General features: G+C 39.8%; 1 protein-coding gene across 2 annotated transcripts; it reads left to right on the top strand.

Annotated features, from left to right (window-relative positions):
- The first annotated feature begins 143,405 nt into the window (after nt 1-143,405).
- On the top strand, nt 143,406-267,905 carry LOC149228210 (mitochondrial ATP-independent inner membrane protease subunit 2-like). Of its 2 annotated transcripts, none has more exons than XM_089378102.1 (5): nt 143,406-143,774; nt 170,944-171,116; nt 239,166-239,355; nt 267,110-267,216; nt 267,405-267,905. In XM_089378102.1, exons 1-5 carry the CDS (start codon nt 143,703-143,705, stop codon nt 267,484-267,486), a joined length of 624 nt encoding a protein of 207 aa, XP_089234228.1. In that variant the 5' UTR covers nt 143,406-143,702; the 3' UTR covers nt 267,487-267,905. The 2 variants fall into 2 exon arrangements, with proteins under 2 accessions (XP_089234228.1, XP_089234229.1); XM_089378103.1 differs by having other exon boundaries at nt 143,407-143,774; nt 239,166-239,349.
- Nucleotides 267,906-288,358: the final 20,453 nt, after the last annotated feature.

The raw sequence follows: 288,358 nt of genomic DNA, 5'->3' as shown, positions 1-288,358 counted from the left end.
GTTTTGTTTCCCCTTAGCCTAGGCTTTTCCACTTTTTTTCCTTAAAGCAAAAAGCCTGCCTTTTCCTTGCAGCGCTTTTATTCCCGGTCTTTATCTCCCACCAGGTTGGCATATATATCTATATATATATATATATATATATATATATATGAAAAATCATGATGAATCTAATTCCTCTCATATTGTTGGCAAGTTCCATCCTCTACTCTTGTCTCAACCAATGAAATTTCCAGCATAAAATCAATAGCTTTATTAATAAAATTTTAAACATCCAAACATACATGTTTATCACTTACTAGCATAGTCACTTTTGTAACCATTACACAACTAATTAAGTTCTTAAAAATGGGAGGTGTTACATCATCCCCCCCTTCAAACTTAACATCGTCCTCGGTGTTATTATTCATCAGGAAATAATTTAGGATAGGCAGCCTTTATGACCTCTTCTTTTTCCTAGGTTGCTTCCTCAGCAGTAAAGTGTCACCGCTGCACTTTAACCTGAGATATGACCCGATTCCGCATTACGGTTTCCCTCCGTTCTAGAATGCGGAGTGGTTCAGGCAAGAAATATCCTTCGAGATCCACCTGTAAAAGATGTCAATTAATTACATGATAGCTTACAAAAGATTTTTCGGCGAAGATCACATGAAATATCATTTGTCGACGCGTTTCGAACCAACCAGTGTGGTTCTGTTTCTTCAACTTGTCCTGACGATGAACCACACTGGTTGGTTCGAAACGCATCGACAAATGATATTTCATGTGATCTTAGCCGAAAAAACTTTTGTAAACTTGATATGGATCACAGAAGCCTCAACTCTACATGATAGCTATCATGCACATATTTTTTTAATAGTGACACATGAAATACATTATGTACTTTAATATGAGTAGGTAGAGCTAATTGATATGCTACTGGGCCTATTCGATCCAGTACTTCAAATGGCCCACAGTACCGCGGTGCCAGTTTAGCACAGATGCCAGTACTCAAAGTACTCTTGCGAGGCTTGATTCTCAAATACACATGTTCCCTGATTTGAAATTCTTTAAAAGTCCTTTTTTTTATTTGCATAGCTTTTTTGACGATCTTGAGAAGTTTTAATATTTTGCTGAATTTTTCGCACTGTCTCTTCCATTTCACCCAAGAGCTCGGGTCCAAGGATCAACCTATCCTCTGGTTGAATCCAACTGAGAGGGGTATGGCATTTTCTTCCATAGAGAGCCTCAAAGGGGCTCATTTTAATGGAAGCCTGATAACTATTGTTATAGGCAAACTCAGCTAAATGCAGATAGTCCTCCCATTTTGCAGGTCTATCCATCACATACATTCGAAGCAGGTCTTCCAAGATCTGATTAGTTCTTTCAGTTTTCCCATCCGTCTGTGGGTGATATGTTGTACTGAAGTTCAATTTGGTACCAAAATTTCCAAACAATGATTTCCAAAATTTTGAAGTAAACTTTGCATCCCGATCTGATATGATCATTTTTGGTATACCATGTAATCTGAAAATATCTTTCATGAAGATATTTGCAATTTGTGTTGTTCCAAAGGTGGATTGTACAGGAATAAAGTGGGTTGCTTTTGTCAGTACATCTACTACCACCATAATGGAATCATGTTGGTATCGAGTTCTTGGTAATCCAGTTATGAAATCCATGGAAATCATTTCCCACTTCCACTCCGGAATAGGTAATGAATTCAGTAGACCTGCTAGATGTTGATGTTCTACTTTCACTTGTTGGCATTGCAGGCACCTTTCCAAGTAATCAACCACCTCCCTTTTCATTCCATCCCAAAAAAATTGTTTTCTTAAAGCAGTTATCATTTTTTGGTTCCGGGTGGCCTACATATGGCTCCTTGTGTTGCTCATCCAAAATTATCTGTTTGAGAGGGGTACTATTAGGAATGACCCATCTACCTTGGCAGGTGATCAATCCTTGAGGATTGATCACATACCTTGTTGTTTTACCTTGTTGTATTTGTTTATGCAATTCTTGGTATTGTGGGTCCTGTTGACCAACTAACCTTACCTATTCCTCAAAATTTGTTCTTACACTTACTCCCATGTGTGCAACTGAAGCATGAGCATGTTGACTTAATGCATCAGCAATCTTGTTCTCCTTCCCTTTAATATGCTTGATTTCAAATTCGAATTCGCTAAGGAAGGCTAACCATCTTTCCTATCTCGCATTCAGGTCAGATTGACTAAAAAAATATTTAAGACTGATGTGGTCGGTCATTAAAACAAACTTTTTACCTAGTAAATAATGTCTCCACATTCTTAACGCATGAATTACTGCAGCTAATTCCAGATCATACACAACATAATTCTGCTCATGTTTCTTCAGTTTCTGGGATTCATAGGCTACTACAACATTGTTTTGTAGCAACACCCCTCCTAAACCTTCAAGGCACACATCCGTGCATACTACAAACTCCTGATCTAGATCTGCTATCCGTAAGACAGGAGTCGTGGTCAACATTTTTTTAAGTTTATTGAAGCTTTCCTAACACTTTTCTGTCCATTCAAATTTCGTTCCTTTTTTCTATAATGAGGTGATGGGGTATGCCAACTTGGAAAAGTCCTTCACAAATTTGTGATAGTATCCTGCAATTCCCATAAAGGAATGAACTGCAGATACATCCTTTGGTACTGGCCATTCCAAAATGGTTGCAATCTTCTCGGGGTCTACTGCTAACCCTTCTTTAGATATAACATGTCCTAAGTATTGTATCTTGGTTTTAAAAAATTCACACTTACTGCCTTTTGCGTACAATTTATGTTCTCTTAATGTCTGCAGTACCAACCTTAAATGTTCTTGATGTTCCTCCTCATTTTTGGAGTACACCAGAATGTCATCTATAAAGACTAATACAAAGTGGTCCAGATACCGGTGCAGCATGTTGTTCATGAGACACATGAACGTTGCAAGAGCATTGGTGAGGCCGAATGGTAGCACCACGAACTCATAGTGCCCATACCATGTTCTAAAAGTCGTCTTCTGTATATCTTCCTCTTTAATCCACAATTGATGATACCCCGTTCTCAGGTCAATTTTTGAAAAGACTGAGGCCCCTCTGACTTGATCAAATAGATCATCTATTCTTGGTAGGGGGTATCTATTTTTCACTGTTAACTTGTTCAGTTGACGGTAATCTATACACATTCTGTATGTACCATCCTTCTTTTTCACAAACAGAACCAGTGCCCCCCAAGGAGATATATCCTTTGTGTAGTAATTCCTGTAACTGCATTTTTAACTCCAACAATTCTAGAGTACTCATACGATATGGAGTCCTAGACACCGAAATAACCCTGGGCACTAGATTTATCGTGAAGTCTATATCTATGGATGGGGGTAATCCTGGAATTTCTTCTGGAAAAACATCTAGGAATTCCTTGATAATTGGAATCGTTTCCAACTTCTCTTGTCAGACAACTGGGGACTAGCCTCAACCTGTGCCAAATACAATTAACAGCCTTTTCTGGTGCTTCTTTTCAATTGTAAGGCTGAAATTTGTCGAACCGTTACCGGTTTCACTTTTCCCTTAATTACTATCGGGACCCCATCCATTCCTACACATGCCACTATTTTCTCCAAACAATTTATAATAGCAGCTTGTTGTTCTAACCAGTCCATTCCCACTAATATGTCATATGACCCAAGTGGAAGAAGATTTAATTCTACCTTTGAGGAATAGCCATTAAAATCAACAGGGCATTGTTTCACATATTGAGTTATTCTCCGCTTAGTTCCTATGGCTAGCTGTACTAGCCATGCATTTATGAATTTTTCTATTTTTAGATTGCATTTTTCTACAGTTTGGGGGCTAATATAGCTTAAAGTAGCCCCTAGATCTATTAAAATAGACACATTCTAGTTTAAGATTTTACCTTCTATTTCCAGCATAGTGGCCTGATGTTCAACTTGTCGGTTTTCCAGGGCGACGCTGATCCTTGGTATGTTCCTTGCAACATCATTTACCATAGTGGCCTCACGAACTTCCTGTATGTTTTGCATAGACTGAGAGTTGTGTGGGCAGTCCCTTATCATATGTGGTTCCCCGCATCCCCAACACCTTAGTGGTTCTTTAGCAATGCCATTCTTTTTGTTGTTTTGTTCTGTCACTCTTGAACCCGTGTGGGACTGAGCTGGAAAGGGTACTTCTCCTCTAAACCATTTCCTTTTTGATGATCTCTACCAAAATTCCTCAAGTAGAGTGGTTTTTTCTTCTTCACTCCCCCACCAGTTCTACCACCTTCTTTGGTCCTCCATAGTTTTCCACCTTCATTTTTAATTTTAAACTGTTGATAACATAGCCTAGCCTTTTTGACCACTTCGTCCATGGTCTTTGGGTTATCAAACTCAATTCTCTCCTTGTAAGAGACTGGCAAGAAGTTTAGGAACTGCTGAATTTTAGCTTTCTCTTCTTTCAAATAGGGTACATATCACAGCAAGTTGGTGAATTTGTTTACAAATTCATCCATAGTCAGTTGCCCCAACTTCAGCTCATGGAATTCCTTAGCCTTGTCATCATAATACCTCTCACTCAGGAATCTTGCCTTGAATTGCTTCTGAAATTCCTCCCATGAGACTGTTTTTTCTTCAAGCATTTGAACACTCTTTCTCTCTTCCCACCACAGGGTGGCTTTACCCTACAATTGATAAATTTCCAATCGTGCTTTCAGATTGCTTTCATATTCATATACTTGAAAATATTTAGTCATATTCAACAACCATGCCTCTGCATCCTCCTCCTTCTCTCCATCAAATACTGGTGGCTTGATCTTTCTAAATTCACCTTGTAATTCAGCTTTCCTTCGCTTCTTATACACCCTTGGTGATTCGGGATCGGATTCCCCTCCACTTCCCGACTTATTGGATCCTATCTTCCTTGTACCTTCCTAGTCTACACTTTTATGACTAGACTTCTTTGTCCATTCTCTGATTAAGTTCTCATGTTCTTCACTGGCTCTCAGCAATTTTTCGTTACTGCTACGAAGTTGAACCAACTCCAGTTGCAGGGTCTTTACCATTTCCACCAACTGAGAGGTTATGGCAGTAGTACTGCCTACTTCCCCCAGTTCCACGTATAATTCTTCTTCTCCCGTATTAGGTGGCAGAGGTCCTTCCATAACTGTCCAACTTCATATTTTACCTACACCACAATTCAGACTCGATAAGAATAGTTGTCATATTAGTTTAGATATTATCTGATAATGTCAAGCACTAGCAGGTATTCGAGGATGATGAGCAGATCAAATGATTTATAGAAGTAGTTGGGGAGTTCACCAACTCAACCATTGATCAAGGAGAGGAAAAATAGGCAGATCAAGAACCAACTTCGTGGGAAGACATATTGGATGGACATAAAATTCCACAAATGAAAGGGAATACCATTCCTCGTGGGCTAGTCCCATTGGAAATATTATTTAACAAGGATGATGTAGCCTCCAAACCAATGGCTTCAGAGATGGACAAACAAGTAGAATATTGCAATATCGGCTCAGAGGATGAACCCCAAATGGTCAGACTATCAAAAGGAATCCCCTCGGAATATAAACAAAGGTATTTAAACATTTTCAAAGTATATAAGAACTGCTTGGTATTATGGGGACTTAAAAGCATTTGATACTAACATCATGCAGCAAAAGATTCCTTTAAAGAGTGAAAAAAAACCATGCAAGCAGAAGCTCAGGCAGATTAATCCACTCTTACTCCCCTCCATTGAAAAAGAAGTGAGGAAACTTCTATAGGCTAAAATCATAGTGCCTTTAAGGTACTCGGAGTGGGTGGCCAACTTAGTCCCAGTCCAAAAAAAGAATGGATAAATAAGGCTATGTGTAGATTTTTGGAACCTTAACAGGGCATCGTTGAAAGACAACTACCGACTGCCTAAGTTGGATTACATATTGCTGACGGTGGTTGGGTCAGTCTGAATGTCCATGATGGATGGGTTCTCTGGTTACAACCAAGTGGCAGTCCACCTTGATTATCAGAAGAAGACTACTTTCACCACCCCTTGGGGAAGTTTCATGTATGCTCACATACCTTTCGGTCTTATTAATGTAGGGGACATGTTTCAGAGAGCTATGGATATAGCTTTTGTAGGGGATAAAGACAAGTTCGTAGTGCTATAATCGGACGATATCATAGTCTTATTTAAGGCCGATGAAGAACACATCTCCACTTGCAGCTTACCTTCAAAAAATGCAGGAAGTATAGACTATCTTTGAATCCCAAGAAATATCAATTTTCCCTGAGTGAGGGGAAGCTACTAGGACACAAAGTAGCACAAGAAGGAGTGAAAATTGATCCTAAGAGAGTCGAAGCTATCAGTCACATTCCTCTACCCCAAATAAGAAAAAGGTCCAAGCCTTTTTGGGGAGAATCAATTTCTTGAGGTCCATACCCAACTATGAAGAAATAGTGAAGGGTATTACAGATATGCTAAAAAAGGAAAATGAAGTCAAGTGGAGCCCTGCCCCCCGAGATTCTTTTACTAGGATTAAATAAGCTTTGGCTGAAGCACCAGTACTAGTTAGCCCTGACTACTCAACACCTTTCTATATCTTTTCTTTTGCTTCTCCGCATACTATTGCCGCAGTTCTGCTACAAAATAATAAAGATGGTTATGAATATCCCATCGCCTTCTTCAGCCAAGTCCTGAGGGATGTTGAGCTAAAATATAACATCTTCAAGAAGCAAGCCTATGCGCTAGTCAAGGATTTGAAGGCATTTCGAGTGTATGTGCTACAATCATAAATCACGGCATTTGTCCCAACGACAGTGGTCAGGGACATCCTTGTGCAAGGAGACAGTGAAGGAAAAGGGGTAGGTGGATATCAAAGATATAGGAATATGAGTTAGACATAAAGCCTACTAATATCATAAAAGGCCAGGGGTTGGCTAAGATTTTATCAGAATCTAATTGTCATGCTTTGGGGATAAACCTGATAAGAGAGGAAGGTAGAACAAAAGTCAGCAATATGTGATTAAAACATCAGAGCAAAAGATCTATGCTAACTATGAGGGATCACCCTGGTATAAGAATATCATCCATTATCTCTTATTCCTGAGGTTCCCACTAGGGCTAGATAAATCTAAGTATAGAACTCTGATACTGTAAGCTCAAAAGTATATCATATCCAATGGTCAACTCTACTGGAAGGACCCGGTGGGAGTTTTTCTAATATGTTTGGTAGAAGGCAAAACTCATAAAGTGATTGAGGAATTTCATGGAGGAATTTGGGGAGGTCATTACAACTAGAAGACCACAGCTCACAAAATCCTCAAAGCATGATTCTATTGGCCTACACTATTTGGAAATGTTCATTCCCAAGTCAGGTCATGTCAGAAGTGCCAAGTGTTTACGGAGAGAAAAAACTTTCTCCTCTCCCCTTGATTCCAGTACATGTGGGAGAACCCTTCAGACAGTGGGAACTAGACTTCATAGGAGAAATAAACCCACCTTCAAGTGGCCAACATAAGTGGATATTAATAGCCACATATTATTTCACCAAGTGGGTGGAGGCCATCCCAACCAGACAAGCTATTGACTCAATGGTAATTAAGTTTATGGATGAAAGCATGTTATTTGCATTTTGGTTGCCCTATCAAAATCAACACTGACAATGCTCAAGTCTTCAAATCTGCAAAATTCATTAGCTTTTGCAAGAAATTCAATATCGTCATTGGACACTCCACTACCTACTATCCTCAAGGTAACGGCTTAGCTGAGTCCTCAAACAAGATTGTGGTGAGAGTGTTGAAGAAGACCATCACCTGAATCAGAGGAACTAGGACACCCAATTGAAGTTCACCCTCTAGGCTAACCGAGTGACTCCTAAATGATCCATTGGAAAATCGCCTTTTGAGCTAGTGTATGAAAAGGTTGCAATCTACCCAATCCAATTGGCAATGTTAGTGGCAAAGTTACTACAAGAAGTTGAGGAAGACCCAAGTGCTTCGACATGAAGGATAAACCAATTGTTTGAACTTCATGGAAATAGAGAATAGGTGGAGGCTAAATTGGTAGATTACTAATAGAATATGAAATCCATGTTTGACAAGAAGGCCAAATATCGACCCCTTCAACCAGGAGATTTATTTCTCAAATGGGACATCCGACGTGAAGAAAAACGAAAACATGGAAAATTTGATCCACTTTGGTTCGGTCGTTTCAAAATTGTAGAAGAGAAAGGAAATAATACATACCTACTCAAAAATCTAGATGGTAAATTGTTGGAGCTACTCCTAAATGGTCATTTCCTCAAACTCTATTTCTAGAATTAAACATACATGTCTTACACCCATTGTAACTACCGGTGTGTGTATTGTAATTATCATATGAAAATTCCAGTTTTCTCTTGAAAATTCCACTTTCACAAAAATTATCATTTGTTTATAAAAGACACCATGCCCAAACGAGAAGTGCACAGACTGCAGGTTCTCAATGCATTGCAATCCAATGCCCCTTCCCCAGGTGGAGCCAATGGTGTCACCTTCTGAAAAGAGAGTTCCAGTTGTACAAAGAGGGCAAAAGAACAGATATGTTTGGAGCTATCATCCAAGAATATAAGCACTCAAAGCTAAATTTGACAACATCCAATGGAGAGTGCTCGGAATTATCTTTCCAACAGTATATGGAACTCCCCAAATGGACTTGAGAATCAAAAGTTAGAGTAGGTTGAAAGTTACCCCTCAAAACCAAAAAGCAAAGGAAAATGTTCAAGTTTAATCTCGGATCACGTAAATCGGGGTTTTCTAAAGCAGAAGCAGGGGAGCGCAATAGCAATCAGAAATTAGCGATCGCCATTATCAGCTTATCAGCGATCGGATATCCATGGCACATAGCTTATCAGCAATCGGGGGTCCATGGTGCATAGCTTATCAGCGATCAGAGGTGCGGGGCCCATCGATAATCAAACATCGGAGGTCATGTATGGTGCATCGACGGGCTTACATATCAGTGATAGCAACCACCCAAACATATTGCAAATTGGCAATCTACGGTTTCAACTTATCACTCTTATGAAATCGCGGGAGGAATATGTCGATAATTATAAATCACCAGGAGAGGCAAAAAATGATTTGCAAAGGAAATCAGAGAAAAACCATGGGAAGGTGAACCTTTTCTCTCTCCTCTGGGGGGCCATGTGGCAAAATACTATTGGCCCAAATAAGGCCACGTGACAGCTGACGTCATCATGATGTGGCATTACGAAGGACATGTGGCATGTTGATCTGACATTTTCAGGGGTCCTATGGGGGCATATCTAGGTGACACGTGTCACCACTCAAGAAGCAACACGTGGCAATGATGACTTCACCTATTGACAATTGGCGTTCAGTGGTTGTAGTGCATTGTGCATCAAGAAGAAATCGTCGATTGCGGACCTTCGATTGAGGGGCTCCAATAAGGGGGCTAGCGAGTGATCACAATGAGAGGAAAGAACCAAGAGATAAGCAAGAGATAAGCCAGACTGCATCGCGCATTAGAGATCGCAATGTTGGAGAGGAGGCACCGAAGGCGAGAATTATAAATCGCCGATATGTGGGATTATGTTTAACAAAGGGATGAGTCTCACAGACACAACTCCAAAGGTCCTAGTACTCAAGGATTAAGCGCCTGGTCATAGCCCCCGGTCACATAAAGCAAAAGGGTCTAAAGTGGATCAGAATGCCCCGTCCTATAAAGACTTTTAATGGGAAATCCCAATGTGATAACTCCACGACGAGGTAATGCAGAACTTCAAAGGCATGGTGGGTCAGCAGCTGAGGCATTTAAGAAAGGATATGAAGCATTCAAAAATCGGCATGGGCTAACCCTGTAAGGCCCCTTGTGACATCAAACTAGGGTCCACATAGACATAGTAAATGAATGCATGAAATCTCATGAGGACTTGATGATCCAGCATGGTGCTCTATGCAGATGGAAGACGAAGTACCACCCAAGTGACCTCTGCTTCTGTACTATGGCATTAAATTGATAGTTGATGACTCCCAGCTCTGGAGAACAAATGGTTCGAGCAGTAAAGGCAGAAATGAACGGAAGTAGCTTAGTGGAACAGAAGGCTAGATTGTTGGCAAGCAATAACCTAAGCAAAGGCCATCACAAGGATGGACATTAAGATATTTTGTGGAAGTTTTCCTCTATAAATTGGCTTTTTTTTTATCATGTACTTGTCACAATTTAATGGGGCAATCAATCTTATTGTAGTCTTTTTGGGCCATAGATCCATCCCGGGCCGAAACAGCTGGTCAATCTGACAGCTGAGGATGGGCCAAGATATTGGTTGTAATTATAGTTCAGAGCTCCCCTCTTCTAATAAATAGAGGGAAGCCACTCTTAAAAAGGGTTCAGAATCCTAAAGAATAACTACATGTTATTTTTGAGACTGTATGATTTCAAGATTTGCATTTTTCATAATATTAATGAAATGGTGATGATTCCCCATTTTGTCACTTTTAACGGCACTTGCAGCACAAGTGCTTCCGGGGACATAGAAAGTTTCCTAGAGATAGCCTCTGGGTTGATTGTAGACCAGTGCCTAGGACATCTTAAATAGAGGAATGCATGGAAGATTTTCAATTGGGGCTTTCGGTTGCACTCCAATTGTCATGAGTTTTAAAAGGACAAAAAGGGGCTTAGTTCAATGAGCCTTAATGAGGGTAAACTCAATCCAACGCATGGATCTGAATGCTTAGGGGGTAAATCAGGCCAACCTCAAAGAGAAATTCCTTGTTCTGTTGGCCGACACACAACAATCACGCAACTTTGAAGATTTGATGCATAGGGTTGTAACATAATCCTAAGCTCCAATGTCCCAGCAAAGGTATGGAAGATTGAAGAGGTGGAATGGTAGAAAAAATGGAGTGCAAATGAAGGTTTTTAGGCCCTATACCTCATGGGCACATTTGTATCCAAAAGCTCATGCAAATATGGGCATATTACAGGTACTTAAGTAAATCTGTAACTAGCACAACTATTGTTGCTACTTGGTAACAAATATACAATCATGAACAAGGGGAGAAACCGACAGCTTGACTACCCTATTTCAAAGGGAGAAAAACATACATGAAGTTATCAACATAAGAGGAAACGTATTGCGCATTGATCTGTTCGGAATCACCGGAATATTTTCATTAATACTTGAAGGGTCCCAATACTCGGGGTATCGCAATCGCAATACGAGAGAGAGGGCCTCTTTACATCCTTTCATAGCGCCCTCCGATTTTTCCGAACATGAGACTTCAAGAAATAAAGATGCATAAACTATCACATCCATGAGGGTCTTTCGCATATCGCAATCGTAGGTCGAAAGGGACTTCAACGAAGGAGGGACCTTCTCTTTGTGAGATCATTGATTGTCGATTTACGATAGGTGACATCATCATTGCCATGTGTCGCTTTGTGAGAGGTGACACGTGTCACCCAAAAATGCCCCCTTAGAACCCTGAAAATGCCAAATCAGTATGCCGCGTGTCCTCCGTACCGCCACATCATGCTGACGTTAGCTGCCCCATGTCATTATCAGATCCAATGGTGCTCTGCCACGTTGCCTCCCTAGTGGAGAGAGAAAAGGGCCCATCTGCCCTTAGATTTTCTTTGAATTTCTTTATTAAATGAAATTGGCCCCTCCCGATGCTTCAACATTGAGGACCCGAATCTCGGCGATTTTAGTGTTATCAGCGATCATAGATCATTGGTTTTCTTGGTCCTCCTTTATTTGTTGCTTTGAAAGACCCCGATCTGCGGGATTGCCGATTTTCGGGATTTCCGATCTGCGAGATTTCCGATTTGTGGGATTGCCAATCTGCGGGATTTCTGATTTGTGGGATTTCCTCTTTAGTGCTTAGGCCTTGGTTTTTTTGGTCCTCCATGTGATTGTGGGCCAGCCCCCTTATTGGAGCCAACTTTACTGCAAATCGTAATCAGAGACTTTTCACTGGAGCTGCGACCTTTTAAATTCATCGATCGCCGATATGCCACGCCTTTGACCTTTGACTTTCGTGATCATCAATATTGGCGATCACTTAATCACGATTTTGTTGTGTCCTCCCCCGTTGCTGCTGCTAGGAAACTCTGAAATGTGATTGCAGTGAGCCTCCCTTAGTATTTTCTCTTTGTTTTCTGGCTTTCAAAGGGCAAACTCATTCTTCTCTAACTTCTGATCCAAAAGTCCATTTTTGGACTTCTATTATACCATTGGAAAGTTTGCTCTAAGAAATATGCAATGGAGAGGGTCTGACTAAGCTCTGAGAGATTTGGTGGCTTGGGAAATGGCTTCAAACTTCCATGCTCTTTCTCACCCTTTTCACAACTGAAAACACATTTAGTAGTGAGTGACAACATTGGATCCAACTGGGGACAGTGCCTTGCTGGCAAGGTGCTAAGAACCTGCAGACAAGTTCCTTCACCATTAAGCATGGAGTCAGAAATATAATGAATCAATACAACCAGAAAATATCCATGGGACTTTATTTACTGGGGGTACTTTCCTCATTAAACTAAAATCTAGAAAAATAAATTCTATCAACTGGAAAGGAAATGCTCAACTAGTGAGCTTATTTATATACATTCCTACTTATGCACGGGGCTCAATTCACCTAAATGAGTTCAATCCTCCAAAGGAGCTAGGCCAGCATTTCAGTGCTGGACCTAATGCCTCCATGCTGCTGAAATTTGAAAATTAAAACAAGCATGCACCATGAAAAATCTTCAACCGAAAAACCTAATACATGCTCTAGGAACAACCTCTATTGCTGACTTAAGAATGTCGTCCTGTAGTCAGCTAGAAGGTCACAGAACTGACAAGAAATATTTGAAGTTTCCTTTTTGTTATGCAAAGTTTGCTAACCAATATCTTCTTGGCCAAGATAATTGCGAATATGGTTCGACTCCTCAGCTTTAGAATTTTTGAGAAAAATTGGTTGTTGCAAGCCTTCTCCCCAGATGCTGGTAAATGGATCCATTTGTAAATCCTCGACCATATCATCCTCATCTGAATGATATGCATCATAAATTGGAAGAGGTTCTTGATCTTGTTCTCCAAGTGATGGATGTACATTGTAAATTGCAACCTATTCGCTGACCTCCTGGTGAGCCTCCTCTTCTTGTGCAACTTCCCATGACTGGGAGGGTTGTGGCTCTGCATCACTTGAATATCCATCAGAGTCATATACATCATAGGAAGGAGAAACATCAAATGTGGCCGAATAAGACCTCTAAGGGTATATTTGCAACTAGATGATGTTTCCTTCATCTCTTTCTTTCTCATTGGGTGATTATTCTTTATGCAAGTAGTTGTTTTCTTGGAGCAGAGTTCCACAAACATCTTCAACAAGATCATAGAACTCGGGAATGTCTTCATCATTAAAATGTGTGCAGCAATCTTCAAATAGAGCATTCGGTGGATATAGTCTTTTGCAATAGTGATTGAATGATATATGAAAACGTTTTAAGGAAGATATGTTGCCACGAGGTATTTTTTTCTACCAAACTATAGCATCCTCATCTAAAGAATACATGAAAATTTCCATTTGTACATATTCAAGAAAAATACCCTCTTGTTCCATGCATTCATGAAATTCTTTGAGGTGTTGGTCAGACCTTCTATCTGTGCTTCCACTAAAGCTAGGAAAATAGGTATACACTCATGAAATGAAGGGACATGATTGGGATAACCAGTAATAGAAGAAAAATCCAGTGGGGAAAATTTGTTTGCCAAGAATTCAAGAATGGCCATTTCGAAAACCTTCCTATATAAGTGATTGCAGGTTCAAAGGTAGGGAAAGTTTTTCGGCTACTCTAGCATCAGAGCGAATATGAGGCTACTTGAAAGCAAGGATGATCAAATAGAGATATGGACAATGGAGTCGCCAGGATGTTTACCATAAAATGGAACAGTGGAGTCATCAAGGTGAGAGATCTTAGACCCACACTTCCCTTACTCACCTAATAGAGGGAATGTAAAAATTTGTCGTACCTAGGGAAAAATATTCTAATTCGTTCCCCAGTGATGGCGCCATAAGGATGTTGTCGCTTTTAACGACACGTGCAGCACGAGTGCTTCAAGGGACATAGAAATCTTCCTAGAGACAACCTCTAGGTTGATTGTAGATCGGTTCTTAGGACATCTTAAATAATGAAGTGCATGGAATATTTTCAATGGGGGCTTTCGGTTGCACTCCAATTGTCACGAATTTTAAAAGGATAAAAGGGGGCTTGGTTCAATCGACCTTCATGAAGGTAAACTCAAGCCAACACATGGATCTGAATGCTCAAGGGGTAAATCAGGCCAACCTCAAAGAGAAATGCCTTGTTTTAATGGCTGATACACAACAATTATGCAGCTTAATATTGAATTTGTATTAAAGGTGAAGAGGAAGAGAGAAAGGGGGAGATTCGATGCATAGGGTTGTAACAGAATCCTAAGCTCCAATGTCCCAGCAGAGGTATGGAAGATTGAAGAGGTGGAATAGTAAAAACAGTGGAGTGCAAATGAAGGTTTTCAGGCCATATACCTCATGGGCACATTTGTATCCAAAATATCAACCAAATATGGTCATATTATAGGTACTTAAGTAAATCTATAACTAGCATAGGTATTTTTGCTACTTGGTAACAAATATATAATCATGAATAATGGGAGAAACCGACAGCTTGACTACACTATTTCAAAGGGAGAAAAACATACATGAAGTGATAAACATAGGAGGAAACATATTGCGCATTGATCTTCTTGGAATCACCATAATAATTTCATTAATACTTGAAGGGTCTCAATAACTAGTCCATTAAATTCAGCATGTGTATCATTCAAGTCCCTCATGAACAAGCATTTAGAACCATAGAATTTGGACCACTGCGGATGCAGAATTCTGGAACCTGTATTAAGTGTTTCTCCCCTTTATTTATATAGAGAAGGGGGGATTTGAATCAATAGTTTACAAAAATATCTTGGCCTAGGCCCCAGCTATCTCATAGACTAGTTGTCTCAACATGCAAGGATCTGCTGCCCAAAATGATTACAATCGGGATTTGATCCCTTCTTGGAAATAAATAGAAATTACAGAATAATTGGAAATAAAGAAAACGGAAAGATGATGGGAGGAAATAACCCTCTGAGTTTCCTATGAAAACCCCTGGTCACACCACGTCTCTGTCGTCATGCATCCCTCTAGCTGCTCAATTGGTCCTATCACTTTCATCTAAACTGCCCGACTTGACCACTCTCGAGAGTTGGTAGCGATCGACTGTGTTTACTTGTCACAGAGTATAAACAGAGTTAGTCTAGGCAGTGCTTCATTTCGTTTGTAAGTGGAGCTCCATGTTAAGCCATTAAGTCTTCCTAAGCCCCTCATACTAATTTGTCATTGCACCATGCCTTCATTCAATGCTTCAGTTTCAGACCCATCCACCTTCAAAGCCATGTACCATACTATCGGGGCTTTACGGCATCAATAATTTACACTAAAAGGCGTCATAAAATCGTGAGTCTCGATGCTCCTTGTCCCGCTTTGGTTTAGCCCCTTTTAGTGTTTCTTCTCCTCTGTCTGGGGGCTATGACTAGGTGCTTAGTCCTCAGGCGCTAGGGCCATTAGTCTCCCCTCTAGGGGTCTTTTTCATTTATTGCATAGAATCCCACACACCGGTGGTTTATAATGCTTTCCTTTGATATCTCCCCTTGACACTTACAATTATCGATCTACGGGATTGGGCCCACCAAGGGTATTGCAATCATAATATCAGAGAGAGGGCCTCTTTACCTCCTTTCATAGTGCTAGCTGATTTGTCTGGACGTAAGACTTCAAGAAAGTAGGATGCATAAACTAACACATCCAGGAGGGTCTTTCGTATATCGCAATCGCAGGTCGGAAGGGACTTCGACGAAAGAGGGACCTTTGCTTTGTGTGGTCGCCGATTTCTGATTTGCGATGGGTGACATCATCACTACCACATGCCGCTTTGTAAGAGGTGACACGTTTCACCTGGAAATTCCCAACTAGGACCCTGAAAATTCCAGATCAAAATGCCACGTGTCCTCCGTACTGCCATGCCATGCTGACAATAATTGCCCCGTGTCATTATCAAATCCAATGGTGCTCTGCCACGTGACCCCCCTGGAGGAGAGAGGAAAGGACCCATCCGCCCTTAGTTTTCTTTGAATTTCTTTATTAATGAAATCAGCCCCTCTGGATGCTTCAACACTGAGGGCCCGAATCTCGGCGATTTTAGTGTTATCAACGATCACAAATTGTTGGTTTTCTTTGTCCTCCTCTATTTTCTGCTTTGAAAGACCCAAATATGTGGGATTGTCGATCAACGGGATTGTCTATCTATGAGATTGTTGATTTACGGGAATGTTGATCTGCGGGATTGTCGATCTGTAGGATTGCCCCTTTAATGCTTAGCCCTTAGTTCTTCAGTCCTCCATGTGATTGTGGGCCAGCCCCCTTTACCGCAAATCACAATCGAATACTTTTAACTGGAGTTGTGACCTTTTAAATTCATCCATCGTCGATATGTCGTGCCTTGGACCTTTGACTATCGCGATCGTTGATATCGACAATCACTCAATCTCAAGTTTGTTGTGTCCTTCCCCACTGTTGCAGCTAGGAAACTCTGAAATGCAATTGCGATGAGCCTCCCTTAGTATTTTCTCTTTGTTTTCTAGCTTACAAAGGGTAGCTTCAATCTACTCTAACTTCTAATCCAAAAGTCCATTTTTGGATTTTCATATACCATTGGAAATCTTGTTCCGAGAACTATGCAATGGAGAGGGTCTGATTAAGCTCTGAGAGCTTCGTTGGATTGGGAAATGGCTTCAAACTTCACTGTTATTTCTCACCCTTTTCACAGCTGAAAACACATTTAGCATTGAGTGACAACATTGGCTCCAACTGGGGACAGTGCCTTGCTAGCAAGGTGCTGAAAACCTGCAGATTAGTATCCTTCACCATTGGGCATGGAGTCAGAAATATAATGAATCAATACAACTAGAAAATCTCCATGGGACTTTATTTGTTGGGGGTACTTTCCTCATCAAAATAAGATGTAAAAAAATAAATTCTATCAATTGGAAAGTAAACGCTCAACTAGTGAGCTTATTTATACACATTCCTACTTATGCAGAGGAATCAATTCACAAAAGTGAGTTCAACCCTCCAATGGAGCCAAACTGGCATTTGGGTGGTAGACCTAGTGCCTCCATGCTGCTGAAATTTGAAAATTAAAACAAGCATGCACTGTGAAAAATCTTCAACCGAAAAACATGATACATGCTCTAGGAACAACCTCTGTTGTTGACTTAAGAATGTGGTCACATAGTCAGCTACAGGGTCACAGAACTGACAAGAAAGATTTGCAGCTGCATTTTTTTATGCAAAGTCTATTGACCAATATCTTCTTGGACAGGGTCATCGAAAATATGGTTCGGCTCCTCAATTTTAGAATTTTCGAGCAAAACGAGTTGTTAGAAGCCTTCTCCCCACATGGTGGTAAACAGAACCATTTAACAATCCCCGACCATTTCATCCTCCTCTGAATGATATGAATCTTATATTGGAGGAGGTTCTTGATCTTGTTCTCTAGCTGAAGGATGTACATTGTAAATTGTAGCCTCTTCATTGACCTCCCGGTGGGCTTCCTCTTCTTGTGCAGTTTCCCATGACTGGGAGCATTGTGGCTCTGCATCACTTGACTCTCCATCGGAGTCATATACATCATAGGAAGGAGAAACATCCAATTTGGTCGAATAAGACCTCTAAGGGTTTATTTGCAGCTCTATGATGTTTCCTTCATCTCTTTCTTGCTCATTGGGTGATGCTTCTTGATGCGAGTAGATTTTTTCTTGGAGCGGAGCTCCACAAACATATTCAGCAAGGTCATAGACCTTGGGAATGTCTTCATCACTAAAACGTGCGAAGCAATCTTCAAATAGATCATTCGTTGGATATAGTATTTTGCAATAGTGATTGAATGTTATATGAAAACGTTTTAAGGAAGATATGTTGCCACGAGGTATTATTTTGTACCAAACTCTAGCATCCTCATCTAAAGAATACATGAACAATTTCATTTGTACATCTTCAAGAAAAATACAATGTTGCTCCATGCATTCATGAAATTCTTTGAGGTGTTAGTCAAGCCTTCTATATGTGCTTCCACTGAATCTAGGCAAATAATTATAACATTCATGAAACGAAGGGACGTGATTGGGATAACCAGCAATAGAAGAAAAATCCAGTGGGGCAAATTTGTTGGCCAGGAATTCAGGAATGGCCATTTCGAAAACCTTCCTAGATAAGTGATTTCAGGTTCAAAGGTAGGGAAAGTTTTTAGACTGCTCTAGAATCAGAGCAAGTAAGAGGTTATTCGAAAGCCAGGATGATCAAATAGAGATATGGACAGTGGAGTCACCATGATGTTTATTATAAAATGAAACAATGGAGTCGCCAAGGTGAGAGATCTTCAACCCACACTTCCCTTGCTCACCTAACAGAGGGAATGTAAAAATTTGTCATACCCAGGGAAAAATATTCTAATTAGTTCCCTGGCAACGGCGCAAGAAAGATGTTTTTGCTTTTAACGACACATAGAAATATTCCTATAGATAGCCTATGGGTTGATTGTAGACCAGTGCCTAGGACATGTTAAATAGAGGAGTGCATGGAAGATTTTCAATGGGGGCTTTCGGTTGCTCTCCAATTTTCATGAATTTTAAAAGGATAAAAGGGGGTTGGTTCAATTAGCCTTCATGAAGGTAAACTCAAGCCAACACATGGATTTGAATGCTCAAGGGGTAAATCAGGCCAACCTCAAAGAGAATGCCTTGTTATGGTGGCCGACACACAACAACCAGACAACTTACATTGAAGTTGTAGTAAAGGTGAAGAGGAAGAGAGAAAGGGGGAGATTCGATGCATAAGGTTATAACATAACCCTAAGCTCCAATGTCCTGGCAGAGGTATGAAAGATTTAAGAGGTGGAATGGTAGAAATAGTGGAGTGAAAATGAAGGTTTTCGGGCCATATACCTCATGGGCACATTTGTATAGAAAATCTCAAGAAAATATGGGCATATTACAGGTACTTAAGTAAATCTGTAACTAGCACAGGTATTGTTGTTACTTGGTAACAAATATACAATCATGAATAAGGGGAGAAACTGACAGCTTGACTACACTATTTCAAAGGGAGAAAAACATACATTAAGTGATACACATGAGAGGAAACATATTGCACATTGATCTGCTTGGAATCACCTGAATAATTTGATTAATACTTGAAGGGTCCCAAGAACCAGTCCATTACATTCAGCATGTGTATCATTCAAGTCCCTCGTGAACAAGCATTTGGAACCATATAATTTGGACCACTGCAAGTGCAGAATTGTGGAACATGTATAAGTGGTCCTCACCTTTATTTATATAGAGAAGGGGGGCTTTGAATCAACAGTTTAGAAAAATATCTTCACCTGGGCTCTAGCTATCTCATAGACTAGCTGTCATGGCATGCAAGGCTCTACTGCCCAAAATGATTACAATCGGGATTTGATTCCTTCTTGGAAATAAACAGAAATTACAAAATAATCGGAAATAAAGAAAATTGAAAGATGATGGGAGGAAGTATCCCTCTGATGTTCCTATGAAGACCCCTGGTCAGGCCATGTGTCTGTCGTCGTGCATCCCTCTAGCTACTCATCTGGTCCCATCACTTTCATCTTAACTACCCGACTTGACCACTCTGAGGAGTTGGTAGTGATTGATTGTGTTTACTTTTCACAGAGTATAAATAGAGTTAGTCTGGGTAGTGCTTTGTTTCATATCTGAGTGGAGCTCCATGTTGAGCCACTAAGTCTTCCTAAGGCCCCCATACTGATTTGTCTCTGCACTATGCCTTCATTCAATGCTTCAGCTGCCGACCCATTCGCCTTCAAACCCCTGTACCATACTATCGGGGCATTACGAAATCAGGACTTTTACATTAAAAGGTGTCACAGAATAGTGTATCCTGATGCTTCTTGGCCCCCTTTGGTTTAGCCCCTTTCTTTGTTTCTTCTCCTCTGAGCAAGGGATATGACCAGGTGCTTAGTCCTCAGCGCTAGGGCCTTTGGACTCCCCTCCGGGGGTCTTTTTCCTTTGTTGCATAGAATCCCGCACACTGGTGGTTTATAATTCTTGCCATTTATATCTCCCCTTGACCATTGTGATCATCGATCAGTGAGATTGGGCCCACCTAGGGTATCGCAATCACAATACGGGAGAGAGGGCCTCTTTACCTCCTTTCATAGCACTGGCTGATTTGTCTGGACACGAGACTTCAAGAAAGTAGGATGCATAAAATATCGCATTTGGGAGGTCTCTCGCATATAGCAATCGCAAGTCATAAGGGACTTTAGTGGAGGAGGGACCTATGCTTTGTGTGGTCGTCGATTGTTGATTTTCAATGGGTGATGTCATCACTGCCACATGTCACTTCGTGAGAGGTGACACGTGTCACCTGAAAATGCCATATCAGCATGCCACATTTCCTCCATACGACTGTGTCATGCTAACGTTAGATGCCCCGTGTCATTATCAGAACCAATGGTGCTTTGACACATGGCCCCCCAGGAGGAAAGAGAAAAGGGCCCATCTGCCCTTGGTTTTTCTTTGAATTTCTTTATTAAATGAAATTGGCCCCTCCCGATGCTTCCACATTAAGGGCCCGAATATCAATGATTTTAGTGTTATTAGCAATCATATATCATTGGTTTTCTTTGTCCTCCTCTATTTGTTGCCTTGAAAGACCCCGATCTGCAGGATAGTCGATATGTGGGATTGTTGATCTGTGGGATTTTCGATTTGTGGGATTTTCGATCTGCAGAATTGCCGATCTATGGGATTGTCGATCTGCAGAATTGCTGATCTGCAGGATTGTCGATCTGCGAGATTACCCCTTTAGTTTTTATCCCTTAGTTCTTTGGTCTTCCATGTGGTCATAGATCACCCCCCCATTGGAGCCCCCTTTACCACAAATCGCAATCAGAAACTTTTAACTAGAGTTGCGACCTTTTAAATTCGTCGATCACCGATATGTCGCACCTTAGACCTTTGAGTTTCGTGATCATCAATATCAGCAATTGCTCAATCACAAGTTTGTTGTGTCCTCCCCCATTGTTGCTGCTAGGAAACTCTGAAATGTGATTTCCATGAGCCTCCCTTGGTCTTTTCTCTTTGTTTTATAGCTTTCAAAGGGTAGCTTCAATCCTCTCTAACTTCTAATCTAGAAGTCCATTTTTGGACTTCCATATACCATTGTAAACCTTATTTTGATCATTATGCAATGGAGAGTGTCCGATTAAGTTCTAAGAGCTTCAGTGACTTGGGAAATGCCTTCAAACTTCACTGCTCTTTCTCACCCATTTCACGACTGAAAATACTTTTAGTAGTGAGTGACAACATTGGCTCCAGTTGGGGATAGTGCCTTGTTGGTAAGGTGCTGAGAACCTGCAGACCAATATCCTTCACCATTGGGCATGGAGTCAGAAATATAATGAATCAATACAACCAGAAAATCTCCACGAGACTTTATTTGCTGGGGGTACTTTCCACATCAAACTAAAATGCATAAAAATAAATTCTATCAATTGGAAAGTAAACGCTCAGCTAGTGAGATTATCTATATACATTCCTACTTATGCATAGGGCTCAATTCACCTAAGTGAGTTAAACCCTCCAATGGAGCCAAGCCATCATTTGGTTTTTGGACCTAGTGCCTCCATGCTACTAAAATTTGAAAATTAAAACAAGCATGCACCGTGAAAAATATTCAGCCGAAAAACCTGATACATGCTCTAGGAACAACCTCTATTGTTGACTTAAGAATGTCGTCATCTAGTCAGCTACAAGGTCATACAACTGAAAAGAAAGATTCACAACTTCTTTTTTTATGCAAAGTTTGTTGACCAATATCTTCTTGTTCAGGATCGTCGGAAATATGGTTTGTCTCCTCAACTTTAGAATTTTCGAGAAAAACTGGTTGTTGGAAGCCTTCTACCCACATGTTGGTAAACAGATCCATTTTCCAATCCTAGACCATCTCATCCTCCTCTGAATTATATGAATCATAAATCAGAGGAGGTTCTTGATCTTGTTCTCCAGGTGAAGGATGTACATTGTAAACTAGAGCCTCTTCGCTGACCTCCTTGTGGGCCTCCTCTTCTTGTGTAGCTTCCCATGACTGGGAGCATTATGTCTCTTAATCTCTTGACTCTCCATCATTGTCATGTACATCATAGGAAGGAGAAACATCAAATTTGGCCGAATAAGACATCTGAGGGTTTATTTGTGGCTTGATGATGTTTCCTTCATCTCTTTCTTGCTCTTTGGGTGATGATTGTTGATGCAAGTAGATGTTTTCTTGCAACGGAGCTCCACAAACATCTTCAGCAGGGTCATAGACCCTCGAAAATGTCTTCATAATTAAATTGTGCGCAACAATATTCAAATAGAGCATTCAGTGGATATAGTCTTTTGCAATAGTGATTGAATGCTATATGAAAATGTTTTAAGGAAGATATGCCACCACGAGGTATTGTTTTGTACCAAACTCTAGCATTCTCGTATAAATAACACATGAACAATTTCATTTGTACATCTTCAAGAAAAATACAATGTTGTTCCATGCATTCATGGAATTATTTAAGGTGTTGGTCAGGCCTTCTATCTTTGCTTCCACTGAATCTAGGCAAAAAGGTATACCATTCATGAAACGAAGGGACATGATTGGGATAACCAACAATAGAAGAAAAATCTAGTGGGGAAAATTTGTTGGTCGGGAAGTCAAGAATGGCCATTTAGAAAACCTTCCTAGATAATTGATTTCAGGTTCAAAGGTAGGGAAAGTTTTTTGGTTGCTTAAGCATCAAATCGATTATGAGGTTGCTTGAAAGCCAGGATGATCAAATAGAGATATGGACAATGGAGTTGCCAGGATGTTTACCATAAAATGAAAGATTGGAGTCATCAAGGTGAGAGATCTTCAACCCACACATCCCTTGCTCACCTAACAGAGGGAATATAAAAAAAATTCGTACCTAGGGAAAAATATTCTAATCCATTCCCCGGCAACAGTGCAAAAAAGATGTTGTCGCTTTTAACGGAACCTGTAGCCCGAGTGCTTCAGGGGACATAGAAAGCTTCCTAGACACAACCTCTGGGTTGATTGTAGACCAATGCCTATGACATCTTAATTAGAGGAGTGCACGGAAGATTTTCAATAGGGGGCTTTCCGTTGCACTCTAATTGTCATGAATTTTAAAAGGATAAAAGGGGGCATGGTTCAATCAACCTTCATGAAGGTAAACTCAAGCCAACACATGGATCTGAATGCTTAGGGGGTAAATGAGGCCAACCTCAAAGAGAAATTCCTTGTTCTGGTGACCGACAAACAACAATCGCAAAGCTTAATATTGCAGTTGTAGTAAAGGTGAAGAGGAAGAGAGAAAGGGGGAGATTTAATGCATAGGGCTATAATAGAATCCTAAGCTCCAATGTCCCGACAGAGGTATGGAAGATTGAAGAGGTGGAATGGTAGAAACAGTGGAGTGCAAATGAAGGTTTTCAAGCCATATACCTCATGGGCACATTTGTATCCAAAAGCTCAAGAAAATATGGGCATATTATAGGTACTTAAGTAAATTTGTAACTAGCACAGCTATTGTTGCTACTTGGTAACAAATATACAATCATGAATAAGGGGAGAAAATGATAGCTTGACTACACTATTTGAAAAGGGGGAAAACATATATAAAGTGATAAACATAAGGGGAAACATATTGTGCATTGATCTGCTTTGAATCAACAAAATAGTTTCATTAATACTTGAAGGGTCCCAATAACCAGTCAATTACATTCAATGTGTATCGTTCAAGTCCCTCACGAACAAGAATTTAGAACCAAAAATGGAACCACAAAATTTGGACCACTGCGAGTGCAAAATTCTGGAACCTGTATTAAGTGTTTCTTCCCTTTATTTATATAGAGAAGGGGGGATTTGAATCAACAGTTTAGAAAAATATTTTCGCCTAGGCTCCATCTGTCTCACAAACTAGTTGTGTCGACGTGCAAGGCTCTGCTGCCCAAAATGATTACAATCAGGATTTGATCCCTTCTTCGAAATAAATAGGAATTACAGAATAATCGGAAATAAACAAAACTGAAAGATGATGGGAGGAAGTATTCCTCTTATGTTCCTGTGAAAACCCCTAGTCAGGCCACCTCTCTATCATCATGCGTCCCTCTAGCTACTTAGTTGGTCCCATCGCTTTCATCTTAACTGCCCAACTTGACCACTCTCAAGAGTTAGTAGTGATCGACTGTGTTTACTTGTCACTGAGTATAAATAGAGTTAGTCTGGGAGATTCATTTCATATCCAAGTGGAGCTCCATGCTGAGCCATTAAGTCTTCCTGAGCCCCCCATACTGATTTGTTGCTCCATGCCTTCATTCAATGCTTCAGTTTCCGACCCATCTGCTTCAAAGCCCTGTACCATACTATCAGGGCTTTATCGCATCGGAACTTTTACACTAAAAGGCGTCATGGAATAGTGAGTCCCAATGCTCCTTGGACCCCTTCTGTTTAGCTCCTTTCATTATTTCTTCTCCTCTAATCGAGGGCTATGACCAAGTGCTTAGTCCTCGGGCACTAGGGCCTTTAGACTCCACTCTGAGGGTCTTTTTCCTTTGCTGCATAGCATCTCGCACACCAGTGGTTTATAATTATTGCCTTTGATATCTCCCCTTGACCCTTGTGAACGTCGATATGCGGGATTGACCCCACTTGGGGTATCGCAATCACAATATGGGAGAGAGGGCCTCTTCACCTCCTTTCATAGTGTTGGCTGATTTGGCAGAGAAGGGACCTTTGCTTTGTGCGATCGTCGATTGCCGATTGGTGATGGGTCACGTCATCACTGCCATGCATTGCTTTGTGAGAGGTGACATGTGTCACCTAGAAATACCCCCTTAGGACCTTGAAAATGCCAAATCAGCATGCCATGTGTCCTTCCTATTGCCACGTCATGTTGTCGTTAGATGTCTCGTGTCATTATCAGATCCAATGGTGCTCTGCCATGTGGCCCCCTAGAGGAGAGATAAAATGGCCCATCTGCCCTTGGTTTTTATTTGAATTTATTTATTAAATGAAATCGGCCCCTCTCGATGCTTCAACGTTGAGGGCCCGAATCTAGGTGATTTTAGTGTTATCGGTGATCACAAATCACTAGTTTTCTTTGTCCTCCTCTATTTGTTGCTTTGAAAGACCCCGATCTACGGGATTTTCGATCTGCGGGATTGTCGATCTGGATTGCCGATTTGTGTGATTTCCGATCTGTGAGGTTATCGATCTGCAAGACTGTCGATCTGCGGGATTGCCCCTTTAGTGCTTAGCCCTTGGTTCTTTAGTCCTCCATGTGATCACCGGCGAACGCATTTATCGAAACCCCCTTTACCGCAATTCACAATAGGAGACTTTTAACTGGAGATGCGACCTTTTAAATTCGTCGATCGTTGATATGCCGCACCTTGGTTCTTTGACTTTCATGATCGTCGATATCATTGATCGCTCAATCGCAGTTTTTTTGTGTCCTCCCCCACTGCTGCTACTAGGAAACTTCGAAATGCGATTACAATGAGCCTCCCTTGGTATTTTCTCTTTGTTTTCTAGCTTTCAAAGGGCAACTTCAATCTTCTACAACATCTGATCGAGAAGTCCATTTTTGGACTTCCATATACCGTTGGAAAGATTGTTCCAAGCACTATGCAATGGAGAGGGTTCAGTTCAGCTTTGAGAGCTTCACTGGCTTGGGAAATGGATTGAAAATTCACTGCTCTTTCTCACCCTTTTCATAGCTGAAAACACATTTAGCAGTGAGTGACAACATTTTCTCCAACTAGCGATAGTGTCTTGTTGGCAAGGTGCTGAGAACCTGTAGACCAGTATCCTTCACCATTGGGCATGGAGTCAGAAATATAATGAATCAATATAACCAAAAAATATCCATAGGATTTTATTTGTTGGGGTACTTTCCTCATCAAACTAAAATGCAGAAAAATAAATTCTATCAACTAGAAAGTAAACGCTCAGCTAGTGAGCTTATTTATATACATTCCTACTTATTCACGGGGCTCAATTCACCTAAGTGAGTTCAACCCTCTAGTGGAGCGAGGCCAGCATTTGGGTGTTGGACCTAGTGCCTCCACACTCTCGAAATTTGAAAATTAAAACAAGAATGCACTGTGAAAAATCTTCAGCCTAAAAACCTGATACATTCTCTAGGAACAACCTTTGTTGCTAACTTAAGAATGTCGTATGTAGTCAGCTAGGTCACAGAACTGACAAGAAATATTTACAACTGCCTTTTTTTATGCAAACTCTGCTGACCAATATCTTCTTGGTCAGGGCAGTCAAAAATATGGTTTGGCTCCTCAGCTTTAGCATTTTCGAGCAAAACTAGTTGTTGGAAGCCTTCTCTCCACATGTTGGTAAACGGATCCATTTGAAAATCCTCAACCATCTCATCCTCCTCTGAATGATATGAATCATAAATCGAAGGAGTTCCTTGATCTCGTTCTCCAGGTGAAGGATGTTAATTGTAAACTGGAGCCTCTTCGCTGACCTCCTAGTGGACCTCCTCTTCTTTTGCAGCTTCTCATGACTCAGAGAATTGTGGCTCTACATCACTTCACTCTCTATTAAAGTCATATACATCATAGGAAGGAGAAACATCAAATTTGGCCGAATAAGACCTCTAAGGGTTTATTTGCAACTCGATGATGTTTCCTTCATCTCTTTCTTGCTCATTGGGTGATGCTTCTTGATGCGAGTAGATGTTTTCTTGGAGCAGAGCTCCACAAACATCTTCAGCAGGGTCATCGACCTCGAGAATGTCTTCATCATTAAAATGTGTGCAACAATCTTCAAATAGAGCATTCGGTGGATATAGTCTTTTGCAATAGTGATTGAATGTTATATGAAAATGTTTTAAGGAAGATATGTTGCCACGAGGTATTTTTTTGTACCAAACTCTAGCATCCTCATCTAAAGAATACATGAACAATTTCATTTGTACATCTTTAAGAAAAATACCCTATTGTTACATGCATTCATGAAATTATTTGAGGTGTTGGTCAGGCCTTCTATCTATGCTTCCACTGAATCTAGGAAAATAGGTATACCATTCATGAAACAAAGGGACATGATTGGGGTAACCAAAATTAGAAGAAAATCCAGTGGGGCAAATTTGTTGGCTAGGAATTCAGGAATGGTCATTTCGAAAACCTTCTTAGATAAGTGATTTCAGGTTCAAAGGTAGGGAAATTCTTTCGGCTGCTCTAGCATCAGAGGTTGCTTGAAAGCTAGGATGATCAAATAGAGATATGGACAATGGAGTCGCCGGGATGTTTACCATAAAATGAAACAGTGGAGTCACCAAGGTGAGAGATCTTCAACCCACACTTCCCTTGCTCACCTAACAAAGGGAATGTAAAAATTTGTCGTACCCACGGAAAAATATTCTAATCCATTCCTTGGCAACGACGCCATAAATATGTTGTCGCTTTTAACAACACTTGCAGCACAAGTGCTTCAGGGGACATAGAAATCTTCCCAGAGACAGCCTCTAGGTTGATTGTAGACCAATTCCTAAGACATCTTAACTAGAGAAGTGCATCGAATATTTTCAATGGGGGCTTTCGGTTGCACTCCAATTGTGACGAATTTTAAAAGGATAAAAGGGGGCTTGGTTAAATCAACCTTCATGAAGGTAAACTCAAGCCAACACATGGATCTACATGCTCAAGAGGTAAATTAGGCCAACCTCAAAGAGAAATGCCTTGTTCTGGTGGCCGACACACAACAATCACGCAGCTTAATATTGCAATTGTAGTAAAGGTGAAGAGGAAGAGAGAAAGGGGGAGATTCGATGCATAGGGTTGTAACATAATCCTAAGCTCCAATGTCCCAGCAGAGGTATGGAAGATTGAAGAGGTGGAATGGTAGAAACAGTGGAGTGAAAATGAAGGTTTTCAGGCCATATACCTCATGGGCACATTTGTATCCAAAAGCTCAAGAAAATATGGGCATATTACAGGTACTTAAGTAAATTTGTAACTAGCACAGGTATTGTTGCTACTTGGTAACAAATATACAATCATGAATAAGGGGAGAAACCGACAGCTTGATTACACTATTTCAAAGGGAGAAAAACATACATGAAGTGATAAACATAAGAGAAAATGTTTTACACATTGATTTGCTTGGAATCACCAGAATAATTTCATTAATACTTGAAGGGTCCCAATAACCATTGCATTACATTCAGCATGTGTATTGTTCAAGTCCCTCATGAACAAGCATTTAGAACAAAAAATGGAACCATAGAATTTGGACCACTGCGGGTGCAAAATTCTGGAACCTGTATTAAGTGTTTCTCCCCTTTATTTATACAGAGAAGGGGGGATTTAAATCAATAGTTTACAAAAATATCTTCGCCTAGGCTCCAACTGTCTTGGCGTGCAAGGCTCTACTTCCAAAAATGATTACAATCAGGGTTTGATCCCTTCTTGGAAATAAACAGAAATTACAGAGTAATCAGAAATAAAGAAAATTGAAAGATGATGGGAGGAAGTATCCCTTTGTTGTTCCTGTGAAAACCCCTGGTCATGCCACATCTTTGTCGTTGTGTGTCCCTCTAGTTGCTGAGTTGGTCCCATCGCTTTAATCTTATCTGCCCGAATTGACCACTCTCAAGAGTTGGTAGCGATCGACTGTGTTTACTTGTCACTGAGTATAAACAAATTTACTCCAGGCAGTGCTTCATTTAATATCTGAGTGGAGCTCCATGCTGAGCCATTAATTCTTCCTGAGCCCCCCATACTGATTTTTCGTTGCACCACGCCTTCATTTAATGCTTCAATTGTCGACCCATCCGCCTTCAAATCCATGTACCATAATATCGGGGCTTTATGGCATCGAGACTTTTACACTAAAAGGCATCACGGAATAGTGAGTCTCGATGCTCCTTAGCCCCATTTAGTTTAGCCCCTTTCAGTGTTTCATCTCCTCGGACTCGAGGAAATAACCAGGTGCTTAGTCTTAGGGCACTAGGGCCTTTGGACTCCCCTCCGGGGCTAATTTTCCTTTGTTCCATAGAATCCCGCACACCGGTGGTTTATAATGCTTGCCTTTGATATCTCCCCTTGACCCTTGTGATCGCCAATCTACGAGATTGGGCCCACCCGGGGCATCGTAATACGGGAGAGTGGGCCTCTTTACCTCCTTTCATAACGTTGGTCGAATCCTCAGGACGCGAGACTTCAAGAAAGCAGGATGATAAACTATCGCATTCAAGAGGGTCTTTTGCATATCGCACTCGCACGTCGCAAGGGACTTCGGCGGAGGACGGACCTTTCTTTCTGTGATCTTCAATTGTCGATTTGTGATGGGTGATGTCATCATTGCCACAAGTCGCTTTGTGAGAGGTGACATGTGTCACCTGGAAATGCCCCCTTAGGACACGTAAAATGACAAATTAGTTTGCCACGTGTCCTCCATACCGCCACATCATGTCAATGTTAGTTGCCCCATGTCATTATCAGATCCAATGGTGCTCTGCCACGTGGGCCCCCTGGAGGAGAGAGAAAAGTGCCCATCTTCCATTGGTTTTTCTTTGAATTTCTTTATTAAATGAAATCGGCCCCTCCCGATGCTTCAACACTAAGGGCCCAAATCTTGGTGATTTTAGTGTTATCGGTGATCACAGATCTTTAGTTTTTTGTCCTCCTTTATTTTTTGCTTTGAAAGACCCCAATCTGCGGGATTGTCGATCTGCGGGATTGTTGATTTGCGGGATTGCCGATCGATCTGAGGATTTCCCCTTTGGTTCTTTGGTCCTCCATGTGATCATTGGTGATCCCCCTTATTGGAGCCCCCTTTACCGCAAACTGTAATTGGATATTTTTAACTGCAGCCACGACATTTTAAATTCACCGATCGTCGATATGTCGCACCTTAAACCTTTGAATTTTGCTATCGTTGATATCGGTGATCGCTCAATCGCGAGTTTGTTGTGTCCTACCTCGTTGTTGCTGCTAGGAAACTCCGAAATGCGATTGCGATGAGCCTCCCTTGGTCTTTTCTCTTTGTTTTCTATCTTTCAAAGGACAACTTCAATCTTCTCTAACTTCTGATCCAGAAGTCCATTTTTTTACTTCCATATACCATTCGAAATCTTGTTCCGAGAACTATGCATTGGAGAGGATCTGATTAAGCTCTGGGAGCTTCAGTGGCTTGGGAAATGTCTTCAAACTTCACTGCCCTTTCTCACCCTTCTCATAGCTGAAAGCACATTTAGTTGTGAGTAACAACACCCCCTTTTGAGTACTACAGTATGTTACCTCTCTGTTCAAATTCCATTATGTTCACGTTTCCTCTCCGATTTCATGTAATTGTACCTTCTAGAAATGTTTCATATGTTATTACAGATTCATTTGTATCGACTCGTTAATGCACATGCATGTATGGATCTTTGAGATTATATCTTTAAAATTGCGCTCCATGAATCATCACACCCAATCCTCTTTCATCCATTATGTCTATATTTAACTTAGATAAGTGTAGGATTCTATATTTCTGTGAGTTGTATATGTGAAGGAAAACCATAAATACATGGCTTGTGTCCTTGGATGAATGAAGCAACTCATGTTGTTTATTGTATGTATATATATATATATATATAGATATATAGATATATTTTTGCACTTCATTTCCTTATTCTTTCATGACCCTATTGGGATTTACTACTTAAGGTTATGGGTATGTATAGCCCTTTTTACTGAGTTCCTTCTGTTGTCGCTTCTAGAGACATTGTCAAATTTCTTACAAGGCCAGTGCCTGGAACATCTAGATTTTATGTGTCTCATACGATTCTCAACAGATTGGAGACATCACATATATATATATACCTATATATATATATACCTATATATATATATATATATATATATATATATATATATATATATATATAGGTATATATATATATACCTATATATATACCTATATATATATATATATATATATATATATATATATATATATATATCTATATATGTGTGTGTGTGTGTGTGTGTGTGTGTGTATATATATATACCTATATCTATATCTATATATATATATATATATAGGTATAGGTATAAAAGTATATGTGATGTCTCCAATCTGTTGAGAATCGTATGAGACGCAGAAAATCTAGACGTTCCAGGCACTGGCCTTGTAAGAAATTTGACAATGTCTTTGGAAGTGACAACAGAAGGAACTCGGTAAAAAGGGCTATACAGACCCATAACCTTAAGTAGTAAATCCCAATAGAGTCATGAAAGAATAAGGAAATGAAGTGCAGAAATTATGGAGGGCATTTTAAGACTTTCAACTCAATATCTCATAGGTACTTTCTACTATATCATAACACATGAAAATCTACAATCTCACAGTTATCTTCTACTACTATATAACATAGTGTTGATGGCGCTGGACCAGCCAACATGTCAAGGGATCTCCCTGGAAAGAAGTCCCAATTAGACCTCAGACCGTTTGGTGTAGGAGTCCCAACAGTGGGTCATACGGTATCGCCTTCACCATGGTTTTGCACAGAGGCAAGTAAGATGTGATTGTTGGTAGCAAGGGTGTGACAGCTGCGAAAAAACAAGGAAGGTGCATGAACAGTTCTAACACACGGAGAGTGGGGTGAGCGTGCCCCTTGGAAACCTATGATAGCACGCAACTTGGAAGGTAACACACGAGTGAAAATGTGTCACAAACTGGAAAGCACGTTAGCTAACAATCCAAAGTGATGGTTAAACCAATCAGCACATTTCAGTAAGATTCATACATACTTATGCATAATAGTCCATACATGCATGCGTAAGCAAACATATACATATATCACTTAGAGTAGACAAGATAGATGGAATACAATACGACATATGCATGAAACGTGTTGGTTGTGTTATATTAAGAAGTGTAAGTTCCAATCATACAATACATCCATGTCCAACCACTAGTTCCAATAGTGAAGCGTTACAGTCACAACCGCCTGCTCCTCCAAAGAGATATACTAGCTTTGAGCAATGGAGAAGCCAAGGCTCGTTACAATAATGTTTCTCTAAGATACTCCTATCAGAAGCTTGGCTAACCAAAAGCCTCTACAATGAGTTATCACGTTCAATTTATAGCAAAGGGTGGGGTGACCCTTGAAATTCCCCTTTATGACCGTTCATCTATCCTCATGACTCTTCAACTATTGTATGACTGTTACATTCAACTATCGACACTTGAAATTCCACTTGACAAGACATTACATACAATCTGCACATGTATCCATGTGAGACAAAATGGCCTGAGAAAGTCATGTAAGACATCACTGACGCTCGGACCATTGTGGTGAGCCAAACTCTTTGACATCCTTGTGATGGTCGATGGTGGTGAATTGATGCCATGCTTGGTCATTTGTGATGGTGTCCGTGCGCTCAGTGGTGACATCCTGCTGAAAGCGAACTCTTGCCTCCATTGCATCCGAGTACACTATTATGGCTGCTCCGTCCAACTTGTCTGATAACATGTGCATCATTGTCTTAAGTGCAGCTGGACCAGAAACATACTGATGCATAGTGTCTGTGTTGATCTCCAAGTGTACGCTTGTGAGCATGCGCATCAACTTGTCGAAGTACATGTTCATCTCCAGTCGGACTTGCTTCTTGTCTTCACCTCAGTGAGTGTGCCAAATAGGTGGGATTGCATGTGTGCACATAATGACATGCATGTTGTTGAATTCCCTTGCATGTGATCAACAGCACTGCTTACCTTATCTGCTTCATGCCAACTGTTGGGATGGATCTATAACTTGTGTGAGCACAGTTTCATCCGTCCGTGCATGTTGTGCCCACTGTTGTACCTGTTCTTGCTGCAACTCATTCTATCGTGTGTTCAACTCTTGTTCTTCCTTGATTTTCTACTTCAACACATGAAACTCCTTCTATGTTCCTTTCTCTGCCCTCGCGCGATCATTATGCCGCGCCGTCACCTCATAGCATCAATCTCCAAAGCTTCTTTAGTCATGAATGGATATGCTTTGAACTTGTAGCTTTGCTCTACCTCTATGATGTCAACAACCTTCCTCTTCCATTCGTCACATGCGGGTATGCTACCTTTTGTTGTTACTGATGGTGCCGCTCGTTGTGATGTTGGTGCCATATCATCTTGATCTCCTTCTCTACGAAGAACTTGATGTCTTCATATGTAGGCAAGCTCATAGACACTTGCTTGGCTACAACCCCCGTTGTGCTCTCAACGGTGTCCTTTGACTCCGCTCTCCTGAAGGCCATTGTACTTGTGCCACTGTGAGACAGATGAATGCCTATGATGCCTAGAGACATAGCAACACTCATGGAAAGAAATTTGTCAGTAAAAAACCAAAACAAACTTGAGGACTGACTTGCAACATACCTATGTGACTGATCATGAAGGTTGCACAATTTCCGCCGGGAGGTCGAGAGATTGACTGTTAAAACTGTGCAAGGCACAGTCCGGGCAGTCGGGAGGCTGATGACTGCTGGAACTGTGCAATGCATAGTCCAACATGGCCTGTTGAGGACTGAAACTGCGCAATGCACAATTTCAGTCAATAGTGACATGTAACCAGCAAGCTCCATTGCGCAATTTCTAGGGCCAACAGGACACTGCCTCTGAGAATTGTGCAATGCAAGCCTGGAGGTTAGTTTCAGTTTGGAATTGTGCAATTTCTTGAGGGAAGCCAGAGCCTTCGCTTCTGGAAATGCGCAGTGATAGTCGGGCAAGGCACGGTCCGAGCCAAGGTAGCCCGATCCGACCGACGAGCGAATGAAAACATGAAAATTTTGAATTCATGGTGAGATGAGTGCAAACAAGAGTGAATGATCATACATGCAAATAGCAAGTGTAGGATTCAGAAAATGGGAAGGCATGCATGTGTGTGAAACGAGTCGCTACAACGACGATTGTTCGTGCAAAACAGTGTCATGCATGCGACAGTAGTGAGATGTGAACGAAAACTGAAATGGTGCTTCTACAAGCTACCATGCATCAAAATGAAAACAAGCGTTCACTGAAATCAAGAAGGTAGTACTCACACAAAGTGAAACACAAAAAGCGACAAAAGCACAGCGCAAGACATGAAAAGTGGGCTTACCCTAAAACAACTTAGTTGAATGTGCCGACGACTCCTAGATGCAATGTGGGATGTCAGAGTTGTAAGTTCGATGTGGGGAATGAGCTCTGCAATGCTTGGTTGATGAGTTTTGATCAAATCGAGGTTGTGACGCGCATGCCACAAATCTAGGAAAAGCAACACTTGGAGGGAGGTTTCTGAAATGATCCTTGCATGTAACCTCCAATTGCTAAAAATAGATCCTTGAATCAAGGGATTCCTTTGCATGCTTTCTTGGGAGAAGTAGTCCATGCATGCAAATCAGTTTTGCTCGGTCCCGGGTGGAACCGGTCAACCCAATGGCACATGCAACAGCTTGCTTAGTTGAGGGGAAACTTGTGCATTTTTGGGAGGGAGCTGAGATGGATGCCTAGATTACACAATTTATGGGCTGAGCAGCTGACTTCTGCCCAGAATTGCATAATTTTTGGGTTGAGTAGTCCTGCTGAGAGAGATTCCACAATTTTTGCAATGAAGGCTAACAGGCAGATTTGCGCAATTCTGGAGCCCAGTAGGCTGCTAGACAAGATTTCACAATTTCTGGAGGGAAGGTTGTTTCCCCTCCAGAATTACACAATTTATTGAGGGAGCTACTCAACCTGCAGTTGGACCAAGTCTGAAGAAACAGCATGTGAGGGGTATGCAACAAGCTATCATGCACATGCTGGCAATCTGCTAGAAAACCACTAAATCTTATGTAGTTGACAGTGCAAGACATGCTGCTAAGGATGGTTGGTAGGGAGGCTCCAAAACAAAGCTGAGGCAAAATTTTGGAGGGTGGTTGTAGCTGCTACAACACATAGATAAATATATGATCTCATAGGTACATTTTTCTACAATATAACATAGACAGATCTATGAATTAAGAGCGAATCCGACATCTAGAAATTATACAATTTCTGGAGAAGAAAAACACACATGAAGTGGCATGCAAAGAAGGAACATATTCTACATATTCCAATGCTTGGAATCACCAGAAAACTTCTTCATTAATATTCAAGAAAGAAATACATGTGACAGGTATGAACTGACAAAATTTGCAGAACTATTACAGTCTCTGTAAAAGAAAAATCAAAGCCATGGAACCTCTCTCTAAAAACAAAATTTGGAACTACTGAAAACAAAATTCAGAAACTCTAATCACATAATTGGGAACCTCTGCAATGATATTTTTCCTCCCTATTTATAGGGAGAACCAAAATAAGGAATACTTATAAAATATCTTCCTATGCTACTGAACTACACAGCTGTCTCAGCATGCGATTAGACTAGTTGTCCTAATGATTGCATAACAGACTCAATTCTTTTCTTGAAAATGAAAATTAACAAAACATGAAAAACATGAGGTGTGATGATTGACACAACAAAATATATCCAATGTTGATTCCTCTTATTACCTCTGATCAGACCACACCTATCCCATTGTATTCCTCCATGTTTACCGGACAATTCGCCTATCGCTTTCTCCCTTTAACTTCTTGAATCTCCCCTTATTGGAGTTGGACGTGATCGAGTGTGGTGGTGTTAGAGGCATTTTGCAACTTAGTTTCTGAATCATCCATCTGTTATTACCTTTTTGCTACACTATTGAGACCCAAATCATCCTGTAACATTACCATAGTGCAACTTCGGAGCCACGACACATCATAACTATATTTAAAAGAAACATTACAAAACACGAAGTTTCAATGTCTTTAGCTCCTTCTTGCTTGGCCACCTTATTTCATTTCTGCCATAGAATTGGGTGTCATAACTGGTGGCTTAGTGCTTAGGTGTTGAGGCCTTTAGAACCATGTTAGGGGCCTATCTCTTAGTGTTATCTTCTCTCACCCTTAGTTCTTTTAGATCCCTACGACCAAGTGCCTCTCCATGTCGGAGCTCTTGAGGCATCATAACTTTTTTTTCAAAATGCTTTTACCATGAATTTTCGATATCTCCATCCCCGATTATCTCCATAGCACTTGGGTGCTTGGCCCTAGTCTCCGCCCTTGGTTCTTTGGGTCTTCATGACCAAACGCCAATCTCATCAAAGATTCGCTCATTAGATTGGAACATTCCCACAAAACAATTAGATAGGAGTTACCAAAGCTCCAGCCTCCAAGATGACATCATGCTAGCAACATCAACTCCACGAGGCATTTCCTTAGTTGTGACACGTGTCACACAAATTCATCCTACTAGGCCACCCAAAAATGTCGAAACTAATCACCAAGTTTCCTTTATACTTCCATGTCATATCAACGTCATCTGCCTCATTAGCTCCTAAGGGAAAATCACTTACTGCCATGTGTCCTTCCAGAGGAGAGAGAAAGGGTCCCTCAGTTCTTGGCTTTTCATGTGATTTCCTTTATAATTTTATTCTTCCCGCAACTTCGATGTTTATAAAGAGTTATGAGGTTATGAAGTCTGATATTCCAGGGTCCTGAGGTTGATGCCTCCTCTGAGTTTCGTCCTGTTGAGGTTCCAATATACCTAACCTTAGGATGGTCTGCTCTAATATTCCCTGCTCTAAGGTTCCAACATCGATTCCCTTTTAAATAAAACACTATGGCCCCTCTGTTCATACCTCCGATATCTTGATATGCCTTATGCTCCGAGGTTCCGATATCGGGTCCTGATGATTGGCCTTCCTTTTGGCTTTCGGACTTATGCTCTCCCTTTTGGCTTTCCCTTTGGACACCATTTGACACAATTACAAAAAGGTATAATAGGTGACAACAGGTTCCATGACCAACTCCTTTGAATTATCATAGTTTAATTAAATAGTAGTTAATATAAAATATTGTTATTAATATCAATTAATCTAGCATCATGTTATTGCTTTAATTTATAGATTAATAATATTTGTTACTACATTAATTAGATTTCAGTGAAAACAATTAGAGTTTTCACTCTACAGAGCTCATTATAGCTACTTTTAGTTGTCTGGATTTTCATGTTCTACAGAGCTTTCATTGACAGGCAATGATAACCAAACGCTTAAATAAGATTTATTTAATCATTAATGTTACTGCTAATGCTCCACTTTTTGATGAAGATGGATCATTATGCAAATTCCAAAGTGCGGCCCACACTCACATGCACTTGGTAGATGTAAATTGATATCATGGAAATTTTGATCTTTCTTTTTCATTTTAAATGTTATGATGTTTATGTGAGATTTTCAAACTAATCAAAAATTATGAGGTTCCTATGCATTTATTTTTATTAAATGATAAGAATTAGACTTTTATTATTAAAAAGTTGGACTTGATTTTATGAATGAGAAGAAATTTTAAAACAAAAGAAATGATAGATAAGCGACTATAAGTCGTCAAGGTATATCTGGTTAATAAAAAGCCTCTAGTGCATGCTTGTATTTTGGTTGTATTATTGTGACCACGAAAGCGTGTCTCATCTATGATGAGATCCATTTGGAAAAATATATATATAATTAAAGAACACAACATAACTAGGTCTCTACATATTTGTATAACTTTTGTCACTTAAGTAAATAAAAGTATAGTCTATGTTTGTTTAATCAAAATTGGATTGGTTCAATTACCTGTTAGATGTTGCATTGCGTTGCAAGAAAGCATGCCCCATGTGATAACACTTCAAAGTGCAATGACGAATTTACAACGAATCAACCTTTAATTTCTATCATTGATGACAGATCCCGAGCGGGAGGACATAGCGATTTTGTGGAAAATGTTATACAAGATAGGAGTGACATTAGGAAATATGAATAGAGGTTCAAGGTGAGTGGATATTCCCTTGTATGGGTTATGTAACGCCCTCCTCCTACATCTACCCAAGTAACCGGCCAACCGGGGTAAACATGTGACGAGGAGTTACTATCATATGATTCGACTCCCTATATGCCAGTTAAGGAAGTGGAATCAGTGGAACACGTCTCAAAGAACATCCAAAACAACAACAAAACTCCCAAGAGCCATCCTAACCACTCATGTAACCAGCCCCTAAGACCTACTAAATTTTTAGTGCATCAAACCTAGATGCTCCCAACTTGATATGGACATGGGTGCGTCTAGGAGGCTCTAGAAGCTCCCACAGCAAGGGCAAGGGAGATTTTGGGGACTTTTTTCCCTAGTGTTGTGCCCGCGACTCTAGAATTTGTGCCACTTTTTAAGACCCAGAGCCAAGTTCACTGCCCAGAACTCAATGACAGGTTCAAAAATTAAATTTCACAGCGGAACAAAGATACATTTGTAAAAACGTTGACAAGGACTAGACTGGACCCCTACTAACCATGATAGGCATTTTGTCAAACATATCACAATATAAAATCTACAGGTCTTAACAGCAAAGTTGATCATATGGGTCTCATACATATCTGACATTCGCTATGAGGCGTTGATGCCTCAACAGATTAGCCGAAATTTCATCTATTAGGCCATAGATATATTGTTTATTCATCTACAAGTAAAAACATCATATGAGCCAAACATCATGACAGTCATAAAATTCATTCATACCCAGCATATAAACATTAGAGATCCTAAGCATAGAATAGCCATATAAGCCACATAACAATAAGCATATTTACCCATCAATACCATAAGAAAGAGATTTTATTGCCACAAGAAAAATGCAACCAAGTCTGGGACTTCCACGTACCACCCAACCATAGACATGGTTGAGCCAAATCTCTCTTCATCCAGTCACCCTCATGCCATATTCCAAGCATGAATATGGGATTTCATGGAACAATCCATCAAAATCGAACCAAGGCTTCTAGAGGCCAAACCACCTCAACCCATCAAACAATGATTCCACCTCACGGTTGGACATCAAAAAGCATCACTAGATTGGTCTCTACTCAAGCCTTCTAGATCTCCAGAGCGTTTGTTCCAACCAAGGCTTCCAGGACCAGTAATTCAACCCGCAGTTGCCACCAAGCTTCCAGAGCGTTTGTCTGACCAGGGCTTCCAGGACTAGTAACTCATCCCACCGAGGGATTCCATAGCATTTGTCCAACCAAGGCTTCAAGGACTAGTAACTCAACCCAAGCTGTTACAGGGCTTCCAGAGCGTTTGTCCAACCAAGGATTCTAGGAATTAGTAACTCAACCCAAGCTAAAGGAAACTTAAGAACCAACCAGAAAAACAAAGAAGTGAACCCACAACACCATGGTTATCCCATAAATGGTAGGGCTACGAAAATCCACTTTCAATCCAGGTGATCCTCCATGCCAATGAAAAATCACAACCAATAACCACAAGCATATGCCATGCATGCCAAAACTAGTGAGGAAATCATACATGCAACTCAGTACCTGCAAGCAAAACCCATTGTAGATGTTGATCCCAAAATCCTCTTGTGCTTTCTTACTCTTCCTTTGCCTTCTTGCCCCAAGCATCTAAGTACGCCACACTCTCTAAGAGTGCTCCAAGAAAACTCCAAGTGTCCAAGAGTATGAGATAGAGAATAGAATGAGAGCTCCAAAATTGAACTAACAAAAAGCTACACTAACCAAGCTTGCCCACTGATCCTCGTAAGCCTTTTTATCAATGAGGCCTCTATTTTCTTCAATTTCCATTATTTCCCTTCAATTTCCTCCCCACATGCAACTTGTGACCTTTCACCTTCCTTTTCTCCTAATTTCCATTATTTTCTTAAATAAGTGTCAAATAATGCCTTTTGCCTTTTCAAAGTCTTTGACTTTGCCAAATTCCTTTAGCCATAATAAACCAAATGAACACCCACTAGGATATTTTTCCCACCATTCAACTTAGAATACATGTCCCATGACCATGGTCTTATATATTTTTCCTTTATTAACTTTTTACATGTTTTTTTACAGGGGTGTTTACATAACCCTCCCCCTTGGGGAACACCATCCTCGATGTTCAACAAGACCTATAAACCAGCAAACCGCTAAAAACAAAACATACTGCTTATGGAGATTTATAACACAACTCATTGTAGTATTTACAATGGCATCCTGTTGAAACATGACAATCATACCATTTACTGGAGCTTTATAACACATCTCATTATATTTACAATAACAACCACATATACTCATGCACATTTGCTTCAACCAACAAATAACCATACTGTCTATGGAGCTTTATAAATCCAACTCAATACAGTATTTACAATAATATACACATATGCACATTTGCTCAACCAACAAATAAAGGATACGATGTCTGCATAAGCAATAAGGGAATCCAGAGGCTCACACCTCCACCCTCAAAGTAGTACCAGGATTCACCTCCTTCCCAGGAAGTCCAGAATCCACTGCCAAAGTCAAATATGCATCCAATGTTCAACATTACAATCCTGCACCAGTTTTCCTCTCAATGAACAATTATTGGCTCATTGTTCCAGGGTACACTCCTAATGTGCATTTGATTCCATTTGGAAATTCTAATGACCAAACCAAATCCATTCCCCGACCTTCCCTTCTCTGCTACACAATCCCTCAGGCAATCCAGTCATCCCCTTCCATGCAGTCACACGCCTTCCAAGTTTCATTGGTACCCCCATCCCGGGCAGTCCATCCCTTGGCTAGTCTTCCTCGCATTGGAAGATACAAAAACCAACGCATATCCTTGCCTCAAAACCATCATACTGGTCATAGCATGCTCATGGAAATCAATGGGCATTATTGGTTGCCAGAGTCCCACAATGATCTTACTCCTGAAGTGCTTTACCATCATATTGTTGCTTGTTCCAATTCCTTTCACTGTTGATGTTGCTAATTCTTGTAGTCGGTTCCAACCATCTAACCTAGGTATTTCCCATGATTTCTTGTAACAAGCACATAACTTCCATTAGATTCAAAATAAATTGAAATAACTTCAAATCATACCTCATTGGTGGCCTGTCAATAAGGTATACTTTATGTTCACTTCCTATCACAAAAATTCAAACTATCATCTTTGACCAAATCATATGTATAAAAATATCACATCAAGTTAGCTCAAAACACAACCATCATAGATCAAAATCATAAATCACATGTAACCATCATAAACCATAATCATAGATCACATATAATCATCATAGACCAAAATCATAAATCACATGCATAATAAAACTGAAATAAAATATTGATACTTATCCTTTAACCAATCCTTAGGTTCTACCTTTGTCTTTATTACATATGCACACTGGATCGGTTGCCACACATGACGAACACCCAGTTCCTTCTCTTCAACCATGTACACATCCATAGTGTAAATCACACACATATAACCACACACGACATACAATGCCATGCAATACATGCACCTACACCTAACATACAACACATATACCTACACCCAGTGTACAACCCAATACATATACGTACACAAAGTACAACACAATGAATACACGTCATGATACCATGACTACACAATGCACATACATAGTACTGCATGCCCGCAACATAGCATGTATGACATGCACACAATACCACGTGTACACCAGTACCATATGTGCAACATCTACAGAGTACCACATGTACACCAATACCATTTGTGCAACATCTACAGAGTACCACCTGTACACCTCACCACCTGCACAATATATGCACAACATCACATGTACACGACACCACCTACATAACGTGTACATAGTGACATATGTGCACCGTGCTTTGGGAGATATAGAAAGCTTCCTAGAGACAGCCTTTGGGTTGATTGTAGAACAATTTCTAGGACATCTTAGATAGAGGAGTGCATGGAAGGTTATCAATGAGGGGTTTTTGTTGCACTCCAATTGTCACATAGTTTGGAAATATAATAAATGGGGGCTTGGTTCAATATTCTTTCATCAAGGTGAACTCGAGCATATATATGGATCCAAATACAGGGGGTGAATTGGGCTGATCTCAAAGAGGAATGTCTTGTTCTTATAGCCGACACACAATAATGAGCAGCTTAATATTGAAGTTGTGGTGAAGGTGAAGAGGAGGAGAGAAATTAAGGAAATAGATGCATAGGGTTGTAAACAAGACAGAATCCTAAGCATCAATGTTTTAACAAAAGGATGGAAAGCAAAAAAGATGGAATGATAGGAATTGCAGAGCGTGAATTAAGGTTTCATGTTCTATAGCTCATGGATACACTTATCACTAATCAACATATTTAAATATGTGCTCTTAAAGGTACATAAGTAAATATTTAAATAACACGGCTATTGTTACTATTTAGCAGCATACATATAACGATGAGAGAATGAGACCGACAACTTCATTACACAATTTTAGTATAAGAGAAACATACATGAAATGAGATTTATAGAGGGGGAAAACATATTGCTTACATCCATGATTGGAATCACCAAAGAGTTTCATTAATCCTCAAAATTAGTCCAATATACCAATCCATTACATTTATCCATACAACGCTCAAGTCCCTCATGAACAAGCAATTAGAACCAAAGTGGAATCACACAGTTTGGACCACTGCAGGTGTAGAATTCTGGAACCTCTATTAAGTGTTTCCCCCCCCTATTTATAAGAAGAGTGGGAGCTTTGAATTAACAGTTAAAAAATATCCTAGCTTGAGCTCCAGTTGTTTGATAGACCCGCTGCCTCGGTGTGCGAAGTTTGTTGCCCACAATGATTTGATTTCGTTCTTGAAAATATAGAAATTACATAATAATAAGAAAAAGGAAAACAGAATGATAATGGGAGGAAAATATATCTTAGATTCCCTTGTTATGGTCTCTACTTAGGCCACGTCTCTGCCTCAATGATCCGACCAGTTTGCTTATCGCTTTCACCTTGACTGTCTAGCTTCACCACTCTCTGGAGTTGGTAGTGATCAACTGTGTTGACTTGTCTCAGAGTGGAAGTGGAGATCGATATGGCAGTCCTGCATTATATGACTAAGTGGAGCTCCATGTTGAGGCATTAATTCTTCCCTGAGCCCCATATTGATTTTCCATCACTCCATGCTTTCATTTAATACTGCAGTTTCCGACCCATATGCCTTCAAATCTCTATACCATGTTATCGGAATTCAATACACCTCATAAAATAACCATGGTGTGATATCATTGATTCTCCAGTATGGGCACTTAACACTGCAAAACATTGCGAACCAGTGAGTTCCAATCCCCTTAGGCCCCTTTTTCTTTTAGCCCTTTCAATAATTTTTCATTATATGACCGGGGCTTTGACCGGGTTCTTAGCCAAATATCAAAGATTAGAAAATCGGTACTTCACACTAAACAGGCTTCATGAATTAGCGAAAATCGATCACCTTTTCTACTTATCTCTTGGTTCTTTGGCTCTTCCCATGATTATAGGCCAGCCCCTATATCGGAGGTTTTCAATTGGCGATTTAACTTTGGCGCATAACACTTCACTTCACTGATCACCGAACTCAAATCACCTTTTTTGCTTAACCCTTGGTCCTTTGGTGCTCCTCATGACTGTAGGCCAGCCCCCCAATCAGAGGTTCGTAATCAGCGATTACCTTTTGAGACACAACACACTGCAACCACCAATCCTCGATCTCTAATCCATGACATCATTACTGCCACATGGCACTTCCTAAGTGGTGACATGTGTCACTTGGATATGTCCCCATAGGACCCTTAAAATTCCATATCAGCATGCCATGTGTCCACCATACTGCCACGTCAAGGTGACATCAGCCACCACATGTCCCTTATCGGAGCCAATCATACACGTGGTCCCCTAGGGGAGAGAGAAAAGGCTCGCCCTCTTTTGGTTTTGCGATTGAATTCCTTTGTAAATTCTCCTTTGGACTTTCTCGATGCTTTAACATTGGAAACTCAATCTCGGTGAATTTAATCACAATCAGAACTTCATGCGATATCGCAACTTTAAAATGTTGTCACCTGTTTGATAACCGATTGCAATGCATTGATCTCTTGATGCTCTGATGCCTTGGACCTCGGATATGAGGGATCACTGATGTGTGGGACTCCCGCTATGTGGGATCGTCGATATGTTGGGACCCAAGATTTTACCCTTAGGCATTTTCTCCTTGTTTTCTGGTTTTCAAAAAGGAAACTTCAATCTGCTCTAACTTCTAATTTCGAAGTCCATTTGAGGAGTTCCATATACCATTGGAAAGATAATTCCAAGCACTATCCATTTGAGGGGGTCAAATTTAGATTTGAGGGATTCTGTGGCTTGAAATATGGCTACAATTTTCCTTCTCTTTTGTACTTTGGTCAATTGAAAACAAATTTTGCAGTGAGTGACAACACACCACACACTTTTATAATGTGTACACAACACCACATGCATGAGATGTACATAATGCCACATGTACATAGGACCACATGCACACAACACCACCTACACACAGCACCACATGTACAACATGTACATAGCACTATGTGCACACAGCACCATGCTCACACAACACCAGATGTATAATCATGCACACAAAACCATATGTACATAGTACCATATGTACAACATGCACACAACACCATATGTACATAGCACTGCATATATAACATGTACATAGCATCATATGTACACAACACCATATGTACATAGCACTGCAGATATAACATGTACATAGCATCATATGTACACAACACCGCATATCCAACATGTGCACAACACCATATGCACACAACATCGCATATCCAACATGCGCACAGTATGATATGTACACAGCACCGCATATCCAACATGTACATAGCACCATCTATACCTAACACTGCATATGTAATATACACACAACACCATATATACAACAAGCATACAACATCATATGTACACAATACTACATATACAACATTACACATCACCATAGGTACAATCACTGAATATACAACATATACACAACAATAAAATTTCACATCCAAAACCATATTGACTCTACCAAGCAACCTTGCTTCTAGTGTCTCCCTGGCATTCATGCTTATCCTAGCATGCCGGAAAGCACATTATTTTCATTTTGCTGATGTATCCTTCAAAGTTACCTATTATAATCATAAACATAGGCATAATACAAGCATACAATATCAATTCATATCCACATGATACTGACCTCATATATTTTTCATGACTACTCTTCCCACTTGATTCCTCATAAACCAGGAACCTCTTCATGCCATTCACCTGCATAAGCAATCATTCCTCCACAAGAATGATCCCTGGTGACCCTGTCAAACAATGAAATACATACATGCATGTATACATATAAACATCAACATAAAATAATCATGATCCTTGATGACCCTGTCAGATAACAACGTACATACATACATATATGCATATAAACATTAGCATAAAGCAATCATGATCACAACATAATTACTAGATATCATAAGGCCAAGGTTAAGAGAACTTCCTTTATTCATGCACAACATGCACAATATTGAGAACAACAGTTCCCAACATAGCCAAGGCATCTGAAACCTCAAATCCATTTACTTTACCCTTTTTGTTACCTTTCTCATGATTGTCCTATCATCATCCATTTACCTCAATGGACCCAACCAATCCAACTAGCTATCATACGCTTGCCTTCAGTTGTCCTTATACATGCACTGACTTCATCTGAGTCTTACATTGCTTGTTGGATTTCATTCAGCTCTCCTCGAGCTCCACTAAATTTCCTTTTTTCCCAACCAATTCCTAAGATCATCAAACATAAAAGGTAAGAACAAGAAACAAACAAGAAGCAAACCATGAAAACTAATAACAATATAACACCACAAAAAAAGTGGTATGGACATATACTAAACATAAACAAATCGCAAATCAAGTGAAAACATATTACAAAAGACTGAAAGCACAAGACTAACAATAGACACCATCACTCAATCCTATGGTTCCCAAGGAAAGCTCAACTCAAGCCTTCTTCAAGATTTCATGGCAACCTCTCTTGCCATGCAAGTCCCTCCATCACACTACCAGGAACACATAATTGTTAGTGTATAAATAAATATAACAATATACCAATTAGCTTACCTTGTTATGCCAAACATGTTGCCTTGTAGTTGAACACATCTCTAGATATAACTAGAAACTAGCTAATATACCTATCAAATACATTTCCAAGACCATAGCACATATCTGCATAATGTCAGACAAAATCAAAGTTAAGAAGACTTCATGTCAAAGCACTCATTCGTTTGGAATTACGATTTCCAAACATAGCAAAAGTTATTCTCACCCCATTCCTTTCTTTTACCTTTACCTTGCTGCAACTGATTGTTACTATGTACTATCACATCACCCAATGGATAGTTATATAAACAAATCAACTATTAACATGGCATGCTAATACCAAGCATGTTTCTTGCAATTGTTCACACATATCGATCACATGTTCCAAAGATCAAGGCAACATATCTATTACTTGGAATTCAACCTTCACCAAATCTAATAACCATGTCATAATCAAAATCAACTCACATTCATTAGTCATAATACATAATGTTACACGCAAGTACATATAAATTGTCTCAACACATATGTGTGAGTAAAACCATCTTAAAATAATATCATTTCTTGATGCAATCTTATAGACACATAATCATATCATGCGATTAATCAAACATTCAACAACAAATAGACGACATAATAGACACCAAACACTCAAACACCAAATATACAACATAATCAAACAATCAAGCACCACATATATGACATAAGAAAACTCATACCTTAATGTATCTCAGGGGAGGCTATCTTGTCTGCACAATCAAAATATATTAGCATGATATAAATTCACAACATATCAACTCAACCATAAATAAGGTCACGATATCCATAACAATAACTAGCTAACATGTTCACATCACAAACTCATAAACAATTTTCATTAATGCATAACAATCACATATGCACCATTAGTCTAGATTAGGATGACATAAGATCACAATATATTAACTCATACCTTAATGTCATAACCATGATCATCTACATAGGTCAATCCAAATTAGCACAAAACATAATAACATCAAGACCTCAGCTAAAATAACCTTAATCATCAATTTAACTAACATATAACATACTCATCAACAACATATAACATAATCATCATGTTAACCAATATAAAACAACAACAACAACAATGAATATAACAAAAAGTACTGTCATTCATGACTATATTACCACATTGATTCACTAGCATGTACCATGCATGTAACCACAACAACGATAAAATGACAAACATGTATATAACCCTAATGCATATAACAACCCATTAACTAACATACCTGCATGCCAAACATACAATACTTGTATGACGATCTTCTCTTACCCCAAAGTTTAGTGTTGCAACCTCACTCTGATGGTATGCATCTCCTGCTCTATCTCAGTCAACACATTAGAATCATAACATAACAACTACATCATGATGACCTGAAATGCCTACAACGACCTCATGCATGGCAACCATGCCCATAATAATGCATGCATAACAACATATAAACACTGACATGCATAACAAATGCATATACAACCGACATGCATTCATGACTAACACATCCCAACAACAACATCATCAACTTCCACATGGCGACACAACGACAACAATGACCACCACCATGCATACACAACAAGCACATAGTCCACAAACATAAAGAACACATATGCAACTGACATGCATGCATGACAAACACATTCCACCCATCCATTCCAAGGGTTGAACCATGCTCTGATACCACTCTGTGGTATCATATATCACCCAAAAATAACGAAAACCAGACACCACCCAAAGAGAACAAAATCCACTATGATACCACTATGTGTTATCAAATATCGCACAAAGGGCCCAGAAACCATAGACCACCTAAAGAGAACAAAACCATGCTCAAATACCACTCTGTAACACCATCCTCCCAAATCTACCCAAGTAATTGGCCAACCAGGGTAAACATGTGATGAGAAGTTACTATAATGTGATTTGACTCCCTATGTGTCAGTCAAGGAAGGGGGACCAGCAAAACACATCACACAGACCTTCCACATCAGCAACATAACTCCCAAGAGCCATTCCAACACTTAGGTAATAGCCCCTAAGACCAACTGAAGTTTTAGTGCATCAAACCCCTAGATGCTCCCTTGATATGGAAAACGGTGCATCTGGAAGGCTCCAGAAGCTCCCACAACAAGGGAAAGGGACCTTCTAGGGACTTTTTTCCCAGTTTTGTGTCTACAACTCTAGGATTTGTGCCACTTTTTTAGGCCTGGAGCCCAGGTCACTACCCAGAACTCACAATGAAATAAAGATACATTTTCAAAAACATTGACAAGGATTAGACTAGACCCCTACTAGCCATGACAGGCATTTCGTCAAACATATCACAATATGAAATCTACAGGTCTTAACAACAGAGTTAAGCATAGGGGTCTCATACTTATCTGAGACTCGCTATGAGGCATTGATGCCTCAACACATTAGCTGCAATATCATCTATTAGGTCATAGATACATTTTTTATTCATTTACAAGTAAAAACATGATATGAGTCAAACATCATGACAAGTCATAAAACTCATTTGTAACCAGCATATAAACATCAGAGATGATAAGCATAAAAGAACCATATAAGCCACATAACAATAAACATATTTACCCATCGATACCATAGGAAAGAGCTTTTATTTCCACAAGAAAAATGCAACCAAGTCTGGGAATTCCACGTACCACCTGACCATAGACATGGCTGAGCCAAATCTCTCTTCAGCCAGCCACCCCCATGCCATATTTCAAGCATGAATGTGGGATCTCTTGTAACAATATATCAAAATTGAACCAGGTCTTCTGGAGGCCAAACCATCTCAACCCATCAAACAATGATTCCATATCACAAACCATCACCAAATTGGTCTCTACCCAAGCCTTTCGGGGCTCCAAAGCGTTTATTCCAACCAAGGATTCTAGGACTAATAACTCAACCCACAACTAACATCAGGCTTCTAGATCATTTGTCCAACCAGGGCTTCCAATGCTAGTAACTCAACCCACCAAGGGCTTCCAGACTTTTTTTCTAACCAAGGCTTCGAGGGCTAGTAACTCAACCCAACCTATGACAGGGCTTCCAAAGCATTTGTCCAACCAAGGCTTCTAGGAACTAGTAACTCAACTCAAGCTAAAGGAAACATGAGAACCAACCAGAAAAAGAAAGAAATGGACCCACAACGCCATGGCTATCCCAGAAATGGCAAGGTTAGGCAAATCCACTGTAAATCTAGGAAATCCTCCATGCCAATGACAAATCATGACCAATAAACCACGTGCATATGCCATGCATGCCAAAACTAGTGAGGAAAGCATACATGCAACTCGGTACCCGCAAGCAATTCTTGTTGCAACTATTGATCCCGATGTCCTCTTGTACTTTCCTGCTCTTCCTTTACCTTCTTGCTCCAAAATCCAAGTATGCCACACTCTCCAACAATCCTCCAAGAAAACTCTTAAGTGTCCAAGAGTATGAGAGAGAGAGAATAAAATGAGAGCTCCAAAAATGAACTGAAAAAAAGCTACACTGAACAAGCCTGCCCACTGATCCTCATAAGCCTTTTTATCAATGAGGCCTCTATTTTCTTCAATTTCCATTGTTTTCCTTCAATTTCCTCCTCACAAACAACATGTGACCTTTCACCTTCCTTCTAATTTCCATTATTTTAATAAATAAGTGTCAAATAATGCCTATTGCCTTTCCAAAGCCTTCGTCATTTCCTTTTCCAAATTCCTTTAGCCATAATAAATCGAATGAACACTCGCTAGGATGTTTTTTCCACTATTCAGATTGGAATACGTGTCCCATGACCATGGTCTTATATATTTTTCCTTTATTAACTTTTTACATGGATTTTTGACTAGGGTTATTACAGGTTATTTTTCCATCCTCTTCACAAGGGAAGATTCACAATGACAAAAACCTGTCAGAGGGCTTCCAGAACGAAAGCTATGAATAGGGATTCATCATTCCATGGTTTCCAAAGTTGGATATGCTTTCTCATCCATATTTTGATGCATTCACAACGCATTCTGAATGGAATTTGAAGATAGAATCCCTGGGAATTTTTGTGTTAGCAATTCTTCAATGAAGCAATCAATCGACGAACTCTCCATCTATCATTGAAAAATGGAAGACATGATTGAGATTGAGTAAAGGATCAATAGATGGAGTGGTAGGGAGGGATAAAGTGGAGAAAGGTATCAGGACAATCATGGAAAGTGGGCACGACATTGAGCTTAGGATGCTTTAAGGTGTAAGAGATTAACAAGTGAAGCAATGGTGGAAGTAAGGTCTTCAGACAAAAATATCGATGAATTTGTGGTGGATATTGTTGTCAAAGCATTATCCATGGCTCGTTCACATGTTTTGAAGTGATGAGAACATATTGTTTATCCGATAATGCAGTAATAAAATATGAATGCTGCAGAATGGAATTTCTTTCTAGCTAGGTAAGATTGGAGCTACACTATATGAGAACATATTATCCATCTCATTATTATTGGGAACAAGCGAAAAATGACCTCTTGATAGACTTACCACAGCTCTTGAGCCATTTAGTTGTTTTCGTCTTGTTGTTCTTGTCTACCCATATCTCAGACGTAGTCAAGGCCAAGAGCAATATTCAGTTGTTGCTTATGTTTTAATAATTTGTTCTTGCTCCAATGGTTGATACTGGAAAGACCCATCCAGATGATCTATCACCCATTGGGTGGTAGTGATGGTAATTTTAGTACCCACATACCCGAAAGGAGACCCATAAGGGGTAGTGGGTGTTGGTTTGAACATACTCTCATTTTGTTCCTTTCTCTCTCTTAGCAACGAGAAAGAAGTCTATATTTCTGCCTACCTCCGGAAGATATTCCCCAACGCAATTAGCCAACTCCAATTCCATGAATGCCATCCTTGGTAGATAATTCTGAGGACTCAACATCAGTGAAGAAGGGATTTTATTTCCAGGGCCACCGAGACTTATGCAGAGGTTTGCTTGCACAAAGCTTTCACTATGTGGAAATCTTTACACAAGTGAAGCTCCGCACATTGCTTGTCCACACAAGCAAAGCTAAGATGGTGAATGAAAAATAATCGTAACTAAAGACTCGTTTACCTAGTATACGCAACTCGAGGCACTGAAATAAACATTTATTGAAAGTTTTACATTTCCCTCCAATTACGCGTTTACCAACATAATGTAATTTTAACAATGAGTTATTTGTTATACATGTGCAGAGATTTGCTTATGCGAAGCTTTAACTGTGTGAAAAGCTCCGCACAAAAGGACCTCTGCATAATGAAAGATGTGCAGTAATTTTTAATTATATATGTGTTTTAATTTTTAATTATATGTGTTTTAATGTAGCGAAGGCTAATGTTGTTGTGATGATTCTTCTACTCAATTGAATGGTAACCCTCACTCATTTTCATGCATCCAATTGTTCCTAATTGGATATGCATCCAATTATTTTTCCTCTGAATTGTGATGTCTCCTTGAATTTGCAAATCGTTTAACAAGATTTCTAGTCATCTAAAAGCAATTCAATAAAATTGCAACTTGCAATAGTTTGCTATGATTTTAGCAGTTTTTCGGAGGCCAAAACCACACAGAATTGTTCTTCTAGAAGCCATTAAAAGATAATTATGGATATATATCATTCTATGCAGAGGTGACTAGGGTACTTCTTACTTATTTTACGTTTTCCAATGAGTGAAGAATAAGCTCATAATAACTTTGCAAAATCATTAAACCAATCAACATGGTTGTGATCATGACGATTGTCTATAGAAATTAATGTGTAGATTAAATATTGCTCATGAAAGTTACTAAACCACAAGACTTGAAGCTACTCTACTAATCTGCGAAAGTTAATTCACCATCTAGAACACAAATCATAGACTTGCAAAAGGAAACATGACACATGCATAGATATTTATCTAGGGGAAAACAACTACTCAAAACCCCTTACTATCTATATTGCATTAATCAGATAATATAGATGAAATACATATGCTTGCTCAAGCCTGAGAACACCCTACAAGTGTATAGTCTATCCCTCTGCTTGACTAACTAACTTTGGCCAACACTTAGCCAATTTTTAATCCCTCAAACCTCCTTTTTCCTTGCATTGTTTTGTTGAGAAATTAGCCCTTATTTTTTATGAATTTCCCACCATGGAATTGAGCAATTGCCTTAGGTACTTCCTCTGACCACATGCACCACCTGTACACGTTGGAATATGCTACAATTGATAGTACACTACCTTGGAATCTCCATCTTAAATGGGTAACTCGAATTCTCTACATGTAACAATTATTTTGGGTTGATTCATCAGTTAATTGGTTGATCACTGAGTGTGGTTGAAGTTCCACTTCCACAACTTGACCTCCACTAGTTCTTCTAACAGCTAAAACTAATTAAACTGACAATAACTCAAATTAATTGAAATAGATTGCTACAAATTAGCAATCAAACGTACTGAACTGAACTCAAGCTTCCCCAACTCAAATTAACTGATTTAACTAAGTGACAAGTGATGTGTCACCTCAGTTAACTACCTCGAAGATTTCTGTTGAAATAGAAATTCAAATTTTCTCTATTTTGACCAAGGTAAAGTCAAATTGAGGATTTCTTGTTGCATTTTCAACACTTCCTCTCAGCAATATAAGGATTATCAACCACCCTTATCTTGCACCTGTGGAACTCAAACTTCCCTCTTATCAAGGCCTTTTTCAAAATATCAACATCTTTTTCCTATGTCAGAATGTACTACAACAACATAATTTGCCTCTGCACACAATCCCATAGATGGTGATGCTAGATATCAATATGCTTGGATCGATCGTGGAAAATAGGATTCTTAGAGAATTTTATACAACTATGATTATCACTATAAATCAAAGTAGGATCCATCATCTCACCAAACAAGCCAAAAAGTATATTTCTCATCCAGATTGCCTCACATGTTGCTTGACTTGTAGCCATGTATTCGTCATCTTGAACTCTCTTGCAAGGTCCTCCCTATAAGATCTAATTATATGCACATCACCAGTCAAGATCAAGTTATCAACATATAAAACAATAATCAATAATTTACCTTCTACCAAAATATGATAGAGGTTTGCATCCGCTTCACTTTTGGTGAAGCCCAAATCGGTGAGCTAGTTATCGATCCTAGTGTACGAAGCACGGGGTTCTTGCTTGAGACCATACAACACTCGCTTGAGTTTGCACACACGAGACTCTCAATAAAAAGTCTCGAATCCTTCTAGTTTCTCAATATCCTCCTCAATAACTCCATTAAGGAATGCAATTTTAATATCCATCCGGTGGATCTTCCACCCCATATGTGCAGCCAAAGGAAAGATTGATCTTATGGATGAGTACCTTGCTATAGGAGCAAAGGTCTCCTCATAGTGAATCCCCTCCACCTAAGAGTACCCCTTGGCCATAAATCGAGCCTTTTATTTTTATATGCTTCTGTTCATTGCCTGCTTCACCTTAAAGAACCATTTCGAACCCACCATTGATTTGTCTATTGGTCTTGGGAAAACTTCCCAAACATTGTTCTTCACAATGGATTCATACTCCTCCACCTTTGCATCAACCCATACTAGTTTCTATATTGTTTCCTCGAAAGAGGATGACTCAGTCTCTACTATATCAGCCATTAAAGCCATGTAGCCAGTGTACTGATCTAGTGACCTTCTATACCTACGCTGATTTGAAGGAGCACCCACATTATACCTTGCATCCTGCATAAGTCTCTCAGCTTCTCTCGCTCTCCTCCTGCCTTCTCTGGATGGTTATTCTTGAGAGGTTGTCTCCACTCTCTACTCCTCAACTTATGGTTGCTCCACAACATCCTGAGGCTCCTCCTTTGGAGCTAAAATCTCCTCCTCTGGTGGGATATGAAGCTCCCTCTCAAGAGAGCATCACATGGATTTGTCTTCATCAAATTTGACATCCCGTCGCACAACTGTCATTCTAAGGGATGGAAAATACACATGGTAGTTGTGGGGACTTTTTGTGTAACCCACAAATACCCCCAACTCTTTTGTTGGCTCTAGCTTCTTCCTTTATTCTTTGGAGACATGGAAATAGACAAAGGCTCCAAAAATATTGAAGTGTGACACATCTGACTTCCTCCCCGAGAAAGCCTACTCTAGTGTGATCATGCCAAGAATTCGATGAGGACTCTTATTCTGCAAATAGACCGTTGTGTTGCATGCTTCAACCCACAAGTGCAGAGGTAGGCTTTGGTCATGCAAAATCACCCATGTTACTCCCACAATGCTTTGGTTCCTCCTCTCAGTCACCCCATTTTACTATGATTTGTGGGGTGTTTTCAATTCTTGTCGAATGCCTTCTTTTGCATATAAATTTATGAACTCATTTGACATGTACTCACCTCCATTATCACTTTTGAGAGGCCTCACCTTCTTGCCTGTTTCTTTCTCCACCTGTGCCTTGAACTCTAAGAACTTGGAGAAAGTCTCATCCTTCTTCCATAACAAGAAGATCCACCACTTTTACAAGTAGTCATCAATAAAGATGACAAAATACTTGTGCCTAGAAATGGAGGTTGTTGATAAAGTTCCACACACATCAAAGTGAATCCTTTTAAGGACCGCATGTGCTTTATTGTCCCAATCATGGAAAGTGGCTTTTGTGTACTTCCCCAAGGTACACCATTTTCATTTGTCTTGCGGCTGTAGTGCTCCGTTGGGGAGTCATGTGGTAATTTGTTGCATGATCTTCAAAGCTCCATGTTGCAAATTTCCAAGTCTTCTTTTCCAAAGTTTGTCAACATCACAAATTTTCACCTTCTTCGCCTTTTTGCGCAATGCAGAAAAATCCTCCACATCTAGTTTGTAGAGGTTCTTCACATGAACCCTGATTTGCTTCACTTGTCTCGTGGCTATGTGTCTCGAGAATGCCTTTCCTTTACTGAGGACCACATCATAACCACGGTCTTTCAAAACTACAATGGAGACAAGGTTCCTCTTTAGACCCGGAACAAACATCACATCCTTGAGCCTGACAGGGGATCTCGACTCCCTCTGAAAGGTGATTGTACCAATCTTGGTCACATTGTACCTTCCATCATCTCCCATATCGATGTTCATATGGAGATCCTTCTCCTCTAAATCACTGAAAAATCTCTATTCTCCATCATTTGGAATGAGGCACGGTTATCGATGTTATCGAGGTACCACACGCTTCCCAACACTATGATTGCCATGCATGCAATGAGAGTAAAATAAAGCTAGAACTATGAAGCTAAAGATTCACCCGCTGCTCCTCAAGAGGTCTTCTTATTTTTCTTCTTGTGTGGACACTTCGAGGCATAGTGCCTGAATTCATGACAGTGAAAGTGCTTGATTCTGGACAAGTCTTTCTTCTTGCCCCCTTGACTAGATTCTGCTTTGGATTGGGATTTCTTCCATTTCCCTTTATTTTCCTTTCCATACAAGGCACAATTCTCCTCATCGTCACCCATGGATTAAGTATTTTCTCTGGTGTTCCACCTTATTTCTTCCTACACTAAGTCGAACCATAAATTTTCCCAACCTGGTGGTTTCTCCCTTCCATTTACCGAATCTTGATAGTTATGCCAACTCTTGGGAAGGCCCAAAAGGGATAGAGCTACCAAGTATTCTTCATAGACATTAACACCGACCCCGCCAAGTTTATCATGACACTGTGTAAACCTGCTCAGATACTATGAAATTGTGCCATTCTTCTGCATCTTTATACTTCAAAGTTTGTCCTTGATTTCCAACTTCTTGTGGTCACTATTATTCTTGAACAATTCTTTAAGTGTTTTCCACATTGCGAACAGAGTCTCTTTTCCATGGTGATTCGAGACAATATGATCCCTTACTCCCTCCAATATGATTATCCTCTCTTTGGCCACATCTTTCTTCCACTAAGCAAGATTCTAGGCATCAAATTCTTGGGGTTTTGCTACATATGTCTTGATGTATTCTAGCATCCCATTGTCATCCAGTATTGCGTCCATGTGGTCCTTCCATGCAAAAAAGTTTCAGGTGTCTTCCAAGGCATACTAAAGCCTAAGTCCATTGAAATCCATCTTCTCAATCCTTAAGAAAACCTACAACATTGATCTTAAAATTTGAACTTCCTGCAATCACAACTTCGAAATCTCTATTATATAGTGATTCCAGCTCCGATACCATGTAGTTATTAATGTGTAGATTCAATATTGCTCATGAAATTTACTAAATCACGAGACTTGAAGCTACTCTACTAATCTACGGAAGTTAATTCACCATATAGAACACAAATCATAGACATGCAAAAGGAAACATCACACATCCATAAAAATTTATCTAGGGGAAAGCAATTGGTCAAAACCCCTTACTATCTATATTGCATTAATCAGAGAATAGAGATGAAATACATATGTTTGCCCAAGTCTGAGCACACCCTTCAAGTGTATAGTGTATCCCTCTGCTTGACTAAATAACTTTGGACAACACTTAGCTAATTTTTGAGCCATCCAAGCTCTTATTTCCTTTCATTGTTGCCTTGAGAAATTAGACCCTATTTTTTAGGAATTTCTTGCCATGGAATTGTGTAATTGTCTTAGGTCCTTCCTCTGACTACATGCACCACCTGTACACATTAGAATATGCTACAACTAATAGTACATTTCCTTAGAATCTCCATCCCAACTTAGTAACTCGAATTCTCTGCCCGCAACAATTATTTTGGGTTGATTGTTCAGTTAATTGGTTGATCACTAAGTGTGGTTGAAGTTCCACTTCCACAACTTGATCTCCACTAGTTCTTCTAACAATTAGAACTAGTTAAACTGACAATAACTCAAATTAACTAAAATAGATTGCTACAAATTAGCAATCAAACATACTAAACTGAACTCAAGCTTCCCCAACTCAAATTAACCCACAGGTCCTAGGATCGAAACAGGACTCTGATACCAAAATGATCTTATTAAGAATATTAGTTTGTTGTTCTAATATCCTCTTGATATAATAAACAAAATTCTATTCATGTGCTTAAGGATTCATGAGTCCTGCATGTGAAATTGAGTTTTTATGTTAATTTATAAGCAATTTAACATAAAATAGAAACTGAACAACATCATATAAATGTACAAAACATCACCAAAAACACATCACAACAGGAACATGGTGAAGGAGTTCACCCCTCCTAGGTTAAGTCTCCATGGTCCAGCGTCCAATGGCTTCGGCCTCTCTATTATGCTCAAATGTGTAAAAATATTTGTTTACAATGCTCAAAATGCTTCAGAAACCTGCTCCAATGAGTCCAACATGTCCAAAAATGGCCGCCTAGCCGATTTTTGCACCCAATTTGGTCGAAAACTGGAGAAGTTATGACCTCTCCTAGTTTCTTCACTATTCTCTCTACAATTTTCCCAAAATCCGGCACCGAACCCCCATTTTCGCCCTGTTTTCCGCTAATGAGCCACCAAATCCACCAAAATCCAGGCGGATTTGTCAGATAGCTAATTTTTCCATTGAGGCCTAAAATGTTGAAACTTTAGGGTCATATGGGCGGGGCCATGTGCTCATAGGCCAGCCCCTAGCACTGGCCCATTTTCCTCTAGTGGTCACTTAAAATGTTGGCGGTCAAGAAGTGGTCTTCACATGGGATTACCATGGTGGTTTTCCCCAGCGATCAAGCAGTGGTAGTCATAACCCTTGGCAGTTAAATGGTGGCAGTCACATGGTCGGGTAGTCCATGGGCTCGCCCCACATGATTGGTCCAACCGCTGAACTCCACACCATTATAATTTATAAAAATTGCAATAACAATATAGTTTAGAATCATTTGCTTGGTGCATTGGTACTGGTCGAAATTTTGTGGTTTTTCATTGGTTGGAATGATGGCCAACCATGGGATGACACACGGCCCAACCGAAGGCTGCCATGTGGCAGCCCGGGTGGCCACCAAAATTGTTGTTGTGGACCGGGCGAAGGGAACAAAGATCAAACTCGTGACCTCCCATCACAAACCCATGATCAAGTACCAAAAAAATAGCTCAAGTTTCAAAGTTGTCGGATTGGAGAGGAACCTAAACGACCGCTTAGTGATCATCATCCTAAATCTGGTGCAACTCGTTTCACATGAAACGGACTTCGTATGACTCCAGAAACGAGTTTTGTTCACTTTGCTAAATAGGTGAATTTTAAAAAAAAGGACATCCCAGTCAGCAGTATGTACTATTGATGTGGCGCTGACTGGGAAGGTCCATGTGAACACCACTTCTTAATTGCCAACATTTACGTGACCGCCGGAGGAAAAGGGGCTAGCCCCTGGGCGCATGGCCCCCCATATGACCCTAAAAATTTATCCATTGGCCAAATTGACTGTCCGATAAATCCGCCTAGATTTCAGCAAATTTGGTAGCCCCTTAGCGAAAAACGAGGCGAAAATTGGGGTTCAATGCCAGATTTTGGGCAAATTGTAGAGCGAATAGCAGAGAAACTAGGAGAGGTCATAACTTCTCCATTTTTCGACCAAATTGGGTGTAGAAAGAGGCTAGGTGGCCATTTTTTTACATTATGGACTCATTAGAGTAGGTTTTAGAAGCATTTGAACGTTGTAAACACATTTTTTACACATTTAAGCATAATAGAGAGGCCCAAGCCACTGGAAGCTTGACCAAGGAGACGTAGCACAGGAGCGGTGAACTCCTTCATGTTCCTATTGTGATGTGTTTTTGGTGATGTTATGTACATTCATATGTTATTGTTCAATTTCTATTTTATGTTAAATTTCTCATAAAAGCTCATTTTCACTTGCAAAACTCATGAATCCTTAAGCACTTGAATAACATTTTGTTTATAATCTCAGGAGGATCTTAGCACAATAAACTAATATTCTTAATTAGATCATTTTGGTATTAGATCTCTAGGTTTTCTTTGTGTAAGAAGGATTTAACTGTTTGGAAGTTTATGTCATGCTTACAAGGTTAAAACTCAAAAGAGGAGAAGGGAAGTTGGTTGGAAGCCCTGAAGTTGGGTTAAGGGGAAGGAGGGAAAGGTTGCCACAATCTCCAACACTAGTTCATCCTCAAGTTACAGTTGAGACTCCAATGAGTATGTCTCATGAAGGAGAACCTACAAACATGACAAAAGATGAGAAGATCTTCAGGAAGGATTTCTTTGATATGATAGAGATGGTGAAGGTCCTCTATGAAGAGAGGAATACCAAGTTATAGGGAGCTCCAAAGCTCCCAAAGGAGAAGGTTCTTCAGGAGGAGGTAATGGAAATGGAGATAAACCTCCACCCTCTCCACCATCTTCTTCATCTTCTTCTTCACATGCATCTTCACCCTCTTCCACTAACATAACCCTTACTCATACGCATCAACATACCTCAAAAGGAAATGGTAAATCACCCTTACTAAAACTTGATGTTAAATTTGAAGTGAATGCAGAGAAGCTTGATAATTGGATTCGTCAGTTGGAGGTCTATTGAAAAATTCAAAACCTTCAAGAGGGTGACATAAAGATCCAATTAGCTTCCTTGAGAATGGAAGGTGCAGCACTAGTATGGTGGGAATCAAAGACACAATAGGAGATAAAAAAATTTAAAAAAAAAAACAAAACAAAACAAAAACAAAAAAAACAAAAACAAACAAAACAAACAAACAAACAAACAAACAAACAAAAACAAAAACAAGAACAAAAAACAAAAGCAAAAAAAAAAAAAAGCAAAAAAACAACATTGTAAGATCTCAATTTCTTGGTCTAATTTCATTGCTACAATTAAAAGACAATTCTACCCTCTAGATTATATGCAGAAAACCATCATGAATTGGCAGAACTTTAGACAACTTAAGGGTCAAAATGTGCAAGATTACACCCAAGAATTCAAAAAAAAAAAAGGTCTCTAATGTTAGGTGTAGATTTGCAATCACAAGACATGTTGTTGAAGTACATAGGGGGTTTACACTATTACCTTAGACATACTATATTAATGTTCAATCCCAATAGTCTAGATGATGTGTGTGTGCAAGCCACTCATCTTGAGGCGAGAAGGAAAACACTCCAGAAGAAGGTAGTAAAAAGCCATTTAAGGGTAAAGGAAAAGAAAAAGATTTCAGGGAAGGGAAAGAAAAATGCATCTATCAAGAAGGAAGGAGAGAAATTAACATGCAAACATTGTTCCAAAGAGGGTCACGATGAATCTCATTATTGGAAGCTTCATTCTGAAATGAAACCAAAGAAATTCAACGACAAGGGAAAACAAAAGACAACTGCAATCACTCAACAGGATTTAGGATCCGATTCAGGTGATGAAACTAAAATTATAGCCATGGGTATGAAAGGAAAAGAATCCATTGCTAGCACTAGTACTTCAAATTCACAAAATGAAACTCAGATGAAAAGAAGAGGATAGAACTTCAACACATTAGGGTGATCTCAAAACATAGCAAAATTGATACACTTTTCGACAATGGCTCTCAAGCCAATCTTATCTCTGAAAACATTGTCAAAAGTTTAAACTTGGAAACCATTCCATATCATAAACCATATCCACTTGGATGGGTGTGTGACAATGCACAATTACAGGTTACTAGAAAGTGTAAACTAAAATTCTCCATTACTGCAAATTTCATAGATAAAATGGAGCTTAATTTTGTGTCATTAGACATATGTGGTATAGTTTTGGGCAGCCCATACCTATATGATAGAAAAGCTATCTTCCATAGACATGAAAAAAATACCATTTGTTCAAACATGGAGTAGAATAATTGTGAGATCTAATAGCAAGAAAACTAAATCTTTCACTTGTTAATGCGAGGCAGATGAAAACACTAGTGAATTCAAGAAAGAATTTTGTGCTTCTAATGATCAAACCCAAGAATGATGTTGCTAATGAAGCTTTTAAAGGTTGTGATTCAAAATTGAAATCTGAATTGGTTGATGTAGTTAACCAGTATGATGAGATGTCTCAAGAACCAAAAGGATTACCTCCCAAGAGATGAATCCAACATGAGATACAGTTGTAGTGAGATTGTCCTCTTCCTAACATTGGGATGTACATGATGTAATGGAAAGTTTAGAAATTAAAAAGAAATTCAAGAGTTGTTGGATAAAGGGATCATCAGTCCATCTTCCTTGCCATGTGGTTCACCTATTGTCTTAGTGCCAAAGAAGGATGGAACATGGTGCATGTGTGTGGACTTCTTTGCATTGAACAAAATTACGGTAAAGAATCGTTACCCACTACCTAGAATAGATGATTTACTTGATCAATTGAAAGATGAAAAGTATTTTACTAATTTAGACTTAAGGAGTGGCTACCATCAAATTAGAATTGTTGAAGGAGACATTTGGAAGACAACATTCAAAACAAAACAAGGTTTGTTTGAATGGTTAGTTATGCCTTTTGGTTTATGTAATGCTCCTGCTACATTCATGTGTGTGATGAATGATGTGTTGAGGCCATTTCTTGATGAGTTTGTTATAGTCTACTTAGATGACATCTTAATTTTCAATAAATCTCATGATGAACATGTCATGCATGTGAGAAAAATACTTGATGTCTTAAAGAAAGAACAGTTGTATCTTAAGATGTCAAAGTATGAGTTTGGAAAAACTTCTTTAGTTTACTTGGGTCATATTGTTGTAGGAGGTCAGTTGAAAATAAATCCCTCCAAGGTTGATGTCATTCTGAATTAGCCAAGGCCCAAGACAACTACTAAGGTAAGAAGTTTTTCAGAGCAGCCCAATATTGGAGGAAACTCATTGCTAACTTTTGTTCTATAGCAGCTACTTTGCATGCATTGACAAGTGTGAAAAAGCTTTTTTAGTGGGGAGGAAAACAACAAAAATCCTTTGATGCATTGAAGGAAAAGATCAGTTCAGCTCCAGTACTTGCACTTCCAGACTTAAGACAGTGATTTGAGATTCAGACTGATGCTAAGTGACTATGCCATGGCTACAGTCCTCATGCAACATGGTAAGCCAATCTGTTTTCATTCAGAAACTTTCGATGGTGCAGTGATTAATTATCCTAAACATGACAAGTAATTGTATGCAATGGTGCAAAGTATGAAAAAAGTGGAAACACTACTTGATGGGTAAGGAAACAATCATTAACACTGATCATCGACCATTGCAATACTTGCAATATCAATCAAAGTTGCAGAAATCAAGGCACTTCTGATGGATGGGTTTTCTTCAACAATTCCACTTGTTAATCAGGTATAAGAAAGGTATATACAATAAAGTTGTTGATATGCTTTCTAGGCCTATTGTTAGTGCAACTACTTTACTCAAGCATAATTATGTTTTTCATGAAACTTATATTGAGCAACATGCATTAGACAATGACTTTCAAGATGTTTATGCAATATTGAGTCAATGTAACCAAGTAGGGGAATTGGATTGTCATTTGCATGATAACTTGTTGTACCATCTTGGCAAGCTTTGTATTCCATAAGGAGAAAGAGTCAACGTCATAAGAGAGGCACATACTTCTCTTATTTCTGGTCATTTCGTGTAAGAGAGTGTCACATCTACAAAGGTATTGTTATTGGCCTCGTATGCTTGAAAGTGTGTCACATTTTATTAAAGGATGTTCATTATGTGCAGTCAGTGAGCCTAGAAATAAGAAGTTAGGATTATACACACCACTTCCAATTCCTTCACGACCGTTGGAGATTGTTTCTATGGATTTTGTAGGAGGTATTCCATTGTCAAAGAGAGGTCATGATTATTTGTATGTAGTTGCGGATAGGTTTGGAAAAATGTTTATTTTGATGCCATGTAAAAAGCAAGTTACATCTGAACAAACTACTCAATTATTCTTTCATAATGTATGGGTGCATTTTGGATTGCCCACATCCATTGTTAGTGATCAAGATTCTCGCTTTGTTGGGAATTTTTGGTCAAGCTTGTGGGGATTCATGGACACCAAACTGAAAAAGAGTACAACATTTCATCCACAAACAGATGGTAAAACATAGGTGGTGAACAAGAAATTGATACGTATTCTTCGTGGGTATTGCGACAAGCATCCTAAGTTGTGGGCTGAACGTTTGCATTATATTCAGCATGCTTAAAACCAGGCCAAGCACTCTTCCACTCGAACATTGCCATTTGAGGCTTGTTTGGGATACTTGCCTAAGTCTCATTTGGATTTCATTTTTGGAAAAGATGTTGCTATTGATGGTCATAGTGACATAGACAAAGCAAGAAGGTTCATTGAAAAAATCCCATTGGTACATCAAAGAGTTCAAGAATAGCTTGAAAAGAGCCAAGGCAAGTACAAAGCAAGGCACTCCAAGCATCGTGTAGATCACAAGTTCCAAGTCGGTGATGAAGTTTGGCTTCACATTAGCAAAGAGAGACTCCAAGGAGAAGGTAAAAAACTAAAACCAATTAGATATGGTCCATTTATAATTTTGGAAAAGATTGGTAACAATGCCTTCAGGTTGGATTTGCCTTCATATATGCAAATTTATGTTGTTTTTAATGTTGATAACTTAAGGTTGTATGGGTCTCCTTTGATTAAATATCAAGGAGAGAATGTTCAAATTCCTTCCATAGAGGATTTTTCTTTTGAATACCTTGATGAACTACAGCAAGACACCATTCTTGACATAATAACAAGGTCTTCAAAACGTGGGAATGTGGATTACCTTCAAGTGGGGCTCAAGGGAACAAATCCTTCAAAGGCCAAATGGATAGAGATTGGAAATATGAGGGAAATGTACACTCACCTGTTGGATCACTGAAAGTGATCTTTTATGGTCCAAAAGGCTTCCAGTGGGGAGGAATGATCAGTTGCTCAAAAAATAACTCAAATTTCAAAGTTGTTGGATTGGTGTGGAACCTAGACGACCACGTAGTGCTCGTCATCCTGAATCTGGCACAACCAATTTCGTGTGAAACAGACTTCGTAGGACTCTTTCACTTTTCTAAATAGGTGAATTTATAAAAATAAGGACAACCCAGTCAGAAGTCCGTACTGCCGTTGTGGCGCTGACTTGGTAGGTGATTTGGACGTTAACTTAGTCAAAGGATTTCTCGGAAAATTATATCGTGCCAAGTGGCACAGTTGTACTAATCGAAATTTTGTGGTTTTTCATTGACTATAATGATGGCCAAATATAGGTTGACACGTAGCCCAGCCGAAGGCCCCCACATGGCAGCCTGAGAGGCCACCAAAATTGTTGTTGTGGACCGAGCGGAGGCAGCAGCGGTTGAACCCGTGAGCTCCTAATACACAAACAAAGTTGTTACCAATGCACCAAGCCGATGATTCTTAACTATATTGTTATTGAAATTTCTATAAAGTATAGTGGTGCAGAGTTCGACAGTTGGGCTAGTCGCATGGGGCCAGCCTGCGGACTAAACGCCTATGTGGCCGCCAAGGGTTATGACCACCACCACTTGACTTCCAGGGAAAACCGCCATGGTAGCCCCATGTGAACACCACTTATTGACCGACAGAATTTTACGTGACCGCCGGAGGAAAAGGGCCTAGCCCCTAGGTGCGTGCCCACCCCCCCCCCCCCCCCCCCCCATGACCCTAAAAATTTCCACATTTTAGGCTTCGATAGTCAAATTAACTATCTGACAAATCCGCCCAGATTTCAGCATATTTGGTGGCTTATTAGTGGAAAACAGAGCAAAAAATGGGGATTCGGTGCTAGATTTTGGGCAAATTATAGAGCGAATAGTCGAGAAACTAGGAGAGGTCATAAATTCTCTAGTTTTCGACCAAACTGGGTGCAGAAAGAGGCTAGGTGGTCATTTTTTTGACATTCTTGACTCATTGGAGCAGGTTTCAGAAGCATTTGAGTATTGTAAACACATCTTTTTACACATTTGAGCATAATAGAGACGCTTAAGCCATTGGAAGCTAGACTAAGGAGAAGTAGCCCAGGAGGGGTGAACTCCTTCATCATGTTCCTTTTGTGATGTGTTTTTGGTGATGTTATGTACATTTATATGTTATTGTTCTGTTTATATTTTATTTTAAGTTGCTCATAAAATTAATATAAAAACTTATTTTCAATTGCAAAACTCATGAATCCTTAAGCACATGAATAGCATTTTGTTTATAATCTCACGAGGATATTAGCACAACAAACTAATATTCTTAATCAGATCATTGCCCAACTCGAATTAACTAATTTAATTGAGTGACAAGTATCATGTCACCTCAGTTAACAACCTCCAAGATTTCTGTTGAAATAGACATTCAAATTTCTCTAGTTTGACCAAGGCAAAGTCAGATTGAGATTTTCTTGGTGCATTTTCAACAACGTCTAAGGTAGGGTAGCGACTCCTGCACACTAGTCATCACAATCGATCACAATTCATTGTATCCAACTACAATACCTAACTTGAAATTGCAGTCAAGACCATGCATTTGTAATTAAAAATAAGAAAAACACAATAATTATACTAACAATGCTAGAATGCTATTATTAATTGTTACGAATGATTCATAAACTGTCATGGATATTCCAATGGACAGTTTGTTACAACAAATCTCATAATATTATATTAAAAATTTGAGATTCTACACTATTACAGTTTTATTCAACTTTAAGATTTGTACATTTAACTCTAAGTAGTGCATGCATGCAAATGGAAATTATGCAGAAAAGTAGAGAATGACAAAATAATCTCTCACACACACATAAGACACGAGATATGCTTTATGGGACACCTTTTCGGAAGAAAACCCAGCTGGAAGGTGATCTATTGTTGAATTTTAGTTTTGTTGTGCTAATTTCAACTTCAGAATTAAAAACAACTGCTTATCATTTGCTTCATGTGCATAGGTTTCCTTTATGGTGTTTGTGAATGAACAGGTAAATTTTCCCAAGTTTTATTCATGAGTAAAATAGCATGAAAGTAAAGTATTGAACAACAGCAAACAAATGTATAGCAAAACATCAAAATGAACACTTAACACAGTGTTTTGATGAAGGAGTTCACCCCTCCTCGGCTACATCTCCTTGGTCCAACTTCCATGGCTTGGGCCTCTGTATTAGCTCAAAATGGAAAAAGTGTTGTTTAAAATGCTCTATTTCTCCTGAATCCTACTTCAATGTGCTCAAAACATCAAAATCATATAGGAATGCCTTTTCCTGATCCCAATTTGGTCGAATTTTGCAAAAGTTATGGCAAAATCAATTTTTCCTAGTAAAACTCCACTAAAACTAGAGGAACTCCAGTTAGTCCCGCTAATTTTGGAGAAATCCCCAAATTTTTCGGTCCGCTAGAAGTGCCTCCATACTAAACTCGCATTTTAATTAAATGTTAAACCTGAATTAGCGCATTTAAACACGTTTTAATGGCACGGTTATGCTAACCATTAGTCTGTGTTTAGTGGAGGTGTCACATGTGAGCGGTAATGCCGCGGTTAATATGGCAGTTTTTTTGGTTAACCATGAACCGTTATCCATCGGTATTCACGGTTGTGTTCACATGCGAGGGGGCTAGCCCGCGAGCTGGCTCCCTCCTCCCCCAACAACAAAACATTAACACTTCATATCTATTTTGTAACCATGACATGTTAAGTCACGAAGCATGGGTAGAATGGTAAGTCATGGAGTTAGTTCAGTCGAGGTCACCGGTTTGACTCCACCAACATTCCCATAATTTTGCTTGCCACTGCGCTTCGATAGCCCAACCTTTGGGAAGGGACACGTGGCAGCCTTCGGGCTTGCCACATGTCCCCTCCTCATTGGTCCATCCTCCGACCAATGAAAACAAGCCAAATCATCAAAACAATTAACAAACCACAACACGCCACTTGGCGAGTCCTTACTGGACATTGACCATCCCATTGAACTGCCGAGTCACCTGCCACATAAGCAGTACGGAGTATTGACTGTACCTTTTTTAAATCTTTTTTTTTGCAAAGCGGACAGAACGCGATATCTTCCTCATACGAGCTCGCTTTGGAGTGAAACAAGTTGCATTGAGATCGTATCGCTGAGACAGATGCAGTCGTTCATGTTTTAAGAAATTCTTAGAACTTTGATTTTTGAGTTAAATATTGAGCACCTGATCATTCATTCCCATTGCAAGACTTTTGTGTTGATTTGGGGTAGAATCGAATGTGCTCTAGCCATGAAAATTGGTGGAGAGGCTAAAACACATGAGATCTCCAAGACCCATAAATGGTTTGGGGAAATTCCACCCGGTTAGAGAGATATTAAAATAATTAATATTTTTAATGAAGTTCCTAAGTCTAAACTTAGGAAAATTAAAATATTAATGGGTATTAATATAAAATTGGGTGAGAATGTTCTAAATGACATGGATCAAGCCAAATCTAATCTTAGCCGTTTATTAGAGATTTAATCTCGGTCTTTGAAGACTCAACAGAAAAAGTATAAGAGGAGGCTTGAGGGTCACATGGAGACATGCCAAGATTGATCTGTTAATTCGATTGTCTGGAGCGGGGTTTGATGAGAAAATTCGAACAAGTGACCAGAGTTGCACCGAGGGGCAATGAGTGCATAGAAGATAGACAGAGATAGTGCCGAAGGACCAGCACAGAGACTGAGGAGGCTACGCAGAGCTAGCAGGAGCCACGCAGAGGGCCAGAGTGACTGCGCAAAGGCTAGCAAGGCCTGCGTGGGTGACGCAGAAAGCCAAAGATTCAGTGCAGAGCAATAGAAGGCAGAAGCAGGGGGTTTTAGAGTGACGTAGAGGCCAGGAGGGCTAATGCAGATCCTTAGAGAAGCGTTGGAGAGATTTTCGTGGAGCATACTTGCTCAATATCTGCTTTCAAAGAGAGGTATTACTGTCGTATAGATATCTTTGTTGGGTGAGCGAGTTTGGCACCCTAGTTGTACTCAAGAAAGCTTCTTAGTAATAAAACCCTCAAAATTGTTGCACCGGTTTTCCCAAGTTGGGTTTTTCCAAGGATGGTTGTCCAAAAATAACGGTGTCCCTTGTTTGTTTGTCTATTATTTTCAGTTGTTGATCTGTAGATGGTTGAGACTGCATTCGTGTTTATTTTTAGTATTTATATGGTTAAATAACTTGTTGAGTAATAAACAAGTAGGAGAAATAAACGAGATAATGCAGGAATAATTTCTAATGTGTTAAACTTAGAAATTTCAACATGGTATCAGAGCGTTGTAGATCACAAGAGAGTTGAAAGCACCAGCTAAATCAGAGAATTTGCAGCAGAAACAACTGTCCCGAGAGATAGAAGTTGTTCCTAAGAAGAAAGCAGCAGAGAAGGAGTGACGTAGAGGGCTTGCATCATCATTTCGAGCCATAAAGAGGGCTAGCACACAGGAAGGCAGAAGAGGCTCACGAGGAGCCACATCATCCTACTCAGTCACGTAGGCTTGACGTAGTTGGACAGAGGAGCGATTCAGCCTTGCCGGGATTGCACAAAGCTAAGAGGCTCAGTTTATTTAGCTGCTAGGTCATAGGAAGTTGTGGGAAGATTGTGGATTGGGAAGCTGGTGGGGGTGATGTTGCTGTAAAAATAGAACAATACCTAACAGGACAGAATCAAGGTATAGGGAGCCGGTGCCTTGAGGGATTTCTAGCCAAGAAATCAAGATCCGAGTTTTGCAGTTGCAAAGAGGATCGCAGAGGAGCAGTTCGATAGTTGGAAGGAGGATTTCCAAGAGGGAAATCAAGACTCAGAGGGAGTCTAGGAAAGAACTTCCAGGAGGGAAGTCAAGACTCAAAGGGAGTCCAGTAGAAGAGCGGAGATGGCAATGAACGGACTAAGGGATCAAGACAGGTTGGACGGGGCGTCCAACTTTGTCATTTGGAAGGTCAGGATCCTGTTTGTTCTAGATAGACATTGCATCAAGGGCTTCGCCTTGAGAACAGTGGCTATCCCAGTCGACCCAGCTGATAATTAAAGATATGAGGATGCAATGGCGAAGGCAAAGTGCATAATCCTTGATGAGGTTATGAATCATGTGATACCGCATATTCCTTAGAAGAACACGACAAAGGAGATGTGGGATACCTTGATGACATTGTATCAAGGCACTTCCGTGCAGAGGAAGATGTTGTTGGAGAATCAGTTGCAAACATATCAGATGCAAAAGGGGGAGAAGAAAGATCTATACCTCAATAAGTTGCAATAGATTCGGGACCAACTTACTTCCATAGACGCCACATCGGATCATGAGTTCATGGTGAGGATCGCCCCGAATGAAGTTTATAAGGATTTGGAGACATTTGTCCAAATCATTTTGGGCAGAGCTGATCTTCCAGGATGGGAAGAGATGTGGGCAGCTCTTTGCCAAGAAGAGATCAGACGGTTGACCAAGGTGGGAAGTAGCAGCAAAAGGAGGTTGAATCAAGAAAGAGGAGGAGAAGGATGAGGCTCTAGCATCTGTGGGGAAACAGGGGAAGAGCTAGAAGAAGGACATCTCCAAGGTAAAGTGCTTCCATTGTGGGGAGCTGGGTCATTATGGAACTGATTGTCCCAGGAAGAAGAATAAGGGAGAGGCTTCTGACTCCAAGGCAACTCTGGCTAAGGTGGAGAAAGAAGTCGAGACGGATGACGATTGTGCCACGAGTGCTCATGCACCTCTAGAGAAGAGGTGGGGTGACATCGAGTTATACTCAAGAGGACTACAAAAGATGAGGCACAGGATCCTTGACTTACCCAAAGTCTTGGATCATATTCGGCTACGCGAGCCCTGAGAGACAGTAGCAGGATGACGGATGTCGATAGAAGCAAGATGCGGATGGAGTGACAAGGCAGTGCTAGAGTGCAGTGGTCTCTGGAAGCACAGTGAGGGTTGCAGCGGTGCAAGAGGCACAAAGGTGGTTGTAACAGTGCATAAAGGTACAGAGATGGTTGCAGCAGTGCGAGAAGCACAGAGGTGTTGCAACAACGCAGAGGCAATAGAGGGAGCACAGGATAGTCGCAGAGGTAGCTTCAGCATCAGGGAGCTTCTAGCCTGACAAGGATGTCAGTACTTGGGTAGGTCAGTTACTTACTTCTCGGTAACTTAGTTGCAATGCAACAGTGGCAGTGGTAGTGCTATGGGCAGCATGATACAACATGTTGAGAGAGAGCTATAGTGCAAATGCAGTGTTGGGAGGAGAGAACCAGCAGCAGCACGGATGCAGAGGGAGCTATAGTACAAATGTAGAAGTGACAGTGGCAGAGCCATGGGTAGAAATACATGAGGAAAAAGTGTAGAGGATGTTGGGAAGCAAGCCAAGCATCAACACAGGTACCGATGTCGGATGATCAGGGTGATGTTGAGTGGTGGAGCATTACTAGAGCACATTCCTCGTTAAAAGGGTGTGTTGATTTTGGGTAGCATTGGATTTGCTCTAGCCATGAAAATTGGGGGGGATTCTAAAGAACATGAGATCTCCAAGACCCATAAATGTTTTGGGTAAATTCCACCCAGTTAGAGAGATATTAAAATAATTAATATTTTTAATGGAGTTCCTAAGTCTAAACTTAGGAAAATTAAAATATTAATGGGTAGTAATATAAAATTGGGTGGGAATGTTCTAAATGACACGGATCAAGCTAAATCTAATCTTAGATTATGATTAGAGATTTAATCTCAGTCGTTGAAGACTCAACAGAAAAAGCATAAGAGGAGGTTTGAGGGTCAGTTGGAGACACACCAAGATTGATCAGTGAGTTCGATTTTCTTGAGTGAGGTTTGCTGAGAAAATCTGAACAAGTGATAAGAGTTGCAATGAGGGGCAGTGAGTGCATAGTAGAGAGACAAAGATAGTGCCAAAGGACCAATGCAAATACTAAGGAGGCTACGTAGAGCCAACAGGAGCCACGCAGAAGCTAGCAGGGCCTGCGTGGGTGATGCAAAAGGCCAGAGAGCCAGCGCAGAGCAATAGAAGGTAGACGTAGGGGGTTTCAGAGTGATGCAAAGCCTCAAAGAAGCGTTGGAGAGATTTTCGTGAAGTAGGCTTGTTGAATATCTGCTTCCGAAGAGACGTGTTACTTCCAGATATATACCTTTGTTGGGTGAGCTAGTTTGGCACCCTAGTTGTACTCAAGAAAGTTGCTTAATATAAAACCCTCAGAACTGTTGCACCAATTTTCCCAAGTTTGGTTTTTCCGGGGACGATTGTCCAAAAAAATGGTGTCCCTTGTGTGTTTGTCTATTATTTTCAGTTGTTGATCTGTAGACGGTTGAGATTGCATTCGTGTTTATTTTCAGTATTTATATGGTTAAATAACTTGTTGAGTAATAAAAAAGTAGGATAAATAAACTAGATAATGTAGGAAGAATTTCTAACATGGTAGACTTAGAAATTTCAACATGGTATCAGAGTGTTGCAGATCACAGGAGAGCTGAAGGAACAAACTAAATCAGAGAATTTGCAGCAGAAACAACTATCCCAAGAGACAAAAGTTGTTCCTAAGCATAAAGCAACAGAGAAGGAGTGACGAAGACGGCCTGTGTAATCATTTCGAGCCAGAGAGAGGGCCAGCGCAGAGGCAGAGATAAGCAGAAGAGGCTCACGAGGAACCATGTCATCCTACTCAGTCAGGTAGGCTTGACGTAGTTTGCCAGAGGAGCGATTCAGCCTTGCCAGACTACGCAGAGCTAAGAGGCTTAGTTTCTTCACTTGTTGGGGCCTAGGAAGTTGTGGGAAGATTGTGGATTGGGAAGTTGGTGGGCGTGTTGTTGCTGTCAAAACAAAACAATACCTAACAGGACAGAAACAAGGTAGAGGGAACTGCTACCTTGAGGGATTTCTGGCCAAGAAATCCAGATCTGAGTTTTGTAGTTCCAAAGAGGATTGAAGAGGAGCAGTTAGACAGATGGCAAGAGGATTTCTAGGAGGGAAATCAAGACTCAGAGGGAGTCTATGAAAGAACTTCCAAGTGGGAAGTCGAGACTCAGAGGGAGTCTAGTAGAAGAGCGAAGATGGTAATGAACGGACTGAGGGATCAGTACAGGTTGGAAGGGGTGTCCAACTTTGTCATCTAGAAGGCCAGGATCTTGCCTATTATGGATAGACATCACATGAAGAGCTTTTCCTTGAGAACCATGGCTATCCCAGTCAAACTAGCCGATAATGAAAGGTATGAGGATGCAATGGCGAAGGTAAAGTGCATAATCATTTATTGATCCAGGTGGCAACAGAGACACACACAGGACAAAGAGGGCTTCTGAACACTCGAAAATCAAAGTGCTTAGAATGATTTCAACCCAAGACCAGAGCATAGATCTCGTCGTCCTAATCGCGAAGGTGTGAACGGTTCGTCAATCCGAGCTCGTATGAGGGAGAACGAGCCAGTCAAAGTTGGGTTGTGGTCCAGGTTTAAGTGTTCTACAATTTGACCGACCCCGAGGCATAAAACCTAGCTCCCAAAATCGGTCGAAATTGCGGCCTCGTTAATTTGCCCAATATCCCTTATTTTCTAAAACTTTGAAAAAATAACCCCTCTTTAAAAAAAAAAAATATATATATATATATATATTATAAATGAGGTGGCGGGCCACCACCCCCGCCACCCCAAAAACTACATTACAAAATTTTTTATAAGGCCGACGGGCCATGATCCCCACCGGCCTAACCCCAAACCTTACACAAAATTTTAATTAAAAGTTTTGGCTCAGCGGCCATCACCCCGCCGAGCCCTCCACCCACGCCACATGAACATTGAACCAAGTATTAAGGGGTTGGGCGAGCCACCTCCGGTGGACTCGGCCCACACCCCAACAAACTTCACACGCACACAAAAAAAATGCGACGATGGAAATGGTTAAGGGTACCGACGGGGGTCGAACCTGCCCGGCCCGTGTGGCCGGCCCCCAAGTGCGCGGCCCCATAAATAGTACATGCCCATAAAACAAGAACGACTTGTAAATACCGTGTGGTACCACCACCAAAAACTATAGTCAACTCATGTCATATGCCACCGCACCAACGTTAATACGCCAAGTGGATACGGAGTTATGGGGGCGGGCCGCCCAATGCGGACTTGACCCCCCATTCATAATTCATTTCAGTTTGAATATATATATATAGATGTTAAAAAAGGAGGGATGGGATTTGATCCCTCGACCCCTCCTCAACCATTTACCCATTATACCAATCCACCTAAACCGTTTCATTGGGTAATTTTCCCATACAATCATTTATAAACCCAGTTTCTTTCAGTGCGCTGGGACAGATGGAGGAACCATGAGCGAGCATGGATTTCGAGACAGAGGAGGCAGAATCTTGACACGTAGTTCGAGGTAAAATTTTACAGGATGAGTGAAATTTCACTTTTTCAGATTTTTACAAATTTTATATGGTTTCAGTGCTTCAAGATGCCACGAACGCAATGGTGATGTCCACGTATCCATCAGAGTTCTGCATTTTTTGGCCATTTTCAGTATGAGGGTGGAACCATGATCGCTGCAAAAACAAGGAGCGGAACCATGATCCTTGAAATTTCCCTAGGGAGGTAATTTTTCTCCATGTCGAAATTTAGTCAAGTTTATAGTCCTTTTTCATGGTTTTCCACAGGGATCACAATGGCGAGATCAGATTCACCTTTGGATTTGTAGATTTCAAGTCCACCCATGGAGCAAAATATTTGAGGAATCTAGGGGGAATCTTAAAGACTCCTTGAGCCCCAGATTCTCAACTTCTCAAAATTCAAAAATTGGACAATCGATTTTGCACAATTCGACGCCACAAATCTGATGGTGCATTCCGATTTCTCATTTTCTCATTCTATTCTTCAATCACTTTTCTAAGTGGAATGCAGGTGTCAGCATTCATGTGCGAGCAACCATTTCCATGCGATTGATGCCGTGAGATCGATGGCACGAACATCTTCAGTAGTTTGACATCCACTTCTTCAAATGGCCCTTGGATGTGAGGTATATTTCGTGTATTTGCGTACTTCTTTTGCTATACATTGTGCTGCATAGGCCCCGATTGATGCTTGATGTGGGAACCTTTTTCTTACTCATTTTCATGGTTCCTGCTTGATGTGACGTAGAATCATCTGTGTGATTTACTTATTGTCATGATTTGTCATGTTGTGTTTTGAGATCCCTTTGTTGTATTTTGATGGGATACCCATGTGTCGCCATGCATGTTTGTTTTGAGATCCCTTTTATGCCATGTTGGCGGGATGCTCATCATGCATGAGTTTTTTGTCTCATACTGATAGGAGTATTTTGACTGAGAATTCCTGTAGTGGAACATCTCTTAAAGCCACTCCTGCGTGAGGGCATTTTCCTTGTATGATAGTGACATCATCTCTTATGTACATTGTAGTGGCCAATCTAGGGTGCTAGATTAGACTAGATTTAATATCAACCAAGGTAGGTAAACTTAGAGGCACGTGTCTAAAGTCTATAGACCTAAAAGGATCTCATCTACCTAACTAAGTGTTTACTGTGACAGGCTACAACACTCCTTTACAGGAGATTGAAATATGTTTCCTCTCACACTTTAGGACTCAGATCATCTAATTTAATTAACTGTTCTAAAGAAACAACATGTTACTAGTCTGAGTTTTCAACCCCCTTACAAGGATATCATTCACAAAAGCTCTTTCCAGCTAACACACTAAGCATTCATGAAAACCAAAAACTCTTTTAAGCACATTAAAACTCAAATGCATGAAAACGGAGTCCACAGAGATACTTCGAAGTTCAATGATCGATCAAATCTTTTACAAGATATTGTTCAATAATCTAGCAATCGAATTCTCAAACTATCACCATGAATAATACTTGCAAGAACTTCTAATCGAATCAATAAACTCACAGGCAATAAAATAACATTAAATGTTATTCAATAGTATTCAAATTCGAAAACGCTATGGAAATGAAAATAAAAGTATACCAATCTCCACGTAGGGCCCGTCCATGCTTCAATGGCACACTTAGGAAACTTCAAGTGATGAAAACGTTAACGCATAAGCACTGTAATGGTAAAACGATGCCTGTAATTAAGTTCTGGAAATCAAATCACATGCAAGAGCAATGTTCTGGAAACAATACACAAGAACAACAACGTTTTGGACAATACAATACGCAGTCCTTTTATCTGCTTGTCAACTATCCTCGTTCACCAACTTTCCCTTCTAGTCTATAATCGGATGTACATACATTATCATGCAGATGTTTCTGCTTTTACAAGAAAGGTGATTTTTGTCTTTTCTAATCTTAACTGATTTCCAAAGCAAAATGAAATCAGTTTAGGCAACTCTGGCTTTTTGCTGCTTTTGTGACCAAAAAGGCTGGGTTTGACTAGCATTGACCATGTATCCAGGAGCTTTAGATTCGCTGTTGAATAGATCTTTCACCATGTATGTACATTTGAGATCATGTTCCTATCCTTTGTTTTGATTTTCCTGCCATGCCACATGTCACATCATAAACCATTTACAGGAAGTCATGACATCCTGTAATTTTGTTGAAAATTTCTAATTTTTAACATAAAAATTCACAAATTAAATTTAATGTAAAATAACAACTATAATGCTTTGATTAATCAATTTCAATGAACTATGAGGGGTTTATGGGAGAAAAAGATAGACAAATGATGGATTTCTAGAAGAAAAGGATGGCAATGAAATGGTACCAACATCTCCCCCAAGCTCAATGATTTAGCATGTCCTCATGCTAATCCTGATGTGCTCCCTTTATACTCTGTTCCTGCTTGTACCTCTGTCGCTTGTAGCAATGCATCTATATTCTTCTGAGCTTGGGCATTCTTCTGGACATGGAGCTCATGTTTCATATTCTTGTATTTTTCTTTGAGAGCTTTCTTTTGAGTATACCATTTGGTTGCCCATTTGCAAATGTCGGTTTGTTCAGTCTTAAGTTCTTTGATTTTCTCCTTCAGCTTCTCATTTTTCTGCTGAGTCTTCTTGCTCTGAGCTCTCAACATTTCATTCTCCTTCTTGATGACCTTCTCTAGCATGTTTGCCTCCATCAATTCCTCTTTTAGCTTTTCAATTTGTTTTTCTAACCTCCTTTGTTTCTTGTTTGCAGGTGCTGGCTCTTTCCCTTGTCCATTGTTACTCTCGACTTCCATTTCTGCTTCCGGTCCTGGCTGTGAATGAGCACCGCTCTCAATGTCCATTGGTGCATCTGCATTTGACTCTAGTTGATCATCTTGTGTTTGGGTCTTTTGTATTCTCCTTGATCTTCTTGTATATGTAGTGAAGATTTTGTCTTGCTCAATTTTCTGGGCAGCTTCTTGCCTCATCCTTCTTGTCCTTACACTACTGCTGTGTGGAGGAACATTTCTTGACTTGCGCTCAGGGATTTCCTCATCAATATCAAGCATAAACTCTGAGCACTCTTGTTGTTCCTGTTCATCTTCTCCATCTTTGATTTGATTAGCAACCAAAAATTCTTTCCATGTTTTTCCCCTCCTCTGCACTTCAAATTCAATTAGAATTTTAATCAACCCAAAATGATACAAACTTTTATCTTCATTACCCTTTTGTTTCTGAATAGTTTTTGACATCTTAGTCAAACTCTGTAAGAGGAAATAGGGTAGACTAATGGTGCATTGCCCTTTTAAGTGCAATAGGAGTTTGATGTGATATAGATATACTATGTTGTAACGACCTTCACACGTAACAAATTTCTGAATAATGTACACCATTTCATCCCATGGATGCATCAGCCAGCTTCTAGGGACACCCTTTTTCCAGTTGACAGAGGAAACCCTCGACCTAGACATAAACTAAGTTCATGATTTTTCCTTAAATTGTTTTGTTTTGAAATATTTTTCCCCTTCTGGACTGATTCCCAAGGTTTGTGCTATGGTATCCTCTAAAATCCTAAAAGAGAAGTTTCCTATCAATGCTTTCTCTCCAGTAAATGTGAATGCAAATTGCTTAGTCACTTCTTCATTGTTCCCATAAATTTCTCTAGGAAGGATAACCATTGCTTTTCCCTTAAAATCGTAATACAGTCATCATGATATTTGGAACTATCAAATGTCTCAGGCTCTGCTCTATTGGTCATTTTGAAAAAGAAACTCCTATTCTAACCTTTTTTTGTTTATGCTCAAAAATTCAACAAGGGTCTCTCGATTTGTTACCTATGTTTTGCGCTCCACTTAACCGACCTGGTAGCGCCCTCGGTTCTCGGGATCTCCTTCTTCAATTGCTTAGGCAGCGACCGGATTCACGTCCTCGGATTATGGGCGGAGGTAGAAACTCATGGTGAGCCTATTTACTATGCTCTCCCTTTGTAGCGCCTGCTGTCTCGGCCTTCTTTGAAATCACAGAGTTTGAATCACTAATATGGTAACGCCCTTTACGAACTGAGAGTTTTATGAAATGAAACTTAACAACTGACCTTACCCAAATTACTATAATGATAATGCGGAGCGCATTCACATCATAAAGACAGAGTAGTTGTACTGGTTTACATAGGTACAATCATGAGAGCGCCATAGACACGTAAGGAGTGCTGCAGTGATGATAACAGATAGATGTTGCATGAGTCGACTTGGGTCAAACAATCGTGTTATAACTTGGCCGATTCAAAAATGAATGAAATCATTGAACACTTGTCTTTCCAATGATTCACCACTTGTCCATTACTTGTTGGTGCTTGGCCGATTGGAAAGATGATGGATCGATGACAAGGTTTGATGGCCGATTCAAAAATGAGGAGTTAATGACAAGGTTTGTAGGGTGGTGTAGGAAAAAGATTTAAAAATCGTAGGAGGAATATGGTAATAGGCTAAAGTGTGTTGGAAAATGATAGCAGAGTTGAGTAGTTAGGAATGTTACAAGGGTGATGGGTATAGGGGTGTGTGAAATTGATAACAATCAATCATAATCATCATATTTAACACTAAAATAATTCAAGAATTTTAAATGTTAAAAATAAAAATTACAACAATACATTACACTTGTTGGTTGACCAAAAGTTGAGTTAGCATGCACAGGTAGGACTGATCTTCATTACAAGTAGGACTGATCTTCACTGTCCATAACAGGTCCCTTGTGAGATGAAATTGGATATAACAGGTCCCTCTGAAATCTGAAGAATGTTTGTGCAGATTCCTTAATCCTTGGTGTTGATGTAGCCTTGATGATGAGAAACCTTTGAAACTCTGTTGAAACTTTGTTGAAGTAGCCTGATGTATTTTGAATGCAGTCTTTAACAGGTCCCTTTGATGTTTGTTGAACAGGTCCCTCTAATATTGGTACTGGTAACATAGTCTTCTGAACAGGTCCCACTGCATATTGCTTGAACAGGTCCCTTTGATTAGAACAAAAACAAACTCCTTTATTGAAATACTAAAGTGCTGAAACAAATTCTTTGAAAATTTACAAATGAAGAGATGAGATAAGGAAAACAAAATGCTGATGCTTCTCCCCCACTAAAGTTGTGACTTGTCCTCAAGTCATTATTGAAGCGATGAACCAAACAGTAAACAAACAGAACAAGGAATTCTTACCAGCCAAAGGATTGGTTTTCAAGTAAGAATTTTGGGTTAGAGTGTGCCAGAGTCTGGTTTTCACATCTAAACCATTATTATTATTATTATTATTTTATTTTTTTTAGTAAAAATGAAATGAAATGAACTAAGGTAGAGAAATCACAGCTGAAGGCTGCAATATCTCAACCTCCCTTTGCTGAGATACAGTTTGAAGAAAATCCTCCTTGCTGATGGGCTTATGATAGAGTTTCAACCTATGGCCATTGACAAGAAAGGGGTTGCCTTCTCCATCAATGGTAGTAACCTTGACTGATCCATTTTCATAAACTTGAACTATTTCATATGGGCCCATCCAATGTGTGGTAAATTTGGCTTTATGATCTCTGAATTTAGAGTCAAAGAGTAAAGCCCAGTCTCCTTCTTTGAACTGTTTCTTTTTTATGTGTGCATCATGCCACTGCTTCCTTTGTTTCTGCATTAGGAGTGTTGTCTCCTCTGCTTGTTGCCTCATTTCATCTAGCTAGTTCAATTATTGAATCCTCTCTTGTTGGGCTTCACTGAGATCAATTTGTAAATCTGCAGCCATCTTATAAGTGTGTATTTGAAATTCAATAGGAAGCATTACCTCTTTGCCATACACCAACTGATATGGTGTAAATCCTGTAGTGTTCTTCCACGTGATTCTGTAAGCCCAGAGTGCATCTTTGAGCTTCTCTTCCCAATTCTTTCTGTTCATTGCTACTGTCTTAGTGATAATTCCTTCCAATGTTTTATTGGTAGATTCCACCTGGCCATTGGCCTGTGGATGGTAAGGTGTACTTTTCCTGTGCTTGATTTTATATTTTTCTATGATGTCTTTGACCAGCTTTGAGGTAAACTGAGTACCTTGATCGGTCACTATCTCCCTTGGTACTCCATACCTTACAAAAATTTCTTCAAAAAGGAAGTTTCCCACTGTCTGTTCAGTTGCCCAGACTAGTGCTTTGGCTTCAGCCCATTTTGTCACGTAATTGGTACATACTAAGATGTACTTTTCACCTTTAGAAGTTGGATTGATGGGTCCTATTAAGTCTAGAGCCCATTTTTCAAATGGCTCTAAGTGTACTTGAGGCTGAAGTGGAATTTCATCTCCAGATGTTGGCCTGCCCATTCTTTGACAGCTATCACAACTCTTCACATACTTCTTGGAATCCTTAAAAGTAGATGGCCAGTAGTATCCAAGACTAAGAATCTTGAATGTTGTTCTTTTAGCTGCAAAATGCCCACCACACGGTTCATCATGGCAAGATTTTAAAATATCAACTATTTCATCATTTCTTACACATCGTCTAATAATCATATCATAACCAGTGTAAAATAAATCTCCATTAACCCATGAGTATCTAGCACTTTGTTTGATCAGCCTCTTCTTTTCCTTTGGAGTAAAATATGGAGGTGTTCCTCCTGTGGACAAATAGTTGGCCAAGTTAGCATACCAAGGATTCACTATTGAAATTGCAAATAAATTTTCATCTGGAAAAGAATCTTCAACCAAAACAACCTCACCTGGATTTTGCAGTCTAGAAAGAAAATCTGCCACCTGATTCTCCTTACCTGGTCTATCTAACACTGTGATATTAAATTCCTGTAATAATAATAGCCATCTAGTAACTCTGCCATTAGTGATTGGTTTATTCATTAAATACTTAATGGCAGAATGGTCAGTATGTACAAAAACCTCATAACGAGTTATATAATGTCGAAATTTATTCACAACATGTATTATTGCAAGCATTTCTTTTTCAGTGACTGTGTAGTTTAATTCTACAGGTGTTAGATTTTTACTAATGAAATTGATGGCATAATGGAAAGACTCTTATTTTTGGCCTCATGAGGCACCTACTACAGTTTCAGATGCATCTGTAAAGATGTGAAATGGTAGGGTCCAGTTAGGTCCTTTTAAGACTGGTGTGGTTGATAATTTTTCCTTGAGTGTTTCAAAAACTTGCTGACAATTCTCATTCCAGTTGAAAGGTGTATCTTTTGCTAGAAGCTTAAACAGAGGCAAAGCTATTTTACTAAAATGTTCGATAAAACTTCTGTGATAGCTTGCATACCCAAGAAAACTTCTTACCTCTTTTTGAGTCTTCGGAATTGGAAAATTGACAATAATCTGGATTTTTGATGGATCAACTTTAATGCCTTGAGAAGAAATATAGTGTCCTAATATTATCCCTTCATTTAACATCATAAAGCACTTTTCATTGCTCAGGGACAGATTAGCTTCAATACATCTCTTCAAAACTTTTTCAAGATTCTCTAATGCATGCTCAAATGAATTACCATACACTGAAAAATCGTCCATATAAACTTCAACACAGTCATGAACTAAATCAGCAAAAATAGCTAATACAGCTCTCTGAAATGTAGCTGGAGCATTGCAAAGTCCAAATGGTAAAATATTATAGGCATAAGTGCCCTAGGGACAAGTAAAAGTGGTTTTCTCCTGGTCCTCTAAGGCTATCTTGATCTGATTTTAGCCACTGAAACCATCAAAAAAAGAGAATGATGATTTCCCAGTTAATGTGTCTAGCACTTGGTCGATAAATGGTAGTGGGAAATAATCTTTGAGGGTTGCTTTGTTCAATTGTCGGTAATCAACACGAATCTGCCACTTGCCATTTTTCTTGGGCACTACTACCAATGGGGATACCCACTGACTATCAGAGATAGGATAAATAAAGTTGACTTTCAATAGTTTTTGTAATTCATCTCTAACAATATCCTGAAGCATGGGATTCATTCGTCTCTGTGGTTGCCTCACTGGTTTGATATTACTATCCGTATAAATATGGTGAGTACATGTTTCAGGGTGAATTCCATGCATATCGGTGTAGTCCCAAGCAAATGCGTTCTGATATTTTCTCAATAATTGGATCAATTTTTCCTCCTGAGATGAGTCTAGGTGAGTGCTAATATTCAAAGTTTTTCCTGGACTAATCTCTATGGTCTTGCTCTGTGTGTTTGTGATAGATTGAACGGGGAAAATGTTCTGAAATGTTATTTGCAAAGATTGAATGGTGCATGTTTCCTGAAAATTCTGTGCCAAAAGTTCATCTGCAGCATGGTATTGTTCATTTCTTAATTCTTCAGAAATATCAGGTTGAGAAAGGAACAATTCTACCAAATCATCATTATTATGTTCTTGAAAATCATAGATTTGATTGATGCTGAAAACAGATTGAACTTCTTCCTTGTCATTGTATTTATCGTCAAGCCATAAATTGTGTGCTACTACTGGTGATTGTGCTGATGGGTAAAGAGTGAGTTGTTTTCTTTCAGTTCCTCGTGAAATAATCATATTACCCGATCTACATCCTATGAATGCATCAGCAGTTGCTAACCATGGTCTACCAAGGATGATGGGGTGTCCTCCTAAATTAGATTTTGGCTGAAGAACTAAAAAGTCCACTGGATACTCCCAAGAGTCCAGTGAAACAATTATGTCCTCCAAAATCCCTTCAGGAATCACTTTAGACCTGTCAGCTAGTTCTAGAACAATTGTTGTGTGCTGCAAGTTTGTGAGCTGCAATGTTTTCATTGTTTCAAGAGTCATCACATTTATTGCAGCCCCAAGATCAATTAAGGTGTTTGGAATATGTATGTTGTTAATGATTGTAGTGACTCTGGGAATACCAGGATCAACATACTTTTCCATTGAAATGGTGTTTGTCATAAGGCTAGCTAAATGTCCAATAACATGAATAGTTTGTGGATCAATTCTTTTCCTAGTAGGCTTCTTGAGGCACAGTTCTTTGATTGCTTTAGTATATATGGGAATGTCTTTTATAGCTTGCAATAGTGGAATTTTTATATAGACATTCTTTAGCTCATCTAAAACATCAAATTGTGGTATAGACATGGGAAGTTTTGCTTGGACCAATCGTTCTGGAAAAGGTGGTGGATGCAACGGTTGCATTTGTTTATTTTTGATGTCATCATTTTGTTTCTTTTGAGTTGGAGTTTCATTTTCATTTTCTTCATTTTCTTCTTGTTTTTCAGCTATTGGAGGTTCTTTTTGAAGTACCTTACCAGACCTCAGATTGATATTTTGTAAAGGTAATGTGGAATATGACCATCCCTCATCTACATTATAGGCTGGTCTCTCTACTCCGTTATTTGGATTTGGTACAGGCTGAGCAGGAATCTGAGTGGGTCTAGGAGGTTGTTGGTTAGATGGGAGTTGTAAGTGAGGTGGATTTATTGGTGGAGGAGCAGGCAATGCTTGTTGAGTGTTTTAGGGTTGATAAACAACTTGCTGCTGAGGATATTGCTGATATGTTTGAGGATATTGCAAATGTGGTTGATGATACTGTTGATATGGCTGAGAATATTGTTGGTATGGTTGAGGATATGGTTGATATTGTTGAGAGGACTGCTGAAATGGTCTCCCTTGTTGCTGTGGGTAATTTTGGTGTTGCCATGGCATGGGCACATTCCAAGAATTCTGAGCATACATCTGATCTTGTGCAGGAAATTGCAAATTTTTGTTTGGAAACATCCCTGGAGGTGGAGGTCTAGGTTGCCACGGTCTCTTAGCGCCCATGAAATAGACATTCTCCATATCTGTATTAGCTGCTTCCACATTACAGTTCTGCAAAATCTTGACTTTAGAGCAATGAAATATATCATGATTTTCAGTACAAAAGGCACAAACTTGAATGTTTTCCAATGGGCAGTCTTTCAAGGCATGTTTCTTTCGGCACTTTGGACAAAAGATAGCCATTATTTGATCTTCCTCTTCTTGCCTTTTCTTGGCTTTCAGAGTCAATTTGAGTTCCTAAGGTACTAAATAGATCTGTTTTGAATTCTTCTAACAGGTTTCCTATTTCAGCCCTTGTGACACTTGCTGAAGCAGATTTTGTGGCTTTAGATGATAGAACTCTTTTTCCATTTCTGGCTTTGCTCCTTGAATACTTTTCACATAACTCAGCAATTTCTTCGAAAGGCAAGGTGGAAATATCACCTTTTCCCATCAAATTAAGATCATCTAAGTATTCCTCTCGAATGCCCTTCAAAAATATTGTTCGAATCAGATCAAGAGACATGGTTCTGTGTTTTGATTTTTGTAAATTGTAAACAAACTGCTCCAAGTACTCCTCTAAATTTTCATCCTCTTATTGATTCATCCTAAAGTTATCATCTTTGGAATCTTTCGATCTACAATAAGGTTGGTATTTCTTTAGGAATATTCTTCTCATGCCATCCTAATCAGTTATTGCATGTTCACCAAGTCCCATGAACCATCTTAATGCTTATGCTTTTAATGTTGCTGGGAAGAGTCTAAGCCTATGGGCATCATCCGTGTAACCATATGTTCGACATACTATGTCAAACTCAAACAAGAATGAATCTGGGTCTTCTGAAGCCATGCCATAAAAGTTTGGTAGCACAAATGGAGGTATGTTTTGCATTTTTATTTCGTCATCTTCTTCTGGTTCTTGAATAGGAAATTTAAAGGTTGACTCTTCCTCCTCTCTTCGACCTTGATTTGGTGGTCCTCTTGTTGATCCATCTCCTTCCTTAGCCATTTTGATAGGTTCCTCTGTTGATTTAATTTCTTGTTCAGTGTCACTTGTTTCAAAGAGAAGTTCAAGGAGAGATTGTTGAGTTACTGTGCTACTTTCTCTTTTTATAGAGGATTCAGGGAGATGTTTCTTCTGTGATTCGTGTGCTAATAGAATTTGCCTCTCAGTGAGTGTGTGTCTTTGCTTTGATTTCTGTTTATCCTCTAATGTTTGTATGGTAACTTTCCCAGCTGGTGTTGTGTGTTCAACTTTTCCTAAAGGGTCTGCTCCTAGTGGTAAATTAGTTTTTGGATGGGGGGTTTTTATGAATCTACCTTTATCATCTCTAGATCTAGACATAAGTAAACATGACTTCTAAAATGATGAATTAAAATTAAATCTATGTTTTTGCTTGTTTTTGTTTATTTTATTATTATTATTTTTTATTTTGTTTTTAGAAATCCTCTAGCTGCGCCTCCCTGGCAACGGCGCCAAAATGTAGTGGCCAATCTAGGGTGCTAGATTAGACTAGATTTAATATCAACCAAGGTAGGTAAACTTAGAGGCACGTGTCTAAAGTCTATAGACCTAAAAGGATCTCATCTACCTAACTAAGTGTTTACTGTGACAGGCTACAGCACTCCTTTACAGGAGATTGAAATATGTTTCCTCTCACACTTTAGCACTCAGATTATCTAATTTAATTAATTGTTCTAAAGAAACATCGTGTTACTAGTCTGAGTTTTCAACCCTCTTACAAGGATATCATTCACAAAAGCTCTTTCCAGCTAACACACTAAGCATTCATGAAAACCAAAAACTCTTTTAAGCACACTAAAACTCAGATGCATGAAAACGGAGTCCACAGAGATACTTCGAAATTCAATGGTCGATCAAATCTTTTACAAGATATTGTTCAATAATCTAGCAATTGAATTCTCAAACTATTACCATGAATAATACTTGCAAGAACTTCTAATCGAATCAATAAACTTACAGACAAGAAAATAACATTAAACGCTATTCAACACTAATCAGATTCGAAAACGCTATGGAAATGAAAATAAAAGTATACCAATCTCCACGTAGGGCCCGTCCACGCTTCAATGGCACACTTAGGAAACTTCAAGTGATGAAAACGTTAACGCATAAGCACTGTAATGGTAAAAAGATGCTTGTAATTAAGTTCTGGAAATCAAATCACATGCAAGAGCAATGTTCTGGAAACAATACACAAGAACAACAACGTTCTGGACAATACAATACACAGTCCTTTTATCTGCTTGTCTCCTATCCTCGTTCACTAACTTTCCCTTCTAGTCTATAATCGGATGTACATACATTATCATGCAAATGTTTTCGCTTTTACAAGAAAGGTGATTTTTGTCTTTTCTAATCTTAACTGATTTCCAAAGCAAAACGAAATCAGTTTAGGCAACTCTGGCTTTTTGCTGCTTTTGTGACCAAAAATGTTGGGTTTGACTAGCATTTACCATGTATCCAGGAGCTTTAGATTCGTTGTTGAATAGATCTTTCACCATGTATGTACATTTGAGATCATGTTCCTATCCTTTGTTTTGATTTTCCTGCCATGCCACGTGTCACATCATAAACCATTTACAGGAAGTCATGACATCCTGTAATTTTGTTGAAAATTTCTAATTTTTAACATAAAAATTCACAAATTAAATTTAATGTAAAATAACAACTATAATGCTTTGATTAATCAATTTCAATGGACTATGAGGGGTTTATGGGAGAAAAAGATAGACAAATGATGGATTTATAGAAGAAAAGGATGGCAATGAAATGGTACCAACATACATCATCACTATTGACAGCACTTAATGTAGCAACCTGCACCATCTTGACACCAGGGCCTGGAGACGTAGTCCCTCCTAGGCGAACTCCATTATCAATGCCTTACGTTTTCATGTGCTGATGATCGTCATGTTCCTCTTCTTTACAACATGCACCTGTATTCATTTATGTTTTTTTTTTAAATGCAATTTAACACATCATGAAAGTAAAAGGTCTTGGAAGGGTCCTTTGTCACACCCGGACTTGGATCATTGATGGGGTAAAGGATCATGTGATACTGCATATTGCCGAGAAGAACATGACAAAGGAGATGTGGGATACCTTGATGACATTGTATTAGGGCACTTCCATGCAGAGGAAGATGTTGTTGGAGAATCAGCTGCAAATGTATCAAATGCAGAAGGGGGAGCAAATAGATCTATACCTTAGCGGGTTGCAAGAGATTCGGGACCAACTTACTTCCATAGGGGCCACACCAGATCAGGAGTTCATGGTGAGGATTGCCCTGAATGCCGTCTCTGAGGATTGGGAGACATTTGTCCAAAGAATTTTGGGTAGAGCTGATCTTACAGGATGGGAAGATGTGGGCATCTCTTCGCCAAGAAGAGATCAGATGGTTGACCAAGGCGGGAAGTAGCAGTAAAAGGAGGTTGAATCAAGAAAGAGGAAGAGGAGGATGCGGCTCTAGCATCTGCTGGACAATAGGGGAAGAGGAGGAAGAAGGAAATCTCTAAGGTAAAGTGCTTCCATTGTGGGGAGCTGGGCCATTATGCAATCGAGTGTCCCAGGAAGAAGAATAAGGGAGAGGCTTATGACTCCAAGGCAGCTCCGGCTAAGGTGGAGAAAGAAGTCGAGATGGATGACGATTGTGCCATGAGTGCTCATGCACCTATAAAGAAGAGGTGGAGTGACATTGAATTGTTGTCAAGGGGACTACAAAAGATGAGGGGCAAGATCCTTGAGGTACCCAAACTCTTGGATCACATCCGGCTACGGGAGCCCTGAGAGACAGTAGCAGGATGACAAATGTTGGTAGAAGCAAGATGTGGATGGGGTGACAAGGCAGTGCTAGAGTGCAATAGTCTCTGGCAGCGCAGTGAGGGTTGCAGCAGTGCAAGAGACACAAAGGTGGTTGTAGCAGTGCAAAAAGGTACAGAGATGGTTGCAGTGGTGCAAGAGGCATTGAGGTGTTGTAGCAGCGTAGAGGCAGCAGAGGGAGCAGAGGTAACTTCGGCATCAAGGGGCTTCTAGCCTGACAAGGATGTTAATACTTGGGTAGATCAGTTACTTACTTCTCAGTAACTGAGTTACAGTGCAACAGTGGTAGTGGTAGTGCTATGGGCAGCATGATGCAACATGTTGAGAGAGAGTTGTAGTGCAGATGTAGTGTTGAGAGGAGAGAACCAACAGCAGCACGGCTGCAGAGGGAGTTGTAGTACAGATGTAGAAGTGGCAGTGGCATAGCCATGGGTAGCAATACAGGAGGCAGCAGTGCAGAGGATGTTGGGAAGCAAGCCAAGCATCAACACAGGTACTGGTGCCGAATGATCGGGGTGATGTTCAATTATGGAGCATTACTAGAGCACATTCCTCGCTAAGAGGGAGTGTTGATTTGGGGTAGAATCGGATGTGCTCTAGCCATGAAAATTGGTGGAGAGGCTAAATCACATGAGATCTCCAAGACCCAAAAATGGTTTGGGGAAATTCCACCCAGCTAGGGAGATATTAAATTAATTAATATTTTTAATGGAGTTCCTACGTCTAAACTTAGGAAAATGGGTATAAATATAACATTGGGTTAGAATTTTCTAAATGACATGGATCAAGCCAAATCTAATATTTGTTGTTGATTACAGATTTAATGTCAGTCGTTGAAGACTCAGCAGAAAAAAGTATAAGAGGAGGCTTGAAGGTCAGTTGGAGACACACCAAGTTTGATCACTCAGTTCGATTTTTTGGAGCGAGGTTTGCTGAGAAAAATCAAACAAGTGACCAGAGTTGCAGCGAGGGGCAATGAGTGCATAGTAGAGAGGTAGAGATAGTGTCAAAGGACCAATGCAAACACTGAAGAGGCTACGCAGAGCCAGCAGGAGCCACGCAGAAGGCTAGAGCGATTGCGCAGAGGCTAGCAGGGCCTGCGTGTGTGACACAGAAGGCCAAAGAGCTAGCGCAGAATAGCAGAAGGCAGAAGCAGGGGGTTTCAGAGTGACGTAGAGGCCAGGAGGGCTGACACATAGCCTCAGGGAAGTGTTGGAGAGATTTTCGTGGAGTAGACTTCCTGAATATCTGCTTACGGAGAGAGGTATCACTGCCAGATAGATATCTCTATTGGGTGAGCCAGTTTGGCACCCTAGTTGTACTCAAGAGAGATGCTTAATCATAAAACCCTTAGAACTGCCGCACTGGTTTTCCCAAGTTGGGATTTTCCAAGGACGATTGTCCAAAAATAATGGTGTCCCTTATGTGTTTGTCTGTTATTTTCATTTGTTGATCTGTAGATGGTTGAGACAACATTCATGTTTATTTTCAATATTTATATGGTTAAATAACTTGTTGGGTAATAAACAAGTAGGAGAAATAAACTAGATAATGCAAGAAGAATTTCTAACGTGTTAGACTTAGAAATCTCAACATTTTGGACCCCAAAAGATACTATCAATTGTTCATCAGGTGAGGGTATAACTCCCTCACCTTCTCGATCTGCATCCATTTGGCTTTAGAAGGATTTTTTCCCTTCAGTCCCACTCAAAGGTATTCGACATTCCCTCTCTTCAAAGTTCTAGTTCTTCTGTCAAGTATGAGATCTTGCTGAAGTTCATCAAGATATTCTAGCGAGAAATCATCTATTGATGGCAGCTGAACATGCTCTCCTTGATCATCAATCAAAGGAGGCTCAACTATATCAAATTCTCAACATTAACAACAGAGTATATTTGCATATAAGGAGGCAAATCTAGCTTAAATGCATTGTTACCACTCTTTTCCATAATTTTAAAAGGACCATAATGGATTGGCTTCAGCCTTTTACCTTCCCCTTGAAGTCTCTCTTTTCTAATATATAACCAAACTTTGTCTCCAACTTGAAATTTATGGTCGACACGATGTTTGTCATGCCTTGCCTTGTAGCTTCTTTGACTTCTTTCAAGTTGTTCTTGCACTGTGTGATGTATCAGCTGAATTTGCTCAGTGAACTTCCTTGCCTTATCGGTGTCACCATGACCATCGATGGCAACATATTTCTCAAAGATGAAGTCCAATGGCGATCTTGGCAAGTACCCAAAACATGCCTCAAATGGCAATGTGTTTGTGGAGGAATGCTTTTCCCTGTTGTAATGCAATTGTCCATCCCACAATGGATGTTTGCTGCAATATCCTCTAAGAAGATGAATGACTGTCATGTTGACCACCTCGGTTTTTCCAACTGTTTGCAGATGAAAGGTTGTACTCTTCTTCAACTTAGTGTCCATCATATCCCACAAATTTGACCAAAATTTCCCAACAAATCGAGAATCTCGATTACTTACAATGGAAGTAGGAAGACCAAAACGAACCCAAATATTTTGAAAGAAAATATGAGTGGTTTGTTAAAATCTAATTTGCTTTTTACATGGTGTTAGAATACACATCTTGTTGAACCTGTCTACAACTACATACAAGTAATCATGACCTTTCCTTGACAATGGAAGACCTCCTACAAAATCCATTGAGATACTCTCCCATGGACGTGAAGGTACCAGAAGTGGAGTGTACAATCCTAGTTTCTTATTGCTAGGCTTACTTGTTGCACACAAAGAACATCCACTAATTAAACAAGATACATTATCAAACATGTGTGGCCAATAACAATACCTTTGGAGATTTGCTATTGTCTTGCCTACACCAAAGTGTCGAGAAATCAATGAAGTGTGCACCTCCCTTATGATACTATTTCTTTCTCCCTGTGGAATACATAACTTGCCCAAGTGATACAACAAATTGTTATGTACATGGTAATCTAACTCTTCAATTTGGTTTCCTTGCCTCAAGCTTGCATACACATCTTGAAAGTCATTATCATATGCATATTGCTCAATGTAACTTTCATGTAAAACAGAATTGTGCTTGAGTATAATAAATGAATTTACAATAGGCCTACAAAGCATATCAGGTACCTTATTATAGATTCCCTTTTGTACTAGATAACCAAATGAAATTGTTGTAGAAAACCCATCCATTTGAAGTGTCGTGATTACTACAACTTTGACTGTGATTGTAAGTACTGCAATGGTTGATGGTCTGTATGGATAATGGTCTCCTTCCCCATCAAGTAGTTTTTCCATTTTTTTACACGCTGTACCAATGTGTAAAGTTCTTTGTCATAAGTGGGATATTTAGTCACATCACCATTACAAATTTCATAATGAAATGGAATGGTCTTACCATGTTGCATAAGAACTGCTCCCATGGCGTAATCACTGACATTTGTTTGAATCTCAAATGGTTGACTAAGATCCGGAAGAGCCAATACCGGTGCTAAACTGATCTTTTGTTTTAAAGCATCAAATACTTTCTGTTGTACATCTCCCCAATGGAAGACTTTCTTGACACTAGTCAATGCATGTAGTGGAGCTACAATGGAAGAAAAAAATATGAATAAATTTCCTCCAATATTGTGTTGCCCCAAGAAAGCTTCTTACCTCTATAACTGTATTGGGCTTGGGCCAATTCAAAATGACCTCAACCTTAGACGGGTCTATCTTCAACTCACCTCCTCCAACAATGTGTCCCAAATACACTAAAGAAGTCTTATCAATTTCACACTTTGACATCTTTAAAAACAACCATTATTTTTTCAAGACATCGAGTACTTTGTTCACATGCATGACATGTTCATCTCTGGGTTTGCTGAATATGAGAATATCATCTAAGTAAACAATGACAAAGTCATCTAGAAATGGTCTCAATACATCATTCATAACTCTCATGAAAGTAGTTGGAGCAGCAATGGTAAGACCGAAAGGCATAACAAGCCACTCAAACAATCCTTGTTTAGTTTTAAATGCGGCTTTCCAAATGTCCTCTTCAGCTATTCTAACTTGATGATAACCACTTTGTAAATCTAACTTAGTGAAATACTTTGCATACCTCAATTGATCAAGCAAATCATCAATACTTGGGAGTGGATAACGATTCTTTACCGTTATTTTGTTCAGTGCACAAAAATCCACACACATGCGTCATGTCCCATCCTTCTTTGGCACCAAGACAATGGGTGAACCACACGGCGAAGTAGATGAGTGTATGATACCTTTGTTCAACAATTCTTGAATTTGTTTTTTGATTTCCATACTCTTCGTGATTGACATGCGATACGTGCCAATGTTTGGAAGTGGAACATCCTGCTGCAGTATCTGATGTTGAATTCCCCCCTTGGGAGGTAACCCCTTTGGTTCCTGAAACATCTCGCCATGCTTGCTTGCCACATCAAACAAATCAGATTTTAATTTATCATCACAACCTTCAAAAGATTCATAATAAATATCATTTTTTTTCTTGATCATAAGAAGCACAAAATTTTTACTTGCATTTACTAGTCTCTTCATCTACCCTGCATTAACCAAAGAAATGTTTAACGTTTTGCGATGGGCTCTCACAATATACTCCACTCCATCCTTAAGAAATAGATATTTGTTCTCATGGTGATAAAATACCGCTTTCCTATCATACAAATATGGGCTCCCCATAATGATTCCTGAGATGTCAAGTGGAACTACATCTAACTCAACTTCATCAATGAATTTTTCAGTAATGGCAAACCTGAATAAGAATTTCCTTGTAAACCATAAATTTTCATTATTGACTATCCAACCCAAGGGATATGGCTTGTGATGAGGTACAGTTTCAAGGTTTAGCTTTTTGACCAAGTCTTCTGAAATTAAGTTTGATTGTGACCCACTATCAAATAATGCATCAATCTTTGTATGATGTGAAATTATCCTTACATGGAACAACTCTATTCTCAATTCTTCATTTGGAGTGTTGTTGTGACTATGTGAGGAACTAATGCTTGCAATAGCTTCTTTTCCTTTTGTGACCATGGCTGAAATCTTGGTCTTGTCACCAAAATCGGATCCAAGATCACGTTGTGTGGTAGCTGTCGTCTTTTGTCTTCCCTTATTGTTTGGTTTCTTAGGCCCTAGTTTGGGATGTAATTTCCAACAGTGGGTTTCATCATGCCCCGCTTTGGAACAATGTTGGCATATAGTTTTATCCCCTTATTTCTTTACACTTGCATTCTTATTTCCCTTCCATTTTCCACCCTTCTCTTTCTCCTTACCCTTGAATGACTTCTTCTTACTACCCTCTTCCTGAATGTTCTTTCCTCTTGCTTCAAGGTGCGTGGCTTGCACACACACCTCATCTAAATTGCTTGGATTGAACATAAGGATAGTGTGTTTTAAGTAGGAATGTAAATCCTCAATATATTTCAAGAGTGTCTCTTGGGAATTCAAGTTTACTCCTGACAACAAAGCCCTTTTCCTAAACTCCTGGGTATAGTCTTGAACTGTTTGGCCCTTCAGTTGCCTAAAATTTTGCTAACTCATAATGTTTGTTTTCATATAGGCTAAAGGATAAAACTGCATTTTAATTGAAGAAACAAAATCAACTCAAGAAATGGATATCTTACCATGAATTCACATTTCCTCTTGAGTCCTTGCTTCCCACTAGACTAGTGTTGCTCCTTCTAGCCTCAATGAAGCCAACTGGATTTTTATGTCATCTTCTTGAAGGTTTTAAATTATGCAATAAACCTCCAATTTCCAAATCCAATTGTCTAAATTTTCTACATTGACCTCACCATTGTACATGGGAAGTTCAAACTTAATCTCCAATTTGAGTAAGGGAGTTTTTTCCTTTGGGGTTTTTGAATGAGTATGAGTAGCTTTTGTGGTGGAAGTGGAAGATGATGTTGTTTGAGATGATGAGGATGAGGAAGATGATGAAGGTGGTGGATATGGTGGAGGATTTCCTCCATTACCCTTTGAATCCTTCTTTTCATCCTTTTTATCTCCTCAGCTTCCCTCTCCATGTGGATACTTAGAACTCTCTCCAACCACTCTAATATTCCTCTCTTCATAGAGGACTCTAACCATGTAAGTTAAGTCATAGAAAGATTTCTTGAATGCTTCCTCTTCTGAAAGACCTTCAGTCTCTCTTGCTCCAGACATGATGGCTTTGGATTCAAGATCAGCTTCTGGTACTCCTTATACCTCCTCAATCTCAATTGAAGGTAAAACTTGAGGTGTTTCAAGTGCAGCTAGGATTAGACCTTTGGGTGGAGATTGTGGCCTTATGGCTCTCCTTCTTCTGGGCATTACCTCAGGAGTTGCAACCAATAGTTTCCCTTCTACTCTCTGCAACTTTAACCTTGTAAGCATCACAAATTTGCAACCATTAAAACCCTACTTCCACAAAACTCGAGCAATCAAGAAAATAACCTTTGCTATGATACCAACTTGATCTGTTGTTGAATGTTAATTTCGTTGTGCTCATTTCAACTTCAGAATTTAAAACAACTGCTTATCATTTGCTTCATGTGCATAGGTTTCCTTTACGGTGTTTGTGAATGAACACGCAAATTTTCTCAAGTTTTATGTTGAATTCATGAGAAAAATAGCATGAAAGTAAAGTACTGAACAATAGCAAACAAATGTACATCAAAACATCAAAAAATTAACACTTAACATAGTGTTTTGATGAAGGAGTTCACCCCTCCTCGGCTACATCTCCTTGGTCCATCTTTCATGGCTTGGGCATCTGTATTAGCTCAAAATGGAAAAAAAATTGTTTACAATGCTCTACTACTCTTGAAACCTGCTTCAATGTGCTCAGAACATCAAAATCATCTAGGAATGCCTTTTCCTGATCCCAATTTGGTCGAATTTTGCAAAATTTATGGCAAAATCAATTTCTCCTAGTAAAACTCCACTAAAACTGGAGGAACTCTAGTTAGTCCTGTTAATTTTGGAGAAACCCCTGAATTTTTCGGTCCGCCAGAAGTGCCACTATACTAAACTCACAATTTAATTAAATATTAAACCTGTATTAGCGCATTTAAATGTGTTTTAATGGCACAGTTATGCTAACCGTTAGTCTGCAGCTTAGTGGAGGTGTCACATGTGAGCGGTAATGTCGTGGTTAATCTGGTGGTTATTTTCGTTAACCGTAAACTGTTATCCGTCAATATTCAATGTTTTGTTCACATGGGAGGCGACTGGCTAGCGGGCTGGCTCCCTCCTCCCCCCAACCACAAAACGTTAACACTTTATATTTGTTTTGTAACCATAAAATGTTAAGTCACAAAGCACGGGTAGAACAGTAAGTCGCGGAGTTTATTCGGGCGAGGTTGTGGGTTTGACTCCACCGACCTGCCCATAATTTTTCTTACCACTGCACATCAATAGCCCTACCTTTACGAAGGGACACGTGGTGGCCTCAGGGCTTGCCACATGTCCCCTCCTCATTGGTCCATCCTCCAACCAGTGAAAACGAGCCAAATCATCAAAACCATTAACCAACCACAACACGCCACTTGACGAGTCCCCCTGGACATTGACCATCCCATTGACCTGCCACGTCAGTAGTACGGACTTCTGACTCCGCAGTCACTATACCTTCTTTTTTTTAAATTCCTTTGTTTGGCAAAGCGGACAAAACATGATATCTTCCTCATACGAGCTTGGTTTGGAGTAAAATGAGTTGCCTTGGGATCGTATCGCCGAGAAGGACGCAGTTGTTTAGGTTTTTTGAAATTTTTAAAACTTTTATTTTTGAGCTAAATACTGAGCACCTCATCAAAAGGTGAGGTCACTTCGCTCTCTTTCTCTATCTATAAATATGGATGTAGGTATGAAGAAGTAATGCATGTGGCCCGTGGGTTGCTATAGTGCACAAATCCACTGTGTGTGCTCTACCTACTATCTCTCGTGGCTATCTTTGCTCAGCTATGGAACAAAATGCTCCTAAAAGAATGAAATGCCTCTTCCTCCTAGTGGTCAGGTTATAATACAACCTGATAGCCTACTAGTGGTTAATTTTGACTACATAAACTGTTAACTAGAGTTACAATATAGACTCTTATAGAGTATTTTACATCATAAACACGTGGCTAGCCCCTTTTCCATGAATAATAGGGGTTGACATGGCATCCTCCTGAACTATAGGTGAAAACAGGAAGGTCAACTTCTAAGTGGCATAACTTTTGCATACTAACTCTGATTGACGTGCTCCTTGAATTGTTGAAAATATCTCTATGTGTAGATTAACATGAAATGTGTGTGTTAAAGCGACAAAGTTTTACCCCCAAAAAACATAGTTTGATGCTTCAAAATGCTCCCGGAAGGTTTCAGATCTCGTTTTTCCAAACTGGGTCCCACTAGTAAAAACGGTACCGTGAGATGATTCCTCTACATTTTCCACTCCAAATGCATCAAGATGGATGAAAAACAATATAATGACCCAATCTAGATCGCATCTCTCCATTTTGGAAGGATTTTGGTCCCCAAAAGCTTCTACTGAATGAGGTGAGTAAATTTTTCCTCCACTTTCTCTCTAGTATACCATTTAGCTTTGTCTGGAAATTGTCCCTTCAATCCAATCTGCCAAAGGTAATGTTGCCCCCATCTTGTAGTTTTGGACCTCTTCTAAAAAACTATATATTTTGTCAATTATGCCTGAGCATTTGGTGCCAAATCCCCCACAGAAGGTAGGACCTATTCCTCTTCCTGATCTAGCATGGAAGGCATATAGAGTTTCAAATTATCTACATTCACAATTGAGTAAATGTGCATATATGGCGGTAAACTAAGTCGATAGGTATTATCACCCACCTTTTCCAGTATCTTAAAGATACCATACCTCAGAGCCTTGATTTTCTTACCAAGCCCTTGTAGCCTCTCTTTGTTTAGATGTAGCCATACTCTGTCTCCCACCTTAAATGATCTCTTCGTTCTGTGTTGATCATGCCTAACCTTATACTTCTCCTGTGAATTTTGTAGTGTTTCTTGTAGCTGTAGATGGATCTCCTGATCTTCTCCATAAAAAAATTAGCCCTCAAAGCATCTCTTGTAAGATCTTCCCTCACTCCTCCTTGTTGCCCATATGCAATATCCAAAGGTGAAGGCAACAAATATCTAAAACAAGTTTCAAATGGAGACTTTCCTGTAGAAGTGTGGACTACTCTATTGTAAAAATGTTGTATATATACTATATTTTCATCCCAGGTCTTCGGATGCTTCTAGTTTTATCCCCTCATAAGCTGCACCAAAGTCCAGTTGACTAATTTTGTCTACCCAGCTGTTTATGGATGGAATGTTATAGATATCTTCAACTTTGTGTCCATATTCTCCCACAATGTAGTACAGAATGCACTGATAAATCCAGTATCCCTTTCTGAAATGATGCTATTTGGTATCCCAAAGTGCACCCAGACCTATCCAAAGAGAAAGTTTGTTGCTTCTTGCCTGCTAATGGTATTTTTATAGGGCATCAAAACACACATCTTGTTGAATAGTTCAACCACCATGAACAGGTAGTCATGTCCCTTCCTGGTTGTCAGTAAACCTCCCATAAAGTCCATGGAAACTCTTTCCGAAGGATGAGTAGGTACAAGTAAGGGATGATATAGACCCTATTTCTTGTTACTATGCTTTCTGGTACAACAAAGCATGCATCCTTTTATGAACCTATCTACTTGCTCTAGCATCATGGGCAAATACACATACCTCTACAAGTTAGCCACGGTCTTCCCTAAACCAAAGTGCCCTGTAACCTTGGAGGTGTGAGCTTCTCTAATCAACTAAAATCACTCACCTTTAGGAACAAATAGATTATCCAACCTATAGAGTAACCCTCCCTGGAGATGGTAGCTAATCGTGCTATCGCCATCGTGCACATGACTCTGACTCTAACACTGTTGATACACCTCCTTGAAGTCCTCATTTCCTAAATATGCCTCTTTGTATGCATCATGGATGAATGGCTCCATGTGCATAAGAGTCCCCAAAGTTGTGATATTTGATGTGGGTGGCCTTGAAAGAATGTTAGCCAACTTGTTTGTTCTTCCCTTATTATACTCTATCACCAAATGAAACTATTGTAAAAGCCCTATCCACTTGTAATGCCTGGTTTGTTGTAGCTTACTCTAGACCTGCAAGTATTGTAATGACTAGTGATATGTGTGAATTATTGTCTCCATTCCCATCAAATAGTGCTTCCACTTCTTCACATCTTGCACCATGGCATCAAGCTCCTTATCATAGGTAGGGTAGTTAATAACTTCCCCATGAAAAACTTCAGAATGGTAACATATAGGCCTTCCTCTCTACATCAAGACACTGCAAGTTTGGTAATGCCAAAACAGGTGCTTGAATGATCTTCTTCTTTATCTCTTCAAAAGCCCTTTGCTAACCTTTTCCCCACTGGAAACTCTTGCCGCTAGTTGTTATGGCATGTAGCAGTTTTGCTACTGCTACTATGAATTTCCTTAGGTATTGTGCTGGCCCAATGAAACTCCTGACCTCAAAAAAATTAGTAGACACCAACTATTTCATGATGGTCTCCATCTTTGAAGGATCTATCTTCATCTCTCCTCCACCGATCACATTCCCCAGATACACCAAAGGTTGTTGTGCAAACTCACACTTCTTAATATTTTCTAACAGTTTGTGCTTCTTCAATGTTTCCAACACGTGCGTCAAATGTGGCATATGCTCCTTCAATGTGGCACTATATACCAATATATCATCCAAATAGAAAATAATAAATGTGTAACATCCCCTAGGTATACCCAAAGTAACCATGAAAACCAGGGTAAACATGAGACGAGAGGCTACTATGATCAAATTCAACCTCGTATGTGACCTTAAGGATGTGGAATCAACGGAACATCAACACTCATCCAACATCTTCGACAAAACCCTTAGGTAATAAGTCAACCACTTTGACAGCTTGTCCCTGGGTCCCACTGTTGTTTTAGATATCTTACACCATAGTCACTCTCATGTTATGGGCAAGGGAGCGACCAACAACCTGAAGTCACTATCACAGGCTTGCCTGCCAGCGACTGTGGACCAAAATTGTCAGTTATGTGCCAGTGACCCCGGGATTTAAACCACTTTTCTAGCCAAAATCCCGACCTCTGCCCAAAAATTGCTACAACCTTCACAATTCTTTAAAGACGTGATAAAAATGTTGATCAATCAAAACCAACCTCACTACTAGGCCTAAGCATCCCCAACTGAGATTGACATTCTGTCAAACACTTGGCATCAATGCAACCTACAGGTTTAGGATACAAGACAGAGCATAAATGACTGAAAAAAAGTTATGAAACATAACCAGGGGGATCATCTCCTTCTCCATTGAACTACTACATCATTAATTAGGTCTTGCATCCATCCATTTAACAGTTACAAGTGAATGCATGAAATAACCATGACATGAACCAGTCATTTAACCATGCTTATAACTAGCATAAAACCATGTAAATATCAGAGATAAGAAAACCATTAAATCCACATATAAATAAGTTCAAAAGTAATCAATCTTAGATTTTATTAATCATAGGAAAATCCAACCAGGTTCGGGACTTCCATGTACCACCTGACAAAAGACGTGGTTGAACCAAATCTCTCTTTCAGCCAGTCACCCCTGTGCCATATTCCAAGCATGAATGTGGGATCTCATATAACAACCAATCCAAGAACAACTAAGGGAATCCATAGGTTAAACCACCTCGACCCTCATCAAATCGTGATCACACCAAAGTCGGTGCTCCGATCACAACCGAACAAAACTTAGAATGCCATTCGGAATCCATTACTATCCTTGAGGAATTTTTTATCTCCTTGTCTCTCAGACTTTATTGCAATCCAAACCAAGATCATTATGCCTTAAAGCAAGACATCTCCCTCGGGCTTTACCATGTATCCCGCCAAAACCGATCAAGGGATTCCTAGGCCTTTGGGAATGGAACTTGAGACCACCTCTGCCCTAGATTTTGAAATCCATCTAGCAAACCAAATCTCAAAAATTGAAATAAACACCCCAACACCATGGCATTTGGAAAAAGGCAAGGATAGGTTGAAAACCAATGTCATAACCTGGCAAAACCATGCCACCGACAGTAAAAAAACCATACACCAACATGCAAAGCCACGCATGTCCAAACCAGCTAGGAATTCACACATGCAAAAGGTTACCTGCAAGTATGCCTACTAAAGTTGCTTGATCCTGCTCTTCTTTCGTGATCCTTGCTTTCCTTCCTTTCCCTTTGCTTGCTTTCCTTCCTTTCCCTTTGCTTGCTTTTCCTTCCTTGATCCAAAGCTAGAGTGCTCCAAGAAAACTCTATGTGACCAAGAGAGTCAAAGAGAGAGAATGAAGAAAGAGCTCCAAACTTGAACTTGACAAAGGGTTAGCAAAATCTTGCCCACTGATCCTCATAAGCCTTTCTATTAATTAGGCCTCTATTTTCTTCATTTTCCATTATTTTCCTTCAATTTCCTCCTCACATGCAACCTATGACCTTTCACCTTACTTTTCTCCTAATTTCCTTTATTTTCATAAATAAATGTGCCAAAAATGCCTTTTTGCCTTTTAATGCCTTTGTCTTAGCCTTTGCCAATTTTCCTTAGCCAAAACACACATCCAGTGATGCACACTAGGATATCTTTGCCCAACACTCAACTTCGAATAAGTGTCCCCTAATTGTGGTCTTATTTTGCCTTTATTAACATTTATTACATGATCTTTTCACCAGGGTTGTTACAGAACCCTCTCCCTTGGGGAAACACTGTCCTTGGTGTTAAACCACACCATGCACCTTAGCAAAACCACTGAAAAACAAACATACTGCCAATGGATATTTATAACTTAGCTCATTGCAGTATTTACAATGAAAGACCTTCTTAAAAACAAAACATCATGACAACATGACATTATAACAAACATAATAATATGACACCCATATCGCTTATTGGAGCTTTATAACTTAGATTGGCAGTATTTACATCCATATACATATACCAAAACATTAGCAAGATATATGCCAAACATATACCAACATCAAACCAAAACTACTTTGCCTCAACCAGCAAACAATGAAGGATACAGGGCCCACATCTGATCTGCCATCTCCCATGTAGCTTCTTTAGGCCCAAAGCACTTCCAATACACTTTAACTTGCTTTATGGCTCTGTTCTTGAGCATGAGATGTTTCCATTGCAATATGCACTAAGGCTCCGAATAGAACTCTCCTTCTTGCTCCACCTACAATACAGACCAATCAATAACATGATCAACATCCTTTATATACTTCTTAAGCAATGAAATATGGAAAACATCATGGAATTTCACTGTTGGAGGTAGTGTAAGTCGATATGCCACTAGTCCAATCCTCTCAAGGATCTCAAAAGGCCCGCAATACCGTGGTGCCAACTTGGCACATGAACCAATCCTCAAATATATTTTCTTGGGCTTGATGTGCAAATACACATGCTCCCTAACATGAAACTCCTTGAACAAATTATTCCTATCTGCATAGCTCTTCTGCCTATCCTGCGATGCCTTTAGATTCCTCTTTATAACCTGCATTTCTTGCTCCATGTCTACCAAGATATCTGGTCCAATAAGTACCTTATTCAATCGATCACTCCAACTGATAAGAGTATTACAACTCCATCCATACAATGCCTTAAAAGGGTTCATCCTCAATGACTCTTGATAACCATTGTTGTATGCGAACTCAACCAACAGAAGATACCCCCCCTATTTCCTTTGTTGGTGCATCATGTACATCCTCAACATATCCTCCAAAATCATGTTGACCCTCTCTGTTTGACCATCTATCTGCTGATGATAAGTTGTACTGAAGGCCAACTCTATACCCAAGCCTACAAATAGCTCCTTCCAAAACTTGGAAGTGAACTTCCAATCCCTTTCCGGCACAACCTTCTTTGGGGCACCATGCAGTCTCACTATCTCTCTGATGAACACCTATGCTACCTCACTGGCGGAATATCTAGTCTTCACTAGAATGAAGTGAGCTACCTTGCTCAACCTGTCAACCACGATTATAATATAATCATGTTGCTTCACTACCTTGTAATACTTGTGATGAAATCCATGGAAATGACCTCCCATTTCCATTCCATAATCGCAATAGGCAGTAGTAGATCACCTGGATGCTTGAATTCTACCTTTACCTGCTGACAATCTAAACATCTAGCCACGAACTTGACCACATCATTCTTCAGATTCAGCCAATAATAGAACTTCTTTGTCTCGTCAACATCTTATGATATGTTGGATGACCAAAGTATGGATTTGCGTGAAATTCCCTCAATATAAGCTTCTTGAGCTTACTATAATTCGACACATAGGTCCTGTCTCGAAACCTCACCAAGCCATTTTTCGTGAGATGATAGTTTGCATCCTGATCACCTGTACTTGTACTTGTACTCTATTGTAACCTACGCATGATCTCCATGTATTTGTAATCCCGTTGTCTTGCCTGCAAGATCCTATGCTATAACTCTATCCCATAAGAGCTCATAGCTACTATATGATTTACCCATACCTTCCTGTTAAGAGCATCTGCAACCCGGTTCTCCTTCCCTTTGATATATCTAATCTCGAAGTTGAACTCATTTCTTTGTACCTGTAGCTAATTGTACCAACCAACATTGTGCATGTGCTTCTTTTCTCAAACTACACTTATCCACCAGGCCAGGATTAATCAAAATAGAAACAACTTGATCCAAAGCTTGTCATCCATCTCAATGATTGATGCTTGATGATCCACCTGCCTATTGTCAACGGCTACATAGATCCGAGGAAGGCTATGACCAACATCGCCCAGTATATGCTTCTTCTAAGCACTATAGATCTGGGGTCTACTACCACTCTGATACCACGGACAATCCTTCTTATGATGATCCTCACCACATATCCAACACTGCAATGGTTCTCTACCACCGCCTCTAGCTTGCTGGTCTCTGTGTCCTTTCAGAGTTGTATTTAATATCTTATAAGGAACTGCATTTTCTTTCTCAGCTGCATCTTCTGGTCAACCTCGCTTTGGTGGCCAATTTACTTTATCTTTTTCATTTCCTTTCAATCCATGCTTTGGCTCAACTTTGTGCTTCAACTGCTCATAACAATGCTTCAACTTTCGAATGGCCTCCTCCAACAATCTAGGCTCATCTAACTCAATCCGGTCTCTATATGCTATTGGCAGTCTGTTGATGAATCTCTGAACCTTGGCCTTCTCCTCCTTGAGGCAAGGCACATATCTCAACAACTCCAAAAACCTGATAGTATACTCCTCGTCTGTCATAGAACCCATTCGCAGCTCATAAAACTCCTTAGCTCTGTCACCATAGTACCTCTATGACAAGTAATTCTTCTTGAAGAGCATTTCAAATGCATGCAAAGTAAAATCATCTTCATCAATACCTTTAACATTATTCACATATTCCCACCAGATATTTGCTTTACCTTTGAGACATAAAAGGGTTATCCTTGCTTTCATGTTTTCTGAATAATCATGCAATCTAAAGAATTTCCTCATACCAAGCAACCATGCCTCTACATCCTGTGATTTCTTCATCTCTCCATCAAAGGTAGGTGGCTTTGCTTTCTTGAACTCATCTGGCAAGTATCCCCTATCACTCCTCCTGTAAGGGTGATAACGATGACGATCATGATGCCTGTCAGAACCAAAACTAGAATAATACCTGTGTCCAGTACCTCTCTTATCTTGATCTAAATTGGATCCTAGAACACTCTCTAAGTTTTCATAACTCTGTGAAATTCATGCTAAAGTTTCAAAGTCTTATAAGGATCAAGCTTATCAGAAATATCCTTGAAACAATTGCAATTTGTGAGCAGCGCGAGCAACGAGGATCCTTGGTCAAGTGTGCAGACCGTTGGCCCATGGTAACACGGGTTGTCATGAATTGGCAAAATGGGAGGTCTTTTCGAGAAACGAGGGTGGATTCTGATATGTGATTAGCGACAAGTCGTCGCTAATCGTATATCGCCGGGCAAACCCCTCAAAGAAGGAAAAGCTGCGAGCGACCCAGACCTGAAAAGTCATAAAACGTACGAATAACACGATGATTCCGTTAGAGGTGGGGTCCCACACAAAAATCGGTAGGATATCAAAAGGGCTTTGAGCGATAAGTGGTTTCAATCAAGTCCCGCCCGATGCCACACACTAGATGCCACGCATTTGGTGGAAGAGAGAGAGAACCGCTCATATCAAACGGGTAAAGGTCGTGCTACTTACCCGCCCGATATAGACGGAGACCATAGGCTCTGTAGGTTCGAGATCAATGGCGAAGATGCAATCTGATGGATGACCAGATTCAACGAGGTAAACAGGCAGAGTTATATAAGATTTGAAGTCCAATGCAGACAATGCGTTGGCAGAAGACCATGTTCGCGGGAATTCTTGGAGTTAACAGTAAAAATGGTCGTTTCAAAGATGTCTAAGAGAACTAACACTCATTTCGTTATGAAATAGGTGGCCACCTCCCTATGAGGCGTTATACAATGATGATGACGCAGAACAAGGGAATTCGAATAGACAGAGGCAGGGAAACCAGAAAGCTGGGAAGCGGAAATGAACAATTAGAAAGCAGTTTTGCTTTAAAGCCACGAACTAACAGAGACAGAGCAAGCAGTGAGGAAGCAGTAAGAAAGCTAAGAGCAGAGAACAGAGGGAGTCGAGTTGACCTGCAGAAGCAAAAGGCAGCATCGAGCCAGATAGAGTCAGAGAGAGTCTGTGTACTCCAGAGAAGGCTTGAGAGGTTCAAGCGAACTCCTCTGTATATGCCTGTCACGTATGAGTCTCAAATTGGGCTCATACTACTATGACCAGTAGCGGTCAAGTTTCAGTAAGGAGAGTCTGTGTACTCCAGAGACTTGGGGAATCCAAGTACAGTCTTACTAATTTACATCTGTTGAGTGAGACTCGAATTGAGCTCACTGTTGTAAAACTTTGCTTTGAAAACATAATAGAAAGGCCACCACTGAAGGCTGGACCAGGAGATGTAGCACAGGAGTGTTGGGTGAACTCCTTATTAAACTTGTTGTTTTTACATGTCCGCCTGTTATGTTTTCTTACTGCTTCAGTACCTAAGTATTTCGCAATCTTATCGATCTGTTGCATAAAATAACATAGGCACATCCATGCACATGACTCTGTAATACCTTAATTGTTTGTCTTGGATCAATTCCAGATCAAGTGGTATCAGAGCTCTAGGTTACTAAGGTTAGACAAGCTTGTGCTGGATTTGTTGTTGAATGCTAACTAGATTAAAGCTTAAATTAAGAGAAGGAGAGTTGGTTGAAACTAACCTTGAAATTGGAAGAGTCTATCCTAAGAGGAAAATGTCAGAAGAAATTCTCTTGGAATCAGACTCCCAATTCATGGACAGTTTCATGACCATGAGAGCCATGGTGGAGGAAATGTATAAAGAATTTAAGAAGGGTAGAGATGAAGATTCATCAAACTCCAAACAAGATAAAGGAGTAGAAGAATATCTCCTCCATGACCATTCTAAAGGAAAAGGGAAAGAAGAAAAACTTCCCACACCTCCTAGTAGCCCTGAAAATAAAAAGAAAACATCTTTGATTAAATTAGATGTTAAATTTGATTTGCTGATATATGATAGAGAGTTGAATGCAGAGAAGTTGGATAATTGGATTAGACAAATTGATGTATATTGCAGGGTGCAGAGCATTGATTCATACAAAAGTAAGATTCAGCTGGCTAGCCTACGCCTTAGAGGCACTGCCTTGGTATGGTGGGAAGGCAGGACACAAGCTGACATGAAGAAGCATGGCAAAATTATTTCTGTCTGGAGTGAATTTGTTTCTGCAATTAAAAAGCAATTTTATCCACTAGCCTATATGCAGCAAGCCATGATGAGCTGGCAAACTCTTCGCTAATTAAAAGGGAAAAGTGTACAAGGCTACACTCAAGAATTTAGGAAAAGAGCTTTGATTCTAGGAATTTCTTTAGACTCACCTGAAACTTTGCTAAAGTATATAGGTGGTCTACACAGTTATTTAAAGCACACCATTCTCATGTTTAATCCCACTAGCATAGATGAGGTATCTGTTCAGGCTACACATCTAGAGGCTAGAGGCAAGAATGTGAACCCAGAAGTTGGGGGATCATCAAAACCCACTGCAAGCAAGAATAAGGAAAAGAGAAAACATAAATGGAAAGAGAGGAAGACAAATACTGTACAAAAGACCAAATCTTCATGCACTCACTGTAAGAAGGATGGGCATGATGATGAACACTGCTGGATTCTGCATCTGGAGTTGAAACCCAAGAAGTACGATGGAAAAAAGAAGAAGGTTGTTGCAACTATTCAAAAAGATTTGGGGTCAGACTCAGGGGATGAAACAACGATCACAACCACAGGTATAAAAGGTAAAAATTCTGAAGCATCTACTATTAATTCTGCACAATCTACTGATAATGAAGAAAATGAGAGGAAAAGACATGAACTTTTTCATATTAGAGTTATTTCCAAGCATCAAAAGATTGATACTTTGTTTGATAGTGGCTCACAAGTAAATTTAATTTCTGAAGCAATTGTAAAGAAGTTGGGATTACTAACTACACCTCACAAGAAGCCATATCCATTAGGTTGGTTATGTGATAAAGCAAAGTTACAAGTGACTAGACAATGTAAACTTAGGTTTTCTTTTGGGTTAGCATTTGTAGATGAGGTTGAGTTAGATATAGTTCCTTTGGATATATGTGGAATTGTTTTAGGAAGTCCCTACTTGTATGATAGAAAGGTTATTTTCTATAGAGCAGAAAACAAGTATCAACTCGTTAAATATGGAATTGAATATATTGTAAGAGCTCATCAACTCAAGAATAATTATACACTCATAAACTTAGGGCAGATGAAAAGAAATGTAAATTCATGCAAAAAAAATTACTCATGGTTGTAAACGAAAAGAAACTTGATAAAACCAATGTATTTGAGGGCTATAATGCTAAACAACAAGCTGATTTAGAAAAAATTGTTTCAAAATATGATATACTATTTCAAGAACCTAAATGTCTGCCACCCAAAAAGGAAATAGTACATGATATTAATTTGCAACAGGATGCTCCATTGCCTAACATTGGAATGTACGGGTTGTCCGCTTTAGAGAATGCAGAAATCAAAAAGCAGGTACAACAGCTGCTTAAGAAAGGGTTCATAAGACCTAGCACATTGCCATGTGGGTCTCCAATTGTCTTGGTGAGAAAGAAAGATGGCTTATGGAGAATGTGCATTGATTACCGAGCACTGAATAAGATAACGATAAAAAATCGTTATCCCCTTCCTCGCATAGATGATCTATTAGATCAGTTGAAAGAAGCTGTTTATTTTTCCAAATTGGACTTGCATAGTGGCTGTCATTAGGTCAGAGTTGCAGAGCACGATGCATGGAAGACTGCTTTCAAAACAAAGTAGGGATTGTATGAGTGGTTGGTTATGCCTTTTGGCTTAACTAATGCTCCTGCTACTTTCATGAGAGTAATGAATGATGTACTCAAACCTTTTATTGAGGATTTTGTCATTGTATATTTAGATGACATTCTTGTATTTAGTAAAACATGGGAAGAACATTTGAAGCATGTAAAGCAGACTCTAGATGTTTTGAAAAGAGAAAATCTTTATGTTAAGCTCTCAAAATGTGAATTTGGCAAAACATCTTTGAATTATTTGGGTCATATTGTAGGGGGGTGGTGAATTGAAGATAGATCCCTCTAAGGTTGTAGTCATTGTAAACTGGCCTAAACCCAAATCTGCTATAGAAGTTAGAAGCTTCTTAGGAGCAGCACAGTATTGGAGAAAGTTTATTTCTAACTTTTCCTTGATTACAGCTCATTTACATGCATTAACGGGATTGAACAAGGTGTTTCAATGGGGAGGCAAATAGTAGAAAGCCTTCGACACCTTGAAAGAAAAGATTAGTACAGCACCAGTACTAGCACTGCCCGATCTTCAAAGAACTTTTGAGATTGAAACAGATGCTAGTGACTATGCCATGGGAGCAGTGTTGATGCAACACGGTAAACCCATATGTTATCATTTTGAGACATTTAATTATGTAGTAGTTAATTATCCCACATATGATAAAGAATTGTATGCATTAGTACAGAGTGTGAAAAAACGGAAACATTATTTAATGGGCAAAGAGAAATTTATACATACTGATCATCAACCACTTCAATATTTGCACTCACAAACTAAGTTGCAACATTCAAGACACTATAGGTGGATGGGTTTTCTACAATAGTTTCATCTTGTCATCAGATATAAAAAGGGCATACACAATAAAGTTGTAGATATGTTGTCCAGACCAATCATAAATGCATCTACTATACTTAAGCGTAAATTAGTATTGCATGAAAGCTACATTGAACAGTATGCTCAAGATATAGATTTTAAAGATGTATATGCAACTTTAAGTAATGGCAAACAAGTAGGAGAATTGGATTATCATGTTAAGGACCAGCTCTTGTATCATTTTGGAAAGTTATGCATTCCACAAACCGAAAGAGTAAAGATAATTCGAGAAGCACACACTTCTCTAATATCAGGTCACTTTGGTGTAAGTAAAACAGTTGCACAGCTGCAAAGATTTTGTTATTGGCCAAAAATTAATGAGACAGTTTCTAAATATGTAAGAGGGTGTATTATGTGTGCTAAAAGCAAGCCCAGCAATAGAGAACTAGGCTTGTACACCCCACCACCAGTTCCTTCTCATCCTTGGGAAAGTGTTTCCATGGACTTTGTTGAAGGACTGCCTAAATCTAGAAAAGGTCATGACTATTTATATGTTGTTGTGGATAGGTTTAGCAAAATGTGTATTTTAATACCATGTAAGAAACAAATTACAGCTGAACAAACTGCAAATTTGTTCTTTCAACATGTATGGGTTCATTGTGGATTACCCACTTCCATTGTATCTGATCGAGATAGCCGATTTGTTGGGAAATTTTGGTCGAGTTTATGGGAATTGATGGACACCACACTGAAGAAGAGCACAACTTTTTATCCGCAAACAAATGGCCAAACAGAAGTGGTCAACAGGACAGTGATCCAATTGCTCAGAGGCTATTGCAACAAGCATCCCAAGCTTTGGGATGAACATTTATGTTATGTGCAACATGCTTACAACCGTGCTAAACATTCTTCTACACAAAGATCTCCTTTTGAGACCTGTTTTGGTTTCACACCAAGGTCTCCCTTGGATTTTGTCTTTGGTAGAGACATAGCGGTTGATGGACACAATGATGTGGACAAGGCAACCAAGTTCATTGAACAAATCCAAGAGATTCACCAGGCAGTACAGGAACAGCTAGAAAAGAGCCAAGCCAAGTACAAGGCAAGGCATGATAAGAATCAGATTGAGAATAGTTTCCAAATTGGTGATCAAATCTAGTTGTATATCAACAACGACAGAATGCAAGGTGAAGGTGAGAAGCTGAAGCCAATAAGGTATGGACCTTTCAAGATACTTGAGAAATTTGGTGAGAATGCTTTTCGCCTTGATTTACCAGCTTACATGTACATCTACTCAGTTATTAATGCAGATAGCTTGAGACTATTTGAACCTTCATTGATTAAAGATCCTGAAGAGCAGAGTCAATTGCCTTCTATTGATGTTCTATTGCCTGAATATCTCAATGAGTTGCAGGAAGATACAAGTTTGGACAAGAAGGTGAGAACCACACGCAGAGGGGATGTTGAGTACCTCAGGATTGGACTCAAAGGTTTAAAACCAAGCAGTGCAAAATGGATAGAAATTGAGCAAGCGAGGAATCTATACCCTCACTTGATTAATGCTTAAAAACCAACTTTTGGTGGTCCAAAAGCTTTTTTTAGTGGGAAGGTTGTGATCCTAATTGGATCCTAAAACACTCTCTAAGTTTTCATAACTATGTGAAATTCATGTCAAAGTTTCAAAGTCTTATAAGGATCGAGCTTATCATAAATATCCTTGAAACAGTTGCAATTTGTGAGCAGCGCGGAGCAACGAGGACCCTCAGTCAAGCATGCAAACAGTTGGCCCATGGTAACGTGCATTGTCACGAATTGGCAAAATGGAAGGTCTTTTCGAGAAACAGTGGCGATTCGCCGGGCAAACCCCTCAGAGAAGGAAAAGCCCTGAGCAACTTAGACTCAAAAAGTCATAAAACGTATGGATAACGCGCCGATTCCGTTAGAGGAAGGGTCCCACACAAAAACTGGCAGGATATCGAAAGGGCTTTGAGCGGTAAGCGGTTTCAATCGAGTCCCGCCCGTTGCCACACACTGGATGCCACGCGTTTGGCGGAAGAGAGAGAAAATTGCTCATATCGGACAGGTAAAGGTCATGCTACTTACCCACCCGATATGGATGGAGACCGCAGGCTCTGTAGGTTCCAGATCAATGGCAAAGATGCAATCCAATGGATGACCAGATTCAACGAGGTAAACAGGCAGTGTAATATAATATTTGAAGTCCGATGCGGACAATGCGTTGTCAGAAGATCATGTTCGCGGGCATTCTTGGAGTTACCGGTAAAAACGGTCATTTCACAGACGTCCAAGAGAACTAACACTCAGTTCGTTACAAAAAAGGTGGCAACTTCCCTATGAGGCGTTATACAATGATGATGACGCAAAACAAGGGAATTCGAATAGACAGAGGCAAGGAAACCAGAAAGCCAAGAAGCGGAAACAAACAATCAGAAAGTAGTTTTGCTTTAAAGCCACGAACTGACAGAGACAGAGCAAGCAGTGAGGAAGCAGTGAGAAAGCAGCAAGAAAGCTAGAGCAGAGAACAGAGGGAGTCGAGTTGACCTGTAGAAGCAAAAGGCAGCGTCGAGCTAGACAAAGCCAAAGAGAGTCATAGAGAGTCTGTGTACTCCAAAGAAGGCTTGAGAGGTTCAAGCGAACTCCTTTGTATATGTCTGTCATGTATGAGTCTCAAATTGGGCTCATACTATTGTGACCAGTAGTGGTCGAGTTTCAGTAAGGAGAGTCTGTGTACTCCACAGACTTGGGGAATCCAAGTACAGTCATACTGATATATATATGTTGAGTGAGACTCAAATTGAGTTCATTGTTGTAAAACTCTGCTTTGAAAACATAATAGAAAGGCCACCACTGAAGGTTGGACCAGGAGATGTAGCACAGGAGTGTTGGGTGAACTCCTTATTAAACTTTTTGTGTTTACATGTCCGCCTGATATGTTTTCTCTAACTGCTTCAGTGCCTATGTATTTCGCAATCTTATCGATCCGTTGCATAAAATAATGTAGGCACATCCATGCACGAGTCTGTAATACCTTAATTGTTTGTCTTGGATCAATTCCAGATCATGTATAGAGTGTCCAACAACCTGTTATCTTTAATCGTGTCATATCTATCTGACATGTGCCCACAGTAAGACCTATGTCTACTAGGAGACCTATTACCATATTCCCCATTAGTTATGTCCTCTTACCCATGGTTGATCCGAAGTGGCCCCTGTCACTGCAATTCTTACAAACTTTGAAGTAGTATTGTATTCGCCTATGCTTGTTTCTCTTGTGCCTGCAGGATTTTACCATTGTCTGCTTTGCAACTTGTTATTTCTTCCCATAAGCTTCTCAATGTGTCTGCCAAATCATGAGAATTCCCCACACCACGCTGCTCATTGGATGAATAGGGAGATTTTATGTAGTCTACCACCTTGCTAGCCATTTGATCTCTTTCCTACAATGTATACTATGTAATCTAAACCAATTACAATAAACCAATGTGCCTTAGCATAATTCGGGGAGGATACCTTGTCTACAATATCATCAAATCAACGTGATACATATATAACATAATCATAATAACATATAGAAATTTATTGAATAAATGCATCAACACATAAACATCCTTCTAGGTAGGGTCCAATCATCAATGCAAGGCCATATCAACAATGCATGCTATGACCTTATGCATGACAACAATCGTTATTCCATTGTACACATTGCCACATGCAACAATCAACATGCATAAACAATTCCTCATCAACCACACGTACGCATAACCACATGTAGTCGAGCATAAGAAATCAATTCTTGTAACCAACCTACAAGACTGATACATGTAATTAAGCAATCAAGAGTGCAACCCAACATACAAGGATATAATCAAGCTGTGTATAAGCTGCATATAACCAAACTGTGTATAGGCTGCATATAATCAAGTAACCAGCCATATACTTTTGACATTACATTCCACAAAATCACATCAAGTTCCTCATGATAACCTTACTACAACCATGATCAACAAGATACAATGCAACAAGCACATGGAACACAAGTGTGAGAGACACACATGCAACTGACATGCATGCATGACCAACACACACCGCCCATTTAGTCCGAGGGGTGAACCATGCTCTGATACAAATCTGTAACACCCCCTCCCAGGTCTACCCAAATTAACCATGACAACTAGGATAAACATAAGACGAGAGGCTACTATGATCAAATTTGACCTCCTATGTGACCTTAAGGAAGTGGAATCGATGGAACATCACACACAGTCATCCAACACCATTGATAGAACCCTAAGGGGACAAGTCAGCCACTCTGACAGCTTGTCCCTAGGTCCCACTATTGTTTTGGATCTCTTAGGCCTTAGTCGCTCTCATGCTATGGGAAAGGGAGCAACCAACAACCTAAATTCGCTCTCACAGGCATGCCTACTAACGATTGTGGACCAAAATTGCCAGTTCTGTGCTAGTGACCCCGAGATTTAAGCCACTTTTCTAGCCCAGAATCCCGCCATCAGTGATCAAAGCCCTTTGCATTTGCATAGGTAGGTGTCTCATCAGTGTCAAGTTTTGCATCCCGTTAGGCATGCCATAACCCTGATGGAGGAGCTGGTCTATTTATACCCCTCTTGGCTTTGATGGATCAGGTCATATCAGTCATTAAGCTCTTTCAAGCTTGTCTTGTTTTGTCTTGAGGTCACAGTCCTAGGTCTAGGGTTTTGGTCATTTATCTCTGCAAGGTCATGTTTCTGAAAGTCCATGAGTGCTCAGCAAGCCAGAGGGAGGCTTGTAAACATGTTTCTTCGATATTTTTACCTTGTACAGTGAATTTTCACCTTGGATTTAAAAACTCTGTTTTTAAAGCCAAGGTCAAAGTGATGAAAATTTTCAAAAGACTGCAACAGACATCATGAAACCCTGGTCCCCTTGCCAAGATCCCTCAGATGATCTACCTGCAAAAAGAATCAAGAAAAAGCACTAAAGGAGTCAATTTCAGGACAAAGGAAGCCAAAAAGTTAGTTTTATAAAGTGTGAAAGATAAAATTTAGAAAGTGGGTTTGAGCATGAAATTTTTTCAAATGGAGGTTATAAAAGCTCAATTTCCCTCCTATTATTCTTATTGTGCATCCAAGGCATTGTTGAGAGAGAGTGAGCAAGCATCAAGAGGGTTAGGCGAAAACTGGTTGAATTTCGGGCTCAGCACAGGCGCGAGACTCGTCAAGACAGGCGCGCGACCCGTCAGGAGGGCGCGACCCGTCAGAGGCCATCCCGCAGTTCAAGTTTTGAACGGGCGCGACCCGTCAAGCGCGCGCGACCCGTTGGGCGTGGCGCGCGACCCGTCAAGGTTTCTCCTGCAAACTAAACTCGAAACCGTTCAAACTCCCTCAAATCTTCAAGATTGCTCAAGGTAGGCCTTCTACACTACAGTTAGCTTGTTGGTTATGATTGATGTCTCTCATGCTTGCGTTTAAAAGTTAAATTGTGCAAGTGGATGAAATTTCAAATCACTGTAATGTTAATGTTTAAATGTGCTAGGGTTTGTGTTGTTTCAAGGTATTTCCCTCTTGTAAATTGTCTCCCTCCTTCCATTTTTACTCATATTTGCATTCATATCTATTTTCCCCATGCTATGTTGTAAATAATTACAAACCCTTCCCTCTCCCTAGTCACCAAAAATACAAACCCTACCCCCTCCCAAAACATCCAAAACTCAAACCCTACTCTTGCTTCACCATATGCATGCTATAAACATAAAAATTTCTTGGTGAATATGTGAAAAGTTTTGTAAATAAGTTTCCAAATGTCCCCTTGTTACATACATGTATTCCCTTATGTTCACTGTTTTTACATGTATCCCTATATGCAGTGATTTTGTAAATGATTCCCTATATCCTTGTTATGTACATGTATGCCTGCATATATGCAAATATTTGTTTGCAATGTATTCCCTAAATTCCCTGTTATTCATATATTCCCAATTCCTTGTGCAAGAGGTCCCTCCCCTAACATTTCCCTCATGTCATTGTCCCCATGAAACAGCATAGAGTTCAGCACTTTTACAAGCAGAAACAGCGGTCCATTTTGTCCATTCTGCTCCTCAAACATGTCAGACATTGAAACATATGAGCAGAGTGATGACCATTCATCATCTCCAGAGGTTGAGGTACAGAGGAGGCCACATAGGGGTGGAAAAGGTGGCCATCACAGGAGAGAGGAACCTACTTCTTTGGCAGGTCTACAAGCTTGTCCTATGGCAGTTTCTTGCTTTTAGTACATGTCCTGTTATGAGTTTTGTGAGAGGATCTCTCGGATTCAGCATCACCGAGAGTTGGCCCACCTCTTTGTATTGCACTTGCATGAGGGACATGTTAACCTTGCCGGGGTGGAGTTCATTTTGGCACCTGAGATCATTGCACAGGCTACAGGGATTCCAAATGTCGGGGAGATTTGGAATAAGTGCAAGGTGCTGGATACAGTTCACTTTGAGCCTTTTGTCCGGCCACTATTCATGAGACATTTGGCAGGTGTGTTTCCTTTCAGGTTCCTCCGGAGTCAGTATGCCCCCATGATGAGACTCATTATGCTTTATTTCACCTGTGAGGGCAGATTTTCCCAGGTATACTCATATCACATTCGCCTCTTGATGCACTTCACTCGAGTGCGGATGATGAACATCCCGGTCTTCTTTTATCAGAACATTGAGAGGATGGTCTCCGTCATGCAGAGGAAGAGCCCGGCCCAGCAGTACAGGAGCCTATGTCATTATGGTTTGATTCAGCTCGTAGTCTTGCATCAGTTGGCTCAGCAGGGCATCTCATGGGAGGAGTTCATTTCCCGTGAGTTTTTCACAGCACCACCCTAGCCACATCCTGAGGTCATTCAGGAGGAGGGAGGACCATCTCAGTAGCCTGATATTCCGGTCACTCGACATGTTAGTTCCTCACCTCAGCTCACATATCAGAAAGGCCCGAGGGCCTTATTTGCAGCAGCTAGGCGAGTACTATCTCCACAGCAGGTGGAAGGGGTCTCGCCTTCATCATCGGCTCAGCGAGTGTTATCTCCACATCAGGTGGAAGGGGCCTCGCTTTCTTCACCAGCACAGGTACCAGAGAGGGGCAAACAGCCCATGATTGATGAGGGTCCATCAGGAGTTCCCGATATTGAGTTTGTTGATCTTGAGGCCAGTTCTCCTAGCCAGGAGGCAAAGGAGGTCATTCAGCATCTCAGAGCTGAAAATGATGCCTTGCAGAGGAGGTTAGAGGGAGCTCAATGGACCATCACCTACCTTGAGCAGCGCAACAAGCAGTTGGAGGAGGAAAAAGTCCTCGATGAGCTATGGAGGATTCGTAGTGACCGAACCTTGAACCGAAGAAGGCCCGGTGACCTATTGCCTAAGGAGAGGGAGTCTATGCTCATCCGGGTCAATGCACACTTGGAGAAGCTGTTGGCGAAGGCTAAACAAGACAAGAGGCTGCTAAGAAACATGAAAAATCATTATTGGGCAAGAATGCATGTGTGCAAGGCCAAGATGAAAATGTTTCAAAGGCGGTTGTCCGAGGCCCTAAAACGGAAAAAGAAGACCAATCCACTCCGTATCTTGGCTGAGGCTTCCCTCAAAGATCAAGGCACTAATTAGCTCAACCACAGCACAAATCCCAAAAAAATTTGAGAATTTTGGGTGAATTTTGGCAATTTGCAGGTTTTTCCCATTAACGGGTCTCACCCCGCGCGCGACCCTACATCATGGCAACTCAGTTTGGCAAAAACTCAGCATTTCTAGATTTGTCATGCAAAGTTACACATGCCTGTGAATGGACTTGAGATTTTGTGCAGTTTTGGTCCCCCAAAAGGTCAAAAAACTAGCAAAAATTGACTTTCTGGCCCTTTTTTGAGTTGCAGAAACCAGTCTTGGGAGAATTAAGTTTTGACAGGGCAAATGACCTCCAAATTCAAAAATTCTAGTTGGGTTGGAAAGTAGACTCACAGACCTTTCCAACAAGCCCACTTTTGCTCAATTTGGCCACCTGCAAGTGCCTCAAACATCGCTCCAAAGGCGCGCGACCCGTCAGGCAGTGGCGCGCGACCTGTCAGGCAGTTTTTTGCCAGATTGCACTGTACAGCCCAGAAAACGCAGATTTGACTCAGTTTGACTTTTTGGGGTGGAAGATGATTATCTTTGATGTAATTATTGTAACTCTAAGACACTTTTACTCTTGTTTAACACTTCTAGAAGATTCATTCATGTAAAGGGTAAATATGTAATGAATGGATTGGTTTCCAAGTTTATAGAGGCAAGTTGTTTTGACTGCCTAGTTTGTAGTGCTTAGTTTAGAAGTGGTTGAAACAGCTCCTAGGATAGTGAGCTCGACCCATGGAGGCAGGGAAAGAGGTTAGATCATCTATATTATGTACTTTCTTGCTCATTTTCATGGTTGGACTCTTGAGGGAGAAGCTATCATTGTATTATTTCACTTGTATCTCTGCAATTTTTGGCTAAGGAAGACCAGGGTTTTGCAGTGCTTTTTGGGATTCTTGTGGTTTCATGTATTGATGGAGTGCTTCTTAATGTTCTTGTAAGTGTGTTATGTGATTCATCTCCTTTCTTTCCTTCTACATATTAAACAAATGAAGTGTTAAAGTAAGAATTCATGCTTGCCATGCTCTGCTTTTAAATTTGTTTAATTTCTATGTTTTCTACTGTTTAAGGAGAATTCAAAGTATTTTTTGCTCTCCTTAGCTCCTCACCGGTCTTTTCCGTCCACTCATCTCAATCAAAGGCATTGATACGGTCTCCTACCTCGCCCCAAAGAACCCCTTGCAGAAACTGTGTCAAATCCCCGCACCCAAAATTGCAATTCCTCAATTTGCCACCAAAAACCCAAAAAACCCCAAATCAACCTTTTTAATCAGTTTACTAGCCTAATATCAGTGTTACCTTGTTGGTCATCTCATCCCATTTAAGATCTGCCGAGATTGACCGGAGAGAGCCTTCTCCTGCCCCGTAGGGCTAGCTACGAGGCTAAATGGTTTGATGTAGCCTTGAGGTTTACCTTTCTCAGCCTGAGGTGAAATTTCAAGCGCTAACATACTGGTGACCATACTGGGGAGAACAACTGATCGTTTGCTCATTGATGTGTTATTTCATAAGTCTTAGACGGAGCCTGAAGTTACGCCAGGTAGCCTTCGAAAACGCTCTTGTTTTACATCAGCGTAAGTAGATAAACGCTGCTTCAGTCAATCTCCGTGAGCTTGTGAACGTAGCGCTTCATTGACACTTTATCCCAGTATATTTGTTAACTCTGAGCCGTGGATGATAGGTTGAGAGTTTTCATAGGCTGAATGGTTTTTCTTTCTTAGTCTTTTTGAGAAAACAAGCTGGCTACAGATCCTAGACCCATTTTCAGATCTCATTCATGCCCAGCTATTTTTGATTATCTTGAAGATTTAGATTTTGACGAAAGCTTTGAGTTGTCTCTGTTTAAAGCCAAGTCTGAAAGTGCGCTCGATTCTCTAGTCCTTGACCCTGATTTTGCAGCTGCTATTGAATTTGAGAGACATAACAAATTGGTTGAAAATTTTATCTTGCGACATCTTCAGTCACGTGTTCAAGCTACCACCCTTGCTGATTTTGTTGAGAATATCTCTGATCACATTGGATCCACTATCACGGCTCACGAAGAATCTTATCCTCCTTATGTTTCAGTTTCGCCTATAATCACATATCCCGAATCCACAGTCGGTTCTCCTCCTACACCCCATACTCCTCCTACTTCTCCTACTCCTCCGACTCCCCCAACTCCACAAACTACACCTCCGCTTATTATAGTCCCTGCTATCACAGCTCCTCCTCTTCATACTCATCCTCCTCCTAGAGCAATGGCTACTCGGTTTGCCCCACTTGTTTTACCTGCAAATCTTCATGATATGCCAGCTGATTATCAAAGTAAAATTCCCATGTTCGATGGCACTCCACAAAGTATTACTGCTCAGCAACATATCGACAAAATGACAACTTTCTTCGATCTATATGAGATAGATGAAGAAGATGTTACCATGCGGTTGTTCGTGCAAACATTTGGAGGGGAGGTTAGAAAGTGGTTCAGAGGGCTGACAGCCGGAAGCATTGCCACCTTGGAAGCACTTCAGAATCAGTTTTTAGATCGGTGGGAAATCAGAAAAGATCCGCTCCAGATTAATGCCGAATACAACAACCTCAAGCGTAATCCGGGTGAGTCGGTACAAGATTACATAATCAGATTCAATACAGTTTACAATGCAATTCCTGATGATTTGAGACCATCACGGAAATCAGCTCTCCTTAAGTTCCCGGATGGCTTTGATCCGGAGATGGCATATTCATTGAGAGATAGAGATCCTCCTACCTTGGAGGATATGCAGAAAATTGCTGTTAGTGTTGAAGCAAACCTAAATGATAAAAGGGCGAGAATGAAGGCTGAAAAACGAGTCACAATCAAGGAGGAAGCATCCACTTCAACTCAGCTTCTTAGCGGGTTTGAGCAGCTAAAAAGAGCATTTGAAAATGTTAGTCTTGGCAAGCCTGAGCCTCAGATTCGAAATCCAAACTTCAGAGGTCCACAACAGCCCCAGTATAGAATCAAACAGCGGGATACAAGAGCACAAGAAGCAGCCGTGCAGCAGCCAATTAAACCTCCGCTTCAGCAAAATTATGTGACTCAAGAATCAGAGGATGAAGGTGAGAATGTTGGCGAAGAAAATCACTTCTTTACTCCCGATGATCTGCCCACATACATCACCGAGGAAGAAGAGTTGGTAAGTAATTCTATCATGCCTCAATATGAGCATTACATTTTGTCAAACGATGCAGTACTTCAAGAAGAATCCGAAGAGTATCAGAGAGGGTATTTACATGCTTTATTAGCTCAGCAAGGTCAGCAAAGGCAATTGAGAAATCGAGTGATCCCCATAAATCCAATTCAAAAGAGAGCAGAAGCTTTGGCAAAGAACGGTGCTGCTGTCCCGCAGAAAAAGGGCAAAGAAATCAGTGATCCTTCATCAGCTCAATCATTCCCAGCAAGCAAGATGGACCAGCCATCAAGTGTACCAAAGGATAGAGGTGAAAAGCGAGATAATCCGGCAAAGGAAGGTGAAAAGAGTTCAGTTTTCAGCTTGGAGAACGAGATTGCAAAGGTGAAATTGTCTATTCCATTGACGGAGGTCATGAAGAACAGCACATATCGAGCCCAAATTTCCAAGATACTTAATTTCGATCCAATGCTAGACACGGTGAACGTAGAGGACGATCAGCCGGAGCTGATTTTTGGGCCTGCTCTAAATGGTGAGTCACCCGAGAGTGATGTTCCTCCATTTTATATCAGTTTGAGACTACATGAGTATGTGCTTCACAATGCCATGTTTGATTCGGGAGCGTCTCATAACTTGATGCCCAAAGCGATTATGGAGAAGCTGGGACTTGATATCACTCGAAAGTATCATGACTTGTACTCATTTGATTCCAGCCGGGTGAAATGCATTGGTTTGATTAAAGACTTGGTGGTGAGTCTAGATCAAATCCCAGCAAAGAATGTTTTGATGGACGTGGTAGTGGCGGATATCCCTCCGCGATTTGGCATGCTGCTTTCGAGATCATGGGGAGCCAAGCTCAAAGGTACACTTCAGCTCGATTTTTCCTATGCTACAATTCCGGTTTTTGGTCAGATGAGGAAGTTGTACCGGGAACAGAAGATGAGGTACATGATCACTAGTAAAGAAAAGCCCGTCAATCATCCTGTAAATTATGTACAAACAGATTTAGAATCTTTTGTTTTGTTTGCCGATAATTTCAATGAGGTAGATAGTCAGATAGTTCAAGTAGAAGATATACCAGATATTTCAGAAAATTTTAGAGAAGTTTTGAGAAAGGAAAGTGAAGAAAGGTCTGCTGTCATAGCTGAAACAAATGGACAGCAAACAGTGAGTGCATCGACATCAAATTTTCAGCACTTAGAAGAAGATGAAGATGGTCTTTGGACCATGGATTTTGATGGCGCAGTGGGCAGCGATGGTGCTGGTATAGGTGTGTGGATTCGAAGCCCATTTTCAGTCCAAAATCAAGTTCCAAGTAAGGTACGGGTATGTTCATACAAGTTGGCATTTGATTGTTCAAATAATGAGGCGGAATACGAAGCTCTTATTGCTGGTCTGAAAATCCTTCGTAAGTTAAAGGCAAAGAAGATAGCGGTATATGGCGACTCCGAATTAGTTATCAAGCAAGTGAAAGGTGAATTTCAGGCCAAACACCCTCGTATGCGAGCATATCGGAATGTTGTCCTAGACATCTTAAAGCTGTTTTCAGAACATACTTTGACGTGTGTGCCCCGGATTCAAAATGGCGTTGCGGATGCATTGGCAAAGGCAGCAAGTAATCTGAAAATACCCATGAATTCCAGCAATAAGTTTGAGATATATGTGAAGCATCGTCCTACAATTCCAGATAATCAAAGGTGTTGGCAAGTTTTCCAAGATGACGAAGAGATCAAAGATTTTATGCAAATTGAAGGAAAATTTGAGGACATCTCAATAGACATGGACGCTGAAGGAGTGAATCAAATGGATGTATTGCAGTTCAAGGACAATTACATTCCAAAAGGATTAATTCCTTTGGAAGAATTGTTCGATCAGGATGATGTGGCCCGTAAGCCAACTTTGAAACCAACGGAGGAAGGTGTTGAAGATGTGAATCTTGGGACAGCCGAGAATCCAAAGATGGTGAAGCTCTCCAAAGCATTGTCGCCCAAGGTAAAGAAGGAATATATCAGGTTGTTGTCTTCATTTTCTAATGTTTTTGCATGGGATTATTCAGATTTGAAAACTTATGACACAAGTATCATTCAGCATACTATTCCCATAAAGCCAAATCAGAAGCCTTTTCGACAAAAGTTGAGAAGAATTAATCCTAAATTGCTGCCATTAATCGAGAAGGAAGTCAACAGGTTGTATAAGTCTGGAATCATAGTGCCAATCCGATTTTCTGACTGGATTTCTAACTTGGTCCCCGTGAGAAAGAAGACCGGCGAGATTCGCTTGTGCATAGACTTCAGAAATCTGAACAAAGTGTCACTAAAGGACAACTATCCGCTGCCCAAAATGGACCATATATTGCAGCGGGTAGTGGGGGCATCGAGGATGTCATTGCTTGATGGATACTCCGGGTATAATCAGATTTTGGTGCATGAAGATGACCGTGACAAGACAGCATTTACTACTCCATGGGGAACATTCCACTATGCCAAAATGCCGTTTGGGTTGAAGAACGCGGGTGCCACATTTCAGCGGGCAATGGACATGGCCTTTGCAAATGAGAAGGATGTCTTTTTGGTTGTTTATCTTGATGATCTGACCGTGTTTTCTAAATCAGATGAAGAACATTTGTTTCATTTGACTAAGGTGTTTCAAAAGTGCAGAAAGTATGGTATCTCATTGAATCCGAAGAAGAGTCTTTTTGCTATGAGCGAAGGCAAGCTACTGGGCCACATTATTTCTAAAGATGGCATTCGTATAGATCCCGCACGGGTGGAAGCAATTCAGCAGTTAGAGCAGCCTCGAAACAAGAAGGAAATTCGGTATTTCAATGGCAAATTGAATTTTCTGTGCCCCTTTATTCCCAATCTTGCAGAACATCTTAGAGAGATAACCAATATGCTCAAGAAGGACAGCGAGCTCAAGTGGACCGAAGAGGCGGTTAAATCTTTCAATTTGGTAAAGGTAATCTTATCTTCAGCCCCGACTTTGATCAGCCCAGACTATACACAGGATTTTATTTTGTTTTCATTTGCTTCTGAGCATACGTTGGCAGCCGTGTTGATGCAAAAGAGAGATGGAGTCGAGAGGCCCATAGCTTTTTTCAGCCGCATCATAAGAGACGGAGCGCTGAATTACAATATCATTGAGAAGCAAGCATTGGCGCTAATAAAAGCTTTGAAGGATTTCCGGGTATACATATTGAATTCTCATATTTTGGCATATGTTCCTAATGCAGCTGTTAAAGATGTTTTAGTACAAACGGAGCCGGAAGGAAGGAGGGGTAAGTGGATTGCTGCACTGTTAGAATATGATGTGGAAATTAAGCCTACTAAGTTGATAAAAGGTCAAGGTCTTGCTAAGTTGATGGCTGAAACGAATCTTCACGTCCTTGACATAAATTTGATTGCTGCCTTATCCGATGAAGACGAAGAAAATTCAGCTTTACAGGTATCGGATATCTTTGTTTCTTCTCCTTGGTATGCTGATATAGTTTATGTGCTTCAAAATTTGTCTTCACCCCCTGGAATGCCTAGAAACAAAGCTAGAACATTGAAGCTAAAGGCAGCAAAATTTTGCATCATTAAATCTGCACTTTATTGGAAAGATCCCGGCGGTATCTTGCTGAACTGTTTGGTCGAAGAAGAAGCTAAGACAACAGTGGAAGATTTTCACAAAGGTGACTGTGGGGGTCACTTGTTTTGGAAGACCACGGCTAATAAGATCTTGAGAGCTGGTTTCTATTGGCCTTCTCTATTTTCTGATGTATACAAAGCGGTGAAGAGCTGTCATGAATGTCAAATTTTTCAAGGAAAGCAAAAGTTACAGCCGTTGCCTCTCAAACCCGTTGAAATCAGCGCACCATTCCAGCAGTGGGGCTTAGACTTTATTGGTGAAATTCACCCAGCATCTTCTGGGCAGCATCGATGGATCTTGACCGCCACGGATTATTTCACGAAGTGGATTGAGGCTATTCCCACTCGGCAGGCCACGGATTCGGTAATCATTTCTTTTCTGGAGAATAATATCTTGTCACGTTTCGGCTGTCCACACAAGTTGATTACAGATAATGCAGCAGCGTTTAAGTCAAAGAAAATGGTTGATTTTTGCTACAAGTACAACATCAGCTTGGGGCATTCGACGGCCTATCATCCGCAAGGTAATGGGCTGGTCGAATCTTCGAACAAATGTCTAGTGAACATCATCAAGAAGATGCTGGAAATCAACAAGAAGAGCTGGCATAAAAAGTTGGTAAATGCATTATGGGCTGATCGGGTAAGTCAAAAGAAGTCAATTGGTATGTCGCCATTTGAAATAGTCTACGGAATAGATGCAGTTTTTCCTACTTCACTTAGTATACCGGTAGCAAGATTGCTTCAAGAAGCGGGTGATGAGGAGGATCCAATGCAAAGGCGGATCAGTCAAATGATTCATTTACAGCAGACACGAGAAGAAGTTCATCAAAATTCCTTTAAGTTGCAAGAGCGCATAAAGAAAATCTATGACAAAAAGGCCAAATCAGATGATTTTCAGATCGATGATGTTGTTTTGAGATGGGATGCCCGAAATGAAGACAAAGGGAAACATGGTAAGTTCGATAACTTGTGGAAAGGTCCCTACAAAATTGCAGCATACCGTGGTCCAAATGCTTTTCTTCTCAAAGAAATGAACGGTGATGAATGTCTTGGTGGGTCGGTGAATGGCCGGCTGCTCAAAAGGTATCATGCTTGAGCATTTTCTGCTCTAATCACTCTCATTGTAATTACCATTTTACTTTCATTCTGCAGCAAGTGTGAAAATGATCTCTCATCTTCAGTTTGGGGCCCGAGGTGAAGGCTATAATTCTGAAAATGGTGATTAGTTGGTATGGATTTTTTGAAAGTTGTTTTAGTCAGTCAATTTTCTACATAAAGTGAGTCAAGTTAGTGTCAAAGTAAGTCTAAGATTTCAGTCAATTGTCCAAGTCAAATAAAGTTGTTCAAGTTTGGTCACATGTGTAAAAGTTGACTCCATTGCCCAATGAATAAAGCACTGGTCTGCTCTCCCAGAGGTCTAAGGTTCTTGGTACCTCCAAGGAGCTACCATCCCCATTGGAGCCAATGTTAGTGTCGGTCTTGAGCCCTCCATCAGTGATCAAAGCTCTTTGCATTTGCATAGGTAGGTGTCTCATCAGTGTCAAGTTTTGCATCCCGTTACGCATGCCATAACCCTGATGAAGGAGCTGGTCTATTTATACCCCTCTTGGCTTTGATGGATCAGGTCATATCAGTCATTAAGCTCTTTCAAGCTTGTCTTGTTTTGTCTTGAGGTCAAAGTCCTAGGTCTAGGGTTTTGGTCATTTATCTCTGCAAGGTCATGTTTCTGAAAGTCCATGAGTGCTCAGCAAGCCAGAGGGAGGATTGTAAACATGTTTCTTCGATATTTTTATCTTGTACAGTGAATTTTCACCTTGGATTTAAAAACTCTGTTTTTAAAGCCAAGGTCATTTTTTTTGAATTTTTGTAAAAAGTGATGAAATTTTCAAAAGACTGCAACAGACATCATGAAACCCTGGTCCCCTTGCCAAGATCCCTCAGATGATCTACCTGCAAAAAGAATCAAGAAAAAGCACTAAAAGAGTCAATTTCAGGACAAAGGAAGCCAAAAAGTTAGTTTTATAAAGTGTCAAAGATAAACTTTAGAAAGTGGGTTTGAGCATGAAATTTTTTCAAATGGAGGTTATAAAAGCTCAATTTCCCTCCTATTATTCTTATTGTGCATCCAAGGCATTGTTGAGAGAGAGTGAGCAAGCATCAAGAGGGTTAGGCGAAAACTGGTTGAATTTCGGGCTCAGCACAGGCGCGCGACCCGTCAAGACAGGCGCGCGACCCGTCAGAGGCCATCCCGCAGTTCAAGTTTTGAACGGACGCGACCCGTCAAGCGCGCGCGACCCGTCAAGGTTTCTCCTACAAACTAAACTCGAAACCGTTCAAACTCCCTCAAATCTTCAAGATTGCTCGAGGTAGGCCTTCTACACTATAGTTAGCTTGTTGGTTATGATTGATGTCTCTCATGCTTGTGTTTAAAAGTTAAATTGTGCAAGTGGATGAAATTTCAAATGACTGTAATGTTAATGTTTAAATGTGCTAGGGTTTGTGTTGTTTCAAGGTATTTCCCTCTTGTAAATTGTCTCCCTCCTTCCCTTTTTACTCATATTTGCATTCATATCTATTTTCCCCATGCTATGTTGTAAATAATTACAAACCCTTCCCTCTCCCTAATCACCAAAAATACAAACCCTACCCCCTCCCAAAGCATCAAAAACTCAAACCCTACTCTTGCTTCACCATATGCATGCTATAAACATAAAAATTTCTTGGTGAATATGTGAAAGGTTTTGTAAATAAGTTTCCAAATGTCCCCTTGTTACATACATGTATTCCCTTATGTTCACTGTTTTTACATGTATTCCTATATGCAGTGATTTTGTAAATGATTCCCTATATCCTTGTTATGTACATGTATGCCTGTATATATGCAAATATTTGTTTGCAATGTATTCCCTAAATTCCCTGTTATTCATATATTCCCAATTCCTTGTGCAAGAGGTCCCTCCCCTAACATTTCCCTCATGTCATTGTCCCCTTGAAACAGCATAGAGTTCAGCACTTTTACAAGCAGAAACAGCAGTCCATTTTGTCCATTCTGCTCCTCAAACATGTCAGACACTGAAACATATGAGCAGAGTGATGACCATTCATCATCTCCAGAGGTTGAGGTACAGAGGAGGCCACATAGGGGTGGAAAAGGTGGCCATCACAGGAGAGAGGAACCTACTTCTTTGGCAGGTCTACAAGCTTGTCCTATGGCAGTTTCTTGCTTTCAGTACATGTCCTGTTATGAGTTTTGTGAGAGGATCTCTCGGATTCAGCATCACCGAGAGTTGGCCCGCCTCTTTGTATTGCACTTGCATGAGGGACATGTTAACCTTGCCGGGGTGGAGTTCATTTTGACACCTGAGATCATTGCACAGGCTACAGGGATTCCAAATGTCGGGGAGATTTGGAATAAGCGCAAGGTATTGGATACAGTTCACTTTGAGCCTTTTGTCCGACCACCATTCATGAGACATTTGGCAGGTGTGTTTCCTTTCAGGTTCCTCCGGAGTCAGTATGCCCCCATGATGAGACTCATTATGCTTTATTTCACCTGTGAGGGCAGATTTTCCGAGGTATACTCATATCACATTCGCCTCTTGATGCACTTCACTCGAGTGCGGATGATGAGCATCCCGGTCTTCTTTTATCGGAACATTGAGAGGATGGTCTCCGTCATGCAGAGGAAGAGCCCGGCCCAGCAGTACAGGAGCCTATGTCATTATGGTTTGATTCAGCTCGTAGTCTTGCATCAGTTGGCTCAACAGGGCATCTCATGGGAGGAGTTCATTTCCCGTGAGTTTTTCACAGCACCACCCCAGCCACATCCTGAGGTCATTCAGGAGGAGGGAGGACCATCTTAGCAGCCTGATATTCCGGTCACTCGACATGTTAGTTCCTCACCTCAGCTCACATATCAGAAAGGCCCGAGGGCCTTATTTGCAGCAGCTAGGCGAGTACTATCTCCACAGTAGGTGGAAGGGGTCTCACCTTCATCATCGGCTCAGCGAGTGTTATCTCCACATCAGGTGGAAGGGGCCTCGCTTTCTTCACCAGCACAGGTACCAGAGAGGGGCAAACAGCCCATGATTGATGAGGGTCCATCAGGAGTTCTCGATGTTGAGTGTGTTGATCTTGAGACCAATTCTCCTAGCCAGGAGGCAAAGGAGGTCATTTAGCATCTTAGAGCTGAAAATGATGCTTTACAAAGGAGGTTAGAGGGAGCTCAATGGACCATCACCTACCTTGAGTAGCGCAACAAGCAGTTGGAGGAGGAAAAAGTCCTCGATGAGCTATGGAGGATTCGTAGTGACCGAACCTTGAACCGAAGAAGGCCCGGTGACCTATTGCCTAAGGAGAGGGAGTCTATGCTCATCCGGGTCAATGCACACTTGGAGAAGCTGTTGGCGAAGGCTAAACAAGACAAGAGGCTGCTAAGAAACATGAAAAATCATTATTGGGCAAGAATGCATGTGTGCAAGGCCAAGATGAAAATGTTTCAAAGGCGGTTGTCCGAGGCCCTAAAACGGAAAAAGAAGACCAATCCACTCCGTATCTTGGCTGAGGCTTCCCTCAAAGATCAAGGCACTAATTAGCTCAACCACAGCACAAATCCCAAAATTTTTTGAGAATTTTGGGTGAATTTTGGCAATTTTTGGCAATTTGCAGGTTTTTCCCATTAACGGGTCTCACCCCGCGCGCGACCCTACATCATGGCAACTCAGTTTGGAAAAAACTCAGCATTTCTAGATTTTTCATGCAAAGTTACACATGCCTGTGAATGGACTTGAGATTTTATGCAGTTTTGGTCCCTCAAAAGGTCAAAAAATAGCAAAAATTGACTTTCTGGCCCTTTTTTGAGTTGCAGAAACCAGTCTTGGGAGAATTAAGTTTTGACAGGGCAAATGACCTCCAAATTCAAAAATTCCAGTTGGGTTGGAAAGTAGACTCATAGACCTTTCCAACAAGCGCACTTTTGCTCAATTTGGCCACCTGAAAGTGCCTCAAACATCGCTCCAAAGGCGCGCGACCCGTCAGGCAGTGGCGCGCGACCTGTCAGGCAGTTTTTTCCTAGATTGCACTGTACAGCCCAGAAAACGCAGATTTGACTCAGTTTGACTTTTTGGGGTGGAAGATGATTATCTTTGATGTAATTATTGTAACTCTAAGACACTTTTACTCTTGTTTAACACTTCTAGAAGATTCATTCATGTAAAGGGTAAATATGTAATGAATGGATTGGTTTCCAAGTTTATAGAGGCAAGTTGTTTTGACTGCCTAGTTTGTAGTGCTTAGTTTAGAAGTGGTTGAAACAGCTCCTAGGATAGTGAGTTCGACCCATGGAGGCAGGGAAAGAGGTTAGATCATCTATATTATGTACTTTCTTGCTCATTTTCATGGTTGGACTCTTGAGGGAGAAGCTATCATTGTATTATTTCACTTGTATCTCTGCAATTTTTGGCTAAGGAAGACCAGGGTTTTGCAGTGCTTTTTGGGATTCTTGTGGTTTCATGTATTGATGGAGTGCTTCTTAATGTTATTGTAAGTGTGTTATGTGATTCATCTCCTTTCTTTCCTTCTACATATTAAACAAATGAAGTGTTAAAGTAAGAATTCATGCTTGCCATGCTCTGCTTTTAAATTTGTTTAATTTCTATGTTTTCTACTGTTTAAGGAGAATTCAAAGTATTGTTTGCTCTCCTTAGCTCCTCACCGGTATTTTCTGTCCACTCACCTCAATCAAAGGCATTGATACGGTCTCCTACCTCGCCCCAAAGAACCCCTTGCAGAAACTGTGTCAAATCCTCGCACCCAAAATTGCAATTCCTCAATTTGCCACCAAAAACCCAAAAAACCCCAAATCAGCCTTTTTAATCAGTTTACTAGCCTAATATCAGTGTTACCTTGTTGGTCATCTCATCCCATTTAAGATCTACCGAGATTGACCGGAGAGAGCCTTCTCCTGCCCCGTAGGGCTAGCTACGAGGCTAAATGGTTTGATGTAGCCTTGAGGTTTACCTTTCTCAGCCTGAGGTGAAATTTCAAGCGCTAACACATCCTTCGCATATCCTCCAAAATCCTGTTGACCCTCTTTATCTGACCATCTGTGTACAGATGATAAGTTGTATTGAAGGCCAAATCTGTACCCAAGCCTACAAATAGCTCCTTCCAAAACTTAGAAGTGAACTTTGCATCCCTGTCTGACATAATCTTCTTTGGGACACCATGCAGTCCCACTATCTCTTTGATGAACACCTATGCTACCTCACTGAGTGAATATGTAGTATTCACTGGAATGAAGTGAGCTACCTTGCTCAACCTGTTAACCACAACCACAATAGAATCATGTTGCTTCACTATCCTTGGAAGACCTATGATGAAATCCATGGAAATGACCTCCCATTTCCATTTCAGAATCACAATAGGCTGTAGTAGGCCACCTGGATGCTTGCATTCTGTGTTTACTTGCTGACAATCTAAACATCTAGCCACGAACTTGGCCTCTTCCTTCTTCAGATTCGGCTAATAATAGAACTTCTTTACCATCGTCGACGTATTTTGATATCCTGGATGACCTGAGTATGGCTTTGAGTAAAATTCCCTAAAGATAAGCATCTTGAGTTCACTGCAATTCAACACATAGATCCTGTCTCGAAAACTCACCAAGCCATCTGTCGTGAGACGATCGTTTCTTGATCACCTATACATGTACCTGTACCTGCATATGTACCTGTAATCTGTTGTAACATGTGCATGATCTCCATGTATTTGTCATCCCATTGTCCTGCCTACAAGATCTCATCCTGTAACTCTGTCCCATAAGAGCTCATAGCTGCTATATGATTTACCTGTACCTGTCTGCTAAGATCATCTGCAACCCGGTTCTCCTTCCCTTTGATATATCTGATCTTGAAGTCGAACTTGCTTCTTTGTACCTGTAGCCAACTGTACCAACCAAGATTCTGCATGCACTTCATTTCTCAAACCACACTTATCAACAAGGTCAAGATTAATATAACTATAGTTAGATCTAGGATCAATGAAAATATAAACAACTTGATCACAAAGCTTATCGTCCATATCAATGATCGATGCTTGATGATCTGCCTGCCTGTTCTCCATAGCCAGATAGATCCAAGGAATGTTATGACCAACATCGCCCACTGTATGTGCCTCCTGAGCACTGTAGATCTGGGGTCTACCACCACTCTGATACTATGGACAATCCTTCTTACGATGATCCTTACCACATATCCAACACTGCAATGGTTCTCTACCACCGCCTCTAGCTTGCTGCTCTCCATGTCCTTTCTTAGCTCTATTGAATCTCTTGTAAGAAGCTGCATTTTCTTTCTCACCTACATCTTGAGGTCTTCCTCGCTTTGGTGGCCATTTTCCTTTAGCTTTCTCATTTCCTTTCAAGTCACGCTTCGGCTCAACTTTGCGCTTCGACTGCTCATAACAATGCTTCAACTTTCGAATGGCCTCCTCCAACGATCTAGGCTCATCGAACTCAATCTGGTCTTTGTATGCTATTGGTAGTCCACTGATGAATCTCTGAAACTTGGCCTTCTCCTCCTTGAGGTAAGGCACATATCTCAATAGCTCTAAAAACCTGCTAGTATACTCCTCGTCTGTCATAGAACCCATCTGCAACTCATAAAACTCCTTAGCTTTGTCATCATAGTACCTCTTCGATAAGTACTTCTTCTTAAAGAGCCTTTCAAATGCATGCGAAGTAAAATCATCTTCATCAATAACTTTAACATTCTTCACATCTTCCCACCAAATATTTGCTTTACCTTTGAGACTGAAAAGGGTTATCCTTGCTTTCATGTTTTCTGAATAATCATGCAATCTAAAGAATTTCCTCATACCAAGCAACCATGCCTCTGCATCCTACGATTTCGTCATCTCTTCATCAAAGGTAGCTGGCTTCGATTTCTTGAACTCATTCGACAAGTATCCCCTATCACTCCTCCTGTAAGGGTGATAACGATGATGATTGTGATGCCTGTCAGAACCAGAACTATAATATTATATGTGTCTAGTACCTCTCCTATCTGGAGTGTCCAACAACCTGCCATCTTTGATAGTGTCAGATCTATCTGACTTGTGCCCACCATAAGACATGTGTCTATTAAGAGACCTACTGCTAGATGCCCCATTAGTTATGGCCACTTACCCATGGCTAATCTGAAGTGGCCCCTGTTGCTGGAATTCTAACAAACTCTGAAGTAGTATTGCATTCACCTCTACTTGTTTCTGTTGTGCCTGCATGATTTTATCATTGTCCGCTTTGCAAGTCCTTCTTTCTTCCCACAAGCTTCTCAATGTGTTTACCAAATGAGAAGAATGACCCACACCACGCTGCTCATCTGATGCATAGGGAGATTCTGTGTAGTCTACCACCTTGCTAGCCATTTGATCTCTTTCCTACAAGGCATATTATGTCAGCTAAACCAATTACAATAAACCAACATACCTTTGAATAATTTGGGGAGGATACCTTGTCTGCAATATCACCAAATTGACATGATACATATAAACATAATCATAATAGCATATAGACATCTATCGAATAAATGCATCGACACATAAACGTCCTTCTAGGTAGAGTCCATTCATCAATGCAAGGCCATATCAACCATGCAGGCTATGACCTTATGCATGACAACAATCATTATTCCATCGTACACATTGCCACATGCAACCATCAACATGCATAAGCAAAGCCTAATCAACTACACATACGCATAACCGCATGTAGTCGAGCATAAGCAATCAATTCTTGTAACCAATCTACAAGACTGATACATGTAATCAAGCAATCAAGAGTGCAACCCAACATACAATGATGTAATCAAGTTGCATATAATTAAGATGTGTATAAGCTGCATATAATCAAGTAATCGGTCATATACTCCTGGCGTTACATTCCACAAAATCACATCAAGTTCCTCATGATAACCTTACTACAACCATGATCAACATGATGGAATACAATAAACACATGGAACACAAGTGTAAGAGGCACACATGGAACTGACATGCATGCATTACCAACACACAACGCCCATCTAGTTTGAGGGGTGAACCATGTTTTGATACCAAACACCCCCTCCTAGTTCTACCCAAAGTAACCATGACAATCGGGGTAAACATGAGACAAGAGGCTACTATGATCAAATTCAACCTCCTATGTGACCTTAAGGAAGTCAAATCGACATAATATCACGCACATTCATCCAACATCATCGATAGAACCATTAGGAGACAAGTCAAACACTCTAATAGCATGTCCCTAGGTCTCATTGTTGTTCTAGATCTCTTAGGCCATATTCACTCTCATGCTATGGGCAAGGAAGCAACCAACAACCTAAAGTCGCTCTCACAGGCTTGCCTGGCGGCAATTGTGGACCAAAGTTACCAGTTCTATGCTAATGACCCCGAGATTTAAGTCACTTTTTCAGCCCATAATCCCGACCTCTGCCCAAAACTTGCTACAACCTTCACAATTCATTAAAGATGTGATAACAATGTTGATCAATCAAAATCAACCTCAGTACTGGGCCTGAGCATCCCAAGCCGGCACTGACATTCTGTCAAACACTTGGCATCAATGCAATCTATAGGTTTAGGATACAAAATAAAGCATAAATGCATGAAACAAATTATGAAACATAACTAGAGGGATCACCTCCTTCTCCATTGAACTACTACATCATCAATTACGTCTTGCATCCATCCATTTAACAATTACAAGTAAATACATAAAATAACCATGACATGAACCGATCATTTAACCCTGCTTATAACCAGCATAAAACCATGTAAATATCAGAGATAAGACAAAAATTAAATCCACATATAAATCAATGCAAAAGTAAGAGAACTTAGCTTTTATTAATCATCGGCAAATCCGACAAGGTTCGGGACTTCCATGTACCACCCGACCATCGACATGGTTGAACCAAATCTCTCTTTTAGCCAGTCACCCTCGTGCCATATTCCAAGCATGAATGTGGGATCTCACAGAACACCCAATGGAATCCAGAGGTTAAACCACCTCCACCCTCATCAACCCATGATCACACCAAAGTCGGTGCTTTGATCACAACCGAACAAAACTTGGAATGCCATCTGGAATCCATCACTATACTTGAGGAATTTTTTGTCTCCTTGTCTCTCAAGCTTTACCGCAATCCAAACCGAGATCACTAGGCCCTAAATCGAGACATCTCCCTCAAGCTTTACCATGTATCCCGCCAAAACTGGTCAAGGGATACCTAGGCCTTTGGGAATGGAACTCGAGACCACCTCAGCCCTAGATTCCGAAATTCATCCTGCAAACCAAAGCTTAAAAACTGAAATAAACATCCCAACAACATGACATACGAAAAAAGACAAGGCTAGACTGAAAACCACTGTCATAAACCAGAAAAACCATGCCACCGACAACAAGAGAACCATACACCAACATGGAATGCCACGCATGTCCAAACCTGTTAGGAATTCACACATGCAAAAGGTTACCTACAAGTATTATTGCTGAAGCTGCTTGATCTCGCTCTTCCTCCTTTATCCTTGAATTCCTTCCTTTCCCTTTGCTTACTTTTCCTTCCTTGATCCAAAGCTAGAGTGCTCCAAGAAAACTCTAAGTCATCAAGAGTGTGTGAGAGAGAGAATAATGACAGAGCTCCAAACTTGAACTCGACAAAAGGTTAGCAAAAGCTTGCCCACTGATCCTCAGAAGCCCTTTTGTTAATGAGGCCTCTATTTTCTTCATTTTCCATTATTTTCCTTCAATTTCCTCCTCACGTGCAACCTGTGACCTTTTACCTTACTTTTCTCCTAATTTCCTTTATTTTCATAAATCAATCTGCCAAAATTTCCTTTTTGTCTTTTAATGCCTTTGCCAATTTTCCTTAGTCAAAACACACATCCAGTAATGCCCACTAGGATATCTTTTCCCAACACTCAACTTGAATAAGTGTCCCTTAATCGCGGTCTTATTTTTCCTTTATTAACCTTTATTACATGAACTTTTCACCAGGGTTGTTACAAAACGAATCTATAAAAGGGCTCAATATATCATTCATTAATATCATAAATGTAGTTGGTGCATTGCATAGGCCAAATGGCATGAATAATCACTCATACAAACCTTGCCTGGTTTTTAAGGCAGTTTTCCAAGTACCTTCTTCTTTGACTCAAACATGGTGATATCTAGACTTCAAGTCCAACTTGGTGAAGTATTTTGCTTGCTACAACTGATCTAACAAATCATCTATCCTATGTAGGGGGTATCTATTCTTAAGCGTTATTTTTTTCAACACCCTGTAATCTATACACATCTACCAAGTCTCATCCTTCTTCGACTCAATGATGATGGGTGACCCACATGGTGATGTACTTGGTCAAATGACACCCTGTTCCAATAATTGCTGCAATTGTTTCTTCACCTCACTTGCTTTTATAACAGACTGCCTGTATAGCCCAATATTTGGCAATGGGGAGTCTGGAAATAGCTATATCTCATGCTCCACTTCTCTCTTAGGTCGTAAACCTTTAGGGTCTTGGAACACATCCTTGTATGCTTGTAACAACTCCTCCAATTATTGTTTTTGTTTCTTAGTACATCCCTCTAGGGATGCCCTGCCTCTTATTGACTCCTCTTCAGGTTGACTCTCTCTTAAGAACAACCAAACATACTTCTTGCTGGAACTAATCAATTTCTTGGTTTGGTTGGCACTTACTAGTGAGATTTTCGACTTGCCTTTGTGCACGTTGATGATGAACGATTTTCCCTACTTGATGAGCCATAACTGGTTGGATCTCCTCATGAATATTTCATCATGCATGGACTCCCAAACACAACTCCACATACATCAAGGGGGACCACATCTAGGTCTACTTCATCAGTGAAATCGACACTGATAACAAATACATTTTTACATTGTTTTGTTACCTTCAACTCTGCATCCTTATTTACCCATCCTAGTGGATATGGGTTTGGATGATCACAAACTTCTAGCCCCAACTTCTTGAGCAACTTTATTGCAATGAGATTCACCTATGATCCTGAGTCAAACAAAGCATCACTCTTTATCTTCTTGACCTATATCTTTATATTGAAGAGTTTGGTCATTTCTTTCTCTTCTTATTATTGAAGGTTATTCAGATTCACCTCCTTCTATACTAATGTACAAATGATCTTCTCATCCACATCTGAGTTGCTTTCAACTTGGTTGCCCAAATTAGTGGCCATGAGATTCTTCTTCTTGTTCTTCGGGCTTAACTCTGGTTGCAACTTCTAGTATTTTTCCTTTGTATGGCCATCAATGTTGCAGTTGTTGCCAAGATTTTTGCACTGGTGTGTTATGGTTGTCGTCTTCTTATATTTTCCCATTTTTTGCTTCTTCTTCCCCTCCTTAGAAACTTATTGTTGCTCCTTCTGCTTTGATCCACTTGATTGAACTCTCTTTAGGCCTATGTTCTCTAGGCATTGTGCCTATACACAAGCCTCGTCCACCTATTTGGCTTGAAAAACATCACTTGCTCACGCAGATGGTAGTGCAAACCCCCCAAATACTTGAGGAGTACATTTGGGTTCTTGGATAGATACCCAACATTATAGCCATCCTCATGAATTCTGTGGTGTACTCCTGCACGCTTTGGCCAAAATTTTCCCTGAAGTAATGCCATCAGATCCATTAGTCCTCCATGTACCCAATGGGATAAAACTGTGACTTAATGAGGGTTTTGAAATCCTCCCACTTAGTCACTGGAGGTTCTCCATCCAATGTCAAGGTTTTCGCGTGGCTCTCCCACCAAGTCAATGCATGACCCTCTAATTTTAGCGGCACGAATGAGATATTTTCCCTTCCTTGCTCTGATGGACACTGAAATAAACTTCTTGTTGCTACAACCAGTGGTTTAGATTCAGAGCGTTGATTTCATTGTGGTATGACTTGATATCGGCTTTTTCTTCCATTTTAAACAAGGGTTGTGATTAGTCCATGACACTTGAACTAGGTTGATCTTTTTCGGGTCCTTTCTTCGACTGGTTCTCTGTTTCGCCCTGATCTTCTGATCCTTGTTCTGATTTTTCCTCTCCATTCGAACCCCCATTTTCTCCAAATATCCCCAACTTGCTATTCAAGACTGCCATGAGGAGGCTTAGATTGCAGTTGATATCTGCGACTTGTTGTTCTAATTGTGTAAACCTCACCTCTACAGGATCACGAAGTTCATTTACATATTCTTCAACCATGATTAAGGTTTTACGATATTCGGCCCCACCGATCCAAATCCATGTAATCTCCACAAAATACACAAAGAAACCTGTGCTGATTCCAAATGATCTGTAAACTGCCGTGGATATTCCACTGGATAGTTTGTTATAACATATTTGATAATATTATATAAAAAATCTGTAATTAGTGCATGCATGCAAATGGAAATTATGCAGAAAATTAGAGAAGGACAAAATAAGCTCACACACACATAAGACACAAGATATACCCTATGGGAAACCAAGTCGGGAGAAAATCCAACTGGAAGGTGAGATTGCTTCTCTCTCTTTCTAATATGGCTCCAGGTACAAAGAAGTAATGCCTGTGGCCTATGCGCTGCTACTGTGCAGATATTCTCTCAATATGCTCTACCTCCTATCTCTCCTGGCTATTTTTGCTTAGCTATGGAACAAATTGCTCTCGAAAGAATGAAATGCCTCTTCCTCCGAGTTGTTCGATTATAACACAACCCGATAGCCTACTAGTGCTTAATTTTGACTACATTAACTCTTAACTTGAGTTACAATATAGACTCTTATAGAGTCTTTTACATCATAAACACGTGGCTAGCCCCTTTTTCATGAATAATGGGGGTTGAGGTGACATCCTCCCGAACTATAGGTGCGAAAACAAGAATGTCAACTTCTGAGTGGCATAACTTTTGCATACGGACTCCAATTGACGCGCTTCTTGCGCCGTTGGAAATATCTCTTTATGTAGAATAACATGAAATGGTATGACGCTAAAGCAATAAAGTTTACCCCCAAAAAATGTCATTCAATGCCTCAAAATGCTCCTAGAAGGTTTAATATCCCATTTTGCCAAACTGGGTCCCGCCGGTAAAAAACGATCTTGTGAGCTGATTCCTCCACTTTTTCCACTCCAAATGCATTGAGATGGATTACAAACAATATAATGATCCAATTTGGATCAATGAAGGAATCAACCACATCCAAGTGTCATCACATATCACCGAACAAATATTTATGGACCATTATTGCACTAGATTATGCCATTATCTCCACAATAAAGACTCAGATGCCTCTAATTGTTGGAATCATGGGGACTGTCATGAAATGAGTATAATACTTTACAAGAATGATTTAGGAAATTGCAACTTTCTCTTTGTTTTCCATACTTGTGAAGCTTCGTACACCACTAATAAGGACGAGATTAGTTTTGGGACACAAGTCGAGAAGAGGAGTGAGCAGACTATGCAATTCTAGTCACTACCCCAAGAAAATGAAAAGAATGGAAGAAGACATATTGAGTTGAGCTTGAGACTGCTATATACAGATGAAACTGGTTCATTTATGAAGCCACATATGCAACTGTGTCGGTTTTCACACCCCACTCTCTCGAGTACCCCAATATGGTGGTAAGAATAATTAAAGATGATTAAATAGATGAAGTTATGTTACTCATACTTATATGTGTGGAAAGCTCTACACACTACTTGTCTGCACATGCAAAGCTAGGACAGTGAATGTAAAATAATCGTAGTTGTAAACACTTTTACCCAGTACATGCAATACCCAACATACACACCTCCAAGCAAGTAATTAAACATTTATTGTGAGTTTGACATTTCCCTCCACTTACACGTTTACCAGTACAATGTATTTTATGACAATGAGTTATTTGTTATACATGTGTGGAGCTTTCCAAACAAAGCTCTACACACAAGGACCTCTGCACAATGAAGGATGTGCAGTAATTGCTAATTATATATGTGTTTTAATTGGTGTTGTGTTTATATAACAAACGCATTTTGGATTTCTATTAGTTCAATAACACCTTTAGTAATGCAATAAAATAAACGAGAATAAATAGAGTGGCATCCTTTTAGTTCAAAAACAACATAATTATTGTGCTTTCAATTTATAAAGAGCATAAATATTATTCTTGCGCAACTTATCTGGCATGTCTTCCGCACCTTTACCTTTGTTTATTTGCATAGTTTTTTGGTGTGGGTATTTTATTCACTTTTCGATTTACCATTGAAATAAACATGTTTATCAACTTGTGCTCTCTATGAATAATTAAGAAAATAGCAAGTCATGATCACAATGATGAAATGTAATAATATTAGCCATAGCCCGTTTTAGACAATGTGCAAAGATTTTCGCACAGGAAAGCTCCGCACAAGCAAAGCTCCGCACAAGGATATCATAATGAACCATTATGCATGACAAAGAAACACATATTAGTTTGAAAAAATATTTAAATGTTTTTAAATGCATTTTAATTGATAAAACATTGTGATTTAATAATTAAAAGAACAACAAGTCGTGATCGTAATGATGGAACACACTAATTTTAATTGCAAAATTTGTTCAACCCCACCCACTTCTCCCCCCTCCTATCACCTATGTAAAGGACCCGCAATCACGTCAGTATGGCATCATTGGACAAAATAATGGCATAGCAGTGTCAGAGTTAGTGTTAGAGCACTGATCGACAGGATGACCACTCACAAAATTAGTTTTTTAAAAATTTAAAATGAATTGTTAGGCATTGACAAATACCCAAAATAAAATGCCCTCCACCAAGAGAATTAACTCTCATCAATGCTTGCTCAACCAATCAAACATTAAAAATGAGATTATAAAAAAATTAGAAAATTATTTTTCAATTTAACGGAAAATAAAAATACTAAGCATTTTCTCCAAACTTTTATTAAAATTGCAATAAACACAGAAAAACATTGAAAGTCAACATCACTTTAATGCAAGACAAATGCTATAATCCCTGAGCAAAGCACAAACTAATAAACTTTACATTTTCAAACCAATCTTTGATTTAAATTTTCTGTTTTTTCTTAAAATAATTTTATAACATTATTATCATAAAACTTCATTATAAAATTATTCAACCATCCTTACTTTAAAGAATAAAACTCTCTCCATCTAAAATAAATTTAAACATTTTGATAAATCATTGATAATAAAGATATTTCAAAACCCAAAGGAAATTAAAGAAGATATTGACATGCAATTTGATATCCGAGTCATGGAAAACATTGTGCCCTAAGTTAATGAACCCACAAGCCTAATTTAAAGTCAGTTGGAAATTTAAAATAATAATGAAATAAATGACAAAATCACGTGGAACTAATAATCTTTATTAGATAAATCTTTGAAATTAGTTCCACTTGCTAAGCAATGAAGAATTAGACGAAACACCTATTTGTTATGGGGATAGTGAGATGCACTAAGGTTTGTTTTATATGGTTAATGCTATCAAACTTAATTATATTGTAAAAATTAAATGATTTTAATTATTAAGAACATATAAATAATTATATTTGATACAAACAATGTGGGTTACATTATATTGAATATTATTCATATATATATATGAATATGAATATAAATATAATATTCACATTATATTAAATATTTATTATTAATCTGAATATGAATATTAATATAAATATAATATTCACATTATATTAAATATTTATTATTAATCTGAATATGAATATGAATATAAAATATTAATAGATTGTTTAATATTTTTGAGTATTTTATATAATTGTATTTAAAATATATTTATATTAATTGGCAAAAAATTTAATTAATAGAATATATATTAATCACAGTGATGTATAAATATTTATGTTATAATTTATTTTACTCAAGATTAAGTGGAAATGTTTTTTTAACTAAAATATTAGGTAACATATTTGATAAGATACTTATTCATTTTACAAAAATTTGATCAATTATGTTTGTATATTGAATTATGGTGATGAACAAACATAATAAGAGGATTAACTCAAGACAAATTCTTGGGTCTTTAACCAAAATAAGGCAAATTCTTGGGTCTTTAACCAAAATAAGATATTGACATATTCCAATAGTTAATTCATTGGTAAAAATTAAATCCATGAAGTTATAAGTAGAGTTGTAACTGACAATTATAAGAAGATTGAACTCGAGCAAAATGCTCCTTTGGTATGGGTCTTAAACCAAAATACCACATCGATGATGCATTGGATAAAGTACCTCTTTAATTGTAGAAGTTTAACCAATTGCATTGTATGTGCAATTATAGTAATGGATGACACTATGATAGGATTAAACTAAGACCAACGACAGGAGGATAAGCATTGGATAAAGTACCTCTTTAATTGTAGAAGTTTAACCAATTGCATTGTATGTGCAATTATAGTAATGGATGACACTATGATAGGATTAAACTAAGACCAACGACAGGAGGATATATGTCCTTAGCCAAAATACCAACCAAAACATTTTGCAAGGTGTTTATTTCATTAGTGGAAATTCAACCTATGGACATGTATATGAAGTTGTACACATATATTAAATAAAGAGATCAAACACAAGACCAACCAATTACCATTACTCATATGATTCTCAACCAAAATGTCTACCCACTTAATAAAATAAATTCATTAGTGGAAATTCAACCTATGGACCTGTATATGAAGTTGTACACTCATATTAAATAAAGAAATCAAATACAAGACCAACCAATTACCATTACTCATATGATTCTCAACCAAAATGTCTACCCACTTAATAAAATAAATTCAACCCATAAAATTACAACGATACACAAACATCATAACAATATCAAATTTTAACCAAAATAACAAACCAAGATGCTTTTACTATATTTTAGTTTAATTAGTTATAATTCAACAAATTGTAACACACATCATCTTAAAATGGATACAAGTTACATAACTTATAACTAAAGTAGCTTAGATCCATAACTCTGGATCCATCATATGCCAAGAGGAATTAAATCCATTGGAAATTAAGAAGGATTACATGTTTATATATAGAAAAAATTTGATCTTTAATTTTATTAAAACCTCAACAATACGTAATTAACCTCAACAATACATATAATTACGTACACATGGGTTTGACATTTTTCTTTAACATATTTTGTAATTTTATAATTTAATTTTCTAATCTAATATACAAAGCATTGGTTCTCTATATTACAAAACATTTTATTGTAAATATTAAGTTTATGAAATATCATGGTTACTAATATGAAGCATCATCATTTTTTTTGCAATTTTTTTCCTTTCTATTTAAGTGAGCCCAAATCACACAATATCAAAATCCTTTTGCCTTGGTATACTAGATTGAAAACCAAATCAAAGGTAAAAGGTAATGTCTATCCATATACTGTCCAGATACATTCCAAAAAAGATCTATTGACCAAGACTTCATTATGCAATACATTATGTCACAGTATTAAAAAATTCCAAGTGAAGTAAAACAAGCATAGATCCATCTTAAGGACAGATCTAACATGAGCCGAGAGGGATCAAATTTCTTCACGTGCAAACTTATATTAGAGTGCAAACTTATTTTAGATGCAAAAAACAATATGTAATTTTCATTGTTTAAATTGTATTTTTGAATGCTATATAGATTACATAACTTATACTTGTAAGTCAAAAAGATCTTTGTTGGCTTTTTACAAAAAAAAAAAATATACCTAAAAAAAGATTAAACTCTTAAATCTTATTAAAGAGTTTAGACTTATGTGATCCATACTTTGATTGTGAGAATAATTTAGGCAAAATCACATAGAGAATCATTTGTGGACACGTTTGGAACCAACTAGTGTGGTTCATCGTGAGGACAAGTTGAGGAACAAATCTGAGTGATCATCAGTTAAATAGTGCATGCAGGTCCTCCTACGACTATATTTGATCAGGCAACAGTTAAAAAGATTCTTAACGACTAGATTAGACCAGGGCCTAGGGGAAAGGGTCAAAGTTAGTTAAATTATTCAAATAATATTATAATTTCTAATCTTATGGTAAATCATAATTAAAGAGATTATAGTTTAATTTTTTATTATTAATTTCTTAAATAAATCTTATTAATCTAATAATAAACTAAATTTTATCTTATTTTATTTATTTATTTATTAGTTATTATTATTATTTTTTAATATTATCAATACCAATATTTTATATTAATATAAAATTTATATTAAACTAAATTTATATTAAATTATTATTATTAATAATAATATTATCTAACTTTAAGTTAATAGTAATATTATTATATTAACTTCATGTTAATAGTAATATTATTATATTAATTTCAAATTACTATTATTAATAATATTAGCTTAGGGTAAATTTTTTATTATAATATTATCAATAACAATATTTTTATATTAATATCAAATTAATATTAAATTATTATTATTAATAGTAACATTATTGTATTAACTTTAAGTTAATAGTAATATTATTATATTAACTTCAGTTTAATAGTAATATTAGTATAATAATTTCAAATTAATATTGTTAGTAACATTACCCTGGGGTAAATTTTGTAATATATGAATAATTTGAATAATATTACAACTGTGTTCGTGAATTTTACTCACAATCCACATTGTATAAGGTCTAATCATCTTACTCACATTTGTTTTTCCTTCAAATTACTTTACATGAAATTATATTAAGTCATATGGACAACTAATGAAACGTGCATAGCTTATTCTTTTTAATTTTTTTTTAATTTTTTTATTATAGTAGATATTGTTTTTCTATTCAAAGAATATTTTATTTTTATTTTTAAAAGAGACACATGTCAATTCCAAGTTGAGCACGAACATACTTACACATCATCTTCATACTGGACTGTAGAATGAGCCTCTCGGCTCAAAAACCATAAGTTAACAAGAACCATCAAGAAGACATGGAAATATCTGGATTGGAAACCAAAATGACAACAAAAGTTAATGCCTTTTATACCAAATGTCCATATACTAATAGGATACATATAAAAATATCTACAAACTTTCTTATGCAACATATTATGGGTGGTAAATTCCAAGTGAAGTAGAAAAACCACAAGTTAACTGAAATCATCAAGGAAAAAAGGTAGAAAAATGACTAGATTAACTAGACGTGCAAGATTTGGTTTATTACACAATTACTCCTTTTAGCTAATTCTTCCACCTCAAGATGGTATGAATCATTGTTATTTAAATTTATATGATAAAATATATTTTAAATTACAACCATTATATATATTTCAAAAATTAAATAAAATAAACTTATTAATTTTTTTTATTATATTTAATTCTTTAAACACACTACACATATAACAATATATTTTTATATATATATTTTTTTATGATGACGATGATGATGATGGTTAACTTCCGCTGAGACCAAACATTGGTCTATCGGACCTAAAGAAACAAATTATTTATTTTGATTTAAGATTTTATTCCTATGCTCAAAAAGCTTGGAGAGAAGCCTCCCGAGCTCACTATAATTTTGACATTGTAAAAGGCTAGGAAGGTCAGTGTTGTAACAAAGATTGTGAAACTGAGATCTAATGTGGTTGTGCAGGGCACTCTAAGAGGAAGTGGTTTTCATCCTCGATGTTCCTATTCTCACATATATGGCAGATCCTTTCCATCCATGGTGTTTTAGGAACTGCCCAACGACCTGTTTCACTATGGAGCTCATGAGAATTTGTTCTAATCTTTGCTATATTAATTTTCTTCTTTGAGCTAGTTAAAATAGAGAGATACTTTTGATCTTCTAGCGTGGGGTTGATGACCTTCTTATAATAACTTAATTTTCATTTAGCGCTAAATCTTTCTCACACCACATTTTTTCTTTGAACTTAGAAGTAACAATACCTTTAATGTTATTTATGTTTTGCAATGCATCATTCTCGTTGATCTCCCAATAGTCTAACCAGGCCCTTGTGTCTTTATGCCACCCCCGATTGAGCCTTAGGTGGTTTTGGCTGGAATTTAAAGCTAGCTTAGGAAGTCTCTATGTTATTGAGTTTGTGCTTGTACAACAAAAACCTAATCATAGTTAGGCTCTCAATAGGGAAATACCTCCTTCTATAAGGAGAAGAATAGGATATGGTGTATTACATTTAATTTTTAGATTATAAGTTATAAAACGCTTCTGGATTTGCTCAATCTTTCTCCATAATTTTTTGGAGATGCTGCAACCCCAAACCTCACAGCCATATAAAATAATAAAAGTGACTAAAGTTTCAAAGAAAAACTTCTTTTTATCCCACATTACAAGGTTTACTGGATTGAAATTAGCAAAATTAAAAATGAAATATATAACACCAAAATATATATGAAAAAATCATATACCAATAACTAACATTATCAGAAATAAGAAATGAAATAAGTGCCTACTTTTTAAAAATCTTATCGCAACAAAAAATTGTTTCTTGGAATTAAATCTCACTGTGATTCAAACCATTCGAGCTACCAAATCCATTTTTCCTTAACGAGCATTGATAAAATTGAAAGAATCCCAGATCACGTCTAACCATTCATTCATGTAAACCAAAGTCGAGAAGGCGGGGAGGGTCCTTTCGTGCAATTTTTATGGTTAACGTGGCAAGATGGCACGAGACAACGAGATCCCATACATACATAACTAATGTCCATTCGATACAAAAGCCCTCTACATGACTAATGGCCATTCAATTCAAAAGCCCTCTCCTGTCCGTCTGTAACAAACCCTTTCTCAGAATTTGAGTGCATCAACTCTAATCTTGTAATCGGTAGACCATCTGTAATTGGCTTTCATTTCCATTTTGGGGTTGCGATGCGTCCTTGAGGAGGAGGAGCACTGCCACAAGACAAGATATGGCTTCCCTCTCTACCTGGCTTCGCTATATTGTCCACAAGATAGAGTACTCGGTTTCCCTCAGCACGAAGGTTAGTTATTCTCTAAGTTGCCCTTAATTGATATATTCTTGGATTGTCTTCTTCACGATCAGGGGCATTCAGTTGCATTTCTATTTTGCTCTGCCCTTGCCTCGCCATCACCCGCATGTTCTTCTTTGGGTACTTTGTTAATGGAAATTATTCTATTATGTTGTTATTCTGTAAATTTTGCTGGGATAGTTGGCTTAGCCCACGCTTTATGATTGTATTGTTTGATCTGCGGGGAGCTATGAACCCAACTCGGCATTAACACGGTACGATACTCATTTTGATACGAAGAAAGGATTTGACCTTTGAATCTTTCCTTGCTGGCAAAGTCCTTAACAACTGATCATGGAGTAATCTTACCTATTAACCGCATAGATAAGCTGTCAAGGAATTTCCTTTGCAACCCCCCAAAAAATGTGTTTGGGATTGATGTTATTTATATTTAGCTACCCTTAAGCCAGAAGCGCTTACCCTAGCTGCAGATGAGTAAATATCATTTTTAGCCATGGTTATAGGTCCCATTATATTTTGTGATATTGTTTGCATACATGGCAAAAGAAATCCTTGTAGGCGTCGTTTTATTCTTTGATATTGTTTGGATATGCAGACACCAAAGCACCAACCCTTTAAGGGATCAAAATCATTGCATGCACTATAACAGGATCAAAATTTATTATTTGAGCCATGGAGACTGTAGTGAGCAATTAGACAAAGCAGACAACAAACAAGAGAGATTTTTGGCCGAATGAGCTCTTCTTATTTTAAGATTACGGTTTTCCAACAATTCTACATGGGCAGCTCAGGCATCCTTTTATTCAGTTTGGACATCACTCTCCTATACGGTCCGGTGAATCAATTTGGACCTATCGATTATTGTTTACTCTGTCCATGGCAGCTAGCGATGTCATACAGGTGGCCAATAATCAGTCCCGCGTTCGCTTCTTTGGCAACAAACCCATGGTCAAGGTCAGACCATGGGGTGCCATTTGTAACCAGGAGAAAAGTGGGGTCTCAGTCCGTTTAGACTAGGAGAAATTGATACGCTCTCCGAGGCCAATCCACATTTATTGTATATATTAATTTACTTCATACACTCATGACACGCAGTGTTAACAGGTTACTTTTTGATTTGATCACCTTATGATTGGATCCTCTCTTTGTAAAGTGTACATTATAAATACGGCAATCAAAGGAAACACAATTATACGTGCTTATTTGACCAAAAGCACTCTTAAATATCTCATTTCGTCTTCCTTTTAGATGCGGGCCTTTGACCTGTATCAATTGGTACAGAATAAAACACAATGAAACCACTGCTTCCTATCTGCATTACGATATACACACTATATTTCCATAAGATTTAAATATACACACCTATTGTAAAATGAACACACTATATTTCTTTAAGATTTAATGGTACAATTAGTGTCTACTGTTAAGGTGACCTCTGCAATCCCAAATGCACATGTATTCTTTCACTTGGAAGCAGATTTACTCACACCGATAATTTTTTAATTTGGCATTGCTTTACTTTAACTTGACGAAGAACATGGCTTGGCTAAGGTATCATCATGGTTGGGGGAATTTACTCCGCCAAATTTGCTGAGGAATTGCGCCAGGGCCCATCCTCATGAGGCTTTCTTGCACAGGCAAGAATGCCCACGAGTGGTGAAGCATGTTTCTGGGGATTTGAACCTTGGTGAGGGGTCCCTACGTTACCATCGTACCAAGACTCCACACCTACACCGTATTGGGATGTACTTTACCATCGTACCAAGGCTCCACACCTACACCATATTGGGATGTTTGGGTGATAAAAGTATGAATTATGTTTTGTAAAATATGTTGAAGAAGTGATGAGAATGTCATGTTATTACTATTAATTTCCTACTTGAAACTCGAGTTTTCTGATGCGTTGATGATTTCCCATTACTTTCCTGTGAACAAACTCAAAACTTCTCTAATAATTTCAAATTGAACTTCCTAGTTTGGTGCATACCAGAAATATCAACATGATGGGACAGCTGTGTCATCTTTAATAATAAAATTTGGATTAACCTCCTAAATTTTCTGTCATTTCAGAATTTTGGAACTGACTTTTATAATAGAATATAACCCAGGTTTTTGGTCACAGATGGTTAAATTTGGCATGGCCGATCAATCTCAACCAACATGTTCTGCTAGAGAATTTAAGATATCTTGAAATCCGGTTGTGTTGGCCTTAAATACTACTGGAAGTAGCATCTTGGTTGGTGTCCTTTTAGTTAGTATTTGCAATGTTCTGGAAACTATAAACAATGCTAGCAGATTGCAGGAGTGTATCTTCAGTAGATTCTGTTTATGAAGTTGGAAATTCAGTGAAAGATTAGATTAGCAGCTTATGATATCTCATGCTGATGTTTTATATTTGATCAATAATTCCAATTGGGGTTTGTTATGACCTATATAAGACATCGTGGAATGAAGAAAATACATTATGGGATGAAGAACTTGCACCATTTTACTAAAGATAAATCAATCGAGGCTAGCTTGGATGGTATGAGGAGAAGTTGTTATCTTCTTCATCCAGTTTCAAATCTTGCTTGTGACATGTATGCTCCTCATGTTCCAGTTGGGGTCGGCAAGGTACTAACAATCTCACAATCACTTAAGTGCTTTAGTGGGTGGGACGGGATGTTCCAAACATTTGCCATGGAAAAAAATTTGCACCATTTTACTATAGAATCTGGATAAGTCCTGGAATGAAGAAAAAGACTTGCATTTCTTTACTGCAGAACTCAGTGTTATTTTTTAACTAGTGATGCAACAAACTCAGATCTCAGACCTGCAACTATTTAAATTTCAGATTTTGTGAATTATATTCTAATTTAGGGCCAGCTTCATTACTTTCTCTGGCAGGGTCTCTATTTCCTACCAATTATGAAGCCACATCTGGGATTTTTATTTGTCCCCTTAAACAAGAACATAGGATTTATGACACAGGTCAAATGTGAAAAACATCAACAGTGAAAGGGGACAGTAATCAGAGCTGCATGGATTCAAGTTCAGAGTGTGTTCTACAATCATTCAAAAGACACATTAAAGCTACAAGTGGCTACCCACTAACGATAGCAGCAACTAGAATAAAGCATCAACCTTAACTTGAAAGTAAAAAATGGGAAAAACTTCTGGATAAATTTCTGTAATCCCGTCTACAGACACAAACGTTTGATAACTATACCTGGTTTTGAAATCATAGTATCCCAAGAATTCAGATTGATGCCCAACATTTGAGATCCAGATTCCAAACACATGATGCACACTCTTTGTTGATTTTCTAAGTGCAATATAGACTAGCACAATATTTCTGAAATACTGATAATTACTTTTGATGTTGATCTTCTTTTAAATTATTCCAATATATCATTCAACAATTATACTTAAGAAATTCAACCATACAGGAACAGTAGAACAATAGATCACAATTTGCAATGAGAAAACAAGATTTATTTTGAGAAAACTCACCAAGTTAAAAAACTTAGCAACCTTTTCAACAGAGAAATTCTTTTATTCAACAAGAGACACACCTAGACCTATGGTCAAACCTGGTCAAACCCTCCAAGTCAAGCTTCCCAGTCTGATCCACAATTTTCCTTAACTAACCCAGAACTTCGGCCCCTGCAACTGCCCAAAATTTTGACCCCATGCAACAGAACTGTGCAAAAAAAACTGCGAACCAGAAGAGAGGGAACCAATCCACATGTGCGAGCTTGAGAGAGAGAGAAAGAGATGCAATTTGTCTTCTTTTTTGTCATCCTTGTCCTTATTGATCTTCACTAAGATGCCCAAAAAATATCTTCTTGAGGAAGTGCGAGTTGGTGGAGGAGAAATGAGGTCGAGATAGTGATCTGTTGGGTCAAATGGGTGTGTTTTTTGCCCTAGGCCGACTTGACAACTTTTGGAGCCAAAAATTACAATTTGAAAATTCAAATTTTCTTCTTTTAAAAGTGTCAATGAGAATTTGACTCAAAATAATTTTTCTTTTGACTCTAGAATTTAAAATATGATTTACAATAATTGATACAAGTACATCAAGTGGCCAAATATACATTATGAACACTGAGCATAGTTACAAATTCAACACTCTCTCTTAACTGTGAAAATTCAGAAACCCGAATCCTATTGCAACAACTGATTTTATTTATTCTATTTATTAATTTAATTAAACAAATTATTTGCTGTGTGCTACGACAAATATCGAAACAAATACATTGCAACCTTCACAAAATAAATACCGCAGAAGAAATAAAACTGTTGGAAGAATAGATGCATACACACAAATACACAATTATTTTTGGATTAAGTCCCCGGAAAAAACCAACTCGGAAAAACCGGTGCAACAACTGAGGGTTTTAATATTATGTAGTAGTAAATCTAAGTACAAGACTATGAATGCTCAAAGCTAGCAATCCATACAGAGAAATAGCTGACAATAAATCTAGTGAGAAAAATATCACTCCCACAGGCGATCCGACACTGACCTTGGCTCAATTTGAGTTGCTCTTTGTTGCCTCTGCGTAGTCACTGCGTTAGCCTACACAGTACCGCGTCCTCACAACTTGGAAATGCTTTCCCTGTCACTATCTGATCAACTATTCTCTGGAAGATGGATCCTCCTGGCCTCCAGACTCTCTCTTTGGTTTCTGGCATTGAATCACTGCTTCTCCCCAGCGAAATACGGAATCCCCTCTGAAGCAATGCGCTTCCTCTCTGCAGTGCACTCACTGGAACTAGAAAAACATCCTCCAACCTTACTATCCCTGCTCCTCTCTCACTGCTTCGAGCTCACTAGCTCTCTATTCGACAACTCAACGCTGCTACTATGGAAATCGATTGATCCAAAATGGATCTAGAATAGACTTCTAAGTTTATGAATATTCCTCACAGAGGAAAATGAAAATCAAGGGCTGCTCTTGGAAATGGTCCCATTGCATAGATCTCCTCACTCTGAATCCAATGCAATTTGAATGGACTAAAACGGACTTCGGATGAAGAAGTTATGGTAAAAAGAAGTTTGCCATTGTCCTTTGAAAATGAGGCAAATTCTTATAAAATTGGGCTTAAGGCCTTATATGAAAAAATCGCATCGGAAGGGTTAAAAGGAGTACTCAGACCAAAGGCGGAAGGACTCCCCCGATAGCGATCTCCGACATATCGCATCGGAGGTAGGCCTTAGCGCGATATCAGGACCTAGGTAGAGCCGATTGCGATATGCGATGATCGGCGTCAGCGATCGACAATCAGAGGAGATAGTGCTAAGGGCCATGCGACATGTGACTTGCGATTGCGATGATTGGATTGGCGGATCGACGTCGGCGTGTTCTATGGTATATGGAAAGAACCCTCGGGCCGTAGCGATAGCATATGCGATGTTCGATATCAACTGTTGGATCAGAAAAAGAATGGACGGTCCTGATTTGATCGGCGATTGGCGATCGATGATCCCCGATACAAAGGGCCAATGCACATTGCGATATGTCGATAAAAGGTGGACCCAATGGGAATTATGGATGCGATTTCATAAATTTTGAAATTCGGAATTACGGGATTTCTATGTATTTCGCGTGTATTGGGTTCTTTTGGCCATACGCCTGTGTGATCGCGATTTGCGATGACAGGATGGACCTGAGAGGGATCTTGATGCGATTGAAGGCCATTTGAAGTTCGGGCTTAAAGCCCATGATGTGTTTTCGTGCGTTTCTTGTGTATTTCTCTTATTTGGCTATTTCGGGAGTGAAGGCCACAAAAAGGGCCGTCGATTCCTTTGTAAACTGTCCATGTTCCTGAATCACCTGTGCCACGCTATAAGCAGGCGTTTTGTAACAGGAATGCGTTATACGTAGAGAGCCATAGAGCCACAAAGCCAGATGGCTAGTCGCAGAGCCAGAGAGCTAGAGGGCCAGTCGAAGAGACAAAGGGATGATTACACATAGAGAAACGGGCAGAGAGCCACAGAGTTGGAGGGATGCCTCACAAAAGCCAGAGAGCACAATTGAAAGAGGAGGAGTTTTTGCAGTCGCTTGGAGGTTGAGCGAAACCAGAGAGCTCAATTGATGGAGAGTCGCTTAGAGGTCGAGCGAACTCAGAAGCTCGTAAGAGCCAGAGCAAAGAGCCAGAGCCAGAGCAAAGAGCCAAAGCCAGAGACAGAGCCAGAACTAGAGTGAGAGCCAGAGCGAGAGCTAGAGCCGAGAGAACAACAAAGACATCAAATGATCCAACTGTTGCTGATGTCTGATGTGTGCTGAAGACAGAAGAAGGAGTTCCAGAGACAGTAAGAGAATTCTGAGGGAGTTGGTGCAAGCTAGAGCTCAAGATAGCTTAGAGCGCTGATTGAAGGAATCTAGTCCAGAGAAGCCTAGATCTGTCTGTAGAGTATGGACAACCAGCAGGATAAGATGGTATTCTAAACCCATAGGTTCAGTTGTAAACCAATGGAGTTGAGCGTGGGGCTTGTTAAAGAATTGAAGCCCATGTTGCTTGGGAGCGGGAGCGGGAGCGAACATTTTCAGAAGCCCCTGGTTTGGGAGCGAATCCAGGAGTGATTTTTTAAAAAATATATATATTTTTTATATTTTTTAATTTTTGATACATATATGTCAACAAAAACATGTAGAATGATGAATTAGACATAAAAAACATAAAAAAACATAAAAAAACATAGATTTATGATTGAACCATATCACATCAATCATCTAGATTCTAGAAATTATAATCGTCATCAACCATGTCCACAAGTTAGTAAAATACATATTACAACTGCAACATATTGAGTCTCATGAATCGCGATTCATCAAATTCAATCTTAAAGTTTCAACTTCAAGCTTTCAAAATTGAAAATTCAATAACATTTATCATCATTGATCACCAAAGTTGTACTTGTAAGCTAAGTTTAACCATTACAAGAAGTAATATCTAAGATATTTCTAAGTCCTAACTTCTAACTGTTAACATGATATGAAATGTTATAAATTTATAAAATGAAACATGAATAATGAAATGAAATGAAACAACTTTAGTCTTTCACGAAGGATCATATTCATAATTCACAATCATTACCAATGAGTTATAATTGCCAAGGCCCAACTTCAAACTTCAAATTTTCATTGTCACAGTGATATATTGTTTACAAAAAATATCATTATGATATGAAAGAGTAAAGAGTCAAGAGTCAAGGACTCAAAACTCAACAGTTATGAAAACTAAAGTCTAATAGAAACTAAAAAAGATAAGTAAACTGTGAATCTATATGTGGCCCTTGCCACGAGAGTCTCTAGGAGTATAAGCAGGTCGTGGTGGTCTTTTAGGAGTCTCCCGCATAGACCAACGACTAGAACTAGAACCTCCACGTGAGGGTGTAGATGGAGGTGGCGACAATGAAGGAACAAGACTCGGACCTCGAGCACTGCTACTGGATGGTGGAGGTGGAGGTGGCATGGCTGCTGCAGCTGATTCATCTTCATCCCTTACAAGTTCCTCTTCCAGTTCTTCGATATGTACAATGCCATCCTCCAAATTGTCATCCTCTGGGTGATTGGCTCAAATTTTATGTGGGATCCTCATAAGCCCGATCACAGTAATGACTCAACAACCTCAAGTTGTAGTGCACATAAACCAAGCTTTCTGCTCGGTTTTCATTGAGTCTGTTTCTTTTCACATTATGTATGTAGCTGTAGGTGCTCCAACACCTCTCTGCAGAAGAAGTATTTACAACCTGTGAAAGAACTTTTTTTGCCAATTTTGGCAGAAGTCCGTGGCCGCCATATGTTTCCCACCATGTGAGAGTATCAAATCTATCTCTGTCGTCCATTGCATGGAAGTTACCATACAAGCCAGTGCCACTGAAGTATCTGCCTATTTCAAAGCGCACAGCTGCACATTCCTCCCTGTCAGGTACCAACTTTTCTAATGCTTCCAAATATCCTCTAGTTACCTCTGGATCTAAATGGGGTTTGGTCCTAACCCCACCCCCTGCTACAGGTTGGCCCAACCAAGATGTAGAGTAGTATTTTGGCGTAAGGATATACGCCAAGCAATGTAGTGGAAGATTAAGTCTATTCCACCGTTCACACACACAATCGTGAATTAGTTTGTACAAGTCGGGATCTCTGTTATGAACAATATCTTTTATTTCCCCCAACATGGTATCCATATGCTCATACACCTCGCCAATCACTAGTTTTTCTGTATCTGCAAACCGAATCATGTGATAAATGGGCTTGGTGAAATCCAATACTTGCCTCACATTGTCCAAAATTGACCATCAAGAGCGGCTTCCTCCACCATTTCAAAACCTCCCCTGTCAGCTGCATTTGTAGCCCTTTCCTTTAATACCTGCCAATGTGGACTTGATACCATGCTAGCCAATGCCTCTCTTACCTTCAAAAGGCGCCTGAAGGTGAGGTAATGGCTACCAAATCTGGTCTTCGCAATCTTCAACAACTCCAATCTCGAGTGACTGCGGAAAAGGCCATGGGTATTGCTATGATTTGTAATAAATTTTATCATTTGTTTGCCTTTCTTGTACAAATCACCAATCCATTGGTATTGTTCATTTTTGTTCTTGACAATATCATGCAACAGAAGGTTCAATGTGTGAACTAAACATCCAGACCAAAATATGTTAGGGTATTTATCCTCAATAATTGCTCCCGCTACCTTACAATTAGGAGCATTATTAGTGATGACTTGGATGACATTGTATGGCCCAATACGCTCAATTGTTTCAAGTAATGCTTTTGCAATGCTGATGGCGATCTTGAACTTGTTTGAGTAATCATGTGCAGTTAGAAAGATGGGACCACTAACAGACACACCAAGAACACTTATCAATGGCTTGCCTTTTACATTTGTCCATCCATCATATACAATGGACACCCCATGGTCAGTCCAAGAACTTGTCATTCTATTCAAAGAATGTGATATTTTTGCTTTTTCATGATCAAGGCCAACGGTTCTTGCCTTGTGATACCTAGGGCTCTTGTATCCTTTAGGGGCATCATTTATGGCAGAAACCATTTCGTGCCAATAAGGTGAGCGAAGAACATTGAATGGTATCCCACATGCATAGAGAAACCTGTAAACCTTTGAATCCACATCATTCCTACACCCCTCATCAAGGAAATCTGATATGGTTCTACGCCTTAAAGATGATGACCCTGTGCCTCCATATCCATTGCCTTGGGAGGATGCTGAAGGAGTTCTTTGTGATTGTGAGCTTGGTTCAAAGAAACCCCTTGATTTCTTTGATTTGTATTGGGCTTCCTCCTCTTCCCTTATGTATTTGGCTCTATCCGCTGCTGACACCGCTGTACAAGTTTTGATTCCTATTTGTTTGTCTCCATCCCATGGCCTTTTCCCGCAGAGGTGTCTTCTAGCACGGGTGTATGAACCTGTGTCATCAGTGTTGCAATGGGGGCAATGAAATTTAGTGGTTCCACCCCCTCTCCCTGTTTCAGCCTTGTTAACATATTTCCACAATGGGGTTTGGTCTTGTTTAGTTTTTTGAGAGTCATGTTCACCCTCCTCCAGCTCCTCCTCATTGGGGTTTTCACCAATTCGACTTTCTCCGGCTTCTTCACCCCCCTCTTCAGTTTGGCCCCTCTGTTTCCTACTCTCCAGCACCATAATAACCATAAAAGGGACCAAGAAGAGGAAAATGCCAAGAAATATAGCCAGGTCCATGGTGTTTGATGTTTGTAGGGTTTTGATTATTGAATCTGCAAATTAATTTAATTTATTGGGATTAAGTAATTTAATTTATTAATTTAATTTAAATTCATGATTTTTAAACTCAATAAACTAAATTAAATTAACTAAATTACTACCTAATTAAATTAAACTAACTAAACTAATTAAATTACTAAGTTACTTACCTCTGCAGGCTTGCTCCTCGCTCCTAGGCACTTGCTCCTCGCTCCTCGACACTTGCTCCTTGCTTCTCCTTGCTCATTTGCTCTTGCTCTCCAACAAACTCAACTCAATGAAGTGATAATGAAGTTTTTTTAGGCCCATTGGGCTTTTAAATATATCTATATATCTATCTATCTATATATATATATATATTAATTTATTGGTCTGCGGATTTTTTTGTTATTATTATTTTTTTTTTGTTCTTCTGGCGCCGCTTGAAATGCTCCCGGAGCGATTTTTTAATGCCTGGGAGTGATCGAGAGCGATCGCTCCCCGATCGCTCCCGGGCTTAAAAATTCGCTCCGGGAGTGACAGAGCGACCGCTCCCGAAAATGGCAGGGAGAGCAAATTTTTTTTTGGGAGCGTGCTCCCGAAAATCGCTCCCGTTCTGGAGCGATTTTGGGAGCGCGAATCGTTCCCGGGGGGGGCCCGCAACTATGATTGAAGCCATAATCCCAAAGAGCCTAGTCGAGTTGATTAGAGCTCAAGGAGACGTAGCCCAAGATATCAGGGTGAACTCCATATTACATTGTTGTCTCATGTGTTTGCTTATTTGCTGCTTTTATTTACTGTTATCTGAGTTTTATTTCAGCATAAGCAAATGAACTCAAAACACATAAACAGTTAAGGACAAACACAAGCATACACCTATCTCAAGTTATTTTAATTCCGCATTTATCAATTATAAGCATAGATCTTGGGAATATATAAGCGTTGGAGTGGGAGAGGTTCTTGTAAGCAGACAAGAAGCCTTTAGAGCCCCATTTCAGATCAGGTGGTATCAGAGCGGTTATATCAGAGCATCAGGTGTATTAACCCCACGTTCAAAGAAGGTGATATTAGAACTGGTTATACCAGAGCAGATGGTATCATGATGCAGGTGATATCAGATCAGGATGCTTGATTGACAAAGCAATCTATTTGCTTGTTTGGCTTGAAAGGTGTTCAAACAGTAGCAAGGATTTTGCTGTTTGATAGTTTGTAAACTAACTGTTGTTCGAGTTTGCAAAGGTTCAGGGAAAGCTGCTGTTAGCTAAGTCCAGGAGAGGACAAGAAGGAAGAAGGGCTAAAGGCATTCTTCTTATCCCAAAGGACCTCATAGCAATCCTTGAAGCACAAGACGTTTGTTGCAAAAGGTTGCTTGAATAAGCTCTTTGTTAATCTTGTTTGAAGTTCTTTTGTTCATTTTGATAATGACTACTTCTACAAGTGAGTCCTCAAATTCTTCTTTCTTCACAAGATTATTTGATGAAGACATGAAGTAAGACTTGTTCATCATGATGGATATGGTGAGAGAAATGTATGAGGATGGAAGGAAGAGCATCATACTTAGAGAGTAGTTGAATTCAATGAAGGAAGAGAAATAGTTGCTTTCTGACAAATTGCAGGGAATGGAGAGGCAACTTCATATTGCAAATATGGACCTGAAAAGGATGCATGAGTTGGAGACACAACGCTTTGTTGCCAAAGAAGCCTTAGTCAAGTATCAGCTTGAAGAAGAGGTAAATAATTTCAGTTTGTCTTCAAATTCTTCTAAGAATGATTATATTGGTTTTTTTGAAAAACATACCAGAGGCATAGGTTCCAAGTTAATGTCCAAGGTGGGCTATGAAGGAAAAGGCTTGGGCAAACATGCACAGGGTATTGTTGAGCCAATAATGGTTGAGGAAAGGCCTAAGTATTTGAGTCTTGGCTATGGACAATCTTATGGAGAAAGTTCCAAAAGTGCCATGAAGACAATTGAAACAGTTCCAAGGAGTTTCATTTCAGGTCTTCTACCTCAAGAGTGTAAAGATTGTATTCATGGGGAATGCAATAGCTTGGAACATCATTTGCAGGATGCAGGTGTTAAGGCTTAAGTATTTGGGTCTTGGCTATGGACAATCTTATGGAGAAAGTTCCAAAGCTGCCATGAAGACAGTTGAAACAGTTCCAAGAAGGAGTTTCATTTCAGGTCTTCTACCTCAAGAGTGTAAAGATTGTATTCATGGGGAATGCAATAGCTTGGAACATCATTTGCAAGATGCAGGTGTTCATAAGCATACACTTGAACCAGAGAGTTGTGGAAACTCTGAAATCAATGAAGAGATTGATGGTGTTCCAAAGGGAGCTACTTCTTCATTCAATTCACTTCCTCATGAAGGTAATAAAGGTAAAAGAGAAAGGTATAAATCTGGTTCTAATCATATTCCTTTTGATTATGTAAAGCATGATAAATTTCCATATAAGCATGGGAAAAGAATTGCATGTTCCTCTTGTGGTTTGGTTAACCATAATGTTTCTAGCTGTTGGAAGAGAATGGCCACATGCAAAAAACTTTGGAAGGAAAAGAAGCAAGAAGCCAAAGGTCCATTGGACGAGGCAAATCATGCCGTCAAGAGGATGCACGTGTTGCACTTACTGGCATTAGCACGACATATTGTTGCAAAATGTTGGACTCTGAATCCAACAATGCTTCCACGAAACTTCAAAAGGTGGAAAGAGAGAATGGTAGGGATGGGAAGAAAGATTCCATGATTGATGTGTTTCAGGATGATTCACATGTTGATGTTGATGTGCAGACAAAGGAAGGACCTTTGAAATGGATTGGTAAGAAATGGTTAGAGTTCTTATCCAATTAAGGTTGCATGTCTTTTGAAAATGCATCAAATCAATAGAATGCATTTCTTTGTTAATGGAATGCAAGTTGCAGGATTTTACCAAGAAGGTGAATGGAAAAGTTGAGTAGGAGACTCACTTTATTACTGCAACATTATATTCATTTCAGCTTCGAAAGTACAGTGTACTTAAGCGAAAGTTGAAAGATGAAATGCATGCATGAAAATAATGTGCATGAACGCAGGGATGTTGATGATTTCCTTGTATTTGAACATGTATGTGTGATTAACTTGAAGGGTTGATTACTTTGTTGTAAACATGCATGTCATGTTAATATTGACTTGAGAAAAGTTGATTGGGTCTCCAAGATGGAGATGATGATGAAGTGTTTCATCTTTGAAAAAGAACTGTAGAATTCTTTTTCTACATTCTCGACTTCAAGGATTAATTGTTTTAAAGGCATGTTTTGTTGGTTGGTTATCTAGTCAATCATTTGTATGCAGATGTAAAGACATGGAGGTGTTCACAAGATGTGAAATCTGTTTATTTTGTTGAAGCAGGAGTTTAGACCATTCAATTGTTGTCTGTAATCCTGTTGTTGTTAACAGTATGTCAAACAGGTACAAATGAAAATTTTGTGAAGCAGATGTAACTTCACATTGGTTTGAGCCACCTTGAGAGAAGTTTAAACTACCTTCTGTGACCTTCTCAGCAGGAGTTCTGCAGGAAGTCAAGAAGGAAGATAGTTCTTCCCAGGAGGACCAGCACATCCAGGAAGGAAAGTGGTCAAAGGCTTTGGTTCAGAGGCACTATGCAAGGCAAGTGTATGGAGGCTGAAAGAAGAGGGTGTTGTTACTCTCATTTACTATTTAGATCAATATATTAGTCTTTTGGAGACCAAAAGGTTTTTTTAGTGGGAAGGTGTGATCCAAAATGGATCTAGAATAGATTTCTAAGTCTATGAATATTCCTCATAGAGGAAAATGAAAGTCAAGGGTTGCTCATGGAAATGGTCCCATTGCATAGATCTCCTCAATCTGAATCCAATGCAATTTGAATGGACTAAAAGGGATTTCGGATGAAGAAGTTATGGTAAAAAGAAGTTTGCCCATTGTCCTTTGAAAAGGAGGCAAATTCTTATAAAATTGGGCTTAAGGCCTTATATGGAAAAATCGCATTGGAAGGTTTAAAAGGAGGACTTAGACCAAAGGCAAAAGGACTCCCCGATAGCGATCTCCGATATATCGCATCGGCGGTAGGCCTTAGCGCGATATCGGGACCGATTGCGATATGTGATGATTGGCGTCGGCGATCGATGATTAGAGGAGATAGCGCTAAGGGCCATGTGACATGTGACTTGCGATTGCGATGATCGGATTGGCGGATCGACGTGTTCCATGGTATATGGAAACTTGAAAGAACCCCAGGTCGTAGCGATAGCGATATGCGATGTGCGATATCAACTGTCGGATCGGAAAAAGAATGGACGGTCTTGATTTGATCGGCGATCGGCGATCGGCGATCCCAAAGGGCCAATGCACATTGCGATATGCCGATAAAAGGTGGACCCGATGGGAATTATGGACGCGATTTCATAAATATTGAAATCCAAAATTACGGGATTTCTATGTATTTCCCATGTATTGGGTTCTTTTGGCCATACGCCTGTGCGATCACGATTTGCGATGACATGATGGACCTAAGAGGGATATGGATGCGATTGAAGGCCATTTGAAGTCCGGGCTTAAAGCCCATGATGTGTTTTTGTGCGTTTCCTGTGTATTTCCGTTATTTGCTAAGTTGCAGGAAATGTTAGAGAAGGGTCCGTTTCCGGCAGGAAACGAAACGGAAATGATGAAACTCGTACCGTACGGCTTGGAAACGCGTTTCCGGCCCTACTGGCCCGTTTCTCGAGGAGGAAACGTGGCCATTATGGCCGAAAACGCGTTTCCAGGCCATATGGTGGAGTTTCTTCTTCTAACTTGACTTTTTCTTGTATTTTTTTTTATGTTTTCGCTTCTAATTTTTTTGTTGGGCGACTAAAATATCTTCTGGATGCTTCTAAATGCCTCTCAAGTTATAAAACAGAGGATTTTCTGAGTGGGGCAGCCTAATGTTCAAGCCTATGGCCCTAGTGTTGATATGCAGTTCATGGTAATGTTAAATTCTTAAAGTAAAAGTGACATTCTCTTTTATTTTTCATTTTCATCATTTTACTTAAACTTTTAACATTACCATGAAATGACTCAGGATGTTTGAGAGTGGTTTCGCCCTCATTGGATTTCATATGGAGAAAGTAGAATTTTAGATCTCACTCAAAATCCAACAGACTTATCGTTTTTCAGGATTTCAGGATTAGGAGGATTACAATGTTTCCATTGGATTTTGTCATGTACTAGAGTATGGAACTTGTATTTAATTAAGAGAACCAAGCCCTCTATGCAGGGGAGACTCCCAATAATCAAGAGCACATAGGGTACTAGGGTATGGAACTTGTATTTAATCAAGAGCACTAAGGTCGTTTGACTATAAAGGAGGAGACTCCCAATCAAGCAAGAGACAACAAATTAGAAATTTCTCGTGGCTGATTTTTGATATTGCTTTTTTCATTATGTGATCATTCATGAGTAAATGTGATGTAAATTTAGAGACTTATAGTTTATGCATTGACAATTGACAATTTAATCATAATGTAATAAATTAAAATGTATCATATATGCTTTATGATTGCACATATTTCTTAAATGTCATATATATATATATATATATATATATATATATACTCCGTTTCCCCATTTCCAAAATTTGGGGAGGTCATGTTTCGTACCTGTGCCCGTTTCAGAAACTTGTACCCGTTTCCCTGTTTCGTGCAACTTAGGTTATTTGGCTATTTCGGGAGTGAAGGCCACAGAAAGGGCCGCCGATTCCTTTGTAAACTGTCCCTGTTCCTGAATCACCTGTGCCACGCTGTAAGCAGGCATTTTGTAACAGGAATGCGTTATACGCAGAGAGCCATAGAGCCAGATGGCCAATTGCAGAGCTAGAGAGCTAGAGAGCCAGAGGGCCAGTCGAAGAGACAAAGGGATGATTACACACAGAGAAATGGGCAGAGAGTCGCAGAGTCGGAGGGATGCCTCACAAAAGCCAGAGAGCACAATTGAAAGAGGAGGAGTTTTTGGAGTTGCTTGGAGGTCGAGCGAAACCAGAGAGCTCAATTGACGGAGAGTCACTTGGAGGTCAAGCGAACTCAGAAGCTCGTAAGAGCCAAAGAAAAGAGCGAGAGCCGAGAGCGAGAACCGGAGCGAGAGCGAGAGCCAAAAGCCAGAGCCGAGAGATCAACAAAGAGATCAAATGATCCAATTGTTGCTGATGTCTGATGTGTGCTGAAGACAGTAGAGGGAGTTCCAGAGACAATAAGAGAATTCTGAGGGAGTTGGTGCAAGCTAGAGCTCAAGATAGCTCAGAGCGCTGATTGAAGGAATCTAGTCCAGAGAAGCCTAGATCTATCTCTAGAGTATGGATAGCCAGCAGGATAAGATGGTATTTTAAACCCATAGGTTCAGTTGTAAACCAATGGAGTTGAGTGTGGAGCTTGTAAAAGAATTGAAGCCATAATCCCAAAGAGCCTAGTCGAGTTGATTAGAGCTCAAGGAGACATGGCCCAAGATATCAGGGTGAACTCCATATTACATTGTTGTCTCATGTGTTTGCTTATTTGTTGCTTTTATTTAATGTTACCTGAGTTTTATTTCAACATAAGAAAATGAACTCAAAACACATAAATAGTTAAGGACAAGTACAAGCATGCACCTATCTCAAGTTCTTTTAATTCTGCATTTATCAATTATAAGCATAGATCTTGGGAATATATAAGCTTTGGAGTGGGAGAGGTTCTTGTAAGCAGACAAGAAGCCTTTAGAGCCCCATTTCAGATCATCGATCTGCTAGTGAAATCAAACTGCTGGTGTGTTTTCTCCAAGACCCATCGAGTTTCTTCTTATAATCTCTCGTTGAGACATCAACGACCATGATTAAAACATAATTGATGGCTAAAATTAACTGGAACTCGATCCAAGTATTTTTCTAGAAGATTCTCACCATGACTTAATTATTACCCTTAATCATATTTCCGAAGTTTAGACTTCAGAAATATTAAATTTTGATTAATTATTTTAATTAAGTTGTTTTTAGGTGGAATTTCTAGAAATGATTTATGGGTTTTGGAGAATACATGTATTCTAGCCTCTCCGACAAATTTCGTGGCTAGAATACATTCGATGCTACAAAAACTAACATTAACTAGGGAGGTATTCATAATGACTGCCATAGATGTTCTCAAGTTGACAAATTTCTCTAAAGAAAAGGTTATATCAAATCATCATTAGCATTATCATTTACCATCAGCATCCACTAATGGCCATATCCGGGGCGGTACCAAATCCATGGAAATTTCATCAGTATATCAAGACTCACTCCTCCAGAGTGGTTGGTCCTCAAATCCGAAGGTCTCTTCCTAGGCCAAAATGTTGAGACCTCAACTAGCAAGCACCTCACTCACCGATATTGGTGAGCACTCTGGGCTAATACATCACTCAACCCTTCCTTGGTTGGTGATTGGGTCTAGATGTTGAAAGGACCTCACGACACCCTTCCTTGGTGTGTTATCGGGTCCAAGAACTCATTTAACCCTTCCCTGGTTGGTGATTGGGTCCACAAACCTCACTACACCCAATCTTTGGTTTGTGATTGGGTCTTTTCCGAGAGGCACTCACTCAAACCTACTTGTTGAGTACTCTGGGTCTCTTGGACCATTCTCCCTTTTGGGAGAATGTCCATCCATGCTGGTGTCATATCAAAACTCTCTCCCAACGAGGGGTAATCTTCACAACCACCAACTTGTCCTTGAAGTACGCGAACTTCAATCTTGGCTACAAGATAGAAGACATCCACCATATAAACCATATAAACCATATGCAAAATAGAAGACATCCAAGAACACAATGAGAGAGAATTTAGGTCCAATGACTAGGGCAAAACCCATAAGGGGAAAACCCAACCAGATACTTCTTCTATTGGAAATCAATTGTTCAACAGAGAAACAAAATACGATGAGATATCAAGAGAATGAAGAAGTTCACCCTAATCTAACCTAGCTGTAGCAAGATCTCTGCTAGCAGCTGCGATGCAAACAATGAATCACTTTGGCTCACCAAGTTCTGCTCTTACTCTTCAAGTCTCTCTCTCACTCTCTCAATCCTTCTATATTCTCTCCAACTCTCTTTCACAGGTTCGAAGTCTCCTTTCACAATGCACAAGTAAGTAGTGAAGATGAGAGGCACATATATATAGGAGGAGCAAGGAGTTCGAGCCATGAAGGAGGAGTAACTCGCATACCTTGAGGGAGAGTTACATATGCCATTTAGGGAGGTACACATGCCTTTGCAACTCATGTCATAAAGGAGATATGCTTTCCTTTTTAACTCATGCCATAAAGAGGAAAACACATGCCTTGAAGGAGAGAGTGTAACATATGCATTGAAGAGTGCGTAAGAGGAATCTTTTATGACAAGCCTTTAATGTGTGTACGAGAGTGTAAGAGGAGTGCAATGAATCCATTAAGAGAGAGATGGGTACGAGTGCCATCAAGGGGAGAGAGAGGTCAAAGTGGCATGATTGAGTGCCAAGTAGGAAAGATGACATGTATTTACTATTTCCCTTTTAATAATTATATTATAGTATCATAAGGATAATAATAATAATATTATTGTTAATATTAATGATTAAGTAAAAACCGAGTAATTAAGATTTATTAAGGATAAGTGAAGTGATTTTCTATCATCTATACTTGATTACCAATTGAAGCAGGTTGATTTACTACTTTTGGAAAGTCATACTTGAAATGATAGACATGACTTTCTATTTTTATAAAGTTACTCTTGAATAGTCAAAAATGAGATTTTATTCAAGGAAATTCATCCCTTAGCTGCCAATTTTCAACACCTGCCAGTTGATGGACACCCCAGAGCACACTTAAATGCCTAAATGCTGAGCTTATCTTGATTCACATTGATGATGTACCATTGGGCCCAACATGTGCCTAGGTTGGCCTTGACACTACTTGATGGGGCATGCATGGATCTAGAGCCTAGTTGTGGATGACTATACCCTACGATGATTGAGGAGGGCTTGTTGCACCTGATAGAGCCCGACACTGGAGAGAGAGTACATGTTGTTTACATGGCACCCATAGAGATGATGCAAGGCACCTAGAGTTGGCTTTTGGACGCATGGAGATGCTTTGAGGTTTTTTCCTTGAATTGATGATTGATCATGATGCTTGGAAACTCATTTAGCCCTTCCAGTGCAACTTTGGAGCATTTCAAGGCCTAAAAGGACACAATGTCATGCTTACTAAGGGCTTATGGCTCACACTTGTGGTCATTTATTGGCATATTTTATTTGTTGAGCTATTGGGTTGGCTTGTAATCCATTTATTTTGTGTCTACTTCAAATTAAACTTGTTTTGGGGGCTTTTAGTGAATTATTAGAGGTGATAGACCTCCTATGACAAGAGGATCACTTATTTTCATTTGTCATCATGAATCTGGTGGATTTGGGTCTCTCTAGAAGAAGTTGACTTCGCCTATTCTACTTTGGTACTTGAAGAGATGTGATCTTATGTGGATTTTTGCTATTGGAGATTAGTTTTTGTGTTGGAGACATCTCTTTGGCATTGAAAGAAGTCATGCTCTTGAAAAATTTGTGAGTATTTATTGCATATCTTTTATCGTTTTACATGGAATGAACTATTGCTATGGTTTCTACTTGTTCCTTGTCTAAAAGCAAATTTTTATTGGAAATTCTTGGTAAATTGTTGCATGTTTAATCTATTTTCTCGAACTTCCCAAAAAATCTTCTATTGAACATTCTTCTAGATAATTTCTCCCCTCGTAAAAAGATAGCTAGGGTAAACTAGGGTTTCCCCCTTACTTCATGCAAATATTTGATATCTCAATGGTTTAAATTATTAAGACTCCATCACCCAAGTAGGAAAATGCATCACAATCCCATTAATGATCAAAACTCTTCAAAATTTTTACCTTTCTCCCCTTTCTCACTTTTTAGGCCCTTCAAGGTGAGTTGCTAGGGCTAGGGAAAGGGCTGAATTCAACTAGGGCTTGAGCTACTAAAGCATTGGAGCTGATTTGGCATCTTTTTCTTTGTTTGACCTCACAAAATCAAAATCTAGCACATTGCATGGTGAAAAGTGCCTCATTACGCTGATGTCGTTAAACCTAGGCAATTTAAGGCCTAATAAAATCCTAGTTCTACACAAGGCTTCAACTTAGGGCTTGTTGAAAGTTTACCATTCCCTAAGGTGTGTCTATTTGGAATATGGCTTCTAGAATTTTAATTTAATTATCAATAATTATTAGGTGGACGGTTCGGATTTAACCTCCATAGTAACAAATCAAAGGTTGAGATTTATCTCAAAAGTAGTGATGTCATTTTTTAACCTTTTAATTAAATTGATTAATTAAAAAATGTAATATGAACATAAATTATGGCTTTTTGGGAAATGTGGTATTAGTAAGCCATGGTATTGCAACAAAACCTGTTTACATGCTAAAAACCTCCATGGTAAAGTGGGGGTCAGTGTTACTTGGGAGCGGGAGCGACCATTTTCAGAAGCTCCCGATTTGGGAGCGAATCCCGGAGCGATTTTTTAAAAATATATATATTTTTTATATTTTTTAATTTTTGATACATATATGTCAACAAAAACATGTAGAATGATGAAATAGACATAAAAAACATAAAAAAACATAAATTGATCATTGAACCATATCACATCAATCATCTAGAAATTATAATCGTCATCAACCTTAGTAAAATAATAAATTAAAATAACATTCAATTCAATAACATTTATCATCATTGATCACCAAAGTAACAAGTTGTACTTGTAAGCCAAGTTTAACCATTACAAGAAGTAATATCGAAGATATTTCTAAGTCCTAACTTCTAACTGTTAACATGATATGAAATGTTAAAAATTTATAAAATGAAACATGAATAATGAGATGAAATGAAACAACTTTAGTCTTTCACAAAGCATCATATTCATAATTCACAATCATTACCAATGAGTTATAATTGCCAAGGCCCAACTTCAAACTTCAAATTTTCATTGTCACAGTGATATAATGTTTACAAAAAATATCATAATGTCATAATGATATGAAAGAGTCAAGAGTCAAGAGTCAAGGACTCAAAACTCAACACTGAACAGTTATGAAAACTAAAGTGACAAGTCTAATAGAAACTAAAAAAGACAAGTAAACTGTAAATCTACAAGTGGCCCTTGCCACGAGAGTCTCCAGGAGTATAAGTAGGTCGTGGTGGTCTTCTAGGAGTCTCCCGCCCAGACCGACGACCAGAACTAGAGCCTCCACGTGAGGGTGTCGATGGAGGTGGCGACAGCAATGGAACAAGACTCGGGCCCCGAGAACTGCTACTGGATGGTGGAGGTGGAGGTGGCATGGCTGCTGCAGCTGCTTCAGCTTCATCCCGTACAAGCTCATCTTCTAGTTCTTCCATATGTACAATGCCATCCTCCAAATTGTCGTCCTCAGGGTGATTGTCCCAAATTTTATATGTGGGATCTTCATTAGCCCGATCACAGTAATGGCTCAACAACCTCAAATTGTAGTGCACATAAACCAAGCTTTCTGCTCGGTTTTCGTTGAGCCTGTTTCTTTTCACATTATGTATATAACTGTAGGTGCTCCAACACCTCTCTGCAGAAGAAGAATTTACAACCTGTGCAAGAACTTTCAATGCCAATTTTCGCAAAAGTCCGTCGCCGCCATATGTTTCCCACCATGTGAGAGAATCAAATTTATCTTTGTCGTCCATTGCATGGAAGTTACCATACAAACCACTGCCAGTGAAGTATCTGCCTATTTCAAGGCGCACAGCTGCACATTCCTCCCTGTCAGGCACCAACTTTTCTAATGCATCCAGATATCCTTTAGTTACCTCTCGATCTAAATGGGGTTTGGTCCTAACACCACCCCCTGCTGCAGGTTTGCCCAACCAAGAATCTGAGTAGTATTTTGGCGTAAGGATATACGCCAAGCAATGTAGTGGAAGGTTAAGCCTTTTCCACCATTCACACACACAATCGTGAATCAGATTGTACAAGTCGGGATCTCTGTTATTAACAATGTCTTTTATTTCCCCCAACATGGTATCCATTTGCTCATACACCTCGCCAATCACTGGTTTGTCTGTATCTGCAAACCGAATCATGTTATAAATTGGCTTGGTGAAATCCAATACCTGTCTCACAGTTGTCCAAAACTGCCCATCAAGAGCGGCCTCCTCCACCGTTTCAAAACCTGCAATGTCAGCTACATTTGTAGCCCTTTCCTTTAACACCTGCCAATTTGGACTTGATACCATGCTAGCTAAACCCTCTCTTACCTTCAAAAGGCGCCTGAAGGTGAGGTAATAGCTACCAAATCTAGTCCTCGCAATCTTCAGCAACTCCAATCTCGAGTGACTGCGGAAAAGGCCATGGGTATTGCTATGATTTGTAATAAATTTTATCATTTTTTTCCTTTCTTGTAGAAATCGCCAATCCATTGGTATTGTTCATTTTTGTTTTTGACAATATCATGCAACAGAAGGTTCAATGTGTGAACCAAACATCTAGACCAAAATATGTTCGGGTATCTATCCTCAATAATTGCTCCCGCTGCCTTACAATTAGGAGCATTATCAGTGATGACTTGGATGACATTGTATGGGCCAATACGCTCAATTGTTTCAAGCAATGCTTCTGCAATGTTGATAGCGGTCTTGAACTTGTCTGAGTAATCATGTGCAGCTAGAAAAATGGGACCACTTCGGGACACAGCAAGAACACTTATCAATGGCTTGCCTTTTACATTTGTCCATCCATCAGATACAATGGACACCCCATTGTCAGTCCAAGAACTTGTCATTTTATTCAAAGAATGTGATATTTTTGCTTTTTCATGATCAAGGCCAACAGTTCTTGCCTTGTCATACCCAGGGCTCTTGTATCCTTTAGGGGCATCATTTATGGCAGAAACCATTTCGTGCCAATAAGGTGAGCGTAGAACATTGAATGGTATCCCATTTGCATAGAGGAACCTGTAAATTTTTGAATCCACATCATTCCTACACCCCTCATCAAGGAAATCTGATATGGTTCTACGGCGTAAAGATGATGACCCTGAGCCTCCATGTCCATATCCACTGCCTTGGGAGGATGCTGAAGGAGTTCTTTGTGAGCTTTCAAAGAAACCCCTTGATCTTTTTGCTCTGTATTGGGCGTCCTCCTCTTCCTTTATGTATTTGGCTCTATCTGCTGTTGACACCGCGTTGCAAGTTTTGATTCCTATTTGTTTCTCTCCATCCCATGCCCTTTTCCCGCAAAGGTGTCTTCTAGCACGGGTGTATGAGCCTGTGTAATCAGTGTTGCAATGGGGGCAATGAAATTTAGTGGTTCCACCCCCTCTCCCTGTTTCAGCCCTCTGAACATATTTCCACAATGGAGTTTGGTCTTGTTTAGTTTTTTGACCCTCATGTTCACCCTCCTCCACATCCTCCTCACTGGGGTTTTCACCTATTTGACTTCCTCCGGCTTCTTCATCCACCTCTTCAGTTTCAGGCCCCCTCCGTTTCCTACTCTCCACCACCATAATAACCAGAAAAGGGACCAGGAAGAGGAAAATGCCAATAAAAATCCCCAGGTCCATCGTGTTTGATGTTTGTAGGGTTTGAGTCTTGAATCTGCAAATTAATTTAGTTTATTGGGATTAATTCATTTAATTTATTAATTTAATTTAAATTAATGATCTTTAAACTCAAACAGGTAAATTAAACTAACCAAACTAACTACCTAACCAACTAAACTAACTAAATGATTAAGTTACTTACCTCTGCAAGCTTGCTCCTCGCTCCTTGGCACTTGCTCCTCGCTCCTCAGCTCTGGCTCCTTGCTCCTCAGCTCTTGCTCCTTGCTCCTTTGCTCTTCCTCAGCTCTCAAGCTCAAGCTCAATCTCATTGAAATGATTTTTTTTTGGCCCATTGGGCTTATAAACCAAAAAAAATTAGTTAAATTTTTTTGTTTTTTCGGGTCCGGCGGAATTTTTTTCCGCCGAACCGCTCCCGGTTTTTTAAAATTCGCTCCCGGAGCGTTTTTTAATGCGATCGCTCCCCGATCGCTCCCGGGCATTAAAAAGCGCTCCGGGAGCGCGGGAGCGATCGCTCCCTGAAGCGCTCCCTCACAGACCAGGGAGCGCAAATTTTTTTACGGGAGCGCGCTCCCGAAAATCGCTCCTGTCCGGGAGCGATTTGGGGAGCCCGCTCCCGAGCCGCTCCCGCCCGGAGCGTGCTTCGGGAGCGGGTTCGAAGGGGGGGGGGGGGCGCTCCCCCGCAACACTGGTGGGGGTGAATCTCTTTGGTTAAGAATCTTGTTACATGTTTTTTTAAATGTATATATGTTTAACCCATATTAATTCTCGTTATAATAAATAATAATAACAATTATTTAAAATAAAATTTTAATTTAATTATTTTTTTTATGATTTTTTAAAACTTGACAGTGTGAGATTATCATGAGGTAAGTGCTTTAATACCTATCGACATTTATTAGCCTTTTAATTTATATGGCTGCACTAGTTTACATTGGGAGTTGTCTATAATGCGATTTTTTGGAAATTTCAGTGACGGAATCTGGCGGAAGAAATTGAGGTTAAATCTTGATTTGTTGCAGTTAAAATGGTTTTTTAACTGCATATTTGGATTCAGCACCCTGAAAAACCCCTAGGACGCTTTGATTGCGTAGAAACTAGCTATCAAACTTGCGATTCCAATAAATTGCTGCCGGATTTTGACCGGAAAAACCCACCGGAAAGGCTTCCAAAAAGTCGCATTATAGACAACTGCGTTTACATTGTAGGAAAAACCCTCATACCAAAGTCGAAAACCATTGGAAATGCCGAAACAGGCCTGAAACATTTCAAGCATGTTGCATGAATTCAAAACACAACTTGAACAAGGTGGCCCATACTGGGCATGTTTTGCCTAAGAGCACGAGCTTTGGTGCATTTTGTGAAATTCTTTGGGATTGCAAAGGGTCAAGGATCTTGTCTATATGTGTATTCTACTCCATTCCTTGTGTCTTGTTAGGGTGAAAAATATACAAGTGGGCCTCCTAAAGACTTGGGTGTGGATCCGAAATCCTATTTTGCTGCTCTTAATGTTGATAGTGATGAAGGTGGAAGTGGAACCTCTTCCAATTCTGAATCCAGTGGTAAGCAACGATCTTGTTCTATTTTTATCGATGAAGATAAAGATGGAATGGATATGTATTAGTCTTTAGTTCATGTTATATTTTGGCGCATGTAGCCTCATCTATAAATGCTCCTTTTGGATTTTGTATGATGTAATTAGATTTGGGAGTTAATATAGACATGTTCCCTTCCAAAATGTCATTTATTTGTATCATTCTTATTTCGTGCAAGATAATGTGTTATTTAAAAAAAATCTCATATATATATGTATATTATTTTTTTAATATTGTGTTTTTCAGGTGTATACCTGTTTGATGGGGGTCATGTTTGCATGCTGTTCCATTCAAAACCTTTACCCATTTCCAAGTTTCACACAAATTAGGTTTTATTGAACTAATTTGGTATTTTAGTTATTTTCTTCAATTATATATAACTTTTGAAAAATATGATACTACTGCACCCACAATTCCTAATGTGTTATTTAAAAGAAGATATATATATATATGAGAGAGAGAGAGTATTTTTTATATATTGTGTTTTTCAGGTGTGTACCCATTTGTTGGGGGTTATGTTTCCATGGTGTTCCCATATCCAAAAGCTGTAACAATTTCCAAGTTTCATGCGACTTAGATTTTAAGAACTAAATTACTATTTTATTTATTTTCTTAAATCATATATAACATTTGAAAATATGATAATGCTGCACGATTCATAAATTTTGGTCTCACGTTGCACCTGCAATTCGTCTTTTGAATCTGATTATGTAACCTCTATTGGCTGTTATTAGGATTGTGCACGTTGGAATTATTTACGCAGCAAGCTTTCAAAATTTTCCATGAATGCTGATTTATTTAACTGTTCAGTCTTGACTGTTTCCGATCTTGGGGTGGGGATGTAACACTGGAATCTATCGTTAGGTATACTTAATAACAGATCCCGTGACAGATGCATGTTGTATTACCTATGGATCTGGATACACTAAGGATCCGAGTTTTATCTGAGAAGGATCTGTATCTGGATCCAATACATATCCTGACGTATTCAAGGAGAGGGATGAATGATTTGGTAACATAGCTGATATATTTCGGTATATAGATACTTATTTAATGATTGTGCCCAGAGGCGCTCTCCAGCCCATTATGGTAGAGATGTTGTAATGTGATGTTTAACATTTTGACTAAGTCAAATTACATAAAAATAAAAATAAAATATTTTTTTAAAAATAAAATTAAATAAAAAAGATTCATGTAATGTGATGCAAACATTTTAACTCAGTCAAAATAAAAATAACCCTATAAAATTAAAATAATAACAAAATAAAAATGGCCCATGGTATGCATGTGGAATGTAGCCTATTTAAAGGGGTAAATTAAACCAGCCTAGATCCATCTTAACTCCGGATCTACCAGTGCCGAGAGGGATCAAATCTTTTGATAAGTAAACCTTTTTTACAGTGAAAAGAGATTTGATCCCTCTCGGCGTTTAGTAGATCCGGGGTTAAGATGGATCTAGACTGGTTATTTATCAAGGCCAGTTAATCTTGTTCTGCGGACATCTTTGTGATTTCCTGATTGTAATATTTTGTTACTCTTTTATTGTCAATGTCTGATATAACTTTTATATTTTTATACATGGTAGTTATGTTTGAGATAACTTATTAATTTTGGGCAAAAGTTCTGGATGGGCTTTGCTTAGAATCAAACTTGGGATGCTAATATGGGATAGATTTGATCCCTCTCGGCGCTTGGTAGATGCTTGGTAGATCTGGGGTTAAGATGGATCTAGGCTGGTTATTTATCAGGGCCAGTTAACCTTGTCCTGCGGAGATCTTTGTGATTTCCTGATTGTCATATTTTGTTACTCTTTTATTGTCAATGTCTGATATAACTTTTATATTTTTATACATGGTAGTTATGTTTGAGATAACTTATTAATTTTGGGCAAAAGTTCTGGATGGGCTTTGCTTAGAGTCAAACTTGGGATGCTAATTTGTGCCTTATATATTTTTAGTTATGCACAAAAATACAATTGACATTGGTATGAAGTTCAGTGTGTTCATAATTTTATGATTGTCCGATTTTCAACCTTCTGTTATGTAGAGTGTGCCAACCTTTGGCTTGTAAATTGTAGTAAATGTAGCTTGGTATTTATAGAAGAAAATTGCTGCAGCAGGTAGTTCTTGTAGTTTTGTATTTTACCTAAATAATTCTTTGAACTTTTTTTGGCTTTATAATTTCATTAAGACAACTTGCAGTGCAAAACATTTGTCTGACATCAGTAAATTTCCAATGCAGAACTACCAAATAGGCCAGATTACGGATAAGCAAGTGAACGAAAATGTATGGAAGAATGTGTTTCAAGGAAAATTGACATATGTGCATTTTAACAAAGGGGAAGAGATGGCCCCGACTTTGTCAGGTCAGGGTGGGAGTTTGCTTGTTCGAAGACTACCCACTGCAGATCCAAAGTATGCATGACACTGTAGACATGTGTCTTACAAAATGCTTTTGTTTTCCTTAGAATTATTGCATGACAATTATATCTTTCTCACAAGTTGCTTTTGATTTCTATGGTTAGAATTTATCAATAATCTAGTAAAAAATTCTTTAATGTTAAATCTTTTATGACCTGATCTCATTTTTCTTTACGATTGGATCCAGTTTTTGGTTGGGAACATACTAACATCTTCTGGAATTTAAGAGGAGGCAAATATGTTTAATTTGCAGGCTTCACAAGGACTTTTGTGGATTATAATTTTATTTTATGGAGACTGGCTTATGAGTGCTTGGGTCTTGTTTTATTGGGTCATTTATCTGATTTTTTTGTAAATTCATGTGATACGTACTTAACAGTAATGCGTCTGTTAAAGAAAGAATCTAATTTATACTTTTTCTCAGAAAATAAATGGCTTATGTTTATCTATTTCATGTTGCCAGTTAACAATATTTTTCTGAAACAAAATGAAGTTTCTGCTTGAACTGCCGCTAAAACCAGCTCAGCTGATTCCTGTTAATCTCTAGATCTAGGCACATGCAATATGAACTAAGAAACAAATAGATTCTGCTTAATACTAGGTCTCGATACCAATGTTATGAACAAAGTTCATAAATGCAGCAGAATACTCAGAAGATCTGAAATACATATATATGCATATGATAGGACAAATACATTTATATAAGAATGTAAAAAAGATATGAGATATTTAATGTTACAAATGAGGGCCTGCTTATATACCTAGACAGGTGCTTCTTCATGAATGAACATTTCCGTAGAGACATGCCTCTTCATTAACTAATTATTATTAAATTAATCATTATTATTATTTATATTATATTTATATATTTTAATCATAACAGAAAACACCATTAAATGAAAGTTGCTTTTATATGTTTGGAAAGTTGACTTGATTTCGACACATTTTGCATTGAAGGCTGCATTATAATAAGAAACATAATATTTTTTTCTCATTTAAAAGAAAATACAGAAAAACATAGTTTATATCGAGTTTTATGATTCGTCATATTTTTGCATATAAAGGTCAGGATTCACCCATTTATGGAATATAATTTATTTACCTGCCTCAGTATGGAGGAAAATGCATCCTAGAAAATGACTACCAGAACCCCATGTTCTATCACATTGTAGAACATAGTTGCATTAGTCCTCCATTGAGGTATCAGTACTGGATCCTCCTCAGATCTGTGTATAGACGCCTCTGCCAAAAGTGGATCCCAGTAGATCTGAGGACAGATCTGTTTTAAAACCGGACATTCATAGGTTGATCTCGAAGCTTGGGTCCTTGATCATGAAACTAGTGTGTTTCTTTAATATGTCTAGGGAACCTTGCATTATAGATTTCCATTAGGGTAACTAAAATTTCTGGAGAATATTTGTGGGTGTGCGAATTTGTGAGTAAGGTCAGAAATTGTGAAAACTAGGGAAGAGAGAGAGAGAGAGAGAGAGAGAGAAGAAACCACCAGATTAATTAGGATTTTAGATTTGATTATATTTGATCTAGGTATAGAGGTTAATATATCAAGTTTGATAATTTGATTAGGTCTTGAACAACAAAAAATGATCAAATATGAGATGAAATAAATCAAGGAAAGTAAAGTTGATTCTGTTTTGACTTTGTGTGAGCTAATTAGCTAAGTGCGTGAAATGAAAGAGAGCTGAAAGGTGTACATGGAGCAATGTTGCATGAAGCGGGGACCAAGTGAGTGTGTTTTTTTGGAAGTGAAGCATTGGAAGTGTCATTTCCCAAAAATTCTTGGAAGAGAAGTGTCCCAGAAGCATCTAATATGTGTGTGTGTGTGTATCATTTCATGCATATTAAAATAACATCCAGAATGCCAAATTAGTTGCAGAATATATCAAAGCATGCATACTTGTACATAAATCGAGATAGAAATGGTATACATAGTACAATAATGATTAATTATTCGAGCATCAACCATCTAGAATCTAGATTCTTCTCCTCCTATCTAGCCTTTGCCTCTACCTTGATTCTTTCGGGACATTAGTCAACATTACCCAATTTTCATCAAACTGCCTAATCCAAGCCTTAAAATATGGTAGAAAAAACTTAACATGCCTAATCAATGATTTTGACTTGATTTAAGGGTACATTAAGGCGATGACAAAAGAGTTCAACAATCAACACCACCAACACTATGGTACATATAGGGCTTGGTGCTCTTGATTAAATGCCAATCACATACCCTCATATGCAATATAATCTAATGAAACGCTACAATCACATTGATTCTGAAATCCTAAAAATCGTTACTTCTGCTAAATTTTGAATGGGATATGAAATCCTTTTTTCTCCATATGAAGTTCAATGAGGTTGAAACCACTCTTAAACATCTCGAGTGATTTCATGGTAATGTTAAAAATTTAAGAAAGAATTTAACATTAGCATTTGGGAACATCTAGGAAGCATCTCGGGAGCACCTTGAGAGTGTCCAGGAAGCATGGTTCCTCACATAATAGTTCCAAAATTTCAGGAACCATGCAAATCCAGCCTGAAGCGAGGTTCCATTTTTTTAAAAGCATGATTTTGAGTGTGCTTCGCTCACGGTTCCGAGGTTTAGTGCGTGCGGGGGGGAGGGTTCTTGTAACAATGACATGGAGTATCCAATCCTTGTTTCAATGCTAACATTATGAATAGTGAACACTGAGCATTAAATCAATGCAACCGTTTTACTTATGGTGTGCTCTCAAAAAGGAGAGGCCTAGGGGCTTATTAACCATCCTAAGTGAGTGAGAGCGCTTTTAGCTAGGTTTTGAAATAAGAAATTTGCTAACTACACAAAGCAAATGGAAAGTTGCTCAGGTTAAGGAAAGGGAACACACAAGTTACAACAAGCAACCCAGGAAGGGGAGGAAACCTAGTCAATATACTTGGATGGTTTTGATATCCTCTTGCAACAAGCTTGGAAATACAATCACAATTGCGTGAAATACAGTCTCCAATTTTTTCTAAAAAAAGATTTGTCTATTTCCATTTTTCTTTTAAAATTTATTCACCTAAATTTTTATAAGATAAAGTATTTTAATCTAAAAGTCACCAAAATTTTCTAAAGACGTCTATAAAATCCTTATGAATTCGATTATTTTTATAAAATCCTTAAGGATTTGATTGTTTTGCAAAAATATTGCCAAACATTTTATGCTTGTCATTTTAAGAATTATTAGGATTTGTTAAGGTCTCTAGAGTCTACACTTTAAGATAAGTATGGATCCTTAAATTGTTTCCTATTTATATTCCAATTTGTTTTTCCTATTTTCCTAAAATTTTTGCATTTATATTCAACAGACATCCAAAATACCAAATTAGTTTTAGAAGACATGAAAACATGCATATTTTTACATAAATCAAGATAGATATGGCATCCATGATTAATTATTCGAGCATCAACCATCTAGATTCTAGCAATTACAAAAATACATCAAATTTTTAAGCATATCATAAAACATAAAACATTTAGAAGATAAAATCATCAAACATTCGAGTAATTTTCCACTTACTAGGAAGAGTAAGACAAGAAGGTTCAAATTCACAACAAGACTACAAGTCGAATCTATGACATAAGTAGTAAACTGTGAATATATCTACTAATCTCTCCTCCTTCCACCACGAACAGTACGTGAGCCTGCACGTGGTGGCAATGAAAATGGTAGCAGTGAAGAAGATGGTGGCTTTGGAAGTTGTTGCAGTCGAACTCATGAAGATGAAGCCCCTGCTGTTGGAAGCATGGAACCTGGGAACCAAGGGACCAGATGAGGGTGGCATCTCAACTCAATCATCATCATCCTGGATAAGAGCATCCTCCAGTTGCTCTGATTGCAACACTCCATCGTCCAAAGTGGGCTCCTTTGGATTTTTGTCCCAAACCTTGAAGTCTTTATTAGTCTTTGCATCATCACAGTAATGGCCCAACAATCACAAGTTGTAGTGAACATAAACCAAGCTCTCTACTCAATCTAAATTTAACCTGTTCATTTTAACACTGTGGATGAAAGAATAAGAGCTCCATCACCTCTCTGCAGAAGAAGTGTTTACCACTTGTGATAGCACCCACAATTCCAAAGTTTGCAGAAGTGGAGTAGCATCTACATGCATGTTCCATCACTCAAGAAAATATAAATTCTCTCGATCTCTAATTGTATGCATGCTTGCAAATGGGCCAATGCTAAGTGTATAGTTGCTCAAATGTTTCTGTAGCATGGTAGGCTCCTCCTCATCATGGACTAATTTGTCCAATGCTTTCATATAACCAAGATAGAACCTCTGGATATAGGTGTGGTTTTATCCCACCCCCCAGGTGCTGCGATTGAAAGCCATGATGGATGATAGCATTTAGGTGTTAGAACATATGCTAAGGCATGTAATGGAATGTTTAGCATATCCCATCGTTTTTCCACCTCTGCACGAATATAATTGTACAAGGTGATATCTCTAGGCTCAAAAATGTCTTTAATTTGCCCCAACACACTATCCATTTGGTGATACACCTCCCCAATTTGGTTTTGTGAATTGCAAAACATATTTAATCTGTGACCAAAAGTAACTATTAAGAATAGTGTCCTTGGCTACATTAGCACCATCTCTATCAATGTGAATGTCATCCCATGATTCAGAGGTCACCATATTAGTTAAAACTTGTCTCATTTTCACTAGCCGCATAAAGGTGAGATAATAACTTGCAAATCTTGTTTTTGCAAGTTTAAGCAACGACAACTTTGGAGTAAGTGCCATAAAAGTAGTTTACCCTTGTATGCCCTGTGTGTGATAAATTTAATGAGTTGTTTCCCTCTCTAGTAAAGCTCATTAATCCATCCAGATTCTTTATGCTTCACAATATCATGCATCAAAAGGTTAAATGTGTGCACCAAGCACCCAGACCAAAATATGTGTAAACGAGTACTCTTAATAATTTTTCTTGCTGCCTTACAATTTGCTGCATTATCAATGATCACTTGCGCCAAATTATAGGGACCAACATTTTTGATTGGTTGCAATAGGAGATCTGCAATGTTTTGGGAAGTTGCACTGATGGAGGAGTCATGACATGCAGTAAACACTGCACCACTAGAAGAAACACCAAGAACATTTATCAAATATTGGTTTCTAACATTTGTCCACCCATCTGATACAATGGATACCCCACAATCCACCCACTCATTTGTAAATTGTGTCAAAGCTCTTTGAACTTTTGCTTTCTCTTTCTAATAACAAAATTCTAGCTTTCTCATACTTGGGGCTCTTGTAGCCTTATAGGCTTCATTGATGCCAATAGTGAGAGCAAAGCACATTGAATGGTACACTGCAAGCACAAAGAAACCAGACTATCTTTCCATCTACAACATCCCTCCCAGCAACATTCAAGAAATCCCCTATTGGTCTTCTACTTCTAGTGGTTGCAAAAGTACCATGAGGAGATGAGCTACCAAATTTAGAGGTTCCACTTGATTCAAAATGAGTTTTTTGTTGTGCAACCTCCTCTATTTGGATGTATTTTCTTCTTTGTTCAGTTGAAATTTGAAACCTTAGGGCAATTGCGATCCCCACGACACCCTTTTTCTCATCACTTTCCAACACCCCACAAAAATGGCTCCTCACACGGGTATATGAACACTATATGATTTTCCTCCATGACAACCATGAGGGCACAAAAACTTGTAGCTTCCACCACCTTATCCCCCTTCAAGTTTGGTCACATAATTCCACATGGGTGTCAATGCAACTTTCCCCTCTTGCATTTCAGTGTCCTTTTCATCCCCTTCCTCCTCATCATACATTGGGTCACTCATATGGGGACCAATCTCCTCTTGTTCTTCTTCCCTTCTATTCCTACTCCCCCTTACCATCATGAAAAACAAAAGTGGATGATACATAAAAGCCAAAAGAACACTATTTTGGAATATGAATATAGATGGACAACCTGCAATGAAATGAGCAAGAAGAAAGAATGTGTAATGTCCCTTCCTAAATTATTTTGGAACATGATTTATTTCTACATTTTGGGGCCAATTTTGGAGATGGGGCCCATTCGATTTTATTAGGAGCCTTAAGAGTTAGAAGTAAGTTATTTTGGTTTTGTTCACACAAGGAAAATAAGCACTTCCTAAGCCAATAGTTCGAATTGCATGAGAGGGAAAATCGATGGTTTAGTGACAGACCCATGAAGGAGGGAGAAAGACTCCACGAAATCTATAAAAGGAAGGCAACACTCCTCATTTCATCATTCTTGGCTTATTGAATTTGATTTTGTTGCTCGAGCTGTTTAGTCGGGTCACTTACTGTTTAGCAAGAGTTTTCCAAGCAGAGAACTCACTCTTTCTTTGGGGGACTTCAAGTGCCACCCTAGAGAGGTTCATCCATTATCATCCGAAGGAGATTTGTAGAGAAATTTCCAGCATTTGTATACAGTTCGCCCCAACAATGCGTATTTCTGGAGGACACAATAGTGTATCTAGTGTGACCATTGCAACATTCTATCGGAGGACTATTTCTTGCTAGGAGAAATAAGGGAAGTATTGGTGGAGTTGATTGCTACATTTTCCGGAGTGTTTGAGGAGGATTTTTTTGGTGTATTGGCGGGCATTGTGCTTCAACAGATTTGGAGGGCGTAGGGCCTTTTGGGGGTCGAATTTGGAAGGTCAAAACCAGACCAAACCATTTTTGGGTTTTTCTGGGTTTTTGACAAGGACCCTAGATATAAATTTGCAGAATTTTCTGAGCATTGGAGGTGGGGTTTTTAGCCATATCTTTGCAGCAGACAATGCAAAATTGTTGGGGAGTTCACAATGCCTTTTGAGGCTGAATTTGGAAGTTCAAAATCCGGCCAAACCATTTTTGTGTTTTTCTGGGTTTTGGACAAGGATCCCAGATATAAAGTCTCATAATTTTCTGAGCACTAGAAGTGGGGGTTTAAGCCATATCTTTGCAGCAGACAGTGCAGAATCGTTGGGGATTGCACAGTGCTTTTGGGGGTTGATTTTGGGAGGTCAAAATCAGGCCAAACCATTTTTGGGTTTTTGTGGGTTTTGGTCAAGGAGCTTGGGGCTGAATTTGTAGCATTTTCCAAGTAGCAGAAGTGGGGTTTCTTACAATTCCTTTCCAGCCAGTGGTGCAATTTTTTGGGCAACACAAAGCATTAGAGGAGCAAACATTTTCCAGTACTTGATATCATTGTCTCATCACTTGGATTCTGTCATGCTTGCCATTGAGTCAAGCCCAGGTGCATTCATCCATATTGTTGTATTGCTCCATTGATTAATAAAATAGCTCAACTGGTTCTTACTTCTGGAGTTTTAATAAGCATTTGTTGATTGTTTTTATTTCCTATGTCACAAATTGATTTTGTTTTGCATATCACTGTTTATTTAAGTTTGGAACATTACAGTGGTATCAGAGCATGATCTTGGCCCAACTGTGGGTAACCAGTAATATCATGGGAGATTTGGGCATGTATGCACAGTGACGGGTTACACCATACACCACCCATGGCTCAAGGGAGATTTAGTATGCAGGAATTTTGGGGTGGAATCCGCTAGAACGATGAGAGGTTGGCTCAGTTGAGGAAGGTGTCAGACCAGATCCATCCTTGTCCTTACAACAGAGACACTAGAGGTGCACAAGTCGTGGGAGTACAACCATCTACACTATGTGGGGAAATCCCATAGAATCAGGGCACTAGGTCTCCTGTAAAGGAGCAGGTAGGCCAAAGACAGTTAGAGGATGAGTCAAGGAGAGAATTTTGCTGGTGGAGACCTAGTTAAAGACATTAGGGGCTTGAGGAGGAGATTGAGCATGAGGCAGAGGACACGCGGGAGTGTGAGGAGCACATTGGTATACCTAGTGTGGCATAGGAGTCACCATTGTTGGAGACCTCTTTGATAGCACCAGTTGACACCTTGGGGGAGAGAGAAGAGCATACATTGATGAGGTGCCAGGAGACACAAACATGTCCACTGTTGAGAAGGTGACATCCCTTGTTGAGGTATTTAGGGTTGTGACCAAGTTTTCAGGTGATAGTAGCGCATGATGGGATGATGAGGTGACAAGAGACATCACCACCCTTGATGAAGATCCGATAGGTACAAAGGCACCCAGATCTACAATAGAGTTGCGGGATGACAACCACCTACAACAACATGGAGAGAACATAGAGGGGCGTGAGCTAGTCATGGAGAGGCAGTTCGTGACTCATGTTGAGCCCATGGTGGAGGAGGACGAGCAGTCTTCTTTGGGGCCAACCACTAACTTAGAGCTGATAGATGCATAGACCGTCAACAAAATTGCAGTGCTTCTAGATAATAACTCTCTCTGGGATTATATAGATGGGGCTTGCAACATTGCTAGACTACCTTTGCACAACGGAGAGAGATGTAAAGACTCCCCGACAAATTTTATGTGATGACTAGGATGGTGAGTTGAGGCGACATGAGTGGCGGAGGGTGCAACATGTTGATTTGGGGTAGCATTGGATGTGCTCTAATGACGAAATTTGGTGGAGAGGTTGGGGCACAGGAGATCTCCAATACCCAGAAAGGCTTTGGGCAGATTCTAAACAGATCAAGAGATATTAAAATAATTAATATTTTAATGGAGTCCCTAAGTCTAAACTTAGGGAAATAAAATATTAATGTGTATTAATATGAATCTATGTTAGAGTGGTCCAAAAGACATGGATCAAGCCAGATCTAATCTTAGTTGTTGATTAGGGACTTAATCTCGGCCATTGATATGTCAACGAGAAAAGTATAAGAGGAGGCTTGAAGGTCACTTGGAGAATACACCAGAGTGATCAGTGATTCTATTCTCTAGAGCGGGGTTTGATAAGAGAGTTAGAATCAGTGATTGGGAGAGCAACTGAGGGGCATTGAATACAGAGAGACAAAGAGGCAGAGATAGTGCCGGGATAACAGTAGAGCAACCAAAGAGAGACGTAGGAGCAGCCAATGCTCACACAAGGCCATGCAGGGGCAGCTAAGTGTTGCGCAGAGCACCAGAGGGGCTAGCGTAGCTGATGCAGAGGCTCAAAGAGCTGACGCAGGGCCTCCTGGGGCTGACACAGTGCCACTGCTGGGCTAGGCGAGGCTGATGCAGTCTAGATTGGGCAGATGCTAGGGCTTCTAGGGCAAATTGGCGCTGAGTAGTTGCTGGAAGGATTATCCAGGGTTTCAGCCAATAGAGTTGTCAGAAATCGAGTGGTATTACTGCTAAGGAAATTCTCTGGTGGGTAGGCCAGTTTCGGCACGCAGATTATACTCTGATATTGCTTAATAAGAAAACCCTCAGATAGCTGCACCGGTTTTCCCGCATTGGGTTTTTCCGGGGACATTGGTCCAAAAATAATGGTGTCATGTGGTGTGTTTGTTCTTGTTTCTTTTAATTGTTGATCTGTAATATGTTGAGCATGCGCTGGTGTTTATTTTCAATATTTATTTTGTAAATAACTTGTTAAAGAAGAAATAACAAGTAGGTAGGAATAAATTAGAAAAAGTGCATGAAGGGTTTCTAACTAAGAAAAATTAGAAACTTCAACATGGTATCAGAGTGTGATTGCAGATTACAGGAGGACTAAAAGACATGGATCAAGCCAGATCTAATCTTAGTTGTTGATTAGGGACTTAATCTCGGCCATTGATATGTCAACGAGAAAAGTATAAGAGGAGGCTTGAAGGTCACTTGGAGAATACACCAGAGTGATCAGTGATTCTATTCTCTAGAGCGGGGTTTGATAAGAGAGTTAAAATCAGTGATTGGGAGAGCAACTGAGGGGCATTGAATACAGAGAGACAAAGAGGCAGAGATAGTGCCGGGATAACAGTAGAGCAACCAAAGAGAGACGTAGGAGCAGCCAATGCTCACACAGGGCCATGCAGGGGCAGCTAAGTGCTGCGCAGAGCACCAGAGGGGCTAGCGTAGCTGATGCAAGGCCTCAAAGAGCTGACGCAGGGCCTCCTGGGGCTGACACAGTGCCAGTGCTGGGCTAGGAGAGGCTGATGCAGTCTAGATTGGGCAGATGCTAGGGCTTCTGGGGCAAATTGGTGCTGAGTAGTTGCTGGAAGGATTATCCAGGGTTTCATCCAATAGAGTTGTCAGAAATCGAGTGGTATTACTGCTAAGGAAATTCTTTGGTGGGTAGGCCAGTTTCGGCACGCAGATTATACTCTGATATTGCTTAATAAGAAAACCCTCAGATAGCTGCACCGGTTTTCCCGCATTGGGTTTTTCCGGGGACATTGGTCCAAAAATAATGGTGTCATGTGGCGTGTTTGTTCTTGTTTCTTTTAGTTGTTGATCTGTAATATGTTGAGCATGCACTGGTGTTTATTTTCAGTATTTATTTTGTAAATAACTTGTTAAAGAAAAAATAACAAGTAGGTAGGAATAAATTAGAAAAAGTGCATGAAGGGTTTCTAACTAAGGAAAATTAGAAACTTCAACATGGTATCAGAGTGTGATTGCAGATTACAGGAGGACTAAAAGACATCAACCGAGCGGAGCAATAGCAGCAGAAAACAACTCTCCCGAGGTGAAAGAAGCTGTTTCTAGCAGCATAGAAGCCAAGAAGTGTGACGCAAACCCAGCCAGAGCCACACAGAAGAAGTCGGGAGCTGCGCAGAGCCTTAGAGAGGCCAGCGTTGCTGACGCAGAGGGCCAAAGGGTTGATGTAGGGCATCCCACGGCTGACGCAGATCCATTTGGGGTGACGCAGAGCCAGCGTGAGGTAGAGAAGGGCTGACACAGTTCACAGAGAGGTAGTTGTTGGAGTCTAGAAGGCTGTGGAAATATTGCAGAGTGTCGCTGGTGAGGTACTGTAGTTAGAACATTACCTGACAGAGCAGGGCTAGAGGAGTTATTACCGAGGGTTTCTAGCCGAGGAACCTGGATCAGCAGTGCAGTTGCTTCAGAGTAGGAGGCATCTCAACCAACGATAGAAGGATTTCCAGGAGGAAAATCAAGACTCAGAGGGAGTCTAGAAGAGAACTTCCAGATGGGAAGTAGAGACTCAGAGGAGTCGAACAAAGAACTTCTAGGAGGGAAGTAGAGGAGTGTCATGGCACTACACGGGGTAAAAGACCAGGATAGACTGGACGGAGCATTGAACTTTGCAGTCTGGAAGGCCAGAATCTTATCAGTGTTGACAGGAATCGTGTCAAGAACTTCGCCTTGAAGGTTATAGCTATCCTAGTCGACCCCAATGATAACGACAAGTACGAAGAGGCGATGGCGAGGGCCAAGTGCATTATCCTTGACGGAGTCAAGGATCATGTGGTACCACATATAGCTGAGAAGGAAACAACAGTTGAGATGTGGGAGGCTCTCAAGAACCTATACCACCATACTTCTGTGCAGAGAAGAATGCTGTTCGAGAACCAGATGAGGTCGTATCAGATGAAGAAGGGTCAATCGATTGATACCTTCCTCGGAGGACTGAATGAGAATTGAGACCAGTTGACTGCTATAGGAGCGACACCGGATCAGGAGCTTATGGTGAGGACAGCCCTGAATGCTGTCTCAGAAGATTGGGAAGTGTTTTTCTAGAGTATCCTGGGCAGAGGGAGTCTCCCACCTTGGGACGAGATGTGGGCAGCTCTTCCCCAGGAAGAGATCAGACGGCAGCCGAAGACAGGTAACACCAGCAAAGGGATCAAGGTCAAGCAGGAGGAGGAGGATGTGGCCCTAGCATATGAGAGAAAGCAGGAGAAGCGGAAGAAGAAAGATTTCTCCAAGATCAAGTGCTTCCATTGTGGGGAGCTGGGTCATTATGCGACCCAGTATCCAAGGAAGAAGAGTAAGGGAGAGTCTTCCGAGACTAAGGCCACGCCAGCACGGGCAAAGAAGGAAGTTTTGACAAACGATGACTGTGTCATGAGTGTACATGCACCACTTGAGCAGAAGTGGGGAGACATCGAGCTGTAGTCAGGTGGACTATAGGCGATGAGGAGCAGGATCCTTGAGGTACCCAGCCTCTTGGATTAGACCTTGCTACGGGAGTCTCGAAGAGGAGTAGCAGGACTGGTTGAGTCGGGTAGTGACGGATGCGAATGGAGCGGCAGAGAGAGCTACAGTGCAGGAGTCCTGAGATAGCGCAGAGCTAGCAGGTTGCAGCAGTGCGAGAGGCATAGGAGTGTTGCACCAGTGCAAGAAGGCACATAGAGGTGTGCAATGGTGCGAGATGCAAGAGAGTTGTTGCAGCAGTGCAGAGGTCAGAGAGGGAGCACTTGTCATCGGCAGAGAGAGCTTCAGCATCAGAGGGTATTTCTAGCCCAATAGGGAGGTTAGTTGGGAGATCAGTTACTTACTTCTCAGTAACTGAGTTGCAGTGTAGCAGTGAGCAGCACGATGCAACATGATGAGAGGAGGTGCAGTGCTGGGAGAAAGGACCAGCAGTAGCACGGATGCAAAGGGAGCTGTCGTACAGATGTAGTAGTGGTAGTGGTAGAACCATGGCCAGCAGTACAGGAGGCAGCAGTGCAAAGGATGTTGGGAAGGAAGGCCTAGCATCAACCAATGTTTTAAGACTCTGACTCCGACTCCAACTCGGCCGAGGATCGACTCCGACTCTGACTCCGAAACGGTAATGACTCGGCTGGCTCGATTTCAATGACTCGGTCGTTGTAAAAAATACATTAAATATTTTTTTTTTTTATTAAAAAACATAATTTTAAATATTTTAAACATAATTTTAAAGATTTTTATTCATGTTTCCAAACACACAGCATTATAATATAGATGGAAGACAACATATGATCAAAGTAGGCTCATGAACCAATCCACTATATCAAAATGGTACCCAATGGCAATACATAGTCAACTGTCATACATGATCAAAGACTCAAAACAAAATACAAATAACCAAGGAGGCTAGAAATGGCCTCTACAACAAAAGTAAACTGTGATGGTGACCAGACTGCAATACTAGTTCTACTGGCTAGTAGCTACTGCCAGAGGAGCCAAGATCATCTCGACCAATCTCTGGATCATCATCATCAGAGTCAGACAAGGGGCCCCATGGCTCCTCATCATCATCATCATCTCCAACTGCAACTGTAGAAGTGGTACCAGTACCACTAGCAGGCTGTGCAGCAGATGCAAGCTGAGATAGAGTAGATATGCAGCTGCGCTTCTGTCGTGGCTGAGCAGAGGAAGCACCTACAACTGGAGTCCTTGCTGGCTGTGAGACTGAGGCTGGTGGATTGGGATCTGCATTCAACTGAACAGGCTGAAGTTGAACAACATGTTCAAGTTCATCAAGATCCTCATCAGGATCAAACTCTGGTGGACGACTCTCCACTACCCAATCTGATGTTGGATCAATGTCTTCCAACACAATGGGATCTGAATCAGGTCTTTTGTTCAGCGATTGGTTTCTTCTGAGCCGAAGGTTGTATTGGACAAAAACTAGATCATTCAACCGTTTTTGATCCAAACGGTTTCTCTTCTTTGTGTGAATCCTCTCAAAGACAGACCAATTGCGCTCACACCCAGATGCACTGCAAGTTTGACTCAAAATACGAATTGCAAACCTTTGCAATTGAGGGCACTTGCCACCAAAGGCCTCCCACCATTGTGCTGCAAAAAACATAGGAGTGTAATGAATTATGAGTTAGATGAAGGCTGAAGCTCAACAAAATACAAATTATATCTAACTTTCAAATTATAAATGATTTAACAAACTTTAATAAAAAAAGTAAAACTGTAAAACCATTAAGAAATTGAAAATTGAAATCTTTGTTTACCTGGCTCATCTGCTTCTCTTGCAATCTTTGCTAGGTTCTTCCCAAAGGTACTTGTTGCATTGCTGAAGGATGTGACCTGTTGATGTATCTCCAGCTGATCAGACTCCGATGGGATCATGCGTTCAATGCAATCAACCAGTCCATCTCTGACCTCCCCCCTCAAAGCTCCTGACTCCTTAGCTTTATAATGATACCGTGGGTTCAAAAAATACCCAGCTGCATGTATAGGGCGATGGAGTTGATTGTTCCATCTTTCATCAATGATTGCCCAAATGGGCCCATACTTTGCCACTCTATCCTTGTATGCTGTCTTTATTTGCTCCTTTGCTTGATCCATAGCCTCATAAATGAAGCCCATAGCCAACCTTTCCCCATCCACCAACCGCAACACCTTAACTAGTGGCTCAGCAAGCTTCACAATCTCTGCTGCCTTTCTCCAAAAAGTTTCTTCATGGACTTTCCTTTTCAATTCTTTGCCTTCTGGTTTGTTAGACCAATTGCTTTGATTCCATTCATCACTGGAAAACATCTTTTGCAAGTTTCTATGTTGGGAAAGCATAGATTGCAATGTCAAAAAATGTGTAGCAAATCTAGTGATGGCAGGCCTAATAATATCCTTGCCTCCAGTGTGTTTCCTCATGAGACTCAAAACCAGTGTATGATTGTAGATAAATTTTGTTATGCTTTTGGCATGATCTACAGTGTTTCTGACCCAATCTAATTTTCCAATATCCTCAAGCATGAGGTCTATGCAATGTGCAGCGCATGGGGTCCAAAAGATGGTCTTGTGTTTTTCCTCTAACAGTTTACCAACAAGAACATAGTTAGAGGCATTATCTGTGATGATTTGAACAACATTAGCCACCCCCACCTCCTCAATAACCTGATCCAATAGCTGAAACAACAAGTGGCCATCTTTTACCATATCAGATGCATCAACTGATTTTAAAAACATGGTTCCCTGTGGGCAGAAGACAAGAAAGTTTATGATGGTACGGTTTCTTTGATCAGTCCATCCATCTGACATGATGGTACACCCTGTTCTTGCCCATGAGTCCCTGAACTCTTGCAAATACTCATTAATGGATTGAATTTCTTTCTGCAAACGAAACCCCCTTAGCTCTTGCATAGTAGGGCCTTTGAAGCCTTTTCCAGCAGCATGTATGGCATCAAACATAGGCTCATAATATGGTGAACGAGCAGCATTAAAGGGGATATGAGCATCATACCACCATCTAGCTATGTAGTCACAAGCAGTGTCCCTCAATTCTTTCTTCCAATGGTCATCTAAAGTGGGCTGAATTTGACCTTTACTAACTTCAGGACCATGTGCATCTGATGGAGAGGAGGGAGTGAAATAACTTTTGATAGTCACATCACCCTTTGTCAAATTCATTCTACCCTTTCCCTTATCTTGAACAGAACCAAAAGAGGGAGGAACATAACGGAAAGGGTTGGATGCCTCAGTTTGAGGGATAGAGGAAGAACCCTCAAAATCATAGTGGGGGTTGGTAGCCATCATTTTTTGTATCTCCCTCTTCCTCCCAATTTCAGCCTGTATCTCTTTTTGCCTAGCCTTATCTTCTTTAAATTTCTCAAAGCTGGCCAACGAATTCTTTCTAATCTCCCCAATTTCTGATGAGGTACATGGGGTAATTTGGCCTCTAATCCCTGCCAAGTGTTGTTTCAGCCTATTAATGCCCCCAGGACCTTCCTTAATTTTCCTATGGCAAAATTTGCAATGCATCTGACTATCAACCATTTCAACATATGCCCAAGCAGGATCTTTTGCTCTAGGTGCCATTTTTTGACTAGGAAAACAATATGAAAATGAAAAAAAAAAAATTGATTCAATGTTCATTTATTTGACAAAAAACACTCTATAAGCTTTCTTGATATGCACCTAAAATTTACTAAGTAAAAACAGATTTATAGAGGTGGAAAAAAATACCTCCAAGCACAAACTGTCTCCTCAAGCTTGCTCCAAGAATCAGCTCCTCAATGCTGCTCCAAATGGCTGCCCAAGAAGCTCCTCACTCCAGCTACAATGCTCTTCCAAGACTCCTCACTGCTGCTCCAAAACAAGCTCAAGAACTGCTCACTAATTCTCTAAGAAGATTCTCACTCAAATGCATAAGATTGCTGTGAGTGAATGAGAGCATTTGGGTGTCTTAAATAGGGTTTGGGAGGGGGAAATGGACCCCAAAAGCATTTAACAAATTACTATTACCCTTTGGAATCCATAAACTGCATTTAACTTTGTCAAAATTTACCAAAAAAGTGAAATTTTTTTATCATTTACGCTGCCCAGCCGTCCCAACAGTGACTCGGCCGAGTCATAACGGACCCGGACGGGTTGACCGAGTCACATATGACTCGGCCGAGTCATTGGATGACTCGACCGAGTCATATGTGACTCGGTCAACCGGAACGGTTAGCTCGCCGAGTCACTCGCCAGGCCATTGACTCGGTTCGACTCGGCCAAGTCGGAGTTGATTCGGCCGTTTTGTAAAACAGTGGCATCAACACAAGTACCGATGCCGGATGATCAGAGTAATACTTAGTGAGGAGTATTGCTAGAGCACAGTCCTCGCTAAGAGGGAGTGTTGATTTGGGGTAGCATCGGATGTGCTCCAGCCACGAAATTTGGTGGAGAGGTTGGGACACATGAGATCTCCAATACCCAGAAAGGGTTTGGGCAGGTTGTAAACAGATAAGGAGATATTAAAATAATTAATATTTTTAATGGAGTCCCCAAGTCTAAACTTTTAGGGAAAATAAAATATTAATGTGTATTAATATGAATCTGTGTTAGAGTGTCCAAAAGACATGGATCAAGCCAAATCTAATCTTAGTCATTGATTAGGGACTTAATCTCGGCTGTTGATATGTCAACTAAAAAAGTATAAGAGGAGGCTTGAGAGTCACTTGGAGAATACACCAGAGTGATCAGTGATTCTATTCTCTAGAATGGGGTTTGCTAAGAGAGATAGAATCAGTGACCATGAGAGCAGCTGAGGGGCATTGAGCACAGAGAGACAAAGAGGCAGAGATAGTGGCAGGATAGCAGTAGAACAGCTAGAGAGAGAGACGCAGGAGCAATGTTACTTGGGAGCGGGAGCGGGAGCGAAAACGGGAGCGGGAGCGGCCATTTTCAGAAGCTCCCGGTTTGGGAGCGAATCCGGGAGCGATTTTTTAAAAATATATATATTTTTTATATTTTTTAATTTTTGATACATATATGTCAACAAAAACATGTAGAATGATGAATTAGACATAAAAAACATAAAAAAACATAGATTGATCATTGAACCATATCACATCAATCATCTAGAAATTATAATCGTCATCAACCATGTCCACAAGTTAGTAAAATACTAAAATACATATTACAACTGCAACATATTGAGTCTTATAAATCATGATTCATCAAATTCAATATTAAAGTTTCAACTTCAAGCTTTCAGAATTGAAAATTCAATAACATTTATCATCATTGATCACCAAAGTTGTACTTGTAAGCTAAGTTTAACCATTACAAGAAGTAATATCAAAGATATTTTTAAGTCCTAACTTCTAACTGTTAACATGATATGAAATGTAAAAAATTTATAAAATGAAACATGAATAATGAGATGAAATGAAACAACTTTAGTCTTTCACAAAGCATCATATTCATAGTTCACAATCATTACCAATGAGTTATAATTGCCAAGGCGCAACTTCAAACTTCAAATTTTCATTGTCACAGTGATATAATGTTTACAAAAAATATCATAATGATATGAAAGAGTCAAGAGTCAAGAGCCAAGGACTCAAAACTCAACAGTTATGAAAACCAAAGTCTAATAGAAACTAAAAAAGACAAGTAAACTGTAAATCTACATGTGGCCCTTGCCACGAGAGTCTCCAGGAGTATAAGCAGGTCGTGGTGGTCTTCTAGGAGTCTCCCGCATAGACCGACGACCAGAACTAGAACCTCCACGCGAGGGTGTAGATGGAGGTGGCGACAGCAAAGGAACAAGACTCGGACCTCGAGCACTGCTACTGGATGGTGGAGGTGGAGGTGGAGGTGGCATGGCTGGTGCTTCATTTTCATCCCTTACAAGTTCCTCTTCTAGTTCTTCAATATGTACAATGCCATCCTCCAAATTGTCATCCTCTGGGTGATTGTTCCAAATTTTATATGTGGGATCCTCATTAGCCCGATCACAGTAATGACTCAACAACCTCAAGTTGTAGTGCACATAAACCAAGCTTTCTGCTCGATTTTCATTGAGTCTGTTTCTTTTCACATTATGTATATAACTGTAGGTGCTCCAACACCTCTCTGCAGAAGAAGAATTTACAACCTGTGAAAGAACTTTTTTTGCCAATTTTGGCAAAAGTCCGTGGCCGCCATATGTTTCCCACCATGTGAGAGAATCAAATTTATCTTTGTCGTCCATTGCATGGAAGTTACCATACAAACCAGTGCCACTGAAGTATCTGCCTATTTCAAAGCGCACAGCTGCACATTCCTCCCTGTCAGGTACCAACTTTTCTAATGCTTCCAGATATCCTTTAGTTACCTCTTGATCTAAATGGGGTTTGGTCCTAACCCCACCCCTGCTGCAGGTTGGCCCAACCAAGATGTAGAGTAGTATTTTGGCGTAAGGATATACGCCAAGCAATGTAGTGGAAGGTTAAGCCTATTCCACTGTTCACACACACAATCATGAATCAGTTTGTACAAGTTGGGATCTCTATTATGAACAATGTCTTTTATTTCTCCCAACATGGAATCCATTTGGTCATACACCTCGCCAATCACTGGTTTGTCTGTATCTGCAAACCGAATCATGTGATAAATTGGCTTGGTGAAATCCAATACCTGCCTCACAGTTGTCCAAAATTGCCCATCAAGAGCGGCCTCCTCCACCATTTCAAAACCTGCCATGTCAGCTACATTTGTAGCCCTTTCCTTTAACACCTACCAATGTGGACTTGATACCATGCTAGCTAATGCCTCTCTTACCTTCAAAAGGCGCCTGAAGGTGAGGTAATAGCTACCAAATCTAGTCCTCGCAATCTTCAGCAACTCCAATCTCGAGTGACTGCGGAAAAGGCCATGGGTATTGCTGCACAAGTTTTAATTCCTATTTGTTTCTCTCCATCCCATGGCCTTTTCCCGCAGAGGTGTCTTCTAGCACGGGTGTATGAACCTGTGTAATCAATGTTGCAATGGGGGCAATGAAATTTAGTGGTTCCACCCCCTCTCCCTGTTTCAGCCCTATGAACATATTTCCACAATGGAGTTTGGTCTTGTTTAGTTTTTTGAGGGTCATGTTCACCCTCCTCCACCTCCTCCTCACTGGGGTTTTCACCCATTTGACTTTCTTCGGCTTCTTCATCCCCCTCTTCAGTTTGGGGCCCCCTCCATTTCCTACTCTCCAGCACCATAATAACCATAAAAGGGACTAGGAAGAGGAAAATGCCAATAAATATCGCCAGGTCCATGGTGTTTGATGTTTGTAGGGTTTTGATTCTTGAATCTGCAAATTAATTTAATTTATTGGGATTAATTAATTTAATTTATTAATTTAATTTAAATACATGATCTTTAAACTCAAACAACTAAATTAAATTAACTAAATTAACTACCTAACCAGCTAAACTAACTAAATTACTAAGTTACTTACCTCTGCAGGCTTGCTCCTCGCTCCTTGGCACATGCTCCTCGCTCCTCAGCACTTGCTCTTCGCTCCTTTGCTCTTGCTCCAGCTCCAAACTCAAGCTCAATGAAGTTATAATGAATTTTTTTTGGCCCATTGGGCTTATAAAACTAAATTTTTTTTCTAATTTTTTTTTTTTTTGGGGTCCGGCGGATTTTTTTTTCCGCCGAACCACTCCCGACCCGGCTCGAATCGCTCCCGGAGCGATTTTTAATGTCCGGGAGCGATCAGGGAGCGATCGCTCCCCGATCGCTCCCGGAGCGATTTTTAATGTCCGGGAGCGATCAGGGAGCGATCGCTCCCCGATCGCTCCCGGGCATTAAAAATCGCTCTGGGAGCGATCGCTCCCTGTATCGCTCCCTAACAGACCAGGGAGCGCAAATTTTTTTAAGGGAGCGCGCTCCTGCCCGGAGCGCGCTTCGGGAGCGGGTTCGAGGGGGGGGGGGGCGCTCCCCCGCAACACTGCGCAGGAGCAGCCAGTGCTCACGCAGGGCCACATAGAGGCAGCTAAGTGCTGCGCAAAGCACCCGAGGGGCTAGTGTAGCTGATGCAGAGGCTCAGAGAGTTGACGCAGGGCATCCTAGGGCTGACGCAGCGGCTTAGAGAGATGATGTAGGGCCTCCTGGGGTTGACACATGCCAAGATAGGCTGACGCAGTGCCAATGTTGGGCTAGGAGAGGCTGATGCAGTCCAGATTGGGTAGATGCTAGGGCTTCTGGGTAGATGGTGCTCAATAGTTGTCAGAGGATTATCTGGGGTTTCAGCCAATAGATTTGTCAGAAACTGAGAGTTATTACTGCTAAGGAAATTCTTTGTTGGGTAGGCTAGTTTCGGCACCCTGATTGTACTCTGATATTGCTTAATAAGAAAACCCTTAGATAGCTGCACTGGTTTTCCCACATTGGGTTTTTTCGGGGACATTAGTCCAAAAATAATGGTGTCATGTGGTGTGTTTATTCTTTTTTCTTTTAGTTGTTGATTTTTTAATATGTTGAGCATGCACTAGTGTTTATTTTTAGTATTTGCATTGTAAATAACTTGTTAAGGAAGATAACAAGTAGGTAGGAACAAATCAGATAAAGTGCATGGAGGGTTTCTAACTAAGTAAACTTAGAAACTTCAACACAACACTCGCAGGATGGAGGCCTTGTTTTATGTGCTAGAGTTTGTGCATTCGAGCCCTCTCTTGGGGTTGGTTGGCGAGAGATTCTGAGTTGGTACCCGACGGAGTGGGCTAGACTCATGGAGATGGTCGTACTCTTGAGTAAAGTTCAGTGGGAGCTCTTAAACATCGAGGGTGTTGGAGGCCCACGTTGGCATTGGGATCCAGGTGGGGCTTCCTATCTGATATTAGATATGAGGGATGGCTATGGCATTGATGAGGTAGTCAACCTCGTGCCTGAGCGCATGCATTCCTTAGGGGAGTTCTAGTTGACGCTAGTGGCTAGGTGGTTTGTGAGCAGACTCCATTGGTTGTTTTGGCATGTTGGTTGCGCATGGGGCCGCAGGATGATTAGCATTCTCTGGCAGGAGTTGGTTGGAGGAGGTGGCATGGGTAGGCCACCAGACCGGATATTGTATGGAGATGATGTTCTCCCATTGAGGTTTAAGACTCAAGGGTCACAGAGGATCGACACAACAAAGATATCCCCTCTAGCAGGAGTGGAGTTAGGGTGCTCAGGTCTACTAGGATGGATGAGGGGACATGATGCGTGTCGTGGTGGGGTCACTATCAGGGTGGCAGACACTTTGGCACATGTGGGATACCATATGTTACAGGGTGGTATGATAGTAGGCAGTGGTACACAAGACTGCACAAAGTCAGGTCGTAGCATCGAGTGTTATATAGAGGGATGTGGCCTGATGCATACAGACCCAATTCTAGGCCATAGCACCCAATGGTGTGCATGGCTATGCAGCGAGGAGCAGTGGCTTGCAGAGGAGCATGGAGATACATGGTGGTATACCACAGCATGTCGGTTTACACTGTTGCGTAGGATGAGTGACTCTCATCGCATTGAGGACGTGCGGGGAGTGACAGGTTTAGTGACACAGGCAGGACACAAGATGGTATAGACGTAGATGGGGGTATCCAGTGGTGTACATGGATAGGTTGCGACATACAATGGCATGTCGAGGAGTGCGGTGGTATTTGGTGGTATGCAGTGACACATGATGCGGCGCAATGAGCTCTTGGAGCGTTGTCTCTAAGGAGACTTATGGACAGGTACAGTAGGTGTACCATCAGACGCAACTCACCTAGGATCGATGAGGACATTGTCGAGCATTTGGGGACACCATGTTTAGTGGAGGCAGGGCCTCGAGGGAGTTATCAACAGATCTGAGGCAGAGAGAGGGTTGTCCGTAGGATTACTCTTGAGCATTTCGACAAACTCTTGATCATACTCTTTGGGACATACCCACCCATCATCCTCCAGTGTTGCTTACAGTCGCAGAGAGTTTGGTTGTTGCACTTTGACACTCTCCATTTAGGCAGCAGGGCATGGGGAACTCACCCTAGGCACTTGGATGAGACACCACGTGTCATGGGCCGAGAGGAGACTCTCTAGTTGAGACACTTGGTAGGTGCACGAGTTGACAGTTACAAACTTAGGGATGGCATGGTTGATTGTTGAGGTAGCATATGTTCCACCCCTAGCCTCACACTTGGGGAGATGACCGAGAGGGAGTTACACGGTGTTTTTTCAGTTGGACAACTTGAGGCGTTGGGGCAGTACTCGAGCACATCATCAAGAGATGGGATAACAAATCTCGCTGTGTGATTTGGCAGGCACAGAGCAACTAGATATTCGCGACATAGGTTTTCGATGCTCGATGCCTACTTATTGGATACCTACAGGAGGCAGATACGAGGCACCGAGGGGTCCCAATAGCTAGCAGCATATCACAACGACAGACAAAGAGGATTGGGGGTTGTGGACCTCTAGTATGGTTATGAGATCCAGGGATCTAATGGATTGGTGGGATACTCCACTCCTCAGTGAGCATGGTTAGGATAACAAGCGGACTGATTCATTCACAGGCGGACACATGGGCGATCACCGAAGTCCTCACTATAGGACAAGGCAGATTGTTGCTCGGGATTTGGGCTAGCCATGGAGTGATCGATGCTGGCATTGTTGAGTCACTTTGGCAAGATTGGCCTAGCATCAATCATCGCATAGATTATGGTCGATAGTTATGGGAGAGGAGGTTGTGGTACGAGTGTGCTAGGCAGTCCATTCATGACCAGAGTGTCACAATGTCCGCGGGATAGGTTCCTTTTGCGATGGGCAGCGGATTCTGGCATAACATGGCTGAGCAGTTCAACTACCTGTAGAGTTGAGCTGGTTTCTATAGGGGAGGTTCATCCAGATCTTCCATTTGGTTTTAGTGATTCATTGATGGTGTGGGGAACTTCACCGATGTGGCAGGTGATCGGCAGGAGGAGATCAGGGGAGGCCCGGGTAGACGAGGGTTCAATTTCACCAAGATTGGATTGCATCTTTAGGAGTTTACTCTTGTAGTGCATGAGATGGACTACTCAGTAGGGAAATTTCATGGGGAGTTGGGTAGAGTCCTACATTATCATGATGCTCTACTTATTGCTAGTATGCAAAGGGCTTCTGGTACCTGTATCTAGTTGGATAACAAGTGGAGCAAGGTGTGCTTCACATTGATTAGGATGGCTTGGGACCCTGGTATCGAGGGATTCCTTCATGTCGGGACAGTGCTGAGATTGGGGATGACTCAATGGTACATTTGGGACCCTGGTATTATTGGTGGTTACAATGGTGATCAACAATCAGAGAGGACACTTGTTTAGGCATTGCTTGAGGACAAGCAATTTTTGGCGGGGAGGACTATAATGTCCCTTCCTAAATTATTTTGGAACATGATTTATTTCTACATTTTGGGGCCAATTTTGGAGGAGATGGGGCCCATTCGATTTTATTAGGAGACTTAGGAGTTAGAAGTAAGTTATTTTGGTTTTGTTCACACAAGGAAAATAAGCACTTCCTAAGCCAATAGTTCGAATTGCATGAGAGGGAAAATCGATGGCTTAGTGACAGACCCACGAAGGAGGGAAAATGGAGGGAAAAAGACTCCACGAAATCTATAAAAGGAAGGCAACACTCCTCATTTCATCATTCTTGGCTTATTGAATTTGATTCTATTGCTCGAGTTGTTTAGCCGGGTCACTTATTGTTTAGCAAGAGTTTTCCAAGACTTTCATAGTAACTGGATCTATCTCTGAGTTTCTTGATGGTTGTGCTTCTTTCATTGACTTCATCTCTTAGTGAAGTTACTTCATCCTGCAACTTTTGATATTTGTCCTTGAATAACTTCCTTACCTTGTTTCCTTCCTCTAGTTGGGCTTTTAGTTTGGTAGCTTCTTCTTTGAAGTCACATTCCCTTTTGTTCAATAGATCTTGTTGATCTCTGATTTTATCTGAAAGCCTTTTAAATTCTGCCTCTATTTGATATCTTTCTTGTTCACCCATAAGAGCAAATTCAGTTGTTTCGCTATCGCTTTCATCTTTTCCAAATGGATAGATAGCTGGAACATCAGAGGATAGCAAATTCATACTTGATAGTTCATCTTCATTCTGAAATGATTCTGAATCTGAAGAGCTTCTTACACCTAATCCCCAATCGATTCTCCCACTGTCATAGTTCTTCTGAGATGTCTTCTTCTGCTTATGTGCTTTCTTCTTAAGCTTCTTTCCCATTGTTCCACGGATCTCCTTTAAGCGATCAAGCCTCTACCAAAGGACCTGCTCTGATACCAATTGTTGGAAATAATACTGAGGGGGGGGTGAATCAGTATTATCAAATCAATAAAACTTTTTCATTTCCATACTTAGATACATATACGCTACTTTAGTTCATGGAACCCGCGTATATACGCAGCTGTGTCTAATGCAACTAGCGTATATCCAGAATACTTATGATTCAGTTAATCCATTAAATGTTGATCTTTAGTTAGTGCATCAGAACTTCATGAATAGTAAGCAAGTGCAGTAAAACAAAACAGATCATCACACACAAGAAGCACACATGAACACCATGATATAAGGTGGAAACCCAATGTGGGTGAAAACCACCTGCTGCAAGTTGTCTCTATCTTCCTTTAATAAGAAACTTCATTTTACAATCTTTTGTACTGGTGCAGTCTTATACCAGTACGCAGGCTACAACCTGCAGAGGGCTACAACCCTCTCTCATTTTCCAGACTCCCCTGGATGGGAGCTACAACCTCCTTAGCTCTTGTACTAGCCGATATACTAGTACGTAGGCGCCGGCCTACAATCTCTTTTCATCCTCCAGGGACCACATTTCATACATTTTCAGACTGGATACTCCTGAAGCACAACACTATAATCTGAAGGCCACGTTTCATCCAATTTTCATATTGGACCCATAAATATCATTGAAGCACAAAACAATCAATACTAGCATCATCAATCTCTGAATCTCTGAAACACTGAAACCCTGTCAACAACACAGTCACCAGAACACAGAGCAGACAACAGAACTCTGCAACAACAATCAGAACCAACTGTACCATCAAAATTATGCATCAGAGTGCATACGCTACTTGGAAGTGCCGAACCTGCGTGTATACACAACTTCATCAAGGTGAACCAGCGTATATGTCATTAATTACTTCTTCATAACTTCGCTGCACTTCCTGACTTATAATATACAAGGATAATATATGTGTTAGCACCTAGATCTAGTCCATCAGATCTCATAAATATGAGTCATTATGATCCTGATCCAATATTAGTTCTCATCCATCAATACTGAAGCTAAACACAGTGAACCAAACAAGATATGCAGAATACTGACACCTTTAAACTGTCATCAGAACCCTTCAACAACCAGAACCACCTGTAACTTCAAATATCATAGCTCAAAAGGTATATGCTACTACAATGAACTCAACCTGCGTACATACGCGCTTACACCAAAGCCAACCCGCGTACAGATCTATAAATATTCAATCATGACTTGCAGCGATTTCAAACTTAAGTTATACCCAATTCAGATCATTACACGCGTCAGTATACAGATCTAGAATAAGCATAATCAACTATAGAGATAGTTCATTTCAAACCATTAGATCCCGATCTATCCTTAGATCTTGTTCTCCATTAACCGGTGAGATCCCTCCTTAGCTCAGATCAAGCAATGCATCATCAACCCATAACCTGCATACTGGATCTCATCCTTCATCAGATATTCAAGACTTTTTCGATTCACTTGCCTAATGATCTTCTTCTCCTTTTATAGTCTTAGGCCTTTCTCAATACCATGGTCCAAAACCATAACAAACCAATACCATGGGCCCAATACTTGGGGTCAACACATCTGACGAGATACTATGGTCCAAAACCATAGGTTCAAATACCAAGGACTAACTACCACGGACCAAAAGTAAGTTCTCCAACATATACGTGCTTTTCCTTGCATAAAAGTGCGTGTATACGCATACGCGCCTTTGAAATGTCTAACACGCGTGTATACGCGGCTTGGTCACAATGAACCTGCGTATATGTATTTTCTCTTCATTCTTGTAGTCTGATCATCAAATCTTTGCTGCTGACTTGCTGTACTATCATCTGTCATCTGTGTGATTTGCCATCAAGGACAACACTTGTCTCATAATGCCAACAGAGAACTCACCCTTTCTTTAGGGGACTTCGAGTGCCACCCTAGATAGGTTCATCCATTATCATTTGAAGGAGATTTGTAGAGAAATTTCCAACATTTGTATACAGTGCGCCCCAACAGTGCGTATTTCTGGAGGACACAGTAGTGTATCTAGTGTGACCATTGCAACATTGTACTGGAGGACTATTTCTTGGCAGGAGAAATAAGGGAAGTATTGGTGGAGTATTTCTTGCCAGAGTGTTTTAGGAGGATTTTTTTGGTGTATTGGCGGGCATTGTTCTTCAGCAGATTTGGAGGGCGTAGGGGCTTTTGGGGGTTGAATTTGGAAGGTCAAAACTAGACCAAACCATTTCTGGGTTTTTGACAAGGACTCTAGATATAAATTTGTAGAATTTTCTAGGCACTGGAGGTGGGGTTTTCAACCATATCTTTGCAGCAGACAATGAACACTTGCTGGGGATTGTAGAGTCCCTTTGGAGGCCGAATTTAGAAGGTCAATATCCGACGAAACCATTTCTGGGTTTTTTCTGGGTTTTGGATAAGGATCCTAGATATCAAGTTTTTGAATTTTCTGAGCACCAGAAGTGGGGTTTTAAGCCATATCTTTGCAGTAGACAGTGCAGAATTGTTGGGGATTGCACAGTGCCTTTGGGGGTCGATTTTGGGAGGTCAAAATCAGGCCAAACCATTTCTAGGTTTTTGTGGGTTTTGGTCAAGGAGCTTGGGGCTGAATTTGTAGCATTTTCCGAGTAGCGGAAGTGGGGTTTCTTGCAGTTCCTTTCCAGCTAGTAGTGTAGTTTTTTGGGCAGCGCAAAGCATTAGAGGAGCAGACATTTTCCAGTACTTGATATCATTGTCTCATCACTTGGATTCTGTCATGCTTGCCATTGAGGCAAGCCCAGGTGCATTCATCCATACTATTGTACTGCTCCATTGATTAATAAAATGGCTCAGTTGGTTCTTACTTCTGGAGTTTTAATAAGCATTTGTTGATTGTTTTTATTTCCTGTGTCACAAATCGATTTTGTTTTGCATATCACTGTTTATTTAAGTTTGGAACATTACAGAATGGGAAAGAGTAGGAGAGGCAGGAGAAAAAATACAATCAACAATGATAGAAAAATGAGGGAGTTTGGGGTTTGCACTTACTTCTTTAGCTCTTCTAGATGGAAGCGCTTCTTTACTCCTCAAGCCCCTCCTTCATTGCCCCTAGTTCCTCCTCCTTTACTCCTCCAAGCTCTCCTCAAACCTCTCTTCTCCAAGCTCTCCAAAGATACAAGAGTGAGGAAATGAGAGGGGAAAATGAATTTTATACCCATCTATTATTTCCCTAACTCACCTTAAACCCACCCCCAACTCAAGTTAAAGCAAGAAAAAGAAAAAAATGAAATGTGGGTTGTCCATGCAGAACTGCTTGTCGTGCCTCAGATCCACACTCGGGATTCGCCCAAATTCGTGCCCGATCTGTCGCGTATCCGAGGCAGATCCTCTAGCGAAACTGCGATTCGGAAATCCGGAACCGCAGATTGGGCTCGCGCGGTTCTGGATTTCCGAACCGTGGTTCTGTTGGCAGATCTGTCCAGGACACAGTTTCGCCTTTGGAACCTTGGGGGGGGATCGTGCAACATTGGGTGGCGTAATTGACTATGATGTAGGTAATGTGACAATGCCAAAGACACCTTAGAGGAACCACTTATCCAACAAGGAAAGAGCAAGTTAGTGAAGAGGAAAACCTTTTGAGGAAGTGTTGCATTTTTTCAAAGTTGAAGGAAACAACATATCCAAGTATCCTGGCTTTTAAAAAAAATTGGCATGTCTTGTATCTGCATCTACATAGACATCCCCATTCTAGTGACTTAGCAGGATAGGCATGGGTGGGTGTTGACAGGATAGAGGACTAAGAAATGAGGCAAAACTATACTTTTTTGTGCTCAAAACTCTTTTTTGATATGTCTATAAGGGCATTTTAGGTAGGTGGACTCCATATTAGCTCTAGTTATATATTGAGTTGTACTACCATTCCATCTCACGAGAGGTAATCTTTGGTTAGAGACTAGATTTTTCATGTTTTTATGCATGTCATCATATAAATTTTCTGAGATATTACTTTCTTGGACACTAGAAAGGAGTAGATGCTGTATGCCAAGCAAAAGGAAAACAATAAGAAGAAATACATGTGTAGATCAATGTTTTGATACCATTTGATTTGGAGAAAAGGTTTATGCAAAGTTGCACGAAACAAGGAAGCAGGTACGAGTTTCCGAAACGAGCATAGGTACAAAATGTGATCCCCCCAAATTTTGGAAACGCGAAAACGTGATATATATATATATATATCTATTATAGAATTTAGGACATTTAAGAAATGTTATGTGCAATCATAAAGCATACATGATACATTATAATTTATTACATTTAAAGTTTAAACATTATGATTAAATTTACATCACATTTACTCATGAATGATCACATAATAAAAATAGCAATATCGGAATATCCAAAATCAACCTTTATTATATATCCAAATCTCAAAATCAACGTTTATTATATATATGAGGCTGTAAGTACAATAAAGACTATGAGGCTGCAAGAACTATAAAGACAAAAGACTAATCCTCATCATCATAATCCTCATAAAAAATAGAAGCAGAAGCATGCTCAACAGTGGATGGTGGTGCTGAAGAAGATGATGGGCCAATTCCACTTCCAGGCTGGACCTCAATATTCGGAGCAGCAAGAGAGAGATCCAATTCAGGACTTTTTGCATCCACATCCCATTCTTTAGGAGGACCACTACTGTATTCTGGACCCCTACGAGATGCAAGGTGAAGGTTGGAGGGCTCATAAACAAGATCCTCTGCTTTCTGTGAGCCCAACCTATTGCACTTCACATAATGAATAAAACCATAGGTGCTCCAATTCCTTTCTGCTGATGAAGAGCTTGCCACTTGTGAAAGAACACGTATGGCAAGGTTTTTCAAATGTACACCATTTGCTCCATGACAAATCCACCACCTAATTGGATTCATGGTGCTTCTCTCCTCCAAAACTAATATATCTGCATAATCATATAATCCTGGAGCGAAATTGGCAAATTCTTCATTTACCTCCCTGTGTAAATGAGATGGAAATATTCTCATAAGGGTTTTTTTCACTCCATTAGCCACTTCTCTATCCTTATGGAGTGCCTTCCTATTTCCATTGCTTTGAGCAATAAGCTCCTCGTCATAAAATTTGGGGTTCAAGGCATGTGCTAAAGTGTGCAATGGAGTGTTGAAATTGTTCCACCTATCAACAATGATTTTTTTGACTAAATCAGCAAAATGATCATCAACAAACAAAAATTGTGGAGACTCTTTTGAAATGATTTCCATAGTTTTCTCAACCATGGAATCCATGCCATCATATACCTCTCCTAAGAAAGGTTGGTTAGTGTCAGCGTTCCGAAGAAGCTCAAATGCAGGGGAAGGTTGGTTAGTGTGAGCATTCCGAAGAAGCTCAAATGAAGGGGTTGTGAACTTTAGCAAGAAATCTATCTTGCTCCACCAATCCTCATCAAGGCACAATCTACGCACCATATATCCTCGCTCTGAATCTGCTTGTCTCCACTCAACCCAAAGTTGACTCACCACCATAGAAACTAATGCATGCTTAACCTCAACAAGGCGACGCAACATCAAGAAGTTTGAGGCATATCTTGTCTCAACAACTTTTAACAACTCCAATTTGGAGTACTCTTGAAATATTGCCTGAGATTGGTGATGAATTTAACAATCTCCCTTGCTTCCCTTGTGATTTCCTTTATCCATGGAACTTTGTTGTCGATCTCCTCTAAGATCAGATTTAGATTATGGACAATGCAAGGTGTCCAAAAGATGTGGTCATACTTCCCCTCAATAATTAAACCTGTAACTTTGCAAACTGGTGCATTATCTGTGATAACTTGCACCACCCTGTTAGGCCCTATTTGTTCAATAGCTTTTATAATAACATCAACAATGAACTGTGCATCTTTTACCTCTGCTGAGCAGTCTTCCGCCTTTATAAATATTGCTCCTTTGGGGGAAGTGGCAATGATATTTATCAATGGTCTGCGCCTTGTATCTATCCATCCACCTGAGACTATGGTAGCCCCAAAGCTACTCTAGGAAGAATGAATTGGTGATAAGATATCCTCCACAAGCTCCTTCTCATTTTTGAGAAGTTGAGTTTTGACTTTCTCATAGTTGGGCCCCTTGTACCCTTGAGGAGCTTTGTTAATTACCCTTACCATATCTTGCTAGTAAGGAGAGCGAACAACATTGAATGGGATACCACATGCATAAATGCACCTAGCCACTCTGGAATCAGTGTCTTCTCTCACTTGCACATTCACCAATTTAAAAATTCTGCTATCCTAAACTGAAGGGGATGTCCCTCTGGTATTTTTGGATGTTGGTTGTTCATGTTGTTGAGTGGCACTGACTCTCCTCTTCCTTGCTTCAACTACAATCCTTGGTTCAATGTTAGATGGAGCTTGAGGAGTAGCTTGACTAAGCTCATCATGCCTTCTCTTAATTCCATTCGCCTGATCTTGCTCTCATTGATATGCCCTCCTTGCCAATGGGTCTGCTGTTTTTGTGCAACCTACAATCCCTTGTCCTCCTCCATGCAAAAGATGTGCCTTCCCTCTTGGGTAGGAGCCTTTGTACGAATTACTGCAAAGATTACATCGCCATTTCCATGAGCCACTACCTCCACATTTTTGAAGCTTCTGAACATGCCTCCAAAGAGGATAATATTCAACCCTTGGGTTGGCCTTGGGGCTTGAACTTGCAGCTGCACTTTGGTTGGAAGCCATTGCTGCAAAAGAAAATTAAAAAAACAACTCTGTAAAGAAAAAACGTTTTTCATATTTTTGGTAGCATAAACCCTCGAAAAATTGAAGAAATAGTAGGAAAATACTAAGAAAATGAATGCTTCTTACCAAAATTAATTTTCTGTAGCTGAAGCTACCCCAAACTGCCAGAAAAGACAAGAGAAATATGGCTGTAGCTTAGCCAAAAGCCAAGAATACCGTGTTAAAATTGGCAACTAGGGCCAAACTCCATGCGGGGCATCTTATTTATCGCAGTTGATATTTTTCTTGGATCCCCCTCATCGAGAGGTGTAGGATTGATCTAAAGATCATCCGATTCCGATAAGTATTCATATAGATATGAATTTATTTGTGTTATGGGACAATTCGTCAAGGTCGGCCAACAACCACATAACCTCATGTGTGTTCAACGTTTTAGAATAAAAGGAGGTGACTTGATAGTCATTTGAACACACTTCTCTTGATTTCTCTCCACTTGTTTTGGGTTTTCGTGGAAGAGAAGTCTAAGAGGAGGAAGCCCTAAATGCAGTAGGGAAGGAGCCTAAGCTTGAAGTCTAAACGAAGTCTTAGATGATGCCTTAGCAGCTCTGCACATGACCTAAATCAAGGAAGACATAGTCATGTTGTGAAGGAGATAGCTCTAAGTTGGAGGCAAGGGAAGCTCTATCTTAGCCATAGCAAAGGAGATCTGAACAATGTGGTTATAGAGGCCTGTTTCATGAGTCTTTTGAAGGGCCGAGTTTGCTGTAAGGGAGGCCGAGTTAGCTCCCTAAAGGGCCGAGGCAAGGGAAGGTTGTTTCAGCCTACGTGGAGGGTTTTTTTATGCTATAGGGTGGCCGAGTTAGGTAAGAAGAATTGCGGATTGTTTGTGGACAGCTTCCAGGTAATGGTGACACTGTTTTGGTTGGCTATAGGTGACAACAAGTCCCTGTGGGAGGCCGCAGGTCTTGCCTAACTAAAATAGGGATAGCGTGGAGGCTTCTTGGGCTGAAAAGTGCTCAGAACAACGACACGAATGGAGGAGACCCTTCCTTGATAAGGCCACAATCATTGAGGGATGTTTTAGGTGACTGTTTGAGGGTTGTTATAGCACACGGGTGCCCTAAACAGTCACAGTAAGGAACATCAACAAACATAGTCTTGTACACTTCCTATCCGTTGTAAGAAAGAGACATTGTTGCGTTTTAGGTGCACATCTTGTCCGCTGTCCCCAACCACGCTGAAAGGAGAGGTCTCTTCAGATGAGGAGATCTTATGTGTTGTCACAAAAGGTTCTTATCAACAGTTTAGATAAAGGAACTGCTACCCATACGTTTGATGAGTAGAAGCTCCTAACACACAGATCAACAATGTACATATTGATGACAACATTGTGTGTATCCTAAGACTGTGGATCATAGTCTATCTTGCTGCTGGGCTAGGCAATAGGCCTTAGCCAACAACTAAGGCAGTGGCAACATGACTAAAGCAGTATGGCAACATGATAGAAGTAATGGTGCAACATGGTGTAGGTCAGTGTTGATTGGTGCAACACTAGTACATGGTGCAACAATGGTACATGATGCAGTATAATGATGGGTACAGTCATGGTTAGTGAAGCATGATGAGATGTAGCGTATTGATGATGGGTGTAGCATGGTGCAACATAGTGAAGTGCAGCATAATGATGAGGAGAAGCACAATGATAGGTGCAGCAGGGTGATGGAGTCACCTTGGAGAATCAGTTGAAGCAGCATGTCTTCAACTAATTTCAACTACTTCATGTATCATCTTCTTAGAGATGATCTATGCTCTTATTTAGATAAGTTAAAGTGTTGACTTCTGTTGTATATGTACTATCTCTCTCTCTCTCTCTCTCTCTGTGCTGAACTATTGAAGAACATATAAGAAGAATTGATCAAGGGTTTCCCCACATTGGGGTTTGTCCCTAGCTAGCACCACATCTTGTGTCCTCTTGTCTTGGCTTGTCTTTTGCGATTTCTGTTTATGTTCTATCTGCAATTTATTATTATGCTGATGTGATTGCTAATCTGGAAAATATATCGAGTTAACTGTGAAAATTGAAATAAATTGCTCTAAGCATGGAACATACCTAAAATTAACATGGTGTCTGAGCTGAGGTGAAGACAATGCCCAATCAAGAGTGAAAGAGCAATCATCGAAGACAGTTGGGAAAGGACAAAAGGATCAATGGATTCCTCATCCCTCTTCAAATTCACCAAGAGTGAAGTCGAAACAGAGAATATTATCAGAATGGCACAACGGAAGCTTCTGATGGCCTACTTAATGATCACTTTAATGGAAGTCCAGATCTAAGGGTGGAAGGAAAGGCAGATGCCTTGTTTGTAATAAGTTCGACCATTATGCGAAGGAGTGTCCAAATGGCAGGGACACATCACGTGATGAAGATAACAATCAGTCCAGGGACATCTTCAATGATCGAAGGAATGACATGTAATGCAGGTCATCAAGGAAATAACCTACTCTTCGAAGAAAGCAAGGGACCCTAAGTATGAAGAATCAAATGTTGTTTCTAATAAGATAAAGAAGCATTATCATATATTGGCCCTCTCCTCCAGATTCTTTGGGAATCTGGCCTGTTGATTGTAGTGCTTCAAGGCACTTCATCAGATAGAAGGGTGCTCTCTCTAAATTGTAGAGATGGAAACAATCGTAGGATTATACTTGGAGTCATTGCCACCTGTCCCGGAAAAGGTTTAGGGAATGTTACTCCCCAATTGAATGATGGTAACTCGATTCATTTACAAGAATCTCTTTTATGGACCTGATCGCAAGAAGAACCTGGTGTCCATTTCGGCAATGGAAGTCAAAGGTTTCAAGATGGCATTCATCGATGGAAAGGTAAGTGTTTGAAAATGAAATTTTCAAAGATGATTTTGCTCATGGGTTCAGGGCTAGCAATTTGTATCGAGTTGCAGGAAGTCCATTGGGGACCATGTCAGTTGACACATCTCATTTATAGCACCGAAGGTCTACTTATTATGGAGCCCTACCCGATGTGAGTCAGATGGTGACAGGGATGCCTGAATTCAAGAAGAGCATGAAGGTACATGTTTGAGATGTACTGAAGGAAAATCTTACAAGGGGACCATTCCCCTCATGTAGTAGGTCCACAGGTTTGGAATAACCCGAGGGGTTTGAGATTCATGATGAGGAATCTCATGTATGCAAGTTGAAGAAAGCTCTCTATGATTTAGAGCTAACACCCCGGGCTTGATATGAGAGGATTGATAGTTGTCTGATGAAGGTGAGATTCACTAGTAGTGGAGTCGATCCAAACCTTTTCTTGAAGGTTGTGGATGATAGACCTCACACTGGCACCTTTTGAGGACGACCTCTTTCTGACAGGTGCAAACCCTCTCATTTGCAAAAGTAAGAGGGAGTTGGATTCTGGATTTGGAATGGTGAACTGCAAGCCTGTGACTACCTCAATGGAGCTAAACTTTTAGAAGTTATGTGGTAGGGATGCCGGACCTGATTTGGGAAATGTCTCTGAGTTTCATAAACTCATTCTAGCATTGATGTTATTGGTGAACTCCCATCTGGATATATGTTTTGCAGTTAGCAGGTTGAGCTCATATATGGTTGAGCCTCACTGGATTTTTGCCAAGAATCTTCTGAGATATCTTCGGGGCACAATCTCTCATGGTTTGAGATACACTGCCTTCCTATGAAGCTGCATGATTATTCGAACGCTGACTGGACAGGCAGTATGGAGGATCACAAGAGCACTTTTGGGTGCTGGTTCTCTTTGGGTTATGCTACGATATCCTGGATGAGTAGGAAGTAGAAGACGGTTGCTTTGAGCCCCGCTGAGATCGAATACATAGCTACAAGTATGACCTCGTGTGAAGCTGCCTGGTTGGGGAAGCTCTTCAGTGAGCGGTTTGTACACATGATGGATACCACCGTGATCTTCTGTGTCAACCAGAGGGGGATTCGATTATTGAGGAATCTCGTATTCTATGATCGCTCCAAGCATATAGACATCAGGTGCCACTTTATTTGGGATATGGTACATTGATGAGCAAGAAGGCTCCATCGCATTGGGACTGATGTGCAGGTCACAGACATTCTTTCGAAGCCCTAAGGAAAGGTCAAATTTGTGACTTTCTTGAACGACTTAGAGTTGTTGAGAGACCCTCTTATGAGGGTCCTGTGATGCATGAATTGAGCTCTGGGAGCTCCACGGGGCTTGGGGTACTTCTTGGAGCAACAAGCGACCATAGGGCGACTCACCCTCCCCTAGTGGTGCGCTGTGTACAGGGTGAATGGTTCAGCCTTGCCCTGTGATACCCCGTGGCGACTTATGGACAGGATGAGTGGTTCTTCTGTCGAGGCATCTTACCCATGCAGTCTGGGACTCATGGGAAGTGCCTCTCATTTGGCCAATGAGTAGGGAAATGGGGTTAGGGACCATAGTAGTACTGATGGACGGATCGTGTATCTACTGTAGTCCCTATGCTAGGATGGCCGACATTGACCTGGGATCAATTGGAACTGACTTCGAGTCAGTAAGAGTGATATAGCTCACTCTCTCTTGGAACTGATCTGGGATCAGTATGAGTGGTTTGAGACACTCTCTTTTGATATTGATCTGGGATCAATGAAACTGACTTCGGGTCAGTATGAGTGGTTTGAGACTCTCTTGTGATATTGATCTGGGATCAATTGGAACTGACTTCTGGTTAGTAAGAGTGATATAACTCACTCTCTCTTGGCACTGATCTGGGATCAGTAAGAGTGGTATGACACACTCTCTTCATATGGGATTGACTTCGGGTTAGTAGAGAATGGTATGAGACATTCTCGTTCAATTCTTCTTCTTCATGGTTTAGCAGAGCGGAGTAGTGCAGGGCACTGATGGCAGAGATAAAACAGTTTGGCAGATGAATCAGCGGATGGAGTTCTCCCTAGTTGAGAGGGAGTGTTAAAATTGGCAATTAGGGCCAAATTCCATGTGGGTCATCTTATTTATGGCAGTGGATATTTTTCTTGGATTTCCCTCATCGAGAAGTGTAGGATTGATCTGAAGATCATCCGATTCCGATAAGTATTCATGGAGATATGAATTTATTTGTGTTATGGGACAATTCATCAAGGTTGGCCAACAACCAAATAACCCCCATGTGTGCTCAACGTTTTAGTATAAAAGGAGGTGACTTGATAGTCATTTGAACAAACTTCACTCTTGATTTCTCTCCACTTGTTTTGGGTTTTAGTGGAAGAGAAGTCTAATAGGACAAAGCCTTAGACGCAGTAGGGAAGGAGCCTAAGTTTGAAGTCTAAACACAGTCCTAGATGACACCCTAGCAGCTTTACACATGACCTAAATCAAGGAAGACACAGTCATGTTGTGAAGGAGATAGCCCTAAGTTGGAGGCAAGGGAAGCTTTATCTTAGCCGCAACAAAGGAGATCTGAACAACGTGGTTATAGAGGCCTGTTTCATGAGTCTTTTGGAGGGCCGAGTTTGCTGTAAGGGAGGCCGAGTTAGCTCCCTAAAGGGCCGAGACAAGGGAAGGTTGTTTCAGCCTGCGTGGAGGGTTGTTCCATGCTACAGGGAGGCCGAGTTAGGTAAGGAGAATTGCAGACTGTTTGTGGGCAGCTTCAAGGTAAGGGTGACATTGTTTTGGTTGGCTATAGGTGACAACAAGTCCCTGTGGTAGGCCACAGGCCTTGCCTAACTAAAATAGGGATAGCATGGAGGCTTCTTGGGCTGAAAAGTGCCCAGAACAATGACACGAATGGAGGAGACCCTTCCTTGATAAGGCCGCAGTCATTGAAGGATGTTTTAGGTGACTGTTTGAGGGTTGTTATAACACGTGTGCCCTAACCAGTGACAGTAAGGAACAACAACAAACACAATGTTCTACACCTCCTATCCGCTGTAAGAAAGAGACATTGTTGCGTTTTAGGTGCACATCTTGTCTGCTGCCCTAAAGACCAACCACGCTGAAAGGAGAGGTCTCTTCAGATGAGGAGATCCTATGTGCTGTCACAAAAGGTCCTTATCAACAAATTAGATAAAGGAACTGCTACCCATACCTTTGATGAATAGAAGCTCCTAACACACAGATCAATAGTGTACATATTGATGACAACATTGTGTGTATCCTAAGACTGTGGATCATAGTCTATCTTGTTGCTGGGCTACGCCATAGGCCATAGCCAACAGCTAAGGTAGCGTGGCAGCATGACTAAAGCAGTGTGGCAACATGACAAAATTAATGGTGCAACATGGTGTAGGTCAGTGTTGATTGGTGCAACACTGGTACATGGTGCAACAATGGTACATGGGACAACATGGTACATGATGCAGTACAATGATGGGTACAATCATGGTTAGTGAAGCATGATGAGATGCAACATAGTGATGATGGGTGCAGCATGGTGCAACACAGTGAAGTGCAGTACAATGACAGGTGCAGCGGGGTGATGGAGTCACCTTGGAGAATCAGTTGAAGCAGCATGTCTTCAACTAAGTTTAGCTACCTCATGTATCATCTTCTTAGAGATGATCTATGCTCTTATTTAGATAAGTCAAAGTGTTGACTTTTGTTGTATATGTACTATCTCTCTCTCTCTCTGTGCTGAACTATTGAAGAACACATAAGAAGAATTGATCAAGGGTTTCCCCACATTCGGGTTTGTCCCTGGCTAGTGCTAGATCTTGTGTCCTCTTGTCTTGGCTTGTCTTCTGCGATTTATGTTTATGTTCTACTTCTATCTGCAATTTACTATTATGCTGATGTGATTACTAATCTGGAAAAGATATTGAGCTAACTGTGAAAATTGAAATAAATTGCTCTAAGCATAGACCATACCTAAAATTAACATACCGTAGCCGGAAACTTTGCACTCCAAATCTGCTGCTGAAATCTCTTTCTCTTGCTGCTGAAATTTGCTTTGCTCACTGTTGAAAATGCCCTTTGCTGAAACCACAACTCTCTTCCTCTTTTCTCCTTTGCTAAAATTGTTCGTCTCCAAGAGAAATGATTTGCTCAATTTTGTGATGAGAGAATGAGGCGAGAGTTTTTTTTATAACTTGAGAGAGGCATCAAAGCATCCAGAAGATATTTTATTTGCCCAATAAAAAATTAGAAGCAAAAAAATAAAAATAAAATAAAAGAAAACATCAAGTGTTAACTAGAAACTCTGCTGTATGGCCTGAAAACTCGTTTCCTACCGTATTGGCCACGTTTCCCCAGAGTGAAACGTGCAGTATGATTGGAAATGAGTCTCCAAGCCATACGGTACTAGTTTCCTCGTTTCCGTTTCGTTTCCGGCCAGAAATGGACCCGTAGGTAACGTTTCCTACAACTTAGGGTTTATCACAAATGATTGTCTAGAGAAAAGATAATAATATTACTGCCCAACAAATGGCCACAAAAGTAGGTCAATGGGGGACTGAAGAAGGCCACAATCAGTATTAATCAGTGTTGCAAACATCCAGATTTATTGTGATAAAATCCCGAAATCACGATTTTTGACCTAGCCGATGTTTGTTGTTTTTTACCGATATTTTGTTGGTATCTTAATTTTGCTGATGTTTGGCGATTTTTATTGATATTTTCTCGACTTTTACGATATTTTGGTTTCTGGACAATGCTGATTTTATCTTGATGCCGATCTCTGCAATGTTGGTATTAATAAAATGTGGGAGTACAAGTGCAGCTCCTAGAAAATGCTGAAAACAACATAAAGAAAGAAAGAAACACTATAATCTGAGTTTCTCTCTAAATATTGTATGAAAACTTCTATATATTTGCAATGACAGAGATGAGGTGCTCTTACAGCCCTCTATTGAAGAGATCATGATGTATGTACATAGGTAAGCATTGAGGTGCTCCAACAGCCCTGGATTGAAGAGATCCACATGTATGTGCGTAAGTATGTGGGTAATGCGAGTAAAATGAAATGGAAAAAGGATTTGACTCCCAACAATAAAAAAGGAAAAAAATGATCCGATAAAAAAAAGAAAAAAGAAGCAAGGTTGTATATAACCAAATTAGCACGAGTACAATCCATCTTTGAACCAAAAATACATCAACAAAGAGGCTCTAATGGTCTTGATAGTTCAAAAAATATCATGCTACAACAAATACCTACATATCTTAAAAAAATTGCCTATATTGGGATCGCCATCATCAATATCACTCTCTAAGCATTAAAATAAGATAGAAAAAGCTTAACATGTCAAATTGAGATTTTGTTCGAGTGATAGATACAATTTTACTAGGGTTACGACAGAGGAGTTCAACAATCAATGACACCAACATCGAGGTACATAGAGGGCTTGGTGCTCTTGATTAAATGCTAGTTCCAGGCCCTCATACATGATAAAATCCAGTGAAATGTTGCAATCCCCCAATCTTGAAATCCTGAAAATAGTTAAGTCTGCTTGATTTTGAGTGGGATCTAAAATTCTACTCCATATGAAATCCAATGAGGTTGGAACCACTCTCAAACAACCTGAAACAATTAATGACAGTATTAAAAATTTAGGTAAAAGGACTTTTAATTAAGAATTTAACATTACCATTAATTATATAGCATTAGTGGGACCCTAGGGTTGAATGTTAGGCTTCCCCACTTGTAAATTATTGTTGTCAGTGAAAATTCAGGGTCGATGGCCAGCCCTTTTTGAGGGGGACGCCCACACGCACTCTTTGGGAAACACGTCGCCCACATTGGTTATCCTTGTAATAAATGCAAGATGACTCCTATTATATGTAAGTTTCTTTATGGTTCCAAGGATGTCAGAGGACCAACATTACAGAAAATGATTCGAAATTCATTTCACTTTGCTCTATAGAATTATAGCCTAAATTGAAACTGAGCACTCTACTTCTAGGTTAAACAAAGACCTCTCTCACTCTCTGGGCCTGTGACAGAGGAAGCTTAGTTATAACTTATTAGGTTAACCTTGTCTTTCTATTTCTCTTATTGCTTGTCTGGTAGTTAGTTTCACATGGCTTCACTGGTTGTAGCCAAAGGATGGGGGAGATATGTCTACTGTCATGCTGGAAAGAGATGATTCTGGTTCTATTCTCCAGTCTACTATTATTCTATCCTCTCCTTTCCTTTTTTTTTGGGTTTTTGTTGAGCAGCATATTGTGAGATTAGATGCAGATATTGGTGGTTACTTTTGGGGAGAGATTGTTTACTCTTTCCCTTTTAGATATGAGATATAGATGTGCCTAGCCTCTGCATTAGATAGTCATTTACAGTCAACATCATATACTTATAGGCAGAGATCATCTAGGATACTCACTATATTCAGGAGGAGAGATGGTTCTATCTTTGTCACTTTCAATTACAAGAGTAAATGTTGTCAGGCTTGTGCATCGAGATAGTCATTGTCAGTAAATGTGTTTTAGTTTTACTTGATAAAGGAGACATTCAGGCTTGGTTGTGACTTGCTCTCTGTTAATAGCTTCTTTTTCATCTTCCTCTCTCCTCTGCCTTCCTGTCCTTATTCACTTTCACTTCACTGTCACTCAAAACTGGTTATACTGTACACTGTATATGTTTTGTTTTTCTTGTGGTTTATACTTTGTTTTTATGCTTGATGTCTTTTGGAGGTGCTATCACCTGAAAATTTCTTTCTGTAAAGATAAGATAATTTTATTGATGTCCAAAAGATGACCACAAAAGCAGGTCAAAAGGACTAAAAGTTACATACAATGTGAAGATAATGTGAGATTACAAAAGCAATTCCACAATTCAGAAAGAAAGATGGTAGAGGAGGTAAAAAAGGAATTCGGTATATAGCTAACTGCTATGGATTACCAGTACAACAAAAAAATATGATAATGCTAATGTAGATGTCATGATAAAATCGAAGCCCCCGGGATTGGGTCTGTTGCTGTTGTAAGAGAGAGAGAGAGAGAGAGAGAGAGATGGTGCCAAACCTAGTTGTTTCTGATGGTCGAGGTTGGAGGGGACCAAAATTTTGGCATGTGACATGTCACAAGAAATTAAGGAGTCAAATCCCAAAATAACAACTAGATCATTTCCAACAAGACAAATCCAAGTAAATAAGGGAGATATAAGGTTTTGAGTCTTGATCAATTCCAATATTCTATGAAATAAAATGTATAACTCAAAAATAGGAAGTGCAGCCTCCAAGTATGCCACATGCCTATCAACAAAATCCTTCATAACAACCTCAAATAAAAATAGAAATAATATATGTGCCAAGTCAATGAGTTGAGGACACTCTCCAATGAAGGTCAAAAGATGACAAATGTAGCTGAAATATCCATGCAATAAAGATGAGAGAGCACCTAGGAGAGGTGTTGTTAATTTTTGAGTTAACATGTTCTTTGCTAAGGTCAGTTACTTCATTAATCCATTAGCCCGTTATTAATTCCATTAATCCATTAGCAATCACATTAACCATTATCATGACAGTAACTGATGAAAGAACATCAAACATAAATGCAGAGGACATGCCAAGACAAGAGGACACTAGATTTGGCAAATGCCAGGGGAAAACCCTTTGATCAATTCTTCTTATTATTATATCAAAATGTTCAGCACAGAGAGAGAGTACAAAAGTCAAAATTGAGTTGCCAAATCAAAGTCAAAACAACCCTGTCAAATCTGTAGTCAATAGCAGTCAAAATCTGCCCTAACCAGAAAATCAACAACATGTTAAAGTAGCAGCAAACTGTCCTCAATGCAACTCAGTCATACCCAGTCAAACTCAGCTTTCAAAGGTGGTCAAAGAGAGCCCAAAACAGACATGAAAACAGTGGTCAAACTCTGCGGTCAGGTTTGCGGTCAACCTTGCGATTGGTCTACTACCAAAGTCAACAAAATGCCTCTGTTCCTATGCCAATAGATGCGGCTTGCCAAAAACGAAATTCTGGCACAAAAACCGCAATCAAATGAGATCAAACCACCCCTGGTCAACGCTGGTCAAACCTGCAACAGTCTGAAATTTCGGCCCTGTAATAAGTCCTGCAATTCGTCCTTTTGCTGCCACGTGTGAGGAAAAGAGATGCCCAATAAGCTGTATGAACGAATGAGAGGAGAGAGATGATTGTGTGAGTGAGTGAAGTGCCAAATGAGGTTGGAGGTCTCTCTTATTGATTCAAATCATTGAGGGTGAAGTGACATGTCTCATGGGCTTCATGAGCCTACATGAAGATGTGGCCGACCTTGACAATTTGCACGTGTGAGTATAAATTCAAAAACACATTTCTGCTTGTCCAAATTTGATGATCTTTAGGTTGATTTTGGTCCTCTCGAAAAGAGGAATTCAATGCAATAACCATCTCCATCAAATGAGCTGTCCAAAGTGGAATTTGGCCTTAGTTGCCAATTTTAACACTCCCTCTCAACTAGGGAGATTTTCGCTTGTCAATCTATCCATCATCATGCCATCTTGTCATCATGAACCATCTCTGCATCTCATCTCAACTCTGCTGAACAATGATGTAATAATGAAGAAGAATTGATCAAGAGTGAGTCACGAGGCCTTGCCACTCTCCACTAGCAAAATTCAGTCCAGGGGTAGAACCCCAATCAGATTTGATCCCAAATCAAGTTGTTGAACACCATGCATCCTAGACATAGGGACTACAACAATACACAATGCGTCCATCGGTAGTGCTACGCGCGTGCAAACCACTGAGAGTAGGGAAAGGATGAACCACATCCTCCATGCATGCCAACTAACAATCATAGGAAGGATCCTACACGTGGGGAAATGAAGAACCATGCCCCACCGGCATGTCAACCATCGATCATAGGGAATGAGCAAACATGTGGGGAAAGGATGAACCACATCCCACCAACATGTCCATATGTGACAACTGACAGATGCTTATATGCATCTCTCACTGGGGTATCCACAGGGGAAGGTGAACTACTAATCCTGCTCATATGCCATAGGAGAAGGTGAAACACTCATCCTATGCATATATCATCAACTATAGGGGAAGACGAACCACTCACCCTATGCTCTCATATTTCATCATGGAGTATCACAGTGGAAGGTGAACCACTCACCCTATGGTCGCACATAGCTCCAAGTAGTACCCCAGGCCCCCAGGAGCTCCCAGAGCTCATTGTTCAACCGGGACCCTCCTAGTAGTGTCTATCCACAACTCCTAGCCTATGAAGAAAGATAATCTTGACCTTACCAAGAGGCTATGTAAGGATGATAGTAATCTGCTCGTCCAACCAACAATGATTGAGCTTGGTAGCTCTCTAATGTACCATATCAAGATAAAGCGATACCCAATACTTGGAGTTGTGGTGGAACATAGATTCTCTGAAAAATGAAACCCACTCAAGAATATCGCAATATACAATGATGGTTAACAACATGTGCTCAAATGGCTCACTAAAGAGCTTCCTCAACCAACTGGCTTCATAATCAGCCATACTTGCTGCTATATACATTCAACGTTAATAGTGCTTCTAGAGCAACCGAATCAAGAGATATAGCACTAGATGTGCTCTTTCCATCCCATTGCAATGCCAACCGAGCCAACATCAGTATATTCACGGAATCTTAGATTCCAACAATGTACCTCATATTATAGATAATATATTCACAGAGATATCTTAATAAGAAACTATCCAATATATGAGGCTCATCCATAGATAAACTCAAAGTCATCATAGGGAGGCATATGACTGATAGGGTGTTTATCGAGAACACTAGGGATCCCACAAGGTACACATATGCAGACCAAAAACATCTCCATCTCATCAGACCTTTAAGTGTAGGGAATAGTGCATCAAGGCTAGGTCTTCCATCTTGACTTTAAAAGTCAACTTCCTCTTACATTGATAAACGAGAGGGTCATCAATCAGGCATCATCAATAGTTGCATCTTTACAATCCAATCAACATGGCTTGTCCATAACTCCCTCTAAATATAGGGAAAGTGACCTTGCCAAAACATAATCATCGAGCCACTTGTAACCTGTCCCTTTTCCTGAGATAAACCCTTAGGTCCATGTGCCAAAGTGATCAATCATAATCATCCAACCTCTCAAGTAACAATGATATATCAAGGCATCATCAGATTGATCATAATCATAATCAACTGCCATGGCTTGCCTTCATCAATAAACATCGGGTAAGAAGAGTCATCGGGTCATACTGCCAGGGATTCTATAGCTCCCTCTAAAGCCTTGCTTCATGTGATCATCTAGCTTTCAATCATGACCTTCTCATGCAAGGGATGAGACTTTCCACGAGGCAACTGCAAAAACAAACTTCTAGGAAGCTTGCTTCAGATCAAATAGTAAACTCTGAAGAATCATCATGGTCCTTCTTCAACTGGAGTGAAGAAATCCTCTCGTGAGATTATCCCAAACCACTACATTATCCTTCATTGCTAGATGACTGCAACCAACGCATTAAATCACCCAATCCATGATGAGGAGGGGTGCTTTGCATCCAGGTATTCATATTCATAAGACAATCCTTCATAAGATCTTGGCACAACGCATCAAAGTGACCAATGACTCTATCAAGATGCCAAAATCAGGGTCCTCATAGTTTCCTTTGCTCATTGTGCTTACCAAGACATTGGATCTATCATGCACATCCTTATTCCAATGCTTTCTTCATGAGGCACTTGCAATAGTCATAGACAAGCACAACCAAGCACGATATGTGATCATAAAAGCATGCGATGCGATCTTAGGGTTTTCATACACTAATGGAGGATGGAATTCAAAACATCATCCTCATCAATCATACCCTAGAATCCACAAACCCTAAAAAATCAAAAGAAATGGTTTCTTATGAGGGAACATAATAGGGTTAGGGTTTCATATGTGAGCTAAGGTTTTCCATGAGCCATCTAGGGTTCTTATTCAAATCGAACCTTCCATCAAAAGGTCTTTAAAACAAATAAAAAAATAAATGCATTACACGTACCTTGAGAGATACCATACCTCTAATTTTACGTTCATACAAGTTGCTACAGGGGTCTGCTCCAAAGTGCCTTGCACTTCTTCTATCTGCCAGACTTTCAAGGGTACGATCATCCTTATCCAAAGGTGCCACCATAAAGGAGTTGCATTCTTTTCTTAGATGTACTTCCTAAAAAATAGGATCACATGGAGGGATGCCACTACACCTTGCTCCTCCTCCTCCTCTACCCGCTCCACTACCTCCTGCTCTAACCAATCAGTGGCAGACTCCATGAGAGGCCTCTCGGTCTCAACCTTCCATGTAGTAGTGGTGTCAATCCCATCCAATGAGATGGCCTCCATATTAGGTGTCCTCTCAAGTTGCCTCACCCACAATCGAATATTGTAGTATACATAGACCATGTCATTAAGTCGCTGGGACTCCAACCTGTACAAGGGTCATAAAATAATAATTAAAAAAAAATATTATTTAATGAATTCAAAATATTAATTGGAAATTTAGAATATTTTAAGTTTTAACCTGTTGCGCTTCTTAGTGTGTATTTTTTCAAATACATTCTAGTTGCGCTCGCATCTTGAGGAGCTACATGTTTGCCTGAGCACTCGAATGGCAAGCCTTCGCAGATTGGGTACTTTGGCACCATAGGTTCTCCACCATGCATCTACAACAAAATTACAAATAAGATGTTATGTAAAAATTATTTAATTTTGGGTTAATTAGACCCAAAAGGATGCCCATGGCAGTATATAAGCTAGGGACCCTCACTGTAAACCATCATCATTCAATCATTAATAAAATATTTATTTATTTATGTTATTTACGGAAGTTTGCTACTTCATCTGGTATCAGAGGTACGACCCTCGACCTGCAAACCCTCGCTGTTCTGCTGCCTTCAACCTGAAATCCGTTCTGCTGCCCCTACTGTTGTCCTTCACTGTGTTATCCCCTCCGCTGCCCGCCGATTCCGCTTTTGTCCATCGCCTATATTTCCTGTCAATGCGTCCCCGCATCGTATCTCCGCTTTGTCCAATAGTCTGACTGTTATCACCTATCTCTGCGTCATCTAACAGTTGACAACATCCCTGCTCGACTGCATCCTTATTGTCTACATCCTGGTCACGCCATCCGCCCGTAAGACTGCTACATCCGTCACCCGTGTCCCTGCTGTGCTGTCCGCTGCCCATCCGACCATTCGATTGCCATTTTCGGCCGCTGCCCATCCGACCGTCCAGCTGCCATTTCCAGCCGCTGACCATCCGCCGCAACACTGTAGTCACTCCTCCATTGCGGTAGGCTGCGGTGATATCCCCACGAGGGTCAAACGTGACTGTCGAGAGTAGGTGATATCTACTGGGAGGTGACCGCTCAGTCAGACGTGACTGTCCACGAACGATATATATATATATATAAACTTTAATTTCATTATGGAAAATAAGTTTTCCATTCAAACAGACCATAATAGTCTCCACCACCTCCTTCAACAAAAAACACTTTCTGAAGAACAACAAAAATGGATTGAAAAAATTGCCGCCTTTGACATGGAAATACTACATAAAAGGGGAAAAGACAATGTAGTAGCAGATGCCATATCCAGGAAAGACGAAGAACCAACACTATTTGCAAGCTCGGTTGTTGTTCCTGAATGGCTTAGCGAGATTCGAAGTGAGTATGCCAAGGATCCAGAAATAATGGCGATAATCAATAACCTTCCCAACAACTCAAAATTTGAATGGAAGAATGATATTTTATGGTACAAGGGAAGAATCTATCTAAATGCAAATTCCAAGTTTAAATTTAAGATACTTAAGGAGTCACATGACTAACCGTCAGCAGGACATGTAGGGTTCTTTAAGACCTACTACAATGCACGTCAATCCTTCTTTTGGAAAGGAATGAGTCGCGATATTTAGAAGTATGTATCATAGTGTGACACATGTCAAAGGAAATAAAAGTGAAAATATTACGACACCTGGATTACTTCACCCTTTAAACATTCCAAATCAGAAATGGGAAGAAATTTCGATGGAATTTATTGAAGGATTACTAGTATCTAAAGGCAAGGACAAGATGTTCGTATTGGTCGATAGACTCACCAAATATGCTCACTTTATGGCAATAAAGAAATTATACTCAACGAAAGAAATCACTGAAATATTTTGCAAAAATATATATAAATTACATGATTTTCCGAAAGTCATTGTGAGTGATAGAGATGCCAAATTCAAGGGTAATTTCCGGAAAGAGTTGTTCAACCACATAGGAACCTACCTAAATATGAGTTCCGCTTATCACTCTCAAATAGATGGACAAACAGAGGTTGTCAATAAATGTTTGGAGGCCTACCTACGTTGTTACGCTACAGAAAAACGAAATAAGTGGGCTCAATGGTTGCATCTCGCTGAGTGATGGTATAATTCTACTTATCATACGTCAGCAAAAATGACGCCATTTCAAGCTTTGTATGGATATGGGCTCAATGGTTGCATCTCGCTGAGTGGTGGTATAATTCTACTTATCATACGTCAGCAAAAATGACGCCATTTCAAGCTTTGTATGGATATGAACCCCCAAAATGGAAGGATCTAGCTATTGTCCAGACAAACCTACCTGCTGTTAAAAATCAACTAGAAGAAACCCAAAAAATCGTCCAAATACTGAAAGAAAACTTGAATAATGCGAGGAATCGTATGAAGCAACAAGCAGACCGAAACAAAACCGAAAGAGAGTTTGAAGTCGGAGAATGGGTGTTTGTCAAGCTCCAACCATACAAACAATTGCTCTTAAAACAAAAAGGAAAAAACAAATTGGCACCAAAGTTCTATGGACCTTATCAGATCAACAAAAAGATCAGCCAAGTTGCGTATGGTTTAAACCTTCTAGAGACAAGTCATGTTCACGTCGTCTTCCATGTCTCCTGCCTTAAAGGGGCACTAGGCGACCATCAATCAATGCCAACAACACTTCCATCCCTGGATGATGAGGGAAGGGTCATTCTAGAACCAGAAGGTATTTTATCTACTAGAGAAAGAAAGCTTTGACATCGTACAATCAAGGAATACCTGATCAAGTGGAAGGACTTACCCAAAGAAGAAGCTTCTTGGGAGAATGAATCATTTTGTCAACAACATCTGTCGTTACGTATGCTTTGAGGACAAAGCATTCTTTCGAGAGGAAGGCAGTGTTATGTAAAAATTATTTAATTTTAGGTTAATTAGATGAAAGGGCACGATCAGAAGATCATGCCCTTTCCCAAAAGGGTGCCCATGGCAGTGTATAAGCCAGGGACTCTCATTGTAAACCATCATTGTTGAAATTTGGTACCGGAGGACAGGTGGTTCCCTAAGGCTTTGATCTTTGGCCTAGGGAAAAGTGTCCAAAAGAATTTAATTTTTTCTCCTAAAGTAACTTTATAATTTTTATAAAGTTAAATCTAATTTGAAAGTGACTTTAAGTGATAAAGTTACTAAGTCTAATTTTAAAGTGACTTTATAAAGTCAATGAAAAATTAGAAAGGAAAAGTGACTTTGGAAATAAATGACTAAGTGGGTCTTTATTAAAGTGGGGTGAATTAAAAAATAGAAAGTGAGATTTAAATGAGCATTTAATCTCAGCCATTGATCTAAATCTATTTCAGCCATTGGATTTAGGGATCACCCAAAAGTCATTTAGGGTTGGGTTAAGGGAGGAAAAGGAGGAAAAGATCATTCATTCTTTCATGAGCAGATTGGGAGAAGGAGAGCAAGAGAGCAAGGGAGATTTCTGGACAAGGAGGAGAAAGAGGCAGCAGTTTGGCACACACACCAAGGCAGCACTTCAGCAAATCCGAACAGCATAAAGAACAAGCAGAAAAAGGCAGTTTTTGTGAGCAAAATAGTGGAAAAAATTATTTTTCAGCACGAATATCGAGGAGGCGATTTTCTGCACTTTTTCCGAGGGCTGTCCGTACAAGTCCGTACGGCCGTCCGTACAGTGCGTACGGCCGTCCGCACATCCGTACAGTCCGTACGGTCCGTACATCCGTACGTCCGTACAGTCCGTACATCCGTACGGTCCGTACAGCTCTTCCAGCATTTTTCAGATTGTCGTTTGGGCTGAAAACAGATAAGTTTTGCTTGCTGGAAATTTCTGTTTTTGCTGAAATTATTTGCTGAAAATTTTCTCTGTAAAAGGCATTTTCCAGAAATAAAGAAGAGCTTTCAAACTGGTTTTCCCCAAGAGTTGTAGGGGGTTTTTCCAGGGTCAAGTTGACCAAAAATCACTGAGTTTAAATGTGTTTTAATGGCTGTTTTAATTGCTGATTTTTTATTTCTGCAATTTCCAGCACTCTGAAAAATTTCCAGAATTTGTGTTTTCAGCAATATTTATTTTTTTCAGTCTGTTAAATGTATGGCTATGGGAATGGGCATTTAACTATATGGGAGAAATAAGGTGAAACTGAAAACCGGGGTGGGAAACAGAAAATTTTACATGGTATCAGAGCTTGAGTGCTGAAGGGCAGTTTGGGACAGCAAAGAGAAAAAATACAGCTGCTGATTTTTTCACTCAGAAAATTCCAGCAAGCTGATTTTTCATAAACAGCAGGTTTATCTTTACCACAGCAGTGCTATTTTTCAGTTTTAGGACAGCAAGATGTCATTGGGATTGAGGGTGGAGGATAGGTTGGATGGGCATACAAATTACAGCGTTTGGAAGGAGAGAATGCAGAGTATCTTTGAGGAGGCAGAAGTCTGGGATATCATGGTGCATACAGCACAGCACCCTGTTGTTGTGCCTACTGATGCTACTCAGTTGGCAGCTTATAATAGAAAGAACAACAAGGGTAAGAGGCTGATTCTAGACGGAATCAAAGACCATTGCATTCCTCATGTGAGAGGAAAGAGCAATGCCCATGAGATGTGGACAGCATTGTCCAATCTCTACCAGAGTACCAATGAGAACCGGAAGATGGTCCTGAAGGAGAAGCTGAAGAACATTAAGATGGGGAATGATAGTGCAGCTGGATATCTCACAAAGATTACCAATGTGAGAGATGAGTTGGCAGCGATTGGAGAGGCCATTCCATCCACTGAGTTGGTGCGTATTGCAGTGAATGGCCTCCCCCGTTCATGGTTGAACTTTGCTGATGGGGTTTGTGCACGTGAGACCCTTCCCACATGGGAGAGGTTTTGGGATGATTGTATTCAGACAGAGATCAGGAAAGGACAGCTTGGGGCAGCCAAGCCAGTTGAGCAGGATGAGGACGTAGCACTGGTGGCAGGAGGCAAGAAAGGCAAAGGGAAGAAGCAGGCTTCCACAAGCGGTGGTGGAGGCAAAGGCAAAGGTAAAGGTAAACAGGGTAACTCACAAAAGGACTATTCCAAAGTGAAGTGTTGGAATTGTCAGAAGATGGGACACTATGCAGTTGTGTGTCCGGAGAAGAAGAAGAAGAAGGGGAAGAACCAGGATGTGGCAGCTTCAGCTGAGATTGAGGACTTTGCAGGTCGTTTTGACCGGGAGTTTGCGTTCACTACATGTGAGTCCTCTAGTGCAGGATCACCTGCCACACAGGTTCAGAGGGAGCATGCTTTTCCCTCGATTAGCGGAGCATCTACAGGTATCTGGTATGTGGACAGTGGGGCTTCACGTCACATGACAAGAGTCCGGGAGTACTTCTCAGAGCTTTCAGAGAGTGGCACTGATATTGAGATAGTACTCGGTGATGACAGAGTTGTTAGAGCAGTCGGGGTGGGGACAGTGACATTTCAGAGGGAGTCCAAACCTCCCTTGAAGGTGTCAGAGGTTCTTTATGTGCCAGGGATGAGGAAGAACCTCATATCCGTCTCAGCTTTGGAGGACAGAGGATATGAGGTACTGTTCAGGGAAGGACAGGTGTTGATGTATCCCAGGGGCTCTCCAGCTGATTCAGCTAGAGTGATAGGTGTACGCCATGCAAAGGTGTACAAGTTTGCATTCCAGCCCCCTTTGGCATTGAGCTGTAGTACCGACAGCAGAGCTAGCAGTTCTGAGCTGTGTGAGATTTGGCACCGCAGGATGGGACACATGTATCATGGAGCCTTGAGGACATTGCGGGAGATCACCACAGGTGTGCCAGATTTCAGTACTGATCACTTCGATACTTGCAGAGGTTGTGCGATGGGCAAGTTTGCCAAATCCCCTTTTCCCAGCAGTGACAGCAGAGCGACGGGGATACTTGATTTGATTCATTCCGATGTGAGCGGTCGGATGTCTCATGTTTCCTTGAGTGGATATGAGTACTATGTCTTATTCATTGATGATCACTCCAGGAGGACCTGGATTTATTTCTTGAAGACCAAGAGTGAGGTCTTCAAGCGGTTTCAGGAGTTCAGAGCTCTTGTGGAGACACAGACAGGTCGGAAGATCAAGTCCCTGAGGTCGGACAATGGAGGAGAGTACACCCTTGGAGAGTTTGTTGACTATTGTGCGGAGGCAGGCATTAGGAGGGAGTTCACTGTTCCTTACAACCCCCAGCAGAACGGGGTTGCGGAGAGGAAGAACAGATCCATCATAGGGGCTGCCAAAGCCATGTTACATGATCAGGGGTTGCCATTGTTCTTGTGGGCAGAGGCCTGCAACACAGCTGTTTACTTGCAGAACAGGAGTCCGCATCGTGCCTTGGGGCACATGACTCCGGAGGAGGCTTTCTCTGGGAAGAAGCCTGATCTTGGTCATCTTCATATTCTTGGATGCATTACATACTCCTATATACCCAAGGAGGAGAGGACCAAACTAGAGCCCACCGCAGAGAAGGGTATCTTTGTGGGCTACAGTGAGACCTCAAAGGCCTTTCGGATTTACATTCCTGCACAGAGGAAAGTTGTTGTCAGACGGGATGTGAAGTTCGAGGAGGACAGGGCCTTTAGGAGGTCACGGGAGTTAGAGTATCTGGATCAGCCAGACCCTCAGCAGCAGTTGAGTCAGTCGCAGGGATCCAGTGGGCAGGGATCAGGAGGATCCGGAGGTACATCTATGAGGATGTCAGGTCCATCAGTGAGCAGTGGCTCGCCGAGCCAGAGGGGTGGTGCTCCGGGCAGCATGCAGAGCAGCTCACAGAGCAGTTCACTAGGGAGTCCACTGATGGACAGTTCACACGGTACCTCAGCTTCTACAGGTTCAGGTGCAGGCAGGAGGACAGCAGACAGACAGTCAGGAGTTCAGGCTACTGATGGGGATGAGGAGGAGGAGTTTCATTCTCCTATGGGAGAAGCATGCTCAGGGAAGAGGAAGCCCAAGTGGCTTCAGGACACCTTGAGAGATGCCACATCTGTTGCTGAGCCGAAGAGGCCGGTCAGAGAGAGTAGACCACCTGAGAGGTTTTGTAGCTATATGGCGATGGTTACTAGCATCCTTGACTCTGAGCCTTCTAGCTATGAGGAGGCAGCTAGCCAGCAGGTCTTGAGAGAGGCCATGCAGGAGGAGTATTCTTCTATCATGAAGAATGATGTTTGGGAGGTGGTGTCGAGGCCTGAGGGCAAATCCGTGGTTACTTCCAGATGGCTTTACAAGGTAAAGCATGCTGCAGATGGCAGCATTGAGAAATTCAAAGCGAGGTTTGTGGCTAGAGGGTTCTCCCAGGTAGAGGGAGTTGATTATGAGGAGACCTTCGCTCCCGTGGCTCGATATACTTCGATCCGCTCCATTATATCGATAGCAGCAGAGATGGGTTGGAAGATCCACCAGATGGATGTGAAGACCGCATTTCTCAATGGCTTCATACAGGAGGAGGTGTACATTGAGCAGCCACAGGGCTTTGAGGTGCATGGGAAGGAGTCCCATGTGTGCAGATTGAAGAAGGCCCTTTATGGCCTGAAGCAAGCTCCCAGAGCTTGGTACTCCAGGATAGATGCATACTTGCAGGGGATGGGTTTCACAAAGAGTGAGGCAGATCCGAACCTTTACTTTATTGTGATTGGTGAGGAGCCTCTCATTCTGGTGCTGTATGTGGATGACTTGATCATTACAGGTACAGAGAGACTCATAGAGCACTGCAAGAGAGATCTTGCGGCGGAGTTTGAGATGAAGGACATCGGCTTGATGCATTACTTTTTGGGTTTGGAGGTGTGGCAGGAGGAGGGGCATTTCTTCCTGGGGCAGGGGAAGTATATTGTGGACATCCTTAGCAGATTCCACATGGAGGATTGTAGACCCATGTCGACACCGATGATCACCAACTGGAAGAAGCTTCATGCTTCGGATTCCGAGTTGGTGGATCCCACATTGTACAGGCAGCTGATTGGTTCCTTGATGTATTTGGTCAACACCAGACCAGATATCTGTTTTGCAGTCAACACGATGAGTCAGTTTATGTGTGAGCCTAGGAAGGTTCACTGGGTGGCTGCAAAACACATTTTGCGGTACTTGCAGGGGACAGTGGATTATGGTCTGGACTACAGGCAGGGAGATGGAGTGAGATTGGCAGGATACACTGATTCTGATTGGGCAGGTTGTGCTTCTGATAGGAAGAGCACTTCAGGGTGTTGTTTTGGGTTGGGTTCAGCAGTAGTGTCATGGTTCAGCCGGAAGCAGCAGTCAGTAGCACTGAGTTCAGCGGAAGCAGAGTATATGGCAGCCAGTCTAGCTAGTTGTGAGGCCATCTGGCTTCGCAAGATGTTGTTTGGCTTATTTGGTCAGCCGTTGAGACCTTCAGTGATTTACTGTGATAATCAGAGTTGCATTAAACTCACGGAGAATCCAGTATTTCATGACAGGTCAAAGCATATCGGGATCAGATATCATTTCATCAGAGACTATGTTCAGAAGGGAGTTGTGAAGCTTGAGTATATTTCCACTGATGAGCAGGTTGCAGATATTCTTACCAAAGCCTTACCACGGGGCAAGCATGTCTACTTCAGAGACAAGATGGGTGTGGTGAGGAACACCTTCCTCGGTAAGAGGGAGTGTTGAAATTTGGTACCGGAGGACAGGTGGTTCCCTAAGGCTTTGATCTTTGGCCTAGGGAAAAGTGTCCAAAAGAATTTAATTTTTTCTCCTAAAGTAACTTTATAATTTTTATAAAGTTAAATCTAATTTGAAAGTGACTTTAAGTGATAAAGTTACTAAGTCTAATTTTAAAGTGACTTTATAAAGTCAATGAAAAATTAGAAAGGAAAAGTGACTTTGGAAATAAATGACTAAGTGGGTCTTTATTAAAGTGGGGTGAATTAAAAAATAGAAAGTGAGATTTAAATGAGCATTTAATCTCAGCCATTGATCTAAATCTATTTCAGCCATTGGATTTAGGGATCACCCAAAAGTCATTTAGGGTTGGGTTAAGGGAGGAAAAGGAGGAAAAGATCATTCATTCTTTCATGAGCAGATTGGGAGAAGGAGAGCAAGAGAGCAAGGGAGATTTCTGGACAAGGAGGAGAAAGAGGCAGCAGTTTGGCACACACACCAAGGCAGCACTTCAGCAAATCCGAACAGCATAAAGAACAAGCAGAAAAAGGCAGTTTTTGTGAGCAAAATAGTGGAAAAAATTATTTTTCAGCACGAATATCGAGGAGGCGATTTTCTGCACTTTTTCCGAGGGCTGTCCGTACAAGTCCGTACGGCCGTCCGTACAGTCCGTACGGTCCGTACATCCGTACGTCCGTACAGTCCGTACATCCGTACGGTCCGTACAGCTCTTCCAGCATTTTTCAGATTGTCGTTTGGGCTGAAAACAGATAAGTTTTGCTTGCTGGAAATTTCTGTTTTTGCTGAAATTATTTGCTGAAAATTTTCTCTGTAAAAGGCATTTTCCAGAAATAAAGAAGAGCTCTCAAACTGGCTTTCCCCAAGAGTTGTAGGGGGTTTTTCCAGGGTCAAGTTGACCAAAAATCACTGAGTTTAAATGTGTTTTAATGGCTGTTTTAATTGCTGATTTTTTATTTCTGCAATTTCCAGCACTCTGAAAAATTTCCAGAATTTGTGTTTTCAGCAATATTTATTTTTTTCAGTCTGTTAAATGTATGGCTATGGGAATGGGCATTTAACTATATGGGAGAAATAAGGTGAAACTGAAAACCGGGGTGGGAAACAGAAAATTTTACAATCATCATTCAATCATTAATAAAATATTTATTTATTTATGTTATTTACGGAAGTTTGCTACTTCATAAGATAAAAATAAGAAAAAAATGAAATTATGAACCGGAAGAGAATGAAATTTGAAACAAACTAAAACATACCTGACATTTTAGTCTTCCTATCAACTACAACCATGTCAAAGCTAAATGTGCTACTTGCCATCCTGCATATCTCAATTTCTTTGGAGATTTCTACATGTTCTGCTGGAGATGGCACCGTCCTTTGAACACAGGTGAAGAATCCATCCATGACCCCAACATCCTTTGAACACAGGTGAAGAATCCATCCATGACCCCAACATCAAATAAGAACCCACAAGGGTAAGCAAATGCAGGGTTCAGGTAGATCCCTGCATCATGAATGGGACGATGCAGTGTGTTGTTCCATCGTTCATCAACAACTTCCCATAAGAGGAGTTGTTTCTGAAACCCTCATTTCCCTTATCATCATAGTAGGTCTGAATGGATTCTGTGGCCTTGTCCATGGCCTCATACAAGTAACCCATTGCGGGCTTGTCACCATCAACTAATCGAAGAACGTTTACCAAAGGTTTAGTAATGCTGCACATCTCCTGCACTCCCGCCCAAAAGCTTTTCTGGTATGAAACTAATCTGCATATGGCCTTTGTCTCTGGTTTGCGGCTAAATGCCAAAGCACGCCATTGATCTGAAAGAAACATTCTCTTCACATCCCACATAGAATTCAAAAGGGATTGAAGTGATATGAAACTGGTGGCAAACCGTGTAATGGCGGGACGCACCAACTCCTTATTGTTGGTGAATGTTCTCATCAAATGAAGCACAAATGCATGATTATATATAAATTTTGTAATGCTTTTTGATGAGTCAACAATATCTTTGACAAAAGGAATTTTTCCTATATCCTCCAACATCAAATCAATGCAATGTGCAATACAAGGTGTCCAAAATAAAGTAAGATGCCTCTTCATAAGCATCTTGCTAGCAATAACATAATTTTTAGCGTTGTCCGTTATGACTTGGACAACATGTTCTGGACCCACCTCCAAAATAAACACATCCAGCAAATCACATAATAATTTTGCATCTTTGATATGTGCAGATGCATCAATAGATTTCATAAACATTGTCCTCTTGGAACACTTAACCAAGAAGTTTATAAGGTTTCTACCCTTTTGATTGGTCCAACCATGCATCATCATAGTGCATATTGTTTGTGCCCATGATGCCCTAAACTCCTCCAATCTCTTGGTGCAGGCAACCTTTTCATTTCGAAGAATGTGGCCTCTAAAGTCATCATAACAAGGGACTTTGTACCCTAGACCAACAATTGCAATAGCATCAACAACAAGCTGGAAAAATGGATTATTCCTTGCAACGCTGAAAGGAATATCACTCCAAAGAAGAAACTTGCCCAACAACTTGTTAGCTTCTTCTTTCTCGTTTTTTTTAATAATTGAAGAGATAGATGGTTGTGAACCAGATGTGGTTCTAGGAACAAAATATGATGAGGCAGTTATAGGGTTGGTTGTAGATACTGATGCTGAAGTAGAACCAATGACACTCTCATATTCACCTCCTAACACTCTATTCCCTGTTAGTTGACTCTTGAGAGTTGACTTGGATAGTTTGGTTTACTTTATGTCTTCCAATGATTTGAGGGCTCTTCGGATGATTTCTGGATTTGTATTGGTGCAAAGCCCTACCTCATTTCCAGGGATTTGTGCAAGGTGATACTTCAATCTGTATATCCCCCCTGTCATATGATGCCCACACAACTTGCAAGTCAAGTTTGATTTGTCAAACCCTCCATCAGGTTCACCAAATTCCCACGGAGGGTCCAATTTCCTTGGCATATTTGTAACTTGGTTGAACTCTTGAGTTTTAATGTAAGATGAAGTTTGAAGTTAAACCTAGGGCACAAGAAGAATTGCAAGTCAAAATATAAAAATAAAATTTACATACAACACATCGAATTTTTGACATAAAAAAAAACTCAACTCAATGCAACAATAATGGAAAAAATGCACATTCAAACCCAAACAAAAATGATGCAAAAAAATAGAGCACAAGAAGAAATTAAACTTATAAATCTAACAATCAAGTTTTTTCATTTTTGACCAAAATGAACCCTCTCCACTCCATGCAACAGATATGGAAAAAAAACACAATCAAATCTACTCAAAAATCATTGATAATCAATGGGTTATAGAAACCCAAGCAAAAACAAAAAAAAAATGGCCAAATTTGGTGCCCATACCTGGAAACTACTCTTCGCTGAAGAAATTTGGTCCAAACTCGATTTTTTCTTGCTTGGGATGCTAAAATCTTTTGCTTTTCTCCTCCTCAGCTCTCAAACTTGCCCACTGTCTGAAAAAATGACAAACAAAAACCAAAAATCGGCTTTAAAACCTGTTGTTTCCTCCACTCACGATTATTATCGATCGGATCGCGATTATTTCGAAATATCGTGATTTTTTGAAAAACAAAAAAATCACCGAAAAAATCAGCGAAGCAAAAAAATCGCTATTTAATCACGATGTTTGTAACACTGGTTTATTTTTAGCCACAAATCTAAGGTTGCTTGTTCTCCAAGCAATCTTCTAGGTATTGGGAAAATGCAAAGGGATTATAATATTTGGAGACCCAACATGGAGAATTCATAGTTTAATTCAGTGTTCTAGAGGGACGCATCCCCAGGGGTGGGGTGCACGCACCACATGTTTCCCACACACCTGGGACAATGGGACGCCTAGGGAAACGTTTCCCCACATCCCCCTTTTGGGGAAACTCTTGGAGATGTAGTGAGAAATGATTCCCCAATGTGGGAAACATGTTTCCCCAAAAGGGGTGCTTGTGGGCACCCCGGCTCAGAAAGCGCGAGTGGGGAAGCCTAACATTACCATCAATTGACTCGGGATATTTAAGAGTGGTTTTGACCTCATTGCATTTCATATGTAGAAGGTAGAATTTTAGATCCCACTCAAAATCCAATAGAGTTAACGGTTTTTAGGATTTCAGAATTGGGGGGACTGCAATGTTTCCATTGGATTCTATCATGTATGAGGGTCTAGAACTAGCATTTAATCAATGGCCCCAAGCATTCTATGTACCCTGGCATTAATTATTTAACTCCTCTATCATGACCCTAGTAAAATTGTACCTATCACTCAAACAAAATCTCAACTTGACATGTTAAGCTTTTTCTATATTATTTTAAAATGCTTTGAGGGTGATAATGATGATGAAGATCCCAATATACGCAATGGTTTTGATGATATGTAGGTATTTTTTGTAGCATGATTTTTTTGGACTATCGAGGCCATCTAGAGCCTCTTTGTTGATGTATTTTTGGTTCAAATATAGATTGCAATCATTGCTATTTTGGTTATTTGCATCCTTGCTATATATATGAGAACCATGTTGCTTGGGAGTGGGAGCGGGAGCGACCATTTTCAGAAGCTCCTGGTTTGGGAGCAAATCCGGGAGCGACCATTTTCAGAAGCTCCTGGTTTGGGAGCGAATCCGGGAGTGATTTTTTAAAAAATATATATATTTTTTATATTTTTTAATTTTTGATACATATATGTCAACAAAAACATGTAGAATGATGAATTAGACATAAAAAACATAAAAAAACATAGATTTATGATTGAACCATATCATATCAATCATCTAGATTCTAGAAATTATAATCGTCATCAACCATGTCCACAAGTTAGTAAAATACATATTACAACTGCAACATATTGAGTCTCATGAATCGCGATTCATCAAATTCAATCTTAAAGTTTCAACTTCAAGCTTTCAAAATTGAAAATTCAATAACATTTATCATCATTGATCACCAAAGTTGTACTTGTAAGCTAAGTTTAACCATTACAAGAAGTAATATCTAAGATATTTGTAAGTCCTAACTTCTAACTGTTAACATGATATGAAATGCTATAAATTTATAAAATGAAACATGAATAATGAAATGAAATGAAACAACTTTAGTCTTTCACGAAGCATCATATTCATAATTCACAATCATTACCAATGAGTTATAATTGCCAAGGCCCAACTTCAAACTTCAAATTTTCATTGTCACAGTGATATATTGTTTACAAAAAATATCATTATGATATGAAAGAGTCAAGAGTCAAGAGTCAAGGACTCAAAACTCAACAGTTATGAAAACTAAAGTCTAATAGAAACTAAAAAAGACAAGTACACTGTAAATCTACATGTGGCCCTTGCCATGAGAGTCTGCAGGAGTATAAGCAGGTCGTGGTGGTCTTCTAGGAGTCTCCCGCATAGACCGATGACTAGAACTAGAACCTCCACGTGAGGGTGTAGATGGAGGTGGCGACAACAAAGGAACAAGACTCGGACCTCGAGCACTGCTACTGGATGGTGGAGGTGGAGGTGGCATGGCTGCTGCAGCTGCTTCATCTTCATCCCTTACAAGTTCCTCTTTCAGTTCTTCAATATGTACAATGCCATCCTCCAAATTGTCATCCTCTGGGTGATTGTCACAAATTTTATATGTGGGATCCTCATAAGCCCGATCACAGTAATGACTCAACAACCTCAAGTTGTAGTGCACATAAACCAAGCTTTCTGCTTGGTTTTCATCTGTAGGTGCTCCAACACCTCTCTGCAGAAGAAGTATTTACAACCTGTGAAAGAACTTTTTTTGCCAATTTTGGCAAAAGTCCCTGGCCACCATATGTTTCCCACCATGTGAGAATATCAAATCTATCTCTGTCGTCCATTGCATGGAAGTTACCATACAAACCAGTGCCACTGAAGTATCTGCCTATTTCAAAGCGCACAGCTGCACATTCTTCCCTGTCAGGTACCAACTTTTCTAATGCTTCCAAATATCCTCTAGTTACCTCTGGATCTAAATGGGGTTTGGTCCTGACCCCACCCCCTGCTGCAGGTTGGCCCAACCAAGATGTAGAGTAGTATTTTTGCATAAGGATATACGCCAAGCAATGTAGTGGAAGATTAAGTCTATTCCACCGTTCACACACACAATTGTGAATCAGTTTGTACAAGTCGGGATCTCTGTTATGAACAATATCTTTTATTTCCCCCAACATGGTATCCATTTGCTCATACACCTCGCCAATCACTGGTTTGTCTGTATCTGCAAACCGAATCATGTGATAAATGGGCTTGGTGAAATCCAATACTTGCTTCACAGTTGTCCAAAACTGACCATCAAGAGCGACCTCCTCCACCATTTCAAAACCTCCCCTGTCAGCTGCATTTGTAGCCCTTTCCTTTAATACCTGCCAATGTGGACTTGATACCATGCTAGCCACTGCCTCTCTTACCTTCAAAAGGCGCTTGAAGGTGAGGTAATTGCTACCAAATCTGGTCTTCGCAATCTTCAACAACTCCAATCTCGAGTGACTGCGGAAAAGGCCATGGATATTGCTATGATTTGTAATAAATTTTATCATTTGTTTGCATTTCTTGTACAAATCACCAATCCATTGGTATTGTTCATTTTTGTTCTTGACAATATCATGCAACAGAGGGTTCAATATGCGAACCAAACATCTAGACCAAAATATGTTGGGGTATTTATCCTCAATAATTGCTCCCGCTGCCTTACAATTAGGAGCATTATCAGTGATGACTTGGATGACATCGTATGGCCCAATACGCTCAATTGTTTCAAGTAATGCTTCTGCAATGTTGATGGCGGTCTTGAACTTGTTTGAGTAATCATGTGCAGTTAGAAAGATGGGACCACTAACAGACACAGCAAGAACACTTATCATTGGCTTGCCTTTTACATTTGTCCATCCATCAGATACAATGGACATCCCATGGTCAGTCCAAGAATTTGTCATTCTATTCAAAGAATGTGATATTTTTGCTTTTTCATGATCAAGGCCAACGGTTCTTGCCTTGTCATACCCAGGGCTCTTGTATCCTTTAGGGGCATCATTTATGGACGAAACCATTTCGTGCCAATAAGGTGAGTGAAGAACATTGAATGGTATCCCACATGCAGAGAGAAACCTGTAAACCTTTGAATCCACATCATTCCTACACCCCTCATCAAGGAAATCTGATATGGTTCTACGTCTTAAAGATGATGACCCTGTGCCTCCATATCCACTGCCTTGGGAGGATGCTGAAGGAGTTCTTTGTGATTGTGAGCTTGGTTTAAAGAAACCCCTTGATTTTTTTTATTTGTATTGGGCTTCCTCCTCTTCCCTTATGTATTTGGCTCTATCCGCTGCTGACACCGCTGTACAAGTTTTGATTCCTGTTTGTTTGTCTCCATCCCATGGCCTTTTCCCATAGAGGTGTCTTCTAGCACGGGTGTATGAACCTGCGTAATCAGTGTTGCAATGGGGGCAATGAAATTTAGTGGTTCCACCCCCTCTCCCTGTTTCAGCCCTGTTAACATATTTCCACAATGGGGTTTGGTCTTGTTTAGTTTTTTGAGGGTCATGTTCACCCTCCTTCGGCTCCTCTTCACTGGGGTTTTCACCAATTCGACTTTCTCCAGCTTCTTCATCCCCCTCTTCAGTTTGGCCCCTCCGTTTCCTACTCTCCAGCACCATAATAACCATAAAAGGGACCAAGAAGAGGAAAATGCCAAGAAATATAGCCAGGTCCATGGTGTTTGATGTTTGTAGGGTTTTGATTCTTGAATCTGCAAATTAATTTAATTTATTAATTTAATTTAAATTCATGATTTTTAAACTCAATAAACTAAATTAAATTAACTAAATTACTACTTAATTAAATTAAACTAACTAAACTAATTAAATTACTAAGTTACTTACCTCTGCAGGCGTGCTCCTCGCTTTTCCTTGCTCCTTTGCTCTTGCTGTCCAACAAACTCAACTCAATGAAGTGATAATGAAGTTTTTTTAGGCCCATTGGGCTTTTAAAACATTTTTTTTTGTTTGTTGTTGTTAATTTGAAATTTAATTTTTTTTGAGGTCTGCGGATTTTTTTTTCCCGCCGGATCGCTCTCGCCGCCGCTCGAAACGCTCTCGGAGCGATTTTTTAATGCCCGGGAGCGATCGCTCCCCGATCGCTCTCGGGCTTAAAAATTCGCTCCGGGAGTGACCGCTCCCTACAGTGCTCCCGAAAATGGCAGTGAGCGCAAATTTTTTCCCAGAAATGCGCTGCCGAAAATCGCTCCTGTCTGGGAGTGATTTTGGGAGCGCGCTCCCACCCGGAGCGCGATTCGGGAGCGGGTTTGAGGGGGGGGCGCTCCCCCGCAACTATGTATGAGAAACTTTGCATATTTGTGTATAATGGTTTGGCTTCATATGGATGTACATGCATATTTACTTATTTTTGCAAATTTTGAATATTTATGTATTTTTTGGTCAATAGATTTTTTGGTCTATTTTTTTCCCAATTCCCAGTCTTGGGGTCAACCAGTTCGATCACCGATATAGTTTTGATAACACTGGTTCAATGTCCATTGTTCATTTTTAGTTTTAACTTTTGAGTCTTGACTCTAGACACTGATAACCACTGACTGTCCCTCGCAACTATGTATGAGAAACTTTGCATATTTGTGTATAATGGTTTGGCTTCATATGGATGTACATGCATATTTACTTATTTTTGCAAATTTTGAATATTTATGTATTTTTTGGTCAATAGATTTTTTGGTCTATTTTTTTCCCAATTCCTAGTCTTGGGGTCAACTAGTTCGATCACCGATATAGTTTTGATAACACTGGTTCAATGTCCATTGTTCATTTTTAGTTTTAACTTTTGAGTCTTGACTCTAGACACTGATAACCACTGACTGTCTTTGATTCATCACTTCTTACTATTTTTTAGTTAGAGTAATTTCAATTTACGATTTAAGTAATCAGACTTTGGTATCTACTATTTTGCTAAGTGCCAATCAGATTTTAGAATGATGAACTCAAATCAATATATACTATATTTTACTATTTCTATTTCATTGAGTCATTTATGATGTATGAATCAATTATTTCATAGTTGAATTTGAATTTGGATTATGTTCACACACACACACACACCAACAACCCCCCCTGAATTTCCCTAAAATTTGGGGGTGCTCCCACACGTCCCCCTTGCGCATCTCTCCATCCCAGAAACTTCATGGAACATTGGTTTAAATTTCAAGAGAATTATGAGGCAATTAAATTTTGTATTCTTTATGCCTTAAGTTTTCCAAAATGTGATCATATTTTTGGCACCTGAAAATGGTATACAATATCCATGTCAAATTTTTTGTCATTTTGGGAAGTCTGATTTTTTTAATATGGCTCCATTCTAACATGAAATAGATGATTCTTGGTGGGCCCCACATGAGACACACTTACTAAATTTGGTATCCTAAGGTGCACTAACCTAGAAGGTTCTATTTGGCTTCAATTGCCTTTCATGTAGGGTGAATTTGTCCTCCAAACTTGTGGGCTCCCCTCATTGCTATAATTAGCCTTAAAAAATTCAACTCACAAACCTTCCACCAACACTTTTATAATCCACTAGACTTCAGTTGACTTTTAGTTTATCATATGCTACTAAATATTTCTAGAAAATCTTGATTTGGAGGTTAGTATTCCTCGTGCTAGGGTGAATTTCATGAGGATGCTTTCTTGACACGTGTGAGCATTTGTGGCCTAGGGAGTTGTGATCGTTTTAGCGTGATTATTTAATTTATTTTAGTGCTGCGAACATCGTGATTAAATTGCGATTTTTTCTCTCTGCTGATTTAATCGCCGATTTTTTTGGTGTTTTTTTTCTTTTCAAAAAATTGCGATTTTTTTCGAAATAATTGTGATCTGATCGGTAATAATTGTGTGTGGCGGAAACAACAGGTTTTAAAGCCGATTTTTGGTTTTTGTTTGTCATTTTTTTCCAACAGTGGGCAAGTTTGAGACCTGAGGAGGAGAGGAAGTCATCTACTATGAGTAGAGGAGGAGAAAAGCGAGAGATTTTAGCATCCCAAGCAAGAAAAATTCGAGTTTGGACCAAATTTCTTCAACAAAGCGTGGTTTTCAGGTATGGGCACCAAATTTGGCGATTTTTTTATTGTCATTGCTTGGGTTTCTATAACCCATTGATTATCAATGATTTTTGAGTGGATTTGATTGTGTTTTTTTCCTTCATTTTTGTTGCATAGAGTGGAGAGGGTTAATTTTGGTAAAAAAATGCAAAAACTTAATTGTTAGATTTATAAGTTTAATTTCTTCTTGTGCTCTATTTTTTTGCATCATTTTTGTTTGGGTTTGAATGTGCATTTTTTCCATTATTGTTGCATTGAGTTGAGGTTTTTTGTTGTTGTCAAAAATTCAATGTGTTGTATGTAAATTTTATTTTTATTTTTTTAACTTGCAATTCTTCTTGTGCCCTAGGTTCAACTTCAAATTTCATCTTACATTAAAACTCAAGAGTTCAACCAAGTTACAAACATGCCAAGGAAATTGGACCCTCTGTGGGAATTTGGTGAACCTGATGGAGGGTTTGACAGATCAAACTTGACTTGCAAGTTGTGTGGGCATCATATGACAGGGGGGGTATACAGATTGAAGTATCACCTTGCACAAATCCTTGGACATGAGGTAGGGCCTTGCACCAATACAAATTCAGAAATCATCCGAAGAGCCCTCAGATCATTGGAAGAAATAGAGCAAACCAAACGGTCCAAGTCAACTCTGTCAACTAGCAGGGAATAAAGTGTTAGGAGGTGAATATGGGAGTGGCATTGGGTCTACTTAAACATCAGTATCTACAACCAATCCTGTATTTGCTTCGTCATATTTTGTTCCTAGAATCACGTCTAGTTCGCAACCATCTATCTTTTCAATTATTAATAAAAAGGAGGAAGAAGAAGCTGAAAAGTTGTTGGGCAAGTTTCTTTTTTGGAGTGATATTCCTTTTAGCATTGCAAGGAATAATCCATTTTTCCAGTCTGCTGCTGATGCTATTGCAATTGTTGGCCCAGGGTACAAAGTCCCTTCTTATGATGACTTTAGAGGCCGCATTCTTCAAAATGAAAAGGTTGACTGCACTAAGAGATTGGAGAAGTTTAGGGCATCATGGGCACACATGATGCATTGTGATGTCAGATGGTTGGACCGATCAAAAGGGTAGAAGCCATATAAACTTCTTGGTTAAGTGTTCCAAGGGGACAATGTTATGAAATCTGTTGATGCATCTGCACATATCAAAGATGCAAAATTATTATGTGATTTGCTGGATGTGTTTATTTTGGAGGTGGTTCAAAACACGTTGTCCAAGTCATTACAGACAATGCTGCAAATTATGTTGTTGCTGCTGGCAAGATGCTTATGGAGAGGCATCCTACTTTATTTTGGACATCTTGTGCTGCACATTGCATTGATTTGATGTTTTGGAGGAAATAGGAAAAATTCCTTTTGTCATAGATATTGTTGACTCATTAAAAACATTACAAAATTTATATATAATCATGCATCTGTGCTTCATTTGATGAGAACATTCACCAACAACAAGGAGTTGGTTTACCCCTCCATTACACGGTTTGCCACCAGTTTCATATCTCTTCAATCCCGCTTGAATTCTATGTGGGATGTGAAGAGATTGTTTCTTTCAGATCAGTGGCGTGCTTTGGCTTTTAGCTGCAAACTAGAGGGAGAGGCCATATGCAAATTAGTTTCATACCAGGAAAGCTTCTGGGCGGGAGTGCAGGAGGTGTGCAACATTACTGAACCTTTGGTAAAGGTTCTTTTATTGGTTGATGGTGACAAGCCCGCAATGGGCTACTTGTATGAAGCCATGGACAGGGCCAAAGAATCCATTCAGACCTACTATGATGATAAGAGAGATGAGGGGTTTCAGAAATAACTCCTCCTATGGGAAGTGATTGATGAACAGTGAAACAACACAATCCATCATCCCATTCATGCTGTAAGGTTCTAACTTCTACCTGAACCCCGCATTTGCTTACCCCTGTGGGTTCTTATTTGATGTTGAGGTCATGGATGGATTCTTCACCTGTGTTCAGAGGATGGTGCCATTTCCAGTAGAACGTTTAGAAATCTCCAAAGAAATGGAGATATACAGGATGACAGGTGTCACATTTAGCTTTGACATGGCTGTGGTTGATAGGAATACTAAAATGCCAGGTATTTTTTAGTTTGTTTCAAATTTCATTGTCTCTTCAAGTTCATTACTTCATACATTGCTTCAACTTTCAAATTTCATTTTTTTCTTATGTTTATCTTATTTGTAATTTTGTTGTAGATGCATGGTGGAGAAGCTATGGTGCCAGAGTACCCAATCTGTGAAGGCTTGCCATTTGAGTGCTCAACCAAACATGTAGCTCGTCAGGATGCGAGCGCAACTGGAGTGTATTTGAAAAAATACACACCAAGAAGCGCAACAGGTTAAAACTTAAAATCTTCCAAATTTCCAATTAATTTTTTGAATTCATTAAATAATATATATTTTTTATAATTATTATTTTATGACCTTTGTACAGGTTGGAGTCCTATGACATGGTCTACATCTCTACTACAATCTTCGATTGTGGGTGAGGCAACTTGAGAGGACACTTGATAATGGAGGCCATCTCATGGGATGGGATTGACACCACTACTGCATGGAGGGTTGAGGCCGAGAGGCCTCTCATGGAGTCTTCCACTGATTGGTTAGATCAGGTGGTAGTGGAGGGGGTAGAGGAGAAGGAGGAGAAACATGAGGAGGAGGTGACACCACCTACCCAGGCCACCCCTGTCACCAGTCGAGGACAGGGTCTACCTCCTGTAGCTCCTAGTTCTTCAGTTTCTAGAGCACAACAAAATCCATTGCCAACTCCATCGCCATCTACATCTAGAGGGAAAGCTATTGCATTTTCTTGCAAGAGGGGCAGAGGAAATCAGTGGTATTAGCACCTAGAAATGATATTACACATCTTACATATTAGTTTTTTTTATCATATTTATGTAGCAATGCATTTATTTTATGTTGTAGATGCTTTGGATATTAAAAAATTTGAAAAAAATGAATATTTTTGTATATACCAATTTTTCCCGATTTTTCCGATTTTTTCTCTTCGCCGTTTTAATCTCGATCGCGATGTTCGTAACATTGAAAATAACCAAAAATCTAACCTCTTCAGTTTGCCTCAATAAAGGGTCATCAAATATGTAATGAGATTTTAAAAAAATGATTTCCATGAAACACAAATTTTTCCAAGAAAGTGAATCTAAAAAATCAAGGTATTGAAATTTCACCGCTCTGGCAATTTATGAGTTTTCCAACTCCCATACATGTTCTGAATGCCGCAAGAAAGCTGTATGTATGGAGATTCTTCTGCCAACTAAAAACCTGTCCAATTGATATGAGAGTATGAATGTGATATATCCTCCGGATGTACCTATCTCTTAAGTACCTACCCAAAACCTGTTCAATTGATATAAGAGCATGAATGTGATGTATCCTTTGGATGTATCTGTTTATAAATTACCAACCCAAAACCTGTCGAATTCTCGATCCCTTAGTATTAAAATACTTGCGACAATATGCCAAGTGTGACTAGCGCTCATAAACTGTTGATGCTGAATGATGGACCAATCAAATAATACATCTCATAATGTGTTCATGAATCATTTCGACGAATTCCCAATATGAATATTGAGAAAAAATTGGAATCCATGTTGGGTGTTTACAAGTGGCATTGTACTCTTGATGTATTAAACATTGATGTTTTGTTATTCAAAACTGTTAGTTAGTTCTCTTATATTAGGAAATCCTGGAATTCCTTTGTATTTGAAGGCGGACCTTTGCTGTGGAACAAATGAAGGCAGCTAGTTGGCGACTGAATATGTTGGAAATGCTTTTAGATGAGTAGAACAGAATAGTCAAGAAAGGTGGTGCATGGAGAAGTCTTTATAATGTTGCTTCATAAAGGATCTTATTGATTGGTGTTCACTGTTTTTTAAAAGTGTATTGCTATCTTTATTATTACACTAAAGACCTTAAGAGATATTGTTTCCTCTATTCCAGGAAAGTTTTTGTTGGTGATGTTGTTGCATTGAAAGATCCTCAAAATCCAGATAACTGCATTGTTCGAAGATTGGCTGCAGTGGAAGGGGATGAAATGGTGTCTACTGATGAGAAAGATGAACCTTTTGTGCTGGAAAATGATCAGTGCTGGGTTGTTTCTGATAACGAGTCCTTAAGTCCGAAGGTACTGGTAAGATACTGAGTAGGATTTCGTGGAGAACAAGTTTAGAGAATTATTGACTTTGTTCAAGAACTTGCGTGATGATTTGTGCAATCATTTGATGCTGCATTTAACTGATTTTCTTTAGCTTTTTGTTAAGATTTAAGACAAACTAGCTGGAATTTGTAACTTTATGCCAACATCTACAGAACATCTGAAGAATCTCTCAATTCTTATAGGATTTCGAGTTATTGTCAATCAAGATCCCTAACTTTATTTAGTTTCTGCAAAAGAACGACATTAAGATTCTTAACATAGTGATCTGGAGTTTGTGATGGTTTCAAGTTTTCATGTTCATGTTTATCATTTTTTTTCCCTCTTGAGTCTTAATAATATGTAGCTAAATAGACATGTTCAAGTTAAGAAGGAATTACATACAGAGAAATGCCTGCCTTCTAAGGGATATAGGGAAATTTACCTAACGGAGAGTCTTGATTGTTTTTTGCTGGATGTCTTAGGTTTATATGTACTTTGAGATTCCTCAACCCAAGGGAGTCTGGATAACATTGGAAATCAAGCCATTGTCACCTCACTTGACCTATGTCACTTCGGAGTTAGTGCTCACTAACTTCAGGGAGTATCCCTAATTGATGGTAACTGCAAGCTAATAAACTATTAGAAGTACTTATAAACCAATAACAGATTGCTGTTCTGTTTGTAATTTCCAACTGAAGTATAAAAAACAGCAAGCTAAAAGCTCCATAAAACTGTCCTAAATGCATGGATGCCAGTGCAGAAATTTAGCACTATGTTGGGCAGAAAACCCATGCAGTTCTGAAGATGCCGAATTACAATGCAAAAAACATTAGGTACAGTGGGTTGTCTATACTGTTTTTATAACTGTAAATGCAGTTTAAATCCTCCTTTCTTGATTATTTTGGTGTTTTAATGCTTTCTAGTGCATGTGAATCAGTAAAGCATTAAAAATAGAAAGTTAAAAACTCTTTAAAACTTTCCCAAATGCATGGAAATCAATGCAGAAATTTAACATTATGTTTGGCTCGCAGACCAATGCAAATCTGAAGTAAAGATGCTGAATTACAAAAGCAGATACAGCGGGCTGTTTATACTACTTTTATGACTGTAAATTAAGCTTAAATGCTATTTTTATTTTTTTTGGTGTTTTTATGCTTTATGATGCATGTATATTAAGAAAGAACAATTTATATCTTTCTACATGAAAATAAAGAAAACAAGCAGAAAATCTTGCTGAAAATGAATTAAGTATGTCAAATTTATAGGCCTAGATTGCCTAAGTTGCACTAAAATTGAGTTAACTTGAAAGTCCTGTTTTTTACTAGTAAATTAATAGCTTAAATGAACTTGCCAGTGACTTTTGGAGTTGAAAAATGAAGGAAAGAAAAGTGCAAATCCTACTGCTTAAATTCTATGAAAAAATGTAATTTAAATAAAGAGACTAAGATAAGATTAGTGATGTCCAATGAATGACTGAGGGTAGGTCAATGAGATTGGTTAGTATATAAGTGGTGATACAAAGTGGGAGTGCAAAGGCCACTCCTCTAAAAGCAAGAGTTAGTGCTACCCTAAAAGATCTAAGCATGACTACAATGATGCCAAAAGGAAGAAGTACAATTTTCTGGAGCCAAGTAGAAGGGAAAGAGGTTCAATGCTGTAAATACCTGCCCTCAAATGAAGGAGAGAGGAAGTCCTCTTTTGAAGTTGAAAGGGATTTTCTCCTACTATTTGAGATCAATGGAAAGAGACTTAGCATAAAAAATTGGTAAATGGAGATGGATTTGGTTTAGGGGATGTCTCCCTATCTGGAAAAGGCTGTGCTTTGCTAAGAACTGGTAGAAGGGGCCTGCCTATCAGTCTAGTGTGAACTATCTAAAGACCCTATATAACAACTTTGCATGGGTCTTACTATTGAGGATTGGGCTACCTCTCAAGGTTTAATAGAATTGAGAGCAAGAATGGTGCTGCACTTTGCCTACCTCTTGGCGGTCCTATTTGGGAGCATTGGAAAAAGGGTTGATCCTTTAAGTAGTATCCTATCGGGAAGGCCAGAGAATGTGAGTTTTGAGCTTGAGGGCCTCTCCCAAGTACAAGGGTAGGCACTAGTGTTTTATGTACTAGAAAAAGGTGGAGAGGGAGTTGTGGAACTCCCTGAATAGGCAATGGGAACAACCATGTAAGTCATAGTGATGGGGACATTTGAAAATAAAATGCTTCTCTGTCTTTGTGTCCTTATCCTCTCATCTTAGTTGTTGCTTAATTTCCACTTGAAGTTGGCCAGAGCTAACTTAGAAATAATTAGGGGGATCCTGAGTCCATGCATCTAGTGTTGAAAGGTGTAACTAGGTTCGGTCTTCGTAATCACATGTAATTATGATTTTATGTAAATAAGAAAAATGAAATTATTATATTGACTTGCTTCATGGGTTTCATGAGAAAGGATTTTGCTTTTGATTCAAGACTCCCATTGGGAGTCTTTAGGATTTATTTGTCATCTAGTCATAAAATATAAGGGTCATTATCATGTAAATGAAGTCATGTTACACTTTGTAAAAGGTCATCTTGTCTATGTAAAGTTTCCTCCAAAGAACATGTCACCAAACCTCTTCAAGTCGACGTACATCCAACTGTCAAGTTGGCCTAAAGACCTAGTGAAGAGGGGTATAAGTAGAAGAACTTGGCCTCCTTTCTAAGCATCAAATTCGAACTCATTCGAGTGAAGAGAAGTGTAGAAAGAAGTGCGAAAAAGAGGCAGTGAGAAAGAGTTTTCTCTAAAGCAAAAATGACACTCTTCTAGGGTATCGAAGGAAGAATCTTCTAGGGCAAACATAGTAGAATCTTCTGGAGCAGCAAAATAGGATCTTCTGGGGGCAGCGAAGAAGGAATCTTTTGGAAGGCAGTGAATAGGTTTCTTCTGGGATAGTGAATGAAGGAATCTTCTGGAATATAGAAGTAGAGACCGAGATTCTCTAGAGAAATTGTGAAGTTGCAACATAAGAAATAGAGACCGAGTTTCTCTAAGGAGCAAGAGAAGGAAGGGCAAGGAAGGGGATACTAGAGTCAAGGGTCAGTGCCATGGTCTTGGTACTTATCAGTTGAGGATCTAGAGGAAGAATTTATCAGGTTTTCCCCTTTAGAGGTGAGAGGTTTTGGCCTTCGCTGGAGAAGCCTATATTTTGTGTCACTTATCTTTATTTTGATAATTGTCTTGATGAAAAAGAACACATTAATAAGCTAAAGATCATAAATAAAAGAAGAACAAGCATATCACAAGCAATTATCAAGCAGAGAAATTGTTAACATTGAATGCCCTAGATTTCTCAACATCTAGTGTTGAAGTGTTCAAGGGGGCTGTAGTTGCACTATGAGGTCGCCTATGAGTTCTAGGGAGTGCTTTATATAAAAGGCCATCTTGGGACTCAAATTCCCAAGATGGGTGATCCAACTGATTTGGATGTATCATTGGTAAATATCCTTTGTGATATTCCCATTTATTCCCTTATTAGGCACAATGTGACCAAGAGCATCAAGAGAATACTTGAATGGGGATAAGCGGTATACTGATATAACGATTAATTGAAGGAAACACGAAACCTTTGATTATTGACATTGGTAGGAAATATATGGGTACTGGTCTTTGCCTATCATCTTGTTGGAAAATCTCTAAAGGCAATGCAATAAATCTACCAGTTTGAAGACAATCTTGATTCAAAAAGGGCATGTTGCAGACTTTACTTGCATGATGGATCAGGGGACTATCCCCTTGCATGTGTTGATGCAATATAGGAAGAGGGCCGAAATTCTCAGTATTGGCCCAATCTCACTTAAGCATACCTTTGAACCCTACAATATTGTATGTATGATGATGGAGTCTATGAGGTCCAATTTGGACAAAATGCATTGAACTTGGTTTTGGAAACACCATCTCTATATAAAAGCAAGGGACCCATACCCCTTATTCACTTAGGGTTGGAGAGCCTACCTTAATCTAGATCTAGTTTGAAAATTGTACCCCTAGAGATTTGTTGGTAAGCTCAACCCCTTTGAATTAAAGGTGGAAATTTCTAAGGGTTTTCTTTGAATAGTCAAAGATCTTTATCTTGGTTTTCTTATGGTTGATCATCAACTCTTGAAGGTTGTAAAACATTGCGAGAGTATCCAACTGTCTCTGTAGACCTTGAGGAGTGGAGGCCAAGAAGACCACATTATTAGTGAAGAGGAGGATGGATATTAGGGCATGATGGAGACACACATCGCCTTGCTGGATGTGCTTGCGCAATAGAGTCTTCCACTGGTCTATGTAGATTCTAAATAATGTTTGAGAGGGGACAATTAGCAAGAAAATGCTTTTATACTATATTGAAATTATGCTTATGCTGAGAGTGGTGTGGTGAATCAGTATAAGATCTGTTTTATTTGTTTATTTTAATTATATAAATTTAAATTTTAAATGAACATTCATCAATCATTCATTAACTTCAAACCATTAACTGCATGTAAACTCAAATCATAATACACAAAGTTTAAAGTGGAAACCTTCATGGTAGAAAACCACAAAAACTTATCTTTATAAATGTCTGTAGGCACCAATCTACTGTTATGAAGCTTGTAGGTACCATCCTATTGGAGACACCAATCTCTCTAGCTAAGCACCAACTTAGCAAGATATTGTGTAGGCACCAACCTACTATTTACACCGATCTCCTTGGCTAAGCACCAACTTAGCAAGACTTGTATAGGCACCAACCTAAGGTCTTCATACATAGAGTACTTCTAACTTCACTTGCATGCTTCATACTTCATGCATTTCATAGCATCTTCATAACCTTAACTTTCATGCTCTTGTGTCAATCCTTTCTTCATACCCCAAACATAGCTTCAAATGTTAGTCAGATTTGGCCTCCGTGCCCTAGTGAACCTCATAGTATCATTCCCCATAATATAATCCCATACTAGTGCAAGCCCAAAACGATACAAGTCACAACATTGTCGACCTTAGTCCTGAATAATGCACCCTTCACTTCAAGAAAACTCCTTAGGCTATTATGCACCTTTAAACCCCAAGAATACTGCTTATCACCACTTGTGCACCTCAAATTTCTTTTGTACATTTGTACTTGATCTTCTTGGTTAGAGGCACTTCAAATGCACTCATCTATCCTTTATTTATAATGTTTCTATGTTCACTTATGGGGTGACTTGTAAAAACTGGCTAAGTTTACCTGTGTATATTATGGCTGGGTTGACCTAACATAATTTTTCATATCTCCTCATTCCTATGAGTTAGAGGGAGTGCCATATACTATTGGAAAGGTCTTGGAACCATATATCCTATGCTCTCATTTGAGCTAGGTGTTTAGAGTAAAAAGACCTTCAAAAGTAGGGTATTCAAAATAGGAATCAAAAGTCCAAAAACAATATTTCCAACAATCTCCATTTTGCAATCTTTATCTTGGACATCTACAGTCTCTCCTTGTCATTGACATCAATAACAACAATATTTCCAACCTACTTTTATGGCCAAGGGCTCTAGGATGAACAAAGTCCTAGACTAATATGAACATGCATGTAATCCTCCAAGATTCTGTGGAAGCCAAGATGTACAATTCCCCCTCTATAAGATGGATAGGCACAACAATGACGATGCAAAGGTGGAACCTAACTATCACAAGTACTTGATGCTAGCTCTCAATTACACTCTCTCAAGATAAGATAAAATAATTTTACTAATGTCTAAAGAATGACCACAAAAGTAGGTCAATGGGACCAGAGGATACATCCAGTAAGAGTACAATGTGGGAGTGCAAGGGCCACTACTAGAATAGCTAAAACTAATATATATATATATATATATGCAAAATGAAGTAATGAAAAATACAAACAATAGGACATCCTCATGAACATGAATAAGGACATGAACATGTATATGTATAAAAACATAGCAACGTCCCGGTGAAGAGCCCATAGATGAAGTCCATGATGTCAAAAATGCTTGAGTTTGATAACTGACGATGAGGAGGGCAACTAGGGGGCTGGCTCACTGTTTGAGTCCTCTGGAGCTATCTGGGAATCTGGCTGCACAATCCCGGGGGGAAGGAAGGAGTGAGGGATACTCCTCATCAATCACTCTCCATATCATTTGTTGTTTTTCAAACCCTTCACCCCCCTTATCCTCATAATAACAATGAAGGACTTGTTTGGCCCTATCCATGGCCTCATACAAGTGGCCCATTGCGGGCTTGTCTGCATGAACTAATCAAAGAAACTTTACCAAAGGTTCAATGGCACACACCTCTTGCACTCCTGGCCAAAATCTCTCTTGATATGAAATTAGCTTGCATATGACCTCTCAATGTGGTTTGCAGCTAAAAGATAAAGCACACTATTCCTTTGAAAGAAACATTCTCTTCACATCCACATAGAATTCAAGAGAGATTGAAGAGATGTGAAGCTAGTAAAAAACTATGTAATAGCAGGACACACCAACTCCTTGTTACTGGTGTATTTCTGTAATATTCCTAATGGAAATATTCAATGTATCACAAAGGCATGCAGTAGACACTAAGAACAAAAATATGGGACAACACAAAAATACAAATATACCACAAAAATTTAGAACAACTGCTGAGTCATTTTATTAAATTCTGAACTGCATGGAGTACATATAGCAAGGAATAAGTGCACTTGGGCTTGAATAAGCAAGTTGGAGCAAGACCCAGGTGAAAGAGATGTCCCCAAGAGCTGGAAACCTCAGCCCAATATTCTTCTGCGCAGACCTAGAAAATGGCAACTCCTGCTACGCTGGAAATGCTGAGAATGACCCTCTGTAGTGCTTGGAATCACCTAAAAATGTAGCTGTAGCTTCTCCCAAAAAAAACTCGACCAAACCCAAAAAGAAATTTGCCTAACTCACAACAACCAAATGAACCAAAAAATAATGCGAATTACCTAGTGAGAAATGCAATACACAACTTTGAAAAATCGTTGTAGATGCCCACCAAATGCTGCCAAGAGATCTCCCAACCTTCCACGAAATTCCTCTCCAAATTTACCCACTCAACTCCAGCCCTCAGCCAAATTCCTCTGCTCCAAGCCCCTGCAAAATTTCCTAGTTTGAGCCACAAATTACTCCTGTAGAATTCCCTCAAAATCCAGCCATGAGACCACCAAAAATCTTTAGCAAAATGACACTCCAAACCAACCACAAATTTCCTGGAATTTATCTCCCTCTCCAGCTGACTTCCCCAAGAGGTGCAGCTTTTCTTTTGTGTCGTGGAACTCGCAGAACTGGGCGCTGAACACTGGTCCCTGCTCCAAGGGACTCACAAAGGTGCTAAGAAACTCCCCTAGGGTGGCACTCTAGGTTCACTGAAGCAAGAGTTGAGATGTCCACCCGGAAACCTCCTTGTGCTAAGTAGCACTGTGTTGGCAAGGCCGGGCAGCTCAAGTAAACGACTTGGTTCAGATTTGAAATTATCAAAAGCCCCAAATGATGCACTCCACCTTGTATTTATACTTATTGCCTCCCTTTTCCTCTTGTGGGCCCCTCATTCCACTAATTCGACTTCCCTCCTTTGTTCTCTCTCCACAAGTTCGAATTTCCTCCAAGGGGGTGTGTATTCCTTGATGGGTGTACCCCACTGTTGATTTGGGGTAGCATCGGATGTGCTCTAGCCATGAAAATTGGTGGAGAGGCTAAAGCACATGAGATCTCCAAGACCCAGAAATGGGTTGGGTAGATTCTACCCGGTTTGGGAGATATTACAATAATTAATATTTTTAATGGAGTTCCTAGGTCTAAACTTAGGAGAAATAAAATATTAATGGGTATTAATATGAAACTGGGTTAGAAGGTATTAGTGGCTTGTTATCAGCTCAATACATCCTTCACTCAACTAAAAAAAAGGGTTCACGACCTACCCAGAATGATGGGTAATCTCCAGCAAGGGATACGCTGCCTCATTACTGTCAAACTTCAATAAATCGAGCCATTCCTTGATGAATATGTCCAACCCTACACTCATGAGTATTGTGGCTCTTAAAGGAGGAAATCGGCCCAGTCAGCAGAAATTCAACCCAGAATCAAGCATTTCGACCAGCATAGGGGTGTGGGAATTTGACAGTCTTTTCTCTTGAGGAAATTGTCCCATAGTATCATTCCTTCTAGCATTTGGACCAGGGAACTCGTGCTAGCCTCTTTCCTCAAACTCGAGCTCCACCACAATAAGAAATCTTGACTTTAGGACAAAGGAACTCATTCTTTCTTGGGTCTGGTGTCTACAGTCTTTAATGGCTTCTCTCTCCATATGAAAAGCTCCCAGATTTGTCCATGGCTTTAACCTGTAAGGAAGATTTGTAGAGAGCACAATATCAATGAATAAAATTAACTGATAACATCGTAATAACTCAATATTCACCGAAAATCTTTTACTCCATTGAAGCTTAGCGGTGAAATTTGGATGATTTCACTCTCAAATCCAAATTGGGGTGTCTAGTTTCAACACCGAAGTCTGCTATGGCAGCTAGGGTTCCAAAACCCTAATCTTCTCTTTCAACTCTCTCAAAGAGTTTTTTCTCCAAACTCACAAATGAACGAATGAATGAGGAGAGACCCCCTCATTTCCAATTTTTATAACTCACTTACCTTTTCCCTCCAATTAAATATTTAAAAACACTTTTCCTTTATTTAAAAAAGTGACTTTTATAAACTAATTAAAGTCACTTTTAACGCCAGAAAATGCTTAATTCACCTTTGTGGTTATATCGGCCACCCAAAGCCCATTTTTATCATTCTACCCTGCAGATCTTCTCGTCCTGATTTCAACGAGCTATTGCACTAAGGTGTTTCTCCAAGTAATCGGCCCAAAACAACACCGTAAGCATAATTAATTAAAATTTGCCTGTTAAAAATGCCATTTTACGGAAATCGTCATAATGTTTTGGAACAAAGAGCAAACCGTGCAGAATTTTGATCTCAATGATGAAATATGGTAAGCGATCCCAATTGGACCCATAAAACTCCTCTAAAGCCCTCTGGGCCCACCAATGGAGTAATCTTGCTACTATGACCAGGTTGATACAAGCTCTGGAAAACCCTTCTAACCACCTCGCTAGGTAATCCAAAATTTGGGGACATTACAAAAACTTACCAAAATTGGAGTCCCTCGTATGCAAATTAGCAAATTGGAGATATTACAATCCTCCATGCCAAAATTTGCTTGTCCTCAAGCAACTTCAAAGCCTGCTGTCCCTCCCATGTTGCATCCTCTACCGGAAGGTCCTTCCACTTGACCAAAAATTCTCTAGCAATCATGTGTCTAAGTTTTCTCTCCCTCCTCTTCAAAATGGCCGCCGAAACTAAATCCAAGTGACCCTCATCATCTAGTGGTGGCAATTCTGTAGTGGTTGTAATATGTTGTCCCAATGCCTTTTTCAGGCATGAAACGTGGAAAATGTTGTGAACTTTGCTCCCAGGTGGGAGCTCCAACTCGTAGGCCACCTCCCCAACTCACCTAACCACCCGGTATGGCCCATAAAACCGGGGCTTGAGCTTCTATGCCCCTTTCTGCTTAAGAGATGACTGCTTGTATGGTTGGAGGCGTAAGTAGATGATATCCCCCACCTCAAAATGCCTCTCAACCCTGCGCCTATCAGCATACATCTTTTGTTGATTTTGTGCTACCTGCAAATTATCCTTGAGAGCCTTGAGAATCTCTTGGCTCTCTTGGATCCAGTTCTTTGCCCCTGGGGCCCTGCTATCTCCAAAAATCATGTCAGAAAATGAAAGAGCATCATAACCATAAAGGGCTTAAAAATGGGTCATACCAATCGACATGTGGTAGGTGGTGTTGTAGCAGAATTCTCCAAGGTGCAACCACTTCACCCATGCCCTTTACTGCTCGGTCACATAGTTATGTAGGTACCATTCTAGCCATTTGTTCACAATCTCTGTCTGGCCATTCTTATTTTGGTGGTAGCTGGTGCTGGGAGTGAGCTCCATCCCCACCAACGTGAACAGTTCCTGCTAGAATGCCCCCATGAACCTGCTATCACAGTCACTGACTGTGGTCTTTGGAAGGCCATGCAGCCTGAATAACTCCTTGAAGAAAAATTATGCAACCTGAGAAGCTCCCCTTTGTTCCTCTGATAGACCATGCACTCTTGCACGTGCCTCAACACGTCTCCCTTGAGCCCCCTCCAAGAGAAACGCTCCCTGATAGCCCTGTAAGTCTTGAGGAATCTGGGGTGTCCTGCTATGGGCGAATCATGGGCTGCCTGCATGATCTTCTCTTTGAGCTGTGACCCTGGCACCAAGTACACCCTGTCCTTATAGTATATCACATCATCCATCACTCGGTATCTATCGTCCCCCAGGTGCCAACTAGAATCTCGCAGGCCTGCCTGTCCTTGGAATACTCAACTAGAAGCTGAGCCTTCCAATCTTGAGTGATGTCCATCAGAGATAGTGTCGCGGGCCTCCTGGATAAAGCATTTGCAATGATGTTTTGCTTGCCCTTGACATATTCTATTTCATAGGCATACGCCTGGATCTTGCTGACCCACTTTTGTTGCTTTTCTTGCAACTTCCTCTGCTCAAGGAAAAAACGAAGACTATTTTGGTAAGTCTTCACTTTGAATCTGTTGCCCACTAGATACTGCCTGAACGTGGCTAGTGCATGCATTATAGCGAACATCTCTTTGTCATAGATGGAGTACAACCGCTCGTAGTTCCAAATTTCCTGCTCTCATACGCTATGGGATGCTCTCCTTGCATTAGTATTGCTCCAATGCCCCCCTTGATGCGTCACACTCCAATACAAAGGGTTGGGTGAAATCAGGCAACGCCAAAAACGGTCAAGTACTCATGACCACCTTGAGGCGCTCAAAGGCCTCTTGTGCTGTGTCTGACCAACTAAACGCCCCCTTCTTCGTGAGGTCTGTAAGGGGTGCAACCAACTGTGAGAATCCCCTCACAAAATGCTTGTAATATGTGCATATGCCTAGGAAGCCCCTTAGCTTTGTCACGTTTTTGGGTGTGGGCCAATCAAGGATGGCACGAATCTTCTCCTGGTGGACTCTGACTCCATCCTCCCCTATCACATGCCCCAAGTACAACATCTCGATCAACCTAAACTCACACTTGGACATCTTGGCATAAAACTGATGCTCTCCAAGATGCTCAAGACCTGCTCCTAGTGTTGCAAGTGCTTCTCCCATGTCCTGCTGTAAATAAGTATGTCATTGAAGAATACCAAGACAAACCTGTGTAGGTGCTCGCGGAACAAGTGGTTCATGCAAGATTGAAATGTCGCTGGGGCAGGCTCACCAGGGACTCAAAGTGCCCATAATGGCATCTGAATGTTGTCTTCGACACATCCTGCTCACGCACCCGAATCTAATGTTACCCCAAGCGCAAGTATATCTTAGAGAAGAACTTAGTTGCTCTTAGCTCATCTATCCGGGGTATGGGGTACTAGTTCTTCTGCATCTTCCTGTTCAAAGCCCAATAATTGATGCACATACAGAGAGACCCATCCTTTTTCTTTACCAACAACACTGATGAAGCAAAACGACTAGTACTTGGCTTGATATGCCCCAACGCCAACAACTTCTGGATGGCCTTCTCGATCTCGTCCCAGTAGGCCCCGGGGTGCCTATACGGGGTGGTGATCACTGCATTGACCCCCTCCTCCAACTCAATGGTGTGCTCAAAATCCTGATCTGGTGGCTTGCCTAGAGGGATCTTACCAAAAATCGCCTGATGCCTCTTTATCAGTGAAGTATGTTTGGATATACCAGTCGTGCCTATGTCCCTGTCTCTAAAATTCTGAGCTCAACTACCTACTCTATATCCCCACACTGCAAGTTTGCTTCCATCCGGTGAGCAGACTCTGTCTAGGGCGGGTAGGAGTGCATACCCTTCAACACTACCGACTTCCCATCTGGGCCTGTGAACTCCATCTTCAACTTCTGCGAATCAGTGGTGACTCGTCCCAACGAGTACAACCATGGACACCCAACACCACGTTGGTGTTCAGAACATCAACTACAAAAAAATGGTCAATGACGGAGTAGTTAACCATAGTCAAAGTCAGGTTGGGAACATACTTCGTGCACTGCATCGTCCAGTCTCCAAGTACCAACACTGAGAACCACTCAAATGTCTTTGTACATATGCCCCCCGCTCCACCATTTGGGCATCAATAAAGTTGTGGGTAACCCCATTGTCCACTAAGACTAACACATGTTGCCCTTGTATTGTGCCTCTGATCCGAAGTGTTAGGGACTTCGGAACTCCCCGAAGTGAAGCTAGTATGCCCCCAGAAAGGGACAAATGGCCCTCCTCCCTGAGGTGATGGTGGTGGTGGTAGGCCCCCCTGCATGATCCAGATTTAAACAGGAACGCAAAAAATTACAGAGATAACCATATACACAAAGATGCAGCGGGAATAATACTTCATTTCATTAATGGAAAATACTAAAATATGCTTACAACTAGAAATGGAAATAAACCAGCTAGGGCGATGGTAGCTTATCTCTGAGAAGAGATGTGGTGGCTACATGCCTCTGAACTATTCTTAACTGTGTTACAATGAGGCTCGAAGGCCTATTTATTGTTGAGAAACAATGGAAAACCCTTCACATTCCAAAACCTGACCCTAGAAGATGAAACACCAAATTGTGGGCCCCGTTTTTGGGTAAGTTGGTACATCAACTTCCCGGGGTCGCGAATTGGTCGTACTATCTCCGTTTGACGCGCATGATAGCCCATTGGAAAGATCTCTCCGAGGACTACGACGGAAAAGATGATTTTTTGATAGAAAAATCACTGGCGGTAGATTTCCCAAAAAACGCTGTTTAGGGCCTCAAAACGGCTACGAAAGTTTAGGACCCGAAAAACTGCTAAAAGTAGTAAATTGCGCTATAATTAAGGAAATTGAAAAACTGAAAGGGACAGTTGTGGGGGTCCAGATGGGATAGGTGGGTGGCCACCAACATCCACTTGGATCATTTCTCCCCCCTTAGGAAGCAATGGTCCCCATTGCGTTGAGTTCCTCCCTGAGATGAGGAAGCTTTTGCTGAGTTGGGTCTCTGGTGAGCTGTTCTGCAATCTCTGATGTGTCCAGAAATGGTGGGAAGCATGGTCGACGATGGTCCACATTGAACACTCGGTGCAAGCGAAGGAATGGAGGAATGCTGTGCTTCCAAGCATTGTTTCCCGTAGCTTTGGTACTAGTGTAAGAACCATGTCGGAGTGGTTTGAGTTTCTGATGGGTTTTGGTAAGGCGTTCTCTCTGCAGATGACACCAAACTTTGTTGCCCACCTGAAACTTGTGTGGTACCCCTGTGGGTGAGGAGAAGTTGTTTCCGTGTTCTGTCATGACCGTATCCCTTTGTTGCTGCTGCTGTGTGGAGGAATCCTTTGCGGGGGTCATGGATGTAGCAACGATCTTCCCCTTACTTTGGGAGCGAACTAGACAGAAAATGAATTTCCTAGTCTGGGAGATGAGCTTGCTTCCTTTCTTGGCAGTGATCAAAGAGGTGGTGGTAGGTGGGGCTACCTCTGGTATCATGTATAATGAATTATCCAAAGAAATAATGACAGTGCGAGGCCTTGATTCATACACAACATGTCGCCTCCACAAGTATGGCTGTCCTAGTAGTACATCACAAACATCCAGAGGGGTAACATCACACAATACCTCGTCTGTGAAGGGCTTGATGCTGTAGGGAAGGCGGCACTGCTGACGAACTTTGAGATCTCGTCCTTCATGAAGCCACCTGATACTGTACGGCTGTGGGTGTGGTGTAGTCGGTAGGCCCAACCGCTTCACGACCTCTGCTGAAATAAGGTTTTTTTGGCTGCCACCGTTGACAATGAATTGCAGTGGCGAACCCTTCACCCACATCTGTGAGTGGAAAAGACGCTCCCCCTCCTCTGGGTCTTCGGGCTCATTCTCCTGGATCTTGGTAGTGGCAACAGTGGCACTGGGATCCGCATCAATGATTTGCTTCCCTTTGCCATTCCCCTTGTCAAGTTATGGCTCAGGGTCGGAACATGCATCTGATTCGGAAGCCTTCAACTCGGCCACTAGCAACTGCTTGGTCCGACACTCACTTGTGTTATGAGTGGGACTCTTGTGGAACTCACACCACTTTCTTGTGTCCTTCTTCGGCTTCGTGGTGGTGTTATTTTCTTGCGGCTTCGAGGGGTTGTCTTGGGTCACCCTGCCTTGGCTTTGTCCTTTGGGCTTCGGATTTGTAGATCCAAAGTCTCGCTTCTTCTGTTTGAACATTTGCTCGATTTTGATAGCGTATCGGTATGCTGTGCCGAGTGAGGAGATGTTCAGGAACTCCATCTCTTCCTGGATGTATCTGTGTAGGCAGCCACGGTATTTGAGTACTAGATGCAGCTCAGAATCTTTGATACCCAATTGTGTGCGAAGGGTATGAAAAATGTTTGTGAACTCCGGCACATCTTAGTCTCGCCCCTGCCGCAGTGTGGTCCATTTGATGTATTTGTCCTCATAGCTTTTGACAGGGTAGTACTACTCCTTGATGGCATCCCGGAAGTCATTCCAAGTGGGTGCGGCTGAAAATAGTGAGCTCGTACTTTCATCCTTCTGCTCGCAGTAGGTTTTCCACCAGTCCTTGACGTGGGGGCCTGCTTTGAGAAGAGCGAAAACAATCTTTTCCCGACTTAAAAATTCATGAACAGAAAAATACCCATCTAGTAGATTTAACCATTTATCTACGGCATCTGCGTCTATTTGACCCTCGAAGATGGGGATTTCAAAATTAACTTGTACCTTAAAGGGTGTGGCATTTACAGAGTAGCTGTTGGAAGCCAATGCGTCGCCTCTGGGTAGCCGCTGAAGGATCTGGGCAAAGCTGTCCATAATCGCGTTTCTTTTTCGCTCGAGGGCTTCTTTGAACAAGATTTTGATAGGATCTCCTGCCCCCTTGTTTTTCTTCTCATCCGCCATGGGAGGTCGTCGAGATTTGCGAGGCCGGTCTTGCAAAGGTTCAACTAGTTCAAGCCCTAACTCCTTATATCCCGACCTCGTTGGGGACATGCAAAGAAAAAACAGAGAAAAAGCAGACCGCTCTGATACCACTGATCCGGATTTAAACAGGAACGCAAAAAATTACAGAGATAACCATATACACAAAGATGCAGAGGAAATAATACTTCATTTCATTAATGGAAAATACTAAAATATGCTTACAACTAGAAATGGAAGTAAACCAACTAGGGCGATGGTAGCTTATCTCTGAGAAGAGATGTGGTGGCTACATGCCTCTGAACTGTGTTACAATGAGGCTCGAAGGCCTATTTATTGTTGAGAAACAATGGAAAACCCTTCACATTCCAAAACCTAACCCTAGAAGATGAAACGCCAAATTGTGGGCCCCGTTTTTGGGTAAGTTGGTACATCAACTTCCCGGGGTCGCGAATTGGTCGTACTATCTCCGTTTGACGTGCATGATAGCCCGTTGGAAAGATCTCTCCGAGGACTACGACAGAAAAGACGATTTTTTGATGGAAAAATCGCTAGCGGTAGATTTCCCAAAAAGCTCTGTTTAGGGCCTCAAAACGGCTCTGGAAGTTTAGGACCCGAAAAACTGCTAAAAATAGTAAACTGCGCTATAATTAAGGAAACTGAAAAACTGAAAGGGACAGTTGTGGGGGTCCAGATGGGATAGGTGGGTGGCCACCAACATCCACCTGGATCACTGCAGCCTGTGGTCCTCCATCTCCCTGGTCTATCTCTTGCTCGGCCTCCTCCTCCGGCTCGCTATTGGTGTACACCTCGATGTAATGGGCTTTGCCCTTGGTGCACTTGTGCCTTGGTGCCCAACGCTCCTGGCACGTAAAGCATAGCTTCCTCCTTCGGAGGTCTCTCTTGGTCTCATCGTCCAACTGGCCACGCCCAACCTCCCTCTGAGGCTGACGAGTGTCTTTGTTCCCTTCTGGAATCAACAGTCTGGTGGGTATAGGGGCTCTAGTCTTGGGAACTGCATCGATCATGTCCTAGATCTTGGAAATAATGTCCATCAATGAGGTGGGCTTGTAGGCCCTCACCCACCGACGCAAGGGATCAGATAACCCCTCTACAAACAAAATAATCAACTAGGCCTCTGATATGTCTGTCACCATCATGACCAACCTCTGGAACTCCGAGATGTAGACCTCTGCATTGCTTGTTTGCCTCAAGTGGGCCAACTCCCTGAAATGCAGCTTAGGGTCCTTCTTGTCAAATCTCTCAGTCAACCATTTGGTAAACTCGTTGTAGGATGTGATGTGAATGTGCCCTAGTGTGATTAGGCCATGGTACCACCACTCTTAGGGTCCTTCCTGTCAAATCTCTCAATCAACCATTTGGTAAACTCGTTGTAGGATGTGATGTGAATGTGCCCTAGTGTGTTTAGGCCATGGTACCGCCACTCTTGGGCACCCCCCCTAAAGTGCAAAGTAGCAAACTGGATAGCGTTCGTGAGGTAAGTGTCTAACTTCTGCACCATTGTTCTGGCCGAATTTTTGGGCGACCCATCATAGTTGGGAAGTATAACCTTAGCATCTATCTTCTGAACCTCTTGACTAGGCTACCCTCCTTTATAATGCATCCTGACTCTAGTGGTATGCCTGCTTGAGGTGGATGTACTCCCCAAAAGACATCGCTCTCCGTACCTGAGCTCTCCAAAGGACATCACTCTCTGTATCCTTGGGCCAAGCTTGTCATACTCGTCAATACTTGAAGCAACCGAATTCACCATATCTGCAATCGGATCAAGCTCCCTTTCCCTCTCAGGTTCATCCACAATTTGGGGAATTGTGGGTCAGTCTGCTTGGCCACGCAGAGGGGTGTGAGGAGGCTGATATGTACGCTCAAGTGTATGACTTTAGAACCCCCCGGCTTTGGAACCCCCATCACCTTGAGTCTCTGCCTCCTGCCTATCATTCACATGTAAACCCATCACCTGTTGCATCATGTCCGTCATAAGTTGACCTTGCCTCAACATTTGCTGATTTGTCCTCAACAACTCCTCCAAAACCTGATCTTGGCCTCGTTGCCTAGGTTGCTCAGGACCCTCTCAGTTCTTCATGTGTTCTTTGTAGTTATCTAACTTTGTATTAGAAAATGGGTCTTGCCCTTTTCCTTTGCCTTGACCGCTACCTTTTCCTCTGCCTCGACCCCTCTGAAAAGATGACCCCTTGGTACCTGGGTGGCATTCCCTGCTTTTATCTCCCCACACTGGTCAGGAATATGCTCTGATACCACTGTAATATCCCTAATGGAAATATTTAATGTATAACAGAGGCATGCAATAGACACTGGCATGAAATATGGACAACATAGAAATACAAACACACCACACGAATTTAGAACAACTACTGAGCCATTTTATTAAATTATGAACTACATGGAGTACATATAGCAAGGAATAAGTGCACTTGGGACTGCATAAGAAAGTTGGAGCAAGACCCAGGTGAAAGAGATGTCCCCAAGCGCTGGAAACTTTGGCCCAATATTGTTAATTTTAGGTATGTTCTATGCTTAGAGCAATTTATTTCAATTTTCACAGTTAGCTCAATATCTTTTCCAGATTAGCAATCACATCAGCATTAAAGTAAACTGCAGATAGAACATAAACATAAATCGCAGAAGACAAGCCAAGACAAGAGGACACAAGATGTGGCGCTAGCCAGGGACAAACCCCAATGTGGGGAAACCCTTGATTAATTATTCTTATATGTTCTTCAATAGTTCAGCAGAGAGAGAGAGAGATAGTACATTTACAACAGAAGTCAACACTTTGACTTATCTAGGTAAGAGCATAGATCATCTCTAAGAAGATGATACATGAGATTAGTTGAAGACATGTTGCTTCAACTGATTCTCCAAGGTGACTCCTTCACTTATCATTGTGCTGCATTTCGTCATCATGTTGCACCTCACCGTGCGGCACCATGCTGCACCCATCATCACTATGCTACATCTTCTCATGCTTCATTAATCATGAATGTACCCATCACTGTACTACATTATGTGCCATTGCTGCACCATGTTGCCATACTGACCTATGTGCTGGTTGCATCTTGCTTGCTTGTTATCCCTAGCTTGCTTGTTGCCCCTAGCATGCTTGTTGTCCTTTGCATGCTTGTTGTTGCATGCTAGCTGTCCCTTGCATGCTAGCTGTAACATTTCATGCTTGGTGTATTTGCTGCTAAGTACCATACAACTGTCCCAGTGTTAGTTAGTTGTCCCTTGCATGCTGCTCTCCTTCGGAGACAGATGCTCACGCTGTTCATGCAGTTTCGGCAATTCCCGCTGTTCTCAATAGTTCCGACAGTTCCAGCTATTCCCGACAGTTCCGACAATTCCAACTTTTCCCGGCAGTTTCGGTAGTTCCCAGCAGTTCCAGCTTCTGCCCTCTGTGTCAACTTTCCCGACTGTTCTTGCAGTTCCGACTGTTCTCGACAGTTCCAGCTATTCTCGACAGTTTCGGCAATTTCGGCTACTCCTAGCTGTTCCTGCAGTTCTCGGCAGTTCCGGCAGTTCCCGACAGTTCCGATAGTTCCGGCAATTCCGACTATTCCTGGTAGTTCCGACAATTCTGTCTTTTCCCGGCAGTTCCCGGTAGTTTTCGGCTTTTCCCAGCAGTTCCCGACAATTTCATCAGTTCCAGCAGTTTTGGCTTTTCCTAGCAGTTCTGATAGTTCTGGCTTTTCCCGACAGTTTTAGTAGTTCCCGGCAGTTCCGGCAATTCCGGCTATTCCTGACAGTTCCGGCGTCTGCCCTCTGGATTAGGGCAGCGTTATCCCTTAGGATCTCTCCTCTTGCTAGAACCTAAAGACAAGTAGAGAGGAAGAGATCCCAAGTGTGTTGAAATGACTTGAAGGCCACCTCTATTTATACTAAAATGTTGAGCACAAGTGGGGTTTATTTGGTTGCTGGCCGACCTTGATGAATTGTCCCATAACAAAAATAAATTCATATCTCCATGAATACTTATTGGAATCGGATGATCTTTAGATCAATCCTACACCTCTCGATGAGAGGGATCCAAGAAAAATATCAGCTTCCATTAATAAGATGATCCACATGGAGTTTGGTCCTAGTTGCCAATTTTAACACTCCCTCTCAACTAGGGAGAACTCCATCTGTTGATCCATATGTCCGACTGTACTATCTCTGCGATCAGTGCCCTGCATTGCTCTGCTCTGCTGAACCATGAAGAAGAAGAATTGATCGAGATTGTCTCATACCATTCTCTACTGACCCGAAGTCAGTTTCATCTGAAGAGAGTGTGTCATATCACTCTTACTAGCCTGAAGTCAGTTTTATTGACCCCAGATCAATATCACAAGAGAGTATCTCAAACCACTCTTAATGATCCCAGATCAATGGAGGTCATCCTAGCATAGGGATTATGGTAGATACATCGATGCATCCATCGATAGTACTACTATGGTTCCTAACCCCATTTCCCTGCTCGTTGATCAGATGAGAGGTACTTCCCATGTGTCCCAGACTGCATGGGTAGGATGCCTCGATAGGAAAACTAATCATCCTGTCCACAAGAGAAGAATCATCCTGCCCCACAGTCGCCACGGGAGAACTAATCATTCTGGCCCACATGAGAACTAATCATCCTGTTTCACAGTTGCCACAGGAGAACTAATCATTCTGGCCCACAGGAGAACTAATCATCATGTTTCACAGTTGCCACGGGAGAACTAATCATCCCGGCCCACAGGAGAACTAATCATCCTGTTCCACAGTTGCCACGGGAGAACTAATCATCCCGACCCACAGGAGAACTAATCATCTTGTTCCACAGTTGCCATGGGAGAACTGATCGTCCTGGCCCACAGGAGAACTAATCATCCTGTTTCACAGTTGCCACGGGAGAACTAATCATCCCGACCCACAGGAGAACTAATCATCCTGTTCCACAGTTGCCACGGGAGAACTAATCATCTCGGCCCACAGGGGAACTAATCATCCTATTCCAAAGTCGCCACAAGGTATCACAGGTGAAGGTTGAACCTGTCATCCTGTACATAGCGCACCACCAGGGGAGGGTGAGTCGCCCTGTGGTCGTATATTGCTCTAGTAAGTACCCCAAGCCCCCCAGAGCTCCCAGAGCTCAATGCATGCAAAATACAGGACCCTTATAAGAAGGTCTCTCAATGACTCCAAGTCGTTCGGGAAAGACACAGATTTGACCTTTCCCCGGGGCTTTGACAAAATGTTTGCGACTTGTACATCAGTCTCAATGCGATGGAGCTTCCTTGCTCATCGACTTACCATATCCCAGACAAGGTAGTATCTGACGTCTATCTGCTGGTGCAATCATCGAATATGGGATTCCTCAATAATCGAATCCCCCTCTGGTTGTCACAGAGAATCACAGTGGTATTCATCATGTGTAAAACAACACACTTAAGAGCTTTTGCAACCATGCAGCTTCAAACAAGTTTATACTCGTAGTTATGTATTCGGTCTCGGCGGTGCTTATAGCAACCGACTTCTGCTTCCTGCTCATCCATGATATCGAAGTAGAATCCAAAGAGACCCAGCACTGAGAAGTGCTCTAGTGCCCAGTCAACATTCGAATAATCATGCAGTTTCATATTTCCGACAGTGTATCTCAATCCATGAGAGATTGTGCCCCGAAGATATCTCAGAAGATTCTTGGCACCAATCCAGTGAGGCTCAACCAAATATGAGCTCACCATGCTAACTGCAAAACATATATCCGGACGAAAGTTCACCAAGAACATCAACGCGAACGAGTTTATGAAACTCAGAGGCATTTCCCATATTTGGTCCGACATCACTACCATATAACTTCTGAAAGTTAAGATCCTCGAGGTAGTCACAGGCTTGCAGTTTATCACTCCACATCCAGAATCCAACTCCCTCTTACTTCTGCAAATGAGAGGGTCTGCACCTATCAGAAATAGGTCGTCCTCATAAGGTGTTGGTATGAGAGATCAATCATCCACAACCTTCAAACAATGGTTTGGATCGGCTTGACTCTTAGTGAATCTCAACTTCATCTGATAGCTATCAATCCTCTCATACTATGCTCGGGGAGTTTTGCTTCAAGCCATAAAGGGATTTCTTCCATCTGCATACGTGAGATTCCTGATCATGAATCTCAAACCCTCGGGTTGTTCCAAACCTGTGGACCTGCTACATGAGGGGAATGGTCCCCTTGTAAGATTTTCCTTCAGTGCATCTCAGACATGTACTTTCATGCTCTTTTTGAATTCAGGCATCCCTGTCACCATTTGACTCACAGAGCTCCAGTGCTATGTGTCAATGGACATGGTTCCCAGTGGACTTCCTGCAACTTGATACAACCCTGAACTCAAAAACATCTTTGAAAATTCTATTTTCAAACACGTACCTTTCCATCGATGAGTGCCACCTCGTAACTTTTGACTTCCATTGCTGAAATGGACACTTGGTTCTTCTTGTGATCAGGTACATAAAAGATATTATGTAAATGAATCGAGTTACCCTCATTCAATTGAGGGGTAACATTCCCTATACCCTTTCTGGGATAGGTGGCATCGACTCCAAGTATAATCTCACAGTTGTTTCCATCTCTACCAAATTAGAGAGTGCACCCTTCTATCCGATGAAGTGCCTTGAAGCACTACAATCAATAAGCTAGATTCCCAAATAATCTGAAGGAGAGGGGCAATACACAATAACACTTCTTTATCTTATCAAAAACAACATTTGATTCTTCATACTTGGGGTTCCTTGCATTCTTTGAAGAGTCGGCCATTTCCTTGATGACCTGCATTACCTGTCATTCCTCTGATCATTGAAGATGTCCCTGGAATGATTGTTATCATCATCAAGTGATGTGTCCCTGCCAGTCGGACACTCCTTCGCATAATGGCCGAACTTATTTCAACCAAGGCATCTGCCTTTCATTCCACCCTTAGATCCGGACTTCCCATAGAATTGATCTTCAGGTAGACCATCATAAATTTCCGCTGCGTCATTATGATAATATTCTCTGCTTCGACTTCACCCTTGGTGAATTTGAAGAGGGATGAGGAATCCACTGATCCTTTTGTCCTTTCCCAATTGTCTTCGGTGATTGCTCTTTCCCTCTTGCCTGGGCGTTGTCTTCACCTCAGCTCTAATACCATGTTAAATTTAGGTATGTTCTATGCTTAGAGCAATTTATTTCAATTTTCACAGTTAGCTCAACATCTTATCCAGATCAACAATCATATCAGCATTAAAGTAAACTGAAGATAGAACATAAACATAAATCGCAGAAGACAAGCCAAGACAAGAGGACACAAGATGTGGCGCTTGCCAGGGACAAACCCCAACGTGGGGAAAACCTTGATCAATTCTTCTTATATGTTCTTCAATAGTTCAGCAAAGAGAGAGAGAGAGATAGTACGTTTACAATAGAAGTCAACACTTTGACTTATCTAGATAAGAGCATAGATCATCTCTAAGAAGATGATACATGAGATCAGTTGAAGACATGCTCCTTCAACTGATTCTCCAAGGTGACTCCACCTATCGTTGTGTTTTATTTCGTCATCATGTTGCACCTCACCGTGCTGCACCATGCTGCACCCATCATCACTACGCTGCATCTCATCACACTGCACCTCACCGTGTTGCACCATGCTGCACCCATCATCACTATGCTGCATCTCATCATGCTTCATTAATCATGATTGTACCCATCACTGTACTTCATTATGTGCCATTGCTGCACCATGTTGCCATACTGACCTATGTGTTGGCTGCATCTTGCTTGCTTGTTGTCCCTAGCATGCTTCTTGTCCTTTTCACACTTGCTGTTGCATGCTAGCTGTCCCTTGCATGCTAACTGTAACATTTCATGCTTGGTGTATTTGTTGCTAAGTACCATACAACTGTCCCAATGTTAGTTAGTTGTCCCTTGCATGGTACTCTCCTTCAGAGACAGATGCGCAGGTTGTTCCCGCAGTTTCGGCAATTTCGGCTGTTCCCGGCAGTTCCGGCAATTCCGACTATTCCCGACAGTTCCCATAGTTTCGACAGTTTTGACAATTCCGGAAGTTCCCGGCAGTTCACGACTTTTGCCCTCTGCTTTAGCTTTCCCCGCTGTTTCGGCAATTCCGGCTGTTCCTGGTAGTTCCGGTTATTCCCGGCAGTTCCGACAGTTCCGGCTATTCCCGACAGTTCCGGTAGTTCTTGGCAGTTCCGGCAATTTTGGCTATTCCCGGCAGTTTCGGCAGTTTCGGCCCGGTAGTTCTCGACAGTTCCGACTTTTCCCGGCAGTTCTGGCAGTTCCGGATTTTCCCCGCAGTTCCAATAGTTCTGGCTTTTCCCAGCAGTTCCCCGCAGTTCCGGCAATTTCGGCTATTCCCGACAGTTTCGGCTTCTGCCTTTTGGATTAGGGCAGCGTTATCCCTTAGGATCTCTCCTCCTACTAAAACCCAAAGGCAAGTAGAGAGGAAGAGATCCCAAGTGTGTTGAAATGACTTGAAGGCCACCTCTATTTATACTAAAACGTTGGGCACAAGTGGGGTTTATTTGGTCGTTGGCCGACCTTGATGAATTGTCCCATAACAAAAATAAATTCATATCTCCATGAATACTTATCGAAATCGGATGATCTTTAGATCAATCCTACACCTCTCAATGAGGGGGATCCAAGAAAAATATCAGCTTCCATTAATAAGATGATCCACATGGAGTTTGGCCCTAGTTTCCAATTTTAACAAATATTCTTTTGCGCAGACCCAGAAAATGGTAGTTGTTGCTACGCTAAAAATGCAAAGAATGACCCTCTGTAGTGCCCAAAATCACCTGAAAATGCCGCTGTAGCTTGTCCCAAAAATACTCGACCAAACCCAGAAAGGAATTTGCCCAACTGAGAACAAGCAACTGACCTACAAAATAGTGCGAATTGCCTAGTGAGACAGACAATACGCACATCTGAAAAATAGCTGTAGATGCCCACCAAATGCCACCAAGAGATATCCCTAACTCCCAGGAAATTCCTCTTCAAATATACCCACTCAACTCTAGCCCTCCTCAGCCAAATTCCTATGCTCCAAGCCCCTGCAAATTTTCCTAGTTTGGTTCTTGCGCAAGCCCTAGGAACCACAAATTCCCCATAGAATTCCCTCAAAATCCAACCATAGAACCACCAAAAATCTTCAGCAGATGACATTCCAAACCAGCCACAAATTTCTTGGAATTTATCTCCTTCTCCAGTTGACTTCCCCAAGGGACTCATAAAGGTGCTAGGAAATTCCCCTAGGGTGGCACTCCACGTCCATCGAAGCAAGAGCTGAGATCTCCACCCAAAAATCTCCTTGTGGTAAGCAACACTGTGTTAGCAAGGCTGAACAACTCAAGCTAACAACTTGGTTCAGATACGCAATTGTCAAAAGCCCCAAATGTTGTACTCCACCTTCTATTTATACTTGCTGCCTCCCTTTACCTCTTGTGGGCCGCTCATTCCACTAATTCGACCCCCCTCTGTTCGCTTTCCACAAGTTCGAATTTCCTCCAAGGGGGTGTGTATTCCTTGATGGGTGCCCCCCACAAAACACCAAAACTTAAATTTTTACCCATGCTCCTAAGTAAATGCCAAAATTGCTGCCAAGTCCAAAACGTACCAAAATCGGAGTTCCTCCTATGCAAATTAGGGAAATGGGGATATTATAATTTCTCATCAAATGAAGCAAAAATGCATGATTATATATAAATTTTGTTATGCTTTTTGATGATTCAACAATATCCCTTACATAAGGAATTTTTCCTATATCCTCTAACATCAAGTCAAGACAATGTGCAACACAAGGTGTCCAAAACAAGTTAGAATACCTCTCCATAAGCAACCTGCCAACGACAACATAATTTGCATCATTGTTTGCTATGACTTGGACAACAGTTTGCGGACCTACCTCTTGAATGAACACATCCAACAATTCACATAATAATTGTGCATCTTTGATATGTGCAAATGCATCAACAAATTTCATAAACATTGCCCCCTTGAGACAATTATCCAAGAAGTTAATAAGGGTCCTAACCTTTTGATTAGTGCAACCATCTAACACCATAGTGCATCTCGTATGTTCCCATGGTGCCTTGAATTCCTCCAATCTAGCAGTACAATTGGCCTTTTCATTTTGAAAAATAGGCCCTCTCAAGTGATCATAGGAAGGGGCTTTGTACCCCAAGGCAACAATAGCTAACATCAAACATAGCCTGTAAAATGGATTGTTCTTGGCAATGCTGAAGGGAATGTCACCCCATAGAAAACACCTACCCACCAACTTGTCAGCTTTTTCCTTCTCATTTCTTTTAAATGTTGACTAGATAGAAGGTTGTGCACTAGGTGTGGTTCTAGGAACAAAAAACGATGAGGTAGATATGGGGCGGGCCATTGTGGAAGGTGACATTGAAGAACCACTCTCACTTGCCCCCACTCGCAATTTGACATTTCATAGCTTCCTTGTTACTTGTGGCAGAGCCTATGTCTTCTAATGGTTTGATGGCAATACAAATGATTTCTGGAGATGAATTTGGGCAAAGTTTTATGTCGTGTACCGGAATTTGTCCAAGGTGGTATTTCAATCGGGATATTCCTCGTCATATGCTTCCCACACAACTTGCAACTCAAATTTTTTCTATTGAACCCCTTTTTGGGTTCACCATATTTCTACAGAGGGTCCAAATCTTTTGGCATGTTTATTCTTCAATGTAAGATTGAACCTAGGGCACAAGAAGAATTTTAAAAGGGGCTTTGTACCCCAGGGAAACAATAGCTAGCATCAAACATTGCCTGGTAAAATGGATTGTTCTTGGCAATGCTGAAGGGAATGTCACCCCATAGAAAACACCTACCCACCAACTTGTCAGCTTTTTCCTTCTCCTTTCTTTTAAATGTTGACTAGATAGAAGGTTGTCCACTATGTGTGGTTCTAGGAACAAAAAACGATGAGGTAGATATGGGGCGGGCCATTGTGGAAGGTGACATTGAAGAACGACTCTCGCCCCCACTCCTCGCAATTTGACTTTTCATAGCTTCCTTGTTACTTTTGGCAGAGCCTATATCTTCTAATGGTTTGATGGCAATACAGATGATTTCTGGAGATGCATTTGGGCAAAGTTTTATGTCGTGTACCGGAATTTGTCCAAGGTGGTATTTCAATCGGGAAATTCCTCGTGATATGCTTCCCACACAACTTGCAACTCAAATTTTTTCTATTGAACCCCTTCTCGGGTTCACCATATTTCTACATAGGGTCCAAATGTTTTGGCATGTTTATTCTTCAATGTAAGATTGAACTTAGGGCACAAGAAGAATTTTAAAAGTAAAAGTCATCAATTTTACAATCAAGAAAAACTAGGAGAAACAAAGCAAAGGGCCGAATTTGATGCCCATACGTACAAATGTGAGGCCTGTTGAGGATAGTTGGTCCACACTGCAAATATTTATGAGATGGCTCTTAATAATCGGTGTTGCGAACATCTCGATTTTATCATGATAAAATCTTGAAATCACAATTTTTTGGTCTAGCTGATGTTTGGCGATTTTTACTGATATTTTGGTGGTATCTCAAATTTGCTGATTTTTGCCGATTTTTATCAATTTTCCCAATTTTCCCAATATTTTGGTTTTATACACCCTTGTTGATTTTATCCTAATGACAATGTTTGCAACATTGCTCAAAATCGTTGTGTTTTTTCTCCTTAAGCCAAGGAAATTTGTTCTCCTGCTCCTCTGCTCTCTAACCCCTGGCCGAGGGTTTGCAAAATGAGGCAGAAAAACAAAAAATAAAGTTTATAAACAAACCTGGGTGCAGACAGCCGATTTTTTTGGATCATGTTGTGATATTATTGCGGTTTTTATGATAATGTTGTGATGTTTTCGGAGGGAAAAAAATTGCTGATATTTTTGGCTGTTAATATCACTAACTTGAAAAAGTCTCGATATGCCGATATTTTTGCGATAATATTGCAATGTTCGCAACACTGGCTTCAACCACTTCATCTGAAGTTTCAATCATTGTAGCTGGCACATAGACCATTTTAGCTGGTGTTCGGTCACTAATATCAAATGAAAGAAAAACCACTATTAAAAAATTTAACAGAAATCAAACTCTAATTTCCTGCGAAATGGTTTTAGGCTTTGTTTTTGCTTTATGGTGATGACTTCTGGTCTTATTTCCAAATTCGAAATTCATGAATAATATTCTGAATTTTCATGTCTTCTTGTTTCTTCGTCATCTATGTATATATATTTGACGTATCCTAGCCATATCATATGCCGAGTTCCTAAAATTTGTCGTATCTGTTTGAGATACCCTATCCTTAACCTGATCCATATAAGTTCCCATATCGAGATCTGTCCATTTCGATATTTGTCATCTTGAAGGAGTTTTTGGTCATGACACGTGTTTTCTGTCTCGAGAATTTACCAAAATGTTTTATGTTTATAGTTAGGAATAGTATAATAACATGGTGTATCAAACATACGCAGTATGGAGTATATTAGGCACCGTAGTTTATGTCGTCTTTGGGAGAACAAGTTGCTTCATTCTGCAGGATACATCGGCCAACAGAAAAATGGTGAAATTAATATTTTTGTTTTCTTGTATTGACAGCAATAATTTTACAGTTCATGGGGCTTCAAAGATTGGGTGGATCAACTGTAATTTTTTTGATCGTTCCTTTTTCTGCAGGAGGCTGCAGATAGTCGAATATTTGGACCAGTACCAATGAGTGACATCTTGGGTAGAGTGATCTACTGCCTGCGCTCTTCTGTGGACCATGGTCCCATCAGAAACAGGCGAGTGGTTTGCAATGCTCAATGGACTTGCTGGACATGATTATTATTGATAAAATTTTTTATATTTAGTTTTAAGTTTTATTTTAATGCGTCTCTTCTGGCTTCTATTAGTAGAGGATAGCCTAAAGCTTTTCAGTATTTGTCTGGCTTAACATGGTAAGTGCTGACGGTTGAATCTTTTATTTCAGTGAAACTGCAATGCAGAGAGATTCCCCAGTCTTGGCTGTGGAGTTGGATATAGATGAATTGGCAAGGAGCCCCAAGACATGATGCTGGCATAATCCATATAGGCCTGATTAACACGTCTTGTAAATTTTAAAGTTCCTCTTTTGTGAGGCATGGTTAAATGTTTTCTGCCTTTATTCAAGGTAAGAATGAAGTATAAAGGTTTATGATGATGTGTGCAAAAAGATTATGATCCTTTATGATTTCTCGTTGATTACTGAATTTTATTGAAGAACCCAATTGAATTTCTTCTCTTATTCAAAACGCTTATTTCATGGCATGAAGCTGGATTCTCAATCAAGTTGATGTCCACTATAAGAGATATGTATTGTACAGAGCAGTCTAAGCAAAAGTTAGAACAATGACAAATTAAGCACATACTAAGGTTACAGGTAGGTGCAGCAATGATCGTTGACATTTGATATGCTCCCCAGACAGAATGCAGCTTCTTGCTATTAGTCTTATGTTCGTCTTATGATTTCTTATTTGCTTTCTGGATGTTTAGTAAGACATTGGTTGGATTAAAGGCCTACCTAGAATACACATTGAAATTAACCTTGAAATAAGATCTGTTGTGTTGAGACCTCCGGGAGTTATTTTGATCTTCAAGTAGTAGTTGTCAAAGCAAGATCCTCATAATGCTGTACCGTAAAATATGTTATTCTGAGTTTGTCAAATACCAAAGTAGGTGAACTTTATTGTTACGACCACCTCTTCAACAACTTGTGTTTGTAAGCGGTAAACAATTGCTTTAGAGTACGCGCTAGCTTTTTAGTTTTGGTATAGAAGTCTTTGCAAATGAGAACATGTCCGAGAATGTCCATGGCTTATGCTGAAATGACTGGTAAACTATAAATTTCCAAACACATTTATTGTGATGAGGGTGTTCAAGTTCTTTGTCGTCGAAATGGTCCTGAATTTAAATCGCGTAAGGCTTATGAAGTCTGACAAACGAAGCTGTGGGATAAAGGAAAGTTGTCCGATGTTGGAATGATATAAAATGATGTTTAGTGTTACAAGCAATAGAGTCAAGATGGTTAAATGGAGATTGAAACAGTTTACGTTTCTATTGGCTACTAAACCCCATAGAAACGATCAAAATGGTCCATTCGCAATTCCAGGAGGCTCAGGGCACGGGGTTTTGCCTAATAACAATGTCACAAAGGTGAGTCTTAATTTAATTAACACTGCAATGTTGCTCATTCATCCAGATGATTGTCTGGAAGTTTAATAATCTTAAAGACAATAAGAAACACTGAACAAGATAATTACGAGGTTAATATGCTTATTTCATTCGAAGGGCAATGAGATTTATTTTTTCTTTCAAAGCAATGTGTTATGATTCAATGGGTTGGAAGCTACTATTTGCAGAGAGAATAAGAATCATTGGACATGCTGGTCGGTGAAACATATTGGAAATAGCTGGATAAGGGAGAAATCTACGCACCAACTCAGTTACCATAATACAAGATATACATGTTACCGACGGAATAATTACTACGTTATGAAAATATAATTACTTGAGTGGGCTGTGAGGGCACATGCCCATTTTTAAGACGATGTGATTCGAATGTTTACACTTTGAGAATTTCTAATTGCATCAAGAAAAGCTAGGTGCACTTTACAAAGCAGTGTGGGTGAAATGCCTCACATATGATGTTGAGGTAATACTAACAAATTAAAGTGATGGTAGGTAATAATAACAAATTAAAGTGAAAAATTTGACATCCAATACTGTATTGGAGGAGAAAAAGCAAAATAGAAAAATTAAGAGGATCTGATTGGGATGTTTACACTCTGAGAAGTTCTAATTGCATCCAGGAAAGCTAGGTGCACATTAAAAAGGAAAAACAAGTCAACATAAATTCTTTTTAACTAAATTCATTTTAACCTGTCTTTTCATAGTAAAGACGTTTACATTTGGGTTCTTTTTATTGATTTATCTGGATACTTGATAATGTGGGGTTAAGATTGTTCTATGTGGAGATATCCTCAGTTGTAATTTTTAAGTCGTAATCCAGTAGTAATGTATTTGGACTTTTGGTTTTATTCTATGCCGCTTGTCTCCATTCTGTGGATTATATTTATATGATCAATTCATTAGATTTATGACATTTTATGAATGTTGTTTTCCTTTTGTATTTGTAGTGAACCATTGCACGTTGTTTCATTTTATTTAATTGTTATTACTCTTAACCTGCAACGTGGGGTGGAATTTGCATTTAACATTTTGACACTATTTCAGGGTTGGGGTTTAGTGTGAAGGATCCGGATTTAGTTGGTGATATTATTCAGTTTGAAACAAAGTATGTTGTTGTGAAAATATATTATGATTATATAGGGTTGGGGTTTAGCGTGAAGGATCCGGATTTATTTGGTGATATTATTCAGTTTGAAACAAAGTATGTTGTTGTGAAAATATATTATGATTATAATCAGTGGATGGATCATGGAGGCAAGGAAGCGAGTCAAGTGAAAATACTAAATTTTTTGCAGTCAGGAAAACATGCTGAAGGATATATAAATTATATAAAGCTTATTTTTTGTTTTTGTTATTCGAAAGAAATAGAAAAAAGTTATATACAAAGGCCCCAAAAAAGACAATAAATAACTTCACATACACTTTATTTCTTCATCAAATACATTGAGCTATACCGGATGTGAAAAAGTTGTTCATCAAATACATTGAGCTATACAGGATGTGAAAAAGTGCAATTTTTTACAGTGTGTACATAACAACATCATGCTTATTGAAATAATGTTGAGGACCCACATGGAGTAAATCAATTGAGGTTAGAATAATTTTAAAATTTGAAAATTGAAAATAATCTTTTGAAGAGGGCTTCAAGGGGAAAAAATTGTTCATGATGAAACGAGGTATATTCTGCATATGCATATAGTGTCATAAGAATATCTTATGGGTTTATGCTAAAAAACTGATAATACTTCATTTAGCATGCTAAATGAAGATAGATGGGCTTTTTAGAATTGACATTAAAAAATAGTGAAGTTGTACTTTAACCCAAAATTCTTAAAATAATGATATTGGTTTTCTTCCTCCTCCCTATCCTCTCATTGCAAAGCACCCCTCCATGATAGGATAGGTTGGTGAAAATGGAATGTAGCAAACACATCCAAATGAGAAAGGAATAACATTATTAACTAAGTCACAAGTTCAAGTTGAGGGCAGGTTGGTGAAAATGGGATGCAGCAAACACATCCAAATGAGAAAGGAATGACATTATTTACTAAGTCACAAGTTCAAGTTGAGGCCAGATTCTTGGAGTTTGAAATACATCTTCACTCTGTTTATGAACATGCCATTTTTTTTGAGACGGGGCTTGTTGGTATATATATATTCAAGAATCCTTTTGCCAATTTGATTTTTATATACATTATGTGAAGGGCTTTTAGTAGATACTCCAAATTAGTTAAGAGAATAAAACAAAAACAATTGACCTACATAACTTCCATTTTTTTAATAATATATAAATACAAAACTTTCCAAAGGTGTTAAGAGAAAAATACATAATTGGTATAATAAAGGGCAGATGACTAATTTGTAACCTCCATACTATTACCATCTTGAAATATCAAATGGAACGGTTTAAAAGGATTTCCCTATATGAAGGATGTTTTCATGAACCACTGAACCATTCTTTATCTCTTTCCATAGCCAAGTCCCAATGATGGGTTGGAGTCCTTAGGAAAGAGAGTTGGTGTCAATTCAAAACCTTTTGTAAACACAAGGAAATTATATGAGTTGAAGACGAGTATTTCACCTCCTCAAATATAGGACTCCCCACCAAATTTACCATTATTAAAATTTCCTTATCTAATTAATGATGATCGATGAATCACCAAATGCATGAAATTTGGGCACACCTTTCCTTGTAGCCAATTTTTAGAGTAGTTATTAAGCATGGAGTTTTGAATAGTTATTTGACCTCCCTTCGTAGCTAGCCTTAAAGCTAATGCATTGAGAATCACTTAAGAAGATAATACCACTTGCCCTACTGTAGGGAGGTGCACTTTCACTGACACCACTATCAAAGTGCCCCCAAGGCCCCAAGTTTTACTAGCCTTAAAGCTAATGCATTGAGAATCACTTAAGAAGATAATACCATGTGCTCCACACTAGGGAGGTGTGCTTTCCCTGACACAACTATCAAAGTGCCCCCAAGGCCCCAACTTATTAATGGGATTGCGAGATTACTGGAGTGAACTCTGCGATGGATTTATAATTTGCAATCGTAGATCTAGATTGAGCACATTGGAAAGGAGGGATGATGGACTTATGGTTCGCAAACATAAACCTAGATTGAGCACATTGGAAAGGAGGAACGAATATATCGTTGAAAACATGTACATTTTTGGCTTTATATCTTGTATGCCCCAAGATACAATTAAGGGAAGGGTTTTATATTCTTTTGATATTGGCTTTTGTTGTTGTTGCTTAAAGTTGTTAAGAGATTGATCCCTTCTCCCAACAATTCCTTACACTAGTGATTATTCCATTTATATGCAAGCCTTCCTAGTATATGAACAAGACACAAGTAGTTGACTTACAATGTGCTCTCCTTCCTTGCATAATATAACAATACCATGTCTATTTCTTTTTTGTAATACTTCATAAGTTAAGTCATTGTCCTTATAGCCAATCGCATAAAGACCTTCGATTTTAAGGTTGATTCTCATCTTCCATGGTTCCACCATCATTGCAAATCCTTGAGTCTTGTAGAAACAAACAATGTAGTACCCTAACATTGTGTAGGTCCCTAATGCAGGTTTCTTGGACCATATAACCAGGTCTTCTACCTCTTTAATTCAAAGGTGACTCACGTTAAGTTCACTTTGTGAGAGCCTTCCATTGATCATCTTCAAGCCCATATAAGCGTAATTTCTTTGGCCTCTTCTATTCTTGTTACCAAATAGTAGTGAGTTTTAGTGAGGTTAAATAAGATATACCTTTCATTTGGATTGAAATAATTAGATTCTTAAGTAATTTGTAAGCATTTCCATTCCCACCTACCCCAACCCTTACCTTTCCCCATTACCTATCCTCTATGCTAGCCAATTCCCAAGCAGAGGAAAAAACAAGGACTATAGTTTTCCAAACGGTAGAGGCATCATGAATCCTCTTGGATGGACGACTTATCCATTTTTCAAAAGAGAGTAGGGTTCAATGTATTTTTGTATAATAATTTGATTCCAAAGTCCATCCATTGATACATATCTCCATAAACTTCTTGTAGCTATTTTGAAGGCCTTAGCCCTTGGGGTCTTGGGTTTGGCAAATGGATTTTCATTTGGCCAGAGGGTATGCCCTCTCTTTTTATTCTTAGACTATAAAACCTTGAATCAATCTTATTTTTCATAGGAAGTCTTTGGGAAGATAGGTCTGAGAATGCTAGTAGAGTTATAATATCGACTTCACTAAAATTAGTTTTCCACCTCTAGACAACCATTTATTGCGCCAAAAATTAATCCCTTTCCATTTTAGCAAAAAGCCATCTCCAATAATTAATTCCATAATCATTGGGCTTAATGAAAAAACTGAAGTACTTGAAACCAACTCCAAAATTAGTGTGTTGATAGGAGAAGCGCTAAAGAAGTATCTCGACCCTTCACTAAAGGATTTTTTTGTTTGCATGTTCACTTTCATACTAGTGGCAAAGCAATACAATTATAAGATTTCTTTTACGTGCAATATACAAATTTGATTTTTTTACCATTTTGTTCGGAATTTGGGAATATTATTTTTTGTGAGATTGTGAACTTCTGTTGTTTAAAATGTGTTTTGAATGCAAAAATATATTCAACACCCTAAAAATCCTTTCGAGCACTCGAATTGTGCAAATTACAAAACCCAAAATTACCATTATAGAAAATCCCTACTAGATTTTGGGGAAAATTGATCACAAAAGATGCCCTGAAAAAGTAAAAAATGTCGAATGATTAGACTATGCTTTTCTTTTAACCTAGATGCATCCAGCCAAAAACTTTCACATGATAGTAAACATCATTTGTAGAAAGAAAATGACTCAAATAAAGAGATTTGCATATCTTAATACTTTCCAATGTTAGAAATATTTTTGCCTCCATTGATACCTCACCCAGACCTTTAACTATAATCATGAACAATAGAGGTGCCTGATGACATCCCTACTTGATTCCTTTTGAGGGTTTTCAAAAAACTAGGTACAAAACCATTGTTTAGAACAACATAAACACATAGGTTAGGCACTCCACAATCCAATGTAATATATGAACACAAAAACCAAAATGAATAACATTATCTAAAATATAGCCAATTGCCTCAATCATAGGCCTTCAAAAGGTCCATCTTCAAAACCTTGTTTGATTTTTTTGTTTTGTTTTAATAACATGGGTAGCTTCTTGTGCCACTCCAATAGCGTCATGGATTTGGTTTCCATGAAGGAACACAAATTGTTCATGAGGTAAGGGTTAAAGATAGTTTTTTTTGTTTGTTTGTTCAACCCTTAGTGTAATGATATTAGCTATTATCTTGCAAATATAATCACATGTGGAGATAGGCCCGAAATCATTAAAAGAGTTAGAATTGCCAAAATAAGGTCAAGGAAGTGGTATTGAATGTATTTAATACCTTCTTTTTACTCATGATTCCTCAATTGCTTTTAACAAATTTCCCTCATTAACGTCATAAAAACCAAAGAAAAGCTCAATTGTCCAACCATTTGGCATTGGACTTTGTCCTAATGGCTATTTGCAATTCTTCTCTAGAGATTTTCTTTCACAACATTTCATTAGCTACCTCATCCACAAAGCTAGGGAAGTAAGTGGTCATCTTGACAATGTTTGCTATGTTTTAACTCTCACTTCCTCCTTATATATCCCCTCAAAATTATCCCCTCAAAATGTGTCATTCTTGAATCAAAGATATCCTTGAAAGCTTTTCTTTAGATCCATCTTCTCTCAATTTCGTAAATTGTGTTTAAATCCTTTCGACACTTAGCAAATGGTCTCAACATTTCATATTATTACTCCATAGAGCTTCTTTTTTTGCTAAAAGTTTCCTCTTATCTTTCTCTAATGCCCCGTTGAAGGCTTAGAATGTCTTTGCCTCAACAACGGGGAAACCCCCTGGTCAGGAACATGAATACCATTCTTTTTTCGTTTGGAATAACGATTTCGACTGGGGATATAGGGACCAATTTCCCATTCAAATATATAACAGAGTTTGGGGTGTGATATAGATGGGATGAAAACTATTTGAAAGAGTAAATATGACTGCAAATAAATAAATCTATATCTATCTATCTAATTCCCGAGATACAACTAACTTTGCATATGTGACTTCATAAATATTTCTTTATAAATGAAAGACAATATAGATCACCAAACATTTAAAAGAGTTAAAACATATTAAAGATAATTAAATTGATTAAATAGTTATTCAGTTTAATTATTAAGCACATATTGCATAAAAATTATACCATTTCATACATACAACTAAAGATAACAATCAATACATTTTTTTTTGGTAGGTAAGCTCCCACGGGGGATTTGAACCAATGACCAATCGCAAGGAGTGCCTTAACAGTGCACCCATTCACCGTCAATCCAAAGCCCTGTGGGACAATCAATACACTTTTCAATAATGAAACAATGCTTAATTGTGTTGTGATACTGTATATAATAAAACAGATATAAAACTTAATTGACTTTTAAACATAAAACATAACATTAATAAAAGATAATAGTACCAGATATATCAATGTTGCGCTTATGGAAGAAGACAATCTCTCACCCAACCTTTCTATTAAAATTATTAAAGAAATACATAAGTGCAAGTTCCTTGAGTCTTCTTACAAAAATTCTGAACCCTTCCTCTAAAAACATGAGAGGGTATTTATAAATAAAAAGTCATACTATTAAAATAGAAAATGCATATTTTGTTGAGGAGGTTGAAACAAACATTCCTCGGAATAAGGAACAAAAAGATAAAAATAGCTTCCATTTTAACAAGAAACTAAAGATGGCAAGTTGACTGCTCTCCCACTTTCTCTCGTAACTTATAAATAGCTTCAACTGGCTTCAATTATGGGGCATGAGTTGGGCTGATTCACATTTGTCCTGCAAACAAGGCATCTGAAAGAGGCGGGAGCATGTATTCAGTTGCATTAACAAGGTTACGAAGAACTAACCATTGTCCATAGGGCTTTACATGATATTCGAGATTTAACTTAGATAATTTCTTGATGTTGTCTTCTTTTTCCTTTGATTTTTTATGCCAATACTCTATGAGTGTTTTGAGTATTTGGAAAGCATTCTCCTGGGCACTCAGGAATAAGATTAACATCTATTAGACTTTCTCTAACAATTTTGGTAATTTGGCCTCCTAGGTCTTTTGATCTGTAAATTTCTTCTTCAGTCTGCTTTATTCTAATATCCCAATCTCTGAAAAGAAGATCTTTGTATGATTCTTGTATTTTGGGAATATTTGCTTTTATTCCATCTGAACTGTCCTACCAAGTGATGAAATCAGAAATCTTGCTGTTGATATCTTCATAGTATGTTCTCAATTCAGACATTTGATCAGTCAATGAGTCACTGTTTTTGCAGAGGTCATTGATGATCTTTAACTTCTTACAGAAGTTCACTTGTTGTTATGCGAGGAGAGCATTGATAACTCTGGTTTCCTTTTTGAATCCTTCAATATTAGTGTCCTATATCTGAGTTATTTTAAGTTGATGTTGGTCAATCTGTGCATTTCGGCTCTGAATATCAACTTCGTTTTGAACTTTCAATTGATCAAACTCAGTTTGTAATTTTGACAACTTGAGTTGCCATTCTTGCTCCATATCATGTCTTGAATTAAGTAATGTTTGTTCTAATTGCAAGATTTTTTCATCTTTTTCTTTAACTAGTTGTTGAACTTCAGTAGCTTTGAAAATGGTGGTCGTAGCATAGGCTCCTGCATATTGCGAAAGCTTAGCTAAATCATCAGATGAATTAACTTGATAGTCTTTCCATACCACATCTAATGGAATGCTTCTAGGAAGAAGTTCCTGAGAATGTTCCATTCTTCTTTTCTTCTTCTGTCGAATTAGAATATCATGATGTTCAGGATTGTAAAAAATATCAAGAGGCGAAATCTCTTCTACTCTGAGGATGATCTCGGAGGTGGGGACTGCCAGGATAACTTCTTTATCCATTATTTGACTTGATGACTCATTTATAGGAGACTTTGTCTTACTGGCTACAAGAGTCTTATCTATCTCCATTGAAGTTGAATCCTGCACTTCCTTCTCCTGTGTGCTATCTAGTTCTTTGTTGAACTGATCCCAGAATTTATCGAGCTCACTAGTAGACATGAGCTCTTCTATTTGTTTCTCTGAGAGTGCAGTAGTTTGTCTTTTCTGTTTCCTTTGTTGACGACGACAAAGATTTTTCTGTAAACAATTGTGGATGTAAAGCAATTAGGCATTTAGAAGGCAGTTTCTGTAGCCTTTTATTTATGTACTCTTGGAATAAGACAAAATCCTCAGGGCCTAGTCGAATTTGTGCTAAATGTTCCACCTATCTATATGACTCACATGTCTCAAACAAATCATCAAAATCATCAGGTTCATGAACAAATGGCCTTATTTTAACCTAAGTAGTGAAATCATGAATGACCTTTTTGGGGTCGTACTGTCTAGGAGGAATAGTGGGGAGCTGCATGCCTTCGATTTGTTTGATTTCTAGGACAACATGATTGTAATTGTCAAGAGAATAGACTCCACATTGAATAGGAAATTGTGGCCAAATAGCCTTTTTGGAGTCTTTCAAGACTTTAGTTATACCATGACCTATGGTCTGATAGGCAACTTCCCGAGCTAGAAGCTTATCGGGAACATAAATAGGAAGAACATGTGGGGCCGCAAGACTCCCAAATACTCTGACATAAGTGAAATTTTCTTTAGTAAACCAACTGCCAATAGCAGTGAAGTCTGTTGTGGCTTCTTGAGACAACCTGGGGGCATTTCGATCAAAAATGGATTTGTACAAAGGCAACATTACCTTATTGCAAATTATGTAAAAATGAGGTTGGTACTTAGATTCCCATAGGATATCATGATATAAGAGAATTGGTGTAGGGTCTTCAAGTGTTCATTTCCATCCCATTGAAGGAAAATCAAAAGAGAAACAAATGACATCCATAATATAGGCACTCATATAAAAAGCTGGCACGATTCTTTCTGAGACACTGTGCTTTTGCCTATATTCTAAGATTTTGAATGCAATATTGTTGGACAAGATAGTAGCCAAATCCATTACTTCAGAATTAGAAGCAACCTGAATCAAGGGAACCCATCAACTATAAATTTTTGTATGTTCGGAGAACTGAACAATCTGCATAACATAACAGTGGTATAACAGAACGGATCGACAAGAAAAGCTAAAGAATACATACCCTTACTATCATGCTTGTGCTTACTTGGGTCTTGTCTCCTCCATTGTCTAATGGGATCTAATTCTAATCTATTCTTCTTTGCTGATTTTTTGAGAAATTGCTTGTTGTAAATCTTTCGAGGGTCTGGAAAGTTATACATTCTATTCAAATCTGCAGCTTTGAAGGATCCTACTATCATTTGCCTTGACATCAAGAACGTCCTGTCTTCAATATTCACATTATCAATTATCCACTTAATCATATCTGCATAGGGTAAGATTTTAGGCTGCACAACAATTCGGTGGAGAAAGGAATTGGTGACATCAGAGAAATTTGCCTCAGATGATGATGAGGCATCAGTTGTTGCTTGCTTAAGTGCTACTACTTCGGAGTTTTCTTCTTCAAATAGATTGTACATTGACTCCTAAGAAGTACCAGAGTCCTGCGTGCATGTGGTGTTTGTGAATAACAAAGCCATATCTATTGCTTCTAGTTTGAATTGAGTTACTTCTATTTGAACATACGACCCTTTTCCTTTCTTTCTTGCTTTGGACATTTTAGTAGAATGTCGTTTATTAGTACTAGCTTGCAGAAAGGAAATACAGAGGAATGTTTTAGATCTCCAAGGATGAAAGGACACACAAGACAAATACATACGTTTCAAATAACAACTTGCCAATTAAATCAATTTCGTCATCCGAGGAACATTAAAACCATTAGCTTTGAAATTTAATGAAAATCTAAGTTCACATGGATCCTCATTAAGTGGAGCTTAGTCAACAATTTCATATCACAAATATTCTTTGGAAGTATTTCGTTTGAAGTGATGCTTCGATTTGCAATGTGCGATTTGCGATATGTAATATCGCATACATGCATCATAGATCATGCAATGTTTTTTTTATATCGAAATCGCAACATAGAGATGGATGAGCTAATCAAGAGCTGGTAAGGATGTGAGACTGGCAATTTGCGATAATGACATGTCTCTGTGGCGGGTCCAATGAAGTTTTATGTGTGGGAATGCGTTTTTTCTTTGTTTTCTTCGTTTTATTAAGAGAAGCTTTATTTGCAAACGATATCTCACATGGCAACATTTGATAAGGATATTATCGTGACTTCTAATCATTTTGCGATGCACGATTTTATTTAAAAAGTAAACCTAGGTTATTCCACTGGGACTTGAACCTAAAATATAAGGGAACATGACATTTTTTTGGGTTTTTGGAATTTTTTGGAATATAAATCTAAAAAAATATTAAAAGGGTCCCCATTATTTAAATGTTCTATCTATAAATGATAGGGGATTATTCGGTACCACAATAATTAGCGATTCACTGGAAGAACCAATTATCTCTAAAAATTTGTAAAACAAACTTTTAATCTTAAAAGTAAGGACATTAAGAAAAGAAAAAAACAATTTTGAAAATGAGATAAATAAATTTACTTTGAATCAAAAGTTTCACTTAACAATAAAGTTCCTTATCACTTTTACAGATAAAAATCCTTAATTATTGAAATCAATCCTTAATTGGTAATAAAGATAAAGTAAAAGAATATTTGAAACTTAGTTTTTGATAAAATTATTTTGTCGTAGATAGAGCCACCACTGCCAATAGGCGTCCATAGCCTCAACAGGGCTATATTTTTCCAAATGATGAACCAATATCCCATCCATGTTTGTACATGTTTAGAGGTAATTTTGAAGATTCATTTTCTTTTTCAAGGATCTTTAGAAGTCATTGTCCTGGTTTGGTGGCCACAAAATGATAATGCCATTCACAAGTGATAACAAAATTGAAGAAGCTAGCTCGTGATGGGACTCCTTGTCTTATATATATATATATATATTTTTAAGCTTAAGCCACTATCCTATTTTGGTAGCGAGTGATGACAATGCCAACCTGTTATTTCCTTATGATCATGGTAAGAAAGCTCGTGATGAGACTTCTTATCTTCTATGTTTCTTATATGTTAGAATTACATTCTAAAAATACTTGAACAATGATTGGGGAGGTTCAGCTACTCCTTAAGAGTAATGGATGACAATTGAAGCTAAAGATACTAAGATTTCAAAATAGCCTTTTACTTTGTTAAAGGAACCTTTCTTTACTGATTATCAAGAATGAAGATTTTATGAGGTTTGAAGTGATAAGGATCTACAACTTTAATGTATAAAAATTTCAGAGTTTTAAAGTATTTATCTGGTCTTCAATTTTGAGATTGCTTTCTCTTAAAATCGATACCTTTCAAGCTTAAAGTTATAAATGAATAGAGATTTTTAAATGAAAGCCAAAAATGTGTTACTCAATCTTATTTATAACAAAAACATGGATATATACATATAGAACAATAGAACAGAAGCCCTACGAAAATAATTGTTTGAGAATTAGTCCATTAACAGGAAGAGCATCCCTCTTACCTTGTAGATCTTGTAAACAAAAGTCGATGGACCTAATTGTTCAATGATTTGGAATGGTCCAAGCCATAATTTCTGAAATTTGGTGTGCTTTCCTTTTTCCTCATGTGCCTTGTCCCATTTCAAAACTAAGTCACCAATTTGAAAATATTTTTTGCTAACTGAGCTTGCATCAAACGAAGATTTTACTAACTGTTGATGATGTGCATGGGTTTGTTTAACCTTTTCCCTTTCTTCTTTTAATTTTAGAATTTGAGACATCCTTAATTGTATAAAAGGGGAGGGTTGTTCTTCAATAAATTGTACTAAGGCCAATAGAGGAAGAGTTAGATTGGGAGGGAGAATATCTTATTTTCCATAAACTAAATTGAAAGGAGTAGTTCCGATAGAAGCTTTCATAGTTATCCTATCATCCCATAAAGCAAATACCAAAGATTTATGCGAATTATTTTGACTTTGATCAACAATATGCTTGATAATCCTAATGAGGTTTTTATTGGTAGATTATGCTAAACCATTTCCTTGAGGATAATAATTAGCAGAGTATTTTAGGTTAAATCCTCTTTTTAATGCAAATTCAGTCATACTGTTTCTTGAGAAATAAGATGCAATGTCAAAGATGAGTGCATTAGGTAATCAAAATATGGTAATAATAAATTGGTCGATGAATTAAATAATGTTATCAGAATTAGCTACCTTCAGTGGAATTGCTTCTACCCACTTTGTGAAATAATCCGTGGCAGTTAGGATGAACTTATGTTGCTTAGAAGAGTGAGTAACGATCTCACCTATTATATCCAGTCCCCATTGTTCGAAAGGTTGTTCAATGTTAACTGGATGGAGTGGTAGGACTCGTTTCCTTTGTTTTATTGCAACAATTTGACAAATTTTGCATTTTCTCACGTAGGCATGTGTATCTTTGAACAACTTTGGCCAATAATATCTGACATGAAGGATTTTATGTGTAGTAGTATCTCCTCCAAAATGTCCTCCAACTAGTCCATCATGAAGGTCCTGTAAAAATTTTTCTGCTTCAAATTTTTCTACACATCTTAATAAAACATAGTCATAATTTCTTTTGAATAACACACCATCAATGATCTCATACTGTTTTTCTTTAAGTCTTACAACCCTTTTTCGTTTGTAATTAAGTTCTGGTGGAACATAACCATTTTTAAATAGAACAAAAGATCAGAATATTGAGATTCAATGTTAGTAAGACATACCTCAAATATTTGAATTGTATTACCTGAATCTTCATTTGCTGAAATATTTGAGGCTCTGGTAATAAGTCTGCAAAAACCTTGACCTCTAACAATTTTAGCAGGTTTAATATCAAGATCATATTCTTGTAGAGCTGTTACCCAATTTGCTCTTTTTTCACCTAACTTTTTATGTATAAGTAATTGTCTCACTGCTGAGAATGGAACAATAACTTTTGTATGATATTTTAGTAAAAAAGGTCTAAAATGTTTGATAGACTTGAAGACTGCAAAGGCCTGCTTCTCTACTTCAGAATAATTGAGTTCTGCTCCTTGAAAATTCGAACTGAAGAAAGAGATAGGTGCTTCTATATTTTTATCATTGATTTGTGTTAGCACTGCAACATAAGACAATTCAGAAGCAAACGTATACAAAATAAAAGGATTAGAAAAATTGGGAGTGATTAAAGAGGGGGTGTCAATTATAGCTTGTTTTATTGCTTGAAAGGATTTCCCTTTAATTGTTTCCCATTTAAAAACGGATTTTTTTCCTGATCATGATCTGTAAAGGTAAAACAATTTGGGAAAAATCAGGGACACATCTTTTTACAAAATTAATTTTTCCTAAGAAAGATTGCATCAATTTCTAGTTACGGGGCAAAGGGATTTCTGAAATAGCCTTAATTTTGTCTGGATCTATACAAATTACTTCTTTAGAGACAATGCATCCTAGAAGTTTTTCTTCACTTAAAGCAAAGTAGGAATTTTTAGGATTAAGAGAAATACCATATCTTCTACATCTCTCAAATATTTGTTTCAGGTCATGATAATGATTGTTTCTCTTCTTAGAATATATGGTAATGTCATCCAAATAAACAACAATTGTTTTGTTAATCATACCTTTGAAAGCGATGTCCATTTCCCTTTGAAAAGTAGCTCTTGCGTTTATTAATCTGAAAGGAATTTTCTGATACGTGTAAGTTCCCCATTTAGTTCTAAATGTAGTCTTTAATCTATCATCTGGATGAACAAGTACTTGATTGTAACCTGAGAAACCATCAAGAATAGACATAAGCTCAGATCCTGCAACTGATTGCAAGATTTGCTCCATAGGTGGTAAGGAAATTTGTCTTTTTCACTGGCTTTATTCAAATTGCAAAAATCTATACAAATCCTAATGTCACCATTCTTCTTCCTAATTGGTACTAGATTAAATACCCATTTGGATTGCCTCACTTGAAAAATGATTTTTGCTTTAAGGAGTTTTTCAATTCATTTTTTATTTGATTCTCCAGATTTGGATGAATCTTCTTAATTTTTGATGAACAAGCTTGACATCAGGCATCATTGGGAGGGTGTGTTGGGTGATGGAAGTATCATAATTCTTTAGATATTTGTAATTCTAGGCAAAGACATCTTTATATTTCTTCAACAAACGAATAAAAGATAATCTCTCATTGGGAGAAAGATTCAGACCTAAATTGACATTTTGAGGTTTAGATTCAAATCCAAGGTTTACTAATTCAAACCTCAATGTTGAACTCTGAAGTTTACAATTAGATACTTTCTTGAATCTATCTTTTAGATCATAAAGGTTTTCAAGTTTAACCACAGATTTGGGGAGAGAATTATCTTCATTTGCTTGTTTCATCTGTCTGTCATGTTCATCTTCGTCAATTATCTGATCAAAATATGATTCTTCAGATGTTAAGAAACTTAAGATATCCTCATCATCATTAAACACACGCCAATTTGTAATGTTATCAAGAATGGAAGGGCGAAAAATTAGCTCAATTGAAAATCGATCTGGACTGAAATATTCAGGTGGAATTATTTTGGATGCGACATTGGCTAATAAATCAACACTGGCATTTTGAAGTCTAGGGATTGGAGAAATATCAAAAGCCAAGAAATGTGAAGTAAGAGATTGAACTAGAGTCTGATAATGTTTCAAATGGTTGGAGATACAATGAATAGTATTTCTTACCTGTTTGATAACAATTTCTGAATCTCCAAATACTTGAAGATACTGGACATCAAGAGATATTGCTTTGTACAAGCCTTGAACCAGAGCTTCATACTCAACAACATTGTTTGTACATTCAAACTCTAATCGACAAGCTAGCATTGTTTTTTCTCCATCAGGACTAATTAAGACACATCCTGCTCCAGCACCATCATTAGATCTAGATCCATCAAAATACAAAGTCCAAAACAAATATTTAACTAAAGGCTTATCTACAAAATTTACACATTTGGCTAAATCTGTCTGTGAATAGTTTTCAATTTGTGATGTGACAAAATTAACTGAGAAAGGTGATTCTTGAGCTCTGAAGTTACCCCAAAAAGACTCTGAGAAATAATTCCCAAGAATATTACTAGTGAAGACGACTGGTTCATTTTCTTCATCTAGATCAGTTACTGAATATTTCATATGTTTTTCACGATCCACATGGATTTGATTTGGTTTTCCATTATATGGTAACCACATATGAGACCAGTCTATAGCAAAGTAACCGTGTAACTTTTCAGACCAATCCCTACTTAGGATTAAACCATAGAAATTTAGAATATCAACAAATAAAATGTCAATGATTTGAAATACTTTAGGATTATAAAAAAGGTCTAATGAGGATTGAGTTGATTTCTCCTAATAATTTAACTTTTGTTCTATGAAGTTGCACTATATGAGCAACAAACTTCTTGGGAGATATGTTCAATTTTGAACAAACTGATTGGGGCATTATATTTGATGACGCTCCAGAATCGACTAAGAAATTGTGCATGTTTTTATTGAAGAGTTCAAAAGTTAAAAGAAATGGGGGAGTGTGAGAATTTGATCTGTCTTTGATCAAGATAGTATCTATGGAAGTGATTTTCTTTGTAGAATTAGTAGGAGGCTTACCTATTCCTCGTGCAACTTTAGAAGCGACAACAACTGGTAAAGGAGATGAATTCAATTCATTAAGAAGATACTTCTGCTGTTGTTTTAATTTTGAAACTTCATATAAAGAAATGTTAGCCTTAACTTTTTTCATATCTTCCACTATATTATACTCAATGTTATCAGAGACAACCAAATTTTTTGATGTGGATGGAGGATTAGAAGAAGAAGAAGGGGTTGTTTTGTTGATGTTCTTGTCTTTAGTGGAAGAAATAGAAGCCTTTTGTTTATGGATTGTTTGAGGAGAATCAAGTGATCCTTTACTTCTTGTACTTACAGGTAAGGCTTTGTGTTCTTCTTCATTGTCAGAAGTGGGGAGGATAAAATCCCAAAGTGCATGAACTTATACAAGTTATTCATCTTGAGAATGCTCAACATGCATATTTATTTCTTCTTCATTGTCATCTTCATCTGATTCTGCGTTCGATATGATATTGGGGGGTTGGGAGGTTGAAGTTTGAGTTCTTTTAAAGGGTCTGAAAGATTTATTTGAATATTCCGCCACTTGTTTTTTAATCTCAACCATCTCATTAGACATAGTTTTGAGGACTTTCTTTAGTCCTTCAAGATCAAAAGGATATTTTGGAGTTTTCTTCTTTGGCTCATCCTTAAATGTAACCTTTTTGGCTTTTCTTTCATCCTATGTAGTTTTTTTTTCTAAAGAAGGTATTATTTTCTCAACTGCTAATGCTTCTTTCATGTTTTCTACTAGAGTCGTTTTATTAGCACTATTGGCAAAAATTGCGATATTTGACGGTAAGGCAAATATATACCACTCGTTTTGTACGTCAACACCAGGTTTGGATGTATTTGGTATTTTATTCAAGAGTTTATTAAATATAGAATTAAAATCCTTGATTTTTTCATTGGGACTTGCTTTAAGATTGGAGAGATCATTAATCAAAGTGGCAGTAGTGCGATCATCACCAAAACTAGTTAAAAATTTCTCTTCAAATATATCCAAACTAGTAATGGAACCTGATGGTAATGAAAAATACCATGAACATGCAGATCCTTCAAAAGTGTATGGAAATAATATTACTACACAATCCTCTTCAACAACTCCATTTAGATTAATGGCTAACATATAATTGTGAAGATGTTCTTTAGCAGGAAGTCCATCATCAGGATTAAATTTTGGTAGCCATCTTTCAGGATGTTTAGGTAGAGCATGAAGAGGTGTTGGCATTTGCACAACTCTAGGATTGGCCCATGGTCTGACTGGAGGTTGTCTTCCAGCCATTATTGGAGTTTGGGTAAAGGTGGATGTAGAAGGTGATTGTGTGGAAGAAGAGGCAGATTGTGTATTAGTGCTAGATGAACTGGCACCAGTACTCTGAGAAGAAGGGGTATGAACAGGAGGATTGATTGGAGGAAATGTATGAAATGAAGGTGTTTGTGGAGGTGAGTTTGACAAAATCTCACTAGTGGATGTTTGTGATTCAAATTTCTTAGTCTTCTTTCGGAAAGAAGGAAGAGGAAACTCGAATGGAGTAACCCCAAGTTTTTTGCTTTAAGAACGAGTTAAAATCTGAGTAGATTGAAAAGATGAAGATACACTACCTTCAAATATTTCTGATCGTTGAGGTTTTTCTCCAGAAATAGAAATACTTTCCAATTTTTCAATTAAGGTTTCAACCTCTGGTACTTGATGAGAAGAAGGTGGATTAGAAGATTGGGGTAATGTTCTAGGATATTTTGTAGATGTTTGTTCAACTTCTGATCTAGAAGTAGGAGTTTTAGATGAAGATCTAGAAGTTGGAGGTGATCTTGAGGGGGAGTGACTCTTTGAATGGCCTTTAGATTTAGGTTTAGCTCTTTTGCCATTCATTGTCGGGGCCCTCCTTCTAGCGCCAAAAATGTTGAAGGCTTAGAATGTCATTGCCTCAACATCGGGGAAACCACCCGGTTGGGAACTTGAATACCATTCCTTTTCCGTTTGGAATAACGGTTCCGACTGGGGATATAGGGACCAATTTCCCATTCAAATATATAACGGAATTTGGGGTGTGATATAGATGGGATGAAAACTATTTGAAAGAGTAAATATGAATGCAAATAAATAAATCTATGTCTATCTATCTAATTCCCAAGATATAACTAACTTTGTATATGTGACTTCATAAATATTTCTTTAGAAATGAACGACAATATAGATCATCAAACATTTAAAAGAGTTAAAAAAAATTAAAGATAATTAAATTGATTAAATAGTTAATCAATTTAATTATTAAGCACATATCACATAAAAATTATACCATTTCATACATACAACTAAAGATAACAATCAATACACTTTTCAATAGTGAAACAATGCTTAATTGTGTTGTGATAATGTATATAATAAATAGATATAAAACTTAACTGACTTTTAAACATAAAACATAACATTAATAAAAGATAATAGTACCACGTATATCAATGATGCACTTATGGAAGAAGACAGTCTCTAGCCCAACCTTTTTATTAAAATTATCAAAGAAATACAGAAGTGCAAGTTGCTTGAGTCTTCTTACAAAAATTCTGAACCCCTCCTCTAAAAACATGAGAGGGTATTTATAAAGAAAAATTCATACTATTAAAATAGAAAATGCATATTTTGTTGAGGAGGTTGAAACAAACATTCCTCGGAATAAGGAACAAAAAGATAAAAATAACTTCCATTTTAACAAGAAACTAAAGATGGGAAGTTGATTGCTCTCCCATTTTCTCTCGTAACCTATAAATAGCTTCCACTGGTTTCAATTCCAGGGGATGAGCTGGCCTGATCCACATCTGTCCTGCAAACAAGGCATCTGAAAGAGGTGGGAGCATGTATTCAGTTGCATTAACAAGGTTGCAAAGAACTAACCATTGTCCATAGGGCTTTACCAAAAACTGTTGATGATATTCAATATTTAACTTAGATAATTTCTTGATGCTATATTATTTTTCCTTTGATTTGTTATGCCAATACTCTATGAGTGTTTGAGTATCTGGAAAGCATTCTCCTGGGCACTCAGTAATAAGATTAGCATATGTTAGACTTTCTCTAACAATTTTGGTAATTTGGCCTCCTAGGTCTCTTGCTCTGTAAATTGCTTCTTCAGCTTACTTTATTCTAATATCCCAATCTCTGAAAAGAATATATTTGTATGATTCTTGTATTTTGGGAATATTTGCTTTTATTCCATTTGAACTATCCTACCAAGTGATGAAATCAGAAATCTTGTTGTTGATATCATCATAGTATGTTCTCAATTCAGGCATTTGATCAGTGAATGAATCACTGTTTTTGCAGAGGTCATTGATGATCTTTAAATTCTTACATAACTTCACTTGCTATTGTGCGAGGAGAGAATTGATCTCTCCAGCTTCGTTTTTGAATCCTTCAATATCAGTGTCATTTTCTATCTGAGTTATTTTAATTTGAAGCTGGTCAATCTATGCATTTTGGCTTTGAATATCATCGTCGTTTTTAACTTTCAATTGATCAAACTCAATTTGTAATTTTGACAACTTGAGCTGCCATTCCTACATCATATCATGTCTTGAATTAAGTACTGTTTGTTCTAATTGAAAGAATTTTTCATCTTTTTCTTTAACCAGTTGTTGAACTTTAATAGGTTTGAAAATGGTGGTCGTAGCATAGGCTCCTGCATATTCTGAAAGCTTAGCTAAATCATCAGATGAATTAACTTGATAGTTTTTTCCATACCACATCTAATGGAATGCTTCCAGGAAGAAGTTCATGAGAATGTTCCATTCTTCTTTTCTTCTTCTGTCGACTCGCAACAACACGATGTTCAGGACTAAAAAAAATATGAGGAGGCGGAGTCTCTTCTACTCTGAGGACGATCTTGGAGGTGGGGATTTCCGAGATAAATTATTTATCCATTATTTGACTTGATGACTCATTTACATGAGACTTTGTCTTATTGGCTACAAGAGTC

Source organism: Pinus tabuliformis, chromosome J (assembly GCF_031772625.1).
Source record: "Pinus tabuliformis cultivar Carrire ecotype Pingquan chromosome J, CPIR1, whole genome shotgun sequence".
NCBI classification, from domain to species: domain Eukaryota; kingdom Viridiplantae; phylum Streptophyta; class Pinopsida; order Pinales; family Pinaceae; genus Pinus; species Pinus tabuliformis.
This window is presented reverse-complemented; position numbering and strand designations above follow the sequence as displayed.

What these genes read in the sequence shown, in the direction of transcription:
- LOC149228210 (XM_089378102.1), top strand. Translation starts at nt 143,703, where the DNA reads ATGGCTTCCCTCTCTACCTGGCTTCGCTATATTGTCCACAAGATAGAG. An exon ending in CTACCCACTGCAGATCCAAA is followed by an intron (nt 171,117 to 239,165) that starts GTATGCATGACA and finishes CCTCTATTCCAG; the next exon opens with GAAAGTTTTTGTTGGTGATG. An exon ending in CCTTAAGTCCGAAGGTACTG is followed by an intron (nt 239,356 to 267,109) that starts GTAAGATACTGA and finishes CTTTTTCTGCAG; the next exon opens with GAGGCTGCAGATAGTCGAAT.